This window comes from Notolepis coatsorum, assembly GCF_963971535.1.
Source record: "Notolepis coatsorum genome assembly, chromosome: 16".
Lineage (NCBI taxonomy): Eukaryota > Metazoa > Chordata > Actinopteri > Aulopiformes > Paralepididae > Notolepis > Notolepis coatsorum.
Genome location: NC_140180.1, coordinates 63,374,449 through 63,617,686, shown reverse-complemented (window position 1 = coordinate 63,617,686; position 243,238 = coordinate 63,374,449). Strand labels below are relative to the sequence as shown.

The 243,238-nt window shown below is 43.6% G+C and overlaps 4 protein-coding genes across 6 annotated transcripts in view; 3 read left to right on the top strand and 1 right to left on the bottom strand.

Moving 5' to 3' along the window:
• mmp17b (matrix metallopeptidase 17b) overlaps window positions 1-1,938 on the top strand; it is a gene marked incomplete at both ends in the record, with an annotated part of 13,149 nt that extends 11,211 nt beyond the window's left edge. The window contains 3 exons of the mRNA XM_084332054.1: window positions 100-249; window positions 574-852; window positions 1,544-1,938. Coding sequence (XP_084188180.1) covers window positions 100-249; window positions 574-852; window positions 1,544-1,938 — 824 coding nt within the window. The remainder of the gene's footprint in view (window positions 1-99; window positions 250-573; window positions 853-1,543) is intronic.
• Window positions 1,939-114,594: 112,656 nt separating this feature from the next.
• Window positions 114,595-181,433, top strand: LOC311242770 (alpha-1,3-mannosyl-glycoprotein 4-beta-N-acetylglucosaminyltransferase B-like). The gene is made up of 15 exons (XM_084331801.1): window positions 114,595-114,755; window positions 150,147-150,323; window positions 151,713-151,811; window positions 157,424-157,557; window positions 159,995-160,041; window positions 166,541-166,654; window positions 167,369-167,444; window positions 168,892-169,006; window positions 169,249-169,379; window positions 170,296-170,403; window positions 170,842-171,035; window positions 173,836-173,914; window positions 177,839-177,914; window positions 180,720-180,829; window positions 181,156-181,433. The coding sequence occupies exons 1-15, from the start codon at window positions 114,665-114,667 to the stop codon at window positions 181,171-181,173; spliced, it is 1,569 nt and encodes a 522-aa protein (XP_084187927.1). The 5' UTR covers window positions 114,595-114,664; the 3' UTR covers window positions 181,174-181,433.
• Window positions 181,434-183,653: 2,220 nt separating this feature from the next.
• On the bottom strand, window positions 183,654-192,197 carry LOC311242633 (short coiled-coil protein B-like). Of its 3 annotated transcripts, none has more exons than XM_084331628.1 (5): window positions 192,068-192,197; window positions 191,015-191,081; window positions 190,596-190,676; window positions 190,135-190,273; window positions 183,654-184,365 (listed from the first exon to the last, which is right to left on the bottom strand). In XM_084331628.1, exons 1-5 carry the CDS (start codon window positions 192,068-192,070, stop codon window positions 184,335-184,337), a joined length of 321 nt encoding a protein of 106 aa, XP_084187754.1. In that variant the 5' UTR covers window positions 192,071-192,197; the 3' UTR covers window positions 183,654-184,334. The 3 variants fall into 3 exon arrangements, with proteins under 3 accessions (XP_084187754.1, XP_084187753.1, XP_084187755.1); XM_084331627.1 differs by having other exon boundaries at window positions 190,205-190,273; XM_084331629.1 differs by lacking the exon at window positions 183,654-184,365 and having other exon boundaries at window positions 187,270-190,273.
• Window positions 192,198-215,749: 23,552 nt separating this feature from the next.
• On the top strand, window positions 215,750-242,595 carry setd7 (SET domain containing 7, histone lysine methyltransferase). Its single transcript, XM_084331882.1, has 8 exons — window positions 215,750-215,968; window positions 217,491-217,620; window positions 219,232-219,433; window positions 221,868-222,057; window positions 235,780-235,861; window positions 237,680-237,797; window positions 240,085-240,242; window positions 241,501-242,595. The coding sequence occupies exons 1-8, from the start codon at window positions 215,932-215,934 to the stop codon at window positions 241,670-241,672; spliced, it is 1,089 nt and encodes a 362-aa protein (XP_084188008.1). The 5' UTR covers window positions 215,750-215,931; the 3' UTR covers window positions 241,673-242,595.
• Window positions 242,596-243,238: the final 643 nt, after the last annotated feature.

The window sequence follows — 243,238 nt, the reverse complement described above, 5'->3', positions numbered from 1 at the left end:
CTCTCTCCTCTCTCTCTCTCTCTCTCTCTCTCCTCTCTCTCTCTCTCTCTCTCTCTCTCTCTCTCTCTCTCTCTCTCTCTTCTCTCTTCTCTCCTCCAGGTCAGAGTATGTGGCGCATCAGCAGGGCGGGGTTGGTGTCGGGCCGGGCGGCCTCTGTCCGGAGGCTGTGGGGTGGTCTGCCGGCCAACCTGCCCCGTCTCCAGGCCGTGCTGGAGAGACACACGGACCACGCCATTATCTTCATCAGCCGTATGTAATAACAACATAATAACTGCTGATGTTTCTGAACCCAGATGGTCTATTTGGCCATAATTATAGAGAGAGAATTAATCAGTTATGCCTCAAAATGATTGTGTAGAACTGCCAAGAACAGCATATGTAAAGGCATTCATGAACTGGGTAATAGGTAGAATCACTAGTGTGTTATAGCAGTTGGTGTGGCAAAATACACATGTATTTGTATGGAAATGCTTGAGATGATCAATATAAGCTTAAAGTACATTAGATTATAGATTTGTTTTAAATGTCAGTGAACCAAATAACCCCCCTCCCCCCGACCCCCCACACACACAGGCTACCAGTTCTGGCTGTTCAGGGACCTGTCTCTGCAGGGGGGATATCCAAGGCCCCTGTCTGACCTCCACATGGAGGCTGAACCAGGAGAGGGGGAGGGGGAGAGGAAGGAGGAGGAGGAGGAGAAGAGCAGCATGCAGCATGGCCTGGTCTGGGACCCCGAGGAGGGACCGGTATGGGGGGAGATCGGAGAGAGAGGAGCTGGAGAGGAGAAGGAGGGTGACGTCTGGACTCAACTCATCAGAGAACGAGTGAACGGGATCACCACTGACACAGACGGTGAGGGGGATTGTGTGTGTGTGTGTATGTGTGCGTGAGAGAGAGAGCAAAGGAGAGAGAAGGGTTGGTATTATATGACTGGTAAGAGAGACAGGGGACCCGAGTCGCATGACTTGAGTCGGGAATTTGAGACTTGACTTGTCGTATGGGGATATGGACTCTTTGTTTCAATGTTCTTATGTTAAGAACATTATGTTCTCGTGTTCCAATGACTTAAGACTTGAATTTGACTTTGGAATATGACAATGTCAAAATGTAAGGCTATAGAAGTAGAGATTCATACTTTGATCTCATATTACAATTATTTCACATGAATTCATTAAATGCAAAAATGGACATAAAATAAACTGTTAGAAGGATATTGCACTGAACATGTCTTGTTTTCTTACTTAAATGTAATTGTTGATGTGACTTGACTTGACTTGACATGGACTTGAATTTACTTAACGTGACTTGGACTTGTTTTGGTGTTCTGTGTTGAGAGACATGGGACCTGACACGAGACTTGCCATTAATGACTTGAGACTTGTGCCTCATGACTTGAGACCTCGATCGGGGTTGACTCAGTCACAAATCTGATTGGTGATCCCATAGGTGAGAGACAGTTCCTGCCAAGGTAATGTTACATACCGTACACATTTAATGAGCCTCAGTACTCTCTTAACACTGTCCCTCCACCCCACTTCTCCAGGCTCTGTCTATCTCTTCAAGGGAGACTCCTATTGGAAGTTTCTCTTTCCAGGCTCTGCCCCGGAAGAGGGATACCCCCGATCCTTGGCCACCGATTGGCTGGACTGCCCTAACTCTTCCTCATCTGTCCCGGATGACCTCTCCCTGTCTCTCTCTCCACCCACGGGAAAACAGGAGCTCAGAGAGAGGTGGGGGGAAGAGAGCAACAGTGAAATGACCGAAGGGAGGAGGAGGGAGCACGGAGACAGAGGCAGAAACAGAGACAGGGATGAGAGCAGAGTGGGGACACAGCTCTGGCCTTGCACTTGCCAAAATGGAGCACCAGGGTGCGGCACGACTGTCTTTACTGTTGTCTTTTTATTGGCTTCCTGGACACTGTTCACTCTACCACAATGACCCTCTATTGTCTTTTGTCCTTTAGTGTTTTTGATTTTTCTCCAAGCCATCTGCTCAAAAAGTAGAACAGAGTGGGAGACTGGCGTGTTACTTTAAAGGGCAATTTACAGTTTTCACAAATGTTATTCCCAGGATCTTCCCAGTTCAGTCAGTTCGATTTATAAACACTGAACAAGTATTTCTCTCTCAAAGCTGCCAACAAGGGAAACAATAGTCTCATGATGATGTCATCAAGAGACTAACCCCAGAGCTGGCAATGAATCGGAGAAGAACTGTGTGAGACGCGGTGACTGTATCCAGAGTTTGATTCTACAGGGATATATAGGCATTATTTCCTAATACCTAATTTCCTCCACTGAAATAAAGCAAATGTTAGTGTAACATCTTAAAAGGTTATATGAGCCCACAAAGTTATATAGCTGTGAGAGAAAATTGTGGTTTAGGATAATTATAGGTGAAAATAAGTGATAGAATACGGAAGGTCAAATTCAGGAGCACCGCTGACCCATAAGGTACAGTACTGTTATCATACAGGACACAGTAGGAATACTGCTCATTGTCTTCATCGTCAGATGAAGGTTATGATGGAAAGGGACTGCCTCATTCTTAAGCCCGATCTCACTTAAAATATAAATAAAGTACTAATCGACCACAGGAAATAAGGTACATTTTGTATTTTATGTTATGTACTAAATGTGTATTACAAATAAGTATACACTGTATATTACATATTCAAAATGTTTTAACTTTTTACGTTTTCAGAAAACTTTCATGTTCTCCGGTTGGGGATCGAACCCTATACCATAACCCTAACTTTATTTCTTAACCATTACCGTTAAAGCAAAGGTTTGATAGTTAGTCAGATAGTTAGATAGTGGTGAGAGCACTTGCCCGCGACTGCAATGATTGTTGGTTCAACAACTCCTGGTTGTTTGTTTTGGGCTTTTGGCGATACAATACGTAAAGACATTACTTATGGCTATAACATAAAGTACATTATGTACTTTTTTCCCCTGTGGTTGATTAGTACTTTATTTATGTTTCTGATGAGATTGTGCATTCTTGGTATACTGTATTACTGGGAGCATGCTAAACCAGGAACTTTGTCAATTACTGCAGTTAATCCAAGTCAGGTAAAAGTCATTATTTGGTCAAAGTTGCAAAGTCCTTTATGCAATTATTTCCTGTCTTCCTTTATAGGTGTCTTTAACTTGCCATGGTTTTTCTCTCTAATGTACTGTACATTGTTTATAATGTCTCAGGGTAAGAATAATGTTTTGTGCAGTTTTCAACCAAATATAGCGTACAGTAAAACTTTTTTAATGATTTTGAACAATAAAAATCGGACACAATGCTGAACCCTGACTGGCAGACAGTACCAGTCCTCCCAATACGCTGGGACAGTTATGAGGGGGACACATCCGTTTGTCCTTTGTAAGTCCTGCTAGCATGCCTTGTCCTTGACCTTGCCATGTTGTGCTTGACTAAACTTTGTTCCGGCTTAATTGCACTGATCTTGAGGCTTATCAGTGGAGAACGTGACATCAATCGCAACACCCATTTTCTGCATCATATTGCTCAGTGGCCAACAGTGTAATTGATTGATTGATTGATTTATTGAAAACTTTATTAACAGATTGCAGAATGGGTACAATACAGTACGGCTCAATACACACAATTGTTAAGGGGATGCAGACCAGAGAAAGACTTTCGTCTTGTTTACATCAGGGTCCCCCATTTTCAATTCATCATGACATTTATGACATACACAACATACAGATATACAGTACTGTTACATCCAAACATTTATGACATACAAGATATGCAAATATACAGTACTGTTTAAGAGACAGAGATCATAAAAGAAAATATATACATTCGAGGGGGAAGAAACTGTACATTGGGAGGGGGGGGGGGGGGGGGGGGGGGTTGGACCGGGGCCAGTTTCGAATTGCAGCCATCCATAGGTGCTCTTTGAGAGCGGTTTTGAAGGGGGGTAGGGATTCACATTCTTTTACGGCTGTGGGTAGGGCGTTCCACATTGTTGTGGCATAATTGCGAAACGTGTTTAGTCCCTTGTTTGAGCCGAATCTGGGTTGAACATGATTTGTGGAACTCCCTCTGGTGTTGTGGTCGTGGAATTCACTGACCTTTGGGAAGTATTTCGACATGTACATGGGTATCTTAGTGGTGTAGTACTAGTGTATCTTGTAGACCAGGCCCATTGCAAGTTGCTGTACTCTGTCATCTACTCTAAGCCATCCTAGGTTGTCAAAATGGGCAGGGGTGAGGTGGATTTTAGGAGTAAGGTCAAGCAGTAGTCAGACCAGTTTGTTTTGTGATGTTTGTAGTCTTGTTTTTAGGGCCTTTGAGGTGCTTTAGTACACAGTAAATTTCGCAGAGTAATTTTTACTCAAACTGAGTACATTTTACAGTTTGAGTCAAATGTACTCAGTTTGAGTACAATTTACTCTGCAAAATGTACTGTGTACCATGTGGTGCAAGCATAGTCGTAGTACCCTTGAATGAGTGCTCCTGTTAGAGTCTTCAGGGTATTCTTGTTTACCAGAGAGGAGATCCGGTACAAGAATATTGTTCGTTGGTTGACTTTTTTGATTACATTGGTTGCCATTTTGTCACAGGAAAGATTTGCCTCTATGATGGAACCCAGGTATGTAATTTCATCTTTCCTTGTGACAATATTGTCACCCACTGTAACAGAGAAGCCGTTGGCCTTGCTGAGTTTGATATTTGATCCAAAGAGAATGGACTCTGTTTTACCCAGGTGTAATGATAGTTTGTTATCAGTGAGCCAGGTGCAGATTCTGCCGAGTTCAGAGCTGAGGGCTTTTTCAACCTGCAACTTGTCCCTGTCAGAGACCAGCAGGGCTGAGTCGTACGCGAACAGGAACAAGTTGCAGTAAGACTGTGGTTGTACTGGGCAGCTCCTAGTGGTCAACAGTGTCAGACTGTGGTTGTACTGGGCAGCTCCTAGTGGTCAACAGTGTCAGACTATGGTTGTACTGGGCAGCTCTTAGTGGGTAACAGCATCAGACTGTGGTTGTACTGGGCAGCTCCCAGGTGTGAATGTATGTAACTATGTGAGTGTGAAGCAGGGCGTTCCTAAAAAAGAGCATCCCTGCTCAGCGAACCTACCCTGGGTAAATAAAGGTAAAAAAGTCTTTCTCAATTGCACACATTTCCTGATAGACTACCTGACTTCCGCAAAACCCTAAACACAAATCTCAAAACGCTAAATCCTACACTTCTCTTGCAAAAGCACTTTGCCCTCAAAACAGTGTTAATTCTTCACTAAATGGTCTTTTCTTTTCAAATGACAAACACATACATCATATGAGTAGACATTCTAAGCCTGAACACTGGTGTGCAAAATGGAAAACACTATAGTATGAATGGAAAACACTATATGAATGCTTTCAGTAGAATTATGTTTTTACATGTTCAGTGTTGCACTTTCACCTGTTGGAAGTTTCAAGTTTTGTTTTACTGTATTTGTCACGTATAAAGTACATGTACATTACAGTGAAATGCTCGGTTCTGTAAAATATGACCATATCATGTTTTTACGTATACTCAAATAGAAAACAACACATACTATTTTACTGTATAATACTGTATAATACTGTATAATGCTATATTATGTTATTATGTTATTTGATACTATCTTGTCTAGCACAGTCTCTGGAGCGTAACAGTAAGAAGCATTTTGTATGAAAGTATTCTGTACTTCTGTATGACAACTATTAAAGAACTTGAACTTGAACTAATAATAACAGTGTATTTATTTACCTAAAATGGGATGAAGTTACTGTAAAGAGATAAAATAGGCAATAAACAAAACAAAACAACTAGTCTGCATCCTGCCTTCGCTCCCCTTCCTCCTCCTCCACCTCCTTCTCCTTCTTGTCCTGCTCCTCCTTGTCCTCTTCCTCCTCCTCTTCTCTTCCTCCACCTTGTCATCTACCTCCTCTTCCACCTCCTCTTACTCATCATCCTCCTCCTTGTCCTCTACCTCCTCTTCCTCCTCCTGGCCCTACTCCTCCTTGGCCTCTTCCTCCTCCTCTTCCTCATCCTCCTTCTCATTGTCCTGCTCCTCCTTGTCCTCTTACTCCTCCTCCTCCTTGTCATCTACCTCCTCTTCCTCATCCTTGCCCTGCTCCACCTTGGCCTCTTCCTCATCCTCCTCTTCCTCTTCCTCCTCCTCATCCTCCTCCCTGTCCTCTTCCTCCTACTCCACCTTCTTCTTCTTGTCCGGCTCCTCCTTGTCCTCTTCCTCCTCATCTTCCTCCTCCTCCACCTCCTCCTCTTCATTGTCCTCTTCCTCCTCTGCCTTGCTGCTCACCTCTCTCTTCAATGTTGCCACCATCCATTTTTCTCCAAACAAACCAGGAGCTCATCTGTGACCCTTGTAAATTTCTCATTGCAAATTGCACAACAGCCTTTGGAGTTTAGAAATGTGAGAACGCTTTGTGTATACACAACATGTGTGTACACCATTGAATGCATTGACCATATTCACACGGCAGGCCATTTTGCTCTCATGTTGTGCTCAGGACTCTAAAACTCATCATTATTACTATTCATATACAACATTTATTTCCAAGCATGCATTGTAATTGGACAAGAGATTGATGATTGGTTGAATTTATTTGACAACTTAAAATACAGTATGCCCATGGATATTGCGCAGTGCAATTTTACGCAGTATAACTTTTTAGTTGGTGGAAGATAAAAAATAAAGTAATAGTCTTTGTTTATAAGTAGTACCTTATGTTTAAAAGGACTATGTTGTACAGTATAAAAGCATTTGAGCCGTACTGTATTGTACCCATTCTGCAATCTGTTAAATAAAGTTTTCATTCATTCATGCTACAGGTGGCACCAACGTGTTGATCTATAGAGCTCAGCCTACGGGTTCCTTTCCACCACTGCTTCACACAGATTCCAATAACCATGACATATTGTAGCACTCACTATTGAGAGAAAATGGTGGTTTTTTCAATGTATATTTGGTTTATAAAACTGATATAAAGAGACGCTTTAAGAGAGTAATATCATTATCATCACGGGATGATATTGACGGTGGAGAAGAAGAGGTTTCACAAGCACACTGCCAGCGAGGGGGGTTTGTTTTGAATTCCGATTGGAAGACAAAACAAAGATAAGGAGCGGTACAGAGCGAGGGAGAAGGGTGACCTCTTTAATGCAACAGTGAATGAAACGTTTAATGGTGTGAAAGGTTATTAACACAGTTGTCATGACAACGCGGCACATGACAACCAGAAAGGGGTGGGCTATCATAGTTATGACGAAGATCCTATAAAGCAGACGGTGGTTCCGGGTAGGACCAAAGAAACAAATCCCACAGGAGGGAAGGGACCAAGAGACTCTCTCCTCTTATCACAGGGGGGGAGAATGCCACATCATCATTAGCTTCGGCTACCACGAGAATGGTCTTGGCTAACGAACAGGCCTGACCACTGTTGGACTGAGAGACAGAGGGACAATAGACTGGACTGAAAGATCATTAGATAGACTGAACACACCGAAAGGTCATTAGAATAGACTTCGCAAGGACAATACAATCTGTTAACATCTGAGCTGAGGTTTCTGTTTATAGCAATAAAACAACGCTTTTCCTCATAAGGTATTTCACGGTGTCGAAGTGTCGAATTCTTACGGAGGTGGAGAATTATTATGGTGCCATGGACGCGAGCCAAGCCAGCGAGCGAGCAAGGCCAGCGCCATGGACCCAGCGAGCGAGCCGAGCAAGGCCGGAGAGATAAACGGCGCCATGGACCAGAACAACTGACGGTGAAAAGATAAAGTGAGCCTCAACAACTTCACAAGCCAATAAGAAAACGAACAATAGTGTATCCGTAAACGTAATTAGTTTGACACAGAGAATGCCAGCTGTAATAGTGTGTTTGAATAACAGCAGAGCGGCACCGGTTTTTGTTTTGAAAATCGAGAGTCTTATCTACAGAGCACAGAAGCCACTGTATAGGAGATGGGAAGGGAGGCAAAGGGGAGATGTTCATTCAATTAAAGGGGCAACATCGTATTTAGTTTGATTACTGTTCAAAACGCAGAAAGCGGGACTGTGGCGTGAAGGGAGCAGTGAACAAACGTTACGGGTGTGGTCGGTAGCGAGAGAATGTTTGAGGCATTAAAGGGACAGTGAAAAAAAAAAAAGGGAAATTTTTTTTTTGAGCAGACAAAATGGCCGCACAGCCACGAGGGGTTTAGAACCAGGAAGTGACACGTCAGCTACAATCCTCTAGACTGAGTTTGGCCGCCATCTAGGGGGGCAGTGGGATAATACAGGCAAATGGAGGAGGAGTAGGTCGCCACCTAGTGGCGGAGGGGGGGTAGTGCTGGGGAGTTTCCATTACCCATAGGGGAATATTTAGATTTTAAGTTAATTAAGGAGTTTAATTGTTTCAAAATTACCAACTGCTTGTGTGTATACACGGTGGTGTATGTGAGAACTTTGTAAAGGAACTCAAAGTGTGGTATAGAGCGACGGGACAGCTCCAGGGCGACGGTTAGACAGCCCCGTAGGGTATAGAGCGACGTGACAGCTCCAGGGCGACGGTAGACAGCCCCGTGTGTGGTATAGAGCGACGGGACAGCTCCAGGGCGACGGTAGACAGCCCCGTAGGGTATAGAGCGACGTGACAGCTCCAGGGCGATGTAGACAGCCCCGTGTGTGGTATAGAGCGACGGGACAGCTCCAGGGCGACGGTAGACAGCCCCGTAGGGTATAGAGCGACGTGACAGCTCCAGGGCGACGGAAACAGCCCGTAGGGTATAGAGCGACGTGACAGCTCCAGGGCGACGAAAACAGCCCCGTAGGGTATATAGAGCGACGTGACAGCTCCAGGGTGACGGAAACAGCCCTGTAGGGTATAGAGCAACGTACAGCTCCAGGGCAACGGAGACAGCCCCGTTTAGGGTAGAGCAACGGACAGCTCTGTTGTATGTTAGATAATGGTACGAGTACGTGTATGTGAGTTAGGGGCAGGGAACCAACCTGCTCTGTTGTATGTTAGAGCGATGCTCTGTTGTATGTTATTATCATAATAATAATATCGATATACAGGTTAATTAAATAGTTTAATTATTGAATGGGTTAAATAAGAATTGCACAGAGAGATGAGATGCGGTTTAATTAAATAAGTTTAATTATGAAATAAGAGGGAGTTCGATCTCCAGTGGGGCCTTCTCACACCTAATAAATAGGCAGAGTCTTGAAGACACGTCACCAGAAAGAACTGGCGCGCGCTGGGGGTCACCCGTGGGACGAACAGATAGAGCGCGGAGTGGGTATCGTTTAGCTGCTGGTGTCACGCCGGAAGACAAACAGGGAACAGCCCTGTAGGATTAGATATGGGTGTTGAGAAGGTGGGGGACTAATAGAGAACAAATAGCGCCATGGGCTGTAGGACACTCACACCGTCCAACAGTCTGAAAGGGCGTGGCCATGGCAGGGGCTTGCAGAGGAAAAAATATATAGAGAACAAGCTGCAGGCCCAAAGCCACGGTAGACTAATAGAAAGCACCGGGTCGAGTGTACAGAAAAACTGCTGGCGTGGTGTTTCTGCTTTCAGAGTCTGGAGAGGGCCGACGGCGGTGGAGCTGAGCCTCAACCAAGATGACCGACGGGGCGGAGACGGCCAACAGGGCGGAGACGGCCAACGGGGCGGAGACGGCCAACGGGGCGGAGACGGCCGACAGGGCGGAGTCCAGCGGTCGCAGGCGGTGTTGCCCAGGGGAGAACGAGGCGGACATCGGAGGGGGCTTCCCTGCGGAGACGCTGTTTAGAGAGCGTTTTGAAACAACAGAGCATGGGCGGTGAATCATGGACAAAACAGGGACTTCCTTTCAGAGTCAATCAGGAGATCGAGAGACGAGACAACAGCGAGAAGTCCTGTGTTCATTGATTAGGAGTATGAGATATAAATGGAGGATTCATATATAAGATATATGTATAGAAGGATATATATATATAGAAGGTAGATAAGAGGGAGAACAGTAAAACAACAGGATATAATTATTGGGAGCAGACAGGGGGGCTCCAATGGTTATGAGTCGTTGGATGTTGTTGGTTTTGGTGGTCGGTTTCGGTTCCCTTTGTGCACGAAGGGGGGCGCAAACAGACATCAGGCAGCAAGATCACTGGGTTGACCGTGGGCCGTTTTCATTTCTTGTGCACGAGAGATGAGGTTGGTTTGCTTCAACCACAGGCTATTTTTGGCATAATTAATAAAAAAACCAAATAATGATTTATGATTCTGAAGGGGTGATAAGAATCAAGGGGGGATTGAGAGAAAATGGTGGTTTTTTCAATGTATATTTGGTTTATAAAACTGATATAAAGAGACGCTTTAAGAGGGTAATATCATTATCATCACGGGATGATATTGACGGTGGAGAAGAAGAGGTTTCACAAGCACACTGCCAGCGAGGGGGGTTTGTTTTGAATTCCGATTGGAAGACAAAACAAAGATAAGGAGCGGTACAGAGCGAGGGAGAGGGGTGACCTCTTTAATGCAACAGTGAATGAAACGTTTAATGGTGTGAAAGGTTATTAACACAGTTATGACAACGCGGCACATGACAACCAGAAAGGGGTGGGCTATCATAGTTATGACGAAGATCCTATAAAGCTGACGGTGGTTCCGGGTAGGACCAAAGAAACGAATTCCACAGGAGGGAAGGGACCAAGAGACTCTCTCCTCTTATCACAAAGGGGGGGGGGGGTGGGGGGAGAATGCCACATCATCATTAGCTTCGGCTACCACGAGGATGGTCTTGGCTAACGAACAGGCCTGACCACTGTTGGACTCAGAGACAGAGGGACAATAGACTGGACTGAAAGATCATTAGATAGACTGAACACACCGAAAGGTCATTAGAATAGACTTCGCAAGGACAATACAATCTGTTAACATCTGAGCTGAGGTTTCTGTTTATAGCAATAAAACAACGCTTTTCCTCATAAGGTATTTCACGGTGTCGAAGTGTCGAATTCTTACGGAGGTGGAGAATTATTATGGTTTGCGGATTGTACTAACGGGGTGAGATAAGGATTTAATCAACCGGTATCGGAGACGTCAGGACCATTAAAATGACACAACGCAGAGGAATTGGATGGAGAGCCAAAACAGACGAAGACGTGATACTGGCCAAATTGATCAGGATCTAACACTATGCATGTTATTGTTTAAATATTTGCTCATGGAATTTCGATGTTCCCTGGTTCCTCAGGGCACAGCTCTGTGAACAGAGAGAGAGAGAGAGAGAGAGAGAGAGAGAGAGAGAGAGAGAGAGAGAGAGAGAGAGAGAGAGAGAGAGAGAGAGAGAGAGAGAGAGAGAGAGAGAGAGAGAGAGAGAGAGATCTAGACAGGAGAGTCACAGAAATAGTATGTTTTGAAGATGTTGATGAGGTCAGCACCTCAATAATATATTATAGGCCTGTGGGTATGCTGGTCACATTTAGCAAACAACGAGGCTGAAAAAGAAAAAGCCTCTGGCTTAATAGCCTAGTGTCCTCAGCTTAAACATAGTTGACAATCACCAGCATAAACTCACCCATTCTTATCTATCTACATCACTTACCCCATATCTCTAATACACACAGCAAAATATTAGAACGGATTGTCGCAACGCAACTCACATGACCTATCAAACAACCTTCACAAATCTTTTCAATCTGGCTTCAGAACCTTCCACTCCACCAGGGTGGGAAGGGTCAGCCATGATCTTCCTTGCTCTCTTCAGCGCCCTGGAGTCGTGCAGGGACTTGAGGGAGGGCAAGGAACAGCCGATCACCCTCTCCGCGGAGCGAATCACCCGCTGCAGCTTGGCGAGATCCTTTGCCGCTGTGGCGGGGAACCAGGAGATGATGGAGTGGGTGAGGATGGATTCAATGATAAAGGTCATAGTATGCACCCAGTGGATAGTGGGGTGTAGAAATAAAAAATTATACAAGTAAAATAATAGCAAGGGTAAAATGATAGTATTGAGAAACGTAATTAAGTCTCTCACCCTTTGTCACTTCAGAAGAGTGGCGACAGTGGCTAAGGAGGTAGAGCAGTCGTCTGGCAATCCGGAGGTTCCCGGTTCGATTCCCGCTCCTCCCGGGCAGCGTGTCGATGTGTCCTTGAGCAAGACACTTAACCCCTAGTTGGTCCCGATGAGCAGGTTGGCACCTTGCATGGTTGCCTCCGCTATGTATGTGTGAATGTGTGAGTGAATGTGTGAGTGAATGGGTAAAATGTGAGTAACAAATTGTAAAGCGCTATATAAAAAAGCAGCCATTTACCAAAAAAAAAGCAGCCATAACATGACATTGGCGTCTTTAATTTCTCCTGATGAGAAATTAGACAACAATACCCTCCGTACTGGCACCACACCGATCTAACCTCCTTCCCTCAAGGCGAGATTCCCTCACTCCCTCTCTTGGGCGAGGCTCCCTGTCAGGGTGCAGTTCTAGGCGGTCCCTTTCAACTCCAATTAAAGGCACCTTGATGGTTAATGTCCATATGTTTGCTGTCTCCTATACTTTGACCCTTCTAACCTCTCTCTCAGGCATGGGCGGAGTTTATGGGGGTTCAGGGAGTGCATTGCACCCCCTGGTGGCCGGGGGTGAAATTGCCTTTTTTTTTTTTTTTTTTTTTTTTTTTTTTTTTTTATCAAGATTATTTTTATTTTAATAAAATTATAATAATTGTGAGAAACAAATCTGAATTCTATTATGTTTTGTTTTACAATACATTCATTTTATAGTAGTAATCATGTCACATTATAAGGCGAACCTTCTGTAGTGTGGCAGTGAAAGGGTTAACGGCAACGCGCGGCCAGCAGCAGCAGCAGCAGCGCGATACAAAGCCACTTATTCTGAGATGATAATTAATGTATCTGGATAACCAATGCACGAATTTTGTCGAGGCAGGTAGCGTTATTTCGGGAAAATTGATATCTATAGCCTGGTATATTTTTCGTCCACGAAAAATGGAGGCTGTAATAATTATTATTGCTCGAGAGTCTCTATGAATAATAATAATTAGAGCCTAAGTCAGTTAAAAATGATCCCCCGTAGTGCTGTGTGTGTGAGTGTGTGTGTGTGCTGCTGTACTACCTAAATAAAATAAAAAATTAGGGGTTAGGGCATTGTAAAAACGCTAAAATAATAAAATAAAGGTCAAAAAAAATCGCGCGCGCCCGCTGCGCGTGCGCGCGGGTATAGTTCGCCAAGCAGTCGCACCCCCTGGCGTCAAGTTCAAACTCCGCCTATGCTCTCAGGGCCAACCTCCCTCCCTCAGGGTGAGATTCCCTCACTCCCTCTCTTGAGCGAGGCTTCCTGTTAATAATAAAATAAAATAATAAGTGAATAAAACAGAGGGAATACAAATTATAATAAATAATAAAGACACCAAGACTTGGTCTGTAAAGCCTTTCACATTTCCTACTCACATTCCCAAAATGTCCCGCCTGTCTGTGGAAAAACAGTAATTGACTAGTACGGATGTCCAGCCTTCTGATATATAAAATAAAAGAGAATAAAAACATAAAAAGGGAATAAAGTGCAGTATAATAGTGTAAAGTCAGTCAAATGCTTTGGTAAAGCTGCCATGTCTAACGTATTGGCTTCCCTAATATTGTTGGGTAACGTGTTCCACAGTTTTGGGGCGTAGTTTACAAAGGCTGCATCACCGATTTTCTTATGACTCTTTCTGGTGACCTCTCTAATAGACATCATGACTGCATCTGATGATCGCAGTGTTCTGGTGGGTGTGTAGTTTATTAGATAGTCAGCAATGTAGCTGGGTCCTGTCCATTTAGAGCTTTGTATGTGAGGAGAAGCACCTTAAAATAAATTCTAGACTCCCGGAGTCAGCATTGCCTGCGGCTTGGGCCGATCGTCATACTAACTCGTTTGGCTGAGTTAGGGGGAGGGAAGTCGAGGGTGGTAATCTGGCGTTGTGGACAGCGACGCCTACAGGTCAGGTCTGGGCGCCTCCTCAGCGAAAGGCAGGAAATGGTGAAGGCAGCGTGACCTCCCACGCGTTACGCTTCACCAATGAGAGTCCTCGCTGCCAGGTGAAAAGAGAGCCACTGGCTGTCTCCACATGTGTCGGAGGAAGCATGTGGTTGACTTCAGGGTTCCCTTGTACCGACCAGTAGGAGGAACATGCACACAACAACCAGGGGGGGGAATTGGCATAACGACTAAATTGGGATGGGGAGAAAAAATAGGAAATCAGGTGGAGAAAAAGAGGATTCAAAAAAATAAATATTCTAAAAGTTACAGGAAGCCAGTGTAGAGTAGCTAAGACAGGACATGTGTTCCCTCCTTTTGGTTTTGGTTCATAATCTAGCAGCAGAGTTTTGAATGAGTTGGAGTCTTTCAGGAAATTTCTTGGGGAGACCAGTGAATATAGTGCATTGCAGTAGTCTAGTTGGCTAGATATAAAAGCATGAATTAGCTTCTCTGCATCATTTTGATTTATGAATGGCCGTTCATAATTATACCTACCTATTAAGCCGAATGATTCCTCCCAATTACAAAATCTTGAGACTTGCCTGCTTGCCATTAATAAAAATAGGATGTTGTCAAATGTTCTGCTCCTTAGCACAGATAAATATTAGATGCTACTGTAGTCGTTGGACCCCAAATCAGAGCGGTCTCTCTCAAATTTGATACCCGTCATGTCTCTCAGAGCTCCACCATAAAACACCTTGGAGTAAATTTTGATTCCTCCCTCTCATTTAATGCACATATTAAAAATGTCACCAAAATTGCCTTCTTACATCGCCGTAATATAGCAAAAATCTGCCCTATTTGAACTTTGGCCAACGCCAAAACCTTAATTCATGCATTTGTCTCATCATGACTAGATTACTGTAATGTGCTTTTTTCAGGCCTACCTAACTCAAGCCTGAAAAACCTTCAACTGGTGCCAAATTCGGCTGCATAGACTAACTAAAACTAGAAAATTTTACCATGTCACACCCATGTCATCAAGAAGGCCCAGCAGAGACTTCACTTCAGGGTGCTGAGGAAGAACAGACTGGAGGAGCAGCTGATGGTGACCTTCTATCGCTCTGTGGTTGAGAGCCTGCTGACGTACTGCATAACAGTGTGGTATGCCAGCTGCACTGAAGCAGACAGAAAGGCGATTCAGAGGATCATAAACTCGGCACAGAGAATCATCGGCTGCCCCCTCCCCTCCCTGAAGGACTTACACAACTCCCGCTGCCTCAACAGAGCAAAAAACATTACAAAGGACCTCAGATGAATTTGGCAGCCTGTCCGGCTTTAAGATCAAAATCTGCTTTTCTTCCACTTAATGAGCCTGCGAAGGCTACCATCCTACCTGCAAACATACTTATGGTGGAGCACTTTAAATGTCTCGGGATTGAAATATTCTCCACTATTAGCCAGACGGTAAGGTATAATTACTCCAGCTTGGGTGACAGGATTACGAATGGTAGGTTGCTCTATAAGCCTTCGGCTTCAAACCATCCTTTTCGTTTGTTTATTTGTGAAAATCTTCGAAAAAAAATTTGTTTATGTTTATTTATTTGTATGTGTAAACATTCGAAATAAAATAATTCATTCATTCATTCATTCACTTCAACAGATGGTCCAAATAAAAAAATGCATTACAGGCCCATGCATCAATAATTAAAATGAATATTTTACCCAGAATTAACTTTATCAGCTCCATGCTCCCGTTACCTCCTCCTGTTGGTTACTGGCAGAAATTGCACTCTGCCTGATATAAATTCGTTTGGAACAATAAACGCCCGCGTTTGAAGAGATCAACTGTCCAAAGGAGTAAACTCGATTGGGGCTTAGCATTTCCAGACTTTAAATATTATTTTCAAGCTTTCTCTCTTAGACCTCTGATCACTTGGTTTGACGCTCAAGCAGCCGTATCTTGGCGACCATTGGAGGAGAAGATGGTGTCCCCATAGACTTCAGGATATTGTGTATACCAACATATCAATTAAGCAATGCAAATTACGATTTGGCCCTCTTATCACACATGTGATCCAGACTTGGCGTGACACCCAGAAAGTGGGTACTAACCGCCATCAATGGCACACGCATTCCCCTCTATTTAATAACAATCTTCGGTAACACTTCGTAAATCATTATTAAATCATTTATAACTATATTTGTATAACATTTACAAATTAGTTCTACATTATTTATAACTCAATATCAACATTGTTTGTACTTGATTTGTTCATCATTAAATAATGTTGTTTAATGTGTAGTAACACATTTGTAGATGCTTTGACAAATGGATATGAAAAACTACTACTGTACCTTCATTTATTTGTTCATGTTCAACAAATGATTTGTTAAGACATTCATAAAACATCTATAAATCATTTGCAGATGCTATTGTGTGCCCTAGTCTAAAGTGAAGCCTATTCATCATTAACAAATGTCTAATACAGTTCATTATTTGTTGACTTTTTCATCACCTGTTACAAATGTTGTAGACAGCTTTCGGATACACCCTTCTTTGTGACATCAAACAATGACAGAATCAGGACTATAGATAAATGCAATTTTATTAACATATAAAATACATGTGCACACATAACATATAGTGTAACTTGGGGGGCACTAGGACCCAGGAGTACCCTTGCCAGGTATTGCCAGAGTATGTAGAGGAAGTATTGTATGTAGAGGAAGTACCTAAATTGTACCTCATCCCATCTCTGCTTTGCACTGTATAGTATATAGTCAGGGCCGCCTGGGAGAAATGCGAGGCCCTGTGCAAGATTTAAACGCGAGCCCCCCCCCCCCCTAAAAGGTAAAAAAATAATATATATATATATATAATTTTTTATTTTTTTATTTTTTCATACAGTCAACATATTCTTAAATAATAGCGCTGCCCGAGGCTAGGCATGATACAGTCAACATATAGCAAGAGAGAGAGTGAGAGAGAGCTCCCGTTCTACAGTCAATATACAGTGTTATCGCTGCACAGACCCGGCAATGCCCCTGACCCTCCACCAGAGCAAGGCCAGAGAGAGAGAGAGAGAGAGACACATTGGAAAGAAACAACCCAAAACCAGAGCAAATTGAAATGCTATTTGGCCCTAAACAGAGAGTACACAGTGGCAGAATACCTGAGCACTGTGACTGACCCAATACTAAGAAGATCCTTGACTAGGTACAGACTCAGCGAGCACAGCCTAGCCATCGAGAAAGGCCGCCATAGGCAGACCTGGCTCCCAAGCGAAGACAGACCCACTGCACACAAGATGAGGTGGAAACCGAGCTCCACTTCTTAACAACCTGCCCACTATACCAAGACATACTTCTCACAAATTGCAAACACCCAAAGAGACTTTGAAAACATCGACAATAACTCAAAACTCCCATACCTACTGGGAGAAATACAAGAATGTGAAATAAAGCCCATTTGAATTGAAGAGAGAGAGATAGATAGAGCATGTCTGTGTGTGTTAGAAAGAGAGAGATAGAGAGAGAGCATGTCTGTTTGTGTGTGTGTGTTAGAGAGAGAGCATGTATATGTGTGTTAGAAAGAGAGAGAGAGAGAGAGCATGTGTGTTTGTGTGTTAGAGAGAGAGAGAGCATGTCTGTGTGTGTGTGTGTTAGAGAGAGAGCATGTATGAGAGAGATAAGCAAAGATGAGCCCCTAAAGGATATTCAACTTTTAATGGAAGAACAAAACAGAAGGAAAAGATAACTTCACAAAGGCAACATGAATATACATAGATCCAAAAGGACAAAGATCAACATTTAAATCCAAAGAGAAGAGGGTCTATACCAGAGAAAACAAAGTAGCAAGGAGCCAATGGCCGACATCAGCTAAATAGGCTAACTGCAAATAGAGTAGCCAGGTACTGACACCAGGCCACACACCGTTAGCTACTACAACAGCTAGCCGGCCCGTTTGGCTCAATATAACGTTAGCTAGCCGGCCCGCTTTGGCTCAATATAACATTAGCTACAACAGCTAGCCGGCCCGTTTGGCTCCCGAGAGAGAGAGAGAGATATATCCACGGCGGGAATAGAATAGAGTGCATTAAAAACTCACCAAACGTCCAAGAGGATGGAGACAACCGCGTAGAGTTGACGAAGTTCATCTGCCCAATGACCGTCCTCTTCATCTTGGCATAACAATGCTGCACGCGCTCTCTCTAGGTTAGCTAACGCTAGTTAGCCTTTAGCTAAGCTAGCTACTAGCCGACATTATCATGGCTATCCCGACTGAACCACACGTTAGCACTCGATATTATAACGTAGCTAAAGCTAACTAGCTGTCCCTGCCTTTAGCTAAGCCGACATGGCTAGCCTGACTGAACTGTCTAACATGCAACAACTTTCATCTTCAGTCCATCTGCCGAATGACCGTCCTCTTCCTCTTGGCTGGCATAACTAAGCATAACCTCCAAAGCTGCACGCGCGAAATAGTCAAACGCAGCTGACGCACGCCGGCGTACACATGATGTAACCCCTCCCTTCGTTGAAACCAATAGTATGTCTGCTGCAGAGCCCCAGAGCTCCAATAGTGAGTATGTCTGCTGCAGAGCCGCAGAGCCAGGAACAAGTCACACACATTCTACAAACGTGTCTAATGTGAAATATATAAGCATATAAGCAAAACTAGATTTTAGGTCTGTGATGAAAAAGGGCCTCGCGGGAAGGGGGGCCTCGCAAAAAAAATTTAATAAAAATTTAAAAAAACAATAAAATATATTGTATTGTAACTCAGTTACTTCTACTCTGCATTGAACATTGTATATATGTCTATACTGAACACTTTTGTCTACGTACCTGACTTCTATTTTATACTTGCTATACTTATTTTATACTTATCTATTTTTGTCTAGCACAGTCTCTGGAGCGTAACAGAAAGAAGCATTTTGTATAAAAGTATTCTGTACTTCTGTATGACAACTAATAAAGAAACTTGAAACTTGAACTATCACGCGAGTGAGACTTGACTTCATGTTTGTTGCCGTCTGTTTGAATGGAAGCACGATATACATTAGCAGAGCCAAGTTATTCGTACTGCCCCACGCTTTTAAGGTATGAGCAGGCTAAACACCTTTTTTGTTGGTAAATCTATTCCATCATTTCCAACCTACAACTCTTATATTTTGTGTAGACGTACTTGATGTGGTGGGCGCTAACGTTACATTTGAATTATGTGTTTGTTCCTAATGTGTGCTCAGTATATTGCGGCAGCGGTTCTCAACAGGGGTGCCGCAGCACCCTAGGGTGCCTCAGAGAGCTGCCAGGGGTGCCTTGAGATTTAAGAAAAGTATCACTAAAGTGCTATCTGTTGCAGCTGCACTGTTTTCCATGAAAATACCATATTTGGATAAGTTTGGCCATTTCTCAAAATCTGAAAATCATTATTTAATAAAACACAGAAAAGGATCACCAAGTTACACTGGATAAAAAAAGCCTTTACAGACTACATTGAGACAAAGCTTCCTGACACATCTCCATCCAAACTCTAGGAAGAACTCATTGAAATCTCATCTGATACCACCTGGAGAGCTCGTTTCAGAGTGTGGTGCTGAGTACCAAGTATCTCATGATGCAGCAGTTAAGGTGTTGATACCATTCAGCACCACATATCTGTGTGAAGCTGGCTTTTCATCCATGACAGCTCTGAAAACAAAATATAGGGCCACGTTGAGCCTTGAGGATGACATGCGTGTTGCCTTGTCAAAGATTTCCCCACGTATTGACCGTATTATTAGCCAGCAGCAGCAGACCTCGCATTTTGCTAGAAATGTCCACTGAGTGAACGAGTGCTTATTTTCTGTATTTATTTATATTTTTTGAGAAATGGTAACTTGGTGATCCTTTTCTGTGAAATGGTCACACTTATCCCAATATGCTATTTTTATGGAGAACAGTGCAGCTGCAACAGATAGCACGTTAGTGATCCTTTTGTGTATTTAAAAAAAAATACATGATTTTCAGTTTTTGAGAAATGGTCACACTTATCCAAATATGCTATTTTTATGGAAAAGAGTGCAGCTGCAACAGATAGCACTTTAGTGATAATTTTCTGTAATTTTATTTAAAGAAATAATATGCTATTTGATTTACTACTACAAGCAGTGTAATGTCAACAGTACTAAGCCATTTAGACCTGAAACACCTGTTAGCAATGCATTATATAGCCTGCATATACACACAAATGTGTTTCCCGGTTTCTTAAATAAACATTATTTTGAAAGCAAGCACTTTTGTCATCATTGTAGCAAAAAAGACAGGACCGGAAAAGTTTTTATCGTATGTAGGGGTGCCCTGAATATTTTATTGAACACAGGGGTGCCTTGGCAGCAGAAAGGTTGAGAACCCCTGTATGTGATGATGACACGAGGCGCCTATACAGCCTGAAAAAACTAATAATTATTACCCTCATGTCATCATCACATACCGCAATATAGGGCTGCACGATTTTGGGAAATAATCTAATTGCGATTTTTCGGACCGATATTGCGATTGTGATTAAATTTGCGATTATAATATATATATTTTTAAGCAGCCCCACAGAGGTTTATTGTAAAATGCGGCTTGCATCTGGCCTACGCAGTGGGTCTGTTCGGGACGCCGAGCCTGAAAATGTTTCTTTTTACCTGGGAATTGATACCGGTACCCAACGGTACCTTTTTTTCTGTACTTTACTCACTCTCTCTGAAGTCTAAACTTCACAACACACAATCTAAAACCCCTTACCTCCCCCTCTCCCAAACTGTTCCTACAACAATTTATTTTATGTTGCATGATCATGTATATTTATTTTGTATTATAATTTCTTTTATGTTTAAATATCAACATTATCTGGCAATCCTCAGTAAATACTATCAAACTCCTCTGATGTCAGACCAGATATGAGACGCGTGCACACACACACACACACACACACACACACACACACACACACACACACACACACACACACACACACACACACACACACACACACACACACACACACACACACACACACACACACACACACACACACACACACACACACACACACACACACACAGAAAAGGAGAATGGCTTGCTACAGGACCATATCCACTTGACACCCCGGTCTCTCTTGGTGAATTTAAATCTGTATTACATAACTTCCTACAAGAAGAATGTCGCTGCTTTCTGTAGTCGGGTCCCAACTGCAAAACTGCTAAATTACTGTATTACCCTGTATTATACTGTCATACACTTTTACACTTTTACTTGTAGACTATTCTGCTTTGTGTTTACATGTGATGTATTGTATATTGTATTGTATATTGTACTTTTATTGTGTTCTTGTGTGATGTATCGCAGATTTTATTGCTGTGTGATGTATTGCAAATGTTATTGCTGTCATCTTGGGCAAGTCTCCCTTGCAAAGGAGATCTTGTATCTCAATGGGACTTCCTGGTAAAAAAAAAAATAATTAAACTTATTTTTTTAATTGCAGGCTTTGCGATTTGCTAATTGCATCATTTCAAATCACGATTACGATTTTAAATCGATTAATCGTTCAGCCCTACCGCAATATACTACACAAAATATAAGAGTTGTAGGTCGGAAATGATTAGATTTAAATAGATTTAGCAACAAAAAAGGTGTTTAACCTGCTCATACCTTAAAAGTGTGGGGCAGCACGAATAACTTGGCTCTGCTAATGTATATCGTGCTTCCATTCAAACAGACAGCAACAAACGTGAAGCCAAGTCTCACTCGTGTGAGACCTCCTCTACATGCTCTGGCAATACCTGGCCAGGGTACTCATGGGTCCTAGTGCCCCCCAAGTTACACTATATGTTATGTGTGCACATGTATTTTATATGTTAATAAAATTGCATTTATCTATAGTCCTAATTCTGTCACTGTTTGATGTCACAAAGAAGGGTGTATCCGAAAGCTGTCTACAACATTTGTAACAGATGATGAAAAAGTTAACAAATAATTAACTGTATTAGACATTTGTTAATGATGAATAGGCTTCACTTTAGATTAGGGCACACAATAGCACCTGTAAATGATTTATAGATGTTTTATGAATGTCTTAACAAATCATTTGTTGAACATGAACAAATAAATGGAGGTACAGTATAGTCGTTTTTCATATCCATTTTCCAAAGCATCTACAAATGTGTTACTACACATTAAACAACATTATTTAATGATGAACAAATCAAGTACAAACAATCTTGATAATGAGTTATAAATAATGTAGAACTAATTTGTAAATGTTATACAAATATAGTTAGAAATGATTTAATAATAATTTATGAATGTATATAAATGGTTTGTTCATGATTAGTTCATTATCTACAAATACCTTATAAAGGTCTTATAACTGAGTGTTATTATAAAGTGTTACCCAATCTTCTCCTTATTGGACAACAACCTATTACTGTATACCCTAGATGGGAAAAGAAAGGCATCCACACATTGGGGGATATCTTCGATAACTCTGGTCTCCACTCTTTCCAGGATCTATCCAACGGATATGATCCAACGGAACCTCCTTTTTCTTTTATTTACAAATAAGAGCAGCTCTGAAGGCTCATGGCGTTCCATGGGATGTTCCAGTGCATCACGGCTTTCACAAATTATTTTATGACAAAGAGACATCGAGAGGCTTCGTTTCGGACTTTTATCGCCATTTACTTATGTCCTCGTATAAAGACCTTCCCCTGGATAGGATTTGGAGAAAGGATGTCCCGAGCGAGTGTCCATGTATATTGTTTTTTCGGTTTTCTTTTGTGGTGTTTTTTGCATAATTGATTATGTGTATGTTCTGTATCGTTAGTGGCTTAGCTTGGCATCGCCTTCTGCACTATCTCGCGTACGTGCACGCGTACTGAATAAACCACAAATGTACCTCTAATACCAGTATTAGTCTGACCACACCCCTCATCAGCTTACCTTCATAAGCAGGTGTGTGGTCACCTGCTCTCCTCCTTCTCGCTTTCACCACAAGGAAGAGGTGCCTCGGTAGATCCCCACACTTGACACCATGATGGAAGAAATTGGATTAGGAACAGCTTGGGAAACAAGGATACGTTGACATCATATCTTTATTTTCTCTCTCACTATTTTCGAGAAAATACGGCGATATTGTCTTCGTACTGGAGTGTCTAGAAGATGATGATCATTCTACAAACCCTCCACCGGTTTTCGTATTGGGAGCACGCCGCTGCATGCTTCTCAACTGCAGTTCCTTGCTGTGTTTGTTGGGGTGAAACCTGTCAGGCCACAGCTGAACTGTCGGACATGCCGCTGTTGTGAGGAGCGGTGCGTTCCAGGTTGGGTGAGTAGTGTTTGCTGGCGGGCTCCACTTGTCTGTTAGTGCTATGGGGGCTACTAGACAAAGTTTGTGGAAACCGGCCCCAGGCTAGGGTCCTTTGTTTAGCCGTCTAGGCGACAGAAGGCCTTGGTCTGGCGACCATTATAGTTTTAACTAGTGGGCCGCGACCATTGACACTGGTGATCCCTGTGTGTTCTGGACGAGTGGATTCTCTCTGTCACCGTGTTAAGACCCCATCTTTCATATCCAAATGAGAGTATTCCTTCACGAGGGGATATGTGCATGTAATGTGCGATAGCGGCAGATTCATGTTCAAAGTCAGCTATACAGGCCAGTTGGTACTGTGCTGATTCCGCCGGACGTGTTAATGTCACCGTTGTGAAGCGGTGTTGACGTCTTGTTTTCTCTTTTCTCTTAAAAAGTGAGGAGGGTTCAGAACGGCGGCCTGTCTGGGTGAGTGTTATGTCATTGTTTACATGTTCATAGCTTACGGTTAGCCGGTCGGTGGCCTGGCGCGGGGTAGCTTGGCTTCTCGCGCGCCGCCGGGAGCTCGCTCCTGATCGCGTGCGTCGTAGATCGGCGTCTCGCGAGCGGAAGCGATAGCACCCGAACGGTTGGAGCAGCCGTTAGCTTGATGCTATTCTGTTGAACGTGCTTTGATTTTTAACATGTTTTACACTCTTGACCACGACGTCATCCTTGACAGGGGATGTTCGTCAACCCTGCCTGAGCCTAGACGGGGATTGCGTCAACAAAGAGGGCTGTGTTCTACGGTGGCTTGTGACTGCACTTCGCTGATCTGCGTTCCGGGCAGGTACGGGGTTGGCCAGACCCTCATAACACGTCTTCTGGTTTTACCTTGCTAAATGTATTGTGAATGACGGTGTTTTTTCCCAAAACGTGTGTTGTTGCAATGCATTTGAGATACGTTGCGGGTTGTGTGTGAGCTGTTTTTGTCACTGGCAGTAGCTTCTCCGTGCAGGTCGTGATGTATTGATCTGGTTGTTGTGTGAGAAACATCATGGTGTTTATGTGTACCGTGTACTCACTACTAAGGCAACTAACCTATGAAGCTATGCTTGGTGACGAGTGAGTAAAAGAATGTTCTTTCTCAGACTGTAATGACAATGGACAGTGAGTTCACACATTAACAGGTTTTCCTGTTTTAACTGGCCGTATTGAGGGTAAAATAGGAGGATTGTGTTTTTCCCCCCCCGGTTCCCTGGGGACTTTATCACCTCCTATCAGACATGTTGTGCATTAATTGTGTCTTTTGTGTGGTAGGGATACGATGTAACTCTCAGCTTGATTGCTGAGGTTGTGCTAAATCTGCTGGAGAAACTTATTTCCTAAAGGGAAATTGGTTTGGTTGCTGTCATGTGTGCTTGGCAAGGCCTGTGGTTGATACTAATCAAGAATGATGTATTCTCTCATTGTGATGATGATGGGTTGTGTGTGTCATGTGACCTACAACTGGGTTGTACTGGCCACAGAAGCACATGTGTATGTTGGACCGGGGTTCTTAGAGCCCTCTCTATTCTGTGTTTTTCCTTAGTAAAAATCAGATAGCAGGTTAGCTCGTGCGCTGTGTGGAGCTGTGAAACGCTTCATAGAGCTGACTATGACTGTGTCATATTCTCTTTTTGTCGTTACGTCGTATCATGGGTGTGGGGTCGTAAAGGGGTGAACTGGTAACCTTTCCTCTCCCCATTGTTCTGTCGGTCAGGGGTACACCCCCTGTCCTTCAAGGTTCCCGTCACGTGGCGGTTCGGCACGTTACGGGGGGGGGGGGGGGGGGGGGGGGAGGGAGTTCCTGGTCCCACGGCCTGGTATATTGGGCGTGTGCACCGCAGGAATTCCCCCGCCATAGAGTACGTCACCGTGCGCGTCTCTGTTGGTAGGACTTCCGTGTGCTGTTCAGGTCCATGTGATGGATCTGTTTTCAGGGGGGGTGGTCAGGGCTCCTCCTCACCAAGCGCCTACTCAGGCCTTCTGTGAGTTCGGACTCCTTCTTCCATGTGATCCATGTGAGGAAGCCTCCATCAGAGTACAGAGCCTTCCTCCTCAGATTGTCAAAGTGAGTGGACCCTCTAGAAGGGTCCTTTTCTATTGTATGTATATTCGATTCAATTCGTTTATTGAGTGTGTATGGGTTCGGTGCCTCTTCCCCGGAGGCCCTAAAACCAGTTTTTTACATGGCTCAAGGTGCAATATATTCTTTTCAATCTGTACAGCTCGCGTGGGAAGTCTCTCTGGGGATCCCCGTCTCTTTCCTATGGGAGGGTGGTGGGATGTAAAAATGTGAACATTTTTTACCCCGGCTGTGTAGACTGGGATACATACTGTTGATGCTTCCTTCTTTCTATTCCAGAAGTGTTGGAGTTAGGGAGTGTCACACCCCTCTTGTCGTTCCCCTGGGCGCCTTGGGGATTCAATGACAGGTCTAAATAGCCTGTTCATTGATGGGGGTGTGTCCCGACGCACGTATAGTGCTAGCTCGCTGTAAACAGGCGATTGACTGGCACGCCTTAGTTGCTTGTGGTTGAAACAGCGTTTTTATAAAGCAACTGAGATGGGGGTTTTTCCTCTTCCGGCGACCACATCCCATGACCTGGGTGGGTTGTCGACGGATCCTCGTTCATGTCTGGGGGATGATGACGGGATGGATCTGAACATATGTAGTGGGGTCTCACGCCCTTGGGGTGGGCCACCAGGCGCGGTTCGTCCCGACGTCTGGGTGGCGCCTTCTTTTCATGTTAAGATCAACACGCATATCTGCCCTTCTCCTGGAGTAGGCATGTCGGCGTGGTTAGGGCACGGGACTGGTTCTGGTCACGCTGGTCCAGATCAGTTGAACCCGTTGTCCGCCGGGGATGCAGATCTGCTGTTCTGGTACCCTGAGGGACTTGGGCTTTTTTCAGGGGGAAAAATGCCAGGTCGGTCTGGGTGTCACAGGGTTAAGCGCTATGGAGACCCTGGTTGGGTATGTTTTTACTCAGCACTGTCGTCATGGCTTACAGCCATGCCATTCTGTACGCGCTCGATCTCGTCGGATCTCGGCCGCTACACAGGTTGGTCCTGGTTAGTACTTGGTTGGGAGACCGCCGGGGAATACCAGGTACGGTGTGCTTAGGGGCTGGTTCTCCATTGTTTTTCGCTCCTCTCTCACGCATGGCGAAGAGGGGCCTGTGGGGGTGGTTTTTTGACCTCCTCTGGTGACCCTGTGCTTCCCGTACCGCCAGGCCCGGTCCGAAGTGATGTTTGCGACCCGTAGGCCTGGGTTAACCCTTTTTGGAAACTGAAACACTTGTACTGCGGTATAGCCGGTGTATACCCGCAGGTGTGTTTTGGAGTTTTTTCTTGAGGGGTTATAGGAACAACCACCGCATTGGGTAACACCGAGGTGGTTGATTCCCTGGTGTGTTGGAGCAGTGTCAACTCCCGGGTTCACCGGTTGAGGGTGCCCCTGCACGTTCATGACGTCTGCCAATCGTGTCAGCCTTCTCTGCCTCGACCCCTCTGGGTGGGGGTTGTTAAATGGAGGCTTGGTCATGCAACACCGCCAGCTTACGCTCCTTCCGCCGGGGCGGCTGTGTTCAGCTGTCCCCTCTGGCGCCTGTCTCGTCCGCAGTCTCCAGGCTAGGGTTAACAGCCTGTTGCCTGGTTTTTCCCCGGTGCGCTGCCTGCTTCCGTTGGTTAACCTTTTTTGTGTGCTTACGGCCATGCTGACTGCCTATTCTGCAGGGTCAGTGTGCCAGGCGGTGTACTATTGGGGGGACGGGGCCCGCTCGGCTTACTGGCCTGGTTGGTTCCGCCTGGGAATACCAGGTGCAGTAACTGAGGGGCCTTTGTCCGAATACGCTGGCGATGTGGGGGGCGGGGCACTACGTGCCCACCTGGTGGGGTCTTGATGCTGGCATCATGGACTTCTCCGGGCCCCCATTCCAGGGAGTCCAGTCCTTTTGGTGGGTCTGGGTCTTCCTTCGTGCTCCGCTGCTACGGCCTTGCCACGGGGTTGGGTTTGCCCTTGACCCCGTGATTCTGGGGGCAGTAACGAGGTTGTTCCTCCGTTCGTTCCCGGGTGGCATGCGGGTTGTGCGTGTGTGTAGTCGTGGGTCAAGCCACGGTCTGCTCACCCTGTGCGTTGAGTTGCTTGAGTGCCTCTTCGCACGGTCGGGTCCGTCGCCCTCCCGTGACGTCCCTAATAGGGGGGCTACCCTCCATTAGGGGGGGTCGGGGGGGCTCGGCCCTCCCTGTTCTGATGGTTTTGGGGGGCTGTCAGCGGGGTGTATTTGTCAGCCAAGTGGCTCCGCTTGGCCTCCCTTGTGCAGAAGGCGATGCCAAGCTAAGCCACTAACGATACAGAACGTTAGGTTATGACTATAACCAAGTTCTGTTAGTTAGGGGCGATGCTTGGCATCGGACGCCGCTGCAGCCCTTGTCCTCACCTTGTGGTGAAAGCTTGGGAAGGAGGAGAGCAGGTGACCACACACCTGCTTATGAAGGTAAGCTGATGAGGGGTGTGGTCAGACTAATACTGGTATTAGAGGTACATTTGTGGTTTATTCAGTACGCGTGCACGTACGCGAGATAGTGCAGAAGGCGATGCCAAGCATCGCCCCTAACTAACAGAACTTGGTTATAGTCATAACCTAACGTTCTGGGCCCCCTTTGGCTTTGGGTCGGATGGTCGCGGGCTCGGGGTGGGGGGGGGGGGGGGCCCTGGTTCGGGGCCTCGGCGGGTCATGGTGTTAAAGAGGCATGATGCTTTGACTCGCTGGGGCGCCGGACTCGGGGTCCTCGAGGGTTGGGGATCGTGGGTGCTGTGTATGGATATGGAGGGGGCTTGGGATGATCACTGTACAGTCTGTCTCAATTATTGTCTTGTCATGTTGTGTTAAGTTATTGTCCTGGGATGTCTTTTTATGTATTCTTTTTTAAAACTTAATTTTTTAGCGTTTATCGCTTTTCTGGTCAAGCATGACCGACAGTTGTAGGGTGAAACGGGAGAGAGAGCAGGGGGAGACATTCGGCAAATGACGGCAAGTCCGGGAATCGAACTCGGAGTCAACCAGATCCGTGACGCAGCACGGAGTCCCGCGACGCAGCGCGGTAACATGGTGTGCTACTGGAGCACCCGTCTTTTTATGTATTATTATTATTATTATTATTATTATTATTATTATTATTATTATTATTATTATTATTATTATTATTATTATTATTATTATTATTATTGTATTGTGATATGTTTTGTTTCATGTAAAAAAAAAGATTTGATAAAAAAAATTACAAAAAGGACAGCTCACACCCTGGCTTCCACCTGTTCGATCTGTTGCCATCGGACAGGCGTTACAGGTGCATCAGAGCCAGAACAAACAGGCTCAGAGACAGTTTCTTCCCCAGAGCCATCACCACCCTGAACTCTAACATGCACTAATAATTCACCTCCCACACTGTGCAACATCCTGATGTGCAATATCCACAGTGCAATACCACCCACTACCGTCGGACACTGCGATTGTTATTTGTGTATTGTTATTCTGTATAGTGTTGTTATTTTGTATATTGTACAGGATTGTAACATTGTCTTATTGTATAGTATTTCATGTTTGTGTATAGTATTTTATGTTTCTCTTTTATTACTTGTGTGATTTTATTACTGCACCTTAAGTTTGAGTCCCAAAAATCACGTTGTATGCAAATATGACAATAAAGTACAATCGAATCTTATCATTCTGTCCTCCTTACACTGGCTTCCCATCCAGGCCAAATCTGACTTTAAAGTGTTGCTCCTCACTTACAAATTTTTTAATGGGCTTGCACCGCTCTATCTATCCATAGAGCATACAAAATGCGGGGGCTCCTATCAATTCCTAGGGTAAAAAAGAAATCCGCTGGCCACAGAGCCGTTGCCTACCTACCAGTGCTCTGTCCACGTTTTTAAATCCTTGCCCATCTTTTCTCTATCTCTTTCAGCCTACCCTGATCTCACCTGGTCGGGGATAGACCCTTACGTCCATTTGTATGTTCTTGGTATCTAGGGACATCTATGGACCTCAGTGAATGTATTCCCAGTGTCCGAAATATTGTGTCTATTACTAGGCTTGCTTAAATTGTGATGAAACAAAGCAGAATATGAATTATGATTTGTCTTTGCATCTTTGACAGTGAATAACACCATGCTAGAAATGACCAGATATAAGCTTGTTGAGCTCGTGCAGTACCTTCTTGAGATCACATGTACAAAGAATCTAAGGAAATTTGTAAGTCGTTTACCTATTGGTAAACAAATGTATTTGCTGAAAATATACACTATGACTGCAGTTGTGATATGGTTAGGATGTTTACTGTTGGATACATTTGGGGGGAAAAACTAACATTATGTCATACAGTCTAGAGAGAATGATTTATGACGTGATGTCATTTGCGGTCCGGTACCAGACCGCACGGGTGGAAGAGGTTAACTTAGTCTGGTTAGTTCAGTTAGGATGTCTGTGTATTGCTCCCATGTCTGCTTATTGTGGACATGGGAGCTTTTCTAACCCTTGTGTGAGTGGATGTCTCGACTGATAGTGTGTTGATATACAGATTGCAGCGACTGTTCTACCTCAAACTGGATCTGACCACCACTGGCGCCATGGATCTGCTTCATGCCGTCTTCAGTCTGACCTACAGTGTCTAACCATGTCCGATCTACTTCAATTTGTGGTGGTTCTCCTGCCCCCGGGGGGAGTGGCCTGGAGCCATCATCTTGTATTCCATCCTGTATACCAGCACTTGCAGGGACGTGCACAGGACTTTAGAGGGGCAGGTGCTCAAAGGCTGAAAAGGGCACTAAGCCTGTGCGAAGCGAGCGTGTGCAGCGCGTGAGTAAAACATTTTGGGGCTCTTTTTGCTTTTTGGGGGGTTTTGGTGATCTAATATTGAATATTGAACTATAATAATCAGTGCAGGAGACTTCCGGTATGAGAGCAGACGGGTAACACACGTGCGATAGAGCTCCTGGTCAAATGAGCGAAAAAATAGATAAAAAAGGACCCAAAAAGTGATTAAAAATGAAAATGCACACGAGAAGTAAGGAAGAGACAACGATTGTGAAGGAAAGAGAAATGGAGAACACACGGGAAGAGGAGAATTTGAAGAAACAGAGTCCCCGAAGCGAAGCCGAGAAGAGACAGGCGGAAGAAGGGGGAGGTCCCGCTGAGGCAGACACGGGAATGCCAGGATGGGCCGTGGTCATGCAGGCCGGGATATTGGAGAACATAACAGCGGCGATAAAACTGAACACGGACACGATAAGGAATGATATTGGGAAGCTACGGGAGGAATTGAGGAAGGAACAGGAGGACTTCAGAGGTGAAATGAATACAGAACTCAAAAGGGTGGATGAGAAGATGGCGGAACAGGACAGAAACGTGACCGAGTTACAGACTAGAACGGCGCAAGCGGAGGAATGGAACACAGAGATACACGAGGTATTAACATGTGCGATTCAGAAACATGGAGATTCAGAGGGCCCACAGGGCGTTGGCTCCGAGACAGAAACCGGACAGACCTCCGAGAGCGGTGATTATTAACTTTCTGAGATTTGAGATTAAGGAATTGATACTCAGAACCGCGTGGACCAAGAAGATAGAAATCGAAGGGAAAAGACTATCGTTTGATCACGATTACTCGACAGCGGTAGCAATAACACGCAGGTCCTACGCGGGACTGAAGAGAATTCTGAAAGAAAACGGAATGAGATTCCAATCACCCATGACCTCGCTAAGGATTCACTGGGAGGAAGGGACGGTGACGTACGCGACGGCACGGGAGGCGGCGCAGGAGATGAGACGACGGGGGATGCAGATGGCGGAGGACGGAGAAGGAAGGAGACAGGAGGACCAGACGCGGAGCCTGCAGCAGAGATTGGAGGGGGCACGCAGATGGACCAGAGTAGGAGACCGAAACCAGGGAGAGGAGGGAGGAGAGAGGAGAAGGCCGAGGTGAAACGTGACAGACTGAGGGCGGAGACGGACGAGGAGGCCAGAGACGGAGAAGGAGGGGAGAGGAGGCGGGAGGAGGCGAACGGATGAGTACACGCACAAGAGATTGAAAAAACTATCCAAATAGAGACAAAATATAGAAACTGAAATAACATTATGCATAAACACATTCCCAGGTAGAGGCAGGATATAGAAATGAACATAACGTATACATGGACACATAATACACATGCTGATGGAGGAAATAAATGGAAATATAACTAGGTATGATAGACGAGACACAGAACATACTGAAACAAATACATAGACACATGCTGCGAGTAACACAGTTGGAAGGGATTAAGGGGATAAATGGACATCACATAGAAAATAGAGGGGAGGAAAAGAAAGTAAAAAGGGGTACACAGGAGACACCACACACGGGTTTGGGAGGAAGGAGGGACATTGAAACATATGAGACACATTGAGAGGGACCTAGGAAAAGAGGGTCTTTGGTCAGAATGAAGGACAGAGCGCTTTTGACCAGGAGCTCGACAGCAAAAAAAAACAGTAAGAAAGCTGGACAAATATGACGAGCGGTTGGGGGTAAGGGTTTCAAACCCCCAAGCCGTCAGGAGGGGGCCTCTCGCTAGGAGAGCAATTACCCCTCACCCACCAGCAGGGGACAGGGGGGGACACAGGGACCCCCCGAACGCCTTGGGAGCACTTTATGTAAAGTTTATGTTTTTTATTTATGTTAATCATTATATGTATTCGGTGAAGAGAGCGGAGGCTCCAACCGGAGGGGGGAATGAATGTGACATGGGGGGGACTGACAGACAAAAGAAGAAGAAAGATGACAATGGTTAAAGGTATACAAATGATGTCGTTAAACATTAATGGAATGAATAATGCGATAAAGAGGAGCAAAGTGATGTTGAAATGTAAAAAAAGTGAGATGGAAGTGATTTTTCTGCAGGAGACACATTTGGTAGCACAGGATCATGAGAAACTGAAGAGATTTGGATATGAAAATGCATACTATAGTTCCTTTAAACGGAACCCGAGGAGAGGAGTAATCACGTTAATCAAAAACACAGTCAAATTTGAATTGATCAAGGAAGTAAGAGACAAGGAGGGAAGGTTTGTTCTGGTGAAGGGGAAAATGGAGGGCCAAATGGTTACGTTAGTGAATGTTTATGCACCCCCAGAGAGTGAGAGGGATTTATATGAGACCATTTTTGATATGATAGTGATGGAACTAGAAGGGATATTGATATGCGCGGGAGATTTTAATGTAGTACTGAATCACGACCTAGACACCACGAGTACTAGAAAAGGACGAGCACCCATCAGTAGATATATGAATATTCAGATGACGGAAATGGGAATTACAGATGTTTGGAGGGGGATGCACGCCATGGACAGGGAATACACACATTACTCACACCCGCACGTGACATATGCGAGAATAGACAACTTTTTGATGACGACGGGGGACAGTTACAGGGCACGGGAGAGCAGAATAGGAGTAGCGGACATATCGGATCACAGTGCCATATATCTGACAGTAGATCTAGAAGGGAGACGGAGGAACACGATCTGGAGACTAAATGTAGGAATATTAAATAACAAGGGGGTGGTGAGTCACATCAAGGAGGATATAAGGAAGAAAATGACAACGGGCGGTAGATCCGAACATTCTATGGGACACACTGAAGGTGGTGATAAGGGGGAAATTGATGGAGAAGACAGCAATGCTGAAGAAGGCCAGAACGGAGACATATCACAATCTGATAGGGAAGCTGAAGAAGCTAGAGGGGAGACACCAGATATCAAAAGAACAGGAAACGCTCGGAGAAATCAAAGAAGTAAAGGCCAGGATAAATAGGGAATTATTGACGGAAATAGAAAAGAAAGCGAGGTTCATGAAACAAATGTACTATGAAGGGGGACCAAAAGCGACCAGACTGTTGGCTAGGAGAATTAGGACGCAACAGAAGTTGAACACGATACACACAATAAGGGATACAAAGACTAATGAAATATTGAGGGACCCAGCTGAAATAGAGAGGACATTTAGAGAATACTATGAGAAACTATACACACAGCCAAAAGCAGCGGGAGAAGAGGAAATAGAAGCATATCTGGAGAAGCTAGAGTTACCATCGATAGGGAAAGAACAGAATGAAGAATTAAATTAAATAATTACGGAACAAGAACTGGAAGAGGCAATTAGTAGAGCTAAAAACAACAAGTCTCCGGGGAGCGACGGATTCCCATCGGAATTCTACAAGACATTTAGAACTGAATTAGCACCCATGTTAGGGGCGGCGTTCAGACACACGATGGAAGAGGGAAAAATGCCCCCCTCGTGGAAGGAAGCCATAATCACCACGATACCGAAGGAAGGGAAGGATAGGGAATTATGTAGTAGTTTCAGACCTGTGTCCATACTCAACGTGGATTACAAGATGTATACATCGATAATATCAAAGAGATTTGAGACGTTTATGCCAGACATTATAGATGAAGATCAAACTGGATTTATTAAAGGGAGACAGACACAGGACAACGTGAGAAAGACATTACACATAGTAGAGGAGATACAAAAACAAGGGGGTAGCGCGGTACTGATTAGCCTAGATGCAGAAAAAGCATTCGACAGTGTGAGCTGGACATTTTTATATAAAACATTGATGAGGTTTGGACTGAACGGGAGGGCGATGAAGATGATCAAGGCGCTATATCAAGAACCGACAGCGAGGGTTAAGGTGAATGGCAGCTTGACGGATAGAATCAGATTAGAGAGGGCTACCAGACAGGGATGTTGTCTCTCACCGACGCTCTTCGCCGTTTTCATAGAACCACTGGCACAACTGATCAGACAGACCGAGGACATTAAGGGAGTAAGGATAAAGGGAACGGAATATAAACTAGGCCTATTTGCGGACGACGTGATAGTATACATGAGGCAACCAGGCAAGAGCTTCCCGGCACTGATGGATCTACTGAAGGAATATGGCCACTACTCAGGATACAAACTAAACGTGACAAAGACACAGACCTTAGCATGGAACTATACCCCAACGACGGAAATTAGAGAACAGTACGGGATAAGATGGGACATGGACAAGATTAAATACTTAGGGGTGAACATCACGAGAGGGGTGGAGAAACTGTTTGAGGCGAACTATACACAGATAAATCAGAACATCAAGAGAGACTTAGAGAGATGGACAGTAATGCCCTTGGACTTCAATTCAAGAATAGAGGTCATTAAAATGAACATACTATCAAGGTTACTGTACCTATTCCAGTCACTACCGATACAAATACCACAGAATCAATTCAGGGAGTGGGACAGACTGATATCAAGATTATTACTATGCAGCACAACTGAGAGCAGTGACGTGCTGGTGTAACGACAGATATGAGGCAAGATGGAAAGACATTGAAAAAGAAGGGGAGGGATACAAGGTACAAGCTCTGGTGGGAGATAGGGAACTATTTAAAGAAAAAGAGGGACTATTAGATCCAATCACCAAATGCACCTTGACCATATGGAACAGAGTAGTAAAAACACACAAATTGGAGAAGCAGTCAGGGGTCCTGAGATGGGTAGCACATGACAAGAGATTCAAACCAGGGAGGTTAGACCATGGATTCAGAAGGTGGGAGAGGGGGGGGGGGGGGCAACAGCGATATGCAAAATGATAGAGAAGGGGGAAATGCAGACACTACAAAAATTAAAGGAGACATTTGGACTAGAAAACAGGGACCACTTCAGATATCTACAGGTTAGAGACTACTACAACAAAGAAATAAGGGGGGCCAAAGACGAAGAACAGAATGGAATAATAAAGATGATTGTATGGGCATACGAAGGGGGGCAAGGAAGAGTAATATCAGCAATATACCGGGCTATAATGAACAGCAAGGGACACACGACCGATTACATAAGGGAGAAATGGGAGAGAGAGCTAGAGATAGAAATAACAGGGAAGGAATGGGGGAACATATGCGAGGTGCAACATTCAACAACAGGATCGAGGATATGGAAAGAGTTTGGATGGAAAAACATAATCAGATTCTTTATAACCCCAGAACTGAAGGGAAAATATGCACCAACACAAAGAACTTGCTGGAGGATGTGTGGGAAGGAGGGGGCAAATCACACGCACATATTTTGGGGATGTCAGAAGCTGAAGGGGTATTGGGAGGAGATAGGGGAGGCAATGATCAGAACATTAGGATACGGATTACCACAAACAGGACTGGTGCTTTACTTAGGAGACCTGACACACGAGGGAATACAAGGGGGGGACAAATATTTAATAAAGATAATGTTGATAGCGGCCAGAAAAGCAATAACGAGACTGTGGTACAAGGAAGACCCACCGACAATAGCACAATGGGTAGGAATAGTGGAAGAAATACAGGATATGGAGAGGATAACACACATGCTGAGGTTACAGGAAGAGAAATTTGGGGAAAGATGGGGAAAGTGGGAGGATTATAAAGGGAACGAAAACGACATCACAGAGGAAGAAACAAATGCAACACAAGAGGGCGAAGGGTAAAGGAGGAAAGAAGTTCAAGGAGGGTCTCTGAACCCATGTCACACACTTTTGCTTTAGTTAGTATTTTATAATATTTTCTTTTTTGGGGTATTACAATTGTTTTATGTTTTTGTACTTTATTATTTATGTCTGTTTAACAGTGTTATATTAATATTCAGGGATGATGTGGTTTGTGTATGGGTGAATCAAAAGGCAAAGAGAAAGTTAATAAACAAAAACAAAAAAAAAGGACGAAGGATAAGGGAAGAAAGAAGCTCAAGGAGGGTCTCTGGACCCACATCACACATGCATGCCTTAGTCAGTATTTAATATCTTTGAGTAGGAATTATATTTTTATACCTGTTTAAGGGAGGTACACAATCAGCCTTTGTATTAAGTACCTGGAAAACAACTGTAGTGGAACCAGACAACTAACCATGATACCCATGTAACCATTTATGTGCACTGCTTTTTTTGTTTTTATTGTGTTGTTAGTTTCTTTTTTTTTGTAAGTGCTGTTTGTCTATAAGTGTTAATAAAAATGAAAGTTAAAAAAAAAAAAAAAAAAATCAGTGCAGGAACTCACTTATCCTTGAAAGACACTTTTATCACTGACTTAAAAGGCCCATACATCTTACCCTATACAGACCCCAAGAAGTGCTATATATTCTGTATTGTTTAATATAAATGCATTTTTTATTCCAATCCCGAATTGTATTTGAGATTCCCAAATCCCATCGGACTTGACTTCTTCGTGTCCCTCAGTGAATGTAATACCAGCATTCAACTGTATGCACCACAGCGGTTTCTATCATCATCATCACCACCCACGCTATGCATAAAATATATAGGTCCGCGGAGAGGCATGCAAACTGCAATGGAATACGGCATCTCTCTCTCTTTACCTAATTTTTTTTTTTTTTTTTTTTTTTGTCTTTTTTTCCCCTCCATTTTCCTCCGATTTTTCTCCCATCCCAATGTTAGTCGTATGCCAATTCCCAGTCCCTTCCTGGTCGCTGCGCACTTACCCCCCACAGTCAGATCATCTGGGAGAGTGGAGGCTACCACGTGCTTCCTCCGACACACGTCCAGCCAATCACCGCTTCTTTTCACCTGGCAGCGCGGATTCTCATCGAGAGGCCGTAGCGTGTGGGAGGATCACACTATCCCCCTCAAGTCCTATCCGCGCTTAGCAGGCGCCCCGACCGAACTGTAGGAGTCGCTGTTTACAACGACCCGGACCCACCCCGCCAGCTTCTCCCACCCTCTAATACAGCCAATTGTATTGGTGCAGACGGCCAGCCAAGCTGGTGACAACCCCGGAGCTGTGAGCTGGATTCGAACAGGCGAATCCAGCTCACAGCTCCGGGGTTGGTGACGAACGCAATCTCCGCTCGGCCACCTAACCGCCATTTTTACCTAATATTTTTATTCTATCCTGAAATTTTTCAGTTGGAAGGGCATTTTTCTTTTTTTTACTTTTTTATGAGGCACAAAAGGGCAGGTGCTCAAGCACCCCTTGGGCTCTATGTGTGCACATGCCTGAGCGCTTGTATTCTTATGCTTCTTTGTTCTTAGTTCTATTTATTACTTACATTTTAAAATGTTCTTATATACTTTGATACTATTGCTACTATGTATATATGCTTATATTACATGTATTTATTTCTAACCCCTGTCCCTGTCTCTCTGTGAGTGGATGTCTCGAGTGATAGTGTGTTGATATACAGGTATACAGCCAGCCCTGGTCCTGCCCTGTTAGGCCTGTCAGTGTGGTGTGATCTTCCCTGCGCCGTCCTTGATGTGGCCAACAGGGTCGACTGCAGCAACTGTTCTACCTCAAACTGGATGAGTACCACAGGCACGATAGATCTGCTCTACGTCGTCCTCAGTTGACCGGCGTCTAACCATGCCCGCTCTACTTCAACTGGATCCGAGTGGTTCTTCTGCCCCCTGGAGAATGTGACTTTTAGCCTTCATCTTATTTTCATACCAGCACTCTTATGAAAGCAAATTCCTATGCTTTTTTGTTGTTAGTTTTATTTTATTTACATTTTAAAATGTTCTTATGTACTTTAGATACTATTGCTACCATTCAAATGTCTGCCCGTCTCCTCTTCGACACTTGAGACCGAACAAAAAATAACAATAGGTACATACTAGAAATAAGCTTTTGAATAAATTTAAATCCTGATGGCGGCTGGGTGGCGCAGCGGACATTGCACTCGTCACCAACGCAAGAGACACCGGGTTCGAATCCGGCTGTCGGCGTTGCCTCCGGCTTGGGCCGGCCGTCATACTGGCTCAATTGGCAGAGTCAGAGGGTGGAAGTCGATGGGTGGTGATCTGGACGTTGTGGACAGCGACTCCTACAGGTCGGTTGGGGGACGCCTGCACAGCAGAGACAGGAAATGGCGGGGGTAGTGTGAGCCTCCCACACGTTACACCTCGCCAATGAGAGTCCGCGCTGGCAGGTGAAAAGATGTGACAAGCTGCCTCCTTGTGTACCGGAGGGGACACGTGATGCAAGGCTTCTATCCTCCCTACAACCGACCAGTGGGGGGCATATGCGAGCAACGTTCAAGAGAGGGGAGGGGAGAATTGGAAACAGCGAAAACTTGGATGGGAGAACAAATTGAAAAATAAGGAGGAAAAAGTGGATAAAAAAAATTATTAATATCCCTCAATATAGTATAAGTATATATAAAACGTTATACACTGTGTTATCTTCATTTTAAGGGTAAATAGGTTTTGCGGCTCCAGATGAATTTTATTTTGTGCAGGAGGGGGCAGAATGGCTATTTTGATAGTAAAGGTTGCAGACCCCTGTGTTAGGGCAATTAGAATATCTAGTATGAATAAACATGAACAAGCTAAATCTCTTAATGCATAAAAGTTAGTTTAATTCTTACCACTTCATCCTCAAACCCCTGTGAAGACACAGCTGTTATCTGTGTGACTACAGGCCAGGGGGCCATTGAGAGGTAAAAAGAGCTTCTCATGAGCTACAGTTGAACACAACGTTCTTTGGGCTAATATACAGATTTATCAGAAAATATAAGACAACATAGGCTACATTTTCCTCGAACATACTGCAGCATACACCATTGACCAATGATGTCTTCATCCCAATGAATGTTGGAATGCTGGCTCTCTTTCGTACCAACATCAAAGTTGAAGGTTTGTGTGTGGTAACATTCACATCCAAGAATCTGCTTGGTGGGCTTCAAAAAGGTTCCACGGACTGGTCTCAGGACTGTGTGGTGGGATGTTGAGACTTTCTAAGACTTTCATCCTATGCCTGCTTTGTTTCTGAGAAGTCCTCCAGTCTTTTTCTCTGCTTTTTTGTAGGTATGCCTCCCTTTTCACAGGGTCAGCGTCACGCCTTGCCCGATATCAAGCATGTTGTTCTGCTGCTGACAGCTTCATCTCTCTGAAATACAAACAAATCCCTTAATTCCTTGTAAGAGCTCTGTCAGAGCTAAAAGTGTGTTATTGTTAGATGAGAAAAATTATGAAAGCCCATTTTCCATTTATTAGCCTTTATTAGGAATCACATGCCATTGCTGCACCTTCCTACAGTCAATACAGAAATTGTGTAAAAAGGGTCAGATACAGATAAATGTTTGTGTAAAAAGAGGATACAAATGTAGTTTTTGTCCACTAGTTGACATGTGGGGCTAGTGAGCTCATTCTTAGGAAAGTGTGCCCTTTCTGTTCAATCAGCAAATTTCTTGCTAATGTTTTTTTGTCTTTTAACACTTTGGTTGCCTAAGGTTAAATTAATGATATACCATAGATTGCCAGCGCTATTTGTCTATGGAGAAAGTCCCCTTCTTTGCAGGGCTATAACTTTTTAAATTCTATTGCTACATTGCCATTATTAGGGCCCATTCAAAGTCCTATATGTATTGTTCATTGTGTAGCAACGTTAAACTTTTTCATTCACATATTCATAGTAAAGTATGGTCTAATGTATAAGTATGTTTTCATCTCTTTCTGCAGCTTTCTCCAGAACGTGATATATAGCCCCAAATGCATTATATTGATGATGAAATACAGTTTGATGGCAATCAGCGCGATATAAAAAATTCCAACTAGACGTACTTCTAGAAGTTACTACACGTCATCTGATGTTGACCGGATGGGCGAGGGGGCGTTTATAATTCCGTGGGCAGCGTTATACCAATCATCTAATGTGGGTCAAATGTTGATAATATCAGTTATTATCGAAGACGGTAACGTTACACGCTGAAACTCACCCCAGTCTCCGCGCGCCGTTGGGCGATCATCGTCGAGTAGAAATTTTATCATTATGGGATATATTATTACCCGGTCCATCTCCAGCTTGTATAATGGTATATACGTCCAAATCATGTTGTTTATCGAGTTATTGGCAATCGATCGCTATGTAGAGTGACGAGCTAGAGTCACGGGACATGTACCGAGTGGCCGGAAGCAATACGGACGTCTAGCAAAACCTCTAGTGCGCTTCCTGTTAAGCGCTTGCGCCGATCGGCCACCAGATGGCGCTCCTGAACCGCCAGAGAGCTCAGTGGGTCCTGCTGGTGGATCTCAGGCCAGCGGAGGGACATTATGAATCCGATCGCAGATTTTTGAAATATTGATATAAAGACGACGTACAGCGTCCCCCGGCAACTTTAGCATGGCCAGCAAAGACGTCTAAAGACGGCTCCCGGCACCCAAAGTGTTAAAGGAAAACTCCAACATTTTGGGAAATTTGCTTATTTGCCATCTACCCTGGAGTTAGACAAGAAGATAGTACATACCTTTTTCTTCTCTGTGCATGCAGTAGGAGTAGGAAGACATTGGGAACTAGGCTAATGGAGGAACCTACTTCCAGTGACTGACGCTAAGCTAGGCTAACGGTGCGCGTCTTCCTACTCCTACTGCATGCACAGAGAAGAAAAACGTATGTATCTTAACACTCCAACATTTTGGGAACCCTGGAGTTAGACAAGAATATGCATACATTTTTCTTCTCTGTGCATGCATTAGGAGTAGGAAGACATTTGGAACTAGGCTAATGGAGGAACCTACTTCCAGTGACTGACGCTAAGCTAGGCTAACGGTGCATGTCTTCCTACTCCTACTGCACGCACAGAGAAGAAAAAGGTATGTATCTTCTTGTCTAACTCCAGGGTAGATGCCAAATAAGCTAATTTCCCAAAATGTTGGAGTTTTCCTTTAAAGGACCCTTTTTGCTCACTAACCCAACTTGGACTACTGGACAAAAACGATATAGTGCAGCTTTAATCAGTTAACTATCAATATATGTATATAACGTAGGGTTATCCTATAACCCTAGTTATATGAATTGTAGTGAAGCTCTTGGTGGTTAGGAAATGTAGTCAACAACACAGGGTGTCTAGTCAGGACACGGGAGGCAGGAACGTTCTTTGATGAGTTTTATTATCAATGGTCAGACAGATGCACAGACAATTTCTACTTCTATTTCCCATTAACACGGTGGGAGTATGTGTGAGTGTGTGTGTGTGGTTCTAAATGGGGAGGAAACAAAGACATCAGCGTTACTAATACTTATTAATCAGTCTGTTATATACTATACAATATACTGTTGCTACAAGTAACATAAACCTCACGATTGGAACTACCAATGGGGATAAGCAGTGCTTTACCTGTACTAGTTACAGGGATAAACTGTGCTAAACAGATACTAAATACTATAATCAACAACATAGATTATACCCAATAGGCTAGATTATCACTATAAACATACTGGTAAATTGCTTCCTAAACAGCTGGTAGAATTATAACATTAGTATAAGCCTTAACCATATAAATCACCAACAATAACTAAGCGTCCTCATTATGCACATATTTAACACTTACTTGTGATCAGGGACGCACACATGAACTGAAGGAATCACTAAAGCCCACTAGTATAAATAGATGCTGGCTATCGACTGACATGTCTAGACATGTCTGAGCTGAGAGGCATCCAGCTGCAGAACAGCAGAGCAGCACCCCCACAGCCTTTATGTCTGAGAGGCGTTCAGCTGCAGAACAGCAGAATAGCAGAACAGCACCCCACAGTCCTTATGTCTGCCCAGTCCTTGGGCCTTTTGTACATGAATACTGGTTGAGCGTCTCGCTCTGCCTACTGAGATATATCATTATCTCCAGCACCTAGTGTGCTCTGGGAAACAAAACAAATGCACCCACTTGCACGTGACCACGCCACTCCCATGCGTGCCTCTATATTACGCCGGAAGTGGTCACGCCTCACCCTTCCAAGTTCGAATTCCATACGCGGAAAACATCCAAGGGACCTCAGGGCGCTGAAGAGCGAGACGCTCAGCCAGTATTCATATAACTAGGGTTATAGGATAACCCTACGTTATATATAATCTGGCTTCGCGTCTCGCTCTGCCTACTGAGATAAAGGGCAGAGCGGACGCATGGCCACGTCAAATGCACCCCCTGAGGGCCCGTAAGCCCCAGCCAGGGAGGAGGGGAGTCCCGTCCACCCGCCCGTCCTAACGAAGGGGGGGAGGCAGTCAACTCCAACCAAAGTGCAAAAAAAGGGGAACCAGGCACCCCCGAACGCACAGCACAAGCGGGACCAGGTGTGACACAGCACCCCACGGTCCACACCCACACACCCCTGCTAGCCCACCTGATGGCGGGATGCAGGAAACGAAAGGACTCGGGGAGGACCAGGAGGCCGCAGCACAGATGTCCTGCACAGAGGCCCCCCCCCAACAGGGCAGCAGAGGCCGCCACACCACGAGTGGAGTGCGCCCTGACGCCCCCGGGGGGAACCTGTCCAGCCAACATGTAGCAAAGGGCAATGCCCTTGCACAACCAATGTGACAGGCGCTGCTTGGACAACGCCTCACCCGCGCGAGGGCCACCGTAACAAACAGACAGTTGATCGGAAGCCCTGAGATCCTGCGTGCGACTAGGGTAAACCCCCAGTGCACGGACAGGACACAAAAGGCTCGACTCCAACCCACTAGCGTGAGGAGGAGGATGAAACGCCTGAATCACAATATCCCTGGAGCAAAAAGAGCTCTGGATATTCTTTGGCACGAAGACCGGATTAGGCCTCAGAGTCGCACCGAATAGACAGGCACTCAGGCCGCACCGAGAGAGCACAAAGCTCACCCACGCGCTTAGCGGAGGTGATGGCCAAAAGGAACGCAGTCTTAAGGCTGTTAAACTTGCAAAACGGACGTATGCTGACAAAATGGAGACACAAATGGCACAGACTGACACAAGAGGCTTATGGCCGGGACTGAGGACGATAACTGACTACAAAGTCAGCGCCCCCTCAATGGGGAGCGACGACGCATCTCTCGCGGACAAACTCAACTCTTTCTACGCTCGGTTTGGTGCAGACAGTGGCGCCGCTAGCTCAACGGCTAGTGACGTCACTGGCGCGCCGGCTGTTGTGGAGGGGGGGGGGGCAACCGCGGGGGGGGCGGGGACGCTCTCTCATTGTCGGTACACAGTGTGAGAAGAGCATTTATGCAGGTGAACACCAGAAAAGCTGCTGGCCCAGATGGAATAACAGGACGCATACTTAAGTCCTGTGCTAACCAGCTAGCCCCTGTGTTCACCGCCATATTTAATCGATCCCTTGCGGAGTCAGTGGTCCCTGCCTGCTTCAAGATGTCTACCATCATCCCTGTACCAAAGAAACCCTCCCCAACAGGTCTCAATGACTACAGACCGGTGGCACTCACCTCTGTGGCCATGAAATGTTTCGAGAGGCTGGTCAAGGATCACATTTGTGCCTCCCTCCCCAGTGATATGGACCTTATGCAATTTGCATACAGGCGAAACAGGTCCACTGATGATGCGGTCTCCCAAGTACTGCACAGCACCCTCTCTCACCTGGACCAGAAGGGGGGCTATGTGAGACTGTTGTTCATTGACTACAGCTCAGCGTTCAACACCATAGTCCCCACCAGACTGGTGGACAAGCTGATCGAGCTGGGTCTGAGCTCTGCTCTGGGCGCCTGGATACTTGACTTTCTGAGCGAAAGGCCCCAGGCGGTCAGGGTGGGGGGTCAGACCTCCAACACCATCACCCTGAGCATCGGGTCCCCCCAGGGCTGTGTTCTGAGCCCCCTGCTGTACTCACTATACACACACGACTGTGTGACCAAGTTCAGCTCCAACTCCATAGTGAAGTTTGCGGACGACACAGTGGTGGTGGGGCTGATCTCGGACAATGACGAGAAGGCCTACTGGAAGGAGGTTGAGGTACTGCAACGCTGGTGCCAGGACAACAGCCTGCTCCTGAACATTGGTAAAACCAAGGAGCTGATCGTGGATTTTAGGAGGAGACAGCAGGAGACACACACACCACTGAGGATAAACGGGGCTACCGTGGACAGGGTGAGCAGCTTCAAGTACCTGGGGGTCCACATCTCAGAGGACCTGACATGGACAACACACATAGACTCAGTCGTAAAAAAGGCGAAGCAGCGCCTCTACCACCTGAGACAGTTAAGGAAGTTCAGAGTATCTGGGAAGATACTCCAGTCCTTCTACTCCGGAGCTGTAGAGAGCATCTTGACTGGAAACATCACTGCCTGGTATGGCAACAGCACGGCACAGGACAAGAAGGCCCTACAGAGAGTGGTGCGCTCAGCCGAGTATTGCACTACCAACCCTGCAGGTCCTATACAACAAGAGGTGCAAATCCAGAGCCTGCAGGATAATGAAAGACCCTCACCACCCCAACAACAGCCTGTTCATGCTGCTGCGGTCAGGCAAACACCTGCGAATACCAGTAACGAGGACAGAGAGACTTCGGCTCAGCTTCTTCCCCCAGGCCATCAGAGCCTTGAACACTGAACTCTCCACGCACAAGCACACATGAGCACACACACAACACACACACTGTACACGCTCATACACTAGCAGCCACTTTAACATGAGCACACACACACTCATGCTGCACATGCTCACACTTATGGACACTTTACAGAAGGAAAGGTCACTTTAAGAATATTATAGTATAACGTGAGATTGTATAATATAGCATTGTATAGCAGTGTACATAAAGACCCAGTGCCTCATCCGTAGCTAACAGTGTACTGCACTACCACAGGACCTAGCATGTCCTACCATGCTCTGTAAATAACTCATGTACAGATATCGATATGCCCTACTTTGTTTACTTGTTTATTGCACAATGTCGCTCTATTGGTTGGATTCTTATTATATATTATTACTATTGTATTATGCACATCGTTGCGGGCAAGACCCCCTGCATTTCACTGTATACCTGTATGCCGTGACAAATAAAACTCTTGTATCTTGTATCTTAAAAGACAGCCGATCCAACGGCGCCTGCTCAAGAGGCTCAAACGGGGCCTCCGACAACCGACCCAGGACCAGTTGGAGGTCCCAACTCGGAGACAGAGAACGTTCCACAGGCTTGAGACGCTGAGCGCCAAGCAGGAAACGTGCCTCAAAGCCCACGTGACAAGAGGATATAGCCGCGGTGTATACCCTCACCGTCGAGGCCGACAGCCTATCCAGGATAGACTGGAGGAAAGAAAGAACCGAGTCCAGGGAGCAAGACACTGGGTCCAGGCCCCCAACCCCACACCACTCCTGAAAAATACGCCACTTCCCAGCCTAAACCGTGGTAGTGGACGGAGCGAGCGCGTTCCGGATGGTGTTAACCACAGTAGGGTTCAGACACATCCCCTCCAGATTCACCCTTTCAGCAGCCAAACCATCAATGACTGCCCCAGAACAGGACGCAGAAACAGTGTGCACACACAGACAAAACAAGATGGCTGCTGATTGAAGTGCTGAGCTGCACCCCGTGCCAAACTTCCCTTTAAAATGCCATTATATATGCTTTGATCAGAGATAAACTGAACTTTTTCCAACCTGGATTCACCTGTTAACGAGACGGTGGAGGGACTGGAAGCCTATATTGACGCGTTTTATAAAGAAAACGCTATGGCGGGCACCAAACCCGATACCAAACGCACCCGAAGTGAGCTGGGCTCGAGTGATGCGGATGACCCAACCAGCGACATCCGTGAGTCTTTAACATCTATTAAACATCAACTCCAGAAGCTTGATCTACTCGAACAGCTGACAAACAATGTCAAGGAGTTAAAAGCTTCTGTGGAGTACAACAACTCACTCATCGAGGTGCTAAAGGCAGACAATGCCTCACTCAGGATCGACGTAAACAAATTACAACGTCTGACGGGTAATCTCCAAAAAGAAAATTTCAACATGGCTAATAACATTCTTGACCTACAATGTAGAAGCATGAGAGACAACTTAATAATTCACGGTCTTCCTGAAACTAAAAATGAAACTCACCAGAGATCCGAGGAACTTTTTAGGTTATTCCTGTCAGATAACCTGAAAATGAAGTCGGTTGAAACCGAAGCTATCCGCTTTTCAAGAGTCCATCGCCTGGGGAAAGCCAAAGTCGACCAGCAGAGGCCCAGTCCCATCGTGGCCAAAGTCATCGATTCAAAGATGAAATCTGCTATTATGTCCAACGGAAGAGAGTTGAAAGGATCCAAATATTCCATCAGTGACCAGTTCCCGGCAGAGATCATGAGTAGACGCAGGCTGCTCTACCCGGTCATGGCGGATGCGAGGAAAAACAAACGGAATGCTCGTATGTTCATGGATAAACTTTATATTGATGGAACTATGTACAGGAATCCCCGTATTACATACTGGCTGAGTGGAGGCGACGAAAACGTCTTTCATGACGCTCAGGAGGAGATACTGACTCCAAGTATCCAGCGTGCTTCCCGAGCTGCTGTAAACAATGACGCTTGAAGATGACGTCATCATCACCAAGGCGTCCTCGTTGCTATGACTACCCAGGACCTGACTGAATACACGTAGGACACTGCATGCAGAATGCTGCAGATGCAAGTCTTCCTTTCTTTTCATTTATCTCTTGTGCTTTTCTTTTCTTCTCAATCTCATATCCATTCCATTTGTTTGTTTGTTCCAATTCATTTATTTAATTTTTCCTTCTTATCTCTCTCTCTCTCTCTCTCTCTCTCTCTCTCTCTCTCTCTCTCTCTCTCTCTCTCTCTCTCTCTCTCTCTCTCTCTCTCTCTCTCTCTTATATATTTTCCCTCATCTTTGGCTAGGGAAATGCGGTTAACGTTGGGCTACTCACCCAGACCCTTGGGCTAATGGGTTTGAATGGAGTGGCCTTGGGTTATTGTTTGTATGTTCTGTTAATCATTTTAGCCCATCCATTAGGGATGGGCCATATGTGTTTTATGTGTAACCCGTCTGTGCAAGACGTTAGGGTTATTTTGTTTTATGTACTTCACCCCCTCCCCCCTCCGTTCACCTCCCCCTTATTCCAGCCATTTAGAGACCTGCCCACATTAGCCTCAATAGAAGCGTCAAAAAAATATTGCATTACCAACAACCATACAACAACATGTATAGATTATGGCTAGTTTGAACATAATGATATGGAACACTGGTGGAATAAATAAACAACACAAACGAAAAAGCGTGCTCACACTGATGAAAAAAGAACAGGTGGACATAGCTCTGCTAAGCGAAACGCACATTTTAGAGAAAGACATAGATATGTTAGCGGACAACACATATCATAACATCAGTCACTCTTCCTTTGGAACGAGAACTCGGGGAGTAGCCATAGTCGTTAGACGGAAGTTGAATATTGAATTGAAGGGAGTATGGTCTGATGCAGATGGTCGGATAACTATAGCTAAGATTTTACACAAGAACAGAAAAATAGCGTTGGTAGCGGTATACGCCCCAAATTTATACGAAGTTAGTTTCTTCACTACACTTACCAGAGCAATGTTAGACCTTCCCGAATACTCATTTATAATCGGTGCGGATTTTAATGCCATTTGGAACCCAAGGATGGACAAATCAAACCCCTCCTTTTCCAATGAACAAAAAAATGCATCTAATGCATTAAAGGATTGGTCGAAGATTACAGGTGTAAATGACTTATGGCGATCACTCAACCTCATGACCCGGAAGTACTCTGCGAGACATAATACATTATCCAGAATAGATTACGTTTTCACAACCCCGAGACTATTTGATAACTACGATGTGGAAATGATACCCAATGCATTGTCTGATCACTGTTATTTACTCTTAAAAGGAACATTTGGTATACTATCATCCCGAGCCCCAAGATGGCGATTTAACATGATGCTGCTTAATAACAAGGAATTCATTACACAAATCAAAGAAGCTCTTACGGTATTCCTACGGATAAATGCGAATTCGGTGCAGGACCCCAGAATATTATGGATGTCGACAAAGGGAATGATCAAGGATTTCACTGATAGCTTTTCCTCCCAAATACGCAAGAATCGATGCTCAAAACTGGCTGAACTGGAAACACTTTACTCAACGTTATTTAATTCTTTGCAATACAACAACTCGGTTCAACTGGAAAATCAAGTCAATATACTAAAAAAAGAGATTAACGCCATATACAGACAACAATCTGAATTGCAAATACGTAGCACAAGACAACAGCAGTACTCCCAAGGTTCCAAACCAAGTCACCTATTAGCCATGCGACTAAGAGTCAATGCAAAATTTGCAGATATAACTACCATTAGAGCACAACAAGGACTTGTTACAGAACCCAAAGAAATAAACACGACATTCAAAGAATTTTACTCCAACTTATACAAATCAGAAACGACCTTCGATCAAAACAAAATGGACACATATCTTAATCAAATTAACCTCCCTAAACTTTCAGAGGATGACGCTAAACAGTTAGAAACACCGATCACACTAGATGAACTTAGGGAGGCCATATCTGAAATGCAAAGTGGAAGGGCCCCTGGAAGAGACGGTATCCCACCAGAAATGTACCTCTCTTGTTGGGACATAATTGGACCCTTATTACTAAATATGATTTTATACTCAGTCAAGGAGGGGAACTTCCATAAGAATGACAATATTGCACTCATAACAGTCCTCCTCAAAAAAGACAAAGACCCCACCGAGTGCGGTAGTTACAGACCTTTAAGCCTCCTCGGAACCGATATCAAACTGTACTCTAAGGTATTAGCCATCAGACTACAAAAGCATATGACGTCTTTAATTCATCCGGACCAAACAGGCTTCATAAGAGGCCGCCTGATCACTGATAACATAAGACGATTACTACACGTACTAGATGCTAACAAGGAAGACAACACACCTAAGGCGATGCTGTCCCTGGATGCAATGAAAGCTTTTGACAGGTTGGAATGGTCGTATCTATGGGCAGTATTAGAAAGGATGGGGTTAGGAAAAGGATTCATTGATATGATTAAAGTATTATACAAAGACCCATCGGCCATGATTACAACAGGTACAATCACCTCCGAAATCTTTCCAGTATCACGGTCTTCCAGACAGGGTTGCCCCCTTAGTCCCGGACTATTCGATCTATCATTAGAGCCTTTACCACAATATATAAGACAATCCCAAGCCATAGAACCAATCGTAATCAAGGGCACACAACACAAAATTAGTTTATATGCGGACGACGTAATACTGTTCATGCAAAACCCCAACACCGCACTGCCTCATCTTCTCAAGTTGATTGAGGACTTTGGAGATTTATTGGGATTTAGGATAAATTGGCCGAAGTCGGCCTTCCTCCCACTTAACGCCCCTGAAAAAAGAAATATAACCCTCCCAGAAGAGATACCGATGGTAAAACACTTTAGATGTTTGGGAGTTGAAATATTCCCTACCATAAGCCAAACGGTGAAGCACAATTACATAAAAATCCAAAACAAAATCAAATACGACCTTGTCAGGTGGTCAAAACTTAAAAACTCAGTACAAGCACGGATATCAATAATTAAGATGGACGTCCTACCTAGAATCAACTTCTTCAGCTCAATGCTATCGTTACCCCCTCCAAAGGGTTACTGGAAAGAATTACACTCCTCCACATACAAATTTATTTGGAATAACAAACCACCACGTATAAAAAGATCCACCGCACAGAGAAACAAAGCAGACGGTGGTATGGCATTTCCAGATTTCCACCACTATTTTAAGGCATACACTTTAAGACCACTGACAACATGGTTTGATCCCCAAGCATCAGTATCCTGGAGAAATTTAGAAGAAAATATAGTAGCTCCACATAGGCTGAAGGACATAGTGTACACCAAATGATCAATTAAGCAATGCGAACGGAAATTTGGCCCCATAATCACTCATGCAATCCGGATATGGCGTGAAACACAAAAAAAAGACTCTATCCCACATAAATGGCATAATCATACTCCCTTATTCAATAACAATGCACTCTTGATTGGAAAACAACCTATAAGATTCCCTAGATGGGAAAAGCAAGGCATACACACATTAGGAGATGTTTTCAACAAACAGGGTTTTTGTAGTTTTGATGAGATATGCAAAAAATTTAATCTCACCAAGTCCTCATATTATTTTTACGCACAGTTATTGGCATGTTTGAAGGCTCATGGTGTTCCATTAAGGATACCAATTGTACACCACAGATACCACAAATTCTTCTATGAAAGAGAGACATCGAGAGGTTTTGTTTCAGATTTTTATCATCAATTACTAACGGCCTCGTATGAAACCCTACATCTAGACTCAGTCTGGAGGAGGGATATACCAGACCTGGAGATAGACTTTGACTGGCAAGAAGCCTGGGCAAATGTACGCCTTGCATCAAGGAACCCGGACCATCAACAAATCAATCTTAACTATATTCACAGGACATACTTAACTCCTATAAGACTGAACAAAATGGGTCTTAAACAAGACTCCAAATGCTCCTTATGTACAAATGGGGACGAAGGGACATTTATGCACATGTACTGGGACTGCCCACCAGTTAAGATATTTTGGAAAGAAGTGACCCAGCAATTGTCAAATCTCTTAACTCTGGATATACCTGTACACCCCTCTGTATTACTGCTGAATGATGTCTTTGAGCATGCAGTACCTCCACAGCTAAAGAGATTGGTTTTATCCGGTATCACAGTGGCTAAAAAGCTGATAGCATCACGATGGTTTCAACCGGAAAAAATTTGCCGTAAGGTCTGGATTTTTACATATCTCGATGTGATTTATCAAGAAATATCAACAGCTAGAATTTTGGGTCTCAATGAATCCAAAATGGCAATGTGGTTAGAAGTGGTGGAGAGAATAAAAGCCAGCATATAATGGTAGTGTCTGGTTAGGAACAAATTATAATGGTTGGATTATCCAATGGGGGGTCCGGGAGAGGGGGGTACGAGCTGGAGCATATGTGTATTTGTATATCCTATTGTGTGTTGTCATGTTTGTTTATGTGTTTGTTTAAAAAATAATAAAAAAATAAAATACAAAAAAAAAGAAACAGTGTGCCTGAGAGAGGGCCCGCGGCGACCACGGAACAGGCCACGGCGGGGCCACCAAGAGCTGAATCAGGGCCGGGAACCACACAGCCGTGCCCCGGTTCGGGGCGATCTGGATCAAAGTCCTGCGCTCCTGACGTACCCGCTCCAACAGCTGAGCTATCAGGTGTATGGGGGGGAACTCATACAGAATCCTGGGCGGCCACGGATACATCGAGAAGGCATCCACCCCCAGAGAGGAGTTGTCCTTCCGACTGACCGAGAACCACAAGGGGCACTGGTGGGACTGTCTGCTCGCAAACAGGTCTACCATGGCCTCCCTGAATCTGTCCCAGACCCATCTGACTATGTCTAGACGTAGTCCCCACTCGTCGGGGTGAGGACCGCCCCGCGACATCACCTCCGCACCCACATTCTCCCTGCCGGGGATGTGGAGAGCCCTCAGGCTGCGCAGATTGAGAGACGCCCATAGCCAGAGCTCGACCGCCGCCCGGTGCAGACGGGGGGAGCGTACTCCCTCCTGTCTGTTGATATACGACGCTGACGTCGTGTTGTCCGTCCTGATCAAAACATGCTCGCCCACCACAAGGTGGCCGAGCCGCTTGAGGACCAGAAGAACTGCCTTCAATTCTAACACATTGATATGTAGTGCAGACTGGGCAGCATGGTCCTGCCAGCTGCCCCCTACTGCGTCCGACACATCGTCCCCCATCCCGTGAGGGAGGCGTCGCTGAAGACCGTGACGTGTGATAGCCTGCTGCCCATGGGGACCCCGCTGGTGAGGGCCCCAGCCCCCCCCCAGTGGTTGAGATCCCCCAGTACTGACACAGGAACCTTCAGCCGCTTCCACTTGTCTCTCACCGGGTCTATTTTCATACTGGAAAACCACCTCTGTATCCTCCTCATGAAGAGGAGGCCAAGAGGGACCACAGAGTGAGCAGATGCCATCATACCGAGCAGGCGCATCACGGACAGCGCCATAACTGTCCTGCCAGGACGGAACCTCCTGAGCATGCAGAGAATATCCTCCCGCCGCTGCTCTGAGAGGGTTGCCCTCATGGGCTTTGATCTTAGAACCAAGCCCAAGTACTCCACCTGTTGACTGGGAAGAGGAGTACTCTTCTTCCAGTTCACAGCTAAACCCAGACTGGCGAGGAATTCCACCACCAGCCTGGTATGAAACCTGGCGATCTCCTCTGACCGGCTGAGGACCAGAATGTCGTCGAGGTAGAATAAAATTCGTATCCCCTGATGACGCAGAGGGTCCAGCGCGGTCTCCACGCACTTGGTGAATATGCGAGGAGCCAGAGAGTAGCCGAACGGCAGCCTCTGGTACTCGTATGCTATGCCCTGAAGCATAGGAATTTCCTGTGAGGAGGGAAGATCGGGATGTGAAAATACGCATCCTTCAGGTCTATGGAGGTGAACCAGTCTCCCACTCTGACAGCGCTTAACAGGTGTTTGACGGTCAACATTCTGAACCTTCTCGCCACAATCAGCCGATTGAACGCAGACAGGTCCAGTATAGGTCTGACACCTCCCGATTTCTTGGGCACCAGAAAATACAGAGAGTAAACGCCACACATCGCATCCTCCCTTGGGACCACGACGATGGCCTGCTTCGCCAACAGAGATTGGATCTCGTCGGCCAGAGCTGTCACTGCTACGGACCCTGACAAAAGGGTCTGTACCAAACCCAAAAACGGAGGGTGGGGTTGTGCAAACTGTAACAAAAGCCCCTCCCTCAGCATTCTCTCCATCCACCTCGACATATGGCACTCCTGTAACCATATGTGATGATAATCCCAAAGCGCACCCGCAGCCAACTGCCGCTGGTCCACCAGGAACCATAGATAAGTGGCCCGGTCCCTCCCGCTGTGTGTTGCCAACCCTGGACTCGCCAACCGCGTGAGCAGGGTGTCTCGCGGAGCCAGGATATCGCACCCTGACTCTACCAATGAGGCAATCGCACCCAAGGGGGGACCTCCACAGAAAGGGCCGGCCTGATATGGGGAGAGCGGCCATCACCCCTGGTGACATAGGCTCCCCCGCTGAGCATCTTCCCGGCATAGACTGCTGAGGACAGCCTGCTCTGCAGCTGGACATGCAAGGTGTGTGGTCCCCATGCTGCCCGATAGGGTGAGTCCCTACACACCGTAGCCCTGTAGTGATATTACTACCACCCAAATCACGCGTGCCTGACTGACCACCGCCGGTCTTCCGGTCGGGGGAGGCACTAACGTAATACCCGGCCTGGCGAGGGCGGGGCTGGGGAAACCCACGCTGCGACCTCCTGGGCCTAGAGTTCCCCCTCTGACAACCTTTTTTAGATACAGGGAACCCTGCTCCGTCGACAGACACAACACCAGGCTCACCAAACACAAACGCAGGACGTGTGGTGCGGGAGCCGCTTAACAGCACAGCATTCTCATAGACAGACCCAGGCCTAGCTAGCAACTGGGTGTCAGCCCCTGTCACCATGAGAAGAGAAATGTGGAGCCGCTTGCGCTTCACTGGAAGAACACGGCCCGCAGCCAAAGGGGACAAATCAGAGCCCTGAGTCCCGTAGTGTAGCAGGGGGGAGTAACCGGAGAGCGTGCTAGACACAGCTAGATGGTTTTTTAGGGTGTGCCCATCTAATGTAGCCGATCCCTCGGCCGCCAAGGCTGTCGGCCTTGTGATCACCTGTTTTCTTTGTGCCCAGGGTATCTCAGGCGGGGGAAACATGGCCGCTGGCCGGGGGCCTCGCCGCAGCCACTGGCGAGGCCGTGCTCTCACCTCTGGCTGCGCGGTGTGGGGCGGTGTGGAGCCCATGTCAAATACCGCCCGCGCCCCTGCGGACACACCAAAAAATCCATCTGCGGAGAGGGGAGCCCTGAGGAGGGGAAGTCTCCTCTCCTCCTCAATGGGAGATTGTTCCAACAAAGATGCCTGTGAACAAGCGTTGACAGCATCCTAGCCCTCCCTGCGGTTATAGCTTGCGGCTGGGTCAAAAGTTGTATAACCTCAAAAATCTGCGCGATGTTTTTGACGTCGGCTGGCCCTAAGGCCCCACCACCCGACACCATTTTGGACAGAAAAGCAGCCAATTGAGCAATGTTATTGGTTGCTGCTAAATTCCGTCCCGTGGCGGTATAAGCTTCATCAGCCCACTCAGCCACCTGCCGGGCCGACTCGCCCTCCGGCGTCGGCTTCCGGGTGGGATACCGTTCAACCATGCCAGGGCAAAGGACTGATGCTACCTGCTCCTCTAAGCATGGCACACCTGTCCTGAGCCCTGTCGTCAGCCCATCCACCTGTGTAAAGGGTAAAAAAGCCTCAGCAAAACCCTCAACATTAGACACCGATTGACCTTCAGCAATGAAACGGTTAAGAGGAGGGAAGAGTGGTGACAACCCCGGCGGGGCACATGGGAACGGCGCCCCAAACATCTTAGCATTAGCATTAGCTGCGCGCTAGGATACTTGGAAAAACATCCAACAGTGAGTCATGATGACCACGTTTATCCAAATATCCAGCCCCCCGTGCCAATACATCACCCGGTTGTCTCACGAGACAACGAGCAGTATTACACATGCCAGTACCAATGCCCTGCTAGCGCAGGTCCTACCTGGGCGTGATGTGGCTCGACTGCCAACCGTTGCGCGAAGTCCCTCGGTCCGCTGTCATGCGCCAAGGAAAAAACAGGACAGGACCGCCGCGCTGTTAGGACGTGCCGAGAAGGTTCCAGGGGCTGGCGAACTTCTGGCGAATTCCCAACATTGTAATTTCTCCTTACACTTCATAACAAATTTCCAGTTCAAAAGTGCATCTGAGCTGCTTGCGCGTTGGGAAATGAATGAGGAAGGGTGAGGCGTGACCACTTCCGGCGTAATATAGAGGCACGCATGGGAGTGGCGTGGTCACGTGCAAGTGGGTGCATTTGTTTTGTTTCCCAGAGCACACTAGGTGCTGGAGATAATGATATATCTTAGTAGGCAGAGCGAGACGCGAAGCCAGATGATATATAACGAAAGGTTATCCTATAACCTAGTTATATGAATACTGGCAGAGCGTCTCGCTCTTGCCATTATGAGATAACTCTTATCTCCTAGCACCTACTGTGCTCATGAACAAACAATTTGCACCCATGCACATGACCAGGCCACGCCCCAGCGTCCTCCTATAAGACGCCGGACATGGTCACACTCTACCTTCCTTGGAAAAAAAAGTTTCCAACATTGAAAACCCAACCAAGGGACCTCAGGGCGCTGAGAGCGAGACGCTGTGCCAGTATTCATATAACTAGGTTATAGGATAACCTTTTGTTATATTATCATACTCTCATCGTGTCTCGCTCTTGCCATTATGAGATATGGGGCAGAGCAGACGCGTGACCCGACAAGTGTACCTCCTGAGGGCCCATAAGCCCCCTACCAGGGAGGAGGGGAGGCCCGTCCACCCGCCCGTCCTAACGAAGGGGGGGGAGGCAGTCAACTCCACCAAAGTGCGAAAAAAAAAGGGAACCAGAAACCCCTAAAAGCACACAGTACAGGCGGGACCACGTGTGACACAGCACCCCGTGGCACACACCCACACACCCCTGCTAGCCCACCGACTGGAGGGACGCAGGGGAGGTCCCAGACCTGAGGACGCCATCCCTAAACTCCAGGACTGCTTCAGCATCACAGACTGGGACATTTTCGGTGGCCTGGGAGAGTTGACACGTAGGTCTCTGGACATTTTCTCTCTCTCAGTGCTCGACTATATCACTTTCTGTGTAGACATTGTTACAACTTGGAAGCAGATCCGTGTCTTTCCAAATGTCAAACCCTGGATGACACAGAACATAAAATCACTATTACGAGCAAGGAATGCAGCGCATAGATCAGGTGACACCAACGCATACAGTGCAGCGAGATCAGACCTGAAAAAGGGAGTCAGATCTGCTAAGCTGTCATACAAAAACCGCATTGAAGCCCACTTCAACAGCGCCTCAAACCCCCGTCAGGTATGGGAGGGTGTCAGGGCTATATCGGACTACAAGGGAAGAACATCCCCCCCTGTCAATGGCAGCGCCCCCCTAGCGGAGGAGTTAAACATCTTTTATGCACGTTTTGACAGGGACAACAAGGACCCGGTGTCGCCCCCTCTCCCCTCTGACGGCTCCACCATAGTCCTGAGCACTCATGAGGTTAGACTCAGTCTACAAAACATCAACACAACACAGGTCAACAGAGGATGCTATTGCCATTGTGTTGCACACTCTGCTGGAACATCTAGAGCACAGGCACACATATGGTAGACTCCTTTTTGTTGACTTCAGTTCAGCTTTCAACACCATTCTACCCAACAAACTCCACAGTAAACTGCACAAACTCGGACTGAACACCGCACTATGCAACTGGATCTTGGACTTTCTCACAAATCGCACACAACATGTCAGGATTGGCAAGCACACATCCCCCACCCTGGCCATTAGCACCGGGGCCCCTCAGGGGTGTGTACTCAGCCCACTTCTCTACACACTTTTCACACACGACTGTTGTTCCTCCTCTCCATCTAACCTCATAGTAAAATTTGCAGATGACACAACAGTGCTTGGCCTCATCAGAGGGAATGATGAGACCTCATACAGGAGGGAGGTTGAGCAACTAGTGGAGTGGTGCGATGGTCATAACCTTGCTCTCAACCCCACGAAGACCAAGGAGATGATCATCGATTTCCGCAGGACTGGTGACCTCAGCCACTCTCCACTCCTCATTGGGAATGAGGAGGTGGAGAGGGTTTCAAAATTTAAGTTTCTGGGCGTGACAATGTCTGATGACCTGTCCTGGGGGGTCAGCATTGCCTCTGCTGTGGGCAAAGCACAGCAGCGCCTTTTCTATCTTAGGAAGCTTAAATGGGCTAAACTCCCACAGGGACTGATGGCCAACTTCTACCACTGCACAGTAGAGAGTGTACTCACGTACGGACTACTGGTGTGGTTTACTGGCTGCACCAGGGAAGAGAAGGAGGCCCTCCACAGAGTGGTCAAGGCTGCGAGGAGGATCACTGGAGCTAGCCTCCCAGATATCTCCACAGTCTTTACCTCCCGCTGCCTACGGCGTATAAATAACATCTTACAAGACCAGTACCACCCAGCAAACCATCTCTTTCAACTGCTGCCCTTTGGTCGAAGGTACAGATCCATCCAGTCCGGAACCAGCAGACTGACCAACAGCCTCTACCCACGGGCTGTCAGGATGCTCAACGACGAACATCAACTTGCCCCCCCCCGCATCCCACCCCCGGTGACATAACTCCCACTCCCACATTACAACAATAACTGTGAACCGGACTTGCATTGCTGCACTATAAAATATTTCATCCTTTGCAAGTCAACGCCCCCCCCCCCCCCCCCCTCCTTCCATCAACTCACTGGACTGAAATATTTATATTTATTAATTTATTTTGCACTAGCACTAAATGCACTTGGGACAATGATGGTATGTTATATTGAGGACATTGGGACATTGATACTTTATTACTATATTACTATTATTATTGACATTATTATTTTGCACATGCTATATCTTATGTTTGTATGCCAGTGGTGATGTTCCTAACAAATTTTCGTTGTACCAACAATGACAAATAAAGATCTATTCTATTCTATTCTCAGAACCGCCTGGGAGACAGAACTCCCAGTCATGTCCATGAGGTAAAACTTAACGAAGGGACCCGGGGAGGACCAGGAGGCCGCAGCACAGATGTCCTCCACCGAGGCCGAGAGTGGCGTGCGCCCTGACACCCCCAGGGGGGACCTGTCCAGCCACCGTGTAGCAAAGGGCAAACCCCTGAAAGCACGGACAGGACACGACAGATGAAGGCTCGCCTCTAACCCACTAGTGTGAGGAGGCGGATGAAACGCCTGAATCACAATATCCCTGGAGCGAAAAGAGCTCCGGATATTCTTTGGCACGAAGACTGGATTAGGCCTCAGAGTCGCACCGCTATTGGCCCGAATAGACAGGCACTCAGGCCGCACCGAGAGAGCACACAGCTCACCCACGCGTTTAGCGGAAGTGATGGCCAAAAAGAACGCGGTCTTCAAGACAGCAGATCCAATGGCGCCTGCTCAAGAGGCTCAAACAGGGCCTCTGACAACCGGCCCAGGACCAGTTGGAGGTCCCACTCGGAGACAGAGAACGTTCCACAGACTTGAGACGCAGAGCGCCAAGCAGGAACGTCCCACGAGAGGGTGGCTGAACAACGTTCCGCCCCCACACTCGACCATACGCCACTCCCCAGCGTAAGCCGCGGTAGAGGACGGAGCGCGCGCGTACCGGATAGCGTTAACCACAGAATAGTCAAGACACATCCCCACCAGATTCACACTGTCAGCAGCCAAGCCTAGAGGCTGCCCCAGAACAGGAAGGCAGAACAGAGTTCTCAGAGAGGGCCCGTGGTGACCACGGAACAGGCCACGGCGGGGCCACCAAAAGCTGAATCAGGGCCGGGGACCACACAGCTGAGCCCCGGCCCGGCACGACCAGGACCAAGTCCCGCGCTCCCGACGTACCCGCCCCAACAGCTGAGCTATCAGGTGTAAGGGGGGGAAAGCGTACAGAATCCCGGACGGCCACGGAATCGGTCCCAGACCTGCCCGACTATGTCTGGACGTAGTCCCCACTCGTCAGGGTGAGGACCGCCCGCGACATCACACCTGCACCCACATTCACCCTGCCGGGGATGTGGAGAGCCCTCAGGCAGAGCAGATGGAGAACGCCCATAGCCAGAGCCCGACCGCCGCCCGGTGCAGATGGGGGGAGCACACTCCTCCCTGTCCGACAATATACGACGCTGACGTCATGTTGTCCGTCCTGACCAAAACACTCTTGCCCACCACAAGGTGGTCGAGCCGTTTGAGGACCAGAAGGACTGCCTTCAATCCCAACACATTGAATGTAGTGCAGACCGGGCAGCATGGCAGCTGCCCACTACTGCATTGGTCCGACACGTCCCCCCCCATCCCATGAGGGAGGCGTCGGTGAAGACCGTGACGTGTGACAGCCTGCTGCCCAAGGGGACCCCGCAGGTGAGGGCACCAGACCCTCCCCAGAAAACGAGGTCCCCCAGTACTGACATGGGAACCTTCAGCCGCTTCCATATGTCTCACACCGGGTCCATTTCCATACTGGAAAAAACCACCTCTGCATTCTCCCCATGAAGAGGAGGCCAAGAGGGACCACAGCAGCAGGCGCATCACGGACAGCGCCGTAACCGTCCTAAGACGGAACCTCCCGAGCACGCTGAGAACCCAACCACTCGCCGCCACTCCGAGAGGGATGCCCATATAGACCTTGAGCTTAGAAAAAGCCCAAGTACTCCACCCGTTGACTGGGAAGAGGAGAACTCTACTTCCAGTCTACAGCTAAACCCAGCCTGGTGAGACACCACCTGCCTGGAATGAGACCTGGCGATCTACCCTGACCGGCCAAGGACCAGAACGTCGTCCAGGGCAGAATACAATTCGTAACCCCCGACGACGCAGAGGCCCCAGCGCGGTCTCCACGCACTTGGTGAAGATGCGGGGAGCCAGAGAGTAGCCGAACGGCAGCCTCTGGTACTCATACGCTAAGCCCTGCAAAAGAAGCGTAGGTAAGCCCTAGGATGGAAGATCGGGATGCGAATACGCATCCTACAGGTCTATGGAGGAGAACCAGGCCCCCACCTGACAGCGTCTAACAGGTGGGAGACGGTCAACATTCTGAACCTTCCATGGGACAGGTCTAAGGCCCCACCACCCGACACCATTTTTTTTAGAAAAAACAGCAATTCGAACAATGTTGCTAGTCGCTGCTAATTCTATACTGCGGCGGTATAGGCTTTAACAGCCCACCAGCCACCTGCCGGGCCGACTCGCCTCATGGCGTCGGCCGGGCGGGACACCGTTCCACCATGTCAGAGGCAAAAGACTGATGCCACCTGCTTCACAAGCACGGAGCACCAGTGGTGGCTGCAGACAAAAGACTACTACTAGTGAAGCACTGCCTCACTAGTAGGCATGCAGCAACCTCCACTGTGGTGTGCACCCATGAAGGGGTAAATGAATAAATGAACAAAAACTCCACTAACACACTGCAGAATGGGCTAGCCCATACACACAAATGTTAAGGGGTTGCAGACCAGAGAAAAACACCAGTCCTGCACACAACGAAAACCCAGCATTGTGTAATTTCTCTCTTTGCATTTCATAACAACTAGTTCATGGAGTGCACTGCAGCGTCCTTGTTGGAAACAAAAAAGAGGAAGGTAGAGTGTGACCATGTCCGGCGTCTTATAGGAGGACGCTGGGGCGTGGCCTGGTCACGTGCATGGGTGCAAATTGTTTGTTCATGAGCACAGTAGGTGCTAGGAGATAAGAGTTATCTCATAATGGCAAGAGCGAGACGCAATGACGCAATGACGACCAAGGTACCCATGTACATGTCAAAATACTTCCCAAAGGTCAGTGAATACCACGATCACAACACCAGAGGGAGCTCCACAAATCATGTCAAACCCAGATTCGGCTCAAATAAGGGACTAAACACGTTTCGCAATTATGCCACATCAATGTGGAACGCCCTACCCAAAGCTGTAAAGGAATGTGGATCACTACCCACTTTCAAAACCTCTCTCAAGGGACACCTACGGGAGACTGCAATTCAACACTGGCCCCTGTAAATATCCTAACCCAATCATTCCAACCCCCTCCAATGTACAGTCATTTACCTAGTATGGTTTTGTCAATAGTTCAATGTACAATTGTGTTTGTTTGTACAGTGTCTCCTCCCCCCCCCCCTCAATGTACAGTGTTACTTGTTTATACAGTATGCCCCCCGCCCCCCCCCCCCCCCCCAACCACCTCCAATGTAAATTACCCAGTATGGTTGTCAATATCCCAATGTACCCAACCCCCCCCACCCAACCTCCAATGTACAGTTTCTACGTCAAATGTATATACTCCCTTTTCTTGACTCCTTCTGTATCACAAACAGTACTGTATTTGCAAATCTGGTATGTCATAAATGTATAGATGTAGCAGTACTGACTATCTGTATGTCATGTATGTCATATATGTCTATATGAATTGAAAATGGGGGACCCTGATGGAAACAAGACAAACGTCTTTCTCAGGTCTGCATCCCCTTAACAATTGTATGTATTGAGCCGTACTGTATTGTACCCATTCTGCAATCTGTTAAATAAAGTTTTCATTCATTCATTCATTCAGTATGATAATATAACCTCAAAATATCTTATTTAACCCCTGAAATGTACTTGAACATGTGATCAGTCAACTAATTCTGAATAATATTGTAGTAACTTAGCTGACATTTAATTAATCTACTCTAGGTCTATATAAAACGTTTTGTCAAATATCATGAAATATCAGAAGAGACATACCTCATGGTTTTTTCACATCTCACACACACAATGACATCTCACAATGTTGGTCACGTGATTATGGGACTAACCATTTTTTGGGAGGAGGGGTTTCTTCAATGGATAGCGTTAACCACAGAATAGTCAAGACACATCCCCACCAGATTCACACTGTCAGCAGCCAAGCCTAGAGGCTGCCCCAGAACAGGAAGGCAGAACAGAGTTCTCAGAGAGGGCCCGTGGTGACCACGGAACAGGCCACGGCGGGGCCACCAAAAGCTGAATCAGGGCCGGGGACCACACAGCTGAGCCCCGGCCCGGCACGACCAGGACCAAGTCCCGCGCTCCCGACGTACCCGCCCCAACAGCTGAGCTATCAGGTGTAAGGGGGGGAAAGCGTACAGAATCCCGGACGGCCACGGAATCGGTCCCAGACCTGCCCGACTATGTCTGGACGTAGTCCCCACTCGTCAGGGTGAGGACCGCCCGCGACATCACACCTGCACCCACATTCACCCTGCCGGGGATGTGGAGAGCCCTCAGGCAGAGCAGATGGAGAACGCCCATAGCCAGAGCCCGACCGCCGCCCGGTGCAGATGGGGGGAGCACACTCCTCCCTGTCCGACAATATACGACGCTGACGTCATGTTGTCCGTCCTGACCAAAACACTCTTGCCCACCACAAGGTGGTCGAGCCGTTTGAGGACCAGAAGGACTGCCTTCAATCCCAACACATTGAATGTAGTGCAGACCGGGCAGCATGGCAGCTGCCCACTACTGCATTGGTCCGACACGTCCCCCCCCATCCCATGAGGGAGGCGTCGGTGAAGACCGTGACGTGTGACAGCCTGCTGCCCAAGGGGACCCTGCAGGTGAGGGCACCAGACCCTCCCCAGAAAACGAGGTCCCCCAGTACTGACATGGGAACCTTCAGCCGCTTCCATATGTCTCACACCGGGTCCATTTCCATACTGGAAAAAACCACCTCTGCATTCTCCCCATGAAGAGGAGGCCAAGAGGGACCACAGCAGCAGGCGCATCACGGACAGCGCCGTAACCGTCCTAAGACGGAACCTCCCGAGCACGCTGAGAACCCAACCACTCGCCGCCACTCCGAGAGGGATGCCCATATAGACCTTGAGCTTAGAAAAAGCCCAAGTACTCCACCCGTTGACTGGGAAGAGGAGAACTCTACTTCCAGTCTACAGCTAAACCCAGCCTGGTGAGACACCACCTGCCTGGAATGAGACCTGGCGATCTACCCTGACCGGCCAAGGACCAGAACGTCGTCCAGGGCAGAATACAATTCGTAACCCCCGACGACGCAGAGGCCCCAGCGCGGTCTCCACGCACTTGGTGAAGATGCGGGGAGCCAGAGAGTAGCCGAACGGCAGCCTCTGGTACTCATACGCTAAGCCCTGCAAAAGAAGCGTAGGTAAGCCCTAGGATGGAAGATCGGGATGCGAATACGCATCCTACAGGTCTATGGAGGAGAACCAGGCCCCCACCTGACAGCGTCTAACAGGTGGGAGACGGTCAACATTCTGAACCTTCCATGGGACAGGTCTAAGGCCCCACCACCCGACACCATTTTTTTTAGAAAAAACAGCAATTCGAACAATGTTGCTAGTCGCTGCTAATTCTATACTGCGGCGGTATAGGCTTTAACAGCCCACCAGCCACCTGCCGGGCCGACTCGCCTCATGGCGTCGGCCGGGCGGGACACCGTTCCACCATGTCAGAGGCAAAAGACTGATGCCACCTGCTTCACAAGCACGGAGCACCAGTGGTGGCTGCAGACAAAAGACTACTACTAGTGAAGCACTGCCTCACTAGTAGGCATGCAGCAACCTCCACTGTGGTGTGCACCCATGAAGGGGTAAATGAATAAATGAACAAAAACTCCACTAACACACTGCAGAATGGGCTAGCCCATACACACAAATGTTAAGGGGTTGCAGACCAGAGAAAAACACCAGTCCTGCACACAACGAAAACCCAGCATTGTGTAATTTCTCTCTTTGCATTTCATAACAACTAGTTCATGGAGTGCACTGCAGCGTCCTTGTTGGAAACAAAAAAGAGGAAGGTAGAGTGTGACCATGTCCGGCGTCTTATAGGAGGACGCTGGGGCGTGGCCTGGTCACGTGCATGGGTGCAAATTGTTTGTTCATGAGCACAGTAGGTGCTAGGAGATAAGAGTTATCTCATAATGGCAAGAGCGAGACGCAATGACAGTATGATAATATAACCTCAAAATATCTTATTTAACCCCTGAAATGTACTTGAACATGTGATCAGTCAACTAATTCTGAATAATATTGTAGTAACTTAGCTGACATTTAATTAATCTACTCTAGGTCTATATAAAACGTTTTGTCAAATATCATGAAATATCAGAAGAGACATACCTCATGGTTTTTCCACATCTCACACACACAATGACATCTCACAATGTTGGTCACGTGATTATGGGACTAACCATTTTTTGGGAGGAGGGGTTTCTTCAATGGGTAACTTAGGTTTGATTGATTGAAAAGTTTATTAACAGATTGCAGAATGGGTACAGTACAGTACAGCTCAGTACATACAATTGTTAAGGGGATGCAGACCAGAGAAAGACTTTCGTCTTGATGTGACGATGATTTCTCAGACACACATTAAATGAGATATTTATCAACAAAATAATTTTAGAATGGCTGTGCGGGAGCTTAGAGGACTGTATATAAATTTCACCTTAGGGGGTGTGGTAGGATGCCTTAACTCTTAAACTAATTGTACCAAATACACAACTGAGTGAATAACTTAAAATGGAGTCACCTAAACTAGAAAGAGCGAGGAAACTGTTTGAATCATAATGCCATTTTTATATAAGCAAAAAGGGGAAAAAAACATACATACAAATATTATTATCACTTTACACAATGCCTAATTAAATACTATAACTAAATTTAGATGGGCGCCCAATTGGTTCTATTAAAGTGTTCTGGCCAAACGTTGCCGCGGTTACCACTGCAGCAGAGGAACAATTCCCTCTGCGGTATGAGAGAGGTGGAGAGAGTTAGTAATCCTGGTGGTGAGAAAGAACCCGGATGGGTTCTGTAACGAGGAGTAGTAGACCGCTGCGTGGTGATGAGGGCGGGAAGACGCTGCCCGGTCCGATTGGCGCCACCAGTCTGCTCCTGCAGACCAGATGCTCGGCTGTGGTGGATCCGAGTGTCTCGCTCCACTCCGGGAGGAGGGGTTTCTTCAATGGGTAACTTAGGTTTGATTGATTGAAAAGTTTATTAACAGATTGCAGAATGGGTACAGTACAGTACAGCTCAGTACATACAATTGTTAAGGGGATGCAGACCAGAGAAAGACTTTCGTCTTGATGTGACGATGATTTCTCAGACACACATTAAATGAGATATTTATCAACAAAATAATTTTAGAATGGCTGTGCGGGAGCTTAGAGGACTGTATATAAATTTCACCTTAGGGGGTGTGGTAGGATGCCTTAACTCTTAAACTAATTGTACCAAATACACAACTGAGTGAATGCAGTGGAGTCACCTAAACTAGAAAGAGCGAGGAAACTGTTTGAATCATAATTGTTATGGTTTGTAACCGACCCCAATCGCACAACACAAGACAGGTATGAGAGTAAGCCAAGAACAGGGCATTTATTGAATACAAACAAAAAGCGGCACTGTCCCTTTAAGGGAGAACACAAAATATACTGGAACAAGGAAAAAGGGCAATGAGCCTTTAAGAGGCGAGCAGGCTAAGGGGCTAAGGCTAAAGGACAGGGCCAGGGCAAAGGACAGGGCAGGAACAGGGGCACTGGAGAGGGGAACAGGGACAGAGGCCCGGGGAGGCGGGCTGGAGACAGGGACAGAAAAAACAGGGTTAAGGCCTTGGACAGGGCGAGGGCTAGAGCTGCTTACAGGGATGGAGTAGGAGTGCGCAGGCTAGACGTCTGGAGTGGAGCGCGTCGGCTTGAAGAGCGCGCCGGCTCATAGAGCGCGCCGGCTCGGAGAGACGCATCCTCCCGTAGAGAATTAGAGAGCGATGCGCGTCTGCTGTAGGAGCGCGTCTGCTGTAGGAGCGCATCTGCGCGGGGTCTGGGGTGGAGCGCGTTTGCTGTAGGAGCGCGTCTGCTGTAGGAGCGCATCTGCGCGGGGTCTGGGGTGGAGCGCATCTGCTGTAGGAGCGCGTCTGCTGTAGGAGCGCGTCTGCTGTAGGAGCGCATCTGCGCGGGGTCTGGGGTGGAGCGCATCTGCTGTGGGAGCGCGTCTGCTGTAGGAGCGCATCTGCGCGGGGTCTGGAGTGGAGCGCGTCTGCTGTAGGAGCGCGTCTGCTGTAGGTGCGCATCTGCTGTAGGAGCGCGTCTGCGCGGGGTCTGGAGTGGAACACTGGAATACCTCCCGTAGAGAATTAGAGAGCGCAGGCTGTGTCCCACTCCAGGCAAACGGCGACAGGTGGCGAAGGCTGGCACCTCGTCTCACGCCGGAGATGAACCAGCATACAGATTACAGAAACAGATACAGATAGAGAATCTCCCGTAGGAGCTTACAGATAGAGAACGACCCGACAAGGACTGGGGGGGAGATCCAGGTATTTAAAGCCCACTGGGGCGCTAATTAGAACACACATCAGGTGCGTGATGGTAATTGATACTTGACTAGAAGTGTGTGTTCGGCACGGACCAATCAAACACATAATGAAAGGTAGTCCAAGGGTGTGGGCTGCTGAAGAGCAGACGAGAGTAAACGAACGCGAGGGTGGGGGCTGGAGAGGTGAGGAGACAGGGAATTAAAGGTCCAGGGAACAGGAATTAAAGGTCCAGGGAAGAGGCGAACCTCACAGTAACGACAACGCGAGGGTGGGGGCTGGTGAGGTGAGGAGACAGGGAATAAAAGGTCCAGGGAACAGGAATTAAAGGTCCAGGGAAGAGGCGAACCTCACAATAATGCCATTTTTATATAAGCAAAAAGGGGAAAAAAACATACATACAAATATTATTATCACTTTACACAATGCCTAATTAAATACTATAACTAAATTTAGATGGGCGCCCAATTGGTTCTATTAAAGTGTTCTGGCCAAACGTTGCCGCGGTTACCACTGCAGCAGAGGAACAATTCCCTCTGCGGTATGAGAGAGGTGGAGAGAGTTAGTAATCCTGGTGGTGAGAAAGAACCCGGATGGGTTCTGTAACGAGGAGTAGTAGACCGCTGCGTGGTGACGAGGGCGGGAAGACGCTGCCCGGTCCGATTGGTGCCACCAGTCTGCTCCTGCAGACCAGATGCTCGGCTGTGGTGGATCCGAGTGTCTCGCTCCACTCCGTAGTGCTGCACGGCGCACGCCGACAGCTACTGAAGACACGCTGGTCCCTCTGTACAACAGGCTACTGCTAGTGGCTACTACATAGTACTAGTTGTGTCCTTTTACAGCGTCCCTTCGACACAGACCCTATCTAAATGTCCTCTGGTCTGTGTTATTATCGTCTGATATGTCCAGTATAGAGCAGCTATCAACGCATGAGCTGGAGCTATGTTAGGTATTAGCTCTGAGCTAGCTAGCTTCGGCTAACTGTTAACAATAAATGGGGAATACTATAGTCCGCTGTAATGTGCTAATCCCAGACGTTTACTAAACATCGAATTAGCTGGTTACTAAAAACTCACTCTCTCTTGGTGGTATAATGTCCGCTTGGTAAGCAACTTTACATCCTTGGTCACCGTCAAACTATAACGTTACCAACGCTGGATGCATTTCTCCCGTCTGGTTCTCTAACAAGTCTGGGCAAGTTCAACGTCAGTTCAAGCTCTACAGGAAGTGACGCACTTACGCTGGAACACTACCACCTCTGGCCCACTAGATGGCAGCACTGTCATATAACCTGAGATGCCAGCAGTAGGCAGACAGTGTAACATTATGTGGTAAATAATAAAAATAATAACTCCCACATATTAAACAGGTTGGTGAACTTAAAAGGGGATAATCTTAGGTCTAATTTTACCTAATTGCAGACCCTTCAGCACAGCCGCACCCTGATTTGCGGCGATAATCAGTACTGAGGTCTGCTGAATGTCTAGTAGTCACTCAGGCTGATCAGAGTCAGAGTCAGAGTACGGGGGTAGTCGGATCAGTCGAGCCACTGGTCTGTGGTATGTTCTTCCTCCGACATCCACGATAGCCGAGCGGACTCTTCCGTCTTGCCCTTTTACCACACTCTTCACCCCTCCGGTGAGCCAGCGGGCTCGGGGGAGCGCCTGATCCACGATCATGACTGGGGTTCCTGGTTCTAGGTTGCCTCTTTCAGTGATCCACTTGCGGCGGCCTTGCAGCGATGGGAGATATTCGGTGGTGAACCTCTTCCAGAATTGGTTGGCTAAAACCTGACTATACCTCCATTGTCTTCTGCCGATGATCTCGGTGGAGGCGTAGACCGCAAAGGGAAGGGCCGCGTCTCGCCGCCCCATCAAAAGGCTGTTGGGTGTTATGGGGTCGAGATTGGCCGCGTCGCTACTGACGTACCCCAGTGGCTTGGAATTCAGAATGGCTTCAATCTCCACCAGCACGGTGTTGAAGACCTCTGCCTTAGGAACCTGTCCTCTGAGCGCGGCTGCTAGAGCAGCCTTTACTGACTTGACCTCTCTCTCCCACGTTCCACCGAAGTGGGGTGCATTTGGAGGGTTGTAGGAGAAGGTGACCTGTTGGGAGGCCAGCTCGTCCCTCAACTCCTCACTCATCTGGTGGTAACTCTTGATGAGTTCAGCTTCTCCTCCCTTGAAGTTCGTCCCGTGATCAGACCATAAGGTATGGGGTCGCCCTCTCCTTCCAGTAAATCGACGGAATGACTGGAGGAAACTGTCTGTTGTCATTTCAGCCAGCACCTCGAGATGGACGGCTCTCGTGGTGAGGCACTTAAAGATGATTCCCCATCTCTTACCAGTTGCTCTCCCGATCTCCGCCTTGATGGTGAAGGGCCCGAAGCAGTCCATGCCCGTGTTGTGGAAGGGCGCTTCTTGGAGACGGAGGTGGCAGGATTGGAGGTCAGCCATTCGTGGCATGATGGGTTGGGCTCTGAGCTTTTGGCAGTCTGTGCATGACCGTTGGTAACGCCGCACAGCCTCCCGGCCGCAAAGTATCCAGAACCTTCTCCTGAGCTCCGTGAAGAGCCGCTCCGCTCCAGGGTGATAAAATTTTGTGTCATAGTGACGAATCACCAAGTTAGTCACCGGATGCTTCGAGGCGAGTAGGATGGGGTGTTTGCTGTCCTCGGTGAGGCCCTGAGCCTGTCGTAGGCGGCCTCCGACACGTATGAGGTCTTTCTCGTCCAGTTCGGGGGCCAGTAGCCTCAGCTTGCTGTCTCTTGGTAGCTCCATCTTCCGTCCCAAGCACGCCATCTCGATCTGGAAGACCTCCCGCTGCACCCTCTGCAGCAACATGATCTCAGCTGCGGCGTAGTCGTCGGCGCTGAGGGGGGTCGGGTCTCCGGGACTGGGGTTCCGGTGGTGGAAGGTACGTACTTGGAGCTCTTCTAGGGTCTGGCAATCCTCAACCTTGGGACCGTCGGTGGTTGAAGGGTCTTGGAGTCCGGTGAGGCCGCAGAAGATGGACTTCTTAAGTTCCACCTCCACCTCTGCGTTCTCCAAGTTCGGAGGAGAAGGCCAGTCTTCTTCTGGCTTGCGTAGGTAGTCGGGTCCACGGTGGTAGAGGTTGGGACGTGCTAATTCCTCGAGGGTTGCACCTCTGGTGATCACGTCCGCCGGGTTGACCTCTGTCGAAACGTATCGCCAGCAGCTGATCCCCACAAGCTCTTGGATCTCGGTCACCCTTGTTCCCACGAATACTTTATATCTGCACAAAGTCGACTGGATCCACTGGATGACTGTTGTGGAGTCGGACCACATCGACACCGCGTGAAGGGGGAGGTGCAGCTCTTCCTTCAGCATCTTTCCCAACTGGGCTCCACTTAGAGCTGCGCAGAGCTCCAGCCGGGGAATGGATTGCTGCTTCTTGGGTGCAACTCTTGAGCGTGCAAGAATGAAGGACACGTGGACTGTGTCGTCGGGCTCTACTGCGCGCAGGTACGCTACTGCACCATATGCCTTCTCAGACGCGTCACAGAATACATGAAGGGAGAGCTGGCTGCCGGTCAGACAGACGCTCGAGGGAAAATAGCTCCTGGGGAACTCTATCTGTTGGAGGGTGGGGAGCTCTTCTTCCCACTTCTTCCACTTCGCCCCGAGTGTCTCTGGTAGGGGGTCATCCCATCCCTTCGCCTCAGTCCACAGCTCGCTGACCAGAGCCTTGGCACGAGTCGTGTAGGGGTTGATGTAACCCAACGGGTCATATTGACTCGCCAGAGTACTGTAGATCGACCTCCTGGTTACGTAATGGCGAGTTTCGATTTTCTTTTGCCGGTAACACAGGGTGTCAGACTTGAAACGCCAGAGGAGACCCAGAGTCATTTCCTGGGCATCCTCACTTGACTGGGAGAGCCAGGTCTCGCTGCTGTCAGCCTTCGCTTCGTCTGGGAGGTCTCGGACGACCTCAGGGTCGTTGGTGGCCCACTGGCGGACCTCAAAGCCAGCGGTGGCCAGGAAGGTGCATATGTCATGCACCAGCTTGTAGGCCTCTTCCGCGGTCTCCACGCTGTGGAGGCAGTTGTCCACATAGAAACTGTGGTGGACAGCATCGGAGACTCCGGGGGGTGCGGCGCCGTCGTCGACATGAAGCTGCAGGGCGTAGGTAGCGCAACACGGGCTGCAGGTCGTCCCGAAGGGCAGCACCTCCCACTGATAGATGGACGGTTCCGGGTCGTCTGGGTTTTCTCTCCACAAGAACCTCATGAGTGGCTTATCTTCGTCGAGCAAACACACCTGGTGGAACATGCGTTTGATGTCTCCACTGATGGCGGTCTTCTGTCGTCGGAAGCGCACCATGACTCAGAGGAGAGGAGGGGTCAGAGTCGGACCGGGCAGGAGATAGCGGTTGAGGTTCTGCTGGCGCACTTGAAAGCTGCAATTAAATACCACTCTGTTCTTTCTGTTGTGCTTCACGTTATGGTGTGGAAGGTACCATGACTCTGTACTCCTTTCCGCCTCCTCAGGCTTCAGCCTCCTGACGAGTCCAGACTCTATGAGCTTGCTCATTTCTGTGGCGTAGGCGGCAGCCGTCTCGGGGTCTCTGCTGAGTCTTCTTTCAGTGCTAAGCAGACACGGCTTCGCTACTCCTGGGGGAACCTTGAAGGTCGGCATGGGCTCTCTTCTCAAGAGTGGTGTGGCGTATATGAGGACACCGCGCACGCAGACACGCTTGGCCTTGGCTTGGAGAATATCCATCACTGCCTTATCTTCTTTGGAGCGAGTGTGTATCTTCTCGTTTTTGTATGGAGCAATGTCCAGCTGCCATAACCTCTGAACATTCTCCAGCAGTGCCTCGTCTTCGTGCCCCGCTCCAATGAAGAGGCAGTGGGTCTGACGGGCGTTCAGATTTCTTAGACTGATGGGGCCCTGCAGGGTCCAGCCCAGCGGAGTCACCAGGGCGACGGGACATCCGGGTGGACCCTGGAAGATGTGCTTGGGTAAAGTGAGGTTCACATTATTGGAGCCGAGCAGGAGGGTGGGCTTCACCTCCATCGCAGCGTTGATCCCCAGATTACAGAGATGTGGGTACCTCTTCATGAGGGACTCCATCGGGTAGCCGTAACTGGAGAGGCACAACCCGGCAGCTGTGAATACGCGGCTCACCTTGAAGACTTCCTTCGGCCGCACCCGCTCTGTCTGCAGGGTCCCTTGAGGGTGCAGTCCTTTGCTCTGTGCTCACGGGCGCACTTCCAGCACCGCTTATTCTCTATTATCCACTGTTTCTTTTCTTCTGTAGTCTTCTCTTTGAACACAGGACAGTTGTCTAGCCAGTGGACCTCTGTGCAGCACTGGCATGGCGGCGGAGTCTTCTTCTCTCCTTTCTTCTGGGAGGAGAAGCCTCGTTGGCCTTTCGGGGGCCCTTGGTGCTCCTTTGATGTGGTTTCATGTATGGTGGTCAGCACCCTAACGGGCCGCCCCGTTCGGTCGGACTTGTCTCGTCCACTGCGTCCATTGCCTCTCGGCTCTTCCCGCTTGGGGAGACGGATGTGCCTCATCTCCGACTTCAGGAACTCTGAGAGCTCCATCAGGGTAGACAGTGGCTGTTGGGGGTGGAGACGCTCATGTTTCCGTCGGAACCTCTCTTCCCTTTCCTTTGGAAGCTTCCTGACGAAGCGTTCTACATTGGAGCCTGCATAGAGCTCAGTGCGGCCGGCGGCTCCTTGAAACGTCAGCAGGCTCACCAGAGCCTGTACCTTCAAGGAGTATGCGTCCAGGGCCTGGTCGTCCTTTATGTCTGCCATTAGTCCCAGCTCATGGATCTCATCCAATATGTGGTCCCACGGGCGTCCCCAGCGCTCGTCCAGGGCCTGGAGAGACGAAGTATAGGGGGTGGGGGAGTATGCGTTGGCAGTGCATATGAGCTTGGCCGCAGGCAGCGTACAGTGCATAGACAGCTCGAGGAACTTCTGTTGCTCGCTGTGGTTGGCGGCGCCCAGGAGGAACTCCAGACACATCCTCATGTCATGGTACTGGCTTCTAGAATTGTCTTTGAAGAAGGGGATGGCGCTCCCTGGTGGGCGCTGTGGGAGCGGGTCGTACCTAGGGGCCGGTGTAGTTGCGGGCCAATGTTGATGGGATCTGGAGGTTGCTCTGTGTGTGGCGGGTAGCCGCTCACATTGAGAGGGGGGTGGCACCTCTCCTGGTGCCATATATTCCTCCTGCAGACGAGCCAGTCGCCTTTCCAGGTCTTCGGAGTCGGCCTTGTCCCCTCTTCGGGGTCGGGGATACGTAGCCGGGTGCTCCTCCCTTTCAGGCTGGCGGCCCTGGGGTGAGTTATTCCTAGTGGATGCTCTTGATGATTGCCTGGAGGCAGAGGCCGATTGCAGTTGGGCGGTAGCGAGCCGGGTGTACTCCAAGGCCTGGGCTGCCGCTCAATCGCGCTCCCGCTCCAGTGCTTCCGCGGATCTTCTCTCTCTGTCAAGCGCATCTCGTTGGAGCCACTCCTCTCTTGCGAGTGCATCTTGGCGTCGTTGAGCCTCTCTTGCGAGCGCATCTTCGCGTTGTTGTTGCATGCATTGGAACATGAGTTCTGTTTGGCTTGTAACGCTCCCTCTGCTCTGTGATCTGCTGGGGGGCCTACCAGTTCTTCGAGTGTCTAGGAAGAACTCTCCCGGTTGGAAGTGATTGAAGTCCTGCCCGCCGCGTGGCTCCACTCTGTCTGGGGGATTGATATCCTCTCCAGGTTGCGAGTCGTTTTCAGCGGAGTCACGCTCCTCTTCTTTATCAGGCTCATCTTGATCAAACTCATCTTGGTTGGCGGTATTCAGTGGCGAGAAGGTAGTTATGTCTTTACTACACGGGACTGCCACCTGGTGTCTCTTCTTCTCTTCAGGCCGCTGGGGGGTGTCAGTCGGGTCTGACTCTGTTCTCAGAGTCTGATCTAACTGCGGTGTGGCAGCAGCACCCTCTACTAGCTGGGGTGTGCCTGCCGTCTGATCTAACTGCGGTGTGGCAGCAGCACCCTCTACTGGCTGGGGTGTGCCTGCTGTCTGGGTTGTAAAGTCCCCTACTGTCCGGTCAGCTGATGTGTTAAGCACATGCTGATTGCTCTCCGAACTAGGGCTACTGGGTGTACCCAGGACACAGTCATCTAGTCGGGAGGGTAATCTACGCTCCCTAGGAGCACGTGTCTTCCCTTCAGGGTGGGGGGGGGGGGGGGAACCTTTTGAACCTGCCTCGCTCTTTCGTGACATCCTATCTGGTTTACTCCGGCTCGAAGGACCAAATTGTGCTGGAGCTTAGAGGACTGTATATAAATTTCACCTTAGGGGGTGTGGTAGGATGCCTTAACTCTTAAACTAATTGTACCAAATACACAACTGAGTGAATAACTTAAAATGGAGTCACCTAAACTAGAAAGAGCGAGGAAACTGTTTGAATCATAATGCCATTTTTATATAAGCAAAAAGGGGAAAAAACATACATACAAATATTATTATCACTTTACACAATGCCTAATTAAATACTATAACTAAATTTAGATGGGCGCCCAATTGGTTCTATTAAAGTGTTCTGGCCAAATGTTGCCGCGGTTACCACTGCAGCAGAGGAACAATTCCCTCTGCAGTATGAGAGAGGTGGAGAGAGTTAGTAATCCTGGTGGTGAGAAAGAACCCGGATGGGTTCTGTAACGAGGAGTAGTAGACCGCTGCGTGGTGATGAGGGCGGGAAGACGCTGCCCGGTCCGATTTGCGCCACCAGTCTGCTCCTGCAGACCAGATGCTCCGCTGTGGTGGATCCGAGTGTCTCGCTCCGCTCTGTAGTGCTGCACGGCGCACGCCGACAGCTACTGAAGACACGCTGGTCCCTCTGTACAACAGGCTACTGCTAGTGGCTACTACATAGGACTAGTTGTGTCCTTTTACAGCGTCCCTTCGACACAGACCCTATCTGTTGCGGCAGTAGACTGTAATAGACAGACCTGCCGAGGGGCTGAGCGGAGGAGTTCAAACAATTGACGCCCGACATGAAATAACTCCGTTCCACGTCCAGGAAATACTTTTAAGGCATTTATTCTTTCGCTTCATCATGAGACAAACAAAATACGATTTGCACTTTGCGGTATTGCGTTATTGCGGTCAAAAGAAAATATGCTCTCCTAACTCTCACCCCCTCTCCCCGAGAACTGTCAACCTCTGTGAATTGTCAACGTGAAAAGGTGAATGAAATTCCATAAGACGCTCCCATTAGCGCCACACCCCCGTGAGCACGCCCACCACCTAAAGTGACAGTACAACTAATAATACAACAAAACTAGAATACTGAATCATAATAAAGAGACCTCCATTACGGCGCCTACATACCGGCCCCTAATTATTCAAATATAATAATTACACAATTGTAAAATATGTAGGTGCCTACAAGAAAAAACATTAAATTATTCAAACAATAGTTATTTTTCGTTACCGGCCCCTAATTACTCAAACAATAGCTTCTTTGGTTACCGGCCCCTAATTATTCACATGTAACAACTACACAATTGTAAATCATGTAGGAGCATACAAGAAAAACATTAAATAAGGCACAATTATTGACAAGTTTTTTTTTTTTTCGATTTTTTTTTAAATAATTTTCTCGCAAATGTCCTTTTCTTCTTTCTTAATCGTATCCTAGGGCCAGAGGTTACTAGCACATAGCCTTAAGGAGGGATCTTTATGATCGCTAGGTCAGTCAAGTCAGAAAAAACAAAAAACTGTAATCCAAAGTGGCAAAGTCAGTTTATGAGTGTATATCTCCATGTATCAGTCTATGGGTGCACGTCTCCATGTATCAGTCTATGGGTGTATATCTATGCATCAGTCTATGGGTGTATGTCTATGTATCAGTCTATGGGTGTATATCTATGTATCAGTCTATGGGTGTATGTCTATGTGTCAGTCTATGGGTGTGTATCTATGTGTCAGTCTATGGGGTTCAATGAATATGAACATCTGATGTCCTCATGGCTCTTCCGCTTCCTGTAGAAGGCAAACCTTGGTGATAGGCCTGTCCAGATAGCTGGTCTTCGTCTTTATCTGTACTTGACGGACAAGTCCTCTTCTATCTGGGATAGCTTTCACAATCCTTCCTGTAAGCCATGAGTTGCGAGGTGCCGAGTCATCAATTATGAGCACAATATCGCCAACAATGAAGTTGCGCTCGACACTTGACCACTTCTGACGTTCCTGCAGTAGAGGTAGGTATTCCTTGACCCATCTTTTCCAGAATAAGTTAGAAATATACTGCACTTGTTTCCATCTGCGACGAGCATATATATCCTCCTTCTGAAACTGTCCTGGTGGCAAAGATGGCATGGTTTTAAGCAGCAGAAGGTGGTTAGGAGTAAGGGCTTCCAAATCGTTAGGGTCAGTAGATGCTTTAGTAATGGGACGGCTGTTGATGATAGCTTCTGTTTCGCAAAGGACTGTGTGAAGACCTTCTTCATCGAGGTTTTGCACCTTCAGGCAAGAGTTCAGGACCTTCCTCACAGACCTTATCAGTCTCTCCCATACTCCTCCATGATGTGATCCAGTAGGGGGATTGAAAACCCACTTGATGCCTTTCTGAAGGAGAGTGTTGTTAATTTGAGCAAGATTCCAATGTTCCATTGCCTCCTTCAACTGACGCTCAGCTCCAACAAAGTTGGTTCCGTTGTCTGAGCGTAATTCCAGGACTTGTCCACGTCTTGCTATGAAGCGTCGAAGAGCATTGATAAAGGAGTCTGTATCCAATGATGATGCCACTTCAATGTGGATGGCTCTTATGGATAAACATGTGAAGAGAACTCCATACTTCTTCACTACACTCCTTCCTCGCTTAACTTCGAAGGGTCCAAAATAATCAACTCCTACACAAGTGAATGGAGGTTCATCTGGAGAAACTCTCTCCAGCGGTAAGTCTGCCATCTGCTGGCGCCCTGGAGCTGCATGCAGTCGCCGACAAGCAACACACTTGGACAGGACTTTCCTTATAGCTGCGCTAGCACCAGGGATCCAATATCTTTGGCGCAGGTTAGATAACATGTGGTTACGACCACCATGTCCCACTTCTTGATGTATGTGCCGAAGAATGAGATCCGAAATATGAAGATCTTTTGCCAATATGGCAGGATGCTTAGACTCTTCAGGCATACATGATCTACTAAGTCGTCCTCCAACTCTCAGAACACCGTCTTCAAGAAATGGATTGAGCTTGTAGATGTGGCTTGTCCTTCTCACAGTGTCTCCTCTTCGTAAGCTGTTGAACTCATCTGGAAACCTCTTCCTTTGACAGAAGCGGATAATCTCCATCTCTGCTCCCCTGAGTTCCTCAATTGAGAGAGATTCACTGACGGCATGAGTCTTGATACTCTGCATTTCTTTCTTCATCTCTCTTTCCTGTTGGACTTTATCCAAGCCAGACTGGGCAAGAGTCTCGTTTAATTGCTTCCTCTTCCTACTAAGACACAGTAGCAGGCTCTTAAACTTAAGGAGCCAACCAACAATCTTCTTCAGATGAATCCAAGAGGAGAAGTGATTAATCAAGCGGGTTACTGAATCAATCTCCTCTTCGGCCTGCACGGCATTCACCATCAAACTTATCTTGACCTCAGGGTCATCTGAGGAGATACTTCCAGAGTCATCTGGGCTTACAGGCCAGTCCTCTTCAGGCCCAATGAGAAACGGAGGCCCAGACAACCAGGTGTCATCTTTCAGAAACGACTCCACTTTGAGTCCCCTGGAGGCTGAATCTGCGGATTGCTTGAGGTGTTCACATAGTTCCATTGAGACGGTTTTGATACATTGAGTATCTCTGAAACCCTGTTGGCTACGAAAGTTCGAAACCTGGAGGTCTCATTCCTGATGTACTTCAGTACAGAAGTACTATCTGTCCAAAAGATTGAGTCCTGAAGTGGCATTTGCAGCTCCTTCCTCCACATCTTGTCCATACGACCTGCAACCGTGGCTGCAGTCAGCTCCATGCGAGGGATAGTGATCGTTTTCAGTGGGGCCACTCTGGCTTTCCCCATTATGAAAGCACAGTGTGTTTGTCTGTGGCCGTTATGCAGTAACAGGTAAGTCACTGTTCCATAGCCATTTTCGCTTGCATCTGCAAAGTGGTGTAACTGAGCAGAGGTCACTTCCCCGAAATCCAGCGGTTTCAGGCATCTGTCAACTTTAAAATCCTCAAGCAGATGGAGATCCTTCAGCCAACATGTCCACTCCTGTGCGGCTGAAGCTGGTATAGCATCATCCCAGCCAAGTTCTTTCCTGCACAACTCCTGAAGGATCTTTTTGGCGGATAAGACCACGGGTGCCAAGATTCCTAAGGGGTCATAAATTGAACTGACTGTGGAGAGGATCCCTCTTCTGGTTAAGGGTCTGTCTTTGATCATGATCTTGAACTTAAAGGTGTCAGACTGAACGCACCACTGCACGCCAAGTGCTCTCTCCATGGGGAGTGCGTCTGTGTCCAAGTCCAGATCTTTCACTTCCTTCCCTCTATCTTGGGTGGGTATAGCAGCCAACACTGTCCTTCTGTTGCTGATCACACTTCCTGAGGGCGAAGCTTGCACAGCTTGGCGAGGATGTAGCTCCGAATAAATGTGCGACCATTCTGTGCTCTACAAGGTTCTGATTGTGGTCTCCATTCGGCCACCAGAGGAACCTCAATAGATCTGCATCCTCAGCTGGTACTTTGACCTGGTGAAACATGGCCTCAATGTCTGCCATGAGTACAACAGGCTCCTTTCTGAATCGGGTCATGACTCCAATCAGTGTGCTGGTAAGATCTGGTCCCTGTAGGAGCTGTGCATTCAACGTTGTTCCCTGGAATGTTGCTCCACAGTCGAATACGACCCTGATCCTTTTCTTTTTTGGGTGGTATACACCATGGTGTGGTATATACCATACCTTGGAGTCGCTGCGTTCCAGATCCTCAGCCGGCACCTCCTCTGCGTAGCCCTTGGAAATTATGTCATTCATGAAGGCAGTGTAATCGGCATGAAATAAAGCATCTTTATCAAACCTCCTTTTGAGGCTTAGGGTACGCTGTTCTGCCACTTTCCTGTTGTTTGGCATCTTTACATCCTTTTCCCTCAAAGGTAAGCCAATACTGTAATGGCCGTTCATCAATTTAGCAGACTTTGTAACACACTCCATGAAGTGACAGTCTTCTCTTGACAACCCTGTCTGCTCATCCTGACTGCATTCAGGGAAGTCAACCGTTAGCTGCCGCCTCCATAGTTCATCAAGGCTCGCAACTGAGATCCTTTTGACTGTGATATCTGGCTGTCCACAAGTTGTTTCATTATTTCCACTTCCTCTGAGGGGTCCGTTCACAGTCCAACCTAACACAGTCTTGACTGCGTATGGACCCTTGTCCACACTCCGAACAACTTGCCATGGCTCCAATGCCTTGGGAACGTTGGTTCCTATCAACAGGTCTATCCCAGAGTCAATCTCAGGAATGTAAACATGTTCCAAGTGAGGCCATCTTTGAAGGTCTTTCTGTCTTGGAATGTTGCCTCTGTGGACTGGCATGCTTTCCTGTGTGTAAATGTCAGGCAGCTCACAAAACAAGTCACTGTCTAGTGCAGCCACTTCCAGATCAGAAACAACGTGGCTTCTAACCACTTTCTCCTGGCCCATAGTCCGAAGGAGAATGCTTGTTCTTCTTCCGGTGACGTTCAGCTTGTTCATCAGCCGCTCAGTGCAGAAAGATGCTGAGCTACCGGGATCCAGGAAGGCATAGGTAATCATTGTAACATGTCCCTTTTTAGATTTGACCTGTACTGGTACTATAGAGAGTGTACAGTCCTGCTCACCGGCCCCTGTAAGACCACTGGATTGTACAGAGATCGGAGCACTGCCCATTGCTGTCTCCGATTATCTTTTGGCTGGCCTTTGATCGGTTACTTTCTCTCTTTGGTAGATATGAAGTATGCTAGGGTGTCTGAGATTGCATATTTTGCAATAGAGGCGGTGCCTACATTCTTTACTTATGTGCCCAATGCACAAACAGCCAAAACACAAATTATGATCCCTCAAGAAATCAATCTTCTCGCTATGCGCCTTCCTTTCCAATAGAAAGCACATATCCAATGTGTGTCCACCTCCACAGAACCAACAAGACCTTGTACCAGATGAACTTCTCTCCATCTTTGTTCCAGGTCCCTCTTTCCTTTCAATTGTTGCAATGGTGGTAGCATAGCTACTTTCCTTTGCCCTTGTATATGGTTGATTGCTGGACTTCCTCACATCCTTAGGTGCTGCTGCTGATGGTGTGTCCTGTATATTGCCAAACACTGGATCACTTGCAATTTTCACCTGTCGTTCAACGAAGTCAACAATGTCAGGAAATCTAGCTCTATGGCCACGCCTTTCCTGCAGGTCACAGGCCACAGTTCTCCATATGTCCCTGTGCTTGTAAGGTAATTTTCTAATGATGGCTAGCATGTTGGCAGACATTTCCAACTCGTACATCATTTCCACTTCTTCCATGGCGTTGCAGCATCCTCTCAAAAAGAGACTGTATGCTTGCAGAGCTCTGACATCTTCTGATTTTATTGGTGGCCATGAAAGAGCCTTTCCCATGTAGGCAGAAGCAATTCTATGTCCATTCCCAAAGTGCTCATGTAGCAAAGCCTTAGCTTTCACATACCCTCGGTCATGAGCCATATGCTGACAGCTTCTGACAAGCTCACGAGGCTGCCCCCTAGTGAACTGTTCAAGGAAGTACAGGCAGTCCATATGGTTGTCAGTCTTCTGTTCAATGCTGTGCTCGAATGACTTTATGAAGGTGTGAAAATGTAAAGGGTCACCATCGTAAATTTGAATGTCTCTTTTAGGCAAGAATGAAAGAGACTGTTGTTGGACTAGCAAAGCTGTTATTTCATTCTGTTTCTCTAAAACAGTGATTATGTTGCTGCTGCTGAATGTTTGTTGTGGTGCAGGGTGAACGCTTTGGTGCTGAATCCGTGGCTGTGCTTGAGGGCACTGTAACGTCCTTTGTCCCTTGACCCCTGTGTGTCTTGACAATTCGGGTTGTGGTTGTAGATTCTGATCTGTGGTTGTAGCGGTTTGTGCTTCAGTACTGAGTGTCTGAACATTCCTTTGTCCTCTTCGTAAATAAGAGCTCATGCCATCAGATACAACAGACATATTAGTTGAAATACGAGATCCTCCAGAGCCTCTTAGCACATTGACTTTAGCCGCTGCTGAAGCTATTTCCATGTCAAGTTCAAGTTGCTCCTTCTTCTTTCTTAGTTCCTCCTTTTTCTTCCTTAGCTGTTCCTCTTGCTCTTCTTCCTGCGTTCTTAATTGTACCATTTTCTTCCTTAGCAGCTCCTCTTCTTCTTCTTCCTCTTGCTCTATTGCGTGCTTATCTTTTAATAGCCTTTGTTTTGCAATTAGAGCGGCCATGTCAGATTCAGCTTTGCGTGCGGAAGACGTGGTTGAGATGTTAGACCTAGGCCCAGCAGAGCTTCGATAGGCTGAACCTCTGCTTCCAGAATTTGACACACTGTCACTTGGTTTGATTTCATCATCATCAGCTTTAATTACATCACAGTGTTCATCAGGTATTTCAACAGGAGTTACTTGCTGTGTTACAGGTATGGGGGAATCATGTACACAAACATTGGCACTTGTACTGTATTTTTGTCTCCCAGTTTCAGAAAGCCACTGCATTACATCATCCATGAATCCCTTTTTGCATTTTAATATTGTTTCAAACCATTCGTTTTGTTTTTCATGTTCCTCTTCAGAAATTAAAGAGATTACGGATTTGTGTAACAGAGTGGTATCTTCAACCATTTGGTTCAAATTGTCCAATTCAGACTGCACCTGTGAAGCATTGTCATTATCGTCCATAAGCTGCTTTAATACCTTCATAAGACCTTTCATTTTGCGAACATTTGCGTGACGTTCACTATGAAGTGTCTCCTATTTATAGGCCATGCCTTTGGCAGTGAGTTTAATTTCTCTTTTCTTCCCATCCGTTTTTGATGAGCCATTAGTATCAACAGTTGATCCTCCCGATGCCATTTTTCAATGTGCTCAGGTGCAATTATTCAATAATCCACAGTCCTCTTTAATGAACAATCAATCCATTGTTGTGGAAAATGTGTATATAGGGTGGACTAGTTTAATATAAGTCAATTAGCAGTGCTGAAAGACACTAGGGCGACAGTCCGGCTGATGTTCTTAAAACAACTTTAAGTATGGGACAGATAGGGACAGATAGACATTTCGAGTACATCACATCTTGTTCTTTTAATCTTGTACATCACATCTTGTTCTCTCTTTCACACACACACATATACTCTTTCACATTCACACACACACACACACACTCATTTTCACATTCACACACACACACACACTCATTTTCACATTCACACACACACATATACTCTTTCACACTCATACACACACACATCTCACTCACTCACATACACACACACTCATTTTCTCTTTCACTAATCTTGACTCCAGACTCCAGCTTTATCTCTCTTCGATGTTAAATCTATGTGTCATCTTAATGTACGTCATGTCATATCTGATATAATATGTCACGTCATCATATCTGTCATGTTGGGGCAGGGCTGGGAAGGTATTATCTGGGGGGCACGGGGGTTTGGGAAGTTAGAGTGTTTTTGTTCAGCTGTGGTGACCGTCTGCTAGATCCATAGCTCTGCTGTTAAACTTTCTTTCCTTAAATAAATTGCTTGTTGAAATTGGAAATATCGTCTCCTGCTGTGTTAACGACTACTCAGCCACAACACCATCAATCAATTAGCTGCCGCTTAGGCCGCGCAACGTCCATGAGCGCAAGACGACGCAGCCAGTCAACAAACCGATCCCCAATGGACAAGCAAAGTAACTAATTCACACTGTGTTCTTTAACACGAATGGCTTCACAGTTGAATAAAACAATTTACTTAGCTTCTTATTGCTGGTCTGCGTGTCAGGCTTTCAGAAGTGATGGCACGCTCCTCCAATGCAGCGATGATCCAAGCGTCTCAGTGATGCCCTCAAGATCAGCGCCCCGAGGCAACTCGAGGAATCCGTAATGTCAATATTGTTGATGTCCTTCTTATCAACGCTTTTGTTTGCTTGCTTAATTTTCTTTTGACTATGTTGCGGCAGTAGACTGTAATAGACAGACCTGCCGAGGGGCTGAGCGGAGGAGTTCAAACAATTGACGCGTGACATGAAATAACTCCGTTCCACGTCCAGGAAATACTTTTAAGGCATTTATTCTTTCGCTTCATCATGAGACAAACAAAATACGATTTGCACTTTGCGGTATTGCGTTATTGCGGTCAAAAGAAAATATGCTCTCTTAACTCTCACCCCCTCTCCCCGAGAACTGTCAACCTCTGTGAACTGTCAACGTGAAAAGGTGAATGAAATTCCATAAGACGCTCCCATTAGCGCCACACCCCCGTGAAAAATAACGTTATTGTGAGTGTGACCAGTGGATCTTGACGGCGTTGTGCATGTGCTTATGCTGCAGTTTGGTAGGTAAATATATATATACGTCAACTAAGATAAATATTCATGAATATTCGTTAGCGTGTGCTTAATATAACTCTGGAGAGTGTGCAAGTGGAATCGTACGGTTGTTTAAGTTATTTCGATGTAAATATTCTAGCGCCAAACGAATAGCAATTGCGTGGTCCAATTGCGTGCGTTGGTACTGAATGACGTTGTGCGACTCAGCCAATCAAAAGCATGCTTATTGGGTGAACAGGAAGTAGTCAAGGAAGCACGCGCTAGCTGGCTAGCTAGTAAACACGTGGATCCGTAAATGCAATGTTGCCTACCAGACAACGGGACCGCGTGTTTCTTTTTGTATGGCTGTTCAAACTAATTTTTTTTTGTATTTTATTTTTTTATTATTTTTTAAACAAACATATAAACAAACATGACAACACACGATAAGATATACAAGCATTAATTGTCAGGGCACATCCAATGAGATCACCTTTTAGTTAGTTGTCTTATATAAGATATACCCATAATACCTGTTATCTAAAAAAAAACCTACACACATATGCTCAGCTCGAACCCCCCCCTCCCGGACCCCACCTTGAGAAGTACCTCCACTATCCCTCGCACCTAACCAGACACTACCATTATAAGCTAGCTTTTATTCTCTCCACCACTTCTAACCACATTGACATTTTGGATTCATTGAGACCCAGAATTCTTGCTGTAGATATTTCATGGTAAATTACATCGAGATATGTAAGAAACCAAACTTTACGGCAAATTTTTTCCGGTTGAAACCAGCGTGATGCGATCAGCTTTTTGGCTACTGTGATACCCGATAAAACCAATCTCTTTAGCTGTGGATTCACTGCAAACTCAAAAACATCATTCAACAGCAATACCGAGGGGTGTACAGGTATATTCCAAGATACGAGTTTTGATATTTGTTGGGTCACATCTTTCCAGAATGCCTTAACTGGTGAGCAGTCCCAATACATGTGCATAAATGTCCCTTCGTCCCCATTTGTACATTGGGTGCATTTGGAATCTTGTTTGAGCCCCATTCGGCACAGTCTTATAGGAGTCAAGTATGTCCTGTGAATATAGTTAAGATTGATTTGTTGATGATCCGGGTTCCTTGATGTAAGTCGGACATTTGCCCAGGCTCCTTGCCAATCAAAGTCATTTTCCAGGTCTGGTATATCCCTCCTCCAGACAGAGTCAAGTTGGAGGGTTTCATACGAGGACGTTAGTAATTGATGATACAATTCTGAAACAAAACCTCTCGATGTCTCTCTTGCGTAGAAGAATTTGTGGTATCTGTGGTGTTCAATTGGTCTGTCTAATGGAACACCGTGAGACTTCAAACATAGCTCTAAGCCATGTGGACTTGGTGAGATTAAATTTTTTGCGTATTTCTTTATCACTACAAAAACCCTGTTTGTTAAAAACATCCCCTAATGAGTGTATGCCTTGCTCTTCCCATATAGGGAATCTTATAGGTCGTTTTCCAATTAAGAGAGCATTGTTATTGAATAAGGGAGTATGATTGTGCCATTTTTGTGGGTTAGGATTTTTTTTTTGTGATTCACGCCATATCCGGATCGCATGAGTAATTATGGGGCCAAATTTTCGTTCACAGTGCTTGATTGGTAGTTTAGTGTATGCTATGTCCTTCAGTCTATGTGGGGCTACTATGTTTTCTTCTATTTTTCTCCAAGATGCTAATGCTTGGGAGTCAAACCATGTTGTCAATGGACTTAATGAGTACGCCTTAAAATATAGGAAAAAATCTGGAAATGCCATGCCACCATCTGCTTTATTTCTCTGTGCGGTGGATCTTTTTATACGTGGTGGTTTGTTATTCCAAATAAATTTGTATGTGGAGGAGTGTAATCTTTTCCAGTAACCCTCTGGAGGGGGTAACGGTAGCATTGAACAGAAGAAGTTGATTTTAGGTAGTACATCCATCTTAACTATTGATATCCGTGCTTGTACTGTGTTTTTAAGTTTTGCCCATCTATCAAGGTCGTCTTTGATTTTGTTTTGGATTTTTGTGTAGTTGTGCTTCACCGTTTGTCTTATGGTAGGGAATATTTCCACTCCCAAGCATCTGAAATGTTTTACCATCGGTATCTGTCCTGGGAGGGTTGTATCTTTTTTTGCAGGGGTGTTAAGTGGAAGGAAAGCCGACTTCGGCCAATTTATCTTAAATCCCGATAAATCACCAAAGTCCTCAATCAACTTGAGCAGATGAGGCAATGTGGTGTTGGGGTTTTTCATGAACAATATTACATCGTCCGCATATAAACAAATTTTTTGTTGTGTGCCCTTGATTACGATAGGTTCTATGGATTGGGATTGTCATATATATTGTGCTAAAGGCTCTAATGATAGATTGAACAGACCGGGACTAAGAGGACAACCCTGTCTGGCAGAGCGTGATACCGGAAATATTTCAGAGATGATTGTGCCTGTTGTAATCATGGCCGATGGGTCTTTGTATAATACTTTAATCATATCGATGAATCCTTTTCCTAACCCCATCCTTTCTAGCACTGCCCACAGATACGACCATTCCAGCCTGTCAAAGGCCTTCATAGCATCCAGGGACAGCATCGCCTTAGGTATGGTGTCCTCCTTGTCGGCATCAAGTACGTGCAGTATACGTCTTATGTTCTCAGTGATCAGGCGGCCTCCTATGAAGCCAGTTTGGTCCGGGTGAACTAAAGACGTCATATGCTTTTGTAATCTGATGGCTAATACCTTAGAGTACAGTTTGATATCTGTTCCGAGGAGGCTTAAAGGTCTATAACTACCGCACTCGTTGGGGTCTTTGTCTTTTTTAAGGAGGACTGTTATGAGTGCAATATTGTCATTTTTATGGAAGTTCCCCTCCTTGACTGAGTATAAGATCATATTTAGTAATAAGGGGCCAATTATGTCCCAACAAGAAAGGTACATTTCTGATGGGAAACCGTCTCTTCCAGGAGCCTTACCACTTTTCATTGCGGTTATGGCCTTCTTGAGTTCCTCTAGTGTGATCGGTATTTCTAACTGTTTAGCGTCATCCTCTGAAAGTTTAGGGAGAATAATTTGATTAAGAAATGTGTCCATTTTGTTTTGATCGAAGGTCATTTCTGATTTATATAAGCCGGAGTAGAATACTTTGAATGTATCGTTTATTTTTACAGGATCTGTTACAAGTACTTGTTGTGCTCTAATGGTAGTTATATCTGCAAATGTTGCATTAATTCTTAATCGCATGGCTAATAGGTGGCTGGGTTTGGAACCATGGGAGTACTGCTGTTGTCTTGTGCTGCGTATTTGTATTTCCGATTGTTGTCTGTATATGGCATTGATCTCTATTTTTAGTACGTTAACTTGATTTTCTAGTCGAGTTGAGTTGTTGTATTTCAGAGAATTAAATAACGTTGAGTAAAGCGTTTCCAGCTCATCCAGTTTTGTGCTTTGATTCTTGCGCATTTTAGAGGAAAAGCTATCCGTGAAGTCTTTGATCATTCCCTTTACCGACATCCATATTATTCTGGGGTCTTGCACCGAGTTTGCATTCTCCCGTTGGAATACTATAAGAGCTTCTTTGAGTTGTGTAATGAATTCCTTGTTGTTAAGCAGCAACGAGTTAAATCGCCATCTTGGGGCTCGGGAGGATAGTATACCAAATGTACCTTTAAGGAGTAAATAACAGTGATCTGTGCGTTGGGTATCATTTCCTGTTCAAACTAATTTTACAGTTCTGCTAGCTACATGCAGTATTTAGCGAGCTGGGTTAGCCGGTTAGTTGGCTTTGAATCCCGGCTGCGGCTAGGTAGCCAGCTAGCTAAATGCACCGCGAGGGTGATGTCACCAAACAAAATGGCGGCGCCCATGTTGATAAAGCGCTTCACATAACAAATCGTTTTTTCTTAGAAACTGCTTATTTTTATAACGTGATTTTTTTTTGTGGCTTATCTAAATACTAATTTGATGCTATGACTATGTTTATATCGCTATATGCTTCATCTCCCCTTGCACTCTTTCTAAGTTGGTTAAGGTTAGAGTTTGTCTTAGAGCATGGCGATAGAACGCCAGGTAGTTTGCAGGCTGTTTGGCGTGCCACTGGTCCTGCTAATGTTGAATGAATGAATGAAAACTTTATTTAACAGATTGCAGAAGGGGTACAATACAATATGGCTCAATACACACAATTGTTAAGGGGATGCAGACCAGAGAAAGACGTTTTTGTCTCGTTTACATCAGGGTCCCCCATTTTCAATTCATAGTGACATTTATGACATACACATGATGACATTTATGGCATAGGGAGGGACATGCATGACATACAGATAGTATATAGTTAGACGTTTGGTTATATGCACGGTATTTTCTAATGAACAATATAACAATAATATAATAATGGACTCTCTTGATATTGATCAAAATGTAGAATTATGCAAGCGTTTCACCCTGCACATTGCAATGCAGCACATTAATGTCGACCCTCCCCCCTTTTTTCTTTCTTTTTCCAGAATCACGTACCAGTTTCAAGAAGCCGCACGTTGCAGCAATTGAAGCAAAGACTTAATTGTTCTAGCCAAAGTAAATACCACAATTTATGTACCATTACATTGACTATATAGTTAGACATTTGGTTATATACATGGTATTTTCTAATGAACAATATAACAATAATATAATAATGGACTCTCTTGATATTGATCAAAATGTAGAATTATGCAAGCGTTTCACCTTGCACATTGCAATGCAGCACATTAATGTCGACCCTCCCCCCTTTTTTCTTTCTTTTTCCAGAATCACGTACCAGTTTCAAGAAGCCGCACGTTGCAGCAATTGAAGCAAAGACCTGTTCTAGCCAAGTAAATAGCACAATGTATGTACCATTACATTGACTACAGCACCTCATCACTATGTCATCTTATTCTCGGGCTAAAAGACGTAGAGTCAACAAATTAGTGAGAGAGACAGAGCAGGCTATCCTCACTGATTATAAGTTAATTGTTGCTGCTAATTCAAGGACAAACCATCACTCTTTAGAGAACACAGATCCTGTCACAGCCTATACTGAGTGCCTGCTCGATTTACCAAAGACAGACTTGCCACTAGATTTAACAACTAAATCAGACTAGCCACTAGATTTATCAACTTCAGACTTGCCACTAAACAGACCACTAACTATCAGTGATCAAAGTGAAAATATTGACTCACCAGGTGAGTCAAATGCACATTTTGAAAGTATAGCTGGGGATGACGAAATTGAACCTGAACATGTCTTTGACAGTGATGAGCATAATGAAGATTTCCTCATGACAAGTTTAAAATATTGGGCAACATCCTATTCAGTCTCTCTGGTTGCACTATCATCTTTGCTGTCCTTTTTGAAGATGTTTCACCCCACCCTTCCTAAAGATGGAAGAACATTGCTAGGAACACAAAAACATGTGCCTACCACTAAGATTGAAGGGGGAGAATACTATAATTTTGGTTTAGTCAAAGGGGTGCTTTCACGGTTGGCATGTTTGATTTTACCGGCAACTCTGACAACTCTTAATTTACAGTTTAATATAGATGGTTTACCTTTATTCAAAAGTTCTAAACTTCAGTTTTGGCCCATACTTGAAAGTCTCAAATGTGACTACACAAAGTCCCCATTTGTTGTTGGCATTTTTTGTGGTCTAAGCAAGCCAAAGAGTGTTTTTGAGTACCTAGAGCAGTTTGTCAAAGATCTTCAGAATGTACTGTCTAATGGCATTATTTATAATGACAAGCAATTTGATGTACAGATTTCTTCTTTCATTTGTGATGCCCCGGCTAGAGCTTATATTAAGCAGACCAAGGCATTTAATGGCTATTCTGGTTGTGACAAGTGTTTTCAGGAGGGTGTATGGAGAAATAAAATGACATATCCTGAAACAAAAGTCAGACTTAGGACAGACTCCAGTTTCTCAGACATGGTTGATGAGGCACATCACAATGGGACGAGCCCTTTAACAGGTTTAGTTAAGATGGTTTCTATGTTTCCAACTGATTACATGCATCTCTGTTGTCTCGGAGTTACAAGGAAACTGCTTAATATATGGTTAAAGGGGAAGAATTTGGCAACAAGGGTCCCTTCCAAAACTGTACAAGCCATTTCAGGTAAACTGCTAAAGCTACGTCCCTACATGCCTTGTGAATTTAACCGTAAACCAAGGGAACTGTCAGAGTTAGATCGCTGGAAAGCTACTGAGTTGCGATCCTTCATGTTGTATTGGGGTCCTGTTGTTTTGAAGGATTCCCTCCCCAGTGAGCTGTATGACAACTTCATGTTGTTTTCTGTTGGAATGTACTTGTTGCTGTCCCCTAGTATTTCTGAGGAAATGTTGGCCTTTGCGCACAAGTTGATGGTTTCTTTTGTTGAACACTTTGGGACAGTGTATGGAAGAGGTGAAATTGTGTACAATGTACACCAGCTTATTCATTTGGCTGAGGAATACAGGACGTTTGGCACTCTAGATAATATCTCAGGATTCCCTTTTGAGAACTATCTTGGACAAATTAAGCATCTTCTACGCAAGCCACATCAGCCTCTACAACAGGTAGTGAAAAGGTTGTCTGAAATTCCACATGTTGGATCCCCATGTCCCACAGATGATCCAATTTTGCGTAATATTCACACTGATGGGCCTGTCCCCCCACAGTTTACTTCTTCACAACAGTACAGGAAGGTCTCCACTCATCGGTTTACTTTGTCCACAAAGAAAGGAGACAATTGTATTGAGGTTGGAGATGGATTTGCATTAGTAGAGAATATTCTTAAATCAGAGGAAGAGGTATATATAATTTACAGAAAGTACAGACACAAACAGCCATACTACATGTATCCCTGTGAATCATCATACATTGGTACATACAAGGTCAGTGGCTTGCAAGAAGATATAGGGATAGGTAAACTTCGCTATATCAAGCGCAAATGTCTTCTCTCTCCAGACGGAGATGGTGCCATTGCAATACCACTACTTCATTTAACAGCATAACCATACTGCCCTACAAAGCTAAAGTGCAGTAACTATATTGACACACTGACTCTAACGTCGGATTTCGGGGCATAACTTACCTCATTAATAAATACACAATTAGTACAATATTACATGTACACAGATAACATGTTTGGCTGGCCAATTGAAACGCTTAAAGGAAAACTCCAACATTTTGTGAAATTAGCTTATTTAACATCTTCCCTGGAGTTGGACAAGAAGATGCATACCTTTTTCGTCTCTCTGCATGCTTTGGGCTTAGGGAACGCCTGGACCGTTAGCCTAGCTTAACTTCATCACTGGAAGTGGGGCAGACATCTAGCCTAGTTCACTACAGTCAGGAAATATACTCCAAATACAACTCCCAAACGTTCCTGTAAACATGTTGTGACCTGTGTGTTTACCCCGTCTCCCAGTCACACAAGTCACACGAGTCTCCCAGTCACATGAGTCTCGTGTGACTGGGAGACTTGTGTGACTTGGAGACTTGTGTGACTTGTGTGACTTGGAGACTTGTGTGACTTGTGTGACTTGTGTGACTTGGACTTGTGTGACTTGTGTGACTTGTGTGACTTGGAGACTTGTGTGACTTGGAGACTTGTGTGACTTGTGTGACTTGGAGACTTGTGTGACTTGTGTGACTTGGACTTGTGTGACTTGTGTGACTTGTGTGACTTGTGTGACTTGGAGACTTGTGTGACTTGGAGACTTGTGTGACTCGTGTGACTTGGAGACTTGGACTTGTGTGACTTGTGTGACTTGGAGACTTGTGTGACTTGGAGACTTGTGTGACTCATGTGACTTGGAGACTTGTGTGACTGGGAGACTTGTGTGACTTGGAGACTTGTGTGACTCGTGTGACTGGGAGACGTGGACTTGTGTGACTTGTGTGACTTGGAGACTTGTGTGACTTGGAGACTTGTGTGACTCGTGTGACTCGTGTGACTTGGAGACTTGGGCTTGTGTGACTGGGAGACTTGTGTGACTTGGAGACTTGTGTGACTCGTGTGACTCGTGTGACTTGGACTTGTGTGACTTGTGTGACTTGGAGACTTGTGTGACTCGTGTGACTTGGAGACTTGGACTTGTGTGACTTGTGTGACTTGGAGACTTGTGTGACTTGGAGACTTGTGTGACTCGTGTGACTTGGAGACTTGGACTTGTGTGACTTGTGTGACTTGGAGACTTGTGTGACTTGGAGACTTGTGTGACTCATGTGACTTGGAGACTTGTGTGACTGGGAGACTTGTGTGACTTGGAGACGTGTGTGACTCGTGTGACTGGGAGACGTGGTAAATACACAGGTCACAACATGTTTACGGGAACGTTTGGGAGTTGTATTTTGATTGTATTTGGAGTATATTTCCTGACTGTAGTGAACTAGGTTAGATGTCTGCCCCACTTCCAGTGATGAAGTTAAGCTAGGCTAACTGTCCAGGCGTTCCCTAAGCCCAATGCATGCAGAGAGACGAAAAAGGTATGTATCTTCTTATAACTCCAGGGAAGATGTCAAATAAGCTAATTTCACAAAATTTTGGAGTTTTCCTTTAAATGCTTCAAAAATGCAATGTGTGCGGACTAATTATGAGGCGGCTGTTACAAAGGGTCAGATTAAACCGAATATATATATTTATTACTTGAGATATATTGTATAGTATTTGTATATCGTCTGATATCCCTTGTATATTCTTTGTACATATACACGGAATATCCCTTTACCTAGTACAGGCCAGACCATAATATTCGTTCTCCTATTGGACAGCGACCCCCCTAGGCGCCACGGCCATACCCCCAATGTCTAGTTCAAAGTCACCGCTAAGACGTATAAATACGTTGCAGGTGGATACAGCAGTTAGTTACCCCAATAAGTTGAAGCCTTCACCACGATACAACGTGATCAGCATTACCAACGTTTCCTCGTACCAGCTAGTGTGCTTATCCAGGCTGGGCTGCTTACCCTGGCGCTTTCACCCGAGGAGCCCTAGACGAGAACCGTGTGGATATGTACACTGGATAACCTACACCGACGACTGGGGATACCCCTCAATGAGGAATTCTGGGAAACATGTCTTACAAATATTCACCGGTGCTCTGTAAATGTTAGAATCAACTTGATTCAATTTAAAGTGATACACAGGTTGCACTACTCAAAGGTGAAAGTGAATAAGATGTATCCTAGCGTATCACCACTGTGTAACAAATGTAAAAATCAAGATGGTACCCTTACACATCAACTCTGGTCTTGTCCCAACTTACACACATTCTGGTCTGATATATTTGACTTTTATTCAAAAGTTTTTAATAAACAGTGGGAACCCTGCCCCTTAGTGGCCATTTTGGGATATAGTGACGATGTCACTAAGTACTCTGAAAATGAAAAAAGGCCGATATATCTAGGTGCTGTGTTGGCTAAAAAGCTCATTTTGAGACTTTGGAAGTCGGATGCAGCACCTTCATTTGAAATGTGGATGAGAGAGCTGGGGGAGACCCTCTACTTAGAGAGGCTTAGATTTAAAAATACAGGACGGAGAAAGGTGTTTGATACGACATGGGGACCGGTGTTGGACTACTTAAAGGGTCTGAGGGAGGATGAAGAGGATATATAAGTTCAAAATGTTACTCGTATTACAGCAATGTCTGAAGGTATAATCTCTGTGGTGTCTTGGCTTTTGGCCTTTTTCTAATGATATATAAAATGAAATATAAGTTCAAAAGGTCACTCATATTACAGTAATGTCTGAACTGAAGGTATAGTCGCTGTTGTGTCTTGGCTTTTGGCCTTTTTCTAATGCTCTGTTTTTTATTTATTTATTTTTTGGTCTCTTTTTTTTTTATTTCCCAGCAAAAATCTAGCTTATTTAACTATCCTGTTTATATGTATGTATGGACCCGCCAAAAGAAAGAGAATGTTTATTCTTACTTTGAATATGTTTTGTTATATGCCGCTGGACAATTGTTTTTGAACAAGAAAAAAAATAAGATTGCATGTGTGCATCAATATGGAATGTAACTAAAGTAATGTGCAATAAAAATACTTATAAAAAGAAAAAGAAAAAAAACTACACCGACGACTACAGACAGAAATAAGGCTGGATTATATTAGTTTAGGACGGTATGGGAATGGCTTGTAAGGAGAGATCATTATGAGTACCGTAAATTCTCATTTCAGCCCTTTGAAGATGAATGGTGAGGTGGTGCTGTGGTCAGTTGTACAGTTCCCAAATGGTGGGACAGCAGTAGTTCTAGAGAGCTGGTTTAATGCTAAAGACCAGACTGTGTTATGGCCCCCTAAACACATAAAGCTCACAAAAGCCCTTCGAGATGGACTGCAACCAGATGATAAATGGATCACCTATAAGGATGTACGTGAGCTTACTACGTGTGGTGAGTATTTCGTGCAACACATACACAAAAAGTGAGGACGCAAATTGTGACGATGCACATATGATAAGAGGTACATATATTTTTTCGTTAAACACTGGACTGCAGATATGTTAATTGTCATTTTCTCTCTGCTCTTTCCAGAGACCCATGATGAGGCCAAAAAACGAGAGACCAAGTACACCTCAACTATGTGTCCAACCTCTGAAATTGAATCTGAGGACGAAGGAGATCTCCGCCAGAAAAGAAGATCCAGGTACAGTGTTCACTTTGTTAAAGGGACAACTCTCCCTAGGGTGTTGTAAATAATGGCACTGCTGTTGTAGTTGCAAGTAGTGCTAAAAGGATAACACACAGTGGCCTGAGGGCCTATGTATTCAGACTTTAGCCTTGACTAATAAACGTAGTATCATAACTACATTTATTTATATGTGTGTATATATATACTTTTTTTTAGGCCAAATCAGCAGTATGTGCACTCGGACTCTGACTCGAGTGGCGACGCCAAAAGAAAACGTTTTGCCAAAGCACCTGATGTGGGTTTCCCAGGTATTGATGCAATGCATTTATTTTATATAGGCACTTTGGAAATGATCACTGCTACAGTTAATAATAATAATAATAATAATAATAATAATAATAATAATAATAATAATAATAATAATAATAATAATAATAATAATAATAATAATAATAATAATAATAATAATAATAATAATAATAATAATAATAATAATAATAATAATAATAATAATAATAATAATAATAATAATAATAATAATAATAAACAGTTAAACAAATTAGTCTGACCATGTACCGACAAATTGAGCATTTTAATTTGATTGGACTTCTGCATTTCTTGCAGTTATTCTATAGTTGGCCCAAAATATATACATTGTGAATAACATGCCAACTAAAATATGTTGTAGGACAGACTCCAAAATCGAGCCGGTCTCGTAAGGCGCTAAGATCCGGCAACCCTCCAGTTGTTGGCCAAGAGCCTACAATGAATGGTATGTTGCTATGAATGTTAAAATGCCAACTAGATGACTGTTTAAACATGATTTGTAGCATCTTCAATTCTCACCCTGGCTTACCTTTTTTAGATTCTTTGGATGGTGGCATGATCTACAGCTATTTAGATTTGTTGCAGACTCCTGATCCAAATAACAGTAAGTAAACCCATATCTGTGTTCTTGTGAGGAGCTTGCTGGCAGGTCGCTGGCATCATGCATGCAACAGAATACATGTTTACAATGTGCATGCCAGCCCACTACAAAAATTCAAAGCCTTCACAACTTGCAAGCAATGTCACAATAAAAATGTGTAGTTGTACATAATGCTTTTATATTGAGCACAATTTCCACCATGTTTGAGTCGCAACTTATTTTACATTTCCCCTTTGTAGATCTGGTTACTAGCAACTACCGGCAATCGCTAACTCAACATAATGGTGAGTTATCAAGCAATCTCATAACATAATATTCTGGCATGTTTAAAATATCTGTATTGTCTCGCATTGTCTTTGATATTTTTATTAAAGTAGTATTTGGCAGTGCACGTGAAATCAGCTGAATGGAAATCAAACATTTTCTCACATGGGGGATTACAATAGCGTCATTTGCTAATAACTTTGTGTATTTCCTACTGTGTTTCAGCCGAGATGCCAGGATTTGATATTGTACAGTATCACCAGCAGCAGCAGGCCTCACATGTCCAGCAGCTGCAAGATCGACAAAGTGCAAGTAGTGGTATGATACTGTACTCTTTCAGTAACAGTGTTTTGAGAGACGGGGATACAACTCCTTACACCCCTTCCTGACATAGAGCGACGCGAGCGAGCGAGAAAAAGTGATTAAAATGTATTCGTTTCAATCAGACTATCCTGACCTGCCGCGAGCGACAGTGAACTGAGCAGCGATGTCGTTCACCCCTCAAATATTCACTCGCTGTGTCTATAGTTGAGCGATTACGCGGCCGAGTCCCGCCCCTAAACACTTTTTATTGGTCGAGAATCCAGGTAACACGCACTCGGACACGCGCTGCGTCATATCAGGACAGTGTCGTGTGCGATTTCGTCTCCAGTTCGCTCGCTTGCTGCCTGTCAGGAACCGGTGTTAGTGATTATGACATGTATGTTAATTTGACTGACAAGTCAGATTTTGTATTTTTAAATATAATGATTTGTTTCTACAGGGATGTCGGGATGCAGCTCGGCGCAATACTACAGTCCCCCTGGTCTCTCACAAAATGGTATGCCATTTTAGAGGGAACTACCACCAGTTTGATCCAATGCAGTCAAACTATAGTGAAATATATAACTATGATTTTGTTTCTACAGCGATGTCAGGACACAGCTCATGGCAATCTGGTGTTTCACAGCGTAGACAGATGGCCGGCGATGACGGGCAGCTTATGAAAGGCAAGTCTATTGGACATGGTGTAATTCCTCGTGTGATTTGCTGCTTATTTTTATTTCTCACTTAATGATTTTAACTCTTCTTCTGAAGACCTTACCATCCAGAAGAATAATTCAATGCTTGCTGAATTACTTGTCGTGGTGAAGGATCTATCGAGAGATGTGCAGTTCATCAAGACCGAGTTGGCTGAGGGCAACATATCTGGTGGGACCAGGGGACACGGGGTGGCCACCACAACCACTATGCTCCCCTTCCAGCTGCCAATCGCCAGTGAACAAGACTTCAATGAGGCAGAATCATTACTGATGGAGCAATCAGTCCGTCAAAAGATGGTAATTTATTGAACTGCATTCATTTATCAAATGTAGATCGTTTCAGTGTGATCTTGTTCAGGGGAAAAATGTGTTTAGCACTTTCTAGTTCAAAACGTGTTAGAGCTTGTATATCTGCTATTTATGAAACGTTTTGAAATTGTTCAAATATACCGTTTACATATGGACAGGAGGGTTAATGTGGTTAAACCTAATGACTGGCATGGGCTGGAATATCAGTGCATGCATAAAGTGTGTGTATAAACAAGTTGGTTGCTCTGTGTTCATAAAATAAACGTTATGCTGTTTCTAACGCAGGGCCTTCATTTTCTTCTCTCTGATTTAGATTTCTCGCCTGGCTTTGGTAGGAGGCACCAATTCAGAGAACCTGATCAGACTGATGTTGAAAACTGCTATGACCAACGCCCTGGCCAGTGGGTTCAACTGGGCTGGAAAGAAAGACAAGCGTTGTTCAGAAAGCAAGAAGCCATTCAAGCACACCACACTACAAGCCTGCATGTTTGGTGAGCTTCCTCCCCTGCAAACTACTTCATAGGTTAAGTTTAGGTAGTGAGGTGGTGATGCTGGTGATGCTGGTGATTCAGAATATAATTATGCTGTTGCAAAAACTTTAAAAAAAAGTGTTATGTTGGAATAAAGTGATGAAAGTGCAACCTATAAGAAATTGACAACGTAATTGGTGAGCTTTAGAGGTGCATGGATACACATTGTATTGCCTAGATGGTGTCAGGCTAGGCGATTGCTTAATTCTCTTTCCTGTCCAGTCTAACTGGATGCTGACTGTAGCTTGTTACTGTAGACCTACAGAGTGAGTAGTGAGGGGTGCTCTTATCATCGTACATCATCTCACCCACCTCTCTTCCTCACTTTTTTATTTTTGTGTCTATCAGCTGCTGCTCGACAGTTTGACCCCAAGCTGACCGACCAGGACTACAGCGAAACTGTCAAGAAGTGGCTTAGTTATGCGCCAGACCAGGAGGGAGGCATCTCAAGGAACCGAAGTGACCCAAACTTAAGTCAAGCGAACCAGAGTCAAACTTAGGGTACCCCAGCACAGCACACACTGTTTCCCTGGTTCATACAGTACAAGGAATTACCCTCATGGACACTGTTCTTCCATGGACGGCATCTAATTGAATGACTTATGCTGCTTCAGCCTGTTCTTGGAACCGAAGTGACCCAAACTTAATTGTCAAGCGAACCAGAGTCAAACTTGGGGTACCCCAGCACACCGTTTCCCTGGTTCATACAGTACAAGGAATTACCCTCATGGACACCGTTCTTCCATGGACGGCATCTACTTGAATGACTTATGCTGCTTCAGCCTGTTCTTGCAGTGTTTTTTTTATTTTTTTTTTATTTTAACCTTTATAGGGTAGGTTCGCTGAGCACGGATGCTCTTTTTCAGCTACGCCCTGCTTCACATTCACAGAGTTCCATTCACACCTGGGAGCTGCCCAGGCCTAACAAAATTAATAGTTGGTTTCAGGTTGCCGACCGACCCTGCCGATTTAGGTGCGACCAATATATTTTATGAGTTTTTAGAATTTTTTTTTAATAAAGTTTCATAGAAATCTTAGTCAAACATTTAGTATTATGGATATTAAACATGCTGGCAGAGTACATGCATCCATGTTGTTGTGAACATTTTAATTAAATAAAGAAATTCCCTATCCATAGTCGCCGTGGGAAAGAATAAAATAAAAAAATAAAATAAAATAAATTCCCTACCTACCCATGGCCAAACTGACAACCAACCTGAAACCAACTATTAATTTTGTTAGGCCCCAGTACAACCACAGTCTGACTATTGAAGATATAATGCTTGTTTGCAAAGTTTACTGGAGCCACTTCATCCAGAAGGGCACACCCCGGTCAGAGAGCGGACGCAGACACAGAGAACAGTCCTTTCGTATTTATTAAGGATTCTGTTGTTGAGCGATATGCTTCCATCCAGGTCGTAGGGCTGGATGGAGCGATCAAAGATTGAGTGAGTGGTGTTCTGCAACAGATAAGCAGAACACACAATAATTAACAGAGGTACATGCTTATTAATCATAACCTGAACACACAGCAAAATATGCTATCTAGCATATTAGCATTGGCTGCATGGACCAAACATAATGCACACAACTGAAAGGATGCTATCTAGCATATTAGCATTGGCTGCATGGACCAAACATAATGCACACAACTGAAAAAGATGCTATCTAGCATATTAGCATTGGCCGCATGGACCAAACATAATGCACACAACTGAAAAGATGCTATCTAGCATATTAGCATCGGCCGCATGGACCAACATAACAAGTAAATGGCAGAATGCAATGGCATCCAGAACACACAACTGAAGAGATGCTATAGCATTATTGGCATTAGCATAGCTCAATTAGCAGCATGAATTAACACAACGTAGCAAACCAAATCATAGTCACACATGCATGTCACAGCATCTCAACACATAAGGCAGGCTACATATGACATGTATCTATCATTACCATAGGCACTATATTTGTAGGCTATTGGTGACTTACTTAGTTCATGAACGCACTCTTACTGGGAAAGCAGACAGCAATGGAACACATGGGGCAAGATGGCCGCTGTATTTAAACCCATTAGGACCCCTGGGCTGTCCAGAGAGATGCCAGACTATAAATAATAGGACCCCTGGGCCATCAAAGAAGTGCCTGACTGGAAATGACAATACACAGCATAACAAATCATGGGGAATTTACAACACTGACACTGTTGGCCACTGAGCAACTCCACTGGAGCAGTTGGGGGTTTAGTGCCTTGCTCAAGGGCACTTCAGCGGTTGGTGTTAAGGGTATGGGAGAGAGTTATATGGGAGAGAGTTATAGAAACATTAGGGGTGTAACGGTACACAAAATCCACGGTTCGGTACGTACCTCGGTTTTGAAGACACGGTTCGGTATTATTTTCGGTACAGTGGGGGGGGGGGGGGGGGGGATCCAAAAAAAATTGCTTTTCATTTATCTATTTATTTAACTGTATTAAACAATATAAAACGAATTGGCCATAATTGACTGAGCAAACTAATGCTTACTGCTGTAACCTACTAATAACACTTAAGTAAATCTGAAGATTATTATATAGCAGATGCCTTGGAGGATAAGTCGTGGACAACTGTAGATCATCTAAGCTCCACTGTGTTTAAATTCAAATCCTATGCCATTGTTATTTAACCCTTGTGTCTGAAAACTAAAGTATTATACTCTTATTAGGGGACTAAATTGAAAAACTCCATAAAAAGATTATGTTGAAATAATTTCCCACTTTCTTTTCCATAAATATTTTATTCAACTTCAGCCCTGATCATAACCATTTTTTATATTATTTTTGTAATGAAATACTCCCACTTTTCTGAAAAGAGTTGTTAAATATGACAAAAAAAAGAATATGTGGTGGTTATGATCGGGCTGAAGTGGAATAAACAATTTATGAAGAGTAAAAAAAAAATACAAGATAATTAAAAGATTATGCCACATATTATGTTGGCTACAAACATAATCACTGCAAAGTTATCAAACAAATACAAATCTGATCAGACACAAGGGTTAAGTTGTTGTTCCCTTTCTAATTTCCTCAAACATCTAGTCTAGTTAATGTGATCAATATTATTTGACAATTGATGCTTTTTGTTGGACATTTCAGTCAGTAGTGAGCTCATACTTTGAGCTCATAAATTTATAGTTAAAATGATTGAGACAACGCAATCTTGTCTTCGTTGTGCATGAATGCGTGTGCTCACCACACACAATATGTGTGTCACTATTCTGGCAGTGGCTATATATGTATTGTTAATGAAAGCCTGTTATAAGGTCTGTTATTTAAAGGTATGGTCACTGGAAGTATGATACCCTAGAAAAAAATAAATTTTCATATTAAAGCCATGTTGTCATTTTTGTTCACACATTTTTGGAAATATGGTCATATAAGAATTTTATTATTATTTATTTAACAATAGTGTGTTTAACAGCAGGAAAAAAACATGTAATGTTATGATGTATACATATCAGCAGCAATATTTTAATGTAAAATGTACATTAATCAGTATTGATTCCTTAGCTTTACAAGTTACAAGTAGATGTACAAGTTACAAATGTACAAGTAGAGTACCATTTAGATTATGGTTGAATAAACATTGATGTCTAACATTGATTCAATATAAAATCAACTAAAATGTGCATGTAGATTACCATTTAGATTATGGTTGAATAAACATTGATGTCTAACATTGATTCAATATAAAATCAACTAAAATGTGCATGTAGATTACCATTTAGATGATGGTTGAATCAACATTGATATAGTATCAGCTATGGTTGACACCTAACGTTGATTCAACGTGTAAGTCATAGACAACGATCTATATAATTTAGATGTCAGGCTTCAACATAGATTCAATATTTCTGCTGAACCCTATTTCAACGTTGATTCACTCATTTTTTGCTATCTGGGAGTACAACTAATAATAAGTGCTGTCAGGCGATTAAAAAAATTAATCTAATTAATTACAGGATTTGTAATTAATTAATCTAATTAATCGCATTTTAATCGCATTACCATTTTATGCCTCATATTCTATATTCATATTTCAAATTGCATGTGTCCGGATGGCAGAATTCAGTACTGTATCTACAAAACCTTCTGTTTAATCATCTTCCATCTATTAATTTGCTTAGATTTTTCAGGTCTGGTCAATTTGAGCATGGTGTTATTCACAGTCAAAGATAAAAAAAAATTATTGATATTCTCATTTGGTTCATTACAATTTACTCAAAATAAAATGTTCATTCAATCAATCACCGCGCAGATTGATTGATTGAATGAAAATGTTATTAACAGATTGCAGAATGGGTACAATACAGTACGGCTCAATACACACAATTGTTAAGGGAATGCAGACCAGAGAAAGACTTTCGTCAGGGTCCCCCATTTTCAATTCATAATGAATTGTAAGCAAGGGTGCAACTTGCACCGTGCAATCCATTCTTTGTGGATCTAGCCCACAGTATTTCTGACACTGGGAATACATTCCCTGAGATTCATAGATGTCCCTAGAATCAGATACCAAGAACATGCAAATGGACCAAATTAAAAAAATCTGTAAATGTGTATTCTACATGCTTATGGAATGAATGAGATACAAAGAAAATATTATTATAAAAAAAAAAAATGTAATTAATTTTGAGTTAATTTTCATAACGCGATTATTTGCCGTGTAATTAATTAATCTAATTAACGCGATAAACTGACAGCCCTACTAATAATACAACAAAACTAGAATACTGAATCATAATAAAGAGACCTCCATTACGGCGCCTACACTATCTAAATGTCCTCTGGTCTGTGTTATTATCGTCTGATATGTCCAGTATAGAGCAGCTATCAACGCATGAGCTGGAGCTATGTTAGGTATTAGCTCCGAGCTAGCTAGCTTCGGCTAACTGTTAACGATAAATGGGGAATACTATAGTCCGCTGTAATGTGCTAATCCCAGATGTTTACTAAACATCGAATTAGCTGGTTACTAAAAACTCACTCTCTCTTGGTGGTATAATGTCCGCTTGGTAAGCAACTTTACATCCTTGGTCACCGTCAAACATGGGCGGCGGGTGTATAAGGCTGGGGCAGGCTGTGCCTTCCCAGACCAGTCGACACATTATTTTTATTTATAAAAAAAAAAAAAAAAAAAAAGTTTTTTTAGCCTTTATTTTTTTCCCCTGTGTACCTGTGTGTGTGTGGGGGGGCTGGGGTCCGTCAATGGATAGGTGTGGTGACACTTAACATTCCAGATGGCCTGAATACACTGAAGACTGGCAGGAGCCCCCACCCACCCCCACTTCAAAACATGGTTAAAAAAGAACTTGTCAACAACATCCCTGCAGAACTCTAACACCATATGCTTGCCTGTACCTAATATGTAGAATTATTGTTTGTTTGTACATTGTCTGTACATGTCTGATGTAAATATTTAGCATTTATATATAAATAATATTGGGCATACTGCAGAATTAGGCAGCCTGTCTGTGTGTGTGTGTGGGGGGAAATGTATATAATATATATGCGCAGGCTGCTGGCTAGTGTGTGTCTTGTGCTGCAGCCGGCTCGCTGGCCGAGGTGTCAACGACGAAGGTGTCAATCTGTGGCAGCGTTTAACATTCCAGGTATACAGGCAGTAACCAATCACGCATAGGCTCAGGTTAAATAATGTGGCCAATCACATCATTCACATGATCATCCTGATCCCGCAAACATCTGTGTTCTGAATTTCAGCCCGCCGATCGCTTTGTAGAGAAGCGAGGAGGCATAACTAGCGATCACCTGAGGCTGTATGTTGTTTTATCTTGGCAAACAAGGGCTTGCTCTAAGAGGACATGATGAGAGTCCGAGTTCATCAAATCGTGGAAACTTTTTAGAGCTACTGTATGTACATTGTTTTCAAAGCATGATGAGATCTAAATTACGAAAAACTTTCACTTCATTGCAACTTGTGATTCAATTCTCACCAAGACGAAACGTCGCATTTATCTGCATTAAGGTAAGACAATGGTTCATATATTATTGGATGCCTTCATTTGAACACTTAATTTGCACTATATATAAATGAGTGGGGCTCGCTGTAGTATAGCATAGTAGTGTGTGTGTATATGAAATCAGAACCTGGACAGTTTGCGTGAAACCAAAAATAAAAGGTCAAATTTTTCATGCGCTACGCGCGAGGGGGCGTTCCCAATACAGCCTACCTAGTCCATACGCCCATCCGCCGCCTATGCCGTCAAACTATAACGTTACGAGACCAACGCTGGATGCATTTCTCCCGTCTGGTTCTCTAACAAGTCTGGGCAAGTTCAACGTCAGTTCAAGCTCTACAGGAAGACTTACGCTGGAACACTACCACCTCTGGCCCACTAGATGGCAGCACTGTCATATAACCTGAGATGCCAGCAGTAGGCAGACAGTGTAACATTATGTGGTAAATAATAACTTAACTCCCACATATTAAACAGGTTGGTGAACTTAAAAGGGGATAATCTTAGGTCTAATTTTACCTAATTGCAGACCCTTCAGCACAATGGCTATATTGTTATATAAGTTTTCTGGTCATGATTATCTTATGGTAATTAACACTTTGGGTGCCAGGAAACGTCTTTTCACGTCTTTCCCGGCCATGCTCAAGGTGCCGAAGACGCTTTACAGCGTCTTCGATCTGTTTACATCTTTTTTCAATTTTCCCCGTCTGAACTTCACCGCCGAGCTTTTGGCAGAAAATTTTAACCGGAAACTGCATTTCCTCTCAAATTTCACTAGGTGGCAGTGTCCCCCTATTTTCTAACACTATCACAATAGGGGGAATATTGTACCCCACAATGAATCTGGCATTTGATTGGCCAGCATACCTGGCCAATGTAACCACAGGTATAAAACGTTAGCGCGATCCCAGAATCGACGAGGTTTTGGAGGAGAGAGAGAGAGATAGATAGATAGAGCGATAGAGAGAGAGAGATTGAGAGAGATATTTGAATTGAGATCAGCCTATAGTCTATATTTATAGTGTTATACAGTATAGTGGTAGTATCAGACTAATTGTAAGGTTTCAGCTGTGCTTTAGAAAGTACTTAGTCGTGCTAAGTAGTAGTACTATTCGAGGGATTAGTGTGTAGTCTAGGTAGTCTATTTCAGTAGTAGTAATAGTAGTTTGATCAGTTAGTAGTTTCATTTAGATTATTAGATCAGTATGAAGAGACGTAGTGTAGGTAAGCGAGGGGACAATCCGGCGGCGGGTCGCTTTGTTCAGACGAAGCTGGCGTTTGGACCCGCGGTTGTTCGAGCAGCAGCAGCACCAACGACTTTGGTAGCTCCGATCGGAGAGAGCCGTGAGACCGTTGCTGGGCCCAGTAACGCGTCTCGCCCCGGGACCGGGAGCGGCTCTCCCCGACGCAGTTCGAGGAAGAGGAAGGCTGCCGCTGTGGTCATAGCTTCTTCATCCGAGTCAGGGGACAGCGATTCGACCGCCCACGAATCTGATGGGAGCGCCGATTGGGAACCACCAGGTAATTACACGGTCTTATATATATATATATATGTGTGTGTGTGAAACGTGTATTTGATGATTTACATACTGTGACTATGTAACGTTAGTTCGCCAAACCAACGCCGATATGCATGTGATTGTGTGTGTGTGTGTGAAACGTGTATTTGATGATTTACATACTGTGACTATGTAACGTTAGTTCGCCAAACCAACGCCGATATGCATGTGATTGTGTGTGTGTGTGTGAAACGTGTATTTGATGATTTACCTAACGCTTATTCTGTGACTATGTAACGTTAGTTCGCCAAACCAACGCTGATATGCATTTATTATATTCTAGCTCCGGAATCATCTGACGATGATCTCGGCTTGGGTCGGAGGTGTTATGGGTCTGATTCATCGCACGAGTCAGACGTGGGACGCGGTGGTGGTCGACGGGGCAATGGTACGTCATGTTTACTAATGCAATGTGAATATTGTTTTACGTGCATGTTCAAATCGATAGTTGAATGATATAGGATATAGGCATGTACAGGCCACCATGTGCTACACGTTAGGTTGCAATGGTCTTGTGTGTGTGTGTGTGTGTGTGGGTGCACGCACTTTGATGTGTGTAGCTATCAATGTAAGTGATAATAGTTGCATGCTGTGCAGGACACCATGTGCTAAGTTGGGGTGCACATCCTTTGTTGTGTGTGTGCATGTGCACGCCCTTTGAAGTGTGTAGCTATCAATGTAAGTGATAATAGTTGCATGCTGGACATGGGACGACGTGGTGGTGGTCGACGTGGTATCATGTTGCAATGTGAATATTGTTTTATGTTCAAATCGATATAGTTGATGGCCATGTGCTGCTACACGTTGGGTTGCATGGATGTGTGTGTGTGTGTGTGTGTAGATGCCAGCCCTTTGAAGTTGTCTACATTTAGGTTACATGGATGTGTGTGTGTGTGTGTGTAGATGCAGGCCTCACCATGTGTCCATGCCCTTTGATGTGTGTGTATGTGTGTGTGTGTGTGTGTGTGTGCAGTGTGTGTACACACACACACACAAGATCAAAAGGCATGAATCCTCTCCAACACCTTTGAACTTCGCAGTACATGGTGAGGCCTCTATATGCAAATTCCATTGATTACAGCACACACATACACACACACAATGGCATGGGCACATGGTGAGGCCTATATTTAAATGCATGGTTTAAGTTGCATGGATGTGTGTGTGTGTGTGTGTGTGTGTAGATGCCAGCCCTTTGAAGTTGTCTACATTTAGGTTACATGGATGTGTGTGTGTGTGTGTAGATGCAGGCCTCACCATGTGTCCATGCCCTTTGATGTGTGTGTATGTGTGTGTGTGTGTGTGCAGTGTGTGTACACACACACACACAAGATCAAAAGGCATGAATCCTCTCCAACACCTTTGAACTTCGCAGTACATGGTGAGGCCTCTATATGCAAATTCCATTGATTACAGCACACACATACACACACACACAATGGCATGGGCACATGGTGAGGCCTATATTTAAATGCATGGTTGTGTAGCATATGTAAAATTCCATTGATTACAACACACACACATGTACATGCTTTGATGTACAATGGCCGCTGATTTATTTTGTGTTCATACAGGCTCCGAAACCGAATCCGGGGCCAATACACCAACATGCTTGGGTATGTACTAACTACATTTATGTATGTGTAAATGTATTACTATTGTGTTTTATGAGACTTACTTACTGAATGAATTTAATCCAATTCAGATTCTGGCGCAGACCCTGCAGATAGTGACGCTGAGACTGGCAACGACATAGGATCACATTCTACTCCTGCAGGTAATTGTACATGGTGGTGACTGGCTGCTGCTAGAGCCTGGGCCTGGTGGTAGCTGGCTGCTGCTAGAGCCTGGGCCTGGTGGTGACTGGCTGCTGCTAGAGCCTGGGCCTGGTGGTGACTGGCTGCTGCAGGGCCTGGGCCTGGTGGTGACTGGCTGCTGCAGGGCCTGGGCCTGGTGGTGACTGGCTGCTGCAGGGCCTGGTCTGGTGGTGATGGTGGTAAATACAATGACAATACGTTGCCCTAGTGTAATGTATTACATCATGTGATTCTAGAACTGGATGCTAGTCTGGACATGCCGGAACCCGTTGCAGGGCGGAAACGCACATCTAAGAGCGGTAAGTTGGCCTCACTCTGCACACCACTTCCAGCTCTGACCTCTGACCCCCACACCACGTCCAGCTCTGACATCTGAACCCCACACACACTCACTCATTCACTCACACAGTTTGTAACTACGTGGCATATGAATGTCTACAGTAGGGGTGTTATAGTATATTTGTATAATTGACAGGTCGTGGCGTGCGACGCGGAGGAGCGAAGAGCAGGGCTGCGATCCGCCAGGAAGAGGAGAATGCCTGGTCTCGTGAGGGCTGGGTGCCTCAAAGGATCCCCTTCACAGCCCAACCGGGGTTGCTCCAGGACGCCAAGGCACTCAAATCTTACCGGCCTGCGAAATGGATGGATCTGTTCCTGACAGATGCTTTTCTGAACTCTATTGTTGCCCAGTCCAACCTCTACGCTGAGCAGTCCATTGCCCAGCTGGACCCCACGCTAACCAGTAGCAGGGCACTGCTTTGGAAGCCCCTCACATTGAAGGAGCTGAAGAAGTTCCTCGGACTCAATTTCCTTAGCAGTGTCCTGCGGAAGCCTCGCGTGGACCAGATGTGGACCACTGACGACATGATGTACACACCGTACTACTCTGAGACCATGCCACGCAACAGGTTTCAATTGATCTGGCGATTCCTCCACTTTGCGGACAATACTTCCCTGGAAGTTAGAGACAAATTGTGCAAAGTACGCAGTGTTGTTGACCATGTAAACGCGAGGTGCAAGGAGCTGTACCAGCCTGAACGCGAGCTCGCCATTGACGAGGGGGTGATGGCATGGCGAGGCCGCCTGACCTTCCGGGTCTACAACCCAAACAAGCCCACCCGCTATGGTATCAAGTCTTACTTCCTGTGCGAATCTCGCACGGGATATTGCTTTTCATTTAAGCCATATTGTCGGGAAGGCTCGCTCCTGGGGGACACGGTCGTCGGTCTGCTTGGACGTCTGTCTGGGGCCGGCTATACGCTCTTTATGGACAACTTCTACAACTCCGTACGTATGTCCGCCAGGCTCCGACAGTTGAGGACCGACGTCTGTGGTACCCTCAGGAAGCACCGGGGCGAGCCAGCCATCATCAAGAACATGACCAAAGGTGACATCGGTGTGGGGGAGCGCATTGCGGTCAACAACAAGGAGGTCCTGATCGTGGCATGGCGCGATAAAAGAATCGTGAAGACCATCAGCAGCTTCCACGAGGACACCATGGAAAAGGCGATGGTGTGGCAGAAGCAGAAGAAGGGCAAAGCGCTGAGGGTGGAGATGCTCAAGCCATCATCAATCATGGAGTACAATAAATTCATGAACGGCGTCGATCAGCTGGATCAGAATATATCGTACTATCCGGTTACACGTAAGACTGGAAAGTGGACCAAAAAGTTTGTGATGTATCTGATCCAAATATGTATCTTCAACGCTTTTGTCTTGTACAAAAAAAAGCACCCACAAGGGCATTACTACAACCTCTTCCGGTTCACCAGGGCTGTGGCGCGGACCTACACAGACGGTAAGGAGAAGAAGATTCCTGGGGTGACAGCGGAGATGGAGGCGGAGGCGGAGGCAGGGGAGGAGGCAGGGGAGGAGGCAGGGGAGGAGGCAGGGGGTGGGGATGAGGAGGAGGCAGGGGCTGAGCAGGTGGGGCGTGTCGACCCTAGGGCCCCACTGGGGGACCCGCAGAGCAGATTAGTGGGTGGCTTTGTGAAGCATGTAATGGTTGCATACAAAGCCACCCCCAAGAAAAAGCTACCGTGTAGGAAATGTCGTGTCTGCAGTAGGCGTGGCATCAGGAGTGAGACCAGATATTTTTGCACATCGTGCAAAGTCCCCCTGCATCGTGACAAATGCTTCACTCTGTACCACACAAAGAGGGATTTCTCTAAATAGTTTCTTTATTAGTTGTCATACAGAAGTACAGACTACAGAAGTACAGCGTGTGGGAGGACCACACTATCCCCCTCAAGTCCTATCCGCGCTTAGCAGGCGCCCCGACCGAACTGTAGGAGTCGCTGTTTACAACGACCCGGACCCACCCCGCCAGCTTCTCCCACCCTCCAATACAGCCAATTGTATTGGTGCAGACGGCCAGCCAAGCTGGTGACAACCCCGGAGCTGTGAGCTGGATTCGAACAGGCGAATCCAGCTCACAGCTCCGGGGTTGGTGACGAACGCAATCTCCGCTCGGCCACCTAACCGCCCCAGTACAGATTACTTCTAAATAATCCATCATTGTGTGATACAGACAGAACCATGTGTACCGGTACATAGTATAGCTAGCTGAGTGTAGTATAGTATAGTGTAGTATAGTATAGTATAGTATATTGTAGTATAGTATAGTATAGTATAGTATAGTGTATGGGTAGTTGCACTGTTTTCTGTACAAGACAAATGCGTTGAACACATGTATTTGGGCCACGGTTGTCGATATTGCATAGGCATGTTTGGACCACTTGCAGATGAGACGTTATGTTAGCGATCTAGCTGTATCGACTCCATTCATAATTTGCATTGTGTGTATATAGTTTTTTTTTTTTTTATCTTTTTCCCCCCTCATTTTTACCGTTTGCACAGAACCAATGGTTGCTGACAGTCACCCAGTTTATAAAAGTATATACTGTAGGTAACATACCACACTTTTCTAATGCAGTCCATTGGCCTATTATTTATATACTTTGGAAGCATGTATTGGATATTTTTTGGTCCACAGATCATCTGGCGCTTCATCCATTTATCAATGGACAATGCAGTCATCGATGCGAGAGACCAAGTAAGATATGCCCTGTAGTTCATGTGACGTGAATGTTACCAGCAAACTTCTAAATGCGGTTGGTTATCCTCCAGTGTTCACTTTTTATAAGGTATTGTCTTGGTAAATTACCATAATCCTATACTGTGAATGTTACCAACAAACTCCTAAATGCACTGACACAATGGTTGGTTATCATCAGCCAGTGTTCACTTTTTATAAGGTATTGTCTTGGTAAATTACCATAATCCTATACTGTGAATGTTACCAACAAACTCCTAAATGCACTGAAACAATGGTTGGTTATCATCACAGTGTTCACTTTTTATAAGGTATTGTCTTGGTAAATTACCATAATCCTATACTGTGAATGTTACCAACAAACTCCTAAATGCACTGAAACAATGGTTGGTTATCATCACAGTGTTCACTTTTTATAAGGTATTGTCTTGGTAAATTACCATAATCCTATACTGTGAATGTTACCAACAAACTCCTAAATGCACTGAAACAATGGTTGGTTATCATCACAGTGTTCACTTTTTATAAGGTATTGTCTTGGTAAATTACCATAATCCTATACTGTGAATGTTACCAACAAACTCCTAAATGCACTGACACAATGGTTGGTTATCATCAGCCAGTGTTCACTTTTTATAAGGTATTGTCTTGGTAAATTACCATAATCCTATACTGTGAATGTTACCAACAAACTCCTAAATGCACTGAAACAATGGTTGGTTATCATCACAGTGTTCACTTTTTATAAGGTATTGTCTTGGTAAATTACCATAATCCTATACTGTGAATGTTACCAACAAACTCCTAAATGCACTGAAACAATGGTTGGTTATCATCACAGTGTTCACTTTTTATAAGGTATTGTCTTGGTAAATTACCATAATCCTATACTGTGAATGTTACCAACAAACTCCTAAATGCACTGAAACAATGGTTGGTTATCATCACAGTGTTCACTTTTTATAAGGTATTGTCTTGGTAAATTACCATAATTTTATACTGTGAATGTTACCAGCATATAATGCACAGCAACAATGGTTGGTACTGATGACTTGTCACTCAGTTTATTGAACATATTTTACAATAAAAATGTTCATGGCATCAAAGTTTCAAGTTTTCTGCATTGTAAAGTATTCTGTATTTTATAATAATGTTTTCTGGACCTACACCAGTAGTTATAACTTACTTGTTCATTAGCGCCAGGCATGGTGGTTGATGAGGTAGTAGTATTTCCAGGTGAAACTAATTGATATATTATCAATACAAGATATTATTACTTTATGAATGTGTTTATCATGTATGGACGAATAAATTGGAAAACAGGTAGGTACAGAGCAACACAGTGTCTACAACACAGGAGCAGATTATGCACAGTACATGAATGAGAAACAGTCAAAATGTTTTTTTGTTTAGTTTATTGCATGCACATGATCTATAATACCTGATCGGTACAATATCTACTAACCTGATCAATACAATATATTCTCACCTGATCGATATAATAGTATTACTGCATTTCAAGTTTGTCAGTCAGTCGGACTGTCAATCAATCAATCAATCAATCAAACAATCTATGAATCAAACAATCAATAAAACAATCAATTCTATCAATCAAACGACCAACAAATCAATCAATCAATCAAACAAATCAATCTATGAATCAAACGATCAACAAAACAATCAAACATTCTATCAAGCAAACGACCAACAAAACAATCAATCAATCAAACCAATCAATCAATCAATCAAACAATCTATGAATCAAACGACCAACAAAACAATCAAACATTCTATCAATCAAACGACCAACAAATCAATCAATCAATCAAACAAATCAATCTATGAATCAAACGATCAACAAAACAATCAAACATTCTATCAATCAAACGACCAACAAAATAATCAATCAATCAAACAAATCAATCTATGAATCAAACGATCAACAAAACAATCAAACATTCTATCAATCAAATGACCAACAAAGTAATCAATCAATCAAACAAATCAATCTATGAATCAAACGATCAACAAAACAATCAAACATTCTATCAATCAAACGACCAACAAAGTAATCAATCAATCAAACAAATCAATCTATGAATCAAACGATCAACAAAACAATCAAACATTCTATCAATCAAACGACCAACAAAGTAATCAATCAATCAAACAAATCAATCTATGAATCAAACGATCAACAAAACAATCAAACATTCTATCAAGCAAATGACCAACAAAACAATCAAACATTCTATCAATCAAACGACCAACAAAGTAATCAATCAATCAAACAAATCAATCTATGAATCAAACGATCAACAAAACAATCAAACATTCTATCAATCAAACGACCAACAAAGTAATCAATCAATCAAACAAATCAATCTATGAATCAAACGATCAACAAAACAATCAAACATTCTATCAATCAAATGACCAACAAAGTAATCAATCAATCAAACAAATCAATCTATGAATCAAACGATCAACAAAACAATAAAACATTCTATCAATCAAACCAATAAAACAATCTGTCAAACAATCAATCAATCAAACCATCCATCCATCCATCCCAGTCTAAATTGCTTTATAACACGTTCAGTACCTATTATCACCCTGCCGGCACACCGTTCATAAAAGTGCCTGTAACTCCTGTTCTAAATAATTTACCTCTACTTTTATCTTTTGTTGACGTTTTTTAACTTGTAATTGTGAACGAATGAAGACATGCATAAACAAACGGTTTTTTGCATTGTGTACATCAACTTGTCGTCTTCAAATGAGCCCAACCATTTCCCCATAGTTATAATATAAAATATAGAAATAGCTCCGCTAAGATCATGAGATATGCTAGAATCGTCCAGGAATCCTGGCAACCCACAGTCATTTTCCGGATTTTTGGCCGGCACCCAAAGTGTTAAAGGATGAATATGCTATTTTTTTTGTTTTCTGTGAAGTTTAAAGGTTGATGTTTAAAAATTAGGACAGCAAAAACCCTAGGCCTTCAGTGTTTTTGAGCACATTTTTGTACAGAAATTACAGTTAATTCAATACTTAGTGATATTATTTGACATACATATCAATTATTCGCTTGTTCTATTCTCCATCCATCTATCATCCATAGCAACACTATATTATCACAGACATCCCCTTTGAACTGCCCATCTGAGGTTTCTCTCCACTCTCTCCTGTTCTGGATCTATTGTGATGTTTCTTCTTGACCTGTAAAGCCCATTGGGGCAATTCCATGTGATTTGGGGCTATACACATACATTTGATTTGATTTGATTTGATTTGATTTGATTTGAATCAATCAACCAATACCTTACCTTTTTTAGTTGTTGACTTTGAAAAATCTGTAGAAAATTCTCAAATCACTATAGTCTAAGACTCTAAGTCACCCAAAAAAGGACCATATAGGTGAGCATTAGACCCTTATAAGATAGAATCAGTCCTACACACTCATACACGTTTTTCTCAGAGGTTTTCATGTAGAAACTTGATTGAGGAAAAATTGCTTATTTTGAGGGTGGCAACTATCTGACATAACTATAGTCAATGAATCAATTACATCAGGGAGGGGCAACTGGCGGCCCGCGGGCCGCATGCGGCCCTCACTGACACTCCATGCGGCCCCAGGTCAATATTTATATACAAAAAAAATATATATATATATAATATTTTTTTATTTTTTATTTTTTTGCATTCGACTAAGAGGTTGGCAGTCGACTATGGCTCCTTTCGATCGATTAGTCGACTATTCGACTAATAGGGGTCAGCCCTAGTGTGGACATATTCAACTCTGTTGAAAGTGCCATGCAGCAATATGGGGGGTTTGATAAACTGTCCGCTGTTGTTACCGATGGAGCACCCGCAATGAAAGGAAAACACACAGGATTCGCCAGGCTTCTAAGGCAGAGTGGCGTTGAGTGTCCAATGCTGCACTGCATTATACATCAGGTAAGTTCGCTAACATAATTTCCATCTATTGTGGGTCACTAATAATCAGGGGTGCAGTGGTCATGCCACGCGGTACCATGCGGTCCCAGCACTTTTCTGAGCAGAAGTACGCGCACGGATGTGCACACGCACACACAAAAATGAAATGTTATTTCATCTGATGCAGATTGCATGCACAAACATTGAAGTTGACATTCCTTCTATTGTGCGCCAACAGGAGAGACCACAAGTGTCTCATTAAAGACAGAACCATTATTGACCCACTGTGGGGGAGGGTGAATATCATGCCAGTTTGATAAAGGGTCAATGGAAGGCACTCAGGAATGTTTTGTTTAGTAGCAGGATAAAAGTTTATACATTTAACAAAATAATTTATTATTGCACTTTTGATTTACTGTTGTAGTGAAATGCAGCAGGAATGCTGCTTTGTGTTTGTTGAGCAGTGGGCTTTAAGTTCATACATTTATTTTAATAGAAGCCTTAATTATAATTTGTCACTTTTGTATATATTCGGGTTACACAGCAATACTTTCAAATTCGGCTGTATTTATAAATTCATAAAGTTGAAATTAAGCATTACTAAATGCGTTTTAAATGGAATAAAAACAAAGTTACAACAAATTATAATAGTTTATATGCCTTATTTATCACATCTGTGACTATTATGGGCTATTTGAGTGATGGGGTACTACTGGCGGGACTGCTGATAAACAATGCGGCCCCCCAGATTGATTGTGGAAATTTAGTGGCCCTCACCATATACAAAGTTGCCCACCCCTGAATTACATGAATCATTTTGGATGAAACTATAGGCAAGGCCATAAAATGTTAGGGTTAGCCCTTACACTCAAATGTCTGTATGTTTGAATTCTGGTTCACACCTTCTATAACAATCCTAGAATATCAAATGTAATTTGGGTATAAGAGCTCACACAAACATTGTATGGCCTCGTAAGGTCAGAGCCCCATTCATTGTCTATGGAGCAGCCCCAGATTTTACATCCCAGTTATATGACCGAATCTTGACGGGTTCTCTCTCTCATTGGGTGAGAGAGTGTGTTCACAAATACTGAGCCGTACTGTATTGTTTGTACCCATTCTGCAATGCAATCTGTTAATAAAGTTTTCAATCAATAAATCAAAACTGACTGACTGAACTGTCCTGGGGCACAGGAAGAACATAACGTGAATTCTCTAAATGTGTGGCATTCACATTTAAGGTACGAGAAAAAATGTCAACACTATATATTTCCCCATCTTAAATAGCTATAAACTGTAGAACGAACGGTCCTCCCCAATCGAGATTTTTAGGACCATATAGAAATGGTCCAAATAAAATGAATGAATGAATGAAAACTTTATTAACAGATTGCAGAATGGGCAGACAGTACAGCTCAATACATACAATTGTTAAGGCGATGCAGACCAGAGAAAGACTTTCGTCTTGTTTACATCAGGGTCCCCCAAAATGTTTCAGTTAACCGACAGATGGCGTCAGTGACAACACCGTGTACGTCGCATTATACTTAAACATACTGTTTTGTGGTTTAAAAGTAAAGTGTTATGAGATATGTCTTGTGCACCTACACAAGCCAAAGACTAACGAAGTTGACGAACAGAAGCACCTCAGCAGACTTCTAACGAAGTGACAACGAAGTCAATGACAGTTGTGTTTACCGGCGCGTCTGAATACTATACATACATGTATGCATGACGCGCAACCTTTGGCACATCCACACACCTGCTGGCTACCTGCACGACTCGTCGGTAACAGCGGCACGGTGTCAACACATACAGTATCACGGACACGCTTGTGAGAAATGAGATGAAATGAGGTGTAATCCTCTCAAACTTGGATGTCTCCTGGCTTTTGGGTGTTTTCTGTCACTAACTTGGTTCACGTCGGTTCCCAATGGAAGAGGTAAGGACTCGGAGTGATGGTTAATAAGCCATACTTGCTATTTGACGCAGGTGATACGAAGTTGTAACCTCGCTGACGCGACATTTGAACGAACGTAGAACCCGGGATATGTAAGTTAGGTGTAGTTTTATTCAGGCTGTATTTATTGAACTAGTCTACGTCTATGCCCAGGCCACTCCTACTGATTTTCAGATTTATATTAATATTATAAATTAGGTGCGTGTGTAAATATATAGTGCACAAAATATGGAGTGGCCACGACTTGCAAAATGTTTCAAAGCAGTAGGACTTGAAGTTCCAGATACGGTATAGGCCAGTAACCTTCTGGTGAATTTGTATAAAATTTTAGTGACTAATACATGATAGTAACAGTGAGGAGATTGGAAACAAACAATTATTCTCATCATAGGCTACATAATCTCATCTCATTGAGAAGTAGGGTAAATGTATTAATTATTAAGTTAAACCTTTCTTCGTGTATAAGGTGATCATGGACCCTGGCTGGCAGTGTTGTGGAAACTACTCTAAAACTGTAATTTACCGAACTACTAGTTACTTAACAATGAAATGTAGTTAATCTAAATCTGAATTGATTGATTGATTGATTGAAAACTTTATTAACAGATTGCAGAATGGGTACAGTACAGTACAGCTCAATACATACAATTGTTAAGGGGATGCAGACCAGAGAAAGACTTTCGTCTTGTTTACATCAGGGTCCCCCATTTTCAATTCATCGTAACATATGTGACATACATGACATACAGATAGACAGTACTGCTACATCTATACATTTATGACATACCAGATTTGCAAATACAGTACTGTTTGTGATACAAAAAGAGTCCAGAAAAAAGAGTATATACATTTGACGTAGAAACTGTACATTGGATTGGGTAGGTGGGGGGGGGTGGGGGGGGACTGTACATTGGAGGTGGTTGGGTGGGGGGGTGGGGGGGGGGGGTTGGGTAGGAGTGGGGGGGAGGTTGGGTAGGAGGGGTGGGGGGGGGACACTGTACAACTGTACAAACAAAACTGTACATTGGAATATTGACAAGACCATACTTGGTAATTTACTGTACATTGGAGGGGGTTGTGTTCGGACATTTACAGGGGCCAGTTTCGAGTTGCAGTCTCCCTTAGGTGTTTTTTGAGAGTGTTTTTGAAAGTGGGTAGTGATTCACATTCCTTTACAGCTTTGGGTAGGGCGTTCCACATTGATGTGGCATAATTGCGAAACGTGTTTAGTCCCTTGTTTGAGCCGAATCTGGGTTTAACATGATTTGTGGAGCTCCCTCTGGTGTTGTGATCGTGGTATTCACTGACCTTTGGGAAGTATTTTGACATGTACATGGGTACCTTGGTCGTGTAGTGTATCTTGTAGACCAGGCCCATTGCAAGTTGCTGTACTCTGTCGTCTACTCTAAGCCATCCTAGGTTGTCAAAGTGGGCAGGGGTGAGGTGGGTTCTAGGAGTAAGGTCAAGCAGTAGTCTGACCAGTTTGTTTTGAGATGTTTGTAATTTTGTTTTTAGCGCCTTTGAGGTGCTTTGGTACCATGAGGTGCAAGCATAGTCGTAGTACCCTTGAATGAGTGCTCCTGCCAGAGTCTTCAGGGTATTCTTGTTTACCAGTGAGGAGATCCGGTACAAGAATCGAGTTCGTTGGTTGACTTTTTTTATTACATTGGATGCCATTTTGTCACAGGAAAGATTTGCCTCTAGGATGGAACCCAGGTAGGTAATATTTTCTTTCCTTGTGACAATATTGTCACCCACTGTAACTGAGAAGCCGTCGGACTTGCTGAGTTTGTTATTTGAACCGAAGAGAATGGACTCTGTTTTGCCCATGTGTAATGATAGTTTGTTATCAGCGAGCCATATGCAGATTTTGCCTAGTTCTGAGCTGAGGGTTTTTTCAACCTGTAACTTGTTCTTGAATAACTTGAATAACTCTTAAAAAAATTGATGATGATGAAAGATTACATCCAAACGAAGGTTATCCTATAACCCTAGTTATATGAATACTGGCTGAGCGTTTCACTCTACCTTTGGGATTATATTCTTTGCTCATAGCACCTAACGTGCCCGCTGAAAAAACGTCCACCTGCACCTTTACATCTACAGCCACGGCAACCCCGGGTCCCATAAATCCCGGGGCGGGGCCCATACTTCCTCCTTCCGAGTCTGAATTTCACGTGAGAAAAACAGCCAAGGGTCATCAGGGCTTGAAAGCGAAACGCTCAGCCAGTATTCATATAACTAGGGTTATAGGATAACCTTTGTTATATTTCATATAGCTGGTCTTCACGTTTCGCTCTACCTTTGGGAACTAAAGGGGAAGCGGGACGCGTAGCCACTGATGGATGCAGCCCCTGAGGTCCCTTACGACCATCAAGGCGGGGAGGAGGGTCATATCCCCCCGCTCGTCCTAACGAGGAGCGGGAAGATAGGACTCCGATCCATTATGCGTAATACATGAGTGGAACCGTGTGTAATCACCCCACGGTCCACATCACCACACACTCCTGCTAGCCCACCTGGTGGCGGGATGCAGGAGAAGTCCCGGTACTCAGGACTGCATGGGAGACAGAGCTCTGTCATGTCCATGAGATAAAACCTGACAAAAGGGCCCGGGGAGGACCATGAGGCCGCAGCGCAGACATCCTCCACTGAGACCCCCCAAGCAGGGCAGCAGAGGCTGCCACTCCACGGGTGGAGTCTGCCCTGACGCCCGAGGGGGGAACCTGTCCAGCCAAGGTGTAGCAGAGGGCAATGCCCTCGCACAACCAATGTGACAGGTGTTGTTTGGACAGCGCCTTACCCGTGTTAGGGCCACCGTAACAGACAAATAGTTGACTGGTAGCCCTGAGGTCCTGTGTGCGTAAATGTATTTTATTTCCGTCTTTTTTTTTTACAAAGCATAGTAGTAGAACTTCCAAAAAATTAAAAAAAATTAAATTACCGAAAACGTGTAGGCTGAAGCTGAGGCTTATAATTGCCTACCCTTTTTACATACTATTTACACACACAAAAAAAAGACATATTTTAATAATAATACTTTTTTTCTTTTTTTATATGTTTTTCTTTTTCCCTTTGTCACTATTTGAACACAGCTATGTTATAGATCAAATATAACTAGGATAATAATGAGGTTTTATATTTATGTATCACCTTATATTTGAGTAATTTCTTTTTACGTTTTTTATGTGATTTCCAGTTTAATTTCTCATCAATTGTCACTCCCAAAAATGTATTTTCATACACACGTTCAATTTCAACATCATCAATCATTAGTTTAACCTGATTATTAGTTTTTCGACTGCCAAAATGATGGTTCGTTTTGTTTAGATTCACTGACAACTTATTTATGTCAAACCACTTTTTTAGTGATCTCAGTTCCTTCTCCACTACATTCAGGAGCTGTTCCAAATTGTTTCCAGAGCAATACAAACTTGTGTCGTATACCGCAAGCGCACAAACAGGACACAACAGGTGAAGGCTGCGTGAGGGGGTGAAAAACCCTTAGAACAATATCCCTGGAGCGATAAGAGCTCCGGATATTTTTTGGCACAAAGGCTGGATTGGGCCTCAGAGTAACGCTGCTATTATCTCCCTGTATAGACAGACACTCGGGCCAAACCGAAAGAGTGCATAATTCACCCACACGTTTAGCGGAGGTGATGGCCAGAAGAAACGCCGTCTTGAAAGACAGCCGATCCAACAGCACCTGCTCAAGAGGTTCAAACGGGGCCCCCAATAGTCTTACCAGGACTAGTTGGAGGTCCCAGCTTGGGGACAGACAAAGTACGTTTAACAGGCTTGAGGCGCTGTGCGCCCGGCAGGAAACGTCTCACGAGAGGGTGGCTGAATAATGGTTTACCCTCAAAGCCTACATGACATGAAGATATAGCTGTGGCATATACTTTCACTGTCGAGGCCGCGAGCCTATCAAAGATAGACTGGAGGGAGGACAGAACCGAGTTCAGGGGACATGACACCGGGTCCAGACCCTCAGCCTCACACCACATACGCCACTTCCCGCGTCTACCTCACCACGCATCCCGCCCGTTACCTAGCGACAGGATGCAGAGGAGGTTCTCTCGGGCTCTCTGTCAGGTCCATGAGCTGGAACCCGACCAAAGGGACCTGGTGAGGACAACGAAGCCGCGGCATATGTGTCCTCCCCAGGCGTTGTTTGTGACACCACCTCCCCTTCATCAGGACCACTGAGTTCCACATTCTAACAAATCGTTGACTGGTAGGACTAGGTGGGGTTCAGGATGAGTCCTGAGTCCCTGAAGTAGCCGCCCCTCTATAACTGGTGTACCAGGCGGGGGGTACGTCCGGTATGCCGTGTGACTGGTGTACCTGGCGGAGACGTACTCCCTCCTGTCTGACCACATAAACGCTGTTATGCTGTTCAGACAGACCAGGACGTGCCGGTCCCCAAGACAGCGTTGTAACGCCCGGGACCAGGCACCGTTAATTGTAGGGAGGCAGAGCAGGCCAACTCCCTACTGTATTGGCCCGACACCCCAGTCCCGTCATTGGGGTTGTAACTGGCCTGCTTTGCCAACGAAAGGACTCTATTCAAAATTGGCCTCTGTTTGGCCAGGGCTGTCACTGCCGTGGCCTCTGATAACAGAGTAATAATAATAATACATTTTATTTGGAGGCGCCTTTCAAAACACCCAAGGTCACCTTACAGGGCATAAAAACAGAACAGTCAAGATTAAAACAATGATCTTGACAAAAGTGTCAGTAGAGTTAAAAACAAGACAAACAATGTAAACGTATGAGTAGTGAGTATGCCCAGTAAGCAAGGCAGTTAAAAGACAAGGTTAAGAAAAGAATAAGATAAACAACAAGTATAAAAAAAATCAGATGTGTGTGTGTTTGTATGGTTTTGTTTAGATGGCTGAATTGAAATGGCTCTCTTTCACCTCCATTATCATCTGCACATGAATTAGCTGTTGAATGTAGTTAAACTACCACTCAACTATTGCAATGAAGTCATAGCGGAACATTCTAGAACATCGAAGATCCTTGCATTAAATCTAACCCTAACTAACCGTACTGTCATGCACTTGTCCTAATAAACTAACCTACACTGTAGCACTCAACACTTTGATGAACATTGTTGCTCAGCTGATAGAGTTGTGCCCTTCCTGATGGCTTGTCGTACAGAACATGTAAGTCGCTTTGGATAAAAGCGTCAGCTAAATGACTAAATGTAAATGTAAATGTAAAATGTAGTTAAACTAGTAATTTTTGTTTTACACAGAGTAAGAGGTTATGTGAAATGTGAAAGGTTACTTATGTGAAATATGTACATAGTACTGTTTCCGCACTTCAGCTGTGACAAGACATCTTGAAACTAGCCTTTCAGAATTGCAGCCATAATCGGCGTGCATTATGTGCGTGTGAAGAGATCTTTGATCTGCAACGTCTAGTTTGATCTGAATTTCGTTCAACAGCACAGGCTCATGCACCTATAATAACTTGTTGAAAAGGACTAAAATATGTCTCCTAAGAATCCACTGGTTTTAAAAAAGGATCTCTGAGAAGTAACCTACTTGGCCATCTGTCTGCCCATACCTAATATACTTGTATCTGAAACAAAAGTTTCAAGTTTGTTTATTATTTGTCATAATAAAATACAGAATACTTTATGATGAAATGCTTGTTTCTGTATGAGCCCCTGAGATTGTGCTTCATACAGTAAAAAAAAAAAAGTAAGTGTAAAAAAAAAAAAAAAAAGTTATTAAGAAGTACGTAGCATTGGACCAATAAAAGGATCAATTTTTGGAATGGCGATCAGGAATTGGAATAATCTTTTTGGATACCATCTGATCTCAGGTAAGGAATCTATTTGACCAGTCTTAGGATAATCAGACCTGTTTTCACGGAGATATAAGCTTTTCCCCTATGTGTGATATGGCTGTTTGACTGTGCGAGCGATCAGGAACTAAGAGAATCGATTTTCAGCTTGCGGCACCAGCGTGCATACATACACATATACTATCGATAATCTAGCGTTTATTTGAAAACGATTCATAAATAGGCCGAAAAATTACAACGTTCTAGAATATTACAGTACAGGGCGTTTATCACAGATAATTTTTTTCCCCCTTGAAAACGAGGGCTTTTCAAAATGCTATAAAACGGAAATGAACCGATAAAAAAAAAATCCGCTTCGACAATGTTGACTGGAAAATGAGTCATTGATAAGCGACGGGCAGATTAGACACATTAATTAAAAACATAGATTAGGTGATATTAATGCTAACATTGAAGTGGATGGTGGGCATTCAAGCACTAAATGTGCGCCCGCTGCTGGGCACTGAAAGTGTTAAGAGAACAATAAGAAAAACCACTGCCACATTCATCAAGCCATTCTTTTTTTTTTTTTATTATTTGTCTTTTTCCCCCTCCATTTTCCTCCGATTTTCTCCCATCCCAATGTTAGTCGTATGCCAATTCCCAGTCCCTTCCTGGTCGCTGCGCACTTACCCCCCACAGTCAGATCATCTGGGAGAGTGGATGCTACCACGTGCTTCCTCCGACACACGTCCAGCCAATCACCGCTTCTTTTCACCTGGCAGCGCGGATTCTCATCGAGAGGGCGTAGCGTGTGGGAGGACCACACTATCCCCCTCGAGTCCTATCCGCGCTTAGCAGGCGCCCCGACCGAACTGTAGGAGTCGCTGTTTACAACGACCCGGACCCACCCCGCCAGCTTCTCCCACCCTCTAATACAGCCCTGTCTCAAACCCTGCCCCTTTTCTTGATCCTCCAATCACAGCTGTCGCTTACCTCTGACTTCCTCGTACAAACAAAGTTTGTACGAGGAAGTCAGAGGTAAGCGACAGCTGTGATTGGAGGATCAAGAAAAGAGGGCAGGGTTTTGAGACAGGTCCATTGTATTAGTGCAGACGGCCAGCCAAGCTGGTGACAACCCCGGAGCTGTGAGCTGGATTCGAACAGGCGAACACAGCTCCGGGGCTGGTGACGAACGCAATCTCCGCTCGGCCACCTAACCGCCTACATCAAGCCATTCTTAACGTTGAAATCTGTGCTTACCCAGGAGATTTGCATGATGAATCCCACTCATTCTTAAACTCAAAAGCGTGTTCGCGCTAAATTCATTTGCATACAGACACACCCACCATCTCCTTATAAGGCGAATGAGGCGTGTGTAAAACAGCCGTGGTTCGGCATCTGATCCCTGTCTGATATATTCAACAGGAAGCGATTTGCGACTGATCTCAAAATGACACACACACACACGTCTCACGACTTGCGACTCAGTGCATGTGTGTGTTCCTGTGGGTCGCTCATCGCATGTGTGTGTGTGTTAATCTGATGACAAATAAAGACTTATACTTGTACTTATACGTATACGTACTATAGTGCAAAATAAATCGTTCCATCAAAGTAGGCTTTGTCAATACTGAACGACTGGCTGCGCGCTTGTCAAGAACCAATCGTGCAGTATACTGATATATATATATGCCACTGATCCTATGCTCTCTCCTTTCAGAGAGAGATGACAGGTGACAGATCCGGTATTTCCGAACCTATATATATATATGGGCAGCCAGCATCTAACTGTTGTTACAGCAATATATAATCCATTTCAGAAGCAGAACGCATGCAATAAGTTATAATAATAATTATTGAAAAGTTCTGGGTTTATAAAGTCGTATTTGGGGGTACTGTATTTGGGGGCAATTGACCAATGGTTTGCTTTTAACCCATGAACTCCTTCCTCTCTCACAATTTTATATATATTTTTTTATTTTATCTACTAAAACTGTATTGTATTATATTGTTTGTTTTGTAAAGTGTCTTGAGAATTAGGAAAAGCGCTATATAAATCTTATGTATTATTATTATTATGAATGGTAGGCTTTTTTTTAAATGTTTCTCATCTGGGTAAGAGTTTCTTATCTGGGTAAGAGTGCTCTCGACCACTCTTAGAATTTGGTCTTGCCTGAGAGAAAAGCAACAATAAGAAAACATTGCTGAATCCCAGGTAAGAACAAAATAAGAGGAAATGCTAGTTAAGAACGAAATCTGTTCTTATATCGCTTCATGAATGAGGGTCATTGTCATTGAGCATCCTGATAGAAGGGGATATAAGCTCCTTCTGAGTCTCTCTGTACTGGCCATGAGACTCCGGTAGCGCTTGCCTGACCGCAGCAGTTCAAAGAGGCAGTTGTTTGGGTGACTAGAGTCTTTGATTATTCTCTTAGCCTTGGCCCTGCAACGCTTGTTATAAATGTCCTGGAGAGTGGGAAGCCCACCTCCAATTGTGCGTTCGGCTGAACGGGCCACTCTCTGTAGTCTGCGCTATTCCCAAACCAGGAGGTGATGTTACCAGTCAGGATGCTCTCTATTGTGCACGAGTAGAAGTTCTTAAGCAATTGCAGCTTACCACCACCGGTATGACTGTGTATGAACGAATAATGGACTCAGTAAGCGCTCTGGGGTCACTGGGGTGTCACGAAGAGCGCTATATAAATCCAATCCATTATTATTATTATTATTATTAAGGATCTTCTGACTCACTTTGAACTTCCTACTACTTTGAAGTAGAGGCGTTGCCGTGCCTTCTTCACTACACTGTCAATGTGTGTGGTCCATGTCAAGTCCTCGGATATGTGGACTCCGAGGTACTTAAAACTGTTCAGTCTCTCGACCAGTGCCCCGTCGATACTGAGGGGGCTGTAGTCCCTGGCCCCCGATTTCCTAAACTCCACAATCATCTCTTTAGTTTTGCTGACATTCAGGGAGAGGCTGTTCTCCCGACACCACCACGCCAGGTCCTCTACCTCTTCCAGGTAGGCCCTCTCGTCGTTTGCAGAGATCAGGCCCACCACGACTGTGTCGTCAGCAAACTTGATAATTGTGTCGTTGTTCCACTGTACCACACAGTCATGTGTGTACAGCGAGTAGAGGAGGGGGCTCAGAACACAGCCCTGGGGGGCCCCTGTGTTGAGAGTGATGGATGAGGAGGTGTAGTTGCCTGCTCTCACCACCTGGGGTCTTCCTGTCAGGAAGTCCAAGACCCACTGGCAGAGGTCATAGTTCAAGCCCAGGTCCCTGAGCTTGGCTATGAGTTTGGAGGGGACTATGGTATTGAATGCTGAGCTGTGTCGATGAATAGCATTCTCACTGTGTGTGTGTGTGTGTGTGTGTGTGTGTGTGTGTGAGTGTGTGCAGGGCCGGACTGGGGAAATAATTCATACCGGGAGATATAGCACGAAATATAGCCCCAATCAGGCCACTTTTTAAGCGGGGGGTCTGGGGGTCCCCCACCAGGAAATCTTTTGTTACAAAGACTTAATTTCCTGCATTCTGGTGAATTTTAGTGCATGTGAATCACAAACTAATGAGCCAACAATTGCTTAGTACAATGTACTGTTATGGACCTCAAATAAAACTGTTGTGGCACTAGCAATGCTACTCTCTCCACCTTCAAAAAGAAAAAAGCAAGAGCACAACATATTTTTCTATTTACTATTATAATACAGTTAACCACTCTCTCCTGTAAGGGCCTTTCTTTTTCTTTGTTTTATCCCTCTCTCCTCCACCCTTTCTCTCTCTCCTCCACCCTTTCTCTTTCTTCCACTGTCCATCTTGACATCAACGTTAATTGACTTTCGCTCTACTGTATCTCTCCCGAGTCCCTCACTACCTGGCTCATTGCCTGGCTGTTATTCTGCATCTGAGTGCCGTCTGCCATTCCATTCGCCGCCTCCGCTGTCAATCAGTTGTATCGCCTGGTCCCGCCTCCACCAATCACAAGCGGCAGCACGGCTCCATTGTGTGTGTGTGTGTGTGTGATCCGCGTGAGGGAGAGAGTCAGATAGTTCTCCAACTCTGTCGCAGACAGTGAAATCCTGGTTATTCCCCACCCACCTAGGTTATCTAACTATCGCGCCGCGCCGCCGCCACAACTAGAAACAATGGCCTGGCAAAAATAAATAAAAAAATTATAATCAATTTTTTTAATTTTATTTTTATTTTTTTATATAATTTTTTTTTATCTGTGCAGGCCAGGCCACCGGGAAAACTCCCGGTGCTCCCGATGGCCTGTGTGTGTGTGTGTGTGTGATACCAGATGACATGAGTTTGATAGTATTTACTGAGGATTGCCAGATAATGTTGATATTTAAATGTTAAAAAAATAATACCTTATGTATGCTAAGGTAGTAGCCATCAGACTTCAAAAGCATATGACATATTTAGTTCATCCTGATCAGACTGGCTTCATAAAAGGCCGCCTGATCACGGATAATATAAGACGGTTACTACATGTATTAGACGCCAGCAAGGATGCCATTCCACCTACAGCTTTATTATCCTTGGATGCGATGAAAGCTTTTGATAGGTTGGAATGGTCTTATTTATGGGCAGTACTCGGAAGGATGGGGTTAGGAAACGGATTCATTAATATGATAAAAGTATTATACAAAGACCCATCGGCCATGATTATAACAGGTAAATTCACCTCCTCACTCTTTCCTGTGTCGTGCTCGTCCAGACAGTGTTGCCCTCTTAGTCCCGGACTATTTGCTCTATCCTTAGAGCCTTTAGCACAGTATATAAAACAATCCCAATCCATAGAGCCAATCTCAATTAAGGGCACACAGCATCATATTACATACATGCGGACGACGTAATATTGTTCATGCAAAACCCTACCACCTCACTGCCTCATGAAGCTGATTGATGATTTTGGCAATCTATTGGGATTTAGGATAAACTGGCCAAAGTCGGCCTTCCTCCCACTTAATGTCTCTGCGAAGACTACAATCCTTCCAGGAAATATACCAATGGTAGAACACTTTAGATGTCTTGGAGTTGAAATATTCCCTACTATATGCCAAACGGTGAAGTATAATTATACAAGACTCCAAGATAGGATCACAAATGACTTTGACAGGTGGTCAAAACTTAAAAACTCAGTACAGGCCCGAGTATCAATAGTTAAGATGGATGTTTTACCTAGAAGCAACTTCTTTAGTTCAATGTTACCGTTACCCCCCCCCCCCCCCCCCCCCCCCTGCTGGTTACTGGAAGAAATTACACTCCACCGCATATAAATGTATTTGGAACAACAAACCTCCACGAATAAAAAGATCCACGCACAGAGAAACAAAGCCGACGGAGGTTTAGCATTTCCAGACTTCTACCACTATTTTAAAGCGTTCTCTTTAAGACCACTGATCACCTGGTTTGATTATCAAGCATCTGTATCCTGGAGAACATTAGAAGAAAACATAGTGGCACCACATAGACTGCAGGATATAGTATACACCAAATTATCAATTAAGCAATGCGACTTGAAATTTGGTCCTCTTATTACACATGTGATTCGGATATGGCGTGACACACAGAAAAAATTTACTAACCAACATAAATGGCATAGCCATTCTCCCCTATTCAATAACAATGCACTCCTTATTGCACAACGACCTATCAGATATCCCAAATGGGAAAAGCAGGGCATACATACATTGGGAGATATCTTCAACGAACGGGGTTTCTGTAGCTATCATGAAATTCACAACAAATTTAACCTCACCAGCTCCACTTATTATACAGTTATTAGCAACTTTGAAGGCTCATGGAGTCCCATTAAAGATACCACTTGAGTACCACAGATATCACAAATTCTTCTATGAAAGGGAGACATCGAGAGGCTTCGTATCAGACTTTTATCATCACTTACTTACGTCTTCGTATGGAATCCTCCCCCTAGACTCAGTCTGGAGGAGGGATATACCAGACTTGGAAGTAGATTTTGATTGGCAAGAAGTCTGGGCAAACGTTCGACTAGCGTCACGCAACCCGGATCATCAACAGATTAATCTTAATTATATTCATAGGACTTACCTGACTCCTATAAGATTGAACCGAATGGGGCTTAAACAAGACTCTCTATGCTCCTTGTGTCTAAGGGGTGATATCGGTACATTTATACATATGTACTGGGAATGCCCCCCTGTTAAGATATTCTGGGAAGAAGTAACCACGCAATTATCAGAATTTTTATTTCTGACCATACCTGTACTACCTTCTGTATTGTTGTTGAATGATGTTTCTCAGTTAGCAGCCTCTATACAGCTAAAGAGACTAATTTTGTCCGGTCTTACGGCTGCTAAAAAGCTGATAGCATCACGCTGGATTCAACCGGATAAAATGTGCCGTTTGTGTTCTTACCTATCTCGATGTGATTTATCTACAGCAAGAATTTTATGTGTCAATGAAGCCATCATTGCAATCTGGTTAGAAGTGGTGGAGAGAATAAAGGTTAGCATATGAATTGTAATACTTGGTTAGAAACTAAATAATGGATAGATTATCCAAGGGGGGTCCTGAGGGGGGGGAAGAAGAGCGAGCAAGAGCATATGTATGTATTGTATTGCAAGTATTATGTATATATCTTGTAAACTACATTTATATTGATTCAAATACTGGAATGTATAGTCCTGTGATTTATTGTGGATATTTACTGTTAATGCTTGCGTGTCTAGTTTTATGTCATGTCAAAAAAAAAATTGTTCACAAAAAAAAAATACAAATCATGCAACATAAAACAATTGTTGTAGGAACGGTTTGGGAAAGGGAGGTAGGGAGGGGTTTTAGATTGTGTGTTGTGAAGTTTAGACTTCAGAGAGAGAGAGAGAGAGAGAGAGAGAGAGTACAAATTTAACTCTGGCCTCTTTAAGTGTGTATTCTTCAACGTAATAGCTAGGGCTGACCTTCGAAGCTTTTTTTGGCAATCGAAGCTTCGAAGAAAAAATAATATATATATTATATTATTAATTATAATATCTTTATTTTTATATATATATATTTTTTATCTTATGTTGTGGGACTTGTACAGCACTTTGGTAAACTTTGTTGTTTTTAAATGTGGTCTATAAATAAAGTGGATTGTATTAATTAATTAAGTAGCCCCTTTCGTGACTGTGACGCAGCCAACAAGGTTTCACTCGGCTGCGCTGCCTGGGTACAGTGGGGCTGCTCTCACAGCCAACGACATGATATTACATAATTATGTTGCAACCTTCGTCTATCAAGCAAACAATTATATTATATTTAATTAATAATTAATAATTTATAATTATATCAGACAATGCACCTACAAAAGCAGACTATTACAATTAAATTAGCCAACTTGGTAACACATTAGTCATAGCAGCATAGGCATAGCCTTATTAATGTTTTGTGTGGCGTCGCCGTCGTGTACAACTCCAAGGGATATTCCCTTGGAGATGCATTTTGGAGGCAAAAAAAAAAAAAAAATTACACTTAGATTTTTTGATTTTTGAAGCTCATGCCATCGAACGAAGCTTCGAAGCTTCGAAGTATTTAAGACAGCCCTAGTAATAGCTTATCTACTTGAAATGTACTGAAAAAAATTTATATATGTGACACAAAAATGCGTTTTTTTTGGTCGGTAAGAAATATGCTTGGCGGGTAGAATTTTCCCATCTACCCGCCACTGGCCGGTGAGTCAAAAAGTTAATTTCGTGCCCTGGTTGCGTGTAGCTTTATGCCAAGCAAGCAGTGCAAAAATTTACCGTAGTGGCATGCAGTAATGCGCCTTTCATTTTCGCGGAAATAGGCTGTCTATTGCCATTCTCTTTGACAAACTCTAACCTTAACCAGCTCCTTAACAGCGCCTAAACTTAACCGTTCTAACCTTAACCAACTCCGAAACAATGCCTAACCTTAACCTTAACCATAGAAATTATATTGCCATTCTCTTTGACAAACTCTAACCTTAACCAGCTCCTTAACAGCGCCTAAACTTAACCGTTCTAACCTTAACCAACTCCGAAACAATGCCTAACCTTAATCGGCGAAAGAATACACGTTAAAAAAAAATCACGTTAAAAAATATTTTTGATGGGATTCGAACTCGCCAGCAAACAAGCCATAGGATCCACAGCCATGTGTCCTTGCCAATTGAGCTATTTGTTGGATACTGAATAAGGGGCGGTGACTTATATATATTGAGCTCCGCTCGTGTCGCATGCGCGGGCACCTCGCGCGAGCACGCCGGCGCACGCACGCACCTGAGCGAGCACGCCGCCGCCGGTGCACGCACGGTAGCATTTGTCTGAAAAGAAGGGCGCTTTACCGCACTAGCGTGCGGTGACGAATGCGGAAGCATTTTTGCACTGCTTGCTTGGCATTAACGTACAGGCGCCCTGGTTACATAGCTTAATTAACGTGTATAACATACCTGTGTAACATTAAACAGCTTGTGTTCCGCTGGGAAAGCATCACTGCATACACTTTGTTTAATCCAAACGTCCATTCGGAAACGTTGTATTATGAAACCAGTATGAGACGCTGTGCTTTTTTTTATCGTTTCAATGCTCACATGGCTATTTTGTTTATCCTGTCATTCAGCGAATAATAATGGCAGGGTGATGATCAGAGCCAATCGGAGGCAGATCTGGGCTGGTCTTTGCATAATGCATGTGTTATAGCCAATCAAAGGCAGAGATTTTTTTTATTTTTTTAGAACGCACATGGCCACGGGGAAAAAGACGCTAAACACACACACACATACACACAGACAGACAGACAGACAGACAGACCTGCTGGGAGCTGGGAGCACCAGTGCGACAAGGGAAAACATCCAGTCGCACAGCTCTGAGTTTTGGTCGCAAAATGCGACCAAAACGGGCGCACCCTGGAGCCCTGTTGAGGATGGAACACTCCCAAGCACTGGAATACACAAATCAGCAGGTGGATGAGTGATTAGGTGATGATTCAATGTAAAACCTAGACTAGCAGGCCGCCGAAACCACCCAAACTGGGACATGGTGCCGGGAAACAGGGGCTTGGGTTTGATTTGAGCTTTAGATTTAGTTGTTAGGTTGTTGATTGGATATTGCAGATAATAGGATAGCTTGCTGATCTTGTTACAGATGTCAACCTACACCTTTGCAACAGATAAAAAGGCTCTGTTTTGCAAGACAGTGATGTTGTGAATTATAATACTAAAACTACAGTTATGTTACGTCATAGCTTACGCTCTGCGCCTACTGGAATATATCCCATATCAGTCAATATACTGAATACATTTCTCCACATGTACCTATACACACCCATCCGCCTGGCCACACCCCCATCCGCTCCTCTACATAAGCAGGGGTGTGGCCATACTAACAGCTCCTTCCCTATTTTCACCACGGCGAGTGTCTGTATACACCACTTGAGTTTTAGTGTAAAATAGTTGTTGGAGTGGAGCTGCGTGGACGTTGTTTCTTGTTTTTTCTCTCTCACGATTTATGAGAAAAAGCGAAGTCATAATGTCTACATCTAATTCGGGGGGTTTGAGCGCTCACAACGTCACCCTTTACCAGCGTTTTTCTATTGCCGCGTGCGTCGTGGGGCTGCTCTGACTCCACGGTCGTGGCAGTCGGACGCGCCCGAGCGGCGTCCGGTGGGGAGTCTGCCTCTCCGATGGGCTGTTGAATCAAGGCCGTCTCCCGTGAGATGGCCTAGTTCCAGCTCTGGTTCCCTCGCCAGTGGACGGTCGGCCGAGCTTGAGACGCAAGCTCTTCGCCTCTGCTCGCTCCCGTCGTAAGGCGGTGAGCTGCAGGGGTGAACGGCCTGGCTTTGGGGAACTGCTGGAGCCAGACGAGGGTACTCCTGCTCTGTCTCCATCTCCGACCTGTTGGCCTGGGTTAACCCCTTCTTGAGAACTGAAACACTTGTACTGCTGTATAGCCGGTGTATACCCGCAGTTGTGTTTTGGAGTTTTTTCTTGGGGGGTTATAGGAACAACCGCCTCCTGTTGGGTGGTGGTTGGTTTCCAGGTGTGTTGGTAGCGGAGTCGACTCTCGGGTTAGGCCGGGCTTGACCCCGTCTGCCTGCGAGTGTGCCCCTGCACCTTTCATGACGTCTGCCAATCGTGTCATCCTTCTCTGCCTCGGCCCCTCTAGAGGGTGGTTTTTTTTGTGGAGGCTGCGACATGGTGCACAGCATACCGTACGCCCCTTCCGCCGGGGTGCTGTTTTCAGCAGACCCCTTTGGCGCCTGTCTAGTCCGCAGTGCTCCCGGCTCAGGTCGAGTCCTTTTGACCTGTTACCTGGATTCAGGGATCAACCTCTTTGGGGGTTGTCTCCCCGTTGCGCTGCCTGGTCCCGCTGTGGGGGTGTAGCCCCTTGAGTGCTTCAGGGCGGCGTGCTGTAGGGGGGAAGGGCCTGCTCTTGGATGGGCCCTGTCCGATACGCTGGCGATGTGGGGGGTGGTGTCACTAGTGACCGCCTGGTGGGGTCTCGATGCTGCGGCGGCGTTGGCCTCACCAGGCCCCCTTTTTCCGGGGGGTCCAGTCCCTTCCTGGGGCTGGGTCCTCTTTTGCGCTCCGCTGCTACGGCCTTGCCACTGGGTTGGGTTTTTGCTCTTGACCCCGTGATATTAGGGGTTGTAACAGGGGTTTTCTTCTTCCCGTTCGTTCTCTAGTGGCATGTGGGTTGCGCGGCTGTGTAGTCATGGGTTCTTCTGTGGGAAGGTAAGTCCAGCGGTCTGCTCACCCTGTGCGTTGAGTTCTAAGACCCTCTTCGCACAGTCGGATCCGATTCCCTCCCGTCCTCCACTAGGGGGGTCCGGGGGCTCGGGTCCTCCCCGGTTCTGATGGTTGTGGGGTGCCTCAGCGGGTACATTTGTCGGGCTTCCGCTCTGCTCAGCTCCTGTATTCCAGTAGGCGCAGAGCGTAAGCTATGACGTAACATAACATACGGTTATCTATATAACCATAGTTATGTGAGTAATAGCGGCGCTCTGCGCCGGACTCACTGAGGACCCTGTGGTCTTCGCCTTGGTGGTGAAAGACTTGGGAAGGAGCTGTTAGTATGGCCACACCCCTGCTTATGTAGAGGAGCGGATGGGGGTGTATAGGTACAAATTTATTCAGTATATAGACTGATATGGGATATATTCCAGTAGGGGCAGAGCGCCGCTATTACTCACAACTATGGTTATATAGATAACCGTATGTTTTCACTCTGCAATGTTTTTGGTAGGGACATGTTCCTAGCGTCCCTATATAAAACGACGCCGAACTGTAACAGAACTGTAACAGCCAGGTCCTACCAGTGGCGTTGCGCAATATGTCGGGCCCCCCCGCAGGGCAGACCACTCCCCTAAATCAATAATAAAGTGAGAAAATGTTGCGTGCTCCCCGCAAGGTCCATCCCATTACAGCCGACCCTAATGTCGAGCTCACCCTCCGCCTATGCAGGCTCTGACACTACTTGCAGTTTCAGTAAATCCTTGTATTACAATGACCCATAATCTCGTGCCTGGCCGTCCCGCTACAACACACATCATTATTATCATCACACTGGACATCGCGGCCACTTAAACCATGTACTAAAAAATTTACGGATTAGATTCCAGTTCCAATGTAACCTGTAGGCTACTCGTACTGGTTATGGCGAATAAAACGTTATATTCTTCTAACCTGTCTCGGGTCTCGGCGGCTACTTTTTTAAATGTTTATTTTTTCAGGCATCTTTTGTAAACCGTATAGGGTCAGTAGGAACTGTATAATAATATAATATAATCAGGGCTTCAGCAGGGGGAGCTCTCGTAGCTCACCGCGTATCTCGGCGCTATTTCGGCGTCGGGGACGCGTTTTCCTTAATGATAAGCAAGCAGTGCAAGAATGCGGAAGCCATTCTACCGTAGTGTCGTGCGGTAATGCGCCTTTCATTTTCCGCCGCCCAGCGCCCGTGCGTGCACCGGCGGCGGCGTGCTCGCTCAGGTGCGTGCGTGCGCGAGGTGCCCGCGCATGCGCATGAGATCCCGCCTTGGTTCGACACGAGCGGAGCTCAATATATATAAGTCACCGCCCCTTATTCAGTATCTAGAAATAGCTCAATTGGCAAGACTACATGGCTGTGGATCCTATGGCTCGTTTGCTGGCGAGTTCGAATCCCATTGAATATTTTTTTTTTAACGTGATTTTTTTTGTTAACATGTATTCTTTCGCCGGTTAAGGTTAGGCATGGTTAAGGTTAAGGTTAAGGTTAGGCATTGTTTCGGAGTTGGTTAAGGTTAGAACGGTTAAGTTTAGGCGCTGTTAAGGAGCTGGTTAAGGTTAGAGTTTGTCAAAGAGAATGGCAATATAATTTCTATGGTTAAGGTTAGGCATGGTTAAGGTTAAGGTTAATGTTAGGCATTGTTTCGGAGTTGGTTAAGGTTAGAACGGTTAAGTTTAGGCGCTGTTAAGGAGCTGGTTAAGGTTAGAGTTTGTCAAAGAGAATGAGCTGGTTAAGGTTAGAGTTTGTCAAAGAGAATGGCAATAGACAGCCTATTTCCGCGCGACAGCTCCCAAAGCGGGCCTGAAAAGAAAGGCGCTTTACCGTAGTGGCGTGCGGTGACGAATGCTTCCGCATTCTTGCACTGCTTGCTTGACATAAAGCTACACGCGTCGGGGACGACCGTGCTCGTCACGGATCTGGGGTACACGAGTTCGATTCCCGGACCCGCCGTATTTTCTCAGTGTCTTCCCCTACTCTACATCCCATTCAACCTGTTTCTGTCGGTCATGCTTGACCAGAAAAGCGATAAACACTAAAAAAAAAAGTTAAAAAAAAAAATCAGGGCTTCAGCAGCGGGGGTGCTGAGATTTAGTGATATAATAATAATAATAATAATAATAATAATAATAATAATAATAATAATAATAATAATAATAATAATAATAATAATAATAACACTCTCGTTCACTAGAGGAGACCACTGCCCAACTCCACGCTCTCACGCTAAGCTCTGCGGAGCGACACAAACAATGTAACCGTTTTGATGCATACATGTAACCTGTAGTAGCATACTGGTTATGGCGAATAAAACGTTCTATTCTTCTAACCTGTCTTGGCGGCTGTAGCGTGGCTGGGGGCCTGGCTGGGCTGTCTGTCTGCCTGGACTCGGAGCTGACCGGGGGGTTGAGGTGGGGAGCTTACTGCCGATGCATCTTCAGTAACGTTAGAGTCAGTATACCTTTGCTGCCTGCTGGAACAATGATGTTCTTTTTCGTAGCTTTGCCGTCTCCTGTTTGGCTTTCGCTCTCATCTTGTTTTTCTGAGCACCGCGTCCGCTTGGGTATTTTTACCGGCGCTTCCCGCTGTGTTTTGAACGCTGCCCAGCCTGCCAATGAACATTAGTCAGCCGGCTAGCCCTATCGCAGGTGAGCAAATAATTACAACATAGCAGGGAGGGGGGGGGGCCCGCCCTCTGCGCGAGATGCATCCAGCTGCAGCCCCGCAGAACCATACTCCCACTGCCACACTGCGCCCTGTTCGTTACGAAATCTAAGAGGATAGCCTACAGTGAGGGCGGGGCCCCCTAAGCTCCGGGGCCTCCGCTACGCCACTGGGTCCTACCACTCACACTAATTAACTCTGCCTACTGTACCAGGGAGACAAACCAGGGGAAGCACACCCAGCAGCCCTCACACTCTAACAACCCAAAGTAGGCGGGCCCTCACACTCTAACAACCCAAGTCACAATTAAAGTGATGAAAACTAGTAAGTAGGCGGGCCCTCACATAGGGCTGGGCGATAAAACGATAACGATAACTATCGCGATAAATTATTTCCTCGAAATAAACATGAAACGTGGTCGCAAAGTTTCGATATATCGATTTTCCAAGCTTGGATATGAGCACACGCACTAACAACCAATCAGTGAAGGAGATGGCCGACAGCGGAAGGAGACCCGTGGTGCACCTCTGGGTAGAGCGGTAGGACTCAAGTAGTAAACAAGGTTGGCTAGGATAATTAGCTTGCACGGCGCTATTTTATAGTTTACGTGCCGAGTGGGTGTGTGGCGTGAATTCTGAGGCCACGGTTATAGTAGTGTGGGGTATACGGTGGACGTCGTTGCAATGTATTGGGGCGGAACAGAGTATTTTAGGGTGATATTTAGTACATAGGAAACAAGGCTGGCTAGGATAATTAGCTTGCACGGCGCTATTTTATAGTTTACGTGCCGAGTGGGTGTGTGGCGTGAATTCTGAGGCCACGGTTAGAGTAGTGTGGGGTATGCGGTGGACGTCGTTGCAATGTATTGGGACGGAACGGAGTATTTTAGGGTCATATTTAGTACATTGTCATGGGATACACCGCTTGCTCTGGCTAACTGCTAACGTGCGCGGACTGATGACGACATCAACTCGAGACATTCGCAGCAGCAAAACAAGTCTATTAATAGCCCGTCTATTAATAGCCCGTCCATCGGCGCCGGGCATAAGAAGTTAATTAAACTTGACAGACATTATATCGACGATAATTATCTATATCGAGTTATATGAAAATAATTGTATAATTTTAGCGCAATAACGTTTTTGGCCATATCGCCCAGCCCTACCCTCACACTCTAACTACCCAAAGTGGGCGGGCCCTCACACTCTAACAACCCAAGTCACAATTAAAGTGGTGGAAACTAAGTAAGTAGGCGGGCCCTCACACTAACAACCCAAAGTCACAATTAAAGTGGTGGAAACTAAGTAAGGGTGCTTTCACATATAGTTTTGGTGGACTCGGTGCGGTTCTGGTGGTGAAGTTGCAACATTGTTGCATTCATCATTTGGTTAGTCTGCATTCACACAGCAATTTGTCAGGCGCACCAAACTATCTGAACAATGTCACGCGGTCGAAAAGGACGCTCGTCTATTGGACACAATGGAGAGTGGAAATCCCTCCCCTTCAGGAAGTGAAATGCGCATCAACACAAACTGCGTGAAGCGTGATAGTAGCAGTAGCAGAGGCGTGGCATTGATCCATCGTTCGATTATAATTCCCATTACCGCCATCCTCTCGCTAAACAACTTGTACACCTCGTTGTTTTTGTGAGTGCCCACAAGCAGCTGTTTTATTTGGTCTTCTGCCCATATGTCGATTAGGGCTTTCACTTCGCCCAAGTCTCTCCACGAGACATGTTTACACAGTGTGCTTGTTTTGCAGTAAATGCTGCGCGCCGCGGTAATAATAAGCAGCTGTGTTTTTTTTCTTCCTTCTACCCCAAGATGCACAGTAGATGGATAGATAGATAGATAGATAGATAGATAGATAGATAGATAGATAGATAGATAGATAGATAGATAGATAGATGCAGTGTGCTTGTTTTGCAGTGAATGCCGCGCCGCGGTAATAATAATAATATACCCAAGATGCTAGTTTATCAGGTGACTTCCTACGTTTGGTCCGCGTTTGGTCCGATGAAGCGAACGGAGATCTATGTTTTTGGTCGGACCAGAGTTTGCGTGTTTGGTCAACGGACCGAGTTCGACGCGCATTCACACAAACCCAAAAAGCGGACTATCGAATTCTGGTCCGATAGAGACCGTATTAGATCCCCAATTATCATATCATGGGGTATCATTGGAAATCCACATTGGCTACAACCCTAGAGCCCCCGGAGGTCGGGGGTGGTAATGTGTACTTTGGCGCACGCCTCACATATCGGCATGCAACTCGAGAACCGCTGAACGGATTCTGTCACCTGAAAGGGCAATTGACAGGCAACAAATAGGGCTTTAATTCGATCTATATATTGTATTAAAAGAAATGCACACCCAAGCCGCTAGAGGTCGGCAAAGTGGCGTGTCGCGAATCGTCCTCATGAGGGCCCACATGTGGGCCCTTGGATGTTAATAATAATAATAATAATAATAATAATAATAATAATAATAATAATAATAATAATAATAATAATAATAATAATAATAGTAATAATAAACTTTATTTGTATAGCACCTTTCATACAGAAACTGCAGCTCAAAGTGCTTCACAACAAAAAAAAGACAGACATATAAAATCACAGTTTTTCACATTAAGATCCAACATCCCAACAGGCCATCTAGTTTATGGTTTGATTCAGTTTTAAATAGACAATAATAAAAGGAGCTAGATCAAATAGACAAGAGTAAAATAGTGCAATAGTGCAGTGCAATAAAATTGTAGAATAGATTAAAAAATATATATTTTACAGTGCAATAAAATTGTTCTGGATTACTGTTCAACAGTTCAAAGTCGTACAATGGTAAAACTGTTCTGAATTACTGTTTCAACAGTTCAAAGCCGTCCCAAACCTTTGTTCGGTATCCATAGTTCAAAACATGACAGTCTTCTCTTCTGCCTGACACCACAATGCACATTTTAAGGCAAGCCATATCGGACAGTATTAAAGCTGACCGTCTCCCCTGCTGATGACAGTCTCCTGTTGCCTGACACCACAAATGCACATTTTAAGGCAAGCCGTATCAGACAGTAGTCTCCTGCTCATGACAGTCTCTTCTGCTCGATACACACAGTTCAATACCCGACAATTTTGAACCTGTAATAAAAAGCAATAGACAGAGTAAAATAATACAGTGCAATAATAGAATAGTAGAATAGAATAAATAGTAAAATTATGCAATAGAATGGACAGAGTAAAATAGTGCTACAGTACAGCGGGGTGTATTAGAAGGCTATGGTGAAGAGGTACGTTTTTAGCTTATTTTTGAAAATATTAAGAGATATAGCTTCCCTAATGTCCATAGGTAGTGTGTTCTAGGGCTGTCTTAAATACTTCGAAGCTTCGAAGATTCGTTCGATGGCACAAGCTTCGAACATTAAAAAAAAAATCGAAGTTTAAAAAAGAAAAAGAAAAAAAGTATTTTTACTTCGGTGTGTGTGTGTGTGTGCATGGTGCCATTGGGTGGGGCCGGGGGGCCTATTGCTTATTAACAGCGGAGGAGTGCTGCCGAGTGCTTCCGCGTTTTCCCTGATTGGCTGCGACACGCCCCGCGGCAGGCGTGGCAGCCGCGGAGCGGAGCGGCAGAGCTTGCGGCATTATGTAGCCGTAATCCGCCATGATTTTCATTCGAAGCTTAGCTCACCTGGCAGCGCTCCGGTCCTGCGGTCCGTTGGTGACAAGTTCGAATCCCATTTTTTTTTAACGTGTATTCTTTCGCCGGTTAAGGTTAGGCATGGTTAAGGTTAAGGTTAAGGTTAGGCATTGTTTCGGAGTTGGTTAAGGTTAGAACGGTTAAGTTTAGGCGCTGTTAAGGAGCTGGTTAAGGTTAGAGTTTGTCTTAGAGAATGGCAATATTCTTTCTATGGTTAAGGTTAAGGTTAGGCATGGTTAAGGTTAAGGTTAAGGTTAGGCATTGTTTCGGAGTTGGTTAAGGTTAGAACGGTTAAGTTTAGGCGCTGTTAAGGAGCTGGTTAAGGTTAGCGTTTGTCTTAGAGAATGGCAATAGACAGCCTATTTCCGCACTGCCGCTCTCTCGCGCTGCCGCGGTCACATGTTCACATTGTCACATTCTTGCACTCCTCCGCTGTTAAAAAGCAACACGCGGCCGGGGGACAAATACACTGGAGGAAAGGAACCCAGCTCGGCACTGCCCACATTATATCATCACTATTGCCTGTTTGAAGGATATCATCCTCAAACACATATACACCACCTACACGCCTATTCTCAGTCCTTGCACCACAATGGTGGAATGAACTACCCACCCCAGTTAGGACAGACAAATCCCGTCCAATCTTTCGCCGTCGACTAAAGACGCACTTCTTCAACCATTATCTGAAATAAAATAAAATAAAATAAATCTAACCCTAATTAACCTTACTGTCATGCACTTGTCCTAATAAACTAACCTACACTGTAACACGCAACACTTTGATGAATATTGTTACTCAGCTGATAGAGTTGTATCCTTCCTGATGACCTGTCGTACAGAACTTGTAAGTCGCTTTGGATAAAAGCGTCAGCTAAATGACTAAATGTAAATGTGAATGTAAATGCCTTGTAGAATTCCACACATAAGAAAGAAAGATACTGGGATGAATAAACAAAATAGGAAATAAAATGTAGAAATGCATGCAATACATAAATAAATATGAATCTCCATATATGAAATAGAACATTTAGATAAGGTGCTACTGAGATGTTTTGGTGAGTTCTTTGTTTTTTTGTGGAAGTAGCCCTTCTTAAAAATGCATGAACATTCACTGATAATTGGTCTGTAGTGGAGTCTACAAGGTCTACATTGCCGGACCATGTAGAATCCGGACCTTGTAGACTGACATAATTCTGTGCATAGTTTAGTCTACACAGGCCATATTTCAAATAATCAAAATCTTACTTCATTCATCTTAAACATTCTTGATTTGGGGGATTGGTAGTTCCCATGAAATCTGAAGTTGTTCAAACGACAACAGCGATCGGATCCACCTTGAATTAAATCACACAGCCGTGTTGGCTGCGTCACAGTCACGAAAGGGGCTACTTAATTCATTAATCCAATCCACTTTATTTATAGAGCACATTTAAAAACAAGAAAGTTTACCAAAGTGCTGTACAAGTCCCACAACATAAAATAAAAAATAAAAGATTAATAAATTTTTTTTTAATTCGAAGCTTCGAATTAAAATCGAAGCTCGGCCCCGAAGCTTCGATTGCCAAAAAAAATTCGAAGGTCAGCCCTAGTGTGTTCCATAACTTTGGTGCATAGTTTGCAAAGGCTGCATCCCCACTTTTCCTTAGACTGTGGCTTGGAACCTTCAATAGACCAGTAGTAGATGATCGCAATGTTCTAGGAGGCACATAGTTGACTAGAGAATTTGCAATGTAGCTTGGTCCTGTTCCATTTAGTGCTTTGTATATAAGGAGGAGGATCTTGAAATCAATTCTAAATGTTACCGGAAGCCAGTGTAGGTTAGCTAATACAGGACTGATGTGGTCTCTCCTCTTGGTTCTAGTTAGTAGCCTAGCTGCCGAGTTTTGAATGAGTTGGAGTCGTTCTGTGTATTTTCTTTTTTTGGGAGGCCAGTGAGTAGTGCATTACAGTAGTCAAGTCGGCTTGAGATAAAGGCATGCTGATTGACAAGCTAAAAGCAATTGGTTTTGATAGCTTATCAGTGAGCTGGATGCAATCCTACCTGGAGGGGAGAGAACAGATGGTAGAGGTAAATGGTACTCTATCCCCCCCCCCTCACAGTGAGCTGTGGTGTTCCACAAGGAAGCATACTAGGACCTCTACTCTTCCTAATTTATGCAAATGACATGTCGTCAGCCTGTGACTGCAACTTGTTCCTGTTTGCGGACGACTCAGCCCTGCTGGTCTCTGACAAGAACAAGTTGCAGGTTGAAAAAACCCTCAGCTCGGAACTAGGCAAAATCTGCATATGGCTCGCTGATAACAAACTATCATTACACATGGGCAAAACAGAGTCCATTCTCTTCGGTTCAAATAACAAACTCGGCAAGACCGACAGCTTCTCAGTTGCAGTGGGTGACAATATTGTCACAAGGAAAGATGAAATTACCTACCTGGGTTCCATCCTAGAGGCAAATCTTTCCTGTGACAAAATGGCATCCAATGTAATAAAAAAAGTCAACCAACGAACTAGATTCTTGTACCGGATCTCCTCTCTGGTAAACAAGAATACCCTGAAGACTCTGGCAGGAGCACTCATTCAAGGGTACTACGACTATGCGTACACCTCATGGTACCAAAGCACCTCAAAGGCGCTTAAAACAAAATTACAAACATCACAAAACAAATTGGTCAGACTACTACTTGACCTTACCCCAGAACCCACCTCACCCCTGCCCACTTTGACAACCTAGGATGGCTTAGAGTAGACGACAGAGTACAGCAACTTGCAATGGGCCTGGTCTACAAGATACACTATATGACTAAGGTACCCATGTACATGTCAAAATACTTCCCAAAGGTCAGTGAATACCACAACCACTACACCAGAGGAAGTTCAACAAATCATGTTAAACCCAGATTCAGCTCAAACAAGGGACTAAATACGTTTCGCAATTATGCCACATCAATGTGGAACGCCCTACCCAAAGCTGTAAAGGAATGTGAATCCCTACCCACATTCAAAACCGCTCTTAAAGAGCACCTACGGGAGGCTGCAATTCGAAACTGGCCACCGTAAATGCCCAAAACCCCCACCACCTCCTAATAGACAGTCTCCTCCCCTTGTATATTTGAATACCGTTTATGTCACAAATGTATCAGTACTAAATACCTATATGTCCCTATGCCATAAATGTCATGTATGTTGTTTATGTCATAAATGTCTATATGAATTGAAAATGGGGGACCCTGATGGAAACAAGACAAACGTCTTTCTCAGGTCTGCATCCCCTTAACAATTGAGTGTATTGAGCCGTACTGTATTGTACCCATTCTGCAATCTGTTAAATAAAGTTTTCATTCATTCATTCATGGATCAGTTTTTCTTTTTGTTTTATAAACGGCCGTACCTTAGCTATGTTTCTAAGTTGGAAAATGATGTTTTTGTCACCTTGTTGATGTGTGATTTAAAGCTTAGGTCTGAGTCTATTATAACACCAAGACTTGTAACTTCGGGTTTGATCCAAGGAGTAAGTTGCCCCATATTGCTCTGTAACATTTCTCTTTTTGTTATAGGACCGACTAGTAGGATTTCAGTTTTGCCCTCATTTAATTTTAGGAATTTGTTCGTCATCCATTTGTTTATTGCTAAGAGACAGGCGGAAATGGAGTTTATAGCTGTGTGATCATTTGGTTCAGCGGAGATGTACAATTGTGTGTCATCTGCGTAACTATGGAAACATACATTGTGCTTTCTAATGATGTCTCCGAGTGGCAGCATGTATAGTGAGAATAATAATGGACCAATGCAGCTCCCCTGTGGAACTCCGAAGTAGGTGTCATGTTTCTCAGAAGAATGATCTCCAAGCCTGACGTAATATTTTCTCCCTTTGATATATGTTCTGAACCAGTTTAATACATAGTCAGAAAGACCAACTAACTTTTCTAGACGATTTATTAGGATATCATGGTCGATCGTGTCAAACGCTGCGCTTAGATCTAATAGGACGAGAATTGAGACTTTGTTTGCATCAGAGTTTATTCTGAGGTCACTAATTATTTTTGTAAGAGCAGTTTCAGTGCTATGGTGCGTTCTGAAGCCTGATTGAAATTCCTCCATGATGTTGTTTTCTTTGAGAAAGGAGTTTATTTGTATTGAGACAATTTTTTCAGGTATCTTGCTGATGAATGGGAGGTTGGATATTGGCCTATAGTTGGTTAGTACATTACTGTCTAGTTTGGGTTTCTTTAGTAAGGGTCTTATGACAGCTGTTTTGAATGCGTCTGGGAAAATACCTGTCAGAAGCGATGTATTTATAATATTTAGGACATGACTTGCAATACTCTCGAATATTTGCTTAAAAAATTCTGTGGGTATAGGGTCAATACAGGAAGTGGAGGAGTTACATTCCATGACAGTTTTGTAAAGCTCAGTTGATGTAATGCAAGCAAATTTTCCTATGGTTACTTTTTCGCAGGGTTTGCTGATGGTGTCCATGTTTGTATCAGGACTAATGCTGGCTCTAATTGAAGTTATTTTGTTATTGAAGAATAATGCTAGTTCTTCACATTTTGATGCAGATGACTGTGGAGGGGTGGGGGCAGTGTTGAGTAGCTGGTCGATGGCTGAGAATAATATTCTAGAGTTTCCAACATTCTCTGTGATAATCTTAGAAAAATAGTCCTTTCTTGCCACTCGTATTTATTTGTTATAGGCAGTCATGGCTTTCCTTATATATATCGCAGTGGACCGTGAGCTTGGTTTTCCTCTATTTTCGTTCAGCAGCTCTACAGATTCTCTTTGTCTGACCAACACTGCTATTATTTAACCATGGGGAGATTTTGTCACTTGACTTCCCCCCCCCCCCTTTAATGGAGCGACAGCATCCAGTGTATATGATAGGGTGTTGTTGAGATTTTCAACCATGCAGTTTAAAGGGGAACTATTTTACTATTTCTTTCACTATTTGGGCACTTTTACACAATTCCTGTGAGTCTATGGAACACCTCTGTAATATATATATTTTTTTTATTCATTGTTTTGTATTTCTAATCAAGTCCTCAAAAACAGCATTTTTCTACCTCAAGATCTCGAGCCGTTTTGAGCCTGGGCTCCTAAACCACTGCGCAGCGTCGTCTTCGCCTGAACATTAACATGCAGCGGTGTCTTTATGACATCACATATTGCGCACATTTCAAATGACTCAGTTCAGTGAGGGTGAATATTGTGAGAGGAGAATTGGAAGAATGCGCCAATATGAGAATTTTGAGACATAGATCATATTAATATAAGTTCACATAGCTAGGAAACAATGCTAAACACTCAAAAAGGCCATTTATAAGATAGTTCCCCTTTAAAGAACAGTCCAGACTGGATGGTTCAGTTTGTCTCATGATGTTTGAGAACTTCTCTTCTGCGATGTCATCTAGTACTCTTCGCTTTACAATGGTTACCTTTTTTGTCTCTGTTAAGTTTAGGTTAGCATTGAAGAATACACAGTGATGGTCAGATATAGGTAATTCGATTACTGATACTTTATCAATGTTCAGCCTTGTTGTCATCACTAAGTCTAGGCTGTTACCATGTTGGTGAGTGGGTTCATTTACATGTTGTATTAGCTCAAAGCTGTCCAGTAGGTTGGTAAGCTCAATAGCCTTGGGGTCGTTCTTCTTATTTATATGAATATTCAGATCTCCATGTATGATTAATCTTTCACATCTAAGGATACAGACTGAGATTAGCTCTGAGAATTCCTGCAGAAATATTGATGAGTATTTTGGTGGCCGGTACAATGTGATGATGAGCAAAGAAGACGGTTCAGCTTTGAGCTCAATAGCAAGATATTCAAATGATGTAAATTCACCCATGTCAATGTCATTACATACAAACGATGTAGATAAAATAGCGGCAAGCCCTCCCCCTTTTCTATTTTGTCTGACCGATTGATTTATAATTTGGAGGGCAGGCTTCTATCAGCGTTGTCACACCAGTAATGTCATTTAGCCAGGTCTCGACTAGGAACATGCATTGCAAATTATTTTCAGTTATCCCTCCCTTTTTTCATTACAATTTACTCAAGCCTAGTAACAGACACAATATTTCTGACACTGGAAATACATACCCCAGGTCCCTAGATGTTCCTAGATACCAAGAACATGCTAATTGACCTTGTAGAAGTGGAGCAATCTTCCATTTAGGCATGTCCATTTAGGCACGTACCTTTAGGCGAAATTTCTGAAAATAGGGCTACAGTTTAAAGGAAAACTCCAACATTTTGGGAAATTAGCTTATTTAACATCTTCCCTGGAGTTAGACAAGAAGATACATACCTTTTTTGTCTCTGTGCATGCATTAGGCTTAGGGAACAGCCGCTCCGTTAGCGTAGCTTAGCTTCATCACTGGAAGTTGGTCAGACTTGTACCCGGACGTTCCCTACAGTGCCCTACAGTCACGAAATACACTCCAAATACAACTCCAAAACGTTCCTGTAAACATGTTGTGACCTGTGTATTTACCACATGGAGAAATAAAAAATAATTGAATTAGGCAATTACGTTTTCTAAGCAAATATACTCTGAACAATTTTTTGCCTAACCACTCCTCTCTGGGCGCAGTCAGTGATTTCAACGTAACGCCGTGTTTGTTTACATTCTCATTCATTCAAAGGATCCGAACCGATTGAAGTTTATGGATACCATGACTTAAAATCCTCTTACCTTGAAGATTAAAAGCCTCCCCAATTTAGAAAACAGTATTCCAATGGCTGGTCTTGATAGGCTGCTAGCTAACGGAGCTAACCAACAAACACAGAACCGGGCGGACATTTCTGTAATGGGAAATATTAAAGGGACAAAACGATGAGCCGTTTACATTAATGATTCTGAGTCATTATTAATAATAGGAAAGTTTATTTCATCCGTGGCCACAAATGAAAGATCCGTTTACAATCAGAGACAACAATGTTCACACACAAGCGTCTGACCATAAAAATGATTGTATCATAAGCATCTTATCAAACCAAAACATCATTTTGAGGCCCCGCACAGCTTTGTTCGTAATGTTTTTCTGTGTCCATGTGAGCTTTGAGATCTATTAAATTGGGAATCTCCTCGTGGCTCTGTGTGGCCATCTTGTGCAGCCAACTAAGATAAAAAAAAATTTAAGCAATGGGCTCAGCAATAAAATCAGCAGCTGTCTTTAGTAGGAGTTGTTGTAGAAATTAGATTTATTTATTTAATTTTTTAGATTTATCTTTTTTTTATTGGAAGAATTAGTACATATTTAGTTATTAAAATTATACAACTTCCATTTCCTTCCCCATTCCTATCCCCTAATCCCACCCATCCCACCCAGTGAGGGCGACGACAAACATACATGTAAAAAAAAAAAAAAAAAAAGATACAATAAAAATAAAAAATAGACATTTAAATAATTAAACAAAAGTACAGATGTGGCAGACAAAGCTACGCAAAAGAAAAATGAAGTAAAATTAAAATAAAACAAAGAGAAAAGATATTTTTTTTTATATATATATATATGTATGTATACCGTAATAATAATATATAATATAAGTGATACTCTCCATTTTAGTAGCGTAATTTCCAGATGGTAAAACAAATAAAATGGAAAGTAAATTTAACACCCTTAGCAGACCACCACAATGCCATCTCCCCAGCCATGCGTGGGCTAGCAGTGTCATGAAGATAGATAGATAGGGGGAGGAGGGGGGTCATGGGGTCCCAAGTTTGGATGGAGTCATGTGGGATTTGAAATGAGATAGGAAGGGCTGCCATGTTTTGTGGAAGATATCCGTGTGGCCTTGTGTAGTAAATCTGATTTTCTCTATATGTATAAGAGACATGACATCCCCCAGATTTTTTTTAAAGGAGTGGGTGTAGGTTGTCCGGACCTGCTGACTTTTTACAGTCTGTCTTTCAAGTCTTTACCGATTTCAGTGACAGTGATAGGCTTAAAGTGGAAAGGATTCACAACAGAGCTTACAGTCGGGGCACCATTGAGCATCCCACCGGGGTGTAGGGCACAGTATCTCCCGTGATAAAACGCAATGCACTATGATACACAGCATCTAGGGGTTTTAATGGATTACCTTGTAACTTACAGGTCTAAATGAAAATCTGTTGTTGGAGAGGATATGAAGTGATAGTTAAAAGCTTAGCACATATATATTATTTCAAATTCAATCATTTTAATCACCAATCTGAGCAGGTAGAGAGATGGTAGGCTTGTTTTTATTTTAAAAGATTTCATGATTTTACAAAAGATAGTCTCTATGGGAGCTCGCAAGAGAGAACAATTTATGATCAGATTGACCTTTTATGATCATACTAATGCAAAGGTTTTAAGTTTTGTTTCCTGATCAAATATGTACAAATTCTGAGCAATGATCTTGTGCAAAAACTCCACTAGATGGGTATTTAAGTGGTTTTTGTTCGTTTATTAAATATTTTGCCTTGTGGGGTAGGAAATCAGCTGAGATAAACTTAACTCAAGATACGGTTATTTTAACCCAGAAGAGTTCCCAGATAACCAACCCAAATGTAGGTCACCCAGAACTATTAACTCTATTAAGAGGCATGAGATGACATCAATGTGCCTATTTCCTCTAAGGCCACATTTGTTACAGAAGGAGGGGTAGGTAAATACCAATAACGGTAAAATGAATCACCCCCAAGGATGTCCAACATTATATATTCACATTTCTTAGGCACTTATACCGCCAAAAGTAAGAAAATATTGTGATATATTTTGGCCATATCATCCAGCCCTAGGTGGTGATGACACTGGGCAATATGTTGGGCTACACTGTTGGGCAACGTTGGGAAACGTTGGGCAAGCAGATGTCTCAACATGGAACCTCTTGTTGCCCAGATAAATCCTATTGTATCTTTTCCCATCTGTCTCACTTAATCTCCTGTTGGCAAGAACACTGACCTATCATGTTTCCAGTGTTGTAGCGCTACTTTTGGAAGTGGGGAGCACACCTACTGTGTTTCAATGATTATATAGAGTGTAGAAGGTACCATCCTGTGGTTTTGTAATTTGAAAATACAAAGAAGTGGGGGAACACCACTCTCTGCATGTTGCCTACAAGTTGGCCTGTGTATCCCGTAGTCTGGTTAGAATGCACATCTGATGCCGTCATAAAACCTGTGTTTATGTGAATTTTCACTACATGGATCATTTAGGTCAGGGGTCGGCAACCTGCGGCTCTTTAGCCAATCAGCTGCGGCTCCCTGGCCCAAAAAATATATATATATATTTAAACTTTTCTTTTTTTTTCAGTATTTTATTTTTTTTATTTTTGAGATTGATGTCATACTGTGACACTGAAATGAAAAAAATATTTCATCGACTAAGATATTTAGTCAACAAAAATATTTCATCAACTAAAATATACAGTACGTCACACCTGCGCCTCTCTCTGCCGTCTGCAAGTGGCTAATCTTGAGTTTCCGACCCCCCAGTAAGCTAACCATGGATAAATCCAAAAAAAGGAAAATCTGAGGATTTAATTCAGCGTGGACAGATTAATTTTCTTTCACGACTAACGATGCAGGCTTACCTGTATGCCTGATATGTGGTGCGAAATTTGCGAACAACGAAAAATTTACTTTTTATTTTATAGATTTTCCACAAATAAGGGAAGGACTCTTAATAGAGCTGCATAGTTCAGGGTTTTATTTCAAAGTAGGTCTACAGATGCCAGTGTTTTTTCTCCTTTTCTGTGTTTTATTTCAAAGTAGGTCTACACATGGTCGTTTTTCAAAGTGGACTACTTTTTATTTTATAAATGTTCCACAAATAAGGGAAGGACTCAAATATACCTGAATAGTTCAGGGTTTTATTTCAAAGTCGGTCTACAGACACCAGTGTTTTGTCTCCTCTTCTGTGTTTTATTTAAAAATGGGTCTCCTCTTCATAAGAGTTTGAAGTTTTCCTTTGTTATAACAGGTAAAAGCGGCAATAAAAAGTCAAATGTTCTTTTTGTTGCTTTATAATCCCATTAATGCAACAAACGGTGTGCTATAAGTATAAAGTATAATAAATCGCAAATTACTTTGGGTATGCAATTGTCAGTTTTTTTTTTTTTTTTTTTTTTATCTTTTCCCCCCTCCTTTTTCCTCCGATTTTCTCCCATCCCAATGTTAGTCGTTATGCCAATTCCCAATCCCCTTCCTGGTCGCTGCGCACTTACCCCCCACAGTCGGTCTGGGAGAGTGGAGGCTATCACGTGCTTCCTCCGACACACGTCTAGCCAATCAACCGCTTCTTTTCACCTGGCAGCGCGGACTCTCACTGAGAGGGTGTAACGTGTGGAAGGATCACACTACCCCCCCTTAGATCCTATCCGCGCCGAGCAGGCGCCCCGACCGAACTGTAGGAGTCGCTGTTTACAACGACCCAGACCCACCCCGCCAGCTTTCCCACCCTCTAATACAGCCAATTGTATTAGTGTGAACGGCCAGCCAAGCTGGTGACAACGCCGGAGCTGTGAGCTGGATTCGAACAGGCGAATCCAGCGTCTCCGGTGTTGGTGACGAACGCAATCTCCGCTACGCCACCTGAATTGTCAGGTGTTTTATGCTAAATGTGGGGTATGCTTGGGGATATATAAAACGTTATACACTGTTATCTTCATTTTAAGGGTAAATAGGTTGTGCGGCTCCCTGAGCATTTTATTTTGTGGGACGGGGGGAAAGTGGCTCTTTTGATAGTAAAGGTTGCTGACCCCTGGCCTAGGTGATGATAATGAGAAACAATGTTTATTATTTTGATAGTCCATAGTAGACTCTTACATCTTATCAATAGTGTGTCAGTTGACAGTTGACATGGTATTCTTATTTATCTATTTAACCTTTTATTTAACCAGATAAAAACAAATTGAGATTCAAATCTATTTTACAAGAGTGACCTGGCCAAGAAGGACACCAAAACACATTAGTTTCAGACAAAAACTAACATTCAGACAGCTCATGGTTTTAGACACACAGTTCCAAGGAAAGAAAATACACTGTCAATTACTGTCAGTTTCCTATGGTCTCAGATTCCATGGTCTTCATCATATGTTTGAATTCAGTTAGAGTTGATGTATCCTGTAGTTTAAGCTCGTCTTGCAGGCTATTTCATGCAGATGGAGCAGAAACCCCAAAAGCTTTCTTTCCAAGATCAGAATAAAAATGTGGGACTGTCATTAACAAATGGTCCTGTGATCGTAGCCCATAAGAACTTTGCCTTAGGGGTGCTCCAGTAGCACACCATGTACCGCGCTGCGTCGCGGAATACCGTGCTGCGTCACGGACCTGGTTGACTCCGAGTTCGATTCCCGGACTCGCCGTCATTTGCCGAATGTCTTCCCCTGCTCTCTCTCCCGTTTCACCCTACATCTGTTGGTCATGCTTGACCAGAAAAGCGATAAACGCTAAAAAATGAAGTTTAAAATAAAAAATAAAAATAAAATAACTTTGCCTTGGAATCAGAAGGCAAGATAAGTAGCCAGGAAGTTTACCCAAAATGGCTTTGTAGATAAAAACATACCAATGGCTAAGCTGACGTGTTGACAAAGAAGGCCAGTTCACTTTGGAGTACAATGTACAGTATGAAAAGACTAGTTTAAGCAAATTAGTTTAAACGGTAATCAGTGGTTTAATTTTCATTTGTATGTAGCAGGAATGGTTCATGTTAGGGTTAAGGTAGGAAATATGTTTATTAACAACTTTGTAGGTGAAAACCTTGAGTCACAGCTCTGTAGCTTGGCCAAAAAGTGACAACTTCCTGTTCAAAGTCAACTGACAGACTGTTGACAAGTTACTGACATACTCTTGATAAGATGTAGAGTCCACAATGGACTATCAAAATAACATTTTACTCAATGCGGGGGAGATAACGTAATCTCCGCCCGGCACAATCCAGAGATGGCTTTTGTCTGTAAAGTGTCTAGGCCTACTGTACTGAAACTCTTGATGTCATTGGCGTTTGTTACACAAAAGCAGGGCGATTGTAAAGGGCCTCCCTCTAAAAGTGTCAACCCCCCCTCCCACTCCCCAATACCCAGTGTTCTGGGAAAGGTACACACCATGCTAACATTCCAACCCCCCCAGAGGTTAAGACCAGACCTGTATCCTGGTAACTAACCCACCAATCAGGAATACCCACCAGAACCATGTTGAGGCATTAGTGATGTTGCCATAGTGACCACAAACGGCCAATATTATGTTGTTCTATATAATGCTTTCTGTCCAACACAAAATGACCCCTCTCTCTCTCTGTATCTCTCTCTCTGTGTCTCTCTGTATCTCTCTCTGTATCTCTCTCTCTGTATCTCTCTCTCCCTCTCTCTCTCTGTATCTCTCTGTATATATCTCTCTGTATCTCTCTCTCTCTGTATATCTCTCTATGTATCTCTCTCTGTATCTCTCCCTCTCTGTATCTCTCTCTCTCTCTCTCTCTGATCCAGAAGCACACCGTGACCTCCAGGCCATGTACGAGCGTCTGCTGGCTGCGGAGGCGCAGGGCGGGGCGGTTAGCAAGGATCTCAACAGGGTTCTAGAACAGCTGAGGAACTTCTCCAGAGCTGCCAACACCTCCCACACTTGCTGCTCCTTCACCACCGACAACCCCAACAACTCCATGGGTCAGTGGAGAAGAGGGGGGCCAACCCAAGATTAAACCTTTCTTTTCTCTCTTCGTTTCTCCCCCCTTACTTTGGTGATCCTGGTCAACTTTGACCGGTCTGTTTTAACTGCTTTTAACATTAAACACAAAGACATCAACACCAACTTTATTTAACAAACAAATGTAACCTTTTTGAGCTGTAAATATTGTCTCAGACTAGTGATTAACATGAATAACTGAAGTGAATATACAACGAAGAGACACTGAAAATGTATTCCAAAGTGTACATTTATTGTAAAAAAGCATGTAAGGCTTGTTTTATTGTCTAGAGCGTCTCTTCCTTTTCTGCCCCTGTCCTTGTTCAGTCTGAAATGTGTGGGTGTGTAATATATTAGTGGTTTAATATATTAGTGGTTGTGTATGTGTGGTTGTGTACAGGGATGTTTTCCTTTTTCAGCCTGCGTGACGAACGGACATAGAGCTCTGCATCGGAGTGTGCATTGAAAGTTCTAGAATTCCAAAATATTATTCTTGGAAAATCAATAAACTACACTTAAAAAGGGTATTTTGTGGCACAGACTTCCACCAGGTTGGTCTTCTAAGCATCTGGGGGAAGTCTGCCACAACAGCACCTGCTCGGCTCAGACACCTGAAGAAGCCTGCTGATGGCAAAGCCAAAACCGAGTAACCTTTGTGTGCCCTTTTCTTTAGAAGAAGAAATTAAACCACAAAAAGTCAAATGAAGCATTATGTGAACCATTTTCACCTGGTGGTGGTGAAAACCATGAATGAACATTGAAACAGAAGCTTCTGATGTTTGTGATTCCTGTGTCTTGGAAGTGTGTAATACGTGGTTATTATCTTACGGTTTAACATGTAAATCACAGATGGTGGCTTTTCCCTGAGGGAACTGTATCCACCGCTCTTCACTCTTCATTGTTTGAGCATCTAGTCTAAAAAAAAAAATACTTAAAACACGCTCTACTGACATAAATACCCATTAAAAATAAATTAGATCATGTTCTTTTAAATATTCTTTCATGGAGAACGAAGACCGCACTCTTACATTAAGATAATATGAATGGTTGTAGTTTGTGTGTTAATGTGTTAAGATTTGTTTTCTCAAATGATGAAATGGAAAGAAAGGGCTCCAACAGGATAGCTGTTTGAGTCTCATGATACTTAATATGGTCTCTCTCTCTCCCTCTCTCTCTCACTCTCTCTCTCTCTCTGTATCTCTCCCTCTTGTCTGTCTCAATCTCTCTCTCCCTCTGTCTCCCTCTGTCTCTCTGTCTCATTGTCTCAATCTCTCTCTCTCTCTCTCTCTCTCTCTCTCTCTCTCTCTCTCTCTCTCTCTCTCTCTCTCTCTCTCTCTCTCTCTCTCTCTCTCTCTGTGTGTGTCTCCCAGGCCTCCTCCAGCCCAATGCCTACCTTTATCTGCCCCATCTCATGCTACACCCAGACAGCCTCACGCCCAACGTTCACCTGGGACAGGGCCGCAAGGGAGGTATGAGACACACACAAACTAGTCTTCCCCTTATTTTCGTTCCTCCAAAACACCATTGATTGATTGATTGATTAACAGATTGCAGAATGGGTACAATACAGTACAGCTCAATACACACAATTGTTAAGGGGATGCAGACCAGAGAAAGACTTTCGTCTTGTTTACATCAGGGTCCCCCATTTCCAATTTATGACATACACGACATACAGATATACAGATATAAAAATATAACATTTATGTGGCATAATTGCAAAACGTGTTTAGACCCTTGTTTGAGCCGAATCTGGGTTGAACATGATTAGTGGAACTCCCTCTGGTGTTGTGGTCGTGGTATTCACTGACCTTTGGGAAGTACCTCAACATGTACATGGGTTCATCCATCCATAATTTCCTGTCTTTATGAAGGTAAATTACACAACGTTTCATGCATTTTCTTATATTTATTTAACGTAACCCCTTAACGTAATACCCTGGAAATGTGACTAACCAAGAACACATTCATATTTACAGTAGGGAGAACAGCTGCAATGGAGAGTGTGGGTTACACATGCATACACATACATACATACACACAGACAGACATATGCACACACACACACACACACACACACACACACACAACTTGGGATCTGCCCAGTAAAACCACAGTACACTTGACATCTCTATACACACTGACCTCATCACTATCTTATCTGATTGGTTCCCAGTAGGGGATCAAACTGCTGTATCTAGGTCACAGTGGCCCTGTTTTAACGTAGCTCCCCCCCTTATAACTGATCGATGATGACGTTAATTCTGCAGTTATTTAATGTAGTGTATTGTTACTATTTAATCTTGGGAGGGGTCTCTGTTTGGTAGTTCTGGCCCCTGTACCCCCTGTATTTACCTGTAGGTCCCTGCACCCACCATCTGCCCCTGTACCACCTGTATTTACCTGTAGGCCCATGTACCCCCTGTAGGCCCCTGCTCTACATACTATATATATGTAGGGGACTATGTGTATCTAGGAGGAATATGTTGAAAGATAAATTATAATTGCCTCTTTTGTGTAAACTGACAGTGAAGTATTCTTCTTTTGTGATCAATATAAAACATTGAGGCAACAGACAAATTACTAAGCTACACAGAATATAAGTTAACTGGGTCACAAGCATTCAGAGCTGGGAAAGGCGTTAAGGTGGTATTCTTCTCCTTCGGGATTAATAACCTGCTAATCCTGACACCACACTGACACGCCCTGCTTCATTTTCTCTGTGTGTGTGTGTGTGTGGGTGTGGGTGTGGGTGTGTTTAACATACCAAATACACCGGACGTTGTTTTTGTTGACACCAGCCACAGGGAGGTGCAGGTCATAGAAGTAGGCTGTACCTTTGATCTGTACCTTTGATCTGTACATGGACCAGGCCTTCCGGGACAAGTATATCGTGTGTGTGTGTGTGTGTGTGTGTGTGTGTGTGTGTGTGTGTGTGTGTGTGTGTGTGTGTGTGTGTGTGTGTGTGTGTGTGTGTGTGTGTGTGTGTGTGTGTGTGTGTGTGTGTGTGTGTGTGTGTGTGTGTGTGTGTGTGTGTGTGTGTGTGTGTGTGTGTGTGTGTGTGTGTGTGTGTGTGTGTGTGTGTGTGTGTGTGTGTGTGTGTGTGTGTGTGTGTGTGTGTGTGTGTGTGTGTGTGTGTGTGTGTGTGTGTGTGTGTGTGTGTGTGTGTGTGTGTGTGTGTGTGTGTGTGTGTGTGTGTGTGTGTGTGTGTGTGTGTGTGTGTGTGTGTGTGTGTGTGTGTGTGTGTGTGTGTGTGTGTGTGTGTGTGTGTGTGTGTGTGTGTGTGTGTGTGTGTGTGTGTGTGTGTGTGTGTGTGTGTGTGTGTGTGTGTGTGTGTGTGTGTGTGTGTGTGTGTGTGTGTGTGTGTGTGTGTTAGCACAGCACCCTCTTTTGTTGAATTAATAAGGAATGTTTGACTGTGTGTTGTGCACACATACACGTACAGGGTGTGATTTGTGGGAAAAGACTTGTAGGGTTGTGACCAAATGCAGGACAGCATGCAGACTGTGTGGGACAGTATCGTAATACTGAATACAATATATAAATATTGTATGGGCTGACCCCTATTAGTCGACTAATCGGTCGAAAGGAGCTGTAGTCGACTGCCAACCTCTTAGTCGAATACAAAAATAAAATAAAAAAATATTTATATATATATATATATATTTTTTTTTTATCATTCTTTCCAAAAGAAAAGAGGCCTAGACGCGTGGCTAACGCTAATGGCACGCATACCAGAGGCTAACTGCCTACGAAAACAGGCACAGAGGCACTGAAAGAGGATTTCACCCATCTAATGAACACACTAGACTAGACAAATATCAAGATGTATCCATCAGTGGACCAATTGCATGCTTTTGCAGAGGACAAGAACCCTTCAGTCGACTCCTTCAGACATTAAGCACCCCCCACAGCCCAAATGGAATGATAAAAAAAAATTATTAGGTATTATAGTAGTAAGTCCTACTGTAGAACATGACATAATTTATTAGCATGACATTTCATTTAGTAATGTCAATACTGAACGCTTGTCAAGAGCCAATCACGCAGTAGTTCAGTATTGACATTACTAAATGAGATGTCATGCTAATATGTCATGTTCTACAGTAGGACTTACTACTATGATACCCATTAAAACAAGTAATTTGAATAATAGAAGCCTACTTTGCTGGAACGATTAATTTCAAACTGACTCGCTGACTCGCTAAGCCTTTCCCTACGCATATTCATTTCTGGAGCATTTCTTTATCCACTCTGGTTGGATGGTGTATTGTACTGTATAATGACAATTGAATTGAATTTATTTGACAATCAAAATTACATACAATACCGGTACACAACATGTACAGCCATCACATATAATCTAAAAGCCTGTTCAGGTGGATTCCATCTGCAAAAAGGTGTCTGCGATCCCAGAATTTTTTTGAAATTGTCAATAAAAACCATAGCTTCTTTGATACATGTGGTTGAAAGCCATTTGCTCAGTGCAGAAAGTCTGCTGAAAGGCTCATCTCCACCTCTCATAGGTGGCATTGGACCACTGATATTCAGGGAGCTGAGTGTGCTAAATAAAGCAGTGAAATGCTGTTTTAGGATTTCTGACTTTTTATCTTCTGTGTCACATGTACCGATGTGCAATACATTTGAATCGGATCTCATCTTGAGATCGCTACCTGTTGAGTGGATCAGCATGGTGCAATGCCGAACCTCTGAAGCTGTTTTATATATGGCCACTGTCGTGTTCATGGTTGGGTTTACCTCCGCCTGAGTAACGCCCCCGTTGATGACGGAGAACAGTGGAACGTTGGTTCTCCTTAAATAGGTGTAAACACGGGCTGGTTCGCCAGAGAGCACCAAGGTTCTTAGGCTCCAGAACGGAGCTGGAGCTTGAACCGGAGCCCTGCCGGTGTGAAAGGCCCTAAAGTGACAAAAGGCCTTGGGATTTGTAGTTCTGACATACACAACATTTTCTGACATACCATTTCACCTTTTAAACCAATGCTGCTATCTACTGGATTACAGAAAGTACTTTTTGGAAGTTGATTTGGAAATAATACTTACCCATGGGCCCACTGCAGGCCATTTCAATTCAAAACCCAAATGTATGGTTTTTTTTATTTATTTATTATTTATTATACTTATTTTGGTTTAGATGCATTCACTGCTAACACTGAATTAAGTACAACAAGAACAGTAGTAGTAGTTATGTACAAAGCAAGAAATAATCAATTACCGGTAAATGTAAGAAGCAAGTTTCTGGATAACCTCAGAGGACCATTGAACTTCAAAAAACCTGTGATGAAAACCAACCTGAAAATAATGTGTATCTCCTCTTACGGAGCCACCCTGTGGAATGGGCTAGAAGATGAACTAATATATTGTGAAAACATAAATCAATTCAAATCTAGACTAAAGAAATCTATTTTCGATAGGTACAGAAGGGAAGAAGAGCTTTAATTGCATATTAATAAAAAAAAAAACGTATGATACTGTATTGTACGTTATATCATATTACATTATATAATTATATTGTAATTAATTTGTATATTATATAGAACTATATTTGCAGTATATAATATTCTATTATGGTACTATATTATATTGTATATATCATGTACTATATATCTCATATCACATTATATATGTGTTGTATACACTATTATGTAGTACTATATACTATTATATATGCTATTATATACTGCAGGTATACTATACTGTAATGTGTACTATATGTGTGTACTGTAATGTGTACTATATGTATGTACTATGTATGTATGTAAATGAATACATAGCCCTACCCACTTCAGGGGTAGGGCCCGACAAGCCTAGTGCTTCTCCCTAGCCCTTTTCGGACAATTGGACAATGCTGCAATAGCAGCTGGTACAACTTTGGCGATTTATGGAATGACCGTTGTTATGTGTCCAAAGCCTGAAATAAAAAATAACTGAACTGTAGTGTAATTTATATTTTCTAAAAAAAAATACTAATCACAATCATTAGTCACATTAACATTAGTGATTTAACATATAGTGAGTACATGTGTACATTTGATAAAAATCTAAACGTAAAGAAACTATTTACAACATAATACTTAATACACCATACATACATTTATTCATCCAAACACCAATAACACCAATAGATGTCATCGTCGTCGTCCTCCTCCCAGTCCTGTAGTGACTCTTGGGCCTCCTCAGACCACCTTCTCACTGTTATTTTGGTCGAAGGCTGTCTTTTGAGGTGAACCAGGTTGTGATCTGACCGGCCCAGCTGTGGTCAGTGTTGATGAGCTGTACACCTCCTTTATGTTGGCATACAGCAGGCCCAGGGTCTTACTTTCCCTCGTGTGGCAGCTGACATAATTGTGTGAAGTTTGGTAGTGATTTGTCCAGTTTAACATGATTAAAATCCCCTGAGATGAGGATTAGAGCTTTCAGATGTTTTGTCTGGAGACGTGCAATCATGCTGTGGATGACGTCACACAGAGCAGTTGGGTTTGCCGAGGGGGTGATGTAAACCGACATAATGATAACATGGGGAATCTCCTTGGGCAAATAATATGGTCAGAGTCCTACAGCTAACATCTCTATATGAAAACTGTGAAAATGATAAAAGAAAATAATTGCTGTCATCTTGAAAACTAGAGGCGATTTTGAATTTGAATTGGCACCATTGAATTTGTTATGTCAAAGTTATCAACATACATACATTTTGATAACTAGATATTAGATAATTAAAATATGTCCAGCTATTCAAGTTCTTGGATTTAGCCATCTTGGATTTTCAGATGGCTAACAGGCCCTAGGCATTATTCATGCCAAATTTGGTGCTTGTATCACAAAGTCAAAGATTATTTTTAAATATTGACTTAATCTGCTGAACTAAGAAATTTATTTACCCATAATTCAATGCAAGAATGAATGATATTCTACCAGAATGATAAACTACCAGAATAACTCTTCCTACCCCTCCTGGAAAATCACACCCTGTTGGTCTAATATGTTATAGAAGGATTTATGTTGATTACTTACTCTTTTGTTGAATAAATGAGGAACATTTGAATGCGTGTGTGTCCTGTAGTGTCTCTGGTGCTGGGTATTCCTACAGTGAAGCGTGAGAAACAGACATACCTGGTCAGCACTCTTAGCTCCCTGCTGTACAACCTGTCTCCCTCCCAACGCCTGGACCTGCTCATCATAGTCTTCATCGCTGAGGTAACACACACACGCACACACACACGCACACACACACGCACGCACACACACACACACGCACATGCACACACACACACACACACAGCCTTGTATTACTATACTTCATTACCTAACCCTAACCCCAAAATGGCATATTTGAAGGTGTGGACACACACAGGAACACATCCACAGCCAGCCTTTGGGACCACAGAGGCGAATTGTTTTAAATTGTGCATGCTGTCAAATAAACCGTTTACTAAATTAAACAACACTCGCACAACAATTTCTTTAAAAAGATTCCTGTATAATGGTCTCTCAGAAAGTGGAGAGCGTGTGTGAGTGGGTTGTGTGAGTGAGTGCGAGCGAGCAATGGTATAGACCAGTGGTTCTCAACTGGTGGGTCGCGAACCAAAAGTGGGTTGCAGGGCCATTTTGAGTGGGTTGCGGAACACACATGGCACTTTGCGAGCGTCTAGCGTCTAGTGTTTTTTTAGGCCCATGGTTTACCCAGATGTACTGTACGTTGGATAAAAGTGTCTGCTAAGAAGCATATATATAATTTTTATTTTATTTCATTGGCTTTTTAGCCCTAGTTTATTTCATGTTTTTAACAGTGCATGAAGGATTGTGTATTACTGCAAAAGAAAAAAAAAGTTAAATAAATCAGTGGTTAAAAAATGTGGGTCATGACTTAATGTCTAAGGAAAAATGTGGGTCCTGAGACTAGACCAATTGAGAACCACTGGTATAGACAGCTGACAGAGAACAAGACCTGTTTGACCAGTCTACAAGGAAAACTGTAATTTAATATCTTGGTTCTGTGTGTATGTCCACACATGTCTTATTGCATGTGTGTATATTTGTGTTTTTAAAGGTGTGTGTGTCATCAGTAAATGACACAACACGAGGAGAGGTTATACTGTACCAAGAATAGTCATATTAGCCAAAGAAAAAACACAAGTATCAGTAGACATTGCTGGTTCCCGACTGTATACGTATACTTTAGAAACATAGACTGAAATTAACATTAGATCTCCTGGGTATGACTGTATGTCATATAATATTATTGTATTTACCGTACTCAGAAGATAAGATATTCCTTTATTGATCCCCTTGGGGAAATGCAGGTCTCATAGGGGGGAGGGGAGGTACAGGTATGGGCAGGGTAATAAGAAGACAATAAATATAGGTAATAATAACATTTTGGTAACCCTTTATAATAACACTCAGTTATAAGACCTTTATAAGGTATTTGTAGATAATGAACTAATCATGAACAAACCATTTATATACATTCATAAATTATTATTAAATCATTTATAACTATTTGTATAACATTTACAAATTAGTTCTACATTATTTATAACTCATTATCAACATTGTTTGTACTTGATTTGTTCATTAAATAATGTTGTTTAATGTGTAGTAACACATTTGTAGATGCTTTGAAAAATGGATATGAAAAAACTATACTGTCGTGTACCTCCATTTATTTGTTCATGTTCAACAAATGATTTGTTAAGACATTCATAAAACATCTATAAATAATTTACAGATGCTATTGTGTGCCCTAATCTAAAGTGAAGCCTACAAACGTATTACTTATTACTTATTATCAACAAGTGTTTGACACGTAAGTGGGCCAGATTTTATGTTTATGTAAAGTCTGTTAATTTTCCCGGCTGTGATATGAAGCAAAAAAATCGTAGAGGTACATATACAGCCAAACAAGAATAGAGCAACAGTAGACATATAATGCCATACAGCCACCATGTGTTTATCACTGTTACATCTATTGCCCTCAGGAAAATACCAATATAAAAACATTACAGTAACAAACCGTAATGATACCCGTTTCAACTTCCCCTTTTCCCCTCTCTCGCTCCCTGTCTCTTTCTCTGTCTCTCTCTCCTTTTCTCTCTCGGTCTCTTTTTTCTATATCCTTATCTCTCTCTCTGTCTCTTTTTTCTATATCCTTGTCTCTCTCTCCCCTCTCCCTCCCTCTCTCTGTATCTCCCTCCTCTCTGCCTATCTCCCCCCTCTCTCTCTGTATATCTCTATCTCCCTCTCTCTTTGTCTCTCTTTCTATGTGACTCTCTCTCTCTGTCTCTCTCCCCTCTCCCTCCCTCTCTCTCTCTCTCTCTGCCTCTCTCTCTGTCTCTGTCTCTCTCTATCTCCCTCTCTCTTTGTCTCTTTCTATGTGACTCTCTCTTGTCTCTCTCCTCTCCCTCCCTCTCTTGGTATCTCCCCCCTCTCTGTCTCTCTCTGCCTCTCTCTCTCCCCTCTCCCTCCCTCTCTATCTCCCATCTCTCTCTCTCTCCCCTCTCCCTCCCTCTCTGTATCTCTCCTCTTCTCTCTCTCTATCTCTCTCTGTATCTCCCTCCTCTCTGTCTCTCTCTGTATCTCCTGTCTCTCTCTATCTCCCTCTCTCTTTGTCTATCTATCTCTGCCCCTACAGACAGACTCAGAGTATGTCAGCAGCGTAGCAGAGATCATTGAGAAGAAGTGAGTATAATTTTCTTCCCCATGGGTCAGTTTTGCTCTCTCACTTGTACTGTACAGATGTCAAATGGCCACGTGGTTCGATTTATTTTAACATAAAAAAGAAAAGTCTGAATAAAGGCCCATAAGTGAACCTATTTGGCAACAACTGCATAGGATTTAGGATGAATGCTAAATTAGATTAAATTCAGTATGATTTCGTTTTGTTTAGTTCAACTAAATTCAAATTCAGTTAATTTAAAAGTGAATGTGTAATATGTGTTTTATGGCAATTTACACAACGTGCAACAACATGCAGATATAACAGTCATAGCCTACTATGTAAAAGACAAGGCAAGCCTAGTTAAGGCGAACCTGGATACATGCCAGTGGGGAATCAGGATATATTGTATGATTAATGTAAACCGTATATATCCTGTCTAACACGTAGTGCCACTTGATTTTTGCACTACAGTTTGGGGCCTACTGGCTAGCAAAGACGACACCACGACTAAAGCACCACAACCGCCCACCACAAAACCCCTGTGTGCTTTGCTGCTATGCAAAAGAAAGCCATGCTATAAAGTTGGCGATGAATTGTTACATGTTACAGAATTTTGCAGCCTGCTGGTGCTATTGTACAGGCCGTATCTTTGCTTCAATAAGGGCGAGTAAATAGTTTCAAATACAAGTTAATTAAGCAGAGATGCAAAAGGAAACAAAGCAATGAAATCAACAATGAACTCATATCCAATGCAAGCAACTGATAGTACTCCAAGTCTCAGATGATGCAGAGTGAATGTAGCATTGGCTACGGTCAGAAATGAACACTTCTGTGATAAGGTAACATGACGTGCATCTTGCTTTATTTTGCCTAACACAGGCCTGTGTTATTATTGCTGTCGGCCGCGGCAGTGGCGCCTCTTTCCATCCTCGCCCCTCCCCCTCTGGGCGCGTACCCTCGTGTCGGGGCTAGCACCTCTGGGGCCAAGTGTCGAGTGACTAGGTAGAAGCGCTCTGCCTCTTCCGCCAAAGCACGGGGATCTGTAATGGCGTTATTAGCGAGCGCCGTCTGCACCTGCGGTGGCATGTGTCTGAGAAACAGTTCAATAAACAGGAAATTAGGCTGTTCCGCGCCTAGCAGGTTTAGCATCATTTCCATATGTTCCGAAGGCTTGCTGTCTCCCAGGCCCCGTATAGCAAACAGGCGTCAGGCTCGCTCTGACTGCGACAGCCCGAAAATGTTAAGAAGGTGCGTCTTAAACGCCTCATAAATTTGTTCTGGGCAGGTGGAGCTGTGATAAATCCTACCGTCCTCGCTGCTGTAGCACTGTCAAGGCTTGAGACTACGTGGAAATACTTTGCGGCGTCTTCGTCGATCCCATGTAGGGCGAACTGCGCCTCTGTTTGAGCAAACCACGCTGCTGCCGTCTGCTCCCAAAACTCCGGCAATCGGGAAAAAACAGCGTTGTTTGCCATGTTCGTCTCGGTCTCGGAAACTTCTATGAGAACGAAGCATATTTAATATGCATTGGAATACGACATGCTACAGTACGTTACTGGATAGAATGAATGCCGGTGGCAGGAAGTGCCACCGGGTATAACGTTCGGGCGGAACCAATGTTCCCAACAATAGTTCTATGTGTGAATTATGTACAATTACTACAAATGGCAGTTTAAAAAAAGGAAAAATCGCTAACCAAAACTAGCTTAGCATTGCAAATCAATGCCACCAGCGACATATTCTATCATTTAGGCTTATCAATTTGGCTTTTAGAAATTTGAAGGTTAACAAAAGATAACATTTCTAAGATTTTCCCATTAACCCCACCTATTACTGGTAAACGAGAAAGGAAAAGACTGTTGTTTTCTGCCATAGGCGGGGGAAACAATGCACTGGAGCTTATCATAATGACGTGAATGCGAGAGAGGTCTATGGGTCAGTCATCCAGCCGACCAGTCATTCAGTCAGTAAGCGACTGAGACTCATATTGGCCCTTGGTACTAATGATTTCTTTTTTTGACAATTGAACCCTTGAGACGAAGAATCATATAAACAGTCTTTAAAATTCCCATGTATTTGAAAGTTAAACACTTGGAATATGAATGTGATATACGGTATAACCCGGAAGCACTCAACCTCTACTGTCTAATTATGAATCATGTGTACAGCACTTCAAATAAACTAATGGTTCTTTGTTTGAATGATTTAATTAATGTATTGTACTTTAAAAAAATAATTATAATAACTAAGGCTGTCAAATATATCGCGTTAATATCGCGTTAACTCCCGATTCTATTAATGCCACAAATTTTTTTAACTCAAGATTAACTAAAAAAAAAAAAAAAAAATAATTTATACTAGACTTCACTCAGGTGTATTATTGATGCTCTCATTGATACTATGTTTGTTTCTGAAGTGTGTGTGTGTGTGTGTGTGTGTGTGTGTGTGTGTGTGTGTGTGTGTGTGTGTGTGTGTGTGTGTGTGTGTGTGTGTGTGTGTGTGTGTGTGTGTGTGTGTGTGTGTGTGTGTGTGTGTGTGTGTGTGTGTGTGTGTGTGTGTGTGTGTGTGTGAGATATAGAGAGAGAGGGGGGTGAGAGAGATGAGGAAGGGGCAAAAGAGAAAAAGAGCTGGGAGAGTGTGTGTGTGAGGGAGAGAGGGGGGTGTGTGATTAATCAGCCCTCTGGGCGCGTACCCTCGTGTCGGGGCTAGCACCTCTGGGGCCAAGTGTCGAGTGACTAGGTAGAAGCGCTCTGCCTCTTCCGCCAAAGCACGGGGATCTGTAATGGCGTTATTAGCGAGCGCCGTCTGCACCTGCGGTGGCATGTGTCTGAGAAACAGTTCAATAAACAGGAAATTAGGCTGTTCCGCGCCTAGCAGGTTTAGCATCATTTCCATATGTTCCGAAGGCTTGCTGTCTCCCAGGCCCCGTATAGCAAACAGGCGTCAGGCTCGCTCTGACTGCGACAGCCCGAAAATGTTAAGAAGGTGCGTCTTAAACGCCTCATAAATTTGTTCTGGGCAGGTGGAGCTGTGATAAATCCTACCGTCCTCGCTGCTGTAGCACTGTCAAGGCTTGAGACTACGTGGAAATACTTTGCGGCGTCTTCGTCGATCCCATGTAGGGCGAACTGCGCCTCTGTTTGAGCAAACCACGCTGCTGCCGTCTGCTCCCAAAACTCCGGCAATCGGGAAAAAACAGCGTTGTTTGCCATGTTCGTCTCGGTCTCGGAAACTTCTATGAGAACGAAGCATATTTAATATGCATTGGAATACGACATGCTACAGTACGTTACTGGATAGAATGAATGCCGGTGGCAGGAAGTGCCACCGGGTATAACGTTCGGGCGGAACCAATGTTCCCAACAATAGTTCTATGTGTGAATTATGTACAATTACTACAAATGGCAGTTTAAAAAAAGGAAAAATCGCTAACCAAAACTAGCTTAGCATTGCAAATCAATGCCACCAGCGACATATTCTATCATTTAGGCTTATCAATTTGGCTTTTAGAAATTTGAAGGTTAACAAAAGATAACATTTCTAAGATTTTCCCATTAACCCCACCTATTACTGGTAAACGAGAAAGGAAAAGACTGTTGTTTTCTGCCATAGGCGGGGGAAACAATGCACTGGAGCTTATCATAATGACGTGAATGCGAGAGAGGTCTATGGGTCAGTCATCCAGCCGACCAGTCATTCAGTCAGTAAGCGACTGAGACTCATATTGGCCCTTGGTACTAATGATTTCTTTTTTTGACAATTGAACCCTTGAGACGAAGAATCATATAAACAGTCTTTAAAATTCCCATGTATTTGAAAGTTAAACACTTGGAATATGAATGTGATATACGGTATAACCCGGAAGCACTCAACCTCTACTGTCTAATTATGAATCATGTGTACAGCACTTCAAATAAACTAATGGTTCTTTGTTTGAATGATTTAATTAATGTATTGTACTTTAAAAAAATAATTATAATAACTAAGGCTGTCAAATATATCGCGTTAATATCGCGTTAACTCCCGATTCTATTAATGCCACAAATTTTTTTAACTCAAGATTAACTAAAAAAAAATAATAATAATAATTTATACTAGACTTCACTCAGGTGTATTATTGATGCTCTCATTGATACTATGTTTGTTTCTGAAGTGTGTGTGTGTGTGTGTGTGTGTGTGTGTGTGTGTGTGTGTGTGTGTGTGTGTGTGTGTGTGTGTGTGTGTGTGTGTGTGTGTGTGTGTGTGTGTGTGTGTGTGTGTGTGTGTGTGTGTGTGTGTGTGTGTGTGTGTGTGTGTGATATAGAGAGAGAGGGGGGTGAGAGAGATGAGGAAGGGGCAAAAGAGAAAAAGAGCTGGGAGAGTGTGTGTGTGAGGGAGAGAGGGGGGTGTGTGATTAATCAGCCCTCTGGGCGCGTACCCTCGTGTCGGGGCTAGCACCTCTGGGGCCAAGTGTCGAGTGACTAGGTAGAAGCGCTCTGCCTCTTCCGCCAAAGCACGGGGATCTGTAATGGCGTTATTAGCGAGCGCCGTCTGCACCTGCGGTGGCATGTGTCTGAGAAACAGTTCAATAAACAGGAAATTAGGCTGTTCCGCGCCTAGCAGGTTTAGCATCATTTCCATATGTTCCGAAGGCTTGCTGTCTCCCAGGCCCCGTATAGCAAACAGGCGTCAGGCTCGCTCTGACTGCGACAGCCCGAAAATGTTAAGAAGGTGCGTCTTAAACGCCTCATAAATTTGTTCTGGGCAGGTGGAGCTGTGATAAATCCTACCGTCCTCGCTGCTGTAGCACTGTCAAGGCTTGAGACTACGTGGAAATACTTTGCGGCGTCTTCGTCGATCCCATGTAGGGCGAACTGCGCCTCTGTTTGAGCAAACCACGCTGCTGCCGTCTGCTCCCAAAACTCCGGCAATCGGGAAAAAACAGCGTTGTTTGCCATGTTCGTCTCGGTCTCGGAAACTTCTATGAGAACGAAGCATATTTAATATGCATTGGAATACGACATGCTACAGTACGTTACTGGATAGAATGAATGCCGGTGGCAGGAAGTGCCACCGGGTATAACGTTCGGGCGGAACCAATGTTCCCAACAATAGTTCTATGTGTGAATTATGTACAATTACTACAAATGGCAGTTTAAAAAAAGGAAAAATCGCTAACCAAAACTAGCTTAGCATTGCAAATCAATGCCACCAGCGACATATTCTATCATTTAGGCTTATCAATTTGGCTTTTAGAAATTTGAAGGTTAACAAAAGATAACATTTCTAAGATTTTCCCATTAACCCCACCTATTACTGGTAAACGAGAAAGGAAAAGACTGTTGTTTTCTGCCATAGGCGGGGGAAACAATGCACTGGAGCTTATCATAATGACGTGAATGCGAGAGAGGTCTATGGGTCAGTCATCCAGCCGACCAGTCATTCAGTCAGTAAGCGACTGAGACTCATATTGGCCCTTGGTACTAATGATTTCTTTTTTTGACAATTGAACCCTTGAGACGAAGAATCATATAAACAGTCTTTAAAATTCCCATGTATTTGAAAGTTAAACACTTGGAATATGAATGTGATATACGGTATAACCCGGAAGCACTCAACCTCTACTGTCTAATTATGAATCATGTGTACAGCACTTCAAATAAACTAATGGTTCTTTGTTTGAATGATTTAATTAATGTATTGTACTTTAAAAAAATAATTATAATAACTAAGGCTGTCAAATATATCGCGTTAATATCGCGTTAACTCCCGATTCTATTAATGCCACAAATTTTTTTAACTCAAGATTAACTAAAAAAAAAAAAAAAAAAAAATTATACTAGACTTCACTCAGGTGTATTATTGATGCTCTCATTGATACTATGTTTGTGTGTGTGTGTGTGTGTGTGTGTGTGTGTGTGTGTGTGTGTGTGTGTGTGTGTGTGTGTGTGTGTGTGTGTGTGTGTGTGTGTGTGTGTGTGTGTGTGTGTGTGTGTGTGTGTGTGTGTGTGTGTGTGTGTGTGTGTGTGTGTGTGTGTGTGAGAGATATAGAGAGAGAGGGGGGTGAGAGAGATGAGGAAGGGGCAAAAGAGAAAAAGAGCTGGGAGAGTGTGTGTGTGAGGGAGAGAGGGGGGTGTGTGATTAATCAGCCCTTGTGTGTGTGAATGTAACAAGTTCCTAACGTTTTCTTTCCCCTATTATTTCATGCACACTTTATTCATTGTTTTAAATTATTATTTTCTTAAGTTATTTTGTGCATCACTCTGTTTTGAATTTGATGCAAATTTGCAATACATGAGGGTCATCCTTTTGTGTTAAATGGCTGCACAAAGCAAGCATTTGTTGACTCGCATGTTGATAAGAGTATTAAAACTTGGAACTTGAAAAAGATCTGTTTAAGGTAAAAATAAAAATAAAAAAACGATTAATTTGCGATTAATCGCGAGTTAACTATGGACAATCATGCGATTAATCGAGTTAAATATTTTAATCGTTTGACAGCACTAATAATAACTAGTTGTGTCAACTGTTGTTTTGTAGTTTTCATAAAGAGGTGCTCTCAGGTTTACTGGAGGTGGTCTCCCCGTCACAGTTCTTCTACCCCAACTTCACCGCCCTGAAGGAGACATTTGGAGATTCCAAGGACAGAGTCAAGTGAGAAACAGAATATCCGTAGATCAGGCTACTAGTAGGTCATTAACAAGTGCAGTATCGGTCATACATACACACAAGCTAGGATTATGTATAGCATATTTACACAAGATACAATGCATGTGTCATTTGAGGGTGAGCACAACAGACACACACACACACACATGCATGTGTATACACACACTCACTCGGGTTTACAAAATTAGAGACATTGCATTGACTTACATAAATTCCTTAGCCGCTATTTTTAAAGGGGAACCTCACCAAAAAAACAATGCTGATTTATTTTGCACACACATCCAAATACTCTAAACGGTTTGCACACATTCATTTTGTTTGACAGTTACTGAGAGTAAATTTGTTTGAATGTGGTCACCAGTGATGTCATCAGGGACATTGAATCCTTGTGTTCAGCCCAATGAAATTATGAGGTTGGTAGCAGTCCATGTAAGACAAGGTATTGCTATTTAGTTATTTACATAATTTCATGGTGCAGTAATACACAACACAAGGATTCAATGTCCCCGTTGACATCACTGGTGGCCATATTCAAACCAGCATTGTTTTTTGGGTGAAGTGCCCCTTCCTTTAAATATCCATGGAAACAGCATTCACGACATTGTGAGCTTCCACGATTTTACAGATTCCTGAACGCAATAGACCTTTGGGCAGTTGGCTGATTTTATTTACATTTGAATGATGTGTGTATGTTCTCAGATGGAGAACCAAGCAGAATTTGGACTACAGTTTCCTCATGCTCTACGCGCAGGACAAAGGCACCTACTATGTCCAGGTGGGGTCAAAGGTCACCTAACCTGCCTACCTGACTTAATCTCTCTTGCTATACTTTTGCACTTGTATTACTTTGCACTATAGCTTCCCTTAAGTGTGTCTAACTGAGTGGAATAACTAATTTAATCGATTAGTTAATAAGTGATAATTTCTGCCAATATTTCTTTCTGCCTGCCTAGTACCTACAGTACTGTAGTTTGCATTTGTTTGTCGGCTGTCATTGGTCTCTCTGTCAATTTGTTTATTTCTCCTTTTGTTCTCCAGGAATGACACTTTGTGTATTCCAGGAGATTAGGCGTACATATTCTACAAGTCTGTGTTTTATAAATGATGGGAAACATTCATCTGACATAGTATGCAATGCTTTGGAGCGATGATTAACATACACTCTTCTAATTAGTGTTTATATACATGCTAGCGCAAAAAATAGGCCTAAGTACTAAGTAGGCCTACACCCTTCTTCTTCTCAGTCAGGTGTTGCAGTAGCCTACACCCCCCTCTCCCTCCCTCAGTCAGGTATTGTAGTATCCTACACCCTTCTCCTCCTCTCTCTCAGCCAGGTGCTGTAGTATCCTACACCCTTCTCCTCCTCTCTCTCAGCCAGGTGATGCAGTATCCTACACCCTTTTCCTCCTCTCTCTCAGCCAGGTGCTGTAGTATCCTACACCCTTCTCCTCCTCTCTCTCCCTCTCAGCTAGATGATGCAGTATCCTACACCCTTCTCCTCCTCCTCTCTCTCAGCCAGGTATTGTAGTATCCTACACCCTTCTCCCCCTCTCTCTGTCAGGTATTGTAGTATCCTACACCCTTCTCCTCCTCTCTCCCTCTCAGCCAGGTGATGCAGTAGCCTACACCCTTCTCCCCCTCTCTCTGTCAGGTATTGTAGTATCCTACACCCTTCTCCTCCCCTCTCTCCCTCTCAGCCAGGTGATGCAGTAGCCTACACCCTTCTCCCCCTCTCTCTGTCAGGTATTGTAGTATCCTACACCCTTCTCCTCCTCTCTCCCTCTCAGCCAGGTGATGCAGTAGCCTACACCCTTCTCCTCCTCTCTCTGTCAGGTATTGTAGTATCCTACACCCTTCCCCTCCTCTCTCTCAGCCAGGTGCTGTAGTAGCCTACACCCTTCTCCTCCTCTCTCTCAGTCAGGTATTGCAGTATCCTACACCCTTCCCCTCCTCTCTCTCAGCCAGGTGCTGTAGTAGCCTACACCCTTCTCCTCCTCTCTCTCAGTCAGGTATTGCAGTAGCCTACGCCCTTCTCCCCCTTTCTCCCCCTCAGTCAAGTGTTGCAGTAGCCTAAATCCTTCACCTCCTCTCTCTTCCTGTCAGGTATATACATGCAAATCACTGGACACACAGCTGAGAAAACATAGGCAAAAACTCTCTGACATACGTGACATATATTTGGGTTTGTAGACTGTTGACAATTTAACTCTCATTTGTATCAGTTGGAGGATGATATTGAGGCAAAGGCAGACTATTACAGCTCCATGAAGACCCACGTCACACAGATGTCTTCAGACCAGTGGCTTTTCCTGGAGTTCTCTCAACTTGGATTCATAGGTGTGTATGTGGGAGGGGGGGGGGGGGGGGGGGGTGAAAGGAAGTACACGTATGCTCACATAAGTCACATATAGTACACCTACATACACACTTACAGATACTTACACACACTAAATGTTTACATATTGATTCATATATTGAGATATATTGGCATTGAAAACCGTTTCATTCAGTCACATTTTGTGTGTTTTTGTGTCCATGTGTGTGCATTTGTGTGTATGTATGTGTGCATGTGTCCCCAGGTAAGATGTTTCGCACCCGTGACCTTCCGATGATCACAGACTTCTTCCTGATGTTTCACAAAGACAAGCCCATTGATTGGCTGCTGGACCACATCCTATGGGTGAAGGTTTGCAACCCTGAGAAACCCGCGGTGAGCCACCTTCAACCACCCAAAACACCCCATTGACCTTTTAAAGGGATATTTCACTTTAGTAGAGCTTGTAAAAATTCAGCAGTCTTACCTCATCTTATAACATCTAAAAGTAAGCTAGCGACCACTGTTGTCTGCTGTCAACACCACCATTCCTCCTAGGTGTCAGGCTTCTCATTCATCATCTCCATTAATTTTGAGAACCAAGTCTATATATCATACTTCTGAAATATAAACAAACTATACAGAAATATTATTCAGTGTTATATATTTTTCTGTGTCAAAGGTACTTGTTTTTTTTGTTTTAGCTAATGTTGCCATTTTCAAATGATCAGTAAAGGAACTATTCCTCACTTGAGGTGTAGTTTGACCAACTGTCAACTTCTCACAGAATGTTTAGAATATTTTTTCCAGCAAGGCAGCAGGTAACCAGCAGGTATTTTGTATGTACCTTTGACTCAGAATTGTCTGTTATTATTTTAATATTATTATTATTGAAGACGAAGATTTATAGTTATAGTTATAGTATTTGTTTGAGTCACTTTTTAGCTTTCATCTACTTTCATTTTATTTAGTTTTAGACAAATAAAATCTCATACATTTGTCACATGCATTTCTGTGGGGAAGTGTTTCCATTTCTATAAAGGCTAAATTGTCCCATACAGAATGTATTGATATCCCTGGTCTGTTGTCCCATACAGAATGTATTGATATCCCTGGTCTGTTGTCCCATACAGAATGTATTGATATCCCTGGTCTATTGTCCCATACAGAATGTATTGATATCCCTGGTCTATTGTCCCATACAGAATGTATTGATATCCCTGGTTTGTTGTCTCACACAGAATGCATTGATATCTCTGATCTGTTGCCCCACACATAATGTATTGATGTCCCGGTTTGTTGTCTCACTCAGAAAGACTGTGATAAAGAGAAGTTGTTACTCAAACCGAGGTATAAGCCGTCACTCTTCCAACATGTAGGCCTGCATTCCTCTCTACCCGGAAAACTACAGCGTCTCAAAGTGAGTCCAACATTTGTATCTTTGGTAACTGTCTCTCCTTCCCACTTTTATCTTTAGTTGACTTTCTTTCTCTCTTAGGCTCTTTCTCTGTTTTGTCTGTCCTGTTATTCTGTTTGTTTAGAGAGAGAGAGAGAGAGAGAGAGAGAGAGAGAGAGAGAGAGAGAGAGAGAGAGAGAGAGAGAGAGAGAGAGAGAGAGAGAGAGAGAGAGAGAGAGAGAGAGAGAGAGAGAGAGAGAGAGAGAGAGAGAGAGAGAGAGAGAGAGAGAGAGAGAGAGAGAGAGAGAGAGAGAGAGAGAGAGAGAGAGAGAGAGAGAGAGAGAGAGAGAGAGACAGAGAGACAGAGAGACAGAGAGACAGAGAGACAGAGAGACAGAGAGACAGAGAGACAGAGAGAGACTACTGACATCCATGTCTCACCCCCGTCCACATACTCCCCAGGATAAGGACTTTGGGAAGCAGCCCTTGTACGAGGCTCATACCAACCCTCCTGCGGTGCTGAGCAGCAGTCTGAAGGCCTACCAGCAGCACACCCTGGACAGAGCATACCAGGGACACGACTTCTTCTGGGGGCTCACACCTGCCCGGGGCGATCATGTCCTTATCCGCTTCTCCCAGCCCATCACTGTTAAAGGGTCAGTTTGAACCCTCGCAGGTTTTTAACAATCTCACACACTAGATATCATTTTTTCAACTGAACATTCTAATGATTATACTACTGGTAATTTAAACCTATGGAGTTCTAAAATTCAGAGATGCCAGGATGCTGTTTTTGGTGCGTGGAGCACACACAATTCTCGATGAATTATTTCCTTCCCTGCCTGGCTACCCCACATCCAAGAGTGAAATAACCGTTTACAGTATATTAGCTAAGCAGTGTTCCTGGCTCCATAAAGTTCAGCTAATTGATTAATCAAAGCCAAGTCGATGCCTGTCTGAATTGCAGGGAGTGATGAACTGGTAATGCGTTGGGTGGTTTTCACCACCATCTGCAATGCTTTCCGGTCAGAGGCAATGCAGTTGCCCTACCAGACTGTGATGCAGGTGGTGAGCATAGGCGCCCACTTAATGGAGCAGAAGATGCGGGTGCTCTAGGACTATTTAACTTGGGGGAGCAAGCTTGTCTTTTTGCTCCCTCACTTTTTGATCATATCATATGATATAAATATCCCCCCCCAATTTATAAATCTTATCGAACCATAACTACGTAATTTCAATCAAATTAATAATACGCAATGACACTTAATAGCAAGTTTTTAAGTTTCCAAAGATTGTGTGACCCCCCACTTTAATGGTTTGATCCAGTGCCCACGGGCGTTTGTCGGCATGACGTATACGACATGTTGGGGGAGGCGGCTTTTTCGAACATTTTTCGAAATTCAGGCTGGATATTGGATAACATTGTGACTCGTGAGGATTATTCTTCGGCGTTTACATTAAAATGGAGCAAATCATCACGTAAGTCGAACACTGTGACTGTATACTAAATGCGCAAACAGATTGAAACTGAATATTTCTTGTATGGTGAGCCTCGGCGCTGAACCGAGTGAATCCAGAGATACGCGATGGTGCGCACTGCGCAGGCGCTGTGATCACCCAACGACGGAAATAATGCCCCTTTGAGCAGTTTATAAAAAAAATATAAAAAATATTTATTAGCAACGCCGAGCTTTCAAACCATCCCGTATCTCTGTGCGAACCCCTCGTGCAACTGTGAGCACCTTTGTAATGTCTCTGTGATACTTGTATAACGAACGGTTCGGCCAGAACCAGTCCTTCATGGTAAATCTAGGTTGGTTTCCCATTGAGGAGCAAGTGACTGTGGATTCACTCGGTGCAGCACAGACCCTGATGTAAACAAGACAAACGTCTTTCTCTGGTCTGCATCCCCTTAACAATTGTGTGTATTGAGCCGTACTGTATTGTACCCATTCTGCAATCTGTTAAATAAAGTTTTCATTCATTCAGCCGCCGCGCTCACTGGGGCTATTGATAGCGTCAATTAGTTGTTGTTGTTGTTGTTGGTGCTGCGGATGTGAACGGGGCTGGGGGGGCTTTGGGAGGATGGGAAAGTTATTATTATTATTATTATTATTATTATTATAATAGTAATTGGCTATCATACGTGCCTAGCTAGCGTTAGCTAAAAGAGCCCTCGCAGTGAAGTTATTATTATTATAGCTATCATACTGCAATATAAACTGAGTTTTATAGTGAAAAGAGCAGCTTTATTTTGGTCAAGATTGAAGGCTCTATATTGCAGGAAATTGCACATACAGGTGTTCATTAAATGTAAAAAAATCTGCCGTGGAGGGGGTCGTGCCGGACCCCCTCCAAACCACCCCTTGCAAAAATAAAATAAAAATAAAAATAAAAAAAAAGAATAAAAAAAATACTTGCACCCCCACTTTCAACTATAACTAGGCGGCCATGGTGGTGAGTATGGCGCAATGGTAAAAGTTCACCACAAGTTGAGGAGACAGGTGGGCTTTCCTCAGTCTCCTCAGGAAGAAGAGGTTCTGGTGAGCCTTCTTAACCAGTGACGAGGTGTTGAGAGTCCAAGAGAGGTCCTCGGAGATGTGGACACTCAGGAATTTGAAGCTGGAGACACGCTCAACCTCCATCCCATTGATATCGATGAGGGTGTGCGCATGCCAGCTCTGGTCTTCCTGAAGTCCACAATGAGCTCCTTGGTTTTCTTGGTGTTGTAAGCCAGGTTGTTGTTGGTGCACCAGGTACTGGACCTCTTCCCTGTAGACCGACTCAGGGAGTAGAGGAGAGGGCTCAGCACACAGCCTTGCGGGACGTGGGTGTTCAGGGTGAGGGTGGAGGAGGTGAGATTGTCTATCCTAACAAACTGGGGTCTGTTAGGAAGTCAAGTATCCAGTTGCAGACAGAGCGGTTAATGTCGAGGTCCTTGGTTTCCACAAGGTCACGAAGTTTGGCGATGAGTTAGATCAATGTGGGTGTTGCTGTCATCCAGGTGGGAGAGGGTGGTTATATAATGCTAAGGAGATGGCGTACTCCGTGCTCCTGTTTTTATGGTAGGCTGGAACCAAACGGAGCATGCGATATGCTATTGTTCTGGAGTCTTTCCTTTTTTTAAGGTATGCCTTGTGATATACAAGAAGACCTCTTACTAACATACAATAGTCGAGCTCAGCTCACACACAACAACAAAGCAGAACGCGCAGTGTGTGTGTGTGTGTGTGTGTGTGTGTGTGTGTGTGTGTGTGTGTGTGTGTGTGTGTGTGTGTGTGTGTCTAGGCACAATCTGCAGGCGGGTGCTGTAGATCATCACATGTTATTCACTGTAACAAACAACCTCCAGTGTCTCATCACAAATATTACAGATTGACATTGCGGTCAAGGCGGACACCACTCAACCAATCGGATTGTTTGATCAAAACCAACTGTTTTTATCCTCTGCTGTAGGTACCGCTTCCGTAGTGGAAACATTGAGACTGACGGAGACAGATTCTACAACACCACAGTGGAGATACAGCCCATTGATGTGAGTAGTATAGCTCGTGTGTGTGTGTGTGTCTTTAGTTACATGAGTGCTGTTGAGCAGGTGTTTGGTTTCCCTCTCGGGTGTCGACGTGTCGAGGTGACAAGGTGACGGGGAAAAAGGGCTATCTGTTATCACTCACTCCTGACTGTGTGTGTGTGAACTGAACTCTGTGTCCTGAATAGATGAGCAGATAAACACACATCCATGTTGTTAATTGTTTTGTAATGATGTTATTGTAATATAACATTGTTTTAGTAATAGGATACACACTAAAACCTTTTTACTTAATTGTCTCAACTTGTTTTTTTCATGTAACCTTGCAATTAATCTGAAATATCAAGTTTACATCTCAAAAAGGTCAATGCAGTCATTATACAATGTGTGATTTTTGACGGCATGATGTTGTTATATAACATGTTTAATAGTAAGGTATGGTCTAACATCTAAAAAGACAGATGTCCATATCAAAAGATCATCCTGATAATTTTTTAACCAGAAGCAAGCTGATTAACTGCATTCACCATGTACTGTATGTTCACCAGACCTCTATCCATAATCATCCCTTAAAAATCACTTAACCTGTTAACTCATTGGTTGCCATACCCGAGACAAGTCGGGTTATCTCGCCATGCGCTGAGTGCCGAGAAACCCGTTCAGCGGTTACATTTACATTTACATTTAGTCATTTAGCTGACGCTTTTATCCAAAGCGACTTACAAGTTCTGTGCGACAAGACAGCAAGAAGGGTATAACTCTATCAGCTGAGTAACAATGTTCATCAAAGTGTTGCGTGTTACAGTGTAGGTTAGTTTATTAGGACAAGCCGATATGTCCTATGTCCATGCCGATATGTGAGGCGTGCGCCAAAGTACACATTACCACCCCCATGGTGACCACATGGGGATCTAATACGGTCTGTATTGGTCGATTTATGATAAAAACAGCAGGGTCTCCCAATTGGGGGGCCTTACAGCTTAACAGGTTAATGCTTAGAAATCTATGCACACACCCCTTAATAAAAATCAAGGGGTACTTAAAACATTGCAGACCCCTTAAAATGCCTTCAATTCAGTCAGGGGTTAAGCACCTTAATCAGTTATGTCAAGGTAAATAATCTAAATGTAATCTAAATTAAGGGATTCGTTTTTAAGGGTAAGATTCAGGGTTCTTGCCCCTTAATTTGACTTATTTCATACACAATTCTATTCTTTCTTAATTTACCTTAATTTATATTCAATAATATGTTATTTTAAGGGTTTATTAAGGTGTCAAATGAACTCTGTTCCCTAGTGTGTGCTGTGGAGAAAAAAGTATTCAGTGACTCTGTCCTCATAACTCTCCGTCTACCTCAGTCCTCCATCAAACCTTGCACCTTTGGCGTGGCTGTGAATCATGAAAGGCGTGAGGTTAATGATGGTGTTGATAGAGGTGAATGAGTAATCAAACCAGTCTTAATAAACGGAAACATGTTCAGCGGTAGCTGTAGTGTAGTGTCATTTGGAATTTGCATTGTTATCGAGCTTGTGCCCAGGAGCAAGGTGACGACGAGGCAAAACAATGCATGTCATCTTGTTTCCTGGTAAAAAAAAATACTTGACCTTCCAGAACAACAACATTCCAGGAAATCAAACCTAGTTGATTTGTCTCATTTACCTAGTTTTCGCAAATCATATTAACTAGCAGCCACGTTTTTATTTTTGTATCTGTTGACTAAAATGTTTTTTTTCACACAGTTTTTGTTTTCATGTTGACTATGATAACCTTGCCATAAAGTCAGTGCCTCATTCATTGTCTATGGAGCAGCCCCAGATTTTACATCTATGGTGACGTCAGAAAGTTGCGTTTTCTCTCTGATTTCTAGCTTTAGGAGAGCGTTTGTGACCTGGGGCAGGAATAACAACATCATTATGTGATCTTTTAGCCTTCAGTAGGTAGTGCCTTGTCTCCATTAGCTATGTTCAGCCTGACTGGGGCTAGCCATGGTCTAGCATGTTATGGTATGTTTGGGTTTGTGTCTCCATTGCATTTCTTGTCAACTCTCTGGTTGCTAGACAACCTTTCAAAATGTATTGTTGAGTTGTTAAAGGTGGCTGTTTCAGACGGGGTCCAGCTAGGTTTGGCCAGGTTCTAAAGACAATGGAGTCGCTCACTATGCATCAGACGGGCCACAGCATGGCTAAACCCTGTCAGTGGAGACGAGGCATACAGTAGGTTGACTTTAAAAGATTAACATTTCCAAAGGTTGATATTAGCTGTTAGCTAACTCGGTACAGACCTTTATATAACGCTGATTTAAGGCATACAAATTGACGACATGACTGCGCCACTCTATGAAGTGATGTCGAATAATTTCACCATATTATTCGCGGAAGCAGACAAGAGTCTATGATTAAGGATTTGACTGAGTTTAGTGACAGAATGACATGTTGCAACAAGGAGAGACTCGGGTTACAGCAACGGGTCCTATAGGTTAGATCTCTGTAGAATGACAGCGCGGACTCTCATTGGTGAAGTGTAACGCGTGGGAGGTCACACTGCCTTCACCATTTCCCTCCCTCGCTGTGCAGGCGCCCTGACCGACCTGTAGGAGTCGCTGTTTACAACGATCAGATTACCACCCACCGGCTTACCTCCCGCTGACACCGCCAATTGTGTCAGTATGATGGCCGGCCAAGCCGGAGGCACCACTGACAGCCGGATTCGATACCAGTGTCTCTTGCGGTGGTGACGAGCGCTTAGTCCGCTGCGCCACCCAGCCGCCCTGCGAGATATTATTTGTCAAAAGTATTGCCACAACCCATATAGAACCACAGACGGCAATCAGAATAATGGCATTTCCATCACACTGTGATTATTTATCAGTGTTTCCCCTACCATTGCCTAGAAGGAGCGCCCTGCGGCGCGCGTAACAGAGTCTCTCTCCACGCGCAACACGCACACACCGAAACCTTTCTTTGTGTGTGTGTGCGCCCGTCCAAAATCTGGCACACTTTTGTATGAAGTTATACAGCGCCGAGAATGAACATCTAGCGGAAATACAGTACAGTGTCGTCTCGGACCGTCCCAGTCCTACGTGTCTTCTCATTTGGCCACTGTTGTGTCTGTCTGCTTGAGTGTTTGGAGTTGTGGCTGCTGGTCCTGGGGCGCATGGCCTGTCATTCCACTGTGGAGTTTAGGGGTGGGAGTGTGAGATTCACTGGTTTTCCTCGTGGTGGCAGGGGCACCGGGACCAGGGGAGATGGGGCGGCTCGCAGGGGTGGCGTGTGGGCTGTTTATGTTTTCCTTCGGTCATGACGTGCTTTATCGGGTGGTGTGTCTTGGATGGGGATGTGGTAGGGATTGATGTGTGACGTGTTTGGGCTGTTCCGGGGGGGTTCACATGCCTTCGAGCTACATTGTACTATTGTGCTTATGTTATGCCTATTTTTAAGTCTGCATGTTTACGTTGCACTACTTTTATTGTCTTTTATACCTATTCTTATGTCTGCAATTTATGCATTGTTTTTTATTCAATTGTGTGCTGATTTTATGCCTATGTTCATTTTATACTAATTGCTGTGGAGCACTCTGGACTGTGTGAAAAGTACTATATAGATAGTTATATATAACCATCTAGTTATTATATTGTAAAAATGTATGCATTGAAGTGTCTAAATGTCTCGACGACATTGAAAATGAGGGTGACCTCAATTGTCTTTTCGAGAATAAATAAATGTTTGAATCAATGTGTGTGTGTGTTATGTGAAATATGGGAAGGCTATATGGATGTAAGTGTGTGTGTGAGGTGTGAGAGACAGAGAGGGGGAGAAAGATGTGAGTGAAGGCCATGTATAATGTGTGTGTGAGAGAGAGTGTGTTGGTAAATTTACTTAAAATTGTTACTCGAGTAACCATGAAACCACTACATTTGCTTTATTCTGTCAGGCCTCCGTCGGAGAGTTGCTGGTCACTGGCTCCACCCCTCAGTACAAAGGATCAGACAGTGGCTTCTTTATTATCGGTACTGTTACTTTCAATCATAAATACTATATCGCTGTTGGCTTGACTCCCACTTCATAAACACATACTGCTCAAACACAAACGTGTGTGTGTGTGTGTGTGTGTGTGTGTGTGTGTGTGTGTGTGTGTGTGTGTGTGTGTGTGTGTGTGTGTGTGTGTGTGTGTGTGTGTGTGTGTGTGTGTGTGTGTGTGTGTGTGTGTGTGTGTGTGTGTGTGTGTGTGTGTGTGTGTGTGTGTGTGTGTGTGTGTGTGTGTGTGCAATATTATGTAATATATGTGTGCATGACAACACAAGCCTGAATATCTCTAGTGCCATAACTTCCGCCCAAAGGCCTTTCTGATTTAAAAATAAATTACGAAGTCCTTGGCTGTAAATCAGTCAAAGATATGAAATGAGGCGGAGAGGTGGAAGGCTTGATAAGATCACTCACTGACTCACATGCCCATATATTCATAATACCTGAAATGGAGCTGGAAGGTATAGATAATATGAAGGTATACTGTCATGGATCCATGTATGGATTTTTACCATACCATTGTCCACAATATATACATATCATAAAGATTAAATACATACATACTGGATATTTTTCCTTGCAACAGTATTAAAAAGTAAAAGCCAATGGACCATTTCAAATTAAATAGTACCATGACAATTGTATTACAAGATAAAGACATCATATCACATTGTAATATGTACTGGAAAACTATACCATCAAATACTGTTATACCGGGTAGTGTAGAGGTCTAAGCACTCACCTATCACCACAGAAACCCGGGGTTCAATTCCTGGGAGCAGTACCTCCGGCTTGGTCAGTCGTCCCTACGAATACAATTGGCAGTGTTCGCCAGTGGGGTATGAGTCCAGGTCATTGCAACAGCGACTTCTACTGGTCGCTCAGGGCACCTTTTCAGCAGGGAGAGGATCTGGGGGAGATAGCGTGAACCTTTGCATGTGTTATGCTCTCCCAGTGAAGCTCCTAGCTGTCAGGTGAAAGGAAGTGGCTGGTGACACATGTATTGGAGGAGGTATGTGGTAGTCTACATCCTCCCCAGACCAACAGAGGAGACGTGTGGTAGTCTACACACACCCCCCCCAGACCAAATGTTCCCACAAGGATAGAAAGGGAAGTAAGATTTTATTGTAAAAACATGAGGACATTTTATTTGTGTCTGTCCTCAGTAGGACAATATGGTTATTACGTGTTAGGGTTATGGTAAGTTAAGGGCTAGGGTTAAAGGACCATACCAGTGTAATTTTGCTCTCTCACCATTACTAGAGATTGTCCCTGTCTTTTTAATTAATGTTGTGTGTATAAGTAGTGTGTGTTTTGGTAGCTCTCAGCCTTATCTTTCACACTGCCATTGATGTTGAAAAGGGGTGGAAACATGAAAAGCCGTGTGAAGATCACGGCACCGTTTACTTTAGCTAACGTTATACTGTGGTACTCTACTACGAGCCCCAATAGCTTTAGCAAAAGTAAAAGACGACAAGGGTGAATTTGTTTCTTTTTTTTAAGGGACAGTTAATTAACCAGGGACAGTGCACATTAATCAACATCAATATCACATGGTGGTAACATCAATGTAAATGTGCCAGCGTTAGTTTATTTACTCCTGTAGTTGCTGAGCAGGAGGACGAGAGGTACATTCAAAATTATTCATACAAAACAAAGTACAGCATTATCGCTGTCAGGTGAAAACCACTTATCTCCAGTTTGTCATTTTCACTTTCATGTTTACATGGTCATGATTATGTGAGCCAGTTTCATTGAAAACCCAATGTATGACTTTAAAAATGCATGGATGTCAATCTGAAAATGTGTTAGTTGTTTTTCTGAATTCCTGAATGGTTAAGATAAGTTTGTTTTCATCTGACAGCAATGAAATATCAAATAGTGTAACTAACAATACAATGTAATATAAATAGTCAAGTCAAGTCAAGAGTTTTATTTGTCACGGCATACAAGTATACAATGAAATGCGGGGGGTCTTGCCCGCAACAATTGTGCATAATACAATAATAATAATATAATAAGAATCCAATAGAACGACATTGTGCAATAATACAAGTAATCAAAGTAGGGCATATCGGTATATGTACATGAGTTTTTACAGAGCATGGTAGGACATGCTAGGTCCTGTGATAGTGCAATACACTGTTAGCTACGGATGAGGCACTGGGTCTTTATGTACACTACTATACAATGCTATATTATACTATCTCAAGTTATACTATACTACGGTATTCTTAAAATGACCTTTCCTTTTGTAAAGTGGCCATAAGTGTGAGTGTGTGCAGCATGAGTGTGTGTGTGCTCAGGTTAAAGTCGCTGCTAGTGTGTGAGCGTGTACAGTGTGTGTGTTGTGTGTGTGCTCATGTGTGCTTGTGTGTGGAGAGTTCAGTGTTCAAGCCTCTGATGGCCTGGGGGAAGAAGCTGAGCCGAAGTCTCTCTGTCCTAGTTGCTGGTGTTCGCAGATCAGCAATATGTTATACTAATAGTATCCTTACTCCAAACATATTGGTAAAATTACATTGCAATATTAACAACAGTACACATGGCTGTGTGAATGATGTTTAGTAAGGTATAGGCTGAGATCTACTAAGAATAGACGCCTATGAAACAACAATATTTAAAGACACAATCTCTGGTAACTGCAAGTCAAAGTCACACTGGTATGATCCTTTAAGGTTAGGTGTGTGTGTGTGGAGGGGGGGTTAGGATTAGGTCCTTGGGAATGAACATAGTCAATGGAAGGTCCTCACAAGCATAGAAATCCAAACATTTTGTCTGTGCTCGGACAGGTGCCTTTGAAAACGGGATTGCAGAGGGAGAGATGACAGTGATGCAGCCAATTACAGCTCTACGTTTGGTGGTCCAATCAGACTCTGATGTATGGGTTCTATTGAGCGAGGTCAGATATGTGTGTTTATTATTATATGCGTGTGTGTCTGTTAATTAAGTAGGGATTAATAATAGTTGACATGGACATTTAGACTGTATTATCCTTCAATCATTATTTTAGTTCTCTACAAACTATTGAGCTCACTTAGATCCTTCAGAATGTGTGTGTGATTGTATGTTTGTGTGTGTTGTGCTGCATTTGTTATTAGTGTCCATGTGGCCCATGAGTTATTTTATGTGTACTTTATGTGATAACTAAATAGCAATTTCTGTGTGCCATGTTAATGGCGGCTAATGCTTGTTTAATTAACACTTAATGTTGTACCCGTCTGTCAGATATTCATTAAAGTTTGAAGACTGCTGAGAATAGGAGGGGAAGCCAGACACGCCAGCAGCCATCCCGCACCACGACAAACTCGGACAAAGTTCATCCCCTAGTGGACAAAGACATTTATTATTATTATTACAAAAGGATGTTTTTTTATGAAGTGCCTGAAACTGAGAGCGTGTGAAGTGGACACAGGTAACTGAAGAGGAGTAGCACCCAATAATGTATTATTTTACTACATAGTGTATTTTTTTTAAACAAATAAATAAATGAAAAGTGAACACCTTTTGTTGACTAAGGAGGATTTCATTTCAGCTACTTGGAGAGTTTCTGTCGTATAGGCATATCACATATGTGAAACATTGGTGAAGAGGTGTAGGCCCTCAAACCAGTCATCATAATGCAGCATAAAGCAATATTGGGTAAAATCTCATTTGGAATGTACAGGTTATTTCCGGTAGCGTGTCTACATGGGTAGAGCTCTGGACTCATGATCGGAAGATCACTGGTTTGAGCCCCGGTCAAGGCCGTTTTCAGAAAGTGGTGGTGTTGTCCAGAAGGGCGCACTTCGTCCTCTAGACTTGGCAGTAACAATGCCCCTGTTACGGCAATAGGGACATCGTACAGCTGCGAGTGCCGTGAGTCCCGACTCCCGAATTTGGTCGTTAAAGAACCCAGGTCTGTCGCAAAGAGTAGGGTGTTCCCCAACGTTCCTGGCCAAATTCCCAATCAGGTCTCTGACATCAAGGCCACGTAATCATCTCTCCCCCTTAATTGGCTGATATCATCCATTGAACCTGCGTAGCCTGCATGAAGGAGGCACTTTCCACCCTACATTGTAAAAAAACTAATTGAGTTTGTCTAGAAAAAAGCGCTATATAAATGCAATAATCATTCATTAATTTCCATTATTACATGGCGTTTTAACATTCGCCAAAATGCTTGATTGTGATTGGTCAATAGCGCTCAGTTGCCCCTGACAGCGGTCACTTATTTCTCTAACGGACCGCTGCTATGGGCAACGCGCAATAATAACCGCTGATACGGGTAACATAGCGCTATTGACCAATCACAATCAAGCATTTTGGTCGCAGACAGTCACGAAAGCTAAGCTCAGCATATGCACAGCTGCACTCATCAGGTAATCAGACCACACACCTGCCGGCTGCCGGTGATGACAGAGGAGCCACAGAACAACTGCGTCTGCATTTGATCTCGTCTTGTCGATGGTGTAAAATGAATTGTTAGTAAGTTACCCATGTGATAAGCGGGATAATGTATAGCTATACTCGGTCATTGTCGCAAAATAATTGACCTTCACTGCGTTTAGAACACCTCGGCGCGGTGCCTCGGTGTTCTAAACTCTGTGTCGGTCAATTATTTTGCAACAATGACCTCGTAGCTATACATTATCCCTTATTACATTATGGAACTTCTACTAATTATAATGAATTCATATTTCTACTAATATCATTCAACATTATTGTATGAATGTGTTTCTCATTCATATCTACGGATAAAACATGTGGAACAAATGACAAACTTTCAGGGGATAAAATAAATAGACCACCGCAACTTTTCCGGTATTTATTTTTCTTACCAAACAGGTCTACAGACACCGCCCTCTCCCACCTGGACCAGAGGGACACATTAAGATTAAGATTAAACTGGACTTTGAAGAAGTCTTTATTCATTGCACACATTGACAATGTCATCATGCAGTGACACACACATGCGATGGACATGCAATTTTTGAAATAAAGAAAATATGTGAGAATGCTGTTCATTGACTACAGCTCATGTGACAAAATAAAGAAAGAAAAAACCCAAAGTGTCTTGGTAAGGTGTTGGGCTACCACTAGTTTCTACGAGTCTCTACTGGAGGGATGGAACACCAAGATATTCCCTCATTTGGTGTTTTAACAATGGTGGTAGAGAGAGCTGTCCAACATGTCGGTCCAAAATCTCCCACAGGTGTTAACAGGGTTGAGATCTGGTAACTCAGGCCATAGCATATGATTCACATAATTCACACAACCATTCAGTGACCCTTTGTCATCCTGGAAGAGACCAGTCCCAGGTCTCAATCAAGATAGAAATGTTGGATAATGGTGACCACTCAGAATAACATAGATTTACAGTGACCCTTGCCTCTTTGTATTGATTTGCAGTGACCCTTCCCTTTTTAAGGGGACAAGTGGACCATGCACCTCACCGCATAATTGCCTATATTTGTTGTAATGTATATTATTTCCGACACATACAGACCCTCATCTGCACCTTTGTTTACATTGTTTATTTTTCTCATTTATATTCAGATTCTATTTCATTCCCTGTCTTCCCTCTATTACCCTGCCCATACCTGTACCTCCCATTCCCCATACTGCTATGATGCCTGAATTTCCCCAAGGGGATCAATAAAGGAATATCTTAATTGCATCATGCAGTCCACCTATATGGAAGCATCAGCATTTGTTATGTTTCTATCTACACTCATTTAGTCAGATTTTTCCTTTCATTTGTCGCATGTCTGCATCTCAAGATTCAAGAGATTTATTTGTCACATACATACATGAGACATGTAGTGAAATGAAGTTGGTCATGCCCGCCTTGATTGTGCAAAAATACAAATAATAAAATAGAATAGATAATAAAATGGCATGATAAAAGTAATAAGAATACAATGCTAAGCTTAAGAATTAAAGGTAATGAGTACTATATACAGTTATGTTTTTTAAAGTTACCTTTTTGTAGTGTGTGTGTGTGTGTGTGAGAGAGGGAGAGAGAGAGAGTGCAAGTGAGGATGTGTGTGTGTGTGTTCATGTGTGCTTGCTTGCTTGGTGAGAGATCCGTGTTCAGTGTTCTGATGGCCTGGGGAAAGAAGCTGAGTCAGAGTCTCTCTGTTCTTGCTACATGTATGCGGAGGCACTTGCCTGACCGCAGCAGCTTGAACAGGCTATTGTTGGGGTGGTGAGGGTCCTTCATTATTCTGCAGGCTCTGGATTTGCACCTCCTGTTTAAGTCCTGCAGGGGTGGTAGTACAATACCCATAGTACGCTCTGCTGAGCGCACTACTCTCTGTAGAGCCTTCCTGTCCTGGGCAGTGATGTTCTCCGTTACATTTTCTATTATGTAGAGTATGTGTATTATACCATCACAGTGAAATGCGGAGATGAAAAGCGGTGACTCATTTGTCCTTGTGGGCACCCTTATTGCCCCTGCAGATGTAAAACAAAAAAAGGTGAAGAGATTTCTTTAGAAGCAAAAGATTATGCGATATATCAACACCTCAGAGACAATCAAAAAGGCAAATAAACAACATTTTATTTTAACAAATGCATTGAAATTGGCAACATAAAATTGTCAAGTTGTAAACAGTGCACAAACAGGTTTTTAAGATGTCTTCCGAAAGCTCATGGCTGCGGTGTACTTTCTCTCCCAAATATTAATGCAAAATACTCTTGTCATTTCCATTGATTTGTTATGGGATTATCAGTTAGAACATCAAAGTGCTAAGAGTTTGTAAGTTCAACAATAAGTATACACATTGCACTCATTTAAAGTTCCAATATGAGAATGACGACATCATCATCTGGACTCGAAAAATGGAGAAAAGTAAAGGTCATTGCAAAATGATCTCAACATCTAAAAAAGCAGTATCTAACGGCAACAACAAAACATGGCAATACGAATATGACATCACTGCATTGAAATAATTCCAATGAGGCGCTCAGAAATGGTCACTTTTAACAGCCATTATTTCTTAAATGAGTGTAGCATTAGTAGTAACAATAAAAACCCATTTCTGTAAAAGATTTAAATAAAAAAGTAACATTTGACTACGGCAATGTCATAGTCGATACTGAAATATACATGACAAGGAAAAAGGGAAATTGAACGTAAACATTTCATTACATCTGAAGTATATATATTAGGGCTGTAAATATTAACATGTTCAACACATGATTAATTTGAAAATTTGAAATGTTTTTCGCATTACCCTTTTTTTTTTACCCCAACCGCCTCCCATAGTTTCAACATTCAGCCGCAGTGCGTTTACCTTCCTGGATCACTCTGATATGCAGACCGGTTGAATAATACGTGACCAGGCGTTCCCTGCATATCTTATTTCATAATACAAATTTTCAAACAGATTTTTGGAGTAAACCAAGTTCATTGTATAAACAATGCAGTGATGAATGGTCTTTCCCAGAGCAACAAGTACTAAGTAATGTTACACAGGTCCAGCTATGCTATGCTTGATAATTATGCTTGGCACCAGTAACATTAACATAGATTGTACGAAGGAGCAGTCTGCCAACAAAGATATTGTTACCATCAGAGAACAAATTTATTCACAAAATGGATTAACATTCAATGTTATTGAAGACTCCTGTGACTCATTAGTACTTACTGTATGATTACTTTCTCTAACCATTTTTTCTTCTTCTTTATGACTGCAGCCCCTACAGACACATTTAGCTACTTATTTGTTTAATAAGCACCAACACGATTAATGCAAGCAAATAGGCCTGTTGCAATAAGCAATAAATCTATTTATCGCGCAATAATGAAAATGAATGCAATGATTTTGATGGGCGCAATTAATTGCTATTTGCGTGTTTGTTTTAATGAGGCGGGAACCAGTACCTCTCCGTGTGGGGAGGCGGGCCGCTGGCGTTACTACAGAGTACAGCACGGGAGCTCCTGTGAGCACCATGCGTATGTTGGGCAGTAGCAACGCTACATAGCTTAACTACATTTCTCAGTAGCGTGATGGTAGCGTCGCTCCTTTTGAACCAAGTAGCGTTCTTTGTAGTGTAGCTATTTTTAGACCCAAGTAGTGATGTAGCGTGAACAAACGCTATACGCTACTGCCCGGAGAAACTGGACTGCTAAATAAAGATTAAAGATCTAGTGTTGATGCTATGACGCTTCCTCCTCATCGTTGATTGCCTGTAGTAGCTGCATCTAACGTTAGTAGCTAACGTTAAAACTAACCTAAAGTTAGTTGTTCACCAACAATCTCAACATTTGTTTTATCATTAGCTCAAAAACACAGAACCGGACGACACAAGTTGTCCGCTCATAGGTTCTGCTAGGATAATAACAACAATACTTCCGGTCGGTGGGTTTCAAAATAAAAGAGCAAAGTCTAAAACACCGGAAAAGACGTTTATTTTGTACAGCGTTTTCCTCCACGAGTACTCAAGTACATCATGTGATCAATCGATCTGTTTTTTTTGCCCATCCCTAGTTTATCCTGTGCTGAAAAGTCTCCATTCCAATAGAGATAGTATATATTTGTGTTTATTTGATTATTGTTGAGCTATATTTTAATCGAGAGTAACTGGTAGTGTAGCTTACTACATTTTCCAAGTAGCTTGCCCATCACATAATCCGCGAGCCACAGTAAACAAACGCGAGCCACAGTTAGGGTGACCAGGGCCCCGTTCCATGTACGTGGTTCAACTAAGTCGATCAACATGTCCATTATCCAGCTTCAGTTAACCCGATGTTCAAAGCCGGGATTTTCCTGTTTCACAAAGGAGGATTCAGTCTCGTTAACTCAAGCCAGACTTGAGAGTCAGGCTCAAGTCAGGCTAGATGCGCGCTCCCGTTTTAGGTGGAAAGCCAGCACGTATCGATGGCAGAGACCCTGATTCTCAACGGCATTGATTGATTAATTGATTTAAGACTTTATTGACAGATTGCAATAGGCTCAATCGCCTCGCCGACAAGTTAAATGCGTTATCTATAGGCTAATTCTAAGTCCCTCATTACCTCAATCAATCAGATTATATTTCTTTAAACTTGCCTGCTGGATTGAATAATCAAATGAGATCTTGCTAGCGAAAATTATTAGTTAACTGTTATACAGAATTACGATACGGCTCTCTTACCCATTGATTGATGTATAGTCAATCTTTTACTTATCTTCTCTGTGGTGTAACGGGTTCTTCTTTTGACTTTCACACGGACGACCGGGGTTCAAGGCCCTAGTCTTTTCCTTCTTTTTGCAATATAGGAATAATTCAATTTGGTGCACGTTGAGAGCTATATAAAGAATGACATCCTCAATGCATGTAGATTTATAATATTTTAACTTAAAACCAGGCTACTTTGGCGTATAATCATTAATATTATATTCAAAAAAATCATATTGGAAACACGGGGATTTGAACCCCGGTCGCTGAACTGGCAGGGATGAGCACTACCGCTGGGCCACTGGGCCAGATGGGATAAATTCATTGTTTATACATTAATGAACGAGAGACCCGTGTTTAGAATATCCGTTGTTTTGAATGAAGTTTATCTCTTTATCCTCATTCATTAATGTGACGTCAACGGCTCATTCAATTTCTCAAATCCGTCAAACAGCGCATCTCATCAGACATCTTAATCCCAGTTACAATTAAAATAACCACATCATGTGTACATCGCACGAGCGAGCGCCACCGTCGCCACGGTATATATAACGTGCATTATTTAGGACAAAGTGAATTTAATATCAGCATTTTGGGTCTATTTTACATTTCAAAAGCCCCCTCTGGAAGAATGGAGCACACAAACGTAATTCAGAATGGTATAATGCAGATCGTAGACTGTGGGAATAGTTTCAGGAAACGGGCTGTCACTTCTTTGCGGGGGCGTGGCGATAGTTCAGGCTAACTTGAACTTGAACTCTGCTTTCGAGCAGGCTCAAACTTTTGGATATGTTGTCATGGTGATTTGGGAAATCCAGGTACATGAAATCGGAAAGTCTGTGATAAAGTTATCCGGCTAACTCGGTTATCCCGGTACATGGAACGGGGCCCAGGTGTCCCGCTTTTGGTTGTATACTGCACAGCCATTTTACCTAATGTCCCACGTCCCGCATATTGAGATGATGTCCCTCTTTTCGAAGCAAAAAATAAAAACATGGGTCTAAAAGCCCCTTCCTACAGTAAACATAGCAACCCGCCTCTTGTCCACACACATTGCTCTGCTCGTTTTATCATTGCTCTCACGGAGATAAAACTGGGAACGAGGTTACTCTGCTTCTGACGCTACCTCATATCTGATTGGTTAGGTAGTAATTTAGGATATTTAAAATGTCTTCCAATGTTAAATAAAGGTTTATTGCACTTTGAAACGGTTTCCTTGCATTATTATGCTATTATCATTATATTAGTAAAAAAAAAAGTTGATTGAAAACTTTTGGGAAATACATTTCTCAAAAAAATTATTTCTCTCAACCGCAATAATATCACTTTTATCGCAATAATTTCTGGGACAATTAATCGCCCAGCAAAATGTGTTATCGTGACAGGCCTAATCATGCAATTAATGCGTTAATTTGACAGCCCTAATATATGTTTTGTTTTTTTCAGGGTGGTGCAGCAAGTGAGGGGAGGGGTGGTGAATGGGGGGGGGGGGGGGGGAGTAGCCAGCCATTGGTTAACAATAGCTGAGCACAGGCAGGGCAGTTGTTTTCCTACTGGAGGGAGAACTTCCAAACATGGCCTCACACAGTGGTCCAAGTTCAAATGACTCCAACTCTGACCACCCACGTGGCCCAGATGACCATTCAGATCGCTGCCAGTGAGCTGGGGGTGGACCTGAGCTCCACGATAGCTTGGTCAGGGTGGTGGGGAGTGTGCTGTCTGGGGGTGGGCCTGAGCTCCAGGGTAGCTTGGTCAGGGTGGTGGGGAGCGGGCTGCCTTGTTTCAGCAGGAACTAGCAGCAGGATTAAGGTGTGGCATCTTGGGCCTGGACTGTGTGTATGTACCTTAGCTTGCAGACAGGGCAGGATACTAATACAGTATATAAAAAATAAAAATAAAAATTTAAACGATGGTTGTTTAATTGTGGCACATGGAGTAGATGAAACTACACCAGCTTCAGTAAAAAAGAAATCACGAGAATTTGTCTGTTACAGCAGCTGGTGTTAAACCTGGCATGCACTAGAGGAGAATTGGGACGATTTTAGGTGCAATTTGCCGCTCCTGACAATCACGGGGGGTTCCCAATTTCAGGCTGGTCGGAACATTATCTGCTTGATTATCCTGTGGTCCCAGATTCAATCGGAAGCCTAACAATTAGCAACAAGCCAGTCAGGAATATCAGACATGTTGAATATGTAGGACTCTGGGGAACCACAGAACAGAAGCAAATAGTTGAACAGTTTGCCAATTTAGGGAAGTGTCATGCCTCATTCTTGTTTTTTCCGCGGCCCAGGGTCATAGAAAGTTCTGGTGTCAACATGTAGAGACCTTGCTGGACACAGAGCACCAGGGTCATAGAAAGTTCTGGCGTCAACATGTAGGGACCTTGCTGGTCACGGAGGTCCCAGGTCGGCTTCGCAACTTGTATGCATCGCCAAGATATGGAGACAAAACGCCAAATCACCTGACTTTTATTCTTTCTCCCTTTTCTCTCGACACACAACTTTCCAAAAATTATAAAGAATACTGGGAGTCCAAACGGGTGGTTTTCAATGGCGAACGTCCAAATGCCACCATGGGAAGTGCCTTTTTTCGGCACCAAAGTGCCAAAAAAGCCTATTTTTTTTGGCCAAATTCTACTCACATTTTGTACGTGGCAGTGTTCATTTCTAGCCCTGCAGTGCTTGCAAGATTCTAGGTTCAGAAAGTCGAGACCTGAGTATAATTTCCAAATCATCTAATGCGTTCTAACGAATGAAACAATTGGTTAGGATTTGGAATATCTTCTAGTGCGTGCCAGGCATTAATCTCCCACCCTCTAAGAAGAGATGGAGATAGCTTGGCTAGAGCTAGAGGCTGGGCCCAGGCCTGAATAAGCAGCATCAAAGAGCTGTTGTAGGGGAATGACTATAGCTGGGTCTGGCGGGTGGGTTCTACTATAGTCCACAAGATCCAGGATGTTTGAGGGACCAGCGTTTTCAAAGGGTTCTAGTAGGCAGGAGGGGTCTCTGGGGGGTGTGGAGGTCCTTCTAGGTGGAGGTTCTCAGAGGTTCTCCTTACTTTCGTTTGCTCTTGGTGTCTGTGGTCTGAAAGACACTGGAGGCCGACATGAGGTTCTCAATGTACTGACCCAGGACCTGGTTCTCCGACTTCAGCTTCAGATTCTCCTCCTTCACAGCGTCCACACGTGCCGACAGGTCTGGGGGAACATGATGGTGACATCAGCAGCAACAAAATCAGCGTTGACAAGAAGAACAACGACTACTTTACTGAATATTTTATATCTTACTTAGTTTGCTTTATGGCAAAACGGATGAGCACATCACATCCTGTGTATTCATAAATGTGGCTGAAGTATGTATTTTTTTGGCATAGAATTTGTAAGACCTCTTGTAGGTACAAATAATATATCAATATATATAAAAATGTCTGATCCAACACTGAGGCTTATGGTGTGTGTGTGTGTGTGTGTGTGTGTGTGTGTGTGTGTGTGTGTGTGTGTGTGTGTGTGTGTGTCTCACCCTCCAGAGTGTGTTGAAGCTCCAGCACCTGGTTAATGAGCCTCGTCTTCTCCTCCAGCTCAGCCTGGTTCTCCATGTCACCTACACACACACGTCTAGTCTACAGTTTACTCCATATTGGTAGTAGCAGTTGATTGATTGATTGAAAACTTTATTAACAGATTGCAGAATGGGTACAATACAGTACAGCTCAATACACACAATTGTTAAGGGGATGCAGACCAGAGAAAGACTTTCGTCTTGTTTACATCAGGGTCCCCCATTTTCAATTCATCAGGACATAATATGACATACAGTACTGCTACATCTATACATTTATGACAACAACATTGTGATACAAAAAGAGTCCAGAAAAGAGTATATACATTTGACAGTGTGTGTGTGTGCGTGTGTGTATGGGGGGTGTGTGTGTGTGTTACCATCGTCTGAGCTCATGGTGAAGTACTCGTCTTCCTTTTTAGAATGCAGGGCTGCGACTCTGGGACACTGAAAAGTTGTAAATAAAATGAGGAATAATATGAGTAATATTATAAAGGTGCAGTGGCATTCTTTGTTGTTAAAATAAGTGTTGAATAGCTCTATATTCCGACATCACTGAGAGTAAGATATAGTGTGATCAGTAACATGGGTCTCCCAGTCCCTCCACTCTGCAGTAAACAGAAGGAAACAAGTCTGGTATCCCATCCCACTTTATCCATTCAGGAGAGAGAAACCTAGATATTTAATTTTTTACTTATTTCAAGAAATCTTGCCATGCCAAATTTGCTGGAAGTTTCAAGCAAGTTTTTTTATTTCTTATTTTGTCAGATAATTTGTGCAGTGTGGTGTTATCTCTCCTGATTGGATCAATTGAGAACAGGATACCAGACAATTTATTTTCCGTTTACTGCAGAGCAGAGGGGCTGGGAGACCCATGTCACTGACCACACTATTATGTTACGCTATATCAATGATTGCGGTCGAGTGTAGATATTACTATTATTATGTAGACCACTCACGGCACCTTTAACGCTGACGTTACTGTACATTTTAAGTAGCAGACTGGCGTGTAAACACCCATTGACAGCCTGACATAGTTAAGACAGCTAACTTTAGAGGTGAGCAGAATACAAATGTGCTAAATTGGAAGGTAAATGGGTAACGTTGGCTAGCTGGCCTATTCGATATTTACCGATTCTACCGCTGCACATACATTTAAACTGGTTACCAACGGTTACAGGCACTCAGGCAGCCATGTTGGAAGAAAGAGAACTACACAAACATTCCGTGCAAAAGGCCTACAGTACGTAGCTGTCATTCCAGCTGGCGCAACAACAACAACCACTGAGGGGCTGACATGGGCCTGCTGCTGCTGCTGCTAGCTACACTGCTCAAACACACACACATTAGCTGGGGGAAACACAGGTAATCGCCGAGCAATACAGACGACACCTTCTACAGACCATAGCCAATGTCAACACGTTTTAATTTACCATAAGAAGTGAAAAAAAAGTCACGGTGGTCTGAATTGTAGAATGCCGTACAGACTAGGAAACCGGGCGTTTCAGTCCTCAATCACTACAAGAGCACAGACGCTATTATTTCCAAGATGTCCAGTGTCATTCCTCTTCACCACACATAGGGGGCGGTGTGAGACGTTTTATGATGCTGTACTAAACCCGAGACCGCGGTGACAGACACACTGCTATAATGTAGTTCAGTGTGTAGCCAACAGGTATAACGGGAGTTAATTTGCATCAAATAATTTAGATAATTTAGTGAATTGGAAAACAAATCTGAATGTCATATTAGATTCGATTAGATTCAATGTATTGTCATTGCAGAAGTACAAGTACAGATCGAGTACAACAAAATTAAGTTGACATCTAACCAGAGCTAATTAGCAGTAAAGTGCATTGCAGACAGTATACACTACAGTATATGTGGAGTATATAACGAGGCTACAGGTAAAATATTAACCGAAGTGACTTTTGAATACAGTCTCACAAGTAGATCTTACAGAAATACTTAATATGACATTGAATGCGCAGTCATACACTGTAGCTAGATTAATTGTCTTTAATAAAGAACACACATGACTGCTCGCATCGGTTAACTTGCCGGAAAGAGGAAGATTTATTTGCGCTCTTACATTTATATGAAACGTGAATGTAACATGTGTATGACATCACACAGCGCGAGTATGCAAATGTGATCAAACACTCAACAATACCGTAATGAACAAGGTACTTATCAACACTAAACACCCCCAATTGATCTTAGACTGTACAATACTGTAAGGAACAAGGTACTTTGACAGACACTTTTATGGATCACACACCCAACATGAATCTCTCCCATCTTGAACTTGGTCATCGGTTTCGTCATAACATATCTTCTAGTACTCAAGTATGACTTTACCATCATTTACTGTGGAACGAACAAAATTATATCTAATATCAATATGTTTGGACCTTTGGCGGCACCCTGGATCTTTTGATAAAAACAATTGCACCTTGATTATCTCCAAATATTTTCACTGGTGCATATTGACCATTGTTCTCCATCCCATTCATTAATTGTATCATCACTCTGTTATCATCACTGTGTTATCATCACTTTATAATCACTCTGTGGTATCATCACTGTGTTATCATCACTGTGTTATCATCACTCTGTGGTATCATCACTCTGTTATCATCACTTTATAATGACTGTGGTATCATCACTCTGTGGTATCATCACTGTGTTATCATCACTCTGTGTTATCATCACTTTATAATGACTGTGGTATCATCACTCTGTGTTATCACTTTATAATCACTCTGTGGTATCACTTTATAATCACTCTGTGGTATCATCACTCTGTGTTATCACTTTATAATCACTCTGTGGTATCATCACTCTGTGGTATCATCACTTTATAATGACTGTGGTATCATCACTCTGTTATCATCACTTTATAATCACTCTGTGTTATCATCACTCTGTGGTATCATCACTCTGTGGTATCATCACTTTATAATCACTCTGTGGTATCATCACTCTGTGTTATCATCACTCTGTGGTATCATCACTCTGTGGTATCATCACTTTATAATCACTCTGTGGTATCATCACTCTGTGGTATCATCACTTTGTGGTATCATCACTCTGGTATCATCACTCTGTGTTATCATCACTCTGTGGTATCATCACTCTGTGGTATCATCACTCTGTGGTATCATCACTCTGTTATCATTACTTCTCTGAAGGTTTGCAGTGTGTCACATACTCTGTAGCAATAATCTACACTAAATGACACATGATCATCTGAACTCTCAGCGGTAACATACTCAGAGAGGTACTGTGGGGTTTTCCTATCTTTCCTCGGGTAACGAGGCTCACCTCCCTCAATCTGAATATTGTCTGGTCTATCAGAATTATCAGGATCCTGAGACACGCCTGTCGTTTCTGTCACATCTGCTCTTGGGCTAGGGATACTTCTCCTCCCAGGTAAATCAGGTAAGTCATCATCAATAATAATTGTGTCTGTCTGTGTCTCTTGTGTCTGTGTCTCTTTTACCAGGACAGGCTTTGTGGCAAACCTCACTAGCATTATGTTTCATGACCTTCTTAGTGTCTGGGTAGTACACTAAATATGCAGGGCTATTTTTGTCGTAACCTACAAAAATCCCTTTCTCACTTCCTGGGTCCAGTTTATTTTTGTCCTGTTTGTATGCATAGCACACCAATCCAAATACCCTCATCCTAGATAAATTGGGCTTCTTGCCTGTCAGCGTGTGGAATGGAGTTTGCTTGGTTCTGTTATTAAAGCATCTGTTGCGTATCACTGCCGCTGTCTGTACAGCATACGTCCACATCTCTTTTGGCATATTGCTCTCAATTAACATGCATTGTACCATGTAAAATAACGCCAATTTCTCTCTGCCGTGCCATTTTGGTGTGGCGATTCACGGTGCTAAGAACTCATGTCTAATGCTATTCTTGTTAAGCAGAGACTGAAACTCCTGTCCTGTAAATTCAGTGCCATTATCGGACCTAATGCACTTCACCTTTCCATATGGAGCTATATCTGTGAAGAATCTCTCTGTAGCTTTCGCCGTATCACTTTTAGCTTTCAGGAAATACACACTTGAGTAGTCATCTGTAAAAGCTAGGGCATATTTAAACACATCTTTGGCTATTGGGTCAATAGGACCAGCCAAATCTGTATGTACCAGCTTAAACTTTTGCTTTTGTGTCTGGTTCCCTATTTCTGCTCTGAACGAATTTACCTTGTGTGCATATTTCACAATTCATTTTGGTCTTGTCAATTTTACATTTGATCTGCATTCCCTCTACAACATTCTGTAACCTGGAAACATCATCATAGTTGAGTCATTCCACCAATCCAGTCCGATTTGGACTTTGGGATTTTAATTTTTTTTACCAAGAGGTATTTCTTTTCTGAACACCCCTCAAAATGAATGCCATATTTAACTTCCAGAAAAATATATTTTCCCATCTCAGGCATGAAATCTCTATAATTTTTGGTCATTATTGTATGATATGGACACCATTATTCTTCAACCTCGTTATGGACACTCTGGAAGCTCTCTGAATAAGATCAAAACATGTATTTGTGCTAAAAGAAATTAAAGAATTTCTTTTAGAAATAATTAATAAACATGTAGCTGTAACAGGGTTGAGTCTAGGGTAACAGGGTTGAATATATGGTAACAGGGTTGAAGAGACAAATACTGCTTAACATATAAATAGTAGTTTTTTACTCTTACATTTCTATAAGACTTTCCATAATCATTGCATTTCATTATTTAACTATTTAAGAAGGACAATAGATATAAATTGTAATGCATTGATTTTTATTAATCAAAGGAAAAACTCAAATCATTAAAAATCTTTAAAATCATACATTAAAACATTGTAATGTGACTGAACTCACTTTGTAAACTGACTGAACATGGAGTATAAAAAAATAAGCAGGGGATGGAGGGATATGGGCAGTGATGCCACAGATTACTTGTAAAAGTAATCCGATTACTGATTACTGATTACTCCTTTAAAAAGTAATCCAAGTTACTTTACTGATTACTTGATTATCAGAGTAACTTAGTTACTTTGAAAGTAACTAGGTTACGAAGTCGTCGTCGTTCCCCCAACAGTTTTTTTAAAACGCTTTATTGAAAGTGCATAAATTGTTTTTAACTTGTTTCTCTGCACATAACGTAAATTGTTAAACTAGTGCTTCAGCTTCTGTACCATCAAGTATGGTAAAGCAACAGTCTATGATGCTCACAGCATTAGAGCAGCCAGCCAGTGGTTTTACAAAACCAGTGTATCCATTCACATCTAACAAATGCAGGCTGAACTATTCAATTATATCAACTGTAACTATTAATTTTTTTTTATAAATGTCTCTCTATAAACATACAATCAGTCTCTCTTTAACATGTAAATTAACTGTAAATCTGGCAAATAAGAGCTTTTGCTCTGCCACCATCAAATATACATTAATCAATAGGGAAAGAAACAATCTCTCTCTTTTGCTGTTTGGCTGGCCTCCGAGTCCTCCTGTACCTAGTCGAAGCGTCGTAGTGTTGTGATTCCAGATGCTTTCAATGCAATTGGATGTGCTGTTTTTAGCGGTAGACAGTATTTACGTTTAGGTCGCTTTCACATATAGTTTTGGTGGACTCGGTGCGGTTCTGGGGGTGAAGTTGCAACATTTGGTTCGCCTGCTTTCACACAGAGGCGGACCGAGACCTTCTGAACAATGTCACGCGGTCGAAAAGGGCGCTTGTCTATTGGACAGTGGAAATGTGTGTGGCTGCTGCGATCCCGTGTGTGCGCGCGCGCGTGTGTGTGTGTCTGTGTGTGTACTGCGGAGCCCTTCAGATCAGCGGAGCCGAGTTTTGACATGGCATTGATCCATTGTTCTATTGAAGCACATTACCACCATCCTCTCGCTAAACAACTTGTAGACCACAGTGTTTTTATGAGTGCCCACAAGTAGCTGTTTTAATAATATAATAAGCCGCGCGCCTCGGTAATAATAATAAGCCGCGTTTTTTCTTCCTGTAAGCGTTTTGGGGTGGAATTCTCAGACGAATGCAACGGAGCCCTACTGTCACACGATTGGCGCATATGTCACATGACGTGCTGTGAAGACCCGCCCTACTCTGCCTCTGATTCGCAGACTGTGGATGGGGAATGTGATTGGGCCAAAGCAGAGTCACTCACAGACAGAGAGTCCAGTCACGCCGCGGGACACATTCTTGTGTAACCCTTTCACTGCCACACCACGTCACTCCCAAATAAGAAAAACAGCTCAAAAATGTATTTTTGACTGTCGAAAACGAAATAAAATACTGCATTCCGCCTGCATTATGAATTTATGATGAGATAGTAACGAAATAGTAACGCACAGCCACTTGGACAAGTAACTGCAATCAGATTACTGGCTTTTAAAGATTAACGCGTTAGATTACTATTTTCGGGGAAAAGTAATCAGATTACAATAACGCGTTAGCGTTAGATTACTATTTTCGGGGAAAAGTAATCAGATTACAATAACGCGTTACTTAGTTACCGGCATCACTGGATATGGGCCCATGTGGATATGTGGAACTGAGTGAACTCACTTTGTGAACTGACTGAACATTACTTACTTACTTACTTACTTACTTACTTACTTACTTACTTACTTACTTACTTACTTACTTACTTACTTACTTACTTACTTACTTACTTACTTACTTACTTACTTACTTACTTACTTACTTACTTACTTACTTACGCCTATCGCTCCTTTTGGGGGAGCATAGGCCGTCGACAACAGTTTGCCAGGGTCCTCTGTCCTTTGCTTTGCTTTCCAGCTGTTTCCATGTCAGTCCGCTCTGTGTGATGTCTGTCTCCAAGTCACTGCACCAGGTGTTCTTGGGCCGGCCTCTCTTCCGTTTGCCTTGGGGGTTCCATCTAAGGGCCTGTCTGGTGGTGCTGGTGTTTGGTTTGCGTAGTGTGTGGCCGATCTATCCCCACTTTCTTCTCTTGATTTGTTCTTCCACTGGTTGTTCGCCCGTTCTCTGCCAGAGATCGTTGTTACTGATGGTATCTGGCCAGTGGATGTTCAGGATCTGCCTCAGGCATCTGTGGATAAATGACTGCACTCTAGTCATTGTGATCTTGGTTGTCCTCCACGTCTCTGATCTGTATAAGAGTACTGGCTTGATGTTGGATTTGAATAGTCTGATCTTTGTCTGCTGACTGATTACCTTGGAGCTCCAGATGTTCTTTAGTTGGATGTATGAGGCCCTTGCCTTTGCTGATTCTTGCTCTGACATCTGCCTCCGTGCCACCCTTCTTATCTATGATGCTACCTAGGTAGGTGAAGGATTCTACTTCCTCAAGTGCTGTTCCCTCCAGGTTTACTGGGTCTTTGTTGTTTGTGTTGATCTTGAGTATTTTGGTCTTTCCTTGGTGGATGTTGAGGCCTAGTTGTGTTGAGGTGTCTGCCAGTATGTTAGTCTTCTCCTGCATCTGTTGTCGACTGTGGGATAGTAGGGCAAGGTCGTCTACAAAGTCTAGGTCGTCCAGTTGTGTTGTGAGTGTCCACTGGATCCCGTTTCTCCTCTGTGCTGTTGTGGTCTTCAATATCCAGTCGATGGCCAGGAGGAAGAGGAAAGGGGACAGGATACCGCCTTGCCTTACTCCGGTCTTCACTTGGAAGCCTCGTGTGAGCTGTCCGCTGTGTATGACTCTGCAGGTCATTCCTTCATAGGAGTTCCTCATGATGCTGACAAGCTTTTCTGGTATGCCGTAGTGTCGAAGCAGTTTCCAGAGGGTGCTTCTGTGTCAAATGCCTTCTCATAGTCTACGAAGTTGATGTATATGTGGCCAGCTGGGGGTATTGTGGGTGTGGCTCTGGCATCAGCGTGTATTTCAGCCTGGCCGGATGGCGGCTGGAACGAACACTTCCTAGTTGGGTGCAGGCGACGATAGCAGCAAACATTTCCCCACACATGGTTCCCCTGTTACAGGACAAGAGAGAGTGTGGAGTGTAGATACTCGAGTGACAAAGTGTCCTGGGAACGACAGACAGTGAATGGTGAAGAGGCAAGGCGTTGTGCTTACGCCTGGCGATACAAAGGTTGGGGAAATAGACGTACCGTTGCAGCCCGGGTGTGTGCTGTGTGTATGTGCTGCGCCAGGTGTGTCATTCATTCGGTTAAAGTGTGGTGATCATTGTCAGCAGGTGGTCACTGTTTTGGCTACTTTAGGTTAGGGTGTAGTGTGGATTCAGTTTGTCTCTCTGTTTTTATTAGATATTTTGTGATAACTCTATTTTGTATTAAACTCAACTTATTCTTATATTATAGTATTCAATAAAGATAATTATATTAAATATAATTGCTTGGTCTGTCTGTTATATACCCTAAGCCTCATGGTTACAGTTTGGAGTGGAGAGTTCCATTCCAATGATTGCTCGACTATGATTCGGAGGGTTGCAATCTGGTCCACACATGATCTATTGGGCCAGAAGCCTGCCTGCTGGTCTCTTAGCTGCAGATCCACCGCTTTCTTTATTCATTCGAGGAGGATTCTGTTGAAGATTTTTCCTGGCACTGATAAAAGCATGATTCCTCTGTAGTTGTGGCATTGGCTGAGGTCTCCTTTCTTAGGTATTTTGACCAAGTAGCCTTCTTTCCAATCTGTTGGCCCTTCCTCTTTCTGACTGAACATAAGAGTTTTCAAAAAACAAGCAGGGGATGGAGGGATATGGGCCCATGTGGATATGTGGAACTGAGTGAACTCACTTTGTGAACTGACTGAACATAGAGTTTTCAAAAAACAAGCAGGGGATGGAGGGATATGGGCCCATGTGGAGTGGACATGTCGTCACTGTCACACTGCTGTCAGGGAATACTGTGTGTAGACCAATAGGTAATTCAAGGTGGAGTGTGAGGCAATTGTGTGTGTGTGTGCATGCATGTGTGCCTTTTAGTTTTGTGGGGCACTCAAACTGAAAGTCTGTCCCACACCTCTTTCAAGACTTGTACATGGCGCTGTGTCACAGGCTGTGGGGTTGGAATCAAGGACATCATCAAGTGGGTACCAAAGGATATCATCCCGGGTCGGCCAGAAGAACCGATTTGGCCCAATACAACTCATGCATTTCACCTGGACATGTTTTTCATCTGTACTAAGGATGATGCCTGGATAGTGGATACAGATCATTCTCGTATGTCAGGATGCACCACTGCCCAATTAGCTCTGGGTTTCCCCATTGGATTCCATTTTCTGCTTGTGGACTGGCTGTCTGGGGATGTGGATTCCCTCCTCTAGCTGGTTGGGTATGTTGATTCCTTCCACTGGTTGGCTGTGGATTCCCTCCACTAGCTGGCTGGGGATGTGGATTCCCTTCTCTAGCTGGCTGGGGATATGGATTCCTTCCACTGGTTGGCTGTGGATTCCCTCCACTAGCTGGCTGGGGATGTGGATTCCCTTCTCTAGCTGGCTGGGGATGTGGATTCCCTTCTCTAGCTGGCTGGCGATGTGGATTCTCTCTGCTGCTGCTGTTGTTGGTGCCATCACAGACTCACAGATGTCCGGATATAGACCCTTTTTGTCCAGTGACAAAGCACACACACACAGCAACATGAACATTACAATTAATATGTATGTGGCATAAGCATGTTGAAAAAGCTCAATAATTAATTTTACTATTATTGTATAACTTCAAAATCAGTGTTAAAATCACAACCCGGTTACAATCTCACAACCCGTTACAATCAAACACGTAACGGGGTTGAGTGTAACAGGGTTGTGATTTTTTGCACAAAATGGTTGCTACTCCACATGTGGTGATTACCAGGAGAGCACATGGCATGCATGATATTAAGAAATCATCTAAATTTTTTAAATAACAAAGATCATATTCACAAGTAATAGTTTGCTATCTTTTTTTCAAGTAACAGTGTTGAGTAATTATGCTTGACTACCATAATATACCAAGATAAATGAAAACATAGTACAATGAGGTAGCTACTTGCCTGTTTCTGGTGTTGTATTTTCCAAAAGACTTCAAAGTTGTCACTTCCTGTTTCACATGCTTCTATGGATTGAACCATTATTTTTGTGGAGGGAGAATGCTCAGTGTAACGGGGTTGAGGGTTACTGAGGGACAGACTAAAGAATGTTATTTTAATGAATAATTATTCATTTATTTTGAAAAATTCATTACCAGCATTAACAGCACAGATGGATGTTTATGTTCATAGAAAAAAGTATGGACTTTTTACAAATTTTCTTGGTCATATCCCAAATACATTTTCATGAAATGCCACGAGGGACATGTCAAAATATATGGTGTCAACTGAAATAACAACATAATGCATAATAAAAAAAAATGACATTCTTGCAATGTTTGGTAGCACTTTATAATAACACCCTGTTATAATACATTTATAAGGTATTTGTAGATAATGAACTAATCATAAAAAAATCATTTATATACATTCGTAAATTATTATTAAATCATTTATAACTATATTTGTATAACATTTACAAATTAGTTCTACATTATTTATAACTCATTATCAACATTGCTTGTACTTGATTTGTTCATCATTAAATAATGTTGTTTAATATGTAGTAACACATTTGTAGACACTTTGAAAATGGATATGAAAAAACGACTATACTGTACCTCCATTTATTTGTTCATGTTCAACAAATGATTTGTTAAGACATTTATAAAACATCTATAAATCATTTGCAGATGCTATTGTGTGCCCTAATCTGAAGTGAAGCCTATTCATCATTAACAAATGTCTAATACAGTTAAATTATTTGTTTACTTTTTCATCACCTGTTACAAATGTTGTAGACAGCTTTCGGATACACCCTTCTTTGTGACATCAAACAGTGACAGAATTAGGACTATAGATAAATGCAATTTTATTAACATATAAAATACATGTGCATGACATATAGTGTAACATGGGGGGGCACTAGGACCAAGGAGTACCCTGGCCAGGTAGAGTATCTAGAGAGGAAGTCTCACGCGAGTGAGACTTGACATCACGTGTGTTGCCGTCTGTTTGAATGGAAGCACGATACATGCAGAACCAAGTTATCCGTGCTGCTCCTGCCCCACGCTTTTAATAAAGGTATGAGCAGGTTAAACACCTTTTTTGTTGGTAAATCTATTCCATCATTTCCGACCTACAAACAACTCTTATATGTTGTGTAGACGTACTTGATGTGGTGGGCGCTAACGTTACATTTGTTCCTAATGTGTGCTCAGTGCTCAGTATATGTGTATGTATGTGATGTGATATATGAGTATGTGATGATGACACGACACACAAGAGTAATAATTATTTGTATTTTCAGGCTGTATCGGCGCCTATACAGTCTGAAAATACAAATAATTATTACCCGTGTTCATCACATACTGCAATATACTGAGCACTGAGCACACATTAGGAACAATTGTAACGTTAACGCCCACCACATCAAGTACGTCTACACAACATATAAGAGTTGTTTGTAGGTCGGAAATGATGGAATAGATTTACCAACAAAAAAGGTGTTTAACCTGCTCATACCTTTATTAAAAGCGTGGGGCAGGAGCAGCACGGATAACTTGGTTCTGCATGTATCGTGCTTCCATTCAAACAGACGGCAACACACGCAGTGGTGCAGTCGTAATATGGGAACTGGTAACACGCCACGTGCACGCGGGTACGTGCATGCGCACAGAACTGATTTATACACACACACGCACGCACACACACACGCACACACACACACACAAGCGCATATACGCAAGTGCAATCTTTCTATCATACAAGCTCTTCTTGCTCTCTATTTGTGTGAATGTGCGCGTGGAAAGCTGGCGCGCAGCACAGACGCTTGATTCAATATCATAAGCAGCTGAGACCCCCATCACGAATTCCGAGCCACATTAGTATTCACCTCCACTGCCTGTGTCACACAGAATGAAGGGGTAGATGCATTCAGATAGCCAACACCCAGACACTTAGTCTACCTGCGCTTTTTGTTATGTAAAACGGTGGCCGGGTACTTAGTCACAACGAATGGATACAGCGCATTTTTGTGTGCGCGTACACGCGAGTACACATCCGTGCGCGATCGCGCGACGCGCGTACTTCTGCCTCAGTGATCTGGTAACACGGCGTGTAACCGCGTGTGACCACGACTGCACCACTGAACACACGTGACGTCAAGTCTCACTCGCGTGAGACTTCCTCTCTAGATACTCTATACTCCTGGGTCCTAGTGCCCCCCCACGTTACACTATATGTCATGCACATGTATTTTATATGTTAATAAAATTGCATTTATCTTTAGTCCTAATTCTGTCACTGTTTGATGTCACAAAGAAGGGTGTATCCGAAAGCTGTCTACAACATTTGTAACATGTTTGGACCCTTATTACTAAATATGATCTTATACTCAGTCAAGGAGGGGAACTTCCATAAGAAGTTTCAAGTTTCTTTAATAGTTGTCATACAGAAGTACAGAATACTTTCATACAAAATGCTTCTTACTGTTACGCTCCAGAGACTGTGCTAGACAAGATAGTATCAAATAACATAGTATAGCATGTAATTTTAGAAGAAGAAAATGAGGTCACAGTGTTCGGTATAGACATATGTACAATGTTCTGAGTTACCATATAATATACAATACTATGCAGTGTACTAATGTACAGTACTATATAGTGCAAAGCAGAAATGGGATGAGGTACAATTTAGGTACAATTTACAGTAAGGTGTACGAGTTGTAGTGCAATCCTTCATCAATAAATATAAAGTGTGGGGAGTGGGTGCTACAGTGTGTTTGTTTAAAGTGGGTGTGTGCTATAGAGTGTGTGGAGTGGGTGCTACAGTGTGTTTGTTTAAAGTGAGTGTGTGCGTGTGGATGTGTGTGCTATGTGCGTTTGGTGGTTGTTGTGTAGTGTTCATTCATTGTTCGTTTAGCAGCCTGATGGCCTGGGGATAGAAGCTTCTTCTGAGTCTTTCTGTGCTCGCCTTGAGACTCCGGTATCGCTTGCCTGACCGCAGCAGTTCAAAGAGGCAGTTGTTCGGGTGACTGGAGTCTTTAATGATTCTCTTCGCCTTGCCCTTGCAACGCTTGTTGTAAATGTTCTGGAGGGTGGGGAGCCCCCCTCCAATTGTGCGTTCGGCTGAACGTGTCACTCTTTGTAGTCTGCTTCGGTCTTGTGCAGTGCTATTCCCAAACCAGGAGGTGATGTTGCCGGTCAAGATGCTCTCTATTGTACATGAGTAGAAGTTCTTAAGGATCTTCTGACTGACTTGGAACTTCCTTAGGCGCCTGAGGAAGTAGAGGCGTTGTCGTGCCTTCTTCACAACACTGTCAATGTGTGTGGTCCATGTCAAATCCTCGGATATGTAGGCTCCGAGGTACTTAAAGCTGTTGACTCTCTCAACCGGTGCCCCGTCGATGCTGAGGGGGCTGTAGTCCTTGACCCCCGACCTCCTGAAGTCCACAATCATCTCCTTTGTTTTGCTGACGTTCAGGGAGAGGCTGTTTTCCTGGCACCATCCCGCCAGGACCTTGACCTCTTCCAGGTAGGCCCTCTCGTCGTTGGCAGAGATCAGGCCCACCACCACTGTGTCGTCAGCAAATTTGATGATTGTATTGCTACTCCGCTGAGCCACACAGTCGTGTGTGTACAGGGAGTAGAGGAGGGGACTCAGAACACAGCCCTGGGGGGCCCCTATGTTGAGGGTGATGGATGAGGAGGTGCAGTTGCCTGCTCTCACCACCTGGGGTCTGCCAGTCAGGAAGTCCAAGACCCACTGGCAGAGGTCATAGTTCAAGCCCAGGTCCCTGAGCTTGGCTCGACAATATTGCACTCATAACAGTCCTTCTCAAAAAAGACAAAGACCCCACCGAGTGCGGTAGTTACAGACCCTTAAGCCTCCTCGGAACCGATATCAAACTGTACTCTAAGGTATTAGCCATCAGATTACAAAAGCATATGACGTCTTTAGTTCATCCGGACCAAACTGGCTTCATAAGAGGCCGCCTGATCACTGATAACATAAGACGAATACTGCACGTACTATTCAGATTCAGATTCAGACAACTTTATTGGTCCCGCGTGGGGCAATTCATATTTGCAGCTTACAAGCAACAAAGACAAACAAACAACAAAACATCTCAACGACAGCACGGCAAATAAAAAGAGAAACACTCCATGTGATACAATCCAGCAGTAAAAGTAAAAGTAAAAACAGACAACCAAGTGCAAAAGGCTACTTAAAATGACTACTGTCTGTGTTTAAAAGTCTGATAGCCGAGGGGACAAAAGATTTGGCGTAGCGGTTGGTCCTACTTGGTGGGACGTCATAACGGCGGCCAGAAGGCAACAGTGAAAACCGCTGAGACAGAGCATGGAGGGGTTGATTTGTGATGCTCGTCCCCTTCTTGACCACCTGGTCCGTCCAGAGAGAACATAGGTCTCTCTGTTTTACTCCAATTATTTTGGAGCACACTTTCACAATATACTGTAGGCTGTTCCTATCTTTGATGGACAGGCCACTGAACCAGCAGATAAAAGAAAAAGTTAGGAGGCTTTCAATAAAAGAACTATAAAAAGTGCTCAGGATCTTTGCACTAACATTAAAAGAGTTCAGCTTTCTCAGTAGGTAGATCCTCTGCTGACCTTTTTTAACAATAGACTCTGTATTTAGGTTGAATTTCAGTTTACAATCAAACACAGTTCCCAGGTATTTTACACTAGCTACACTGGCTTGATGATCGGGGTTGTGTCTGAAGTCAATTATCATGTCCTTAGTCTTAGAGACATTGAGGTCCAAGTAATTCTCATCACACCAATTCACAAAGTCGTGAAGTACAGGTCCATGATCAGTTTCGGAGCGCTGCAGTAGAGATACCAGATACTAGATGCCGACAAGGACGACACCATACCTAAGGCGATGCTGTCCCTGGATGCAATGAAAGCTTTTGACAGGCTGGAATGGTCATATCTATGGGCAGTATTAGAGAAGATGGGGTTAGGTAAAGGTTTCATTGACATGATTAAAGTAGTATACAAAGACCCATCGGCCATGATTACAACAGGTATAATCACCTCCGGAATCTTTCCGGTATCACGCTCAGCTAGACAGGGTTGCCCTCTTAGTCCCGGACTATTCGATCTATCATTAGAACCTTTAGCACAATATATAAGACAATCCCAATCCATAGAACCAATCGTAATCAAGGGCACACAACATAAAATTAGTTTATATGCGGACGACGTAATACTGTTCATGCAAAACCCCAACACCACACTGCCTCATCTGCTCAAGTTGATTGAGAACTTTGGAGATTTATCTGGATTCAAGATAAATTGGCCGAAGTCGGCTTTCCTTCCACTTAACGCCCCTGCAAAAAAAGATATAACCCTCCCAGGAGAGATACCTATGGTAAAACATTTTAGATGTTTGGGAGTGGAAATATTCCCCACCATAAGACAAACGGTGAAGCACAATTACACAAAAATCCAAAACAAAATCAAAGACGACCTTGATAGGTGGGCAAAACTTAAAAACTCAGTACAGGCACGGATATCAATAGTTAAGATGGACGTACTACCTAGAATCAACTTCTTCAGCTCAATGCTACCGTTACCCCCTCCAGAGGGTTACTGGAAAAGATTACACTCCTCCACATACAAATTTATTTGGAATAACAAACCACCACGTATAAAAAGATCCACCGCACAGAGAAATAAAGCAGACGGTGGCATGGCATTTCCAGATTTTTTCCACTATTTTAAGGCGTACACATTAAGACCATTGACAACATGGTTTGATCCCCAAGCATTAGTATCCTGGAGAAAATTAGAAGAAAACATAGTAGCCCCACATAGACTGAAGGACATAGCATACACTAAACTACCAATCAAGCACTGTGAACGGAATTTTGGCCCCATAATTACTCATGCGATCCGGATATGGCGTGAAACACAAAAAGAATATCCTAACCCACATAAATGGCACAATCATACTCCCTTATTCAATAACAATGCACTCTTAGTTGAAAAACGACCTATAAGATTCCCTATATGGGAAGAGCAAGGCATACACTCATTAGGGGATGTTTTTAACAAACAGGGTTTTTGTAGTTATGAAGAAATACAGAAGAAATGTAATCTCACCAAGTCCACACATCTTTTTTACTTACAGTTATTGTTATGTTTGAAGACTCAAGGTGTTCCATTAACGAAACCAATTGAACACCACAGATACCACAAATTCTTCTATGAAAGAGAGACATCAAGAGGTTTTGTTTCAGATTTTTATCATCAATTACTAACGTCCTCATATGAAACCCTCCACCTAGACTCCGTCTGGAGGAGGGATATACCAGACCTGGAAAGTGATTTTGATTGGCAAGAAGCCTGGGCAAATGTTCGACTCACATCAAGGAACCCGGACCATCAACAAATCAATCTTAACTATATTCACAGGACATACTTGACTCCTATAAGACTGAAAAAAATGGGTCTTATACAAGACTCCAAATGCTCTTTATGTACAAATGGGGACGAGGGGACATTTATGCACATGTACTGGGACTGCCCACCAGTTAAGATATTCTGGAAAGAGGTGACCCAGCAATTATCAAATCTCTTAACTTGGAATATACCTGTACACCCCTCTGTATTACTGCTGAATGATGTTTTTGAGTGTGCAGTACATCCACAGCTAAAGAGATTGGTTTTATCGGGTATCACAGTGGCTAAAAAGCTGATAGCATCACGATGGTTCCAACCGGAAAAAATGTGCCGAAAGGTCTGGATTATTACATATCTCGATGTGATCTATCAAGAAATATCTACAGCAAGAATTTTGGGTCTCAATGAATCCAAAATGACATTGTGGTTAGAAGTGGTGGAGAAAATAAAAGCTAGCATATAATGGTAATGTCTGGTTAGGAGCGAGGGAAAATGGATGGATTATCCAATGGGGGGTACGGGAGGGGGGGGTACGAGCTGGAGCATATGTGTGTAGGTTTTTAGATAACAGGTATTAAGGGTATATCCTATATATGACAATTAACTAAAATGTGATTTCATTGGATGTGCACTGTCAACTAATGCTTGTATATCTTATCGTGTGTTGTCATGTTTGTTTATGTATTTGTTTAAAAAATAATAAAAAAATAAAATACAAAAAAAGAATAAACAGAGCAGTTGATGCAGGATTTTTTATTTTTATTTTTTTTACAGCGGAGTATACTCTTGAGTCAATGAATTACTCTAAGCTTTGTGCAGTAAAGCAGTTTGTTAAAGAAAAGCTCCCGTTTGTCCAGTTTGTTTGTCACAAAGTGTAGGAGTTCCTGGCCTTCCCTTGACATAGAGGGAGAACTCTCAAGGTTGTCCTGCCTACATGACAGTAGATAATAGTACATTACACTGTTTAGTCATTTTACAATAGATAGATTTATAGACGAATAGATAGATAGATAGATAGATAGATAGATAGATAGATAGATAGATAGATAGATAGATAGATAGATAGATAGATAGATAGATAGATAGATAGATAGATATTTTACAGAGGTTAAAGAATGAGGTTAAAGAATGGAGACTGATTTCTAAATCTAAGTTAAGAGACTAACAATCACACACACACACACACACACAAATGGCTGCATTTATATAGCGCTTTTATCCAAAGCGCTTTACAATTTGTTCCTCACATTTTACCCATTAATTCACACACCGATGGTGGAGGCAACCATGCAAGGAGCCAACCAGCTCATCGGGAGCAGTTAGGGGTTAAGTGTCTTGCTCAAGGACACTTCGACTGCTGCCCAGGGGGAGCGGGAATCGAACCGGGAACCTCCGGATTACCAGACGACTGCTCTACCTCCAGTGTCGAGAAGATGTTTTTTCACCCATAGATATCCTAAAAGCTTTTTCTTGATGCACCCAACTGGAATGACCTCAGTCTCCAACAAGGTTCTTCCAACATTATACAGAATTTAAGAGAATGATTTCTGATCACTGTGTGTCAACTTGTGACAGTTTTAACTGCTTTTGTTGTTCATTTGTATTGTTATTGTGTGACTTTGTTTGTTTATTGTCCTTTCTGTTGATTATAAACTATAGCCACACACACACACACACACACACACACACACACACACACCTAGGTGTGTGTGTGTGTGTGTGTGTGTGTGTGTGTGTGTGGCTATAGTTTACAATCAACAGAAAGGACAATTTTACAGACACACACTCCACACGGGGCATGATCTTTCTCCCATGTGGAGAGGGAGGGCTGGGAGTCCCCAATGTCGAGTGGACCTACATAGCCACCAGGGCCCTATTCCCCGTACCTGGTTCAACTAAGTCGATCAAGAGTCCCATTATCCAGATTCAGTTAACCCGATGTTTGAAGCCGGGATTTTCCTGTTCCTGGAACCAGGGTTTCCGTTAGAAAAAATTGTTGCCGGTCTCCGTGACCTGCAAGATTTCAATCTACCGGACAAATGAGATTAATTCCGGTCATAGTTTATTGAGCTTTAAAACAATTGATAGGCAGGGCAGGCTATATAAAGAATGTCATCCTCAAGGCATGTAGATTTATTTATTTACTAGGCTACTTTTGCGTATACAGTCATTAATATATTCCAAATAAAATAAGTCCCTCGATACTCCGTGCTGCTGCTGACTTGAAATAAAATAGACCGCGTATGTGGGCAGTCGGTCTGACACTAAACAGCAGTCTGTTATAATCACATTTTTATGAGCTAACGAATTCCGTTATATTGGACATTTGTATTAATTATATCAAGCGAAGAACTGAGAAAGCAGAGAGACGGCAACATTATCGTGGTTTGCGTGACGACTCTCTCCACCTCGCAACGACTTGGTGCTGGTCATAATGTCCGGTGAAAACAACTCCCTCCAAGCACAACTTGACCACCCGAACCGTACCAAAACAGGCCAAAATTAAATAGCCCATGCGACGAACGATTCATTACATTCGTTTCATTGTTGCTCCACCAAGCAGCCGGTCCAACAATGAAAGCTGTTATCAGCGCGAGCCGGCCGCAGTTAGTTTGCAAGAAGCATCCAGCTGCAGACCCGCAGAGCAGCTTTCCAGGTCTGGGGACCGCACTGTGCCAGCAAAGCTGGTGGGTTCTGTGGGTCTGCAGCTGCATGCCTTCCGCAAATCCAGCAGCAAGCTCTCGCTGAGCGAAGCAACGACAACAAACGCAATGATTGTTTCGTTCATCGCATAGGCCACCCAACTCCAGCCCATCCAAATACAATTCAAATAATCAAACTGTGCCCAGAGGGAACTATTTTCACCGGACACTATGACCGGAGAGATTAAATATGTCGGACTTCAACAGATTTTGCCAGTCAAATACCGGTAATTACCGGCTAACGGAAACGCTGGTGCTGCCTACAGACAGCACCTACATGGGGCTACATTACAGTACCTTGCTGCCTACAGACAGCACCTACATGGGGCTACATATACAGTACCTTGCTGCCTACAGACAGCACCTACATGGGGCTACATATACAGTACCTTGCTGCCTACAGACAGCACCTACATGGGGCTACATATACAGTACCGTGCTGCCTACAGACAGCACCTACATGGGGCTACATATCAGGGTTTCCGTTAGAAAAAATTGTTGCCGGTCTCCGTGACCTGCAAGATTTCAATCTACCGGCCAAATGAGATTAATTCCGGTCATAGTTTATTGAGCTTTAAAACAATTGATAGGCAGGCTATATAAAGAATGTCATCCTCAAGGCATGTAGATTTATAATATTATTACTTAAAACTAGGCTACTTTTGCGTATACAGTCATTAATATATTCCAAATAAAATAAGTCCCTCGATACTCCGTGCTGCTGCTGACTTGAAATAAAATAGACCGCGTATGTGGGCAGTCGGTCCGACACTAAACAGCAGTCTGTTATAATCACATTTTTATGAGCTAACGAATTCCATTATATTGGACATTTGTATTAATTATATCAAGCGAAGAACTGAGAAATTTGGCAGAGAGAGACGGCAACATTATCGTGGGTTTGCGTGATGTATATCTCCACCTCCCAACGACTTGGTGCTGGTCATAATGTCCGGTGAAAACAACTCCCTCCAAGCACAACTTGACCACCCGAACTAGGGCTGGGCGATATGGCCTAAATATGATATCACGATATTTTCTGACCTTTCGGCGATACACGATACGCATCACAATGTTTTTCTTTTTTTCCCCAAACAATTCATTATGAGGCTTACCAAGACAGTATTTGAGTTTGCAAGCTAACATTAAAGACAAAATAAAATACCCATGCATTTAGCATTTTTATATTATATATTAGATTTAGATTATTGGATTATTAGATTATATATTGCATATATTTAGCAATGAGATATTATATGATTTAGATATGAAATATGATTAATTGAAAATGGGGGACCCTGATGTAAACAAGACGAAAGTCTTTCTCTGGTCTGCATCCTCCAGTCCACTGTTGACTGTTGTTGTATTGAGCTGTACTGTATTGTACCTATGCTGCAATCCGTTAATAACGTTTATATTCATTCAGTCGGCAAACAGAATCATTTTGATTGACAGTCGCGTCTGCCAATTACGTCACATCGCTTGCACCCGCCCTGCTGTTCTTAGCACCAATCGGCAAGCGCGTATTAATTTTTTTACTTCCGCCACTGGAGAGCTCAATGAAAACAACAATGGCAGCGGTAGCTCGCCGCGGCCGACGTTTAGCCTTTAGCTCTGCAGAATGACTAAACGACTGGAGGCATAATGATTTTACTGCAACGGATGTTATAATAAAAGCCTTTCCATACATCTGTCTGATTGAAAACGTTATTAACAGACCGCAGAATGGGCACAACGGAGTCAGCACGGGCTGAGATATGAACGGCTAATGCTTGCTAATATCTAGGTCGACCTCGGTCGTTGCTATGTAAATACGCTGATGTTATTGAAAGTGTAACTATATAACGTCAATGCCACAAAACGAATGCCTTTGTTATCATAAGTAGTAACTTTTGATGCAGTAGTGTGTGTGTGGGGCGGCGCTGTTCAAAAGTGTCAACGTGTGGACCAGATTGACGCACCACAAGCCTCTTGGGCAAAACATCACGATATCCACGATACGTTTAAAAAGTGTATCGTTAATGAACTGTACCCGATATTTATATAATATCGTCATATCGCCCAGCCCTAACCCGAACCGTACCAAAACAGGCCAAAATTAAATAGCCCATGCGACGAACGATTCATTACATTCGTTTCATCGTTGCTCCACCAAGCAGCCGGTCCAACAATGAAAGCTGTTGTCAGCGCGAGCCGGCCGCAGTTAGTTGCAAGAAGCATCCAGCTGCAGACCCGCAGAGCAGCTTTCCAGGTCTGGGGACCGCACTGTGCCAGCAAAGCTGGTGGGTTCTGTGGGTCTGCAGCTGCATGCCTTCCGCAAATCCAGCAGCAAGCTCTCGCTGACACAGCGTCATCATTACCAGACCGGCTGCTTGGCGAAGCAACGACAACAAACGCAATGATTGTTTCGTTCATCGCATAGGCCACCCAACTCCAGCCCATCCAAATACAATTCAAATAATCAAACTGTGCCCAGAGGGAACTATTTTCACCGGACACTATGACCGGAGAGATTAAATATGTCGGACTTCAACAGATTTTGCCGGTCAAATACCGGTAATTACCGGCTAACGGAAACGCTGCCTGGAACGCTGATTCAGTCTCGTTAACTCGAGCCAGACTTGAGACTCTGGATAAGTGCGCGCGGCCGCTTCAGTTGAAAAGACAGCAGGTGTAGATCGCAGAAATCCTGATCTTCTAACGGCATTGATTGATTGATTGTTTTACAGATTGCAGGCGGCTCAATAGCCTTGCCGACAAGTTAAATGCATAATCTATAGGCTAATTTTAAATCCCTCATTACCCCAATCAATCAGATTATATTTCTTTAAACGTTCCTGCTGGCAGTAGGTTTATGCATTGAATAATCAAATGAGATCTTGCTAGTGAAAATAATTAGTTAAACTGTTATGAATAAGGATACGGCTCTCTTACCCATTGATTGATGTATGGTGGATCTTTTACTTATCTCCCCTGTGGTGTAACGGTTTCTGCTTTTGACTTTCACACAGGCGGCCCGGGTTCGAATCCCACTTCTCCTAGTCTTTTTCTTCTTTTTGCAATGTAGGAATAATTCAATTTGGTGCACGTTGAGAGCTATATAAAGAATGACATCCTCAATGCATGTAGATTTATAATATTTTAACTTAAAACTAGGCTACTTTAGCGTATAATCATTAATATTATATTCCAAAAGAATTATATTGGAAAAGCAGGGTTTCGAACACCGGTCGCCCGGTTGCCAGGATTCAGCACTAGCCGCTGCGCCACTGTACCAGATAGGATATATTCATTGTTTATGCATTAATGGACGAGAGACCCGTGTTTAGAATATTTTTCTTACCAAAAAATGAAGTTTTATCTCTTTATTCGCAAATGCATTAATGTGACGTCAACGGCTCATTCAATTTCTCAAATCCGTCAAACAGCGCATCTCATCAGACATTTTAATCCCAGTTACAATATCACACAAAAACCACAATCCACGCAGAGACACTTCAATTTTATGCTTGAATGAAACACAATCCCGGGCGCTCCGTTAAGCAAATCTACAGCGGAGGAGAATATATGAAACTAATCAGAGCCAAACGGCCGATAGGTTTCATTCATTAAAAATATCCCCGCGGGATTCACATTTGCAATGCGCCATTATTAAAATAACCACATGCAGCGTGTATCGCGACTCCGAGCGCCGTATATGACGTGCATTATTCTATTTAGGACAAAGTAAATCTATAGGCTCAATATGATTTATTATCAGCATTTAGTTCTATTATTATACATTTCAAAAGCCCCCTCTAGGAAAACGAAGCACAGAAACGTAATTCAGAATGGTATAAATGGGATCTCTAGACTGTGAGAATCATTTCAGGAAACGAGCTGTCACTCCTTTGCGGGGGTGTGGCCATGCTTCATCCGGCTAACTTGAACTTAACCCTGCTCTCGACCAGGCTAAAACTTTTTGATCTGTTGTCATGGTGATTTAGACAATCCAGCTTCGGGGAATGGGAAAGTCCGGCTTAAGTCAGACTTGACCGAAAGTTATCCGGCTAACTCAGTTATCCAGGTACGGGGAACGGGGCCCAGGCTAGCCCACCTGCTCCACATGCTTAACAATGATGATGTCACCGTCAGAGAAATGGCCAGGGGCTCTCTCCTGCTGGATCTACGCAGAAGGAAGATCCCCCATGGCCACCGCAGACGAGAATAACTTCCTCGGCTTCAGGAAGAAAGACTCTGGGAAACTGGACTCTCGGGCCAAGGGCTTCGGGGTTTGATTGATTGATTGATTGAAAAGTTTATTAACAGATTGCAGAATGGGTACAGTACAGTACAGCTCAATACATACAATTGTTAAGGGGATGCAGACCAGAGAAAGACTTTCGACTTGTTTACATCAGGGTCCCCCTGGTCTGACTGGCCAGATCTCAATGACCTCTGCAACCAGACTGGAGTTCAGCTGAAATGGACAAGACCCACCAACACACAGACTGAAGTCCCTGTCTCTGATGAACTTATCACAGACCCCTGTGTGGTTGTGAAGGCCAACATCACAACACCGCAGGAAGAGACTGTCGATCTGCACAGAGACTCTGCAAGGAGGGTTCTGCTTAGCATGAAGCAGTCTGAGATCAGGCAGCACTGGTGTGGACTCAGACTACAGGGAAAGCTAGCTTGTTTGGAGTTTGCTGACCACTCAGTCTCACACTCAGTGTATAAGAACGCCGCTGTTGGTGAGGATGTTTTAAAATGTACCATCAAAGCAAGACTGCAGGTATTACCCACTCAATACAATCTGTCCACTTGGTATCCTCAAACTCACAGTCCATTCTGTTTAAACCATCAGGATTCACAACACCTAGAATCCATTGCACACATAACAAACGGATGTAATGCATACAAACACCTGTACATCGCTCGTCATGACCGTATTGTGGACATTGTGTCTGTCTGATGTGGTACGGAACATATCACCATCTAGTGCAGCAATGTACAAACATGCCAGAGTGAAACCAGAGTGGTTTGGCCTTACCAACGATGTTTTTGCTAACATACCAAATACACTGGACGTTGTTTTTGTTGACACCAGCCACGGAGAGGTGCTGGTCATAGAAGTAGGCTGTACCTTTGATCTGTACATGGACCAGGCCTTCCGGGACAAGTATATCAAATACCAACCACTGCTCAGTGTGATGGCTGACCTTGGGTATAGGTGTAGATATAGTGTAATTGTGTTCGGAAGTCTTGGCCATGTACACAAATGCACCATGACCGGTCTGAGAATTGCTGCAATGTCTAAAAGAAAAGCCAAACAAATTGCCAAATATTTCTCTGTCTCAGCTATTATTGACATTTGATTCCCTGTTTATGTAATATAATTTGTGGAACCAAATAAAGTATTAAAATGTGTGTGTGTGCGTGTGTGTGTGCGTGTGTGTGTGTGTGTGTGTGTTTGACAGCGTGACCACTTCACCATATATTCCTAAAAGTACTGTGGCTACATGATTGATTGATTGATTGATTGAAAAGTTTATTAACAGATTGCAGAATGGGTACAGTACAGTACATCTCAATACATACAATTGTTAAGGGGATGCAGACCAGAGAAAGACTTTCGTCTTGTTTCCACCAGGGTCCCCCATTTTCAATTCATCATAACATATATGACATACATGACATACAGATAGACAGTACTGCTACATCTATACATTTATGACATATCAGATTTGCAAATACAGTACTGTTTGTGATACAAAAGTGTCCAGAAAAGGAGTGTATATACATTTGGCGTAGAAACTGTACATTGGAGGAGGTTGGTGGGGTGGGGTTGGGTGAGGGCTGTACATTGGAGGTGGGGGGGGGGGGGGGGGGGGTTGGGTAGACATGAATGCGCTTCCACTTAAACAAGTTCAATGTGATTGTGGATTATGTCAGCTCAGGTCGGCGGAGGGAGGGAGGACGGGAGAGCTCTCTGCGGTGGGAACTGTATGTGTGGGATGGGAAGACGACGGGAGCATCTAATGCTGACTTGATTAAAATCCGACGAGCTTCACTTCCAACCCTGCGCGCTTGTTATCCTGCCAACTCTGCAAACTCGTCCCGGAGCGGCGCGGCAGAGGGCGGCGGCACAACTATGGACAGCGATGATGATGTAGAAGAAGTCGTGGAAGGTAAGAGACGAGAAATGCGGCAATTCCACCGCTACGACTGTCCGAATCCGTTGTTAACTGTCGCCAAATATTTTTGGGAATAGGTGGTTTCGAAGAAGCCGCACGTTGCGCGGGCCTGTTCGGTAACGTGCCGCGGCGCCAGGGTCTTTATTTCGGAAGTAACCCCACATGACAGACGGGCGGCGATGGCAACATGGTCGCCTCGCTCCACCGCTGCCTGCTATCGAGGACTCTCGAACAGCGATTCAATCAATTGCGAAACATAACTTTTAAACGTTATTGATTTAATCCGCGGTGGTGATTTCGGCCCGATCTGTTCGTGTGTAATAACCGTTATTCTAGGCGGTCAATTATATTCGCGCTATGTACTGTACCATGTTTGGAGTTGGAGGACACACTTGGCAACTGGTAATGCAGCGTGGTGTAACTTCATAGGGCAGTCATTTGATGGCTACATTGTAATTATAGCACTCCGTCGTATTGATAAGAAGAAACAAAGTAACTTTCCTGCATTCCTGAACAATATACTGGGAAATTGCACCTCGTGGCTGAATGAATGACTGAATGAATGAATGAAAACTTTATTTAACAGATTGCAGAATGGGTACAAATTAAATACAGTACGGCTCAATACACACAATTGTTAAGGGGATGCAGACCAGAGAAAGACGTTTGTCTTGTTTACATCAGGGTCCCCCATTTTCAATTCATAGTGACATTTATGACATACACAACATACATGACATTTGGCACAGTCTCTTTCTCACCACAGGGGAGCAAGCCTACTCCTTGTATAATGCATGGAAGATACACAAAATAAGTGTACAGCTCAGTTTCGATTTGTGAATGTGAACAAGTCTATCCTTAAGATGAATAACAGAGACAATACTAGTGATGATGATGTCATCAAGAGATAAATCCTGGAGCAGCTCCATAGACAACTCCTATCTGACAGTATAGGTCACCTATGCACTATGCTTTTACTGGGATATGGGTACATTTTCTATTTGAGCCGTAAGCCCTGCATTTAAAATGAAACAAATTTTGATATAGTATCTCAAACTAAAAATAATTCTGTTTTAGGGTAGATTTTCCCATTAATGCTTAAATAGCAACAAATTAATACATTAGTTATGCACTCGTCGTGACAATATGTATTTAATTATTTATGTTGTTAGTTAGTTAGACAGTATGTGTGAATGATCAAAATCGGTCAACACTTGCAAGGCATGGACTGTTGCCGTATAGGAACATGGTCCTGAATCGGGTCAGACACAGGAACCATTTAACCGTTTCACCGAATTGGCAGTAAAATGCATAGGCTACATTTTCAAATGTCTATTAAACATCAGCCTTAGAATAAACTGTTGGCAATGTCCTCCAACATAAACACAGCTGTGTGTGAGAGATGGAGAACGATAGTGTCTCCTCCTGATTGTATTTTAGGTTATATGTAGGCCAAGGTCTGACTGTCAATCATCTGTGTGTGTGTGTGTGTGCCTGTGCGCATGCGCACCTGCAGGTCCATTGGATGAAGAAGATCAGCCCCATGGGTTCTGTACAGTGACCTACTCGTCTAGTGATCGTTTTGAAGGACACTTCATTCACGGAGAAAAGAATGGCAAGGGCAAGTTTTTCTTCTTCGATGGAAGGTACAGTGTGACAGGACTGGGATGGAAGGTATACAGTGTGACCTCATCTCATTTCATGTATAATCTCACCTCTTCTCATCTCATTTCACTTTATCTGATCTCTTCTCATTTCATCTAATCTAATTTATTTTTATTTCACCTAATTTCATATCTTCTCATTTGATTTATATTAATCTCATCTCATTTCACCTATAATCTCTTATCTCATTTGACGTATAATCTTATCTCATTTCACCTATAATCTCATCTCTTATCTCATTTCACCTATAATCCCATTTCACCTATAATCTCATCTCATTTCACATATAATCCCATCTCTTATCTCATCTCACCTATAATCTCATATTTGATCTCATTTCACCTATAATCTCATCTCTTATCTAATTTCACCTATAATCGCATCGCTTCTCATCTCATTTCACCTATATCCTCTCATTTCACCTATAATCTCATCTCTTTTAATCTAATTTCACCTATAATCTCACTTTATCTCATTTCACCTATAATCTCATATTTTATCTAATTTCACCTATAATCTCATCTCATTTCACTAGGGATGCCCCGATCACGTTTTTTGCCACCGATCACCGATCGTCGTGAGCCATATCGGCCGATACCGATCCGATACCGATAGTTTTTGATTACATTTCTTTTTTAATTATATATAATTAATTTTTTATTTACATTTTTTTATAAAATATATATATTATATAATTAGACTTGTACTTGTATTATCTGCGAGACATCACCACCACGCAACAAGCTCCACTGTCTGTGTGTACTCTAGTAGCCTCCAGCTACAGCCAGGATTCTCCGGAGCTGCAGCTGGACCCTATACTCGAGTAGCCTGCAGCTACGGCCAGGATTCTCCGGAGCTGCAGCTGGACCCTATTGATCACATTCAACAACATGCCCTCAGCTTGAATACGCATCGAATGAGTGTTATAAAACATTGATATCAGGAGCTATCTGTGGCTACTGCTGGCCGGCTATATAACGTTGATACAGCGCCTCAGTGAACTATTTAGTTCAGTGGGACATTTCGTTTTTGAACAGTGAGCTGGCGTCAGCTAACGTGAGCTAGCGGAGGTATCATACACGTCTCTACTAGACTTGCTGGAGCGTTTGTTGATGTCAGGAGCTATCAGTAGCTGGCCGGCTAGATACCGTTCGGTTAGACAATGCCTCATCATGTATTGGACTGGAAGTGAATGGTTGACTGGGTCATTTTGTAAAGGTAGCTAACGTTAGCTCAGGGAGGTCCCGTCCCACTAGACTAGACTAGACCCGTGTTTACATGCGTCCGGGAGGGGCTGGAGGGAGGAGCAGACGCCGCACCACTGGGTGGGAGTGTGTGCAGCTCCCGGTGTCTGAGACAGAACTCAGCGAGTGAGATCGGTTTTGACGATCGGCGAAAATAAAGCATTATCACCGATCGCATATTTATACTGATTATCGGCCGATAACGATCGGTGGCCGATCGATCGGGGCATCCCTACATTTCACCCATCTCATTTTGTCAACACATCTTCTCATTTCATCACTTCTCTTCTCATTTGATTTCACCCATTTCTTCTTATCTCATCTTCTCACTTCATCCTCTCTCTGCAGTACCCTGGAAGGCTTCTATGTGGACGACGCCCTACACGGTCAGGGATTGTATAGGTACGAGGACGGGGGTGTCCTCCATGGGACTTACATGGACGGTGAGCTGAATGGCACTGCTCAGGAGTATGACGGAGAGGGCCGACTGATGTTCAAGGGCCAGTACAAAGACAACAGCCGCTGTGGGGAGTGCTGGATCTACTACCCTGTGGGTCAGCAGCACACACATACACACACACATAGCCCAGTATCACAATAATGTCTTTCAGCATTACACAAAGGTTTGCTTGAGCATATACTGTAGTGTTGATACATTTTGGTCAGCTATGTCAGGCCAGTGTCCCTAACAACTAGGGCTGTGTATCTGCAAGAATCTGGCGATACAATACATATCACTATACAAGGGTCACGATTAAATATATTGCGATATTAATCAAATTAATCTCTTATCTGCTACACAGTTGAGATTGTATTATAATATTATAATACATATTGTAATATATATATATATATTGTGGCAGACCGGCTGGAACGGTGCAGGAATGTTGTGATACACTGTTTTAAAGTCGTAGTGAAGATTGATTTATATTAAAACCGATTTATGTATAATTTAACCTCTTAACTGGCACCGCCCCGGCCCTGGGACCTCTTGAGGACGATTTGCCCACCGGCGAGATGCGCCAATTTGCCGACCTCTAGCGGCCCGGGTCTGCATTTTCTAAAATACAATATATATATATATATATATATATATATATATATATATATATATATATATATATATATATATAGAGAGAGAGAATTAAAGCCCTATTTGTTGCCTGTCGATTGCCCTTTCAGGCGACAAAATCTGTTCAGCAGTTCTCGAGTTACATGCCGATATGAGGCGTGCGCCAATGCAGAGTTTTTTCTTTTCTTTTTTGATTACCACCCCAGACTCCCGGGGCTATAGCTCCGTCAATCATTTGGCGAACTCAAAATTATTGGAAAGGGTCGTAGCCAATGAGTGTGGCTTTCCAATGATATCCCAGTTGGGGATCTTCGAATCAGGGATCTAGATGAAAAGTCACGAGCGAAAACAGGAAGAGAAAAAAACACAGAATGAATTGAAGTCAATGAGGAAATGGTTTACTGGAGAGCTTTTTATTTTCTCCACAGAAAAAAATCGCTCCTAATCACAAATTTATGAACAGATTTTTATGAAATTGGACATGTACTACATAAGACTTCAGGCTATGGACCCAGGGTGTTTTCCAGCTCATACCAAGTTTTTTGGAAATACTATATTTGGATATTGCAACTACTACAGAAAAACGTGAGTAACCAGTTTTTCTACAACTCAAGTTCAGACCTATGTTACTTTATTTCATTAGCACAAAAAGTGGTCTTTCTTTATTGTATGAGAAACTTCAGAATGTTATCTTTCAAAAGAGACCAGGCGTATGCATGTGCTATAAGATACGCTTTTCAAAAAAAGTATGCAGTCCTCAAGTTCAAGTTTAAAAATGGCCACTTTTCTGGGCGCCAGTTAAGAGATTAAGCAAATTCCACGCCATTCGGCAATAATTCAGAATTCCGTGTTAATATCTCAATTCCGTGAAACCCTCCGCGATTCCATGATCGCAGATTCCATAAGGCCCTACACAACGGTACCATGATTGGACTTGTGATTCAACCGTCTCCCCCAGAGCTCAAATGTATGACCTCACCCGGATCACAAACAGCTTGCTGATGTCAGATCCCCGGACCTTAAGTGGGGTTGAGAGGGTGATCATGGACAGGTACATCAGGGCTCTCCCAAGGAGCTGGCCCGCCAACGTAACCCAAAAAACGCAGTGGATCTGGTGGAGATCATGGAGGGATACCAGGCGGCCCAAGGGGTACTCCAGAGTGGTCGGCTGCCGAGAGCAGAGGGGAAGCTCAGGGCGCCCACCCGGCCAGAGGAACCAAGCCTTAACCAAGTTATGGTTAAGGTTAGGCATTGTTTCGGAGTTGGTTAAGGTTAGAAGGGTTAAGTTTAGGCGCTGTTAAGGAGCTGGTTAAGGTTAGAGTTTGTCTTAGAGAATGGCAATATTCTTTCGGAGTTGGTTATGGTTAAGGTTAAGGTTAGGCATTGTTTCGGAGTTGGTTAAGGTTAGAAGGGTTAAGTTTAGGCGCTGTTAAGGAGCTGGTTATGGTTAGAGTTTGTCTTAGAGAATGGCAATAGACAGCCTATTTCCGCTCTGCCGCTCTCTCGCGCTGCCGCGGTCACATGGGCGTCGCAGCCAATCAGGGAAAACGCAGAAGCACGCAACGCACTCTTCCGCTGGGAATAAGCTACACGCATCCTGGGTTGCCCAGTTGTTGAAGGGAGAAATGGAACAAAATATACAGTAGAATTCATCTTGGGTTACTAGAGGTTACCATGGCGATGTTGCACTACAATGTTGACAAAAAAAATTCCCAGTGTATTACAGCCTTATTGTGAGTAAAAATATACTTCAACAGAATTTTGTGAACTTTTAAGCATTGATCGACTGTGTTTTTATATTGCTGTGATCTTTATGGGTTCTACCGGTGTGCATGCGATGCATGGATGTTTGCGTGTATATGAACAATCTTTTAACTTTGTATTTGTGTCTTCTTTGTGTGTGTGTGTGTAGGACCAGGGCTGTGTGTTCGGGGAAGTGAACAATGACGGGGAGATGACCGGTAAATCGGTCGCATACATCTACCCCGACAGCCAGACGGCTCTGTATGGGACCTTCGTGGAGGGAGAATTGATCGAGGCTCGACTCGCCGCCCTGGTCTCCACGGAGACGGGCAGGCCACGCTGCGAAGTCACACCTGAGAGTGAGTGATGAGGGTGTCATGGGGTGTTTGCTTTCAGTGAGAGGAAAGGTTCAGTCTAGGAATGAGTGAGTGACTCATTATATTCTCTGAGCCAGATACATTCAGATGGAACCTTTCAAACTAGGGATGCTCGATATTGGCTTTTTTACCTATACCGATATTGTCCAACTCTTAATTTCCGATACCGATATCAACCGATACCGATATATGCAGGGTCCCCCCCCCCCCCAAAATGGAATAATTTCAGGTAATTAACATTACATATCTCTTGTTGTGGAATTAACACAACATTATGCATACTTTTGACAATAAATAAAATCAGAATTTGTTCTTACTTGCTTGCCTGGGTAAATAGAGGTTATAGAAATGTAAAAAAATATATATATATATTTTTTTAAACCGATACCGATATTTTCCGATATAGTTTCTCCTGGAGAAACTTAGATATCCTGGAGAAACTTAGAAGAAAATATAGTAGCACCACATAGACTGCAGGACATGGTATACACCATATTATCAATTAAGCAATGCGAATTGAAATTTGGCCCCCTTATTACACATGTGATCCGGATATGGCGTGAAACACAAAAGAAATATTCTAACCAACATAAATGGCATAGCCATACTCCCCTATTCAATAACAATGCACTCCTTATTGGAAAACAACCTATAAGATACCCCAAATGGGAAAAGCAGGGCATACACACATTGGGAGATGTTTTCAACAAACGGGGTTTTTGTAGCTATCAAGATATACATAAAAAATTTAACCTCACCAGTTCCACATATTATTTTTACGCACAGTTATTGGATTGTTTGAAGGCTCATGGAGTCCCATTAAAGATACCAATTGAGCACCACAGATATCACAAATTCTTCTATGAAAGAGAGACATCACTTACTAACGTCTTCGTATGGAATCCTCCCCCTAGACTCAGTCTGGAGGAGGGATATACCAGACTTGGAAATAGATTTTGATTGGCAAGAAGTCTGGGCAAACGTTTGAATTGCGTCACGTAACCCGGACCATCAACAAATTAATCTTAATTATATTCATAGCATACCTGACTCCTATAAGATTGAACAGAATGGGACTTAAACAAGATTCCCTATGTTCCTTATGTACAAATGGAGATGAGGGTACATTTATGCACATGTATTGGGATTGCCCACCGGTTAAGATATTCTGGGAAGAAGTGTCCCAGCAATTATCAGAATTCTTATTTCTGAACATACCTGTACATCCCTCTGTATTGCTGTTGAATGATGTTTTTCAGTTTGCAGCCCCTATACAGCTAAAGAGACTAGTTTTATCCGGTCTCACAGCTGCTAAAAAGCTGATAGCATCTTGCCGGAAGGTATGGGTTCTTACCTATCTTGATGTGATTTATCTAGAAATATCTACAGCAAGAATTTTAGGTGTCAGTGAAACCAACATTGCAATCTGGTTAGAAGTGGTGGAGAGAATAAAAGCTAGCATATGAATTGTAGTGCCTGGTTAGAAACGAATGAGTGGGGGTCCGGGGGGGGTGAGCGAGCAAGAGCATATGTATGTAGGGTATTAGATAGCAAGTATTAGGTATATATCGCTTAAACTACATTTATAATGATTCAAATGTGATTTCATTGGATGTTTACTGTTAATGCTTGTGTGTCTAATTTGATGTTATGTTTAAAAAAAAAAAAAAAATCTCTTTTTTTTAAACCGATACCGATATTTTCCGATATCAAATTTTAATGCCGATATCGGCCGATAATATCGGTAGGCCGATAATATCGGACATCCCTATTTCAAACTATACAGTATGGATGATGAGTCAGTAAGAGCTATGTGCAGTATGAACAAAATGTGCTACATCGTGAAAATTATATTAAAGGGAATGGTAGAACATGATTCTGCCTTACAAATAATGTCTTATGTGTCTGGACATAGTCTTCCTTATAGAATCCTTGTTTCACAGTATGTAGCTTTGGGAGGAGGGGATGTCAGCCTCTTCCCCTAAGAAATAAACTGCCAAAGGAGAACATATTGTGAATCTCCCACTACCCATCAAAGCCTTAAGAAAGTGAAAATGTACTCACTGCCATGCATGAGTAATTTATGTGAATATCTCTCCTTCTGGAGGACCAATCACCCACCCCCCCCCCCCCCCCCCCCCCCACCCCATTCATTCATCAATCATTGTGGGTTTGACCACTAATCTATATGTTGATTTAAAGGGGACATGCATTGCTATTCCTTTCACTATTTGGGCAACTACACAATTCCTGTGAGTCGATGGAATGCACCTGTAAAAAAAAAAAAAAAATTGCATTGTTTTATATTTGTAATCAATTACTCAAAAGCAAAAAAATTCGACTTCAAGATTCCAAGCTGTTTCGGCCCATAAGCGCTTTGAGTGACAGTCGCCCACAGCCTGCGACTGGCACAGAGAGAGAGGTCGAAAGATTGAGGGGGATACTAATTAATTTCTTCGCGGGGGGGCATAATCCCACGGGACAATGCATTGGTAACTTGTTTCAAATGACAATATATACCGCTGTGAATATTATTGCACGGATCGGAATATGGGCGTGCGCGTGGCAGTCAAAGCTATTTTGACAGTGATATCCCAGGGAGAAGACCCTCCACCAGCCCCGCGCGCACACACATTTACACACTCCTGCGTGCGGTCACTCTCTCTCTACCAGGGAGGAGACCCTCCACGTCAGGTTGTGTGTAAAATGCGTCTGTGTTTGTGTTTCCCCGCAACTGAATTAGACATAGCTGTCAACATAGGCAGGAGACAAAACGTGTACATTTTAGCCCCGCCCCGGCCCACCCCCTCGGCACCGCCCCCTCCCACTCTGCCCCGCCCCCTCCCAATGGCGCTGCCTCGTCGCTTGCCATCTGCTGGTCAAAACCTGTATGTACCCAGCCATTCGTTTAAGGGTAAACTGTAAATGTTTTTTCACAGGAAATGCACTGTATTATTTTACAGATTACTTTTGTGTTCCTACTTTAAGTGTAAATGCTATAAAAATACAGTAAATTACATTTTATCAAAATATTAACCATTAAATAAAGGTTGTAATCTGTAAATGTATTTGATTTTACTGTAAATGTTATGAATTGAAAATGGGGGAAGAAGTCCTTCTCTGGTCTGCATCCCCTTAACAATTGTGTATTGCGCCATACTGTATTGTGCCCATTCTGCAATCTGTTAAAGTTAGCAATCAATCAATGTATTACCATAGTGTCTTTATACCTTCATCACTGTAGGCTACATATTAATACTACAACTCGTTAAAGCTATACAAAATACCTATGGTCATTAATTTAGCAGTGGGAATATCATTTTTGGAACAGTGTGTGTGTCTACAGAGAAAAGTGAGATAGAAAAAAAGCCAATGCGATTTTGTGTTTTCCCTCAATATCTCTGCAATGCCTGCGAGTTATCAGTAACTGTATTTGTCATACCATGACAATTCACGACAACTTTTAAAACGGGTCAATTTATATTTATAAATCGCATTCAGGAAATTGGGCGTCAGTGAAGGCATGCTCTCCGTGGAGGAATGGGAGGAGGGGACAGGGGAGGCGCAGAGCAAACGGCTGTTCACCAACACATTTACACATTCCTGCATCACATACAGTAACTTTGTATTGTTTTATCCACAGAAGATTTGCAAACCTTTTGTTCCAGAGACAAAAGCCACAGAGTGGGCAATCAAGAGACACTGGCTAAGTTGATTTGACACCCTCGGTGCATCAGTCTCTCCCCTGAGCTCTGAGCTTTATCCGGTCGCTGTTCTTATTCTTTTTCGGGTCGCAACCGTCTCCCGGTCTGACTTCCTGTGATAACGTTCTAATCTACACTGCTGCCACCTGTCGTCACGGAGGGGAATTGCAGCCATTTTGTAAAAATTAATAAGTACAAAATACGTGCCAATTCCATGAACCGTGAACAGGGCGTGAAGAAGGTCGAAAAAACAGGAGAATCCCGGGAAAAACGGGAGGGTTGACAGCTATGGAATTAGAGCAATCCGCCAAAATGGTAATTAGAGACACAGACCCATTGATACTAACCCCCCATTGCTATAAAACAATGCCAAACACTGGAAAAGGCCATTTATAAGACACGGGACCTTTAACTCTTTCAGCGCCAATCACGAGTATAGTCTGGTTTTAATCATTATTTCTTTTATTAGCGATATCCATTCATTTTCATCCATCCAGTCTGATGTTATCGTTGGGAATGGGTCTGAGCTTGCAAAAGGGCAAATACCGCCGCCTACGCCTTCCAGCTGGTATTGCACTCCATTGGGAATGGTGTAGTTTCTTTTCTGGGACGATCCGAGCCGTGCGGGTGGGGTTTAAATACTCAGGCGAGGTAGGCCTCAACAACGATGGCATGGAACGGTAACCCCGCCCGCCCGTCAGTGTGTAACAGTCGGTAATGTGGTACGGACCTCCACAAGCAGTATTTGGAATAGCGATCAGATAATTGGATTATTTCTTTTGCATTACATCGGATACAAGGTAAGAACACTATATATAAATTTGATCGTTGATCTGATATTTATTTCTACCCCGATCGACGCTGTCTCGTGTGTGTGTGTGGCTGTGTGCCATTGGGTGCAGGAGATGGGGGGGGGGGGGCACCGCGGTCCAGGGCTCTTTTCATTCTTGCACGAGGAAGGATAATAATGATGATCTAGCGTTGATTTCAGGAAGATTCGATAACCAGGCGAAAAATGACAACGTGACAAAACTACTCATATTCAAAACGGTATAAAACGGAAATGTACCGATGAAAAAACAATCCGTTTTGTACATGTTGACTGGAAGCAACTCACTGATAATCGCCGGGTGTATTAGACCCATAGCTATAATTTAAGATATATTTTAAGTAGGGATGCTCGATATTGGCTTTTTTACCTATACCGATATTGTCCAACTCTTAATTTCCGATATCAACCGATACCGATATATGCAGGCCCCCCCCCCCCCCTGCATATCTCTTGTCGTGTAATTAACACAACATTATGCATACTTTGACAATAAATAAAATAATAATTTGTTCTTACTTGCTTGCCTGGGTAAATAAAGGTTAAATAAATGCAATCACATTTTTATGCCAATATCGGCCGATAATATCGGTAGGTCGATAATATCGGACATCCCTAATTTTAAGCACTCGCAAATCTCGCAGTCCCCCCATTGATTAAAGCGGTGTTGTTCTAGCGCCCTCTCGCGCACTTCACCTGGAAAAGCGCTATATAAAATAGATGTATTATTATTATTATTATTATTATTAAGCGATGGCGCAGAATGAGTTAATATGAAAGCCCATGGTATAATTTCTCTTTAACTTCTTAAGCCCGGGCCGAGATTTATTTCACGTCACAAATAGATCAATACAGTCCGTATTAATACGTGATGTTGCGTTTCTTTTTCTAATGTAGCCAAGAGTAAAGACCCTAACCCTATCAAAACAGCAGTCAAAGTGTATTATTTTCAGCACTGTTTTAGGGATGGCACCGATGCGATACTCGGTATTGGTCCGATACTGGCCAAATTCACAGAATCGGATATCGGAAAAGCAGGAAGTATTTTCCGATCCGATACATGGCGTAAAGCGTGCCATCACATGAACAGTAGTAGCGCGACAACGTTAGCGTTAGCTAAACGCGAGCACCGCGATCATGTCAGCTGTGTTATTATTATTTTTTTTATAATCTTTTTCCCCCTCCTTTTTTCCGATTTTTCTCCCATCCCACTGTTAGTCGTTATGCCAATTCCCAACCCCCTTCCTGGTTGTTGCGCACCCCCCCCTACTGTTGGTCCGGGAGGCCGGAGACTGTCGCATGCTTTCCTCCGACGCATGTGCAGCCAGCCGGCAGCCAGCCTGGCAGCGCAGATTCTCACCGGGAGAGTGTAACGTGTGGAAGGTCGCACTACCTCTCTCCAGATCCTACCCTCGCTGAGCAGGCGCCCCGACCGAACTGTAGGGGTCGCTGTCCACAACGCCCAGGACCCACCCACGGCTTCCCTCCCCCTAACTCAGCCAAACGAGTTAGTATAGCGATCAGCCTAAGCCAAGGCAATGCTGACTCTCCGGGAGTCGAGACCGCAGCCTCTTGCATTGGTGACGAGCACAATCTCCGCTACGCCACCTGACTGCCCCAGCTGTGTTATTTTAAGCTCAAAGAAGAAAAAGGCAAAACAGCCTGTGGTGTTATGTTAATGTATGGCGCTAATACGACACAGAGTACAGGCCACCGTACTGGGGCAGAGTAGACTAGGAGCGGATAATGGTGGAGCTACGGAGCTAACAGAATAAAGACACTCGCAAACAAATACAGAGGACTCACGTGTGTATACGTGGAATAACACGACACAGCCGAGTGTAATATCAGCAATGGAAGTATTTCTAGGGGTGGCAGCAACACTGGAAACTTCAACACTACGGACTTAATTAAACACTTGCAGATTCATCATGGAAACGGAGTATGCCGAGTTTATACGTGCAACAAATGCCAAGAGGAAAAGCTTTGCCGCAACAGCTAACGTCCGAGGACGACCTAGATAACGTAGTTGGAAACCATTCAGAAGCGCGAGAAACTCCCTGCAGACGGTAACGAAGCAAAGCTGATAACCGAGAAAATAACCAAATTTATTGTGCAGGATGACCAGCCCCTTTCTGTGGGTTTCCGACACCTAGCCTTGCTTCATGTTGCCAAACCGGCATTTTATTTCCAACACGACAATCCCAAATAAGTACAATGTTGTGTTTCTTTTTCAAATGTAGCCAAGAGTAAAGACCATAACCCTATCAAAACAGCAGTCAAAGTGTATATTTTCAGCACTACGTTTGTTTACCAATGATTTTAAAATCTCTGCGCATTGCACCAGATCTGCATCTGCCCTTTATTAATTTGCTTAGATTCTTTGTACACTTGATCTCAAGATTTCTGAACAAAATAAAAAGCAGCAGCACTACAGACACACGGATCATCCTTTATTTACCATACCTCGAACCACCAAAGCTATTGGTCGACTTGCCTTTAGTTTAAATATAAAGCACCAGCTGATTGGAACAAACTGCCTAGTTCACTCAGATCTCTCACTTCTTACCGGTTATTTAAGATATCTTTGTTCACTCATCTACAGACTACTTGCACCTGTTATTGATTTACTGTGTTAGGGCTTACATGTTGTTTACAGATCAAATTATAATTTTGTATGTGTTTTATACGGGAACATATATATATTGGTGATCCTCTTGGGAGGAATCATTGTGGATTGTGGGGGAGAGCGTCTTGTCAGTGTATAAGTGTATTTGTTGTCCTTATGTTTTGTATCCTATGTTAACACTTTGAGTGCCAGCCACGAGAAATCTCGTTAGTTCATGCCATGCGTTGAGTGCCAAGAACGAGAAATCTCGTTATTTAATCGTTATTTTTTTTATTATCGATTTCCATAAATTTTTCATCAATCTAGCCTTACGTTACCAGTGGGGATCTATCTGAGCTCGAACAGGGAAAATACCGCCCCCTATCGTCTCTCCGGATGGTATTGCACCCATTGGATTGGAGTGAATGAAATGGATGGGAAAAAAGAATCCACATTTTACTTGTCAGGCATGTAACCGGAGACGATCCCAGTCATTGCCCACCCTCAGAACAGCGTGGATTATGTGTTTCCAGTACCCAGCATTGGATCAATAAACGCGATCGATATTTGGAATGGCGATCAGGAATTGGAATAATCTTTTTGGAGAACATCTAATCTGAGGTAAGGAATCTATTTTACCAGTCTTGGGATAATCAGAGCTTTTTTCACCTATATCTCAGCGTGTCCCATATGTGTGTGTGTGGCTGTGAGTGTGTGTGTGCTGATCAGGAAATAAGATACTCGATTTTTCAGCCCGCTTCTCTAGCGTGCATAAGTATACATATTCTATCGATAATCTAGCGTTTATTTGAAAACTATTCATAAATAGGCCGAAAAATTACAACGTGTTTTGTGTATTCCAGTAAAGTGCGATTCCTGCAGATTTTTTGTTTGTAAGTTTAAAAAAACTAGCGTTTTTCAAAATGGTATAAAACGGAAATGTAACGATTAAAAAAACAATCCGTTTCGACAATGTTTTTTTGTGTTAGTATGAACGACCGGCCAGCCGGTAGCAACGCCGAGAGCTGGGCTCGAACCCAGCGTCTCCTCCGTTAGTGGTGAGCGCCTTGCCCACTGCGCCAATCAGCCGCCCTCCGTTGCGACAATGTTGACTGCAAACAAGTCATTGATAAGCGACGGGCGTATTAGGCACATAATTTAAGATATAGTTTATGCGTTCGCAAATGTGATCGCCCTCCCATTGACTACAGCGCTGGCACTCAAGCGCTATTTCTGGCGCCCCCTGCTGGCACTCAAAGTGTTAAGGACCCCCTCGAAAACGAGATAGCATATCTCAAGGGGTTTATCCTTAGGGATGACCCCCGGACCCCGGTTCTAAACGGGAACCGGTACTATATTAGAAAAGACCATTATTTATAGACCAGTATTTATAAGCTCCGACGTCAGAAATTATTATTATTATTATTATTTAAAAGTTGCGAACGATCTCTCCTCTCTCGGTCTCTGCACGAGAAGTGAGCCGCAGCGAGCCATTATTATTACACACACTCCTCGCGAGTCGCGATAGTCATACACATACGGGTACTTCTTAACGAAGGTGCTGTCTCCATGCTGAAGCACGCTGCACACAGACAGCTCTGCCTCTGCATGCACTCGTCATGGCGGAGAGAGCGAAGCGCTCGAAAGTATGGATATACTTTACAAGAGTCGATGCCGACAACGCACGTTGCCACAAGTGCAACAAAACATTTGCCAGTAAGGGTGGCAATACGAGCAATTTATCAAAACATCTGTTGGCAAAACATGATATTAGTGTGCAGAAATGCGCCGTATTCGACTACCTTGCGCGCAGTGTTCCATCTGCATCCACGTCCACTGCAGCCGGTAAGCCAAGATACGGCGTTGCCTAGGCTAATAACGAATTATTACAAATAGGCTAATAAACAAAATAATTGTTTAGCTACAAATACTACAATCTAAAAACGTTTTATAGATCGTCAAGCTGAGGCGTCAGCCACCATGTCCCAGCCCAGTGAGCCCAGGCCACCACACATCCTCCCTCTACCTCCACCACCCAAAGTCCTTTCTCCCTAGCAGCTAGAGGAAGGATGACAGAGGATAGGGTGAATGAGTGTCACAGGGCTGTGACAAAGTTTGTTGTCAAAGGCCTGCACCTGTTCTCTACAGTGGAGTCCAAGGACTTTAGGTAACAACTAATCATTCAGTGTATATCGTTTTTTTTTGTATACATAGTTGTCTAACTTGTCTGTTGTTGTTATAAGTTATTATTGAAGCAGCTATTCCCACCACTCCACACAAATTTACAATAATTCAATCATTTCTAATCTTTACTGTAGGGAGATGACCAATGCTCTCAACTGCAAATATAAAAATCATAAAAAAATTATCAAAAAGAACCGATAAGAGTATCGACAAAGTACCGAACCGTTAAGCAGTATCGATAAAAGTAGTAGTATCGATAAAATCCTAACGATACCCATCCCTATTTATCCTTCTAATAAATTTCACATTTCAAACTATTGCATAACTGAGTAATGTATGCTATGTATTTCTTCTTTTAGGGGAATAGGACTTGTTAGGAATTGTTTTTAAGAGTGGGAGGGGGGGGGGGTAGTATCGAATCAGTATCGACAGATACTCAAGGCTGTGATATCGGTATCGGACATGAAAAAGTGGTATCGTGCCATCCCTACTATGTTTGTTTACCAATGATTTGAACCTCTTGAGCCCTAGCCCTATTTTCTGAAAATCCGCCATTTGCATGTTATTGGTATCTAGGGACCAGTGTTAATTTAGTCAACGAAAATTATGAGTAAATATGGTCGTCAACGAAGCTTTTTCCCCTGACGACAATGAGACGAGACGTCCCGTCGGCGTTAACTCAATGGACGCCACAGCGATATGCGTGATGTGTTGTTAAAAGACAGACGCTCTAAAATATAGGAATACGTGGCGGTGTTTGCAGGGCTATAACTATATTCTATATTATAGCTATGGATACAATACTATGGCCCATTTGACATCGACTATCTATCGTTCAATATGTGTTAAAAAAAATCATCCATACATTCCCATTTTATACCGTGGTGAATATTATAGTTTTATAGTAATCCTGTCTAATCACAGAAAACTACGCTATGCAGCAATACGTGCAATTCACTAAACACATTGCCGTTTCTCGCCTCTACACGCTACTATTTCTAAATCACATCTATATTATCTGTATTATGTTTCATCATGAATGCATGAAAGGGTGGGGGGTGGTAGTTTTTTAATGCTTTGATCGTCACCAACGGCACACGTTGTGGAGTAACGTTACACACATATATTGTCATCGAAGTGAAGTCATGCTTGGAACAATGCAGGATTGATGATATAGCACCTTCACTAGGATGTACCCCAAAAAGAATATTCCAATTATCTGATCGCGAGTCCCAGTATTGGTGTCGATCGTGTCGCCAACATAATCCGCCACACATCATGCACCGGGAGCAATTCACGCTTCTCAATCCGACCGTTATAACCGCCCCCCTTGCCCGACCAATAGAAATCCGACCGGAGACTTTTGATCGACTCACAGGCCAAGATATGTTTCAAAGGGTGCTCGATACTGCCACCTGGGTGGATGCGGCCGGTCGGTATTGCACTTTGGCATTCTCAGGATGATTCCCCATGTTAACCCCGATGTCCGTGCTTGTAATGAATGGAAATATCGAATAAAAGAAATAACGATGAAAACCCGACTATACTTGGGTCTGACGCTGAATGGTCGGCGAGATAACCCGACTATCATCGGGTCCGGCGCTGATTGAGTTAATGGAGATCTTGTGACAGTAACGTGACTAAATAATTCATGCAATGTCGTTGACTACAAACGACCACACAAAATGTAGTTTACAAAATAAAATCTTGCCGAAATCTCTCTTCATTTTAAGACGAGACAAAATAATTATAACTTTTAGAATAATTCATGTTGGCGGCTGAGTGGCACAGGGGGCAAGGCGCTCGCCACTAACACAGGAGATGCTGGTATCGAGCCCAGCTCTCTGCGTTGCTACCGGCTTGGCCGGCCGTCGTACTAACACAATTGGGCAGTGTTGGAGGGTGGGAAAGCCGGTGGGTGGGGATTGGACGTTGTGGACAGCGACTCCTACAGGTCGGTTGGTGCGCCTGTACAGCAGAATCAGGAAGTATCGGGGGCAGCGTGAGCCTCCCACGCATTACTCCTCGCCACTGAGAGATCGTGCTGTTCAGGTGAAGAATAATTCATGTTATTATTAGTGCACCATTTCTGTTTCCTATGTGTGCAGCGCAAGTGCTTTGATTAATTTCCTCACCCGCGTTATTTGTTCTTAGCCAGCATTCTAGATAGCAGTAACTGCACACAACAGGGGTTTAATGGAACAATGGCGGGGCAACAGGGTCTCGGTGGTCTTGTATGCAGTGGGCTTGGAAGAAAACAAAGACCAGACCTCTGGGCATACGTTAGATATATAGAGCTCGAAGGAGCTACAGCTGTTTTGGGGAAGAGTGGGGCGCGCGCCTGTGACAGGTCCGTTGTTGTGTTGTGGAGTGGAAAGAGGAAGAAGGTGAATAAAACCCTTATGTTGATCACCAAACTCAAGTCAAGAACCGTTTCCACTTCTTACTGTCCAACGGCAAATGCTGTCTAACTATACTTTGAAACTATATTGAAATTCTTTATTGGGAATACCACATACGTTACTCTTAGCATTAGCAACTAGCTAGCTGTCAAATCATCTCTAACTGCATTCCCTTTTCTTCTCACGCTGGACACTAATGCAGGAAACAATTCCACCGCTGCCACCAATGTAACCGAGGAATAGTCCGCCTATACTTTCCTATACTTTCATCAACATAACGGTGTTATTCACCTTCTTCCTCTTTCCACTCCACAACACAACAACGGACCTGTCACAGGCGCGCGCCCCACTCTTCCCCAAAACAAAACCCCAAGAGGGCACGCAACTCCACCTAATAACATCAGCATCAATAATAACATAGAACACATTAAATAGTTTACATAAGTCTAACCAGCTAGCACTAAAGTTAGCTTGTTTTTGTTTAGAAAAAGCTCACGCCAACTTAGGCTGTAATTGAGTGGCGAGACTAAACAAAAAAGAATAAATCGAGACTAAACAAAAAAGACTAAGACTAAAATGCTCAGACCTGTAGTTGACTAAAACTTGACTAAACTAAAAATAGATAAAGGTGACTAAATATGATAACTAAAAAGAGCATTTGACACATGACTAAGACTAAAATTTAAAATAGCTGACAAAATTAACACTGCTAGCCAGGGACATTTATGGATCTCAGGGAATGTATTCCCAGTGTCAGAAATATTGTGTCTGTTACTAGGCTTGAGTAAATTGTAATGAACCAAAGAAGAATATCTCATTCAGCACCTTCTTGAGATCAAGTGTACAAAGCACTAATCTAAGCAAATGAATAAAGGGCAGATGATTTACAGGGTTTTTTGTAGATACAGTACTGAATTTTGCCATCCGGACACATGTTATTTGAAATATGAATATAGACTATCAGGCCTATAAATGGCCTTATTATGGCCAAGTCACACATCTATGGATTGGGCCAAATCTCCTCTTTCCAATGGTAGAGTTCAATCTGGATTTAGTACCACCAGGCGCCCCTGATACGGCAGCAAATACCGTGAATGAAATCTACTCTAATCTAATCAAAGTAATTAGTTACGTTACTCGATTACTGGTTACTTTCTACCCCCCCCCCCCCCCCCCCCTCTGAAAAAGCAGTAGCTGTGGCGGAAACAAAGTCCATCTCTCTTGAGTGTGGCCTTCAAATTAGCTTCCATCACGCGTCATCTACCGAGGACCGTATAAGCGTAATCTAACGCTATAGGAGGACAAAAGAAAACGCATAGCATTCTGGCAACGATGTAACGCAGTAATGTGCATGTTCCTTTGACGTCACTATAGCTCATGGAATGACCTCCAACACACTCTAAAGACTGATATTCTCTTCTCTGTTGCAGAGTTTAGGACCTTGATTTCTAACCACTGTCTATCAAGTTGTATCCGTTTTAGTTGATCTCTAACCACTGTCTATCTAGTTGATTTCATTGTTCCTTCTTGACATGTTGTTGTGATTTGAAATGCTGCTATTTATGTATGTATGTTATTATGTATGTTTTTTTTTTTTTTATGTATCTTGTCACTGTAAATGAGGGAAACCTCAGTGCCTCACAAGTATAAATAAAGGAATGAACTGAAATTGTGGGCAATTGTTAGAATTGATGATGCAATTAAATATTTCAACAGAAAAATTGGACTGCACGGAAACACACATACACAGGATGTTGTGAATCTACTTTGGTACATTAGTTTGGTATTTCACTTAGCCATTATCTGAAAGACCTCCATTGAAGAATGTGTCGTGTACAGTATGTAGCAGACCTCTTGACAGTCTCTCTCGGCTTTGGTTCTACGTGTTTCCACTGCATACGATAAAGACAACTGTATGAAGAGTATTAAGAAGATGTCGCACCAGATAACAATTCATATTTACATGTTGTTTTGTAGGCCCTGTGTACACCTATGACAAGTCCACCTCCACCTGTATTGCCACCCACACCCTGCTTCCAGACCCTTATGAGAGCAAAAGGTATGATACCATACCCTTCCGCTATTGTTGCTGTTTTATTAGAAGATTTTTTGTGGTGCGAATTTCAAGACGAGACTAAATTTACTTAAAAGTTGTTCAATTCTACTGTGGAATCGATACCACACCTTTGGAGTCAACTGGTGATTCCCAAATGTCTATGTCAAAGAATCAATTATTTTTGGAATCCGACTCCCAGCGCTATCCGTCCAAGTTCACACACACGGCATGGTTGGTCAGGTGTTGTCCGTTCTCTGTATCGACCTCACACACTGAATACACACTCTGCTGAACATTCCAATGAAGGTATGAATGATTTCCTGCTGTTTTCCTGTGTGTTAACACTTTAACTGCCACACACGAGATATCTCGGGTTTATTAATATGTGGTTGAAAGCCACTCACGAGATTTCTCGGATTATACGAGCACCGCCGGCGATCATATGTGGAAAAAACCGCCCCCTATCGTCTCCCAGATGACATAAGGGATTTTGGAATGGACTCAATGAAAATGGATGGGGAAAAAAATCCGGTACTCCACATTTTCCAGTCCACTGATCCAGCCGGGGTTACCACAGTTCATTCTGGAGCCTCTGAGCCCCGCTGATCATGGAGTTCTACTGTATCGCGTTGGATCTATACACTTATCGATTTTTTCGAATGGTGATCAGGAATTGGAATATACCAGTTGGATACCATCTGATGTCAGGTAAGGAATTTATGTTATCAGTGTTAGGATAATCAGACTAATTTTGATGAAGTTATAAGCTGTTTTGTGAAATGGGCTCTTTCGGTTTCACTGTAAAAGTCCAAGAGGAAATCAACGCGGCGATTATCCGTGCGCGGCCCGAATGTGCTTGCATGCACATATAATATTGATCATCTAGCATTTATTTGAAAACGATTCATAAATAGGCCGACGAATATCAACGTTGTGGAATATTCCAGTAAAAGACGATTTTCATAGAATGGTCCAGAATGAACTGTTTTTTATCTCAAAACGGGTGCTTTTCTAAATGCTCTGAAACGGAAATGACGAGATAAAAAACCAATCTGCCTTGACAGCACTGACTGGAAAATAGTCTTTGATAAGCGACGGGCAGATTAGACACATAGCCATAATTTAGATTAGGCGATATTAACGTTAACATTGAAGTGGATAGTGGCATCAAGGGGGTAAAAAGGAAAACCCGGCGTGGCACTCAAAGTGTTAAGAGTGATTTCCTGCTGTTTTCCTGTGTGTTAAGAGTGATTTCCTGCCGTTGTCCTGTGTATTAAGAGTGATTTCCTGCCGTTGTCCTGTGTATTAAGAGTGATTTCCTGCCGTTGTCCTGTGTGTTAAGAGTGATTTCCTGCCGTTGTCCTGTGTGTTAAGAGTGATTTCCTGCCGTTGTCCTGTGTGTTAAGAGTGATTTCCTGCCGTTTTCCTGTGTGTTAAGAGTGATTTCCTGCCGTTGTCCTGTGTGTTAAGAGTGATTTCCTGCCGTTGTCCTGTGTATTAAGAGTGATTTCCTGCCGTTGTCCTGTGTATTAAGAGTGATTTCCTGCCGTTGTCCTGTGTATTAAGAGTGATTTCCTGCTGTTTTCCTGTGTGTTAAGAGTGATTTCCTGGTGTTGTCCTGTGTGTTAAGAGTGATTTCCTGCTGTTGTCCTGTGTGTTAAGAGTGATTTCCTGCTGTTGTCCTGTGTGTTAAGAGTGATTTCCTGCTGTTGTCCTGTGTGTTAAGAGTGATTTCCTGCTGTTGTCCTGTGTGTTAAGAGTGATTTCCTGCTGTTGTCCTGTGTATTAAGAGTGATTTCCTGCTGTTGTCCTATATATTAGGGTGTTTGTGGCAGACTCACTGATCACAGGAGCAGGACAGGGTCTGTTTGCCAAGACAGACTCTCAGCTGGACACAGTGATGGCCTTTTACAACGGAGTCCGCATCACACACTCCGAGGTATAGCAGACAGATGTATGCATGTGACTTAAAGCTACAGTGCAGCACTTATGTCTCACACTATTGTTGTCCTCACTGCCGATCGCTTTTTCTTCCTCTTTAACTAGGGATGGGCAAAACTCACAAAATTGCTCCATAAACCTTTCTTGGACGCTTATTAGGTTTTTACTAGGGATGCTCGATATTGGCTTTTTTACCGATACCGATATACCAATATTGTCCAACTCTTAATTTCCGATACTGATATCAACTGATACCCCCCCCCCCCAAATGGAATAATTTCAGGTAATTAACATTACATATCTCTTCTTGTGGAATTAACACAACATTATGCATACTTTTGACAATAAATAAAATCAGAATTTGTTCTTACTTGCTTGCCTGGGTAAATAAAGGTTATAGAAATGTTAAAAAAATTATAATAATAATTTGAAAACCGATACCGATATTTTCCGATAATATTGGACATCCCTAGTTTTTACACTATTTCACTCAGTCACTACTGTTGTTCCCCTCTTCTCTTCCACTCTGGTCTCTGGAAAACGAACCAATCATTGCTGGTTGATGTAAAACACATCCTGTGCGCCAGCATGGGAACATAGACACCATGCCGGTATACAGAGAGAGTCCCCTGGCAGTGATGTGCTTAATTTGGCAGCATTGTGTAAATTAGTTTGGCACAAATTGTAGGAATTATATATTTATTATGTAGGTATTTGATCCAATCTGTAAATGAAGATGATCAAAATTAGGATTTACTTTTTCAATTTCAAAAGTGTTTATTATTTGGGAATCTCTGGGAATTTAATTATTCAAAATCAATCAAGAAATATTTACATTTAGTAATTTAGCTGACGCTTTTATCCAAAAGTATAAGTTCTGTACAACAGGTCAGCAGGAAGGATACAATTCTTTCAGCTAAGTAATAATGTTCATCAAACGGTGTTGAACTTGGGTGCTACAATCTTGAGTGCATAGTAGTAAAGACATAAAGACTATGCTAATAGTAGGTAGTATATAGTATAATATAGGATTTTCTTTTTAATATATATATTGATTGAAGAAGTGTGTTTTTAGTCGATGATGGAAAATTGGTCGGGTTTCGGTTGTTCGGACTGTGGTGGGAAGTTTGTTCCACCATTGTGGAGCAAGGACTGAGCATAGCTGTCTTCCCGCCAGTGCAGCTTCCTAAAAAGTGGGGTTGATTGATTGATTGAAAAGTTTATTAACAGATTGCAGAATGGGTACAAAACAGTACGGCTCAATACACACAATTGTTAAGGGGATGAAGACCAGAGAAAGACTTTCGTCTTGTTTACATCAGGGTCCCCCATTTAACATGGGCTGACTTTGGTAGGTTGGAGATCAGCTGCGTTCTGTAAGAGTTGAAGTGGCTTGTAGTCGGTAGACCAGATAACAGTGCATTGCAGTAGTCGAGGCGAGACATGACTGTTGATTGCAGGAGGAGTTAAGTGACTTATTTTGTCAGGAAGGGGCAGGTTCTGGTTTTCTTTGGATTATGGTTCTGAATCTTCAGGTTCTGGTTTTCTTTGGATTATGGTTCTGAATATTTAGGTTCTGGTTGTTGCAGCGACGTGAGTGGAGAAGTTCAGCCGGTCGTCAAGGACCACACCTATGTTTTTTTTTTTACTTTTTTTTAGCGTTTATCGCTTTTCTGGTCAAGCATGACCGACAGAAACAGGTTGAAATGGGATGTAGAGCAGGGGAAGACATTCTGAGAAATGACGGCGGGTCCGGGAATCGAACTCGTGTCCCCCAGATCTGTGACGAGCACGGTTTTCCCCGACGCAGAAATAGCGCCGAGATATGCGGTGAGCTACGGGAGCTCCCCCCACACCTAGGTTCTTGGCGGTTGCGGACAAAGTCACAGCTACATTCTCCACTGTGATAGAAAGGTCAGTCAGCAGGTAGCATTTGGCCAGCAGGTGAAGTAACTCCGTTTTGTTTAGGTTCAGTTTGAGGTGGTCTGGGGGAGGAAAGGAGAGGAAGAGTTGAGTGTCATCAGCATAGCAGTGATTATGAGAAGGCATGAGATGTGGTAAATATCTTACCAAATTAGTTTACATTGAAAAACAAAACAAAGCACATTACTGTTACCCCTGAAACACTGAAAATAACATAATTGGATATGACCCATTTGAAAAAGATGGTATCTTGTAAAGTAACCCAGCCCTAGTTGTGTTTTCTGTGGTGGAATAGATTTATTTTGGATCCTAATTTCTACCTTCAAACTATTTAAAACCATTTTACCATATTTTGGCCCCAGGTGGACAGCAGGGATTGGTCGCTGAATGGGAACACCATCTCATTGGACCAGTACACCGTGATCGACGTCCCTCAGTCGCTGAGCCAGATGGACATATACTGCGCCTCCATGGGCCATAAGGCCAATCACTCCTTCACCCCCAACTGCAAATATGACCCGTGAGTGAGAGAAAAAACAGGGACATAAGTATATATATAATATATATCTGCTTAGGCATAGCAAATTACATGTTAGACAATCCAAGTGATGCTCATCATATTGGACTGCAGGGTAACATAAAATGTCATACAGTATCGAACTGAAACTAATTTCCAGTTAAGAAATCCAACTTCATATCTGCTTTTCATGATTAATTTAGGTAACACTTTTTTATTCACTATATTACAAAAATCCACAGTATGATAATAGCTTGATACAGTGAATATGGATATAGCATCGAATCTAGCCCCAATGCTAAATTGGTGGATTTGATTAAGTGGGTCAGTTGGGTTTTTAATGCAAGCACGCCTAGCGTGCTTTGTGCTCTCAAATCTGTTGGTTTTGTAAATCGGATAAAGGTCAAATGTCAATCAAAATTCCCTGGTTAATTAAAATGTCATCAAAAGGTCTCACACACACTGTAACCATATCCAACCAAATCCAAAGAAAACCTTTTCAATTTCAATCCCTGGTGAATCTAAAGTAAATTGACCATTGGGTCATCTCATGTCCAGAATGCTTATTGCTTATTGACAGCGGAAGAGTGCGCCCGAGTGCTTCCGCGTTTTCCCTGATTGGCTGCGACACACCCCGCGGCAGGTGCGGCAGCCGCAGAGCGGAGCGGCAGAGCTTGCGGCATTATGTAGGCGTAATCGCCGATGATTTTCATTCGAAGCTTAGCTCACCTGGCAGCGCTGCGGTCCTGCGGTCCGTTGGTTACAAGTTCGAATCCCTTCAATTTTTTTTTTATTTATTTTTTTTACGTGTATTCTTTCGCCGGTTAAGGTTAGGCATGGTTAAGGTTAAGGTTAAGGTTAGTTGTTTCGGAGTTGGTTAAGATTAGAAGGGTTAAGTTTAGGCGCTGTTAAGGAGCTGGTTAAGGTTAGAGTTTGTCTTAGAGAATGGCAATATTCTTTCTATGGTTAAGGTTAAGGTTAGGCATGGTTAAGGTTAAGGTTAGGCATTGTTTCGGAGTTGGTTAAGGTTAGAAGGGTTAAGGTTAGAAGGGTTAAGTTTAGGCGCTGTTAAGGAGCTGGTTAAGGTTAGAGTTTGTCTTAGAGAATGGCAATAGACAGCCTATTTCCGCACTGCCGCTCTCTCGCGCTGCCACGGTCACATGGTCACATTGTCACATTCTTGCACTCTTCCGCTGTCAATAAGCTACACGCGTCCAGAATGGACCCGTTCACTTCATATGTGTCCATCTGGTCTGTACAGATACGTCCATCCTCGGTTTGGGCCGATCAAGTGCATCAGAACCCTCCAAGCAGTGCAGAAGAACGAGGAGCTGACAGTTGCCTATGGTTACGACCAGGATTCCACCGGAAAGAGTGACCCGGAGGCCCCTGACTGGTACAAACGGGACCTGGAAGCATTCCAGAAGACATAGAACAACACCCTTAGGACAATTAAATACACTCCCCATTCCCCCCACCTTGCCTGTACTACAGTCATTATGAAAATACAGGGGCAGAGAAGCGCTTGATATCTCCTTGTGAAATTCCCTGCAGCTGCTGACTGTCCCATCTGTCAATCACCTTCTACACTCTATAGTATACAGATAAGCTTCTTGTGCATCTTGGTGTGAACAGATGTCATCATGATCATTAATGTTATGCACACATACATGCACACACACACACGCACACACACACACACACACACACACACACATACACATACACATACACACACACACTACAAGAACTATGCAAGAAGCCAAAGGTTACTTTTGGCAATGTTTATGGCCGGGTGATGCTTATGCGTCCTCCATACAGTATGTCACATAATGAATATTCCCTTTCTCATGTTCGGTGCTTGTAGATCTAGGATAAGTTACCACACCTCTACTCTCCATTCCCCACTGTGACTGAATTGATGTGTGCGTGTGTGTGTAGCAGTGGCTGCAGTTTACTCACCAGTACCTCCTCTCTCGCAAGTTGCTGGAGTTGACACTACCAGTACAACTATTTGTACAATGAAATGTCTATATTATGGTTGCTATTTAAACCGTTAAACATACACTCATCACATGAACTAACACAGTTGACCATCTCAATTGGGTCAACTGTACATGTGTACACAAACCTCCCCCAGCCCATTGGGATGACGTGTTTACATTGATTATGTGGTTAATTTATTTACAGTGTTTTTATTTTGTTAAAATATTCACTGAGATCTGTACAGGAGCAAGAAGAACTAGTTTGGGAAGAAATAAATGTCAGTCAACTGTGATGGAAAGAGGCGTCCCAATTTTCTATCATCAATAGTAAAAATAAATTTAAATAAAAAAGAAAGATACATTAAAAAATAAAGTCCAAGATCGAAACAAACCATTCAATGTGCCTCTTTAATAATGTGATTGAATGTGTATGTTTCCCATTAATCCAATTTAAGGCTGTTTCAATCTTATTAGGCTACAACACTCTACAACAGGCTCTTGTTATTTTGGTTGTTGTGTGAGCAATATCCTAATGTACAACATTAATAATGCTTCAAAAGATGTGTGTGTATATATATGTGTGTGTGTGTAGCCTATGGGTAATGATGCCTGGCATAAAAATTATTGGGCGAATACCATGCATATTAAAGGAACACAACATTATAGGAAACATGCTCACTATCTTCTCCAGAGTCAGACAAGAAGATGGATGCCAATTTCCTCTCTGCATTCAGTAGAAAGCTATCCGGCTGCAAGCTAGCCTAGCTTAGCACAAATGAATGGAAGCGGATACAGACCACTAGCCTAGCTTAAAACTCCAGGAGGTGTTTTTGGCCAACAGCTAGGCTAGCTGGTCCGTGTCCCAGCTAGGGCATGAGTAATCGATTACTCGTAGCTATGAGAAATCGGGGGGGGGGGGGTAATTGATATTATTATTTTTTATATGAACAAATATATAAAAAAAAAATTAATTACATATTTGTTTCACATCTATGTGTAAGATTATAACTGTTT

What these genes read in the sequence shown, in the direction of transcription:
- LOC311242770 (XM_084331801.1), top strand. Translation starts at nt 114,665, where the DNA reads ATGAGGTGTAATCCTCTCAAACTTGGATGTCTCCTGGCTTTTGGGTGT. An exon ending in TCATAGTCTTCATCGCTGAG is followed by an intron (nt 157,558 to 159,994) that starts GTAACACACACA and finishes CTGCCCCTACAG; the next exon opens with ACAGACTCAGAGTATGTCAG. An exon ending in GCAGAGATCATTGAGAAGAA is followed by an intron (nt 160,042 to 166,540) that starts GTGAGTATAATT and finishes GTTGTTTTGTAG; the next exon opens with TTTTCATAAAGAGGTGCTCT.
- LOC311242633 (XM_084331627.1), bottom strand. An exon ending in CACCATGAGCTCAGACGATG is followed by an intron (nt 190,677 to 191,014) that starts GTAACACACACA and finishes GTGTGTGTGTAG; the next exon opens with GTGACATGGAGAACCAGGCT. An exon ending in GTCGGAGAACCAGGTCCTGG is followed by an intron (nt 184,366 to 190,204) that starts GTCAGTACATTG and finishes TTACATCTGCAG; the next exon opens with GGGCAATAAGGGTGCCCACA.
- setd7 (XM_084331882.1), top strand. Translation starts at nt 215,932, where the DNA reads ATGGACAGCGATGATGATGTAGAAGAAGTCGTGGAAG. An exon ending in TTTTTCTTCTTCGATGGAAG is followed by an intron (nt 217,621 to 219,231) that starts GTACAGTGTGAC and finishes CTCTCTCTGCAG; the next exon opens with TACCCTGGAAGGCTTCTATG. An exon ending in CTGCGAAGTCACACCTGAGA is followed by an intron (nt 222,058 to 235,779) that starts GTGAGTGATGAG and finishes GTTGTTTTGTAG; the next exon opens with GCCCTGTGTACACCTATGAC.